The sequence below is a fragment of the Boleophthalmus pectinirostris genome, unplaced genomic scaffold, assembly GCF_026225935.1.
Source record: "Boleophthalmus pectinirostris isolate CB_2022bp ecotype Guang Dong unplaced genomic scaffold, ASM2622593v1 HiC_scaffold_4, whole genome shotgun sequence".
In the NCBI taxonomy this organism is placed as follows: Eukaryota; Metazoa; Chordata; class Actinopteri; order Gobiiformes; family Gobiidae; genus Boleophthalmus; species Boleophthalmus pectinirostris.
The window spans coordinates 10472123-10760480 of NW_026571353.1; the positions used below are offsets into that span (position 1 = coordinate 10472123).

The 288358-nt window shown below is 38.9% G+C and overlaps 2 protein-coding genes across 2 annotated transcripts; one reads left to right on the forward strand and one right to left on the reverse strand.

Annotated features, from left to right (window-relative positions):
• Positions 1 to 1593: 1593 nt before the first annotated feature.
• nr6a1a (nuclear receptor subfamily 6, group A, member 1a) lies at positions 1594 to 155073 on the reverse strand. Its single transcript, XM_055162170.1, has 11 exons — positions 154816 to 155073; positions 129077 to 129130; positions 85298 to 85333; positions 19115 to 19345; positions 17015 to 17070; positions 15566 to 15726; positions 13227 to 13469; positions 10587 to 10841; positions 5070 to 5191; positions 3735 to 3887; positions 1594 to 1731 (listed from the first exon to the last, which is right to left on the reverse strand). The coding sequence occupies exons 1-11, from the start codon at positions 154892 to 154894 to the stop codon at positions 1601 to 1603; spliced, it is 1521 nt and encodes a 506-aa protein (XP_055018145.1). The 5' UTR covers positions 154895 to 155073; the 3' UTR covers positions 1594 to 1600.
• A 1627-nt stretch (positions 155074 to 156700) lies between these two features.
• On the forward strand, positions 156701 to 203899 carry LOC110163389 (olfactomedin-like protein 2A). The gene is made up of 8 exons (XM_020928343.2): positions 156701 to 156935; positions 177190 to 177453; positions 186227 to 186334; positions 187792 to 187962; positions 189870 to 190110; positions 196115 to 196435; positions 196830 to 197015; positions 201821 to 203899. The coding sequence occupies exons 1-8, from the start codon at positions 156867 to 156869 to the stop codon at positions 202432 to 202434; spliced, it is 1974 nt and encodes a 657-aa protein (XP_020784002.2). The 5' UTR covers positions 156701 to 156866; the 3' UTR covers positions 202435 to 203899.
• The last annotated feature ends 84459 nt before the right edge of the window (positions 203900 to 288358 follow it).

The window sequence follows — 288358 nt, forward strand, 5'->3', positions numbered from 1 at the left end:
CCTACTACTACTATTACTACAAGTACCCAGCATGCGCGCCGAAGTACTCCTGAATCACTCACTTTACCCTGTTTAGACCCAGGCCACGCGGAGCCGAGGAGCACGCCGGGCGACAGCTGCAGCCACGTGTGCAAACCACTGCATTCTGTCTGCATTTACACTGGGTTATTGTGACGACGGCGGAATTAATGATCTTCAAAAATAATTAAAAAAAGCCCAATTTCATATGGCTTTGTCTTTTAAACATGTGCATATCTGTCAGAGGATAAGCGAGCGGCTGTAAACCATGAGGCCTACAGACTGACCAGCGACACGAGTTAGACGCTTTACTTGTTGATACTTTCTAAATCTCTACATTTTAAAAAGCTATAAATTTGAATGCTGTGCAATATACTGCTTTTGGGCCCTCTACACGCAGCAGTTAGTGCACTAAGATCTGTCCCCAAAGGCAGCCGCAGAGTGGACTAGCTCCTACTGGCCTATGCATATTTACTATTCATATAGACTTGTGCACGAGGAGTGTGTGCAGCTTTAGCAGCATTTCCAATAACATGTGGCCACATACTCTATGTCTGTCCAGCAGAGGCGCTCCCCTTAAGCAGATTGATTCATTTCTCGTCCTGATCCTTCGTGGACGAGAACTCTTTGAGGAGCTGTCAGCTCCAGCCCATCTGGGCATTGGAAAAGCATTTGCATAACACTTTGGTCAAATAAGACTAACAGCAAACCTAGCTATCCTCCCTTCCCTTGTAGTAAAGGGATGGCTCAGTTTTAGATTCGCTTCTTATACAAGTTAATGATAAACCTACAGTATATGCACATGTCTCCAAGGTAGAGCTTGAATGCCATAGTTAATGCACATAGGTCACATTAATCACTCATAGAAATGCACGGAAAACTGAGGCATCCATTTAGCCATAAAACCCCAATCTATGATTGTAAAAAATACCCGTATGCTCCAAGTTTCTTTTCTATTGAAGATCCCACAGATCCAGCTGTCACTTACACTCTGGAATGTTCAATGATAAATGCGCCTCTGTAGACTCTAGTATATTCTAGTATATTCTATGGGCAGTGTGGTCAACTGAACCACGCTTTTACCAAACGCTGTCGGGACAGATTTGATTTCGCAGCTCCGTTTAACATTCAGTCGTTCAGTGATTAGGGTGCAGACGCATCCACAGGTTCGGTTTCATACTGGGCAGCTCTTCATTTAAACTAAAGAAAGGTACCCAAAAATAGCAACAACTTCCTGAGGTAGTCTCAAAACACTCGTCACATGTGGCCTCCCCAAAGGGATCAGATAAACTTTCGTCTTTCACAAGTCTAGCTCTAACTATGGCAACACAGAGATGCATTGAACCAACCAGGTGGACACTTGTAAACTCCAATGCATCTACGAGCATTTCTTTTGTACAGAAGCATGTGCACAGTGTAAATCAGCATACATTCAGCTCTGTCGTGTAATAAATATATAAAGAAAAAAGTTACAAAAAACAAACTCTAGCTGCTTGTCACATTCACAAAGAGGGGAGACCAGGCCCTCCACTTGTTCGGTCTGTGGTGGGGTGGGAGGGGGGTGTAGGGGGGAAGTTGGGGGTTAGTTTCCAGGGGCAGAGGTCACGCAGGGCGACTGGCCGCTCCTATAGTTGTTCACGCTGGTTTTGCAGGAGTGCAATACTGCTTTGAACAACAGGGGGAGCTGTTCCAAGGGGACATTCACCAACTTGCCTGAAAATGAATACAAAACGCTCTGTTAGATTTCTTGATCTCCTTGGACTACAAAGTTTCTCAAAGTCTCAGAGTTGCTCCTTTTTTCAATAGAAGCATTTTGATACAGTCGGGTTGAAATTAGCATAAGGCAGAAGAAGGTTAAGGCTTGACAATGGAACTACTTCAAAGCATATTCAACCAATGTTTTTTTTTTTACTTTCCAATTTTGATAGCAAAGTCGATTTTTAAGCCCTCATGGTCAGTTTTTAAGCTGAATCTGCTGTCTACATCATTTCAAGGTTTTATTTGACCGGACAGTTGTAACACGCGATGGGGAGAGAGAGTAGAGACATTTGGAAAGTCTAGGAAATGAATCTATATCCCTAAACACATACACTTAATATGGTTAAAATACTTAAGTACTCATAAAAAATATTTTCAAAACCTTGTAGTAGTAGTAGAAGAAGTAGTAGTAGTTGTACTAGTAGTAGTAGTAGTAGTGGTTGTAATGGTAGTAGTAGTAGTGATAATAGTAGTAGTAGTAGTAGTAGTAGTAGTAGTAGTAGCAGTAGTAGTAATAGCAACAGTAGCAGTAATAGTAGTAGTAACAGCAGCAATAGCCACAGCAGTCAAAGTAATAGTACGAGTAATGGTAGTAGTAGTGGTAATGGTAATTAGGGGTGGGCGATATATCGATATTTTAAATATATCGAGATAGTTTTTAAACTCGATATGAATTCTGACATATCGTATATATCGATATAATGCTTATATTCAATTTTGATTTCGCCGCTTCGCTTGTTTACCTTCTCTCTCGTCGCCCGCGCGCCCCCGCGCCTCCCTTATTTTGTTCGCTCGTGTCTCCACGAACCTTTTCCACCATTTACAGACAAAACCATCAGCAGCACATCCTCATATTCCACCGAGTCACGTCCTTTAGCCCGAAAGAAGCTAAACGAGCTGAGCTGCATGAGAAGTGCGCTGTTTATGCAAATGAGCCATGTGCTTAAGTTTCATTTCTGTAAAATGTAAACACACGTGCGCAAAACTGCATTAAGCACATTATTATCGCAAACTGGCTGATGTGGCTCTAGAGTCGTTATGCTTTATATATTGTAAAGTTTAGTAATGTAAAGTTTATTTATGCAGAATATTTTAATGAATAATCTGCTGCAGTGTCACTTGTACAATAGTGTTTGGAAACGTTGGGTTTGATCTGCAGTGGATTGTGGGAAACCTCAGAGCTCCTTCTGCTGGTGAGGAACATGGATCTGTTAAAATAATTAACATCCTGAACTTCTTCTGCTAAAGGAGCTCATGGTTCTGGTTCTGGTCTGGATAACAGAGTTAATGCAAAGATGAGCTTGTGTTCAGTTGTTTTATTTATGAATGAAAAGAAGAAAATATGTTTTATTTATTTTATTTTACAGTTAAATTATTATTTATGTAATTAGGTTTTTTTGTAATCTTAAATGTTCTTATATGAACTGCCGACCTCTTCAATTAAAAAACACTTTGGCAGATTTGGCAGATTTGTTTTTGCAGTTTTCAGTTTTAGGGGGTTATTTTTTCTTGAACATATATCGAGATATATATCGTATATCGAGATATAGCAAAATATATCGAGATATATTTTTTGATCCATATCGCCCAGACCTAATGGTAATGGAAGTAGTCGCAGTAGTAGTGGTAAAGGTAGTAGTAATAGTGGTGGCAATGGTAGTGGTAATAATGGTGGTAATGGTAGTAGTAGTGGTGGTCGTGGTTGTAGCAGTAGCAGCAGCAGCAGTAGTAGTAGTAGCAGTAGCAATAGCCACAGCAGCTAAAGTAATAGTACTAGTACTAGTAATAGCAGTAGCAGCAGTAGCAGTAGCAATAGTAGTAGTAGCAGTATTAGTAGTAGCAGCAGTAGCAGTTATAGCAATAGTAATAGCAATAGTAATACAAATAGTAATAGTAAAATTTGCAATAATAGCAAAAGTAGCAGTAGTAGCAGTAATAGTAGTGAAGTAGTAGCTTACCGGCGATGCAGCGGATCTCGGGCAGACACATCATGATTTCGGGGAAGCGTTTTGGCTGGTGTGGGTACTTGTACTCTGTGTAGTCCTGGCACACGTACCAGTAGCGCTTGTTCAGCTGCTCGAGCTGGGACACATTGGACAATCCTCGGATATCTGCAACCACGCAAAAAATACACACATGAAGAGCGCTGAAAAATACACAGTTCTATAGAAATTCATTTGATTTAGGTCAATTCTGAGGTATAATTCTGATAAATATTACTTTTTAGTCAATGCATATTCGATCAGGACTATTATTTTCATTTTATTTTGCGCATTCATTGCCACTCGCCACTTGAAATTTTGTACAACCACTTAAGTCACTTGAGTTATTATACTTGTAATATGAACTTTTATAATATTAATAGCATATTAGGTGTTGTTTTGGCCTGTCACTGCCATAGGTACTTTGATACATGCTCTATGAAAATTCTCCAACATGAACATACTGTAAGTACTAGACTACATACAGGCCTAGTTGCCATGACACCTTTTTATGTTTAAAGTGATAGTATGTAACTTTCTGACTCTCTGAACTGCATGATTCCAACTTAAACCCATACTTTGGAACATTCTATATGGAGATAAATCACTTACATATAAATCATACTGTGGAATATTATATTATATTATAGTAACAGCATTGTCATGGAAACGAGAGGGGTGAATCCCAACTCCAGGCCAAATAAGAGTCAGGTTAGTGGAGAAGCAAGCCTGCTCACAGTAAAAAAGTTTTTCAGTACAACAAAAACAGCCATGTTGAAATTATGGCTATAATATTTTGAGCAAAAACGGTACATACTGTGGCTTTAAGTCTTTGTTTTTATATTTATTATTCTCTTTTTCTTCTTTATTTTTTATTTTATTACATTACGTTTTTTTATTTGTTTGTTTGTTATGTCGATTTGTTAAAGGTGCATTCATTGTTTAAGTTTTCTGGTCAAGGATCCGTCAAATGTTTTTCTTCATGGAGAGATTATTGCTTTGTCAGGAATGTTTCACAGTATGGCATTAAGCCGGGCCAAGTTACAGGTCAGATCTGTGGAGAGGCAACCCCGCTCACCGTCAGAATGCCTTTGTTTTTCTTGGTATTTTCGATCTATGAAACCACCTGCAATTGAATAAATGTAAAGTAGGGCTGTTTAATGTCATATTCTAGGCAGAGTTATGACAAGCTGCAACCGAAAAGTTACACAGCGCACCTTTAAATTACATAAATGAATACATATTTAAATTACAATAACATGAACAACCCACTTGAGCGGCCGTGAGAAAGTCTGCGCCCATCCTTCTTACCTTGGTTGAGGAAGTTGATGGCTTTCATGCAGGCGTACTCCTCATTACTGATCTTCAGCTGGTGGAACTTGCGGTACAGATAGATCAGGCGCTCCATTACCTCCATGCCGTCCTCGCTGAAGCTAAGGAGAGTTCACAGCAGTTAAAATACTGCACGTGGAGATGTTATGGACAAATAAATCAGTGCTTTGAAAATTAAAAACCAAGTCGGGTTAATCCTCCGCAATTTCACATGGAAATCAGCGAGATAGCGCGTCAGAAATCCCCCAAAGATGCTACGCGCCGCTGACCAAGATGAAATTTAGGGAGGGTGCGTGTCAAAAATGCTAGGGAAACTTCTCTGCGAACACACTGCTTTTGAAAGATATGTCTAATACCCCTCATCAACTTATAATTAGCTTCACAACTCTGTAATCTTTATGTCCGGCAGTATCAACAAACTTTGCCACTGTAAATCAGAACACGCACTCCTACCGTACTGTAAAAACAACAGTACCGTATATTAGTCCAAAATGTGACGGGGAGCAGATAATTTTGGAGTGATTTAGGCCGAGATAAGCCCCCGCTGTCTGGGCAAGCTGGACGGTGCAAGCCACTGCGCTGTCCTGAGGAGTCCTCCCATTCACGGACCACTTCTTTGGCTCATCTCCAACCACAATACTTTACCTGGACTCATATCAGGATCCTAACATGCAAAGTGAAATGTATCGCTTTTGTAGATAGTTGGAGTGGTGATTTAGATAGGGGTTAACTATTTTTATATTTCTGAATGAGAGATTTTGTTGGCAGAGAATCAGAGGCTATATTTAAAATGTAATATAATGTTCAATATGTTATGTTAGCTGTGAAAAAGGATTAGATAGTACAATCCCTAATGGTTCCAGAGGTGATGAAATCTCTGTGAAGGGGGTCATCAGGTGGGTACCCTCTTTTACCGGTGTTTCGATAAACCCACAACACCTTCGTAGGCAGCATATCAAAATCTTAACATGCAAACTGAAACACAGAGCCTTTGTGGATAGTTCGAGTGATGATATAGATATAAACCAAGTATTTTTATATTTGTGAATGAAGTATATTGTTGGCAGAGATCCAGAGGCTAAATTTAAAATGTAATATAAAGTTCGATATGTTAAGAAGTTATTAAATGGGCCGACGTTCTGTCAAAATGGGCTGCCCTGTCGAAAGGAGCTACCAGCAGCCTAAATCGACAGTGACGACTATAGATTCACACTACCCCGTTGAAATAAGCGACCTTACATTTTTCTGTATACAGTTGTCGTAGTTTTACAACATATTTCTTTGGATTCGAGACAGCGGGTTTGATGCTGTTTGCACACGATGATCACACTTTATACTTTAGTTATGTCAAATTTCAACTCATTTATATAAATATGCATAGGTAGCTCATTTTAACAGTTGTATTCTGCTCAAATAGGGCTCCAACTGAAGGTAGCACATACTGACAGGCCAACTGGCCAGCTTAATCCCTCACCGGTCCCGGTAGATTCCATAGTGGTCCATGGGTAGATATTAGTCTATGAGCTCTTATACTTGTTCTGATACAGCTCAAGTTTATTCTAAAGCTATTCAGGAAAGGGTCATTTCTGTCTTGTAAATACTACCCTTGTAGTATCAATACCTGTTTACTTAGTTTCAATACTAGTTTTAGTACTGATTAGTATGTGATCTCCAACACTATATAGAGTAGTAAGAGTTAAAAGTAATACTTGGTTGTGGTGGTAGTAGGATTATGTTGTGTATTTGTAGTAACAGTAGTATGGGGTGGTGGTACACAAGACAAGTTTAGAATTTTACGGTTCCATCAAATTTTATGACATATTTTAAATACTTAGGTTTAAGGTTAGTAGAAGTTATAGAAGGTATTGGTAGTAGTAATAGTAGTAGTAGGTAGTAACTGTTGTAGATGGTAATTAGGTATTATTAGTACTAGGTAGTATTAGTAGTAGTATTAATACTATATTTACTACTACAGGGATTAGTGAAGATTACAAGGATTTTAAAAAAACAGTTAAAGTAAAAATAAGACATGTTGAACATCTGTGCATTTTGTTAGATGGTTAGCAATAGCATGTTTGGTATTTAAGCCACTTGACACATGCATTTGAATGCTCCTCAAAGAATCCTGAAGGTACTACTTAATCTGGCTATCTTTCAGCATTCCAAGACTTCTTCAATTCAAAATATCTGAATACTGGCCCATTTAACAGCTTCTTATCATAGCATATTAAACTTTATATTACACTGTAAATTACACTGTGAAGTCCATGCCAAAGAAATCTTTCATTCAGTAATATAAAAACAGTCAACCTCTATCTAAATCACCACTCCAACCATCTACAAAGGCAATACATTTCACTTTGCATGTTAGGATCCTGTAATGAGTATGTGATCTCCAACACTATATAGAAATATCGTGATATTGTATCGTCAAAAGTCTCAAAATAATATGGAGAGTTGTCACATTATATCGAATTACAAGTTTCTTTGCTTAAATGCATTGTTTTATAGTAGCAACAGCTAATAAGCATATGGAACTACATATCCCATGATTCATTTCAGTGCAGACAACATGAAGAAATATGTTTATTGCTTTCATTCTTGAGATTATGACAGGAATGATTTACACCAAAGTCTTGTCAAGGTATTTTAAAAGCAAAAAGTATCCCATCTTCAATTCTCTAGCCGCTCACAAACAATAGCAATAAATATCATACCATGAAATTAACATTGTGATAATATCGTATGGTGAGATTTGGATATCGTTACATCCCTATATGAGTCTAGGTAAAGTAAAGTATTCAAAATAACTGAATACCGGTGTCCTGTCGAAATGGACTACCCGTCGATTTGAGCTACCTAGTGCAACTGCACATGCGCACAACCCCCAAGCAGTTTAAATGCCCGTCGATTTGAGCTACTAGAGTAACATTTTAAAATTGTATTTATTGTATTGTATGCTTTGACCAATTAAGTATGTAAACAACAATATGTTAGATTTACATGTTAGAGCAGTGCTTCTCAATTATTTTCTGTCATGCCCCCCCTAGGACGAATAAAACATCTCGCGCCCCCCCCCCCCCAACCCCGCGTGACTATAGATAGTATAATTTGTCTATAAAATTGTTATAAGTACACCTGTGCGTAACACTGCCACCTTATATGACGCCAACAACGCTCGCTGTTTACTGAATAGCATCACAAAGTTTGTCTCTTTATCTCCGACTCTCTCCGCCTGTCTTCTCATCCCTGTTAATATTTTTTCATGTGTATGAGGGTCTGCTACACTTCGTGTCTATACTTCATACTCAAACTCTGTGCTGTGTGCAAAGCGCGCATGCTCAGTGCAAACAAACTCCTACACCACGAGCGAATGCTCCCTGCGCAACTCTGCCAATGAGAGCGCTCTGCCCCCTAATGTAGTGGAAGTGCAATTGCACTTTATTCTAAAGGCCCGTTCAGACCAAAGCGTCAAAGCGTCCACTTTCTATGTAAAGTCTATGTGGACGCGCGACTAGAGCGTCCTGCGTTTTTGCGGCGCGTTTTCGGCGTCAGCGCGGCGCGAATCTGGCGTCAGCGCGGCGCGTCTTCAGCGTTTTGGCGTCAGCGGCCAAGACGCGCGTCAAGGCGTCAGCGTCAAGAAGTTGAAAATGCTGAACTTTTCGCGTCAGACGAGCCGCGTCAATCAATCAGGGACGAGTATCCAGTGACGCAGCGACGTTATATCAGGAAGAAAGACCCGAGAACCAGAACGAGAACCACAAACATGAACGGAGAATAAATATATACGCCACAATCACCGAGCCGATCGCGAGGACTACACCAGGACCGACCAGGACCAAACCAGGACTAGACCACTAGACCAAGACCAAGGACTAGACCGGGACAGACGACCCCAACCGACTAGACCGTGATTAGACCAGGACTAGACCGGGACTAGACCGTGATTAGACCAGGACTAGACCGGGACCAGACCGGTATTAGACCAGGACTAGACCGGGACTGATCCAGTGTCATTAGCGGAGTAGAAATATATATACGCCCCAGTCGTCGACCCGATCTCCTCCGTGATGTTTTATGTCATTAAAACACTCTCTAGTCTGGTCTGACATTGTTTCGGGAAAAGAGCGGGACCGGGCTCTTGTTTCCAGGGCAACGGACGCGCGTCAAGTATTTTTGTCCCGTTCGTCCACGGCGTCAAAGATGCGCGTCGGGGGGCGTCTAAACTCAAATGCAAATGCTCCAAATAGAGGCGTCAAGGCGTTTTTTGACGCGTTGGTGTGAACGGCCCTTAAGACAGTAAAAAAAATCAAAATAAAAAAATAAAAAAGCATGCTCCCCGAGGTCAAACGCGCCCCCCTTGACGGAGCCTCGCGCCCCCCCAGGGGGGCGCGCCCCACTAATTGAGAAGCACTGTGTTAGAGTGAATATTTTGAATTTAGTATTTGATTTTATTGTTATCATTTTCATTACATTTTATTTTGTTTCCATGTGTAGAAAACACTGTAATTTAGTTTAGAACGGCACTGTATTATATTAGGAAATTCACAATGTAGCCTATGATATTAGTGTTAAATACCTGGGTCATGTGACTATTAACGGTGTGTAGATTATTGTTCAAGTTAGTTCAACAGATGCTATAATTAGCCTATGATTAGAGTGACTAAATTTATATTAACAATTCCTGTAGCCTAAGTACAAGGCCTACACTTGTAAGAATGCCTGACGAAATGAGCTACCTTTACCCATATTCATATAAATAAGTAAATAATGGTGATTCTACAGCAGGAGCATTATTCGATTATTATTCGGTACTGGGGACCTGGTTGTCCCCAGTACCAGGCTGAGGACCAGAGGAGATGGGGTCTTCTTTGTGATCGGTCCATGACAGCGGAACACTTTGCCTTTGCACTTTAGAACTGCACAATCACTAGAGAACTTTAAATCCCTGCTCAAAACGCACCTTTTCTCCTTGGCATTTGTCCAGAGTTAGGAAGAGACACCTTGGCACCTTGCTGCTGTTATTATTATTAATGTTACTACTAAAATTCAGCTTGATTTGCTTATTGTAGGTTTTATTTCACCGTAAATGTTGTTCAGCACTTTGGTAAGCTTTGGCTGTTTTAAATGTGTAGACAAGTAAATTTGATTTGATTTGCTGATTAAATGTTGATAAATAACACTGCTGTATATTCCTTGGTATTGAAATAGAGTTTGAAATTGTAGTATCTAAAATAAGAGGTTCAAAAATGTATTACTGCTAGTGTGATACATACTAGCAGTTATTCATTTTTGAACCTGTTATTTTACCATCTTACCATCATTGTATCACATTTTGTATCTATATATTCATTTGTTGTTTTCTAAATAAAGAGTATTTTTTATTATTATTGTGGTATCGGAATCAGTATTGAGTATTGAATAGTTTGAACATCTTATTTACTTTATTTACCATAATTTTAACAAATTTTTCTCCTGTAGCCCTAAGTCTCTCACCCCTGCAGCTCCTCGTCAGACGGCGTGTACTTGGCTGTGACGTCGGCCAGGTCTCCAAAGATCTGAGCGCTGTAGATGGTCAGGCAGGAGAGCAGGATGAGCTCCTGCCAGGTGGAGCTCAGCAGACAGGTGTAGTCCTCGATGGAGAGCTCGCAGAAGAAAGGCAGCTTCTTTATCCACGAGATCTGACGGAACAGGAGCTCATCGGCCAGACGGCACAGCAGGGCAAACAGCTCCACCTGGGTCACCTTGTACCTGGGGGAAAATGTAAGATTGTGAGAAGTTATATTTGTGATTACAGTTTTTACTCTAATCAGTTCAAAAACATGTGTAATTAATAGTTATAAGAAAGATAGATTGATGGATAAATAAAGAAATAAACAAACTTACGAATGTTAAGGACATTTGTTCTGCCAACCAACATAGAACAAAGCCACGCGTCTAATCTACAGTGGCTTTGTAAACATGAACCAGAAGGGATTATTAATAAAAACTCTATATAAAATCAATCATCATCCAAATATCTGTGCTTAAAAAATTCTCCAATTCTCTCCACTTTATATACTGTACAACACAAGAAAACACCCTGCTGCTTTAGTTTATATGGGTTTGGGACTGGCAATAGATCATGACCAATTAAAGGTGCACTATGTAACTTTTATGGTGGAGGGTTTGCAATCTGCTGGTCTCCATGGAGATATTGCTTGTAATGCTCTACAGAGTGGCATTAAACGTAACCATCTACATCAGGGATCTCCAACCTGTAGCTTGGGAGCTACCAGTAGCTCTCCACCCCCTTCCAAGTAGCTCGCCAAGGGATTCCTGAATTACACGTATTGTCCTGAATAACTCAAATTTGATGACTTATAAGCCTATTATTATTGTAAATCTATCATTTTGATGCCTGACATTGTGCACTCATAAATAAATAATGTTCTATGTTTTATGTTTTATATGCTGTATGAATGAATGCTGAATGAATAATGCTGAATAAAGTGTAAAGCGTCTTTGGGGACAGAAATGTCTGTGAAAGTGCTATATAAATAAAGACTTACTTACTTACTTATATTTGATCTAACTGTACCCATCTAAGTCTTGTCATGGCTCTTTTGTACACTTTAGTTCCTGCGACAGCTAAAATGAGCAGCTCTCTGGAATTTTGTCTTTGTTAAAGGTAGCTCACCGGAGGAAAAAGAAAAGAAGTTGGAGACCCCTGATCTACATGGAGCCAAGCAGGCGATGCCACCAGGACACATTACAAACAATGACATTGAATAAATACATTTATAAGATAAATGTGTTTTAAGTCTTACTGGGGGACATTGCTGGCAAAATATCTCAGAACCTTCAGCCCAAATGTTACATAGTGTACCTTTAAAGTGGGATTATAGGGCCAACATTACGCTATTTTCTGAACTATGTTATAATGTTTTCTCATCACAAACACACCAGTTGTGTTTTGTTTCATTCACACATGTTTAACACACAAACCCTGCATATTTAGGCTGAGTTCTTCTGTCATACAGAAAACACTCTGTTCCACCTGATGATGACATGTCGTAAGACAGGAAGTATTAAAAACTAAACTCCAATACACCTTCACGAGAATCATTCGGATAATTTCAACCCTGGGATTGTCAATCTGTTCTGAACTAAATGTAAAAGGAGCTGTTCACTTGAACACCACTACATGACATCACAACAGCATAACAGAGCTTTGGAAATGTAGACAGACTAATAATTAGGGGTGTGCAAAAATATCAAAATATCACTATATCGTATTGTTTAATGTGATGATACAGTATCGATATTGGGGGCTGCAGTATCGATATATCGCCAAAAGTATTTTTGGGTATATTTTCTTAAATATACTTACAGCTACAGTTTTGTTGCTTGTTTACAGAAAGGAAACTCATTTATTTCATATATTTACAGTTTTGAGGATTAAAATATTTGTGTTTCATATTCACTCTGCACAAGACGTGGTTTAACAAAGACTTTCTGTATCACAGACATGATTTAGCCTTTATTTCTTATAGCATTGTATGGAATCAATTTGAAATATATCGTATCGAATCGAAAGCTCAATGTATCGAGATGCATATCATATTGTAGCCTATGTATCGGGTATGTATTGGATCGGCAACTTCTTAATGATACCCAGTCCTACTAATAATAAAGGGTTAATCATGATCATCATCATCAATCAAACATGTGTTAATGAAACAACTCCAGGTATATTTTTGAGGAGGGAACAGCATTATAACATGGCTTAAAGCTCACAAAAATTGTTTTGCATAATATAGAAGCTTTAATAAACCTGCCAAAGATGTTCACTTTGTCTTCTGAAACTTTAACTTCTTGGGTTCTTTTTAAAGACAGTGCAGTAAAGTGTGTTTACCTTGTTGACATGTTTCGGCTGCTAGCTGCAAGCCATCTTCAGAACTGTCACTGGTGTTGGAAACATGTCAACAGGGTAAATACACTCTACTGCATTGTCTTTAAAAAGAACCCAAGAAGTTAAATTTAATAAACCAGGTACAATGCATGTACAAAATATAGCTAAGTATTCTAGTTTATAATATATATGTATGAGTAAATAAAAAAATATCATGTATAAGAGTAAATGCCAACACTGACCCGTCCTCTATGAGCATGGGTGTGGCCAGGGGGCTGAGGTCCTCTGCTGCCACCAGCTGGAGGACCAGGGGATGTGACTGGGGGTAGACTCCGACTCCTCCTCCGCGGGGCTGAGGGGCCAGCAGACCCGACTGAGCCGCGTAGCTGAAGAGGTGAGGCAGCAGCTGGTAGTGAGTGGGCATGGACGTGTTTATGTACTGGTCCCTGAGAGCCGCAGTGTAGCCATTCATCTCCACTGAGCGACTGCGGGGAGAAGAGAAGTGAAGAAAGAAAGAAAAAGAGGTCAATAGGTTAACAGTGATTCTTATTTTATACCAAATATTACGTCCCTCTTTTTCAGTTCATGCATTTCTTTATTGCCCAACTTACTCTAACTATTATGGGTAACTCATGTTTAAGTCTAATAATATAATAAAGAAAATAAATAAATGAACAGAATGAACAAAGGTTAGCCATGTCAAGGTATTTCAGCTTCCAAATTTTATGGGCAATTGTGCATAATAGAGTAGATTTAAAAATATGGGTGATTATTGGTCAACAGTTTTATTATGTGTTGTTTTTTTTCCATTCAGACCCAATTGTTAAAGCATAATTTTAAGAATCATTACAATTCTCTTAATCCTACATTTGAAAGTAACAAAATATTCACATTTCCAACTAGATTCGGAATTCTAGTTTGTATACAAGTATTAGTATTACACGTAATACTAATTTCAAAACATTATCGTCTTATTGAAAAGCACATTTGTATCCATTGCCATCTTTTAACTCAGCTCGGCAAAAAACGTAAACAACCTTTGCATGTGAGAAATAGCAAAGACTTGTCCTCTTTCGCACCAAATATTTGGGTCCACCGAGCTGTAGACTACACAGCGCCCACACTGTACCTGCCGTTACATACCAGCGCCTCATTACGCTTGGCATGCTGTTATTGTTGTTCATTTGGGCCTAGATTTAATCAGATAAGACAACTATTTCTCTGAATAGTTATTGAGCTGCCAGCTACCTCGATAAACCTTGTGTTTATACAAATAGTCTAAAATACATGCCGTCATGCCAGCACCTAGACAGTATTTGGCCTTCGCGAGTGCAGATAGACAAAAGGCGCGTCTCCGTAGCAAGAACAGGAGATAATGTGGCCAGATTGTGATTCGTGTGCTATCGCCGCTAGTGTTGGGAGCTGCATATTCAAGCTCTTTTGAATGCCTGATGAATGCTTTAACTAAGGACTTGGCGAGAGAGAAGCCGGGTGCAGGACTGTCATGGCCGAATCATTGTGTTACTAATGAGCGGAGGTGGAAGATTTCAAAATTTTTTGATTTTTTTGTTGATGAATATGTGTTTTGTTTTGTAGAAGCATGTAATTCTACTTGTGAATAAAGGTATTTTAGGACTTGAAAGCTGAAATCATCTTACTTTCTACGTCTATTGTTTGTGCACGTTTGGCTATAAATTAAAGTTATACACTTCTGAAATGTATTAATAATTCAAAAAACACAATCCAAAATGTAAACGTTGGCGTGCATTTGACGACATACTATATTAAGCAAAGTAAAATAATACGCTGTGTGGTTTTATCCAAATCAAATCAAAGTGACTGAATGCAACTTCCAACTCAGCAAGATTCCATGGAAATAGAAAGTTAAAGCCATACTGTGGAACATTCTTCATGGTTATAGTGGTGTGCAGTAGAAGAAACAGCATTTGGTCAACCACACAAATGTTGTCCGTGTCTTCACTGTCGTTGTCACTGTCAGCATTTTTGTGTTTGACCATGTTTATTTGTTACAGGACATAGCGATATGGCACCTGTTATAGGAGCGTCTGGAGCAGCGAACAGATCAAGTGGTTGAGCGCGTTCATGCGCTGGTAGTAAAGTGCAACGTTTGTTACTTCAAACCAGGTCTTGATGGAAACATGTGCGGGATACATTTGGATTATTTTTCAATGGGGAAACAATATGCCACGATAAAGAAGGTTTAACGTGACAATACAGCTCCAGCAGTTTTGCGTCTCTCTATGGGAGTGAATGGAAGCGAGAGGAGGACACGCCCCCCATGCTTCCAGGTGTGGCCCCGCCTTTACCAGTTACGCTGATCGCCAGACAATCCGGAACACTGACAGGAGACTCAGCGCTGCGCTGCGCAGCATCCGGCGTCAATGGGTTAAGTAAAGTACAGATACCTAAAATTTTTACTTAAGCACAGTTACGTTTCTACTTTTCTTTTGTTACGTTCCACCACTGCCAGTAACCACACCTTTACAGTACTACACATTATTTGCAACAGTTTAGCTTTCGTTCCAAAAATCGAAATGCACAATCTACTCAATCTACTCACTTGGATGACAGGGTAGAGGCAGGAGACGGCTGGTTCCCCTCAGAAGCCCCGTTACTGGGCGAGCTGTGGTCACTGTCACCGTTGTTGCCCCAAGTGTGGTCGGGGGCCTCCTCCTTGAACTCCTGTCCGGACATGATGCGCTCAATCTCCTCTTCTGTGATCTGAAAACACAAACACATACACACACACAAAGTTGAGACGCCTTCTCCTGACCAGCCGAGTGTCCTAGTTCAACTGACAGGCAGGGAGTAGTGTGCTTTTCAATGGGAGCAAGGACATGGACCATACAATGAACCAGCGGCGGCAGACAAAGGGAGGGAAAATAAAGCAGGGAAACAGGTATGTGGTGGTGGCTAACATGAATGGCAAAAACGCACAAAAATACACAGCTGACATTTAAAAATCCTCACGTAAACACACAAAATGGCCGACAATAACTATTTAAAAACACATTAGCATACCAGCAAATATGTGACGGCTAAGACAAGGTCAAGTATGTTTTTTCAGCTCATTTATTGCATTTACAAGTATTCATTTCATATTCATGATACAGAGGTCTTATTTACACATACAACTCTAATATCTACAAATGTTTATAATTAGTACTACAGCAGTGGTGAGTAAGGGTGTGCAAAAATATCGAAATATTGATCTATCTTATCATTTACTGTGATGATACAGTATCGATATCATGGGCTGCTGTATCGATATATATCACCAAAAGTATTTTTTGGTGTATTTAACTAAATTATTTCGTTACAGTGCTACAGTGTTTTGTTGTTTGTTTAGTGGAAGGAAACTTTTTTAAGCGACACTTTTGACATTTTCACTGTTTTAATGATTAAATGTTTGTGTTTCATATGAACTTTGCACAAGAAGTGGTTTAACAAAGACTTCTAGTATCACAGCCATGATTTAGATTTTATTTTTTTACTGAGTCGTATCGAATAACTTTGAAATATATCGTATCGAATCGCAAGCGCATTGTATCGAGGTATGTATTGTATTGGCAATGATACCCAGCCCTAGTGGTGAGTTAATTGTGTGGGCCCTAGAGTTGTCAAAAGTATTGAAAATCTGATACTAATAGATACTAAAGCTAGTATCAAAACTACAGTAGATATTCATTAAAGTACTGATACTAACAAAGCAAAACAAACAAACAAACAAAAAAACAGAACCAGTGTAGGAGCACATGGTATAATGAACAAATGCGGTTATTTGTGTTTAAAATTTTAAAATGACATCGTCTAAAAAGTCTTCAGGTCTATTCTTTAGTATTAAAATCATTTAAAATGTTAGTACTGTGACAGCACTAGCAGGTCCTGCATGTATTTGAAAGCATCACAAGGGTGGGTTAAAATATTTTGGAGAATATGTCAGCAAAATATAACAAAAAGAACAAAATAAATGAAAAAAAAAAAAAAGAATTGCAAAATTGTCCTTTACCTGAACCGGCCCGATGCTTTTGTTCCTTCCTCCTGGCATGCCATCCTCCCTGATGGCTGGAAAAACAGAGGAAAAAGAAATATTAGACAATACAATTTAATTTCACTTGGTTAAAACACAGCTTTTGTTGCCATTACACTGATACCAGAGCTCTATCTAGAGGCTGTAAATCATATTTGCAGTCATTAATTATAGTATATTTCAAACATAATCTTCGCATTACTTTAGGGAAATAAATGTGTAAAAATATTTATTGCAAATGTCGACCAAAATGTTAACTTTCACTTTTCCACATAACTGCTAGGGGGCGGCAGAGGTCCTTGAAACCTACAGTACTTGAAGGAGCAGGGAACAAAGCAGTGTGTTCATCTTGCTGTATTTTCCATCAGCAACTAATTACCGCCTATGGCTGCAGTGTTCGGTCTGTATCCACTAGAGGGCAGTGTTTGATTTCCTCACACTCATTTGAAGGGACTAAAAGCATTTGATGGGTTAAACTACCAGTTTCAGTAAAACAGTATTTTTTTCTGGTTTTCTAATTTACAGACCTACAGCCAGCAGATGTGACATATGTGAGAGCAATTCCATAACTGTTACTACCTGACTACTAAAAAATAAATGACAAGTTTATTTTGTTAAATTCACTTCTAAAATGGAAGACATCAACACCAAGAATACCATCTAAAATGCACGGACAATTCTCATGCAATTCATATATTTCTGTCCATTTGAATCTTAAACTACTTCCTGCACTTTTTCACTTTTGAACTTTTTTGCACAAACTGACCCTGAACTGATGTAAAACTTTGATAAAGACTTGATACTCAGAACCGATTCCAATACCACAATAATAAAAACACTCTTTCTTTAGACAATAGAATGTGATTTTCAACATTACATAATAGTACTTTCTTTTATACTACCATGTGGTGTATATCTACGTAATGTCTATGTATCTATGTCTATGTATAATGTCTATCTATGTATATGTAATGTCTGAAATAGCCTATACACACTCATTGGATATAGCGCACATAGAAGCTTTTAGTGGAGTTTGGGTCTAAAGCACATGGCTCATGGAGTGAGGAGCACTTGAAGCAGCGTGTATGTGCTCTGGATGTCTCCATCCAGGTGAGGAGCTTTGTCTATGCACTGCATTCACCTGTCCATTCATGACCTGCCTCGTTCACGCTGGAGCATCGCTTGTGTGGTTTCAATGAGCTATAAAACTATTCATAATGTGTCTGCTCATTGCGCACAAGACACTGTGCACCTTTTTCTCGTCCCTCGCAGTTTTCATGTGGTGATAATTGCTTAAGGACTAAAGTTGTCCTCTTTGTGCAGGTAACACATCATCAATGGGGACATTCAAGGTACGCACAGTGCATACAGGCGCCCCCTGCAGGCGCCTCTGTGGGTGTACAGGCTTTACATGTTCCTTACTTGAGGATCCTCATAATATATTCTTGTAATTTGTAAAAACTGTGACTAAGTTGTGGGCCAAACTAAATATTTATTGAAAAATTTCAACATCATCTGTATGTTTTCTCATCTTTCGAGATATGTAATATTAAACTTTTTCTTATTAAAATAAATGTTTAATAACAGTTTTGCTTAAACATTGAATCCAGAACAAGCATCATATAAAATAATAACATTTAAAATAAATAATGTCTCTATAGCCTACATGTCTATAGCCTACATGTCTATAGCCTACATGTCTATAGCCTACATGTCTATAGCCTACATATTTGGTCTATGCTGTACCGCACAAACCACACACTGTGGTGCAGAGGCACGTAAAGTTACCACCAGGGAAATTCTTAAACTGCGACAGCCCAAGCTGGCACATGAGCTATGTCTGTTGATATATACAGGCTATTGAGTCTATGTGGTTTTATACTTGTTCTGATACAACTCATCATCATTCTAACACTATTCAGGAAAAGCTCATTTGATGTGACTTTTTTCGTGTTGACACCTGCTCAAATGATACTAGTCTCGATACTAGTTTTAATATCATCTGGTTTTCGATACTTTTGACATCTCTAGTCCAGTGAGTGACTTTATGGAGAACCCTCAGGCAGGCAGGTCTCTCACCCTTGCGGTTCATTCCCATCTGCAGGCACTTGAGCAGGCGGCAGTACTGGCAGCGATTGCGTTGTTTGCGGGACATCTCACAGTTCTTGTCCCTGCTGCAGCGGTACACGCGCTTGTTGCAGATGCTGCGTTTGAAGAAGCCCTTGCAGCCCTCACAGGAGATGATGCCATAGTGCAGGCCTGTGGCGCGGTCCCCACAGATAAGGCAAGTACGCTGGTCAACCGGATCATCTGCACACAAGCAAAAACACACCGAGTAGTTAGTTCACGTGTTCACAAATACTAAGGATGAGAGTTTTAGTTCGTTCTATACAGTTAACATAAATTTCTTGACATTCACATTTTATCTGAAGTCATTTTCAGAGCTGTCATGAAGATAGGTGGAAAACATGTCAACACGGTAAACACGCCTCCTACAGTATTGTCTTTACAAACAACCCAAGAAGTGAATGTATAGGAAGACAAAATAAACATTTTTGGATTATCCAGATTACCACTCATGGGTTTCAGATTCTTGTTATAAGTGACATTTGGAAGACTTTTTGCCATACAATCATAATCGCTATGACAACGGTCCTAACTCTTCTTCACTCTGAAACCCATGGATGGATATACTGACTTTACACTTTTTGAAAATAGTTTTACCATAAACAAACATGTTTTTTAATGTTTTGAAAATCATAATTCACTTCAATGTCTATCCTTCTGTGTTTACAAAAAATGATAATGTTGACCCAGTTTAAGTACATTGTTTCATTTTCCCATTTCAATATTTTATGTTCAGTTACCACATGTGTAGATCATCTTACAAACTAAATGATTTGCTTTGGGCCAACATAAAAATATTAAGTGAACAAATGTGACAGTAAATTTGAACAGGGTAAAACTTTTATTATTTCTTTTTTCATAAGACCTCATACATTTAACAGTTTGTAGTAAAAACAAGTGAAGCCGATTTACTAATTGTGATATTGATTCACTGCAATTAATCTTTCAATCCCCGACTGTGACTAAACAGAAAAATAGTGGGTGCGAAAACCTTGCTGAAGGCACATATTTTTAATTGAGATCATGGGGGCGGTTAAGGCTTAAGCACTAGCCTCCGCAGCTAATCCATGTGATTCTTAAGCTCCAACTCTTCATTTTGAGAAAGTGGAGGTGTAACAGTGAGCCGAGACAAGAGTATGTTTTATTCAGAGGGGCAGTCGACTGAAATGATTTCTCTTACAGTGTCTTCTTTCAAACACGCTCGATGCCTATCACTTTCGGAGCGGCCATGTTCCGCTTTATTTATATAGCACATTTTACGAACAAAGCAGTGTCCAAAGTGCTGCAGAGAACATAAAATTAAGACGACAAAAGGTTAATTGCTAAAAATATGATCATACCAGTGACAAAAACGATAAAACCAGTAAAAATCAAACGCAAAACCATTTAAAAAGACACAAAACTGCAATAAATAAGTATAAATAAATCAAATAAGTACTGGATCCTCTGCTTCGCTCTTGGCTCCGCCTTTGTCCAGCCAGCGGAGCCCTCGCAGTCATTAACCTTCACCTTATTTCCTTCAACTTTCTGCTGATCACTCCAAACTGTGAAAAGGAGCCAGCGCGGAACTGCTAATTTGGACCACATGTACGGGGGGAGCATTTAGGGGTGTGGGACCATGGGGAGAGGAAGTCAAATTGGACATGGGGGGATTTAGCATGCCATTAAAAACCCTGGAGGAGTGTTTGAAACCGCTGTTATTTTTGCCTCTTTCGTACCGGAAACCCACTTACGCTGGCTCGTTTATTTAATACATCACGTTTTATTTTATTTTTACAGTTTTTTGAATATAAAAATACAAACTAATCACACATGGAGCCCTCCTACATGTTGATGACAAATGCACTTTTAGATTTTCGCAGTTTCGCTAGAATGGACTCTAACCGCTGCTGCGAACTGCCATCTTAAAATGGTAATTAAAAACGGCAAAGTTATGCGATATATGTTCATAATTATCAATATATAAACAATAATCTGTAAACTTTCTGTAAACGCTTTTAGATAATTACTTTCTGTTGACGTATGGACAGGTTAGCTGAATGAATGAAGTGGTTTTCCAGTACAAAGAGGGCAATGAAAACCGAGATGTAAAAAGAACAAACAAAACGGTTTCACTAATAGGAATGTAACGATATCAAAATCCTTCGATACATTATTTTCACGATATGCATCTCACGGTTCGATAAAAAACTGTGAATAATAGGGATGTAATGATTAGGGGTGTGCAAAAATATTGAAATATAGATATATCGTATAGTTTAATGTGATGATACAGTATCGATATCGTGGGCTGCTGTATTGATATATCACCAAGAGTATTTTTTGGTGTATTTTACTAAATTATTTTGTTACAGGTCTACAGTTTTGTTGCTTGTTCAGAGGAAGGAAACTCGTTTATGTGACACATTTGACATTTTCACTGTTTTGATGATTAAAATGTTTGTGTTTCATATGAACTTTGCACAAGAAGTGATTTAACAAAGACTTTTAGTATCACAGACTTCATTTAAGCCTTCATTTTTTATTGAACCATATTGAATCGATTTGGAATATATAGTATTGATTCGAAAGTTCACTGTATCGAGATATGTAACATATTGGCAACTTCTTAATGATACCCAGCCCTAGTAACGATATCAAAATCCCTCGATACGATATTTTCTGGATATGCATCTCACAGTTTGATAAAAAACTGTGAATAATACCGATGTAATGATATCAAAATCCCTCGATACGATATTTTCACAATATGCATCTCACGGTTCGATAAAAAATTGTGAATATGCTACTTTTTTCTTTTAAAAATCTCAGGAAAGCCTTGAAAAGCCGTTGGTACCGTTAGAATACGAAGAATTAAGATTTAAAAGTGCTTAATAACAGTTATTTCATCATGTAATCTGCACTGACAACACCAAAGGATCATGGTCTACGTAGTTCCTTGTACTGCCGCACCATGGCCAGACAAGGTTTATTTCTTTCAAAGAGCTTTACAGAATAAGAAAGACATTCAAATCATAAAGAACGACAATAAAATCACCATAACTATTCATTTAAGCGACTTTGAATTTGATATATTGTGATGGTTTTCCGAGACTTTTGACGATACGATATCTCTAGCCTTATTCTTCCCACTTCCCCGATCATGGAGGTACACTTTCCAGTTCAGACAGCGATCTCCGAAAGCTCTGCCAAATCTCCCATAATCCCCCTCTACCTCCGGGGACACAAAACCCACCGAATCAAGACGGACTAACATTTTAAGTTGATACGCATAGTCTTTGCTGTCCTCTGCGCAGTCTGCTAAGCTCCAGCGCTCCGTAAGAAGCTCCACTCCTCTTTCTCCCTCTCTCCGTTCCTCTCTCTCCTCCCCCGCTCTCCTCTCCACAGCTCCTGCCCCCTCCTGAGGCCAGATGGGCAGGTTTTCCATGGTGATGAAGAAAAGGCCATTTTTTTGTTGTTGTTTTTTTTTTACTCCTTTCTCGCTCTCTTTGCTAAAAAGTCGAGCTGGCACCGGTGAGAGGAATGCGGTGAGGAGCTGATCGGTATCAAACCCGGAGATCAAACGTGAGCGAGGAGAGGGGGAGGAGGAGAGAGGAGAGGAGAGGAGAGGGGGAAGAGAGGGGGACTGATACAAGCTGGAGACGTGTCCACGCTGAAGGACGCTTCCTGGAACTGACCATTCGCTTCATTCACTGCAGGGCGTTTTCTCATCATTGTCCTTAAAGAAAGCTTGAGAATACACATTGGGAAGTAACATTGGGACATTTCCTAATTACTAATCTGACGGAAAACAATAAATAAAGGAAATTGAACTGAATCACAGAATAAATACCAAAAAAATTAAATAATAAATAGTAGATCTTTCATGTGTACTGACAGATTTTGAGGCTTGATATTTTTGCTTCTTATTTAGAATTTATATAAATAATTTTCCTTGTGGATCAATAAAGTTTTCTAAGTCTAACAGAAACTGAACTGAACTGGATCACAGAATCAAAAAATGCTTTAAAAAAGTCACTAAAACAAGCAGATATTGTAGTACATTATGCAACAATGGTGACATAGTATTTGGATAGAGACAGATTTCTCATTGCCCAAAATTCGACCTCAGTACTAAAACGTTTGAAACTATTTGTAACTCTGCCCAATGATGAATTGAATCGATGAAATTGGGTGTAAAATTTTGAAATAATTAGGCGTTAACCAGTATCGTCACAAGAGCTTATAGGCGATAACGGCTCGTGAAACAAATCTGAACGGCTCATTTGAACCTAAAAAGCTTTAAAACTTAAATATTTACACTTTAATTTGCCTAATTAGAATGAACAAAGACTTAATTAATAATGGACAGACAGTTGATAAGAATGATTCAGGCTTAGGAACTACTTTATTTAAGGGGTTAGGATGGAGAAGGAACAAACAATACAATTTCTTAAACTATTTGTGCATTATGGATTAAGTCTTTGTTCATCCTAATTGGGCTAATTAAAGTGTAGTCATTTTAAAGTTTTTAAGATTTTTAGGTTCAAAATGAGCCATAAAATTTGGTTCACCAGCAGTTATTACCTTCTAAGCTCTTATGGACACATTTTTATATGGCGCTTTTCCACCTTCAAAGCACTTTAAAACTGCTCACCCATTAACACACATTCATTTCATACTCCAGTGTGCGCAGACACTGGGGGCGAGGTGGGTTAAGTGTCTTGCCCAAGGACACAACAACAGCATTCATCTGTGAGAGCTGGAATCGCACCTAAAGCCCGTGGCTCGGTGGATCTGACCGCTCAACCATTTGAACCGACAAACTTTGGACTGAGCTACAGCCACCCCATGATGCCACCCTTATGATGGACTCTCATTTAATTATAAAATTCAATTCGGTTACATCAGGTGCAGTTACAAATAGTTTCAAACTTTGTAGTATTGATGTCTAATTTTGTATGTTTCATTTTGGGCAATGAGAAATCTAGTGTCCCTATGTATTCTGTCGCTATTGTTGCATAATGTGCTACAATATCCCCTGGTTTTAGTGATTTTTAAACATTTTTTATTCTGTGATTCAGTTCAATTTCCATTATTTTTATTTATTTTTTCTGTTTTTGTTCATGCTATATAAAGGCCATTAAAAGTGTAGTTCATAGAATTGTAAGAAAGAAATGTGCTGCTTTTGGATGGAAAAAAACAAACCTCGTAATCCCAGTTGATTTATTATACTGACATGGTAATACATCTCCCCCATTGTAGAAAGCGTTTGATTTGTGGACATCTTATCAAAGGGCTTTGGATTTATGAAGACATGTCACCTCAGCCATCTCCAGGCCTTTGTCACGTCTCTGCCACCGCGGCTTGAATCTTTAAACTTCCTGTTACTAAGCAACAACAGTTCCTCCTGAGCTCTTCATTCTTCTGAGAAACGAGCTTTGTGACAGAGCAGCGTATCAGTATGAAAGGATCCTACAGGTCTGAGCGAAGACTGACCGAAGCCGCCGCCGCCGCTGCTGCCGCCTGACGTAAACCGAGGAAACGTCCGGCTTCAGTAACGTGGAAAAAATGCGGACCACCGAAAGCGATTTTTTCCAACGTTGGTTTTCAGGACTGTTTTAGTGAAGGTTTATGGCAACGAATGACAACATAAGAAATCGTACAGGGTGTCAAAAATGTAGATACAAATATGGTATAGATATTAAATTATGCAACTTTATGTCTATGGTGTAACAATAACGGAAATATCGTGATCTCGAATCATCTGAGGTCTCACAATAATATCATGGATCATCACAATATATCGAATCACAAGTCTCTTCGTCTAAATTAATAGTTATGGTGCAGGAATAGCTTAAAAAAAAAACAACGGGAACTACATAGACCATGATCCTTTGCTCCGTTTCAAAGCAGACTACATGAAAAAGTAAATGTTCTAAGCACTTAAATCTTAGTTCTTTGAGTTAAGCTTTGTCAAGAATTTTAGGTAAAGTAGCGTATTCACATCTTAAGCACCACAAAATATTAGGGATGGGACAAGATCTTGTGAGACAAAATTGCAAAAAATATTAAATCAAATAAAAAAAAATTGTGAGGCCAAAATTGGAAACTGAACCGTGAAATCTATATATTAAGAATTATGTTAAAATCTCGTCTCATCTCGTTCTCGTGGGCCCAATCTCGCATCTCGTCGTATGGACATTGTCTCGTTCCATCCCTACAAAATATCGCAATAAGTATCGTACAGCGAGACGCATATCGTAATCAAAAATAGAGAGATTTGGATATCGTTACATCCCAGTTAATATTCTGTTTTGTACAATACACAGAAACTTATTTGAAAGTTATTTTAGTATTTTTAACTAAACTTGATAAGATAATTTTACATTTAAGTACATCATGCTGAGATTTAAAGGTGCACTATGGAATTTTTTTGGTTGAGGGTCTGTCACCTGTTTGTTTCTATGGATATGTCACTGCTCTGCCTGGAATGTTCCACAGTATGACATTAAACAGATGTACCTATTCAATTACAGGTGGTTATAGCTCAAAAATGCCAAGAAAAACAGGCGTTCTGACTGTGAGCGGGGTCGCCTCTCAACAGATCTGACCTGTAACTTAGTCTGGTTTGGTCTCCATGACGACAGAACGGTTTAAAACCATACAGTTTCCATGTAGAAAAGCGTTTGATGGACCCTCCAACAGAAAAGTTACACAATGCACGTTTAAATGTTTTGGATGTATTTTAGAATATTTTAAATACAGATGCAGAATTTCTGATGCAAAACTATTTAGGGATTTTAAGATGAAAATGTTTTTTTTTTTTTTGGTTTGACTTGAGTGGATGTGAGGCAGGTCTAATGGGCTGAAACAAAGTCAAAAGCAACAAAGATGTCAACAAAACTTTCTAAAATTGGCCAAGAATATTCAGACATTTTTGTAGGGAGCTGGCTCTTATTGGAATGAGTCAGATGATATGCTCTTACCAAAGGTGTTAAAAATCGCTATTCAAAAACCAACTTCACAATCTGATGACATTATAAAGCACTAACTTGAGTCTAGCCATAAAAACAAAGGAATAAACAAACTGAAAGGAACATTTTCAGAAAAGATACCACTTCGTTTTTAAATCAGGTCCCCAGCAAAGAAAAAAAATAACACCTCTTTGAAAACAAATTCAAAACAGAGTCCTTTTTGTGGCGTGAAAATTTACACAAAAGTTTCAATTAGGCTTTTTAGGTATTTTTTATGAGACAAAATTTGATTAAACTTCGAATCATGCTATTACTTATTATTCCAGTGTAACGCACGGAACCGGCCTGTGCACAGCGAGCGCAGGCCTGCCCTCTTCCCAGGAGCTTTGTGGTTTGAACGCCAATAGCCGGACAGCGCGCATGAGGCTAGAATGGAGACTAATGTACATTGTGGTGCAGTAAGGCGGCTCCAGCAGGTCGGGTTTCAGGTGAAATGAAGAATGGACATGGTAACAATAGATCACGGATGCACAGGTAATGGCGTGTGACATGTGAGAAATTTGTCATGCATTTCTAGAAAAGTGCGTGACTTTTTGCTGCTTTCACTTCTTATTTTACAAAAAACAAAAATAAACGTAAACTGAATTTTGGCAAGAAAGGAAACAATAATCAGCTGACAGACACTATACAATTTTTCCATTAAAAAATACAAAAATGTAAAATGTGTGATGTATCAATCCATGCATCATTTGTTCATTCGTTCTTCAATGTAAAACCAAAAATAAGAAAATGAAAAAAAAACACAAACTATTTTCTTCATTATTTGTCTCCAAAACCAAAATGAAAAAACAGATAATGATTTGTTTATTTCATTTACGAATAACGGCCGTTCCCTGACTTAAGCTGTGACTAAACCAGGTCTAAAGCAGCTCTAAACGGGTCCCAGTCCCAGTCCCAGTCTCAGTCTCGGTCCTGCTCTCAGTCCTAAACCAGGACTAAACCAAGACTGAACCAGGAGTGTTGGGACAGGCCTGGACGTGCGCTCGTGTAGACTGTTGGGTGATCAGGCAACCAGGACCAGACTGGAACCAGGACTGAGATCGGGACTCAGACCGGGATCGAGACCAGGACTGAGACCTGGTTTAGTCCTTGTTCAGTCCGTAAGCGGCGCAAAAGTCCGGCATCGCAGTTTAAGTCACATAAACGGGAAACGGATGTTATTCATTTTTTCCATTATTCATTTAAACACAAAATGAAAAAACAGATAACGATTTTTTATTAATTTTATTTTGGTTTTGGAGACAAATAATGAAGAAAACAGTTGTTTTTTCGTTTTCTTATTTTTGGTTTTATAATGAAAAATGAATGAACGAATGATACATGGATTTGTATCATTCAGAAGTTCCCGATACGATCCATAATCCAATACATACGCCATGATATGGTACATATCTCGATACAGAGAGCTTATAATTTGATACAATTCAATATGATATATTTCAAATCGATTCAATAAAAAAAGCTAAATCATGACTGTGATACTAAAAGTCTTAGTTAAACCACTTCTTATGCAAAGTTCATAAGAAAAATAGCCATTTTAATCATCAAAACAGTGAAAATGTCAAATGTGTCGCATAAATTAGTTTCCTTCCTCTGAACAAGCAACAAAACTGCAGCACTGTAACAGAATAATTGAGTAAAATATACAAAAAAATGCTCTTGGTGATAAATCGACACAGCAACCCATGATATCGATACTCTTACATCACATTAAATGACACGATTTATCGATATTTCAATATTTTTGCACATCCTTAATGCTAACAGAAGACAATCTGAGTCAAAAAAAAAAAAAAAAAAAAAAAAGAAAAATATCAAGAAAAAAATCGTAGTGCACTGGCTCCCCCTGGTGGTACGGAAGTGCCTTGTGACTTTGCCATATATTTAAGAACATACACATTCAATTTCAATTTCATCAGATTTAAAATTATTCAAAATACAAAATTATTCCTTTTTTTTTTTTTTTTTTTTTATTTTTTTACTGAAACTAAACATCGCTTCATATATTACAGCAACACTAACTAGCTCCTTTAATTGCTTTGCATCCTTGACTGACTTTACCAGATGGTGTAGATTCCTACGCATGACAATGGGCCCATGTTTGGTCAAATGTAAATGCTGGACCTGTTGAGAGGAGGAAGAGGAGGAGGAGGAGGTAACCTGATCTCCAGCCTGCTGTCCCCAACAATATTTCACGCAGGACTGATTAAAAGCTGGGTGTTTTGACAATACAGCAGACCATCGCCACGTAATCTTCAATATTCAAATGAGCAGGATTAAACGTGTGACTTATGCTCCGGTCTAAGCCTGCCCGAGCACTTCCTTTGGCGGGGGTCTTGTAGTAAAAAGGTAATTAAAGAAGAAGCAGGGGGTGAGAGCCAAAGCATTCTCTTTCTCTCTCTCTCTGGTTCAGATAATGAATGGAAGAAAGGCATTAACATTTAAATGGGGCTAAGGTTGAAGCTGGTACTGTACTGCGGGACAAAGGGGGGGGACACACGGTGAGCCCCGGGGAGGATTGGACTGTTTTAGCGATTAGCTCCGAGGGTTAAAGACTTCGGAAAGATCCTCCACTAAAGCCGAGGAAGAGGAAAATCTGATCAAAAAGTCAAGCGTATGACATTTGGAGATGGGAGAGAGTGGTGTGATGGTTAGGGCAAATATAAGGTCTATGATGTAACATTTTAAATCGCTAAATGTGTCCAGGTTACATTTTAGAATTGTACTTCATGTTATGATTTGAAGTTTAATTGAAATGACTATCATGGCTTGGTGTATGAATCAACTCAAACTTAAATAAAACTCAAATTACTTGGACATATGAGATGAAAAATACAATATAAAACAAGTCTTTAAAGCAGAGCAATTAGAAGAGTAATTTAAACAAAATATAAGTCAAATAAAAGCTATATTTGGACATTGAGAAAAGGTCTGAAGAGGTAACGGGAACTAAGTGTACGTAAGGATGAACTACGTTGTTCTTAGGAAAAGAACAAAACAAAATTAATCCCAAATAGTAGTTACTGAAGAATTTGATCGCAAGCAAACAACAAAGAAAGCATAGATCAAAATACTTTCAACTGTTGGCAACTGCCCCACACTGAAGCCTTTGTTTTAACCTCGCACAAGCAGAGTTCACCCCGAGTTCAGCTTAAGTTAATGGTGCATCGCCCTGTGTTCCCCAATGGGAGTATATATTTCTTTAGGGCCTTGTGTGCACGCTTTGGCTCTGAATGTAAGCCCGCTGAAGCAAACGCATTCAGCACAAACCCGGTTCAAGTCTCCGATAATAGAGAGATTTTCGAAAAGAAGTGAAGAAGAAAGCAAGCCACGAGCCCGGGTGAAATCGCGCTGAAAAATACTGGGCCTTCTCGGTTTCCCTTCGTACAAAAGCGCATCTGAGGTGAGGAACTCTTCTACTGCTGGTACGATTTAATGCCAAACCGAGATTAGCGAAAAGGCAACGCGTCAACACACACGTACTTAAGATCAAGTAAATATGTTTGCGATTGGCCCTTTTTCGAAGCAGTGTTATGAGAAATGCTTGACTTCCTTCCCTTATTGCAAGGTTTACCGCAATGGAACTGCATCAATTCCTCCACAAAAAACTAAATATCTGGTCCAACTGTACAAAACTAACCTGTAACTGTAGTTTAGATCTTGTTTAGAACTTGTACTGAAATGTGATTCTTATAATAGTTTTTCATCAAGGTACACTGTGTAACTTTTCTTAAAAGGGTCTGCAACCTTGTTTGTCTCCATGGAGATTTTAATGCTTTTGTTTAATTAGTCCACAGTATGTAATAATATCTTTAAAAACGTTAATTGTTACTGTGAGCGGGGTCGCCTGTCCACAAATCTAACCTATAATTGGGCTTGCCGGTCTCCATGGAGATTCTTTGTTTAAGGCTATACTGTTTTGTAGGCCCATCTCCATGGAGACAAGCAGGTGACAAAACACAGTGCTCATTTAAGTGTTTTTGTTAAATCTTCTTTAGACGTTTGAGAAGAATTATACGGTTAAAACAAACATCGCAAATCTGATCGCAATCATAAGAATCACAATTATACAACACAAATTAAAACTAAGTCGTAGCTGCATCGTCTGTGAGAAAAAATCTCATCAAAGCATCACCAGAATAACAAAAGCATTCATTACAAGCCAAATGATGGTGTCAGTTTGAATATAACTTTATCAAACTAATTTCACAATGTCAATTAATAACACCAACACGTATAATTACTACACCTTAATAATTAGCCATAAAAAAGCATGAAGAAGGCTTAAATCATACTTGGTAGACTTGGCAACTACGCAATTAATAAAAATAAGAAGTTAGAGTTTGTAAGACTTTATACCAAAAAGATAATATCAAAACATTTATAAAGACGGTGAAGCTGGTCCATGCTTAGACTTAGACAAAATTTATTGATCCACACGGGAAATTATTTAATGCTGAGGATGAGTTAGAAAGACTTAAATCATAATGAACGAATAGTTGAGCTAAACTTAGTGACTACATAATTAATGCCCAAATTCTAACTTCTAACTTTAGCCTAAATAAATGAAAAAGAAGGTGAAGAAGATGAAGCTGGGTCGTGCTGGAAATGAGATCGAAAGCCTTAGATCATAACGAAAAAATAGCTGAGCCAGACTTAGTAACTACGTCATTAATACCCAAACTCTAACTTCTAACCTTAGCCCTTCACTTTATACCAATATAATATAGAATAAGTTGTTTATCCATCGACAAACAGACTCTTAAGATCAAATACATATCTCCTCAACCCACCATTTGCCCTTTCTTTCTCAAAACAATGTTACGTGAAATGCCTGACTTCCTTCCAACAAGCCTTCCTCACTGGGGGCTTATTTGCCAAATTTCGCACCCCTCTCTTTCAAGTGCATGGCCACCATATAATCAGGGAGCCCCAAAAGTCACACCCCGGCCAGCACACTTGATCTCAGCAGGTCCCGGGGCAGTGCTCCGCCTCCTCCTCCTCCATCTCCACCTGTGAATGCGATTGTTAAATATTCACGGCATTTATCTGAGGATATGACTCTGCGGCAAATGAAGTAACATCCGGGCACCGATGGCGTCTGTCGGCCAAATGTCGGAGGGTTTGTCGCGGAACGGCAACTTCAAGGGTAGATGTAAAAGGAGATCGTGAAATTAAAGCAGGAGATGTGTTTTGAAGGATTTTAAGATGGCTAGATGTTTCCATACTGACATTTCCACTTGATTTTGATGTACCCATACCAATTCGATACTGCAAAGACGACAGAAAAAAAAACGCTCTTATCACACAGTACAATGTACTTTTGTAAGGACATGAATGTAAAGATGAGCAGTTTCTCTTTTAGTACCATCTGTTCTTAGTTCTAATTACAAATATTCCAAAATTATTCAGAAAACTTTGGCCAATTTAAGTATTTTTTAAAGATTTTAGTAGATCTAAAATAACAAAACAAAAATGCATTTACTTTAATACCTCATTAACCCTAAAAGGCGTTTTCTGGTCTACTTCAGTTGACTCTACTCAGTGACGTCAACAATATTAGCTACTGCTTTGGGCATTACATTACCGGGAAGCAAGCTTGACTAAATAAACAAAAGAGTTCAAAAGACACATTCCAGTAACTTTCCTGTTGCATTGTGGGAAGTGTAGGAAGTGATGAGAGGTCACACCCATGAAGCTAACCACCAACCAGGCCTGAAACTCAAATGAGTCTATGATTGCATGAGAATTTATTTCAACATTTTAGCAAACATTTGGGGAAATTATCTTCTAAATCCTCCTTAGACTATACAAGGGAATTAAACAGCATAACAAGGCTGCATCCTGTTACTCAAAATGCCCCAACAATGGAAAAAGCTGGTTGCAAATTGATTAAAAAAGGACTTAAACAATCCTTTAACCCCGTCAAGACCACACCAGAGAAGTAAAACCGCACTGGCCGCATCCAATTACCCACAATGCACAAGTTCTCGTAAATGAAAACTTGCTGAAGGCCTTTCTCGTCTTGACCTCCACCCCCTCTCTCCTTAGCTCTGTTACGCAACCCCCGACGATAGGTAGAGTTGGGCAAGTCATCCCTGAACATTCAAACGCGCACACACACACACACACACACGCGCGCGCAGTGACCCCCGCCCCACACCACACCGCCGCTGCCACCACCATGACCACAACCTCCCCCCTCCCTCCCCTGTCCATTAAAGACTGCATTGTTTGCCAGAGGTCAGCCTGGGTTTCATTCCAAACTTTTAACGCAAACCAGGAAATGCAAGTGGGGCCGTTTAAATGGCCAGTCAAAGGCAAAGATAAACAGCTATGGGCGGGACCATTTTTGCAGGAATCAAGTTGAAACAGGTTAAACATGGTATAACTTTCACTGTTGCAAAAGAAATATAAAACGTGTTTAGATGTTAAATTTGATACGAGTTCCAAGGTAAGTTTATCTTGCAAGACAGATTTTCAAATAATTATTCTACCAACTCTTGATTCAGATTTTTACGTAACTTAAAAAGGTTAACTTGCAACTGCGTTTACAAATCTACCCTCATCAATGCGTCGTAACATTAACCTACAAGAAAGCCAAATTTTGCGATGATTTTGAACATAATTTTATCCAACAAATTTCGCAATGTCAATCGATAAAACTAATTTGGACATTTCTAATCACGTCACGCTACTTCACACCATATTAAGTTAAATACGAGTAGGCGTCTTTCTTCCTCTCTGGGCTGCTGCATGCTGGGAATGAGATGTATCGTGGTCAAATCTCACTATTGTCTAAAGCCGAGCCATACAAAGCCCAGTGTATAAGGCTGCCTTTTGATTGGCCGAGAGAGTAACAAGGACAGAAGCTAAAGGGTGTCTCTACAGGTTTTGTCCAGGGCACGGCCACGGAGCGGGGGTGGGACCAATCTGTTGTACTTTTCCGTTCCTGCTCCTCCTTTCTGTCCTCTCTTTCTCTTTCCTCTTATCTATTGGCTCATACTCATCAATTGGACCTGGAAGATTAGAATGTAGAGATGCAGATTTGGGGACAGTATGCTTAAAATTGTGTCAGCGAATTCATTTTGTGATGTTTGGTGACTTTACAAATTGGTAAATGAGCAGTTTTCAAATGATTTAGATTCAAACTACTACTCACTGCTCACTAGACTTGGAAATGAGTGGCTTTTGTATTTGATTTGAAGCCACTTAACATCGTAATGTGTGTACCAACAAATATTTCAAATAACTAAGATTTTAAGATCACAGTTAACTGACAAAATGTTGTGTGGCCCCAATTGTGCGGACAGTTTTTCCCAAATATATTTATACATATACATATACGTTGACTGGTGTATTCTCATTTGGTTTTGTGAAGATTTGACCTTAGAAGAAGAAGTCAGGCCAGGACATGTTTGTTTGAAGTCAATGACCTACTTCACCTTCAAGACAGGGCTGACTGTTGTTGCGAAGCAAGATTTTTGTGTTTCAGTCAATATGAGAAGAAACCAGATTTTGGGGGGAATTTGTGATTAGAGAAACCATGACAAAAAGTTAAATCTTTGTTGCAAATTCAGTCTAATAGTTGACCTTTCCTAATTGTGATAAAAAAGTGAATTTGAAACTAAAAGCGACGCAAAATACACATAGCATTTCAAGCACTGTTTTTGGAGAGATGTGGATTGCTCACACATTTTTGCTTCCAAATTGTGTCTGATCCTACAAGAACGTTCCTGTATGCAAGTATGAACGTCAAGATTAAGTAACGACCAGAATCCAAACATGCAACTAAAAATATCCAACTTTCTTTCTTGCGCCCTGAAAGCCACGGGGAAGCCCTGTGGATAGCCTGATCCGGTATTCCTGCTCTCCACTGTGATGGTAATCCACAAGGTTACGGGCATGCGGTTGTAGATGGGGCAGGGTTCGCGGGACAATGGAGACCTGTTGACATATACAGCTAAGGATAAAGCATTAGCATGGAGTGGAACCTACAGGCACTGATAGGTTACATATTAATGCTATGTTAATGGTAGCCACATGTGATGCCACTTTGTGAAATAATGAAGGGAAAGGCCTTGGCCAGTGGAGTCTGCCACAGTTTTAGCATCTGAAAGGCTAATTGAAATGTTTATTTAATCCATATGGAAATGTGGGTCATCTACATTTGAACTTACATTTTTGTTTTTTAGCTAACATTGAAAAAAGGTGAACTATAGTATGCAACGAGACTAGGGCTGGGTATCATCAAGAAGTCACCGATATGATACGTACCTCGATACTTAGGCCACGATATGATACATATCTCGATACAGTGAGCTTATGATTTGATGTGGTTCAATAAAAAATAAAGGCCAAATCATATCTGTGATACTAAAAGTCTTTGTTAAACCACTTCTTGTGCAAAGTTAAAATGAAACCCAAACATTTTAATCATCAAAACAGTGAAAATGCCAAATGTGTCACATAAATGAGTTTCCTTCCTTTAAACAAACAACAAAACTGTAGCACTGTAACTAAATAATTCTGTAAAATATACCAACAAATATTCTTGGAGATATATTGATACAGCAGCCCACGATATCGATACTGTATTATCACATTAAACGGTACGATATGTCGATATTTTGATATTTTTGCACACACCTAAATGAGACCAGTGATGATTGCCTATATTTCAACATGAGTTTGGCTATGGATTTATTACACTAACAGAAAATTATTTATTTACAATTTTGGGGAGAAAAGAGTGGAATGAATCTGATAAAACATGTTAATTCAAAAACAGATGAAACCACTGTTGGTAAAAACGGAGGCCTACAGATTCAGTTTGTTTAAGCGAAGGATTCTAGAATGAAAATGACTGGCACCACTCAAAAAAGTAATGACAATTGCATTTACTACAGCTGCTCCAAAGAAAATAGTATGTTTTAAATTCTAGTCAAGACTGAAAAGCCAATAAACCAAATGAAATGAACAATGATTTTTGAGTTTAGAGGCGAGATCTTCGACGCTAAAACCGTTTCTTCCTCTTTCATGTTTGGTCTGTATCCATGTGGCTTACAGGCAAATGTTATAAATGTACATTATAGGCAGCTTTAATGAACGCACACAAGGAGTCATAACAGTGGGGGTTTTCACTTCAAAACACCCCAAAATGATGAGAAAAATAATGTACCAAATTGCTTGCATATTGTATTTACAAACCCTATGTCCTCCCTTGAGATATGTTCACCTTGTCCTGCGCTGGGGCAGCTTGGGGGGGTGGGGCAGTTGTAACAGCACACCCTTGTCAAATAAATATCGGACGGACTTGATGGTTTAGTTTGACAGCGCAGCGGCCAAAAGTGAGTGATATGCTCAATGAAATTAGCTGTTCACCGCTGAAGCTATTTATAGCCGCGCATTTCATAGTCATAGGAGTCCCTGACCTGCCCCCACTGCTGTATTGATTCCCACACGCCGCTCCCGTTCACTAATGTACCTTCACGGCAAAGCAAACGTGCACAACACAGATTCTACCGCAGCGTTTTGCATTGAAATTGATGGTGGATTTCATGGACGTGAATTGGGTAATTCCAATTGTAGCTGGTCGAGCTCAATGGAGGGCCTCTTGCCTCTCAGCTGCAGCACAACCAACATGGCTGCTTGAGGATTAGCTTGAGGGGGAAGGGATGCATACAGTAGAATGGTTGCTCCACACAGCCAACACCAAAGTCCTTGAAGGGAGATATCAAACCAAGGACTAGTGCTTTGTCTTAGGGTCCCCTTGCGGTTGGGGCATTAGCTGGTAATTCGGGGTGAACTATAGAGTCAATAAACCCACTGACGAACTCTAATGTATTAAAAGACAATATGAGCTGCTAAAGAGGCCAGGGTTAATAACAACTTGCCCCCTTTGGAGTGGATCTTAAGAGGAAGAAAAAAAATGGGGGGACATTTTCCAAATTCCAGCAAGGGGGTAGGGGGTGGGCAGTGGTTAGGAAGGATTAGCTTGGGGTGTAAAACTGCCAGGAGATGGTTATACTATCCAAACTCAGGAACTGGGAATAGAAAGGTTAATTTGATAAGCTGAAAAAACTGAGCGTTTCAAGGGAACGGTAAAGCTACTTCCTGGCCTTCAGCTGTCTGTCATATCCACACTGCTGATGCATTCAAACCCGCATACCACATGGATCAATACGTGAATACATGAAGGCGCGCTTACTGGGCGACGCGATTCCAGGCCACGCCATCTTCCACGTACGTCATAACGCGCACGTAAACAAAGCACTTGAAAACATTGATCGCTGGGAAAAAACAAGGTGGGATACATGGCTTGCTCATTAGCTGCGAAAATCATTAAAATTTCTCCCAAGCGCTAAGCCAACTTGATCCTAATAAATATGGCAGCAAAACATTGCCGCATCTGGAGCGGGTTACTGCATGCAAGCTTCTGTAGGGAAGATGCTAGTAGCAAAACATTGAAGGTGCATAGGGGGCTTTCAATCATAGCACGTAGAAACATGACGATCCACACTGCAGTTCAATTAAATGTTATTAAAAAAAGGTATTTGCTGTAATCTTACCTTCCCATGTGTCCATTGCATGCTTCTCCCAGCCTGCTTGGCCCCATTCATGCATGGACTGTGTTAGTGAAAAGCCAGTGGGCCTGCTCCCCACATGATGACTCGCCTTTTTTTTTTCCTTCTTTCACTGCCGCCTGCTTCTAGTCTCTCTCTTTCTCTCTCCCCCTCCACACAACCTCTTCCCTCGACCGCCTGCTCCGGACTGACCAAGGCAAGGCAGAGCACCGCTGGTCACTCGGCTGCCTTTGGTCATGTGATCAGCAGAGTTCAAGCCCCCCAGGGGTCAGTGCCTACAGCTTGAGGTCCAATGACAGCCAGGGGTTATCTGAGTGGAACTGATAGTCCTATTTTCACTGCTGGCTCAACAATGCTCAAACCCCACCCCTCACAAACACCCCCCCCCTGCAGCCAAATTAGCTCACCTCCCATTCTAAACAACAGCAGTAGTAGCAGTAGTAGTAGTAGTAGTATTAGTAGTAGTACCAGTAGTAGTAGCATCTCCACTGACTGTGCCTCTGGGCAGTGCCGGTTTGAAATGACCAAAGTGTGTGTCCAAGCAAAAACACAGGTTAAGGCTGACAAAACACATGGACATTAACTAATTGATGCACTTAAGGCCAAAAAGGGTAAGATTGGGTTTCACAAATGGCCTTCTAACACATTGGGTTAACTTAGCCATGGATGTTAACTTGCAATGTAACAGTTGGCAGGTAGAAGAGTTAAACGGTTGTGTTAAATAGTTAATAACTTGTGTGAAAAAAAAAAAAAAAAAGATAAATCACAATTTTTTGATTCAATATCATTATGTCTCCAAGATATATTTCTATGAATAAAAACATAGAAAGAGGTTGCTTTTTTTGCTTCGAAAGGATAATGATGTACCTATGAAATGAGTTATAACCCAACAAAATCAAAATTTTGTTTAAATTGTTAAGATATGTAAAGTTCCCAAGACTGAATTATGCAAGTAAGTAGATTATGAATGATGAATTACATTATGGATCAAATCGAACACCAGAAGACATCCAGAACTACTTTCAACTCAACCTATAACTTAAAGCAAAAAGCATTTATCTTGCGTGTGAGAAGCTGATATAACAACAGACGGATTTTGATTTGACCATTAAAATAAAGGTATAGCCATTCTCAAAAATACAACTGCCTCATTTATAACTACCACCCAGAGTTTCAACAGTCACACGATCTTACATTGATTTTGCTTTTCAGAAATGCTGATGGCGGGAAATTAGCAGGCCACGCAGCTTTGACCTCAAAACTAACCAAGCGCTTCCATGATTGACCATCTTAAAAACGACATGACTGGGAATTTTAAATCATTCACCTTGATTATCTCAGTTCCAAAGTTTTATGGAGTCAAATAGCCTATTGCATGACAAATTCCCAAAACAAGCAAAGCAAAGATGTAGAGTAGCAAAAAAAAAGTGGGAAATGTCCAGATTATGAAAGCAAATAAAAACGTGTACAATTGTCAGGCAAAATTAACTTAGAATTTGACTTCAGAGTTTTATTTGAGTTTTGAATTGTAATTGACATGAGGCATACGTGAAAAAAACATTACAATGACAGCTTTAATTTATGTATAAAACTCAAAAATACCAGTTTTATATTTTTATGTCCAGACTATTTAACCAATTTGAGCATGTATGATGAACTTGCAAGACGAGTGCAAGTGCAATGCAGCTTCACAGTAGAGATGCTAGTGATGACTACCGTGAAGTAGCCTACAACAGCGAACCCATGAACTCATTGTAAAGAATTATTTTACCATCCAGTACGATCGCGTCCTTCATCCCCTCGAGCTGCCTGGCTAGGGGTCCATAGTGCGAGGTATCCAGTGTTAAAAACGCGTACGTCCGCCAAGATGAAAATGCGATGATGTTCTTGAGTAACTATAGCTGCTTCTGACTTGACCCTGAAAAAGGCTTAACACTCTACTGGACTTTACCTGACCTGACTCACTCACAGACCCCCTCCAACCCCTCCGGCCACCTCAGCTCCACCCCATCCCACTAATACCACTTGTCCTATACCTTCACAACAGCAGCAGCAGTATAGCCGAGTTGCCAGGTCTGCTTCTGTATAGTGAATTTGTTACACTGGCTTACAAACATTAACGTGGGTTGAGTTTATTTTTTTATTTTTGGACTTTGGACCTGAGAGCCACATATACGCCATAAAATAGATAATTTTTAGCTTTTTTCTCACTTTTGTTTAACATTAAAGTTAACCTTTAAGGTTAAAGGTCCTATTTACACAAAATTTACTCTCGTGAACTTTAAGCAAGGTTATAAGGTTGTTATCTCCTCAAAAAACATACCTGGAGTTGCGTTTGGTTTCATTCACGCAGTATTAATAATTATTTTATTATTAGTTTGTCTACATCTCCATAACTCAAAATGCTCCGTTCCACCTTGTGATGTGATGAAGCGGTAGTTTTCAAGAAATTACCCAAACGATTATAGTGATGGTGTGTGGAGTTTAAAAACACAGTGGAGCACTTCCCGTATTACCATGACATGACAAGGTGGAACAGTGTTTTCAGTTTGAGAGAAGAACTCGGTCTTAATAAGCAGGGTTTGTGTGCTAAACATGAATGAATGTAACAAAACACAACTCCAGGTCTGTTTTTGATGAGGAAAACATTATAACATAGATCAGAAAATAGCATAATATAGACCCTTTAAGCCAAAAAATCCTTACTGAGTGCACGCTTGCATCTCCATAAACCTGACTCCTCCTGCTTATCTTCATGTAAATGTTGTTTCTTTGGTTTTAATATTCCACAACATGGCATAAAACCTCTCCACGATCCACTTTCTATTTTCATTGAATCAGGTGACGCGCCATCTCCAGAAAGTTAAGAGTACCGCTTTAAACTCTTCTGGTGGAGGGTCCATTAAATGATTTTCTCTGTGAAGATGTCATTGATCTGCCTGGAATGTTCCACAATATGATATTAAACAGCTCTACTTTTTATTCAATTACGGGTGGTTTTATAGCTCAAAAATACCTTGAAAAACTAGACCAAGATAGAAAGGTTTAACGCCATACTGTGAAACATTCCAGACAAAGTAATAACATCTCCACGTAGAAAAGAATTTGATGGACCCTCCACCAGAAAAGTTAAGCAATGCACCTTTAATACCTTAACTGATACGGCATTAGAAACGACGCACACCTCATCGTATTTTCGTAACGCCCGAGTCGCTTGTTGCTCCCTGAAAACCTGGCAACCCTGAGCGGCTCTACGGCGAGTCCCCCACCTCCCCCTCCTTCCCCCGACCCTCTTCCCCACACATCTTGTCAATGCTAATGACCCGGCCACACTAAGTCATGTATAAGTAGCTTTTCACATTGAAACGCGAGGCACACACGAGATTGTCTTGTTATAGGAAATGCAAACGAAGCCGGTGGGGCCAGACTCGCAGGGCTGGCCGGCTATAAGGGCTCCGTATAAAATGCATGGGATGGAAATGTGGTGATTGGAGATGGTTTTGGCGTAAGCTTCGCAGGCAGGCAGTATGGGAAAAGGGGTGATCAAAGAGTCTAGCCGTCTCTACCTTTGCACTAATAACATAAGAGCGTGCTGCCATATGTCACGGTGTCAAAGGCAAGGCTTATAGGTAGGGAGGAGAAGGATGAGGCAATGCCAACCAATGCGCTTTTACATACAGATTGGAGTATTAGTGTAACATCCAAGGCGTATTAAAACAAGAACATTTTCAAGCTTTTACAACCAGGTAACGTAATCTCTTATTTGATATACTGTGACAGTCCACGAGACTTTTGACGATAAGACATCACAATATTTTGGTAATTGTTACATCCCTAAAAAGTACTATTTCATTGTTTTGGTACAAAGAGTAATATAAAACGTTTAAGTACGGTGGTCAAAAGTATCAAAAATGTGATACTACTTGTTTGAGCAGTCATCTATACTGCAAAAAGTCACATAAACAGAAGAGAAATTCATGGCTTATAGGGAGTAGAAGGATACGTTTTCACATACAGGAGTATTAGTCTATCATCAAAGACGTATTAAAACAAGAACATGTTCAAGCGTTTAAAACCAGGTGACGCTGTGTAAAGCAAGAAGGTGGGACATTTAAGATTTCGAACTCCTAAATATGCAAAAAAAAAAAGAAAAACAGGGATAAGTATGGTTCTCAAAATGTGGTACGATTACGACTGAAAGACTTCAAAGTAGAGCTGCTTAGCAAAATTTTATTTTTTCAATGATATATTTGAGTCAAATCGAGAGGATAAGAGTCAATTCCTATTTAGACTGGAGGATGAATGTGTGAAACGAAGTAAAAGTCTGTCTCTCACACGTTGACGCAATACTGAAATACACAATAAAATGTAATAAAAATTGAGATTCAATTTGGAGGCGAAAAAAATCATTTTAATACCACATTGGTAATAAAAGCACTCTTTATAGATACAACAGAATATAATTTTCAAAAACAATTTTCTTTTCTAAACAATGTGGTCTTTTCACTTCACAATTCTGACACAGATATGAAAAAAAATAAAGAAAAACATGGCTCAAATTTGTCCTCTATGTAATTTTTTAAAAGTACTGATACTTATTCCAATCGCGTAGTATCCGTGTATTCTGTCTTCCTATGACCTCTTTATTATTTATTACTTATTTTTCCATTTTATTTTGACTTCTACATACACATTTATATAATTATGCCTTATTTGACACCATCTTTTTTTCCTATAGATATACAATTTTTTACTCTTTGTTATTATATTATATTGTGATGTGTGGGCTACTGTGTCGAAATAATGTCCTTTGTGGATGAATAAAGTTTGTCTAAGTCTGAGTATCCAAGTATAGTTTTACCGCACACCAACAAAACCATAAATCTTTTGTATTATAACAGAAAACCATCTTTTAAATGTCAGTCTCAGGGTTACCTTGGATACGGACATGTCTCAGAAGGACACCCTTGTCTTGTCAATACTAATAGCAAATCAAACCTGCGCGGCGATAGAAGGGGGGAGGGCAGCGGGGGCGCCATATGTCACCCTTGACCTTAGCACCTTTTATCCCGAGTGGGCGAAGATGACCGGTGCATTAGCGGGTCGGCCATGTTGGCTTTAACCTTGACGACGGACGAGCTGTGATGGGACGGAGCGGCGCGTGCGAGAAAGAGCTGCGGGGGCGCCTCTTACCTGGATATACGCAAAATGTAAAACTTATATATGAGACAGACACTAAGACACATTCCTGGAGTTGTGTTTTATTTCATTCACACATGTTGAACACACAAATCCTGCATATTTATTGAGCTTTTCTCTCAAACTAAAAACACTCTGTTCCTCCTTGTGATGTCGTGTAGTAATACAGAAAGGTACCTGGATATATGGAAATAAGGCTACGTTCAGACTGCAGGGTTTAATGCTCAATTCAGATTTATTTGTGAAATCCGATTTTTTCGCGAGGTCATTCACACTTCCAATTAAATGTGACTTGTATGTGATCTCCAGTGTGAGCTTTAAACGACCCAAAAGTGTCCCTCATGCGCATTGGAGGACACAATGACGTCACGATTTTCAAGTTTATGTCGTACCGGAGCCACAACATGTACAGCTTATTTGTTTTAAGGAGATTAAGAAGGAGAAGGACGAGGTTTTTGGCCGTGGTGTTTTGTGGGGCAGTGGCAGCAACGTCCGTAGAAAGGATCGTGTGGGTGCAGAGTCGCAGCCAAGAGCGGTGGGACTACGATGTGCTTCGCTGCTTCACTCACACGGAGTTCATACACAATTTTCGTAGGACGAGAAGAACGTTTGCCGTTTGTTGTTGATGTGTAGGTGGGATGAATGTGACCTGGCCATTCAGACTGAAGTCGCATGTCAAAAGATCGGGTATGTATGGGTTTTAGGAGAACATATTGAAGTGGCCTGGGTCACATTTGAAAAAATCTAATCTGTATCGTTGAAACTGTTATTAAAAGATCGGATACAGGGTTGCATGGGGCGAAAAAAGTCTGAACGTAGCCTAAGTTGGCCTGCTTTAAAGGTGAACTATGTAACTTTTCTGGTGTGGGGTCCGTTACCATCTTGTTTATTAGGAATGTATGAAGACATATTTTAAAGTTCTTTATTAAAGGTGCAATGCATAACTTTTTTGATGGAGGGTCCATCATCTGTTTGTCTCCATTGAATGTTCCACAGTGTGTCATTAAACTTAGGCTATGTTTATATGATGACGGTCTGAACAGAAGACGCAAAAGTGGCGTTGCGTCTTCACTTTTTATTCCACGTTTAGAAGAGCGTTTTTGGGAGGAAATCTGTGTGAATATGGTGACGCAAAATTGTGTGGAATTCACCATCGACTGGTTCTCCCAGGTCTGTCTGGTTTGCCTGCAACAAACTGGTGCATCCAGTTTGACAGAGGTAATTGCAGATCCTTCTCTAGTCACTAACAGCATCTATGCTTATTCTGTACATTTGTTGGGATGCCTCCTGTAAGTTCATTAAAGCTGCCAGATCAGATTGAAGGTCCGACACATGGAAATAATCCGACATGTTTGTTTCTGTGTACTGTGTGTATGTGACGTAAACGCGTACGTGATGTGAGCAGATCTGACCAGAGTTTTGCATCTTGGGCAGTGTAGACGGAAACACTACGGTGGAGCGTATTCAACTTTTCCACTCTGGAGGGTGATTTAAGATTTTTGCGTTTTTAAGCCCCAAAAACAGCACCGTCTAAACAAAAGGCACTTCTGATAAAATATTTTGTCGTTTTTACCTGCAATCGTTCTTGTGTAAACAGGCCGTTATTTTATATTTCTTCAATTCCAGGTGTTTTTATTGCGTAAAACTTTTAAAACTCCACACACCTTCACTAGAATCATTTGAATAATTTCAGACATGGAATTTCAAATCTCAACTAAACAAAAGGGAGATGTTAAGACAAAAACTACAGCTTCATGACATCACAAAGTAGAACAGAGTATTTTGAGTTTTGGAGATGTAGACAGACTAATAAACCAGGATTACTCAAACACGTGTGAATGAAACAAAACACAACTCCAGGTATGTTTTGATGAGCAAACAGCATTCTAGCATGCCTTAAAGCTCACAAGAGTCTATTTTGCATAATATGGGACCTTTAATATTAACAGTTCACCGCACACGATGTCTCTTGTAATTAAGTGAAATGACTTATCTTGTCTGACTCAAAGACGGGAAACTGTGATTCATTCTGAAATCATCGTCTACCCAGTCCAAAACATTTCATTTTAAATATCACTCACTAGACCCAAAACTTCTCGACGCATTTTGTTTGACCCCTTTTGGAATAAACATGTGATTTTAAATGCACCCTTAGGCGTATTACATGTATAAACAGTTTACACACAAATACTCAAGTGCTCAATGTTGAGGCTAATTTTCTGAAATGTCACCCAAATGCATTGTGGGATGTTTTCTGCATTTCCTAAAACAGTGGAGTCACAAAGGCCAGGTCTCTGGTAGGGCGCCCCTCCCCCGTGGAGCATTGTCACATCACGCTGAAACTCTCTACCTCACAAACAAAGAGAAGACACCAGAAAAACAGGACTAGTCTGGTTCTACCACAGATGGACAAGTACTAGTAAATACTCAAAGTAATTAGAACTGCAAAGAACGTACCGGTATTCACCAGGATTTCAGAATGTTGGGTGGAATTTTCAGCAGCAATTGTCATTTTAGGTCTTCATCAATTGAAGTCTACTAAAGTTTTGAAAATAATGAAATTTTAAGTTTGTAGTTAATATATATTTGTTTTTTTAAAGGTGCACTCTGTAACTTTTGGTTTGTCACCTGCTTGTTTCTATGGATATGTCACTGCTCTGCCGGGAATGTCCCACAGTATGACTTAAACAACTCTACCTTATATTTATTCAATTAGAGGTGGTTTTATATCTCAAAAATACATAAAAAACAGGAATTCTGACAGTTACTAGTGTTGCCTTTCCACAGATCTGACCTGTAGTTTGGTCGGTTAAACAATGCACCTTCAAAATATCCTTAGAGTGAACACAGTAGCTTTTGGGTGTGGCCCTTAAGCCTGAGCCACATTTTGGTGCCTGGGGCTGGAGGCCATTTTCAAGAGTACAACGTTGTATGTACTCAAATATTTTTACTCCAACTTGAGTAATATATATGTTGACTGGACCTTTGTGTTTCTTGCACTGCTCTTTCAGATGTAATTTAGTTTGTCACCGTGCAATATATCTTTTGAAAACACCAGATTTTGTGTATTTTTGGATGTTTTATCCTATAAATTACTTGAAAATCAACAATAAAATCAGATGTAAGGTGCTGAGAGTTTCTGGAATTATGCTTACTTGAACAGTGGTTTCCCCCAAATATTTTTAATTGAATACTACTTGAGCACAGGATTACTAGAACTTTTATGTTAGTGTACATAAACATTGAAGCATTTTTGACATTTTGTCCTTCAAATGACTTTAAATCTATAATAAATCAGATGTAATGTCCAGTGAGTTTTCTGGAATGACACTTACTTGAATAGTGGGTTCCCAGAATACTTTTAATTTGATACTACTTAAGCACATGATTAGTACTTCTACTTTTGAAGTTAAGATAATCTTACTTGTCTACCAGATTTTGTCCTTCAAATGATGGTGATTCAATCAGAAATAAATCAGACGTAATGTCAAGAGAGTTTCTGGAATTACACTTACTTGAAGAGTGGTTTCCCCAAATACAACACAAATACTTTCCCCAAATACATTTTATACTACTTGAGCACAGGATTAATAGTACATCTACTAAAGTGTATATATTTATTGAAGTAAAGGTAATTTTACATGTGTACAATGTTAAGCTACCAGATTTTGTGAATTTCTGACGTTTTGTCCTTCAAATTATTTTAAATCAAGAATAAATCAGAGGTAAAGTATGGAGAGTTTCTGGAATTGCACTTTCCCAGATTCTTTCCCCAAATACTTTAAATTTTATACTACTTGAGCACAGAATTACTAGCACTTCTATTTTAGTGTACATCATTTTTGAAGTAATTGTAACCTTACACAACAGTACAGTGTCAGAAAGCAAAGTCTACAATGATATATTCATTTAGGGCCCATTGACGAAAACTACTGTAATTGTGATGGATTAGGAGTCACAACAAAGCAAGTGAACAGCTGATAAACAGTTTGGGACTGCAGAGGCCAGCGTGTGCAAATGTGTAAAGCATTTGGTGCAGGCGTTTACAGTAAGTATGCAGATGTCGGGGCGGCTTTCCAAACCATTGGGCCCAGACGTGGCAGAAGGGCTCCTGTTACACAACTCTCTAACTCACAATCGATTCACTTTTATTTACAACGGGAATATATGAGGCTCTCTCAAACATATGCAGTAACTCTAAGTGAAATATAGTACAAATAAAAGTACAAACACAGATATGATGAGGAATGCTTGGGAATATACAGGGCTACATTCTTTTTTCTTATGGATCAATAAAGTTTGTCAAAGTCTGTCTGAGAATACACTTTAAAATGTCAAAATTCAGAGCTGCAATTATTATTATTATATGTAATATAATGTCCTAAGAAATAAAAAAAACATCCTGTCTTTTTATGGGGTGCAAATGTGCATTACAAACTAGTGTCGTAGTACTCAAGACCGTAGTGCCGTAGTACTCAAGACCGTAGTGCCGTAGTACTCAAGACCGCAGTGCCGTAGTACTCAAGACCGCAGTGTTGTAGTACTCAAGACCGTTTTTTCGGGTCTTGACCGAATTTGGACTCGGTCTCGTCTCGGTCACGAGGTCTTGACACTCAACGACTGATGAAATGGAGATCGATTTGCAAAAACCATTGATATCTATGTGCCAAAATAACTGTAAAATACAAATAAATGTTGAAAATTACACAGAAGGTCTTGATTTGGTCTCGCTGGGCCGTGGTCTCTGCCTTTAAAAGTCTCCACCCTCAAAGGTCTTGGTCTTGTCTCGGTCTCGGGACCCTGTGGTCTTGGACAGGTCTTGGTCTCGGTTAGTGCGGTCTTGACTACAACACTACTATAAACCGAAAAATGATTTGAAAATGAATCAGTCCAATTGCAATACTTGTTAGAAATGTCGCAATTATATAATTTTTATTTAAAGTTGCACAGCCCCTTTACGCACACATTTTAACCTATTCCATTAGTTTTTTGTTGTCATGGTACGGTTTTCAAACTTTATGTTGATAATAAAAAAAAAGTCTGATTGTCAATACTAATTTCGAAATAACTTTTTCAGTCAATAACATGTAATTTTCGACACTAAATAGCAGTTGTAGTTGTTTCTTGTGGTTACAATAGATTGTTTTTTTAGTATCAGTACTTGCTCAAATTAGTATTTTGTTTTGATCCTAGTTTCATCAGGATGGGTTAAAATCTCCTGCCGCAAGATCTTGTGAGAAAAATGATCTTGTGTGATTTGGACGCAAAGAGTTTAGGGTTGGTAAGTTACATCTCTTGAGAAGCTATGGTTCCAAAAAGTAGGTCTACTACTCCAATAAAAATAAATGTTTAAAAAAAAAAAGTTAGGCTGTAAATGAACGGGATCGCAGAATTATTTTATCACAAATTATTTCAAAATCTCGCCTTTTCTTGTTCTCATGGCCCTAATCTGTCTCGTCTTGGTTTTAATATGTTTGGGTATTGCTTTTTGACAACCCTTATTTATTTATTCTATGATTCAATATTAAAGGATTATACTGCATGGGAACACCAACAGAACATGGTCAAAAGTTCTACCTCCAGTACCTATTCACTGATTTCAGAATGATGAAAAATTACGACTGTTTCCATAGCGATGAGCAATTCCAAAATAAAACAAACTTATGGATGAAAAGTCCTCAAAATGTTGCACACGTTCTTTTGTGATTTCTGTTTCTTGACTAGTGGCCCTGGCTCTAATGAGTGACGATTATTTTAATTTTATGATGATTATTTATGTTTTGATTTGTTTGTATTGTGATCTGATGTATTTCTTATTCTATAAAGCACTTTGAATTACTTTGTGTACGAATTGCGCTTTACAAATAAACCTGTCTTTCCTTGTCTCTATGAGGGTGGAGTGGATCAATGCCACTGTTCTTCTTGTGAACTTCCAAAGGGCAAATAAAAGTGTCCTGACCGGGCCACCATTTCAACGTTATGACCACACACACACACACACATACACATACACACAACAGGGCTGCACTGCAAAAACTAAAATCTGGACAAGTTAAGATGACTTGAATTAAGAATGTTTTATCATGAATTGAGTCAGTTTTTAAGTAAAAATTAAGACTTTTTGCACTTAAACTATGAAAACTACATCTTGCTGCACTTAAGATAAGAAAAACAACAACTCTTTGCACTTAAAATAAGACACAAAATCGAATGTTGCTTGAATTAATAAAAACAAACTTCTTCCATTGGTAGATAATTTTATTTGTCAAGTTGAATCGACTCAAATCAAGTAAATGTTCTTAATTTAAGTCATTTTAACTTATCTAGCTACGGCTTTTTGCAATGTGTGGTCAATAACTATTCATCAATTGGCTCAATTTTCAGTATCTTCTGTCAGACTAGTTTTGAGTTCACTTGAAAAACTTGCATTGTCAGTACTGGCCAGTTAAACAACTTTTAAATGGGTAATTGTGACACAACAACGCAACAGTGTCTGGTGAATAAACAAAACTTGGAAAACAGGATGTTGGAGTGAGGTAAAATAAATAATGTAATGTTAATGTTGTTTGAGCATATTACCTTGGTTACTAAAACAATTTCTCACATTGTAGGAGGAGACAGAAGTTTAAATAAAATAAATTAGTATAGTTTGTACTTGTAGTTGTGGGCTGTAACTGACTGAAGTATTAGAGTAGTAGCAGTATTAGATTTGAGTATAGACTTGTCCTTTTTCTGCTATGTTTTGTGCGAAATGCTTTGTTCAAACTCGATTTCGATATTAAGGAATTCACCAAACACTCAATACTGTTTACAATATAACAATGAAAATAAAAATACTCTTTAGTAATAGAATGTAATTTTCATACACAAAATAACTGTACTTCTTTATCTTAGCATGAGGTCTTAGATTTGTTCTGATAAAGCTCAAAATCACACTAAAACTGTCCATGAATGCTCCAATTTCGTGCTGTTAACGTGTTTAAAATTTTTTTTTTTTTTAGTAACGATACTCGCTCAAATGGGTATCTAGTTTTGATATTAGTTTTGGTATCAATTAGTATCTGATTTTTGATACTTTTGAAATTTCCCTTTAGCTTTAGTTCCTGTTATAATGTTGTTACCTCCTCAGAAACATGCCTGGAGTTGTGTTTTGTTTCATTCACACGTTTGAATAATCCTTTATTATTAGTTTGTCTACATCTCATAAGCTCAAAATGTTCTGTTCCACCTTGTGATGTCATGTAGTGGTAGTTTTCAAGTTAACAGCTCCCTTTTTTGCTTTATGTTCAGTAGAGATTGGCAATTCCAGGTCTGAAATTATCCAAATGACTGTAGTAAAAGTGTATGGAGTTTAAAAACACAGTGGGGCACCACATGACATCACAAAGTGGAACAGACTGTTTTCTATTTGAGAGAAGAACTTAAATATACAGGGTTAAACATGTGTGAATGAAACAAAACACATTTCCAGGTTTGTTTGTGATGAAGAAACAACATTATAACATAGAACAGAAAAAAAGATCTTTAATGAATCGACAATATCTTGGACTGAATCCCCCTAAACTCCACCAGGCTTTTATAAACGGCAGATGATCATGACGCAGCCAGTGACTAATGACTGGGTTTGCCTTTTGACCTTGTGACCTTTGCACCCTTCTGTTTTGGGTCCACATGTTGGAAAAAAATCAAGACGTGCTCATCTTTAAAATACCAATATTCTGATAAAACTATCACCACTGCACCGTGCCATTTGGACTCTGGAAATAAGATGAAAGTTAAAGCTGCATTGAGTAACTTTTCTGCTGGAGGGTCAGTCAAATGCTTTTCTCTGTGGAGATGTTATTGCTTTGTGTCTGGAATGTTTCACAGCGTGGCATTAAACCTTTCTATCTTAATGCAAGCCAAACCAGGTCAGATTTGTGGAGAGGCGACCCCGCTCACAGTCAAGAAAGCCTGATTTTCACTACATTTTTGAGTAAGAAATCATAACGTGTAATTGAAAAAATGCAAGTTGGAGCCGATTCATGTCATACTGTGTAACATTCAAAACAGATCAATGACATATCCATAGAAACAAGCAAGTGACGGAGCCCCAACCAAAAATTTACATAATGACCTTTTTATGTGAAAAATATGGTATAGAAGATAAAAAAAATCTTCAAAACTGGACTAAAAATTTCAAAAATGGAGTAAATAATGTGAATTAAGGTAGCACAGCATTGGAATTGGTGTAGCATACTATAATACTTTAATTCCTTCTAAACAATCCAATGTAGATTAATATTTGCTAATGATCTCTTCAAATTTTACATTATAAACAAAAACATTCTAGAGCTATAGCGAGCGACTGATGAGCTGATGAACTGAACTGATGAACACAAGAGGTATTTGTAAGAGGACTGATCTACAAATGAAATGCTTTGAAACGCTCCAGGGATTCTGTGAATATAAAATGGTCCAAAATGCCAACATGAAAATTGTTTGAAAATGCAAGTCTTAATAAATGTTTCTGCCCTGAAATGTACAGATTTCCACAGATATATATGGATGTTAAATGTTCTTCTCTCCTCCCCAGTTTCTCTCTTTCTCTGTCCTGCATTATCTCTCCCTCTCTCGCCACACTCTGAGCTGCTATGAGTCAGCATCAGCAAAGGTCAAGGGTCAAACCAGGTCTTTGTCAAAGGAAAAGGGTCGGAGGAGGGTCTGCAGGCCGGGGTACAAAGAGACACTACACAGAACAACTTGATGTAAGATAACAAGACAGGACACAATCTGCTGATTCAATTATAACAGTCTGAGGTCACATTGACAGACCCGAGTATAAACGAACAACAACTGGCTTATGCAACAAAGAAAATGTCAAAAGTAAGTCACATCACCTTGTTTTATTGAGTATTTACTAGGGATGTAACAATATCCAAATCTCTCAATGTGTATATTTTTACCATATGCATCTCACAGTATGAAATTTATTGCAATATGATGTGGGGGTGAATAAAATATTAATATGCTACTTTTCTCTCATCATAATCCAAATAATTAACCTCCTAGGACCTGAACTCTTGCATGGCATGCTTTATTGATTTCTCTGTGTTATTTGGGCTGATTGGGCCCTGAAGAGTGCAAAAACTAAGAATTATATTTTTACATGATGTAGTTTCTGAGAAAAATTATGTCCACATACGATATATAAAACACTAATTTTATGTTTTAATCATGTTGATGGAACACAGTAAAGTCACAACTGAATAATGATTTGCACAAACTATTTATGATGTGCCTGAACAATCCAAAATATTTTGGACATATAGGCACGTCAGGTCCTAGGAAACTATGTAAAAGTGCTCCAGTAACAGTTATTTCAGCATGTAGATTGGACCAAAACAGAGCAAAGGATCATGGTCTATGTAGTTCTGTTTTTTAGCTGTTGCTGCACAATAACAACGAAATTAACCAAAGCAACTTGTAAGCTGATATATTGTGATGGTCCTCGATATTGAGACTTTTGACGATATGATATCATGATATTTCAATTATTGTTACATACTATCTACACTAGCCTTGTTAACTCTTGAAGTAAAACATTCACATAACATGTTCTAATTAATGTAATGAACAATGGTTTTGGACAGCTTGTAGTTGTATAGAACTGTGTTTCATAATTATTAGTAATTCATGTTTTTAAACTTTCTGTTTTTAACAGATCTAAACAGAAAGCGCAGCCATGTTGGATTCTGAAATGTGCTCCCAGTTTCAGAGTAAAAATTCTAAAATCGCAACTGGAACACACCAATATCTTCACCATTCAAAAGATAATCACTTATTTTGAATTACAATGAAACTCAAGACTATAAAGAAAATAAAAAGAGAAAATAGTGTCTAACAAAATCATAGCATGGTTTGTGAATTTGGGGCCATTCAAATTCTAAAAGGCTATAACCATTGTAATATCTTTGCACTGAGATATATACATATTTTTATTACTTTTTTCTATATCGTATTTTATTTTTACTTGTTCAAATACATTTATACAGTTATGGCTTATTTGACATCAGACTCAGATGCTATTTTTCCTACTTATTTAGAATTTATTATTACCATTTATATTTTTTCTCTTCGTTATTATAATATATCGCGATATGTGAGCTACTGTGTCCGAGTAATTTCCCTTCCTTGTGAATCAATTAAGTTTGTCCAAGTCTGTAAATTTGCAGTGTTGCAGCGGTCCACCAGAGGGCGCTGCCACACAACAGAGCACCCACACAGCGCTGCCTGACACTGGGATGAAAAAAAAAAAAAAAAAAAAAAAAAAGGAAAAACCAAGCCCTCAGATCCCTATAGCGTGCGCAGACTGGTCCAAACAGCAGCAGATCAAAGTGCAGCGGTGAAGTGACTCTATACAAGTTAATGATGGGGGTCCTCTGGGGGGGGGAGGCAAACTTTAATCCACTCATCTGCAGCCACCGCCACCAGCAGCAACTTTGATAGGGCCTGTGTTTAAAGCAAGTGGGTCCTTCAATGTCTCCAGTCTAGATCAAGGGACAGATTATGAAAAAGAATGAATTTTCAAACACAAAATAATACTACTGTGTACTGTGACGGTATTTGACATTACGCAATCGGGACAACCACTGGCAAATGTTTTAGAATTAACATGTGTATTCAAAACTACATTATACTTGAAGAGGCTATTAAAGAATTGCAAGCCTGAATACATTTTTGGTCAGACTTTTAACATTTAAGACTCATACCCCACAACCAAAATCAACAGAAATTATATAGATTGTAATGTTGTCAGGATACAACAATTTCAAACTCTATTTTGATACCAAGAAATAAACTAGAGAACAGAATATTCCACAGTGGTCCATGGACGTATACTAATCTACATAGTCTTACACTTGTTCAAATGGGTATTTAGTTTGATACAAATTTTAATATTGATTAGTCACAGATTTTTTTTCGATACTGTACTTAGTTTCAGTACTAGTTTTAATATCGATAGGTAACAGATTTTTTTTCGATAATGTAGTTTCAGTAGTGGTTTTAATATTGATTAGTAACAGTTTTTTTTTTCAATACTGTATTTAGTTTCAATACTCGTCTTTTAAGTGATTTTTTTCTATACTTAGTTCCAGTTCTAGCTTTAATATCGATTCGTAACAGATTTTTTTCTATACTGTATTTAGTTTTAGTAGTAGTTTTCATATCAATTAGTAACTGATTATTTTTCCGATAATGTATTTAGTTTCAACATATCGATTAGTACATTATTTTTTCGATACTGTACTTAGTTTCAATAGGTTTAATATCGATTAGGAACTGATTTTTTTCAATAATGTACATAGATTCAATAGTAATTTTAATATAGATTAGTAACAGATTTTTTTTCGATACTGTACTTATTTTCAGTACTAGTTTTAGTATCGATTAGTAACCAATTTTTTTATACTGTTTATAGTTTCAAAAGTAATTTTAATATTGATTAGTAAATGATTTTTTTTTTGGATACTGTACTTAGTTTCAATAGTAGTTTTAATATCAATTAGTAACAGATTTTTCGATATTGTACTTAGTTTTAATATTGGTAAGTAAACAATTTTTTCGACACTGTATTTAGATTCAATACTAGTTTTAATATCGATTAGTATCTGTTTTTATTTATTTATTTTTAACTGTATTTATCTTCAATACTAGTTTTAATATCGATTAGTATCAGATTTTTTCGATACTGTACTTAGTTTCAATACTGGTTTTAATATCGATTAGTAACCAATTTTTTGTGATACTTTTAACAAACCGAATAGATTGAAAGTAAATTAGAATGTATAGAACAAATAAATGATGTGTCATGGCAACAGAATTAAGATTTCATAATTTTTAGGCCATAATTTGAAAGTATAAATTTAATTCTGAGAAAACAATGATTTTGATTTTTGTGTTTAAAAAGTCATGGTAAACCAGTGTGCTATATATTGCACAATGCATATTTTTGGTAGAATTTGCATACTGGTCATGTCTTTACCACATTCAATTTCCCTTTTCTCCAAAATAAAGCTAAAAACACATCCTAAAAATCAGAACCATTTCGTCAAATCAGTTTACCCCAAAATAATCTGCGTGCAAATCAATACAGCGCAGAGTTATTGGCAACGACACCACTTACAGACTTAAGGCATGATGCAATTAAAATGATGAATGGCTGAAAATTAAAGCATGCACGGAATGGATTGGATGGACTGAGCTAAGCGTGGTACGGCTAATCGCGGCATATTGGGCTGAGGTTTAATCTGGTGTGAATTGTTTTAAATTAAAAGAAATATACGGACATATTTAGAAGGTAGTTTTTAGAGGAACTTGGTTAGCGTCAGAGAACACGGCATTGGCTATAGGTATGACGCACAGTAAGACTAATGTGACATATTCTAAACAAAATAACACAAAATGAAAAAAAGTTGCATCATAAATTAGGGATGTGACAGTAATCGAAATATCGTCATGATTGTATCGTCAAAAGTCTCGCAATAACATCGAGAGCTGACACAGTATATCAAATCACAAGTTCCAGCTAATAAACATACGGAACTACATATCCCATAATTCATTTCAGTGTTGACAACAGTAAAAACACTTCAATTTATTAAATTCTTGGGATTATGACAGGAATGATTCGCACCAAAGTCTTGTCATGGTATTTTAAAACCAAAAAGTATCACATGTACAATTCTATATCCTCTCCAAAATATTGCAATAAATATCGTACTGTGAGATTTGGATATGGTTACATACATCATAAATTACCTAAAATATTGCTGAATGCGTAAAAAATTCCTAGTTGAAAATGACTGCACTGTATATGCTTAAAAAAAAAAAAAGTCATGTATTATTTCAAAAGCTTTCTATGGCTCCAACTCAAATATTAGACAACATTTTTAATTGCAAACCTGGAATATTTTTGCTTAATATTGTTATTTTTGAACTAGTATCCAAGACATTTCCTTTGTAGGTCGATATACATAGATTTTATTATTATTATGCAAAATTATGATATGAACAAATGTGAATTGGTCAAGTAATCAAGCACCACAAATGAGGTCAGGCAGAAGCAATGAAAATTTAAAAAAATAATAAAATAACTGAGGTGCAAGGGGTCTAAGAGTTCGTAGCTAGTGATAAGTTCCTTGCTGTCCATGAAGTTCTCTGTTAAACGTAATGAAAAGAAAGGCGGCACACATTTTGCCAGTAAAAAAAAACAAAACAAAAAAAAAACCAGCAAAAACCCTCTATAAACCACGTAATTTGTCAGCGATCAGCTTTGTGCCAATTGTAAAGGATCTGCCGAGCCTTTTAAGTTCCCTTCCCCGTAAAGTCCTTCCTGTTTGGGGCACCGCAGTCGTCTTTGTCAAGTGTATTATCAACATTTAACCGCTCGCAGTAAAGCGAACGCGTGTGAGCTTTTACCGCGCAGCATCCCAGAGTCTGCGCCTAATGACAGGTTAGCGAGTTAGCGGGGCGTCTGTGCTTCAAAAGGCCTGTCCCGGGACTGGAGCCTGTCAAATTACAGTGGGTCCCTCCTCGAGCCCCTCTCCTCCGTCTGTCTACTGTCTGCGGCCATAAGGGAGATAGTATGTCTTTATTATAGCCGGGATAGGGAGGAGCTGCCGGTGCGGAGCTAATTCTCTAAGTGGAGTTTGTTTTAAGTGTCTAGCGCTGATGTGGATTATAAATTAACTTTTGTTTAACTGACATTTTCGTATTAATGTGTCAACGAGGATAAGGCTTTTAAAGGCATTAGCTCAATCTACTTTGTTTTACTAAAAGTTTGCTTTATGGTGATTGACAACTTTGAGAATACTAAAAAGTTAGAATATATATCTAGGGGTGTGCAAAAATACTGAAATATCGATATATCGTATCGTTTAAAATTATGACACAGTATTGATATCATGGAATGTTGCACCGATATATCGCCAAGAGTATTTTTTGGTATATTTCACAAAATAATTTTGTTACAGAGCTACAATTTAGTTTCCTGTTCTGACATTTTCACTGTTTTGATGTTTAAAATGTGTGTTTTATATGAATTTAGCACAACAAGTAGTTTAACAAAGACTTTTAGTATCAAAGCTATGATTTTGCCTTTATTTTTTATTGCACCATATCGAAAAGATTTGAAATATATCGTATGGAATCTTATCAAATCGAAAGCTCACTATATCAAGGTATGTATTGTATCATGGCCTATGTATTGAGGTATGTATCGTATCTGTAACTTCAGAATGATACCCAGCCCTATATGCAACTGTATTTCAAATATATTACAAAAAAAATGCTTTAATGAACCACAAGCACATAAATTAATTGTACAAAAATTCTAAGTTTTATTAGCCTGCAATTTGCAAAGTTGTAAAGTTCAAGTGCATTTGTACTATTTTCACCTTTTTTTTTTTTTTTTTCCAATTTGTAGCTTTATCTACAAATAAAAATGCCCATCTTTTAAAACCTAACAATTTATTCAGTTATAAACCACCATTGCTTTCACTGCAGTGTCGTGTTTGCATGAATCATTTATGTCTTTTGTCAACATTATCAAAATTTAATCTTAAAAAAAAAAAATTCTCAAAATGTACACACAATGACATTTCAGTTGCTTCAAAATTGATCTGGAGAAACATTTCGGTGTGGACTTCCCCTCTCAAAGACTTTCAGATTTTCAAAATGGCAGCCGTGCGAACACCGCAGGGAGTCCGACTGCGCTTCTCCCCCGATAACTACTGACGCGCTATCTCCATCGTCTTGACCGCGGTCCGACCCTTCACCTCCCGCTTGGACCTCCGCTCTCTCCCCCCTCTCCTACTTCCAACGCGCTCCCGAACGCCTCGCCACTTGTCGCTCCCCGGGAATGCGTCAACGACTTCGACTTCGGAGGCCATTTTCTTTTTCCGCGAACAAAGAACGGGGTCTCTACAGTATCGCAGCCTCTTTAGCCCTTCCCCTCGCTCTTCGCTTTGTCCATATCATCCGCGCAATTCTTCATATCACTCCACCCCGACCTCGCCGCCTCCCCCCCTTTCGCCGATCTTTCGCCTCCTCCTCCTCCACCCATCCGAGCGCTCCCTCCATCCCTGGCTCTGCTTCGTCGCTGTCCAGCCCTCCTCTTCTTGCTCCAAAACTGTCAGAAGGCATTAGCTTGTTTCACGCTCATGGCCCGCTGGTATAACAGCCGTGAACCTTGCCGAACAGCGCTATTCTCTTGCTCTAGTTAGCCCTCGCCGCGCAAATACCAATGTTATTCACGTCGTTTTTTTGTTTTTTTTCCTCTTTCTTGTACTTACACAACACGCCCCGCTAAAAGGGCAAAGTTGGCCGAATCTGTGCCGAAAGGTTACGAGGAGGAAAAACATGATCGTAATTAGCTTTCCGCCCCTGACTCCGCGATCAACCTAGAGATTCACGTGGATCAAAACGAATCCAGAGCTTCTTATCTTCTTATACAACCCGCGAGCCCTGAAAATTTGTTACATGTATAGTTCTCGGGATTATTTCTCATGACATTTTCGCCTCGGGGGCCAGTTGGTGGTTGGTATTAAAAGAAGCCCGCTGTGACCAATACGCGGTGAAAATGCGTGGAAGTTTTTTTTATTGTGCAAAGGAGCGGTGTACAATGATTCGGTTATGGCTCGCGTCATGCCAGCCGTTAATGTATTCCACTTGCGAGATTTCTTTAAGAGGCTTGTATATTTGACATTGCTGTACGAAACGTGAGCGTGTTTAATTGGCGGATTTGGGAATGGTAACATACATAAATAGAGTTCGTGGTGGGGAGCTGAGGGGCCAGAGCTGGTATCCCTCTGGGTCCAGCTTTACGGCACACCTGAAAGTAATCCGACGCAGTTTAGGCTCAGTATTTCAAGCTGTTAGCACTTTGTCCGATTCAATTAAAGACATGCTGATTTGGGGAAAGAGCAACGCGTTCGGACTATATGCGATAGTGGGTGCGCAAAGCTGCATTATGTAACTTTTCCGTTGGGGTCCGTCGCCTGATTTTTTTCTACGGATGTGTCATTGCTCTGCTTCGAATGTTCCACAGTATGACATTAAACACCTCTACCTTACATTTATTCAATTTCAGGTGGCTTTATTGCTCAGAAATAAGATACAAAAACAGGCGCTCTGACTGTAACTAGGGTCGCCTCTCCACAGATCTGACCTGCAACTTAAGCTGGTTTGGTCTGCATGAAGATAAACGTTTAATATCATACTGTGAAACATTTCTGACAAAGCAATAACATCTCTATGGAGTAAAGCATTTGACGGAGTCTCCACCACAAAAGTTGCACAATGCAAGTTTAAAATACAGATTTTTTTTTTCCATATACTCGTGCAATGTTTCTCTTGCTCCAGTACAGATATAGTTCAAGCTGCTGTTAAAGCTAAAATAAGAATGCCTGCATTGGATTTTTAAACAGTTTGATCATCCGAGAAAAAGGAAGTGCTTCTGCTCTTGCGAAAAGTGCTTATAAAATCATCATTGAGAAATAGTAGGAGTATATTTTAGTTCTTCACATGTTTGAGACTCTAAAACTCAGGTTGGATTTTAAATAAATAATAAAACGAAACAAAAAGAAAATCAATGTGGAAAGAATGTGATTTTTTTTTTTTTTTTAACAAGAAATAGGACTTGTGAGGTGATGCATATTACTAAAAAAATGTATCTTGAACTAATCACGTTGTATGGTTTTCAGATACACACTGAACAGTTGGTGCTTTACAGTGGGCGTTTGGTGAAAGATATGGCTATTTTGGCTTATGTTAGTGAGCCAGATGAACTGATCTAAACCATCTTCTACAGTTGCATCATCTCACATACACAGTAGATCCCTTCATGATTGCAACAATGTAAAAGACTAGAGATGTAACAATAACCGAAATATGGTGATATCGTATCGTCAAAGTTCTCACAATAATATCGTGGACCATCACAATATATCGAATTAGAACTCTCTTTGAGTTATGGTGCAGCAATAGCTAGAAAAAAGACTGAGGAACTACATAGACCATGATCCTTTGCTCCATTTCAGTGCAGACTACAAGAAGAAATAACAGTTCTAAGCACTTTTAAGTCTTAGTTCTTTGGAATAAGTCTTGTCAAGGTATTTTATTCTATTTTTTAAACTTTTTATTTATTAAGTTTTTCAAGTTTTGAGAAACAAACAAATAAATACAAAAACAAAAACCTGGGGCACTGTTTCGTTGTTATAAGGCTATAGAAGTCAAGTCTCTTTTTGTTTATATTTCAACCATTTTTTCCAGTGTTTAATGAAGAAATGTCCTTTGAGATGTAGAAAAAAAGTCAGTCGGAGTATATTTCTTCTATAATGTCGAGCCAGCTTCTTGTTATTGCTTTTTTTGATGCTAAAGTCAGAATCTTAAAAAGGTATCTCTCCACTTTTTTGATCACCTCTTTGTCAAGGTATTTTAAGCAGAAAAAGTATATCGTACCGTGAGATGTATATCATGAAAATATCGTACGGAGAGATTTGGATATTGTTACATCTGTAATTGTGAGCCTCCCAACCATATCGTGAGCTTTCCCACGATATCACAATAAATATCGTACCGTGAGGTTCATACCGTGACAATATCGTATCGTGAGACTTTGATATCGTTACACCCATATAAAAGACTGATCAACCAAATCCAACAATATTATGAGGTAAGCATATAAAGGTGGCTGACTGAAGTATTAGAGTAGTAGGAGCATTAGATTTGAGTATAGACTTGTCCTTTTTCTGTTAAGTTTAGGGCGAAATGCTTTGTCCAAATTCGATTTCGATATTAAGGAATTCACCAAACACTCGATACTGGTTACAATATAACAATGAAAATAAAAATGCTCCCTTTTTAGTAGTAGAATGTAATTTTCATACACAAAATAACTGTACTTCTTTATCTTAGCATGAGGTCTTTGATTTGTTCTTATAAAGCTCAAAATTACACTAAAAGTGTTCATGACTGCTCCAATTTCGTGCTGTTAATGTGATTTTTTTTTTTTTTTTTAGTATTGGTACTCGCCCAAATGGGTATTAATTTTAGTATCGACTACATACAACCCTGTGACTAACTGGAAAAAATTATCCTAGGACATATTTTAAAAGGTCCTATATTACACAAAATGGACTCTTGTGAGCTTTAAGTCATGTTATAATGTTGTTACCTCATCAAAAACATGCCTGGAGTTGTGTTTTGTTTCATTCACACGTTTCAGTAACCCTTTGTTATTAGTCTGTCTATATCTGCCAAACTCAAAATGCTCTGTTCCACCTTGTGATGTCATGAAGTGGTATTTTTCAAATTAACAGCTGCCTTTTACCCTTTTTTCAGTAGAGATCAGAATTTCCAAAGCTAAAATTATCCAAATGATTCTAGAGAAGGTGTATGGAGTGGAGATCTTCCTGTATAACCACATGACATCACGAGGTGGAACGGAATGTTTTCTGTATGAGAGAAGAACTCAGCCTAAACATGCAGGGTTTGTGTGTTAAACATGTGAATGAAACAAATCACAACTCCAGGTATGTTTGCGATGAGGAAGCATTATAAGACGGATCAGAAAATAGGGTAATATGAATCCTTTAAAACGTAAGGACTTAATTGGGACTAAATCTGTTTGCGTTCTCGCGTCACTGGGCTGGAGCGCCGGTCGCCCTGATCCTGAAGTGGCGATAGGGACTGCACGCGAGATGTAATTATCAGTCTGACAAGTGCGTACGAATAGATGAATACCAACACGGGGGCAGGCTCACTTCTGTCCGCTGCCTACTTGACAGGCCCAGCGTGCAGGCGAAGCTTAGCGGCTAATAATCAAAGCAGATTAGCGTGTGCTATGATAGATGCTATGCTGCGCCGCTAATCATCTGAGTGATAACCGTGCAACATCCAATCACTGTCACCGATGAGCAGCGGGTTTCAAATTACGATTCTGATACGAGTGAGTTATGTGTTGTGTGTGTTTGCCTATTTGTGTTGCTGTACATCTGTCAAGTCAATAATACAGTACGTTAAAGGGCCCACATTACTAGGGCTGGGAATCATTAAGAACTTCCTGATACGATACACACCTCAATACATAGGCCAGTATATGATACATATCTCGATACAGTGAGTTTTCAGTTCGATGTGATTTGATACGATATATTTCAAATTGATTCGATATGGCTCAATAAAAAATAAATCATAAATCATGGCTGTGATACTAAAAGTCTTTCTTAAACCACTTCTTGTGCAAAGTTCATATGAAACACACAGATTTTAATGATCAGCAGTGAAAATGTAGCCTCATTCATCAGCCTGTTTCACTTTGTGGAAACCGTCTGACCTCGCAGCATTAGGATTTGTTTGTTCGCTCGGCAGTAGGCAGGTACTTTTTTCATTTAACTAATCGCTGCTATTTGATCGTGATATCTGTAATGCGCCGGAACGCTCAGTGGTGTCCAAGTAATTGCCAACATAACAGCAAACAAAGCAGAGAGTGAAAATGTCTGTCAACGATCATTGTCGTGTCTGAGAGATGAACTTGTTAATTAAAGGTGCAATAAAAAATGAAAAGTTTGTATTTGACAAAGGAAGTCCAAAGGAGGATAGCGTTTGCAGTCTACTACTGCAGCTCAGGTTGGTTCAACTCTTCACTGATTGGCGAGTGCGCAGTCTACAACTTCCAGGCTTCTTGCAAACCGTTATCCAATGCCTGACCTAGTTAACCTAGATACTAAGTAGCGCCAGAATGGCTAGTGAAAATATCCAGTGTGTTGCATAAACAAGTTTTCTTCGAAACAAGCAACAACACTGTAGCACTGTAACAAAATAATTTGGTAACATACACCAAAAAATACTCTTGGAAATATATCGATACAGCAGCCCACAATATCGATACTGCATCATCACATTAAGTACAATATATCGAAATTTGGATATTTTTGCACACCCCTACATATCACGCTATTTTCTGACCTTTGTTATAATGGTGTTTCCTCATCACAAACATACCTGAAGTTGACTTGAAGCCGAGTTCTTCTCTCAAACTGAAAACACTCTAGTTCATCTCGTGATGTGATGTGGTATTACAGGAAGTGCTCCACTGTGTTTTTAAACTCCACACACCTTCCCGAGAATCATTAGCATCATTTCATCTCAGGAACTGCTAATCTCCAGTAAACAAAGAATAAAAGGTAGCTGTTAACATGAAAATTACTGCTTCATGACATCACAAGGTGGAACAGAGCATTTTGAGCTTTGGAGATGTGGATAGACTAATAATGCAGGTTTATTCGAAAATATGTGAAAACTCTAAAAACAAATCCAGGTATGTTTTTGATGTTATCTATCAAACACTCAGTTCCACCTTGTGATGTCATGTGGTCAAACAGGAAGTGCTCCACTGTGCTTTTAAATTCCATACATTTTCACTTGAATCATTTGGATCATTTCAGCTCTAGAATTGCCAATCTCTACTGAACTAAAGGAAAAAGGTAGCTGTTAACCTGTTTTTGAGGAGGTAACAGCATTGTATCCTGGCTTAAAGCTCAAAAGAATCCATTTTGTGTAATACAGGACCTTTAAAGTCAGTGCATATTAAAAATGTAACTATACAACTGTTCAATTTTACAGTGTTTGAGTTTGCGTCATGTTAAATTGCAATATACCTCCAAATGTTGCACCTTGGGGAAAATACCCTTGCACGTATGAAAGCCCTGATAACAAGGCGTAACATAACAACAGATGTCAAAATTGCAAACTTCCCCTTAAAGTTTAAAAGAATGTCAATGTAACTGCGTAGTATAACTGGCCATTTCCTCCAGGTACTCCCATGAACCTAAAACATGCACATTTGAACTCCAGCTAGGTATTCGTGAGCAAGATTCTAGTTCAAGATCTGAAAGAGGGTCCCTGGTCACGTATTCACAGTTTAAAGGGCCCATATTATGCTGTTTTCTGATCTATGTTATAATATTGTTTCTTCATCATAAACATACCTGAAGTTCTTCTCTCAAACGTTTTTAAACCCCATATACCTTTACTCTAAATCATGTGGATAATTTCAGCCTTGGAATCGCCAGTCTCTACTGAACAAAACGTAAAACTTTGCCGTTAATTTGAAAACTACTGCTCTATCATATCACAAGGTGCTTTGCATAATATGGGACGCCCCTGAACGTCTCTGCCCCTATTTGCTTTGTTGACCTGCATGTAGACTAGGACGAAAGTGGTCTGACTGGTTCTCTGTAGAAAAAAGAAACAAAAACGTGGATGCGTATCGGGGTTAACTGTGCATGTAAAGGTAACGGCTGATCCTGCTGACAAGGTGTTTCAGTGGTATTGAAAGTAAAAGAACGCAGAGAATGTTGGAAAATTTTAAATTGCATGATAACAATGGGGCTGCTCCTTTCAAACAAACACTTCTAAAAATCCATTCACTAAGAGGTTACTCAATGAGAGACAAGTATAGGCTGGTCACAATAACGAATGTTGAAGTGTGATATATTGCTGAAGTAAATATAGATGACAAAAGATAATATTGAAACTAATTTATGCCACTGATGTCATAAACCAAGAGAGATTTACACAACAACTTGGACTAAAAGTCACACTTTTTTTCATGGTTTGGGTGTTTCCTGTGACTTATAGATTAAAATTTTCAGACTGACAGCCTCAAAAGGGCGCTCTAGGCTTGTGTGTCATTATCTAGTACTACTATTACTCCTGTACCACTGTCACTTTGCACTCTACTGCGCATGTCTCCTGTAGAAAAAGCTGCTGTCTTGCTGCAAATAGTGAAATATTCAGCCGAAAATGGTAATCGAGCAACAGAATGAAAGTTTGGAGTGAGCGAGAAACTTGTGAGGGACTGGCGGAAAAGAAGAATACAGCTTCACGTCAACCGGGCGGGTGCACCATGCAACTTCAAGCCTGAACTTCAATAACAATCAAAACCATCCTGTCTGGATTCAGTGACACACAGGATGAGGAATTCAGTGGATTTAGTGATTTGGAGTGAGATTGTGAGTTTGGTAAACTTATGTTATGTTGTTTGTAATTATCTGAATAACTGTTCATATGTTACGATAACATATTAACGCCTACTCAGCCTGTTGTTCTCTCTTCTATTGTTTTTACTATAACTTGCCTTTCAAGATGAAATGCCGGTTCCTGGTCTCTGATTTTACAAAATACATTTCCCCAAAAAGTGCGACTTATAGTCCGGAAAATACTGTAAGTAATAAGTTTGCATCTGCATCACCTTTTTTATGGCTCAAATCTTAAAAAACAACACATACATTTCCACACAACATTTCCCAAAAACTAAAACGGCAAAAAACAAACTGCCCAATATCTCTGAATGGTAGTATCAAAAGTAGGGGTGAAATATCAATATATATCATGACACTGAATTTGGTCATATAGTATCATTATCGAGGGCTGGTATATGGATATATCGCCGAGAGTATTTTTATCTTTAAGCAATTTTTTGGTGACCACACTACACTCTTCACTGTTTTGTTGTTTTCTTTTGAGTAAAATAGATGTACTTCATATTAACTTTGCACAAGCAGTGGTTTAACAAAGAAATATTGTTGCTAAAATGTATATGGTTCTTAAAAAACACCAACATATCAGAAAGTATTTGGTCGGAAAAAAAAAAAAAAAAAAAAAATAAAAAAAAAATATATATATATATTATTGCATGTATCGCCATATCATCATAATATCGTATCGTAAGTCATGTATCTTGTATTAAATCGTGAGAGACTCTGTGATTCCCAGCTCTAATCAAAAGACGAAAACTTACGCTAACACTTTAACTCAACATGACCTGATTGTGATGCATTAATTCCCTTATGTTAATATGCCATGTTTAAGCCTATATTAAACCCCAGAGTACGCAGGAGTGGGCGTGTCCGAGCAGCCCACACGCTTCAACTGTGGGTGTGTGATCTCCAGCTTGCCTGCCCTGTGATGTAGTCCTGATAAATATTCACGATAAGTCGATATAGTAATTAGGGATGGGCATGATTAATCGATAATTGATCGTTAAGAATTTCATCGATTACGTTAATTTTAATCGACAAACCGAATGTAGGTTGCTGTGCGTCGCGTGACCAAATAGGGGTCTGTACGTGTTTTTCTGCACTCAGAAGGAGCGAGACACAAACAGTGGGTTAGTCTGCAACGTACCGAAGCACAAATGCGTATTTAACGATGATTTGTACAAGAAATTCCACGCTTTCCGTTGCGTTCGGGACAAGTGTGAGGCCATGTGCACAGTGTATAAAGTAGGAACATATGTTTCGGTGTCCAGTGGGAAAAAGTTTTTCCAGGTGAGAGTCGCGCAATGTCGATGACGAGTCCCCACCTCCCGCCCCTGTACGGTGTCCTGGTTTTGACAAACGCAAATATGGTCACACTAACCTGTATTCCACTGAGTCATGTCTTTTAATCCGACAGAAATTGACCGCATCAGCGACACAAGAGCTGTAGTTTTATCTTCGCTGAGTTTATGCAAATTAGCGATGCGGTTTTAAGTTTTGTTGCGCAAAACTGTATTAAACACATTATAATCTAAAACGGGCTGATGTGGCTCTAGAGTTGTTACGGTTTATATGTCGTAAAGTTGAATTTATTTATGCAGATTAGTAGTGCAGATAGTAATAATAATGATGATCATTTTCATATAAAAACGTTAATGATTAATCGATAATGGATTGTTAATTCTTCCGACGATCGATTAAGAAAATTTCATGCCCATCTCTAATAGTAATTATTGTGACTAGCTGGTGAAACTCAACCAAATGGACATTGCATTATAAAACTTAACCACTCAAAACCAGCAGTAAAAACAGTACAATATCTCTGCATGGTGACATGAAAAGACAAAAACCTATATACTACAACTATACTATACTATACTACCACTTTATCTCAACATGACCTCATTGTGTTGCATTAATTCCCTTATGTTAATACGCCACGTTTAAGTCTTTATTAAGCCCCAAAGAGTGGAGAAGTGGGCGTATCCGAGCAGCCTGCGCACTTCACCGGTGTGGCTGTGATCTCCAGCCCGCCTGCCCTGTGATTTAGCCTCAAAATGGGCTACGGCTGGAGACCTAATGACACGCTGCGTGGGCTAACGTGGCTATTAGCCCACTGTGAGCTGCAGGAGCCGACAGGAACAAGATTCTGTCATTACGCCCAGGGCAGACCTCTAATCAGGCGGGCAGGGACCCAGGCACGGGGCACTGGGGCCGGGGCGACAGCCAGAGGTGAGTGCTGGGGACTCCTGGACAGGTTCGGAGCAATGGAAAAGAGCCAGAACATGAAAAAGAGAAGGACAGTTGGCAACGATGGAGATGGATTAAGATGGTTTGATAATAGAGCAGTTCAGTTAGAGCCTTTGCACTCCTATGTAAGACTGTATTTGTGAAGATATGCTAGGAAATGTTCTGCAAAAGTTTATAAAATTGACCCAAACACTCAAGTCAAGAGGGCTTAGACAAATATTACAACAGCTATAGCGTGCACTTGATTGTACAGGTTGCAACTACCTTCACGGAACCAGGTAGTTAAAATTTCCATTATATTGTCAAATAATTGCAACCTTCGTGATTTGGAAATTGCAACCTTTCTCGGGCTGGAGGCTTCACACGTTTGTCTCCATACAACCCTCCACCAGAAAAGTTATAATGTACATTTAAAAGGCCCATATGACGCTATTTTCTGATCTGTTATAATGTTGTTTCCTCATCAAAAACACACCTGGAGTTGTGTTTTATTTCAGTCACACGTGTTTAAGGCATAAACCCTGCATATCTAGGCGGAGTTCTTCTCTGAAAATGAAAACACTCCACCTTATGATGTCATGTGGTAATATAGGGAGTGCCCCATTGTGTTTTTAAACTCCACACACCTTCACTAGAAACATTTGCATAATTTCATCCCTGGAATTGCAAATCTCTATTGAACAAAAGGAAAAAGGTAACAGTTAACGGAAAATTACTGCTTCATGAGATCACAAGGTGGAGACACAGACAAGCGAATAATGAAGGATTACTCAAAACATATGTGAATGAAACAAAGCACAACTCCAGGTTTTCGATGAGGTAATAACACTATAACATGACTAAAAGCTCACAAGAGTCAATTTCACGTAATGCAGGACCTTTAAACCGCTATCTACAATCAACAATCTAATTCAAAAGTATCCATGTGCTTCAACTTTTAACACAAACTGACAGCAAAGGTCGCCCATGTTAGTTATACATTACTTATCCGTAGCTGGTCCTGGTCTATGCTGCAGGTGCTCATTATGCAGTTCCTATCCGTTCTGCTCTCTGAATCATTACATAATATCTCCTCAAAGTGACGCTCGTACCAAAGGCATCTGAGCTATAAAAGAGCGCATTCCTTTACTGCTTCTCATGTTTAAAATGTAGGATTTCTCGGCCCATTCTTCGGCCTGCCAGCTTCTCTGACATCCACTGCACTTTTAATTACAGCCAGCCTCATGCTTATGGTAATTCCTATGATGTGGTATTAAAAGAGCAATTGGAAACGGCTTCAAACGGCTACCACTGCCGCCAAAAAAAAAAAAACTGAAAAAAAAAACAAATTCAAATGTGCTTACAATATAATGCACGAGCTTTGAAGTTGATATTACAACCTATAGATGTGAGCCGTACATTATATTTTCGAGTGGATACCAGCAAACTTCAAGGGGATTAGTATGAGCAATACCAACGTGAAACCAAAGTACATGGCATATCCTCGCAGTTGAAGTTATAACCAAGGAAAGCACTGCGACTTGGCGCTGTAGCCTACATCCTGTGTGTGTCATTGGCCTAATCACACTGTACATACCTGCCTGTCTGGGACACACTCAAATATGCGAGAAATGCAATTGCAGTAATAGTTTCAAATAGGTAGGTACAGGTATTTATATGTGCAAACGTGTATTTATTTAAGTATTAGTGATGGTATTGAAAAGGGATGAGGTAGGAATGACTCATTTTAATTTCCTAATTATTTCCAGTTTGCTCCCCCACTCAACCAGCTGCAGGATTTTTTTTTGGCAAATTATAATTATATATTTTTTTATTCCAGATGTCATTCCTGTCACAACCAATCTCACAACATATTAGTAGTTTTCCTCCAAAGAATCACACACACATTCCTACCTCATCCCGTTTCAACACCATCACTAATACTTAAATAAATACACACTTCCTGTGTGCAGAACCAATCAAATGCAGCTACTGTTGGTTATCGAGCCATGGTTGGATGGAATGCACTGCCAGTATTTTTGTTGTTTGAAAATAACATAAAGCTATTTAAAAAAATGTTAAAACTGTTCCTTTTTGCACAATGATTAGTTACTGTTTATGTAAGTACTGTATTTTCCGGACTACAAGTAGCACCGGACTGTAAGTCGCACTTTTTGGGGAAATGTATTTGTAAAATCAGAGACCAGGAACCGACATTTCATCTTGAAAGGCAAGTTCTAGTAATAACAACAGAACAGAGAACAACAGACTGAATAGGCGTTAATATGTTAACATAACATGTGAACATTTATTCAGATAATTATAGTATAAACAATAGAACATAAATTTACCAAACTCATGATTTCACTCCAAATCACTAAATCCATTGACTTCTTCATTCTCGGTGTCACTTCTGCGCGACCACCGGAGATAAACCATAGATCCATGATGTAAACGGAGCACTGATTCCTCTTCTGTGTAACTGTCAGCATCAGTTCCAGTTAGAATTATTTGGGCCTTTCTGAATCCCAACAGGATGGTTTCTGTTGTCACTGAAGTTCAGGCTTTGTTGATTCATCCAGTGACTTCCAACAAAGTTACATGGCACACCCCGCCTGGTGCGCCATGTAACGCCAGTCCCTCACAAGTTTCTCGCTCACTCTAAACTTCCTTTCTGCTGCTCGATTACTGTTTTCGACTGAATATTTCACTATTTGCAGCAAGACAGTGGCTTTTTCTACAGGAGACATGCGCAGTAGAGCGAAGTGACAGTGATACAGCAGTAATAGTAGTACTAGATACTGACACACGAGCCTAGAGTCTCTCGCGGCTGTCAGTGTGAAAATTTTAATATATAAGTCGCACCGGAGTATAAGTCGCAGGAAACACCCAAACCATAAAAAAGTGCGACTTACAGTCTGAAAAATACGGTATTATTGTTACTGATATCTGTTTTAATGTAGTTTATTTTCACATTTTGTTTATTACTTTTCCTATACATTGAGCTGAGCTTTCATGTCTTGTTATTGTGTGTGTGTGTGCGTGTGTGTGTCTGTGTGTGAGAAGTTTATGTAGCAGTTTAGTTTATTTGAGGAGACCCCAGGAAGAACAGCTACTGGTATTTCAGTAGCTAATGATCTTAATAAACAAACACGCGCACACACATTCATACACTAGTGTACGAAGACACTGGAGGTAAGGGCGGGTTAAGTGTCTTGCCCAAGGACACAATAATACATTTCGTCTGTGAGAGCTAGAATCGCACCACCAACCTATGGGTCAGTGGATCTGACAGCTCCACCAGTGATGTTTTATGTCGAGAGTGGGATTCAAACCACCGTCCTTCAAATCAGTGGACAAACAACCAACTGAGCTACCGCCCCCCCTAATGTGGTTAAAGGATTATGGTATACGCAAAAGCTAGATTAGAACGGGTTACTCTCTGGTTGACGGCCGCATACTTAACCACAATGCCACGGTTAACCCCAAATGACTGATTTGAATGATTAGTTTAAGCAAAAGAGGTTGCTGGTTCAATTCAGGCTACAATAGGGGTGCAAGTTCTCTTTGAGTCGACAATCCACAGTTAAAGACATGGGCAGCTCGTTCTGACCCGTAACGTCGTAATTATATACCCTTATTGTGAGTATGTATGTGTGGCTCTGTGACCTAGAGTTCAAATCCATCCTTCGATCGCTTGCTTCATTTCCATAGCTATGCACGGTCCCACCAAATATACCTAAACATAGCTTACAAACGGGCAACACCCGAACCAGCAACTACAACGCAAGACATATTTAACTCAAACTTTAACTTGCTTCTTTATTCAAACAACAAGCCAGGTTCATAAAGGTTCTTTTTAAACGGTTTGCAGTTATTCCTCACTTTCCTAACGCATTCTTCACATCGTAATTATTCACCGCGATGAGTTTACACAAGCTTTTCGCAAGTTTCAGAGGGCACGTTAACAACAACTAGCAAGCTAACAGAGCTCAAGCCTACCTTCCTGATTCCCAAAACGTAAAAATGCCTTAAACAGTAATTATAATGTGAGAGCATCTAGCAATTACAGTTTTACCCTAAGAGTTACTCCCCCTTCAGAGCGCCCTGACATTACAATAACTGTTACATCATATTGTGAAGTTGTAGTCGGGGTTCTCACTCTTTTTCACTGATAAAATTTCCAAACTTTTCCATGACTTTTTGGCATCCCACATGTGTAGAAGAGCATAATTTAAGGGCTAAATATGAAATGTTTCCACTAGAGATGGGCATTTGATTAAATTTTCTTAATCAATTGTTGGGAGAATTAACAATCGATTATAGATTAATCATTAACGTCTTTATATTAAAATTATCATCATTATTATTACTATCTGCACTACTAATCTGCATAAATAAATTCAACTTTACGACATATAAACCGTAACCACTCTAGAGCCACATCAGCCCGTTTGACATTATAATGTGTTTAATTCAGTTTTGAGCAACTCTCACAGAAACGAAACTTAAAACCGCATGGCTAATTTGCATAAACTAAGCAAAGAAAAAAAAAAAAAAAACAGCTCTTGTGCGCTGATGTGGCACGACTCAGTGGAATACAGGTTAGTGTAACCATATTTGCATTTGTCAAAACCAGGACACCATACGGGGGGAGGGAGGTGGGGCCTCGTCATCGACATTGCGCTACTCTCACCTGGAAAAGCTGTTTCATGTTTTCAGTGTCCTGGTGAGCTTTTTCCCACTGGACACCAAAACATATCTGCCTGCTTTGTACACTGTGCACATGGCCTCCCACTTGTCCTGACCGGAGCGGAAAGCGTGGAATTTCTTGTACAAATCATCGTTTAATATACATTTGCGCTTCGGCACGTTGCATACTGACTGTTTGTGTCTGCTCGCTCCTTCTGAGTGCAAAGAGCTACATGTACGGACCCCTGTTTGTCCCCAGACACGGACGTTTGGTCAACCTACACTACGCACAGCAACATTCGGTTCCATCCATCCATTTTCTTCCGCTTATCCGGGGCCGGGATCTGCTCGCTCCTTCTGAGTGCAGAGACCTACATTCGGTTTGTCAATTAAAATGAACGTAATTGATGAAATTCTTAATCATCAATTAGCAATTAATTGACTAATCATGCCCATCTCTAGTTTCCACTTACATTATGGTATGCTCTTATAGTTTTTTAACATTCAAAATACTGTCAGTGCATTTATTGTCTTCTACGCAGATGATAATTTAACAGAACTCTGTGGTTGCATGAAAGAGATACTTAAATTCCATGACTTTTCCAGGCCTGGAAAATGACATTTTCAATTTCCATGACTTTTCCAGGATTTCCATGACCGTGGAAACCCTGTATTGTTCTTGTATATTTATGGATTGTGGGCTGAGCTTTGGAAAGGATCATACTGCTAAGAGTAAGGAGGGTTCGAATAGGGCCCGGGAGAGATCGCTAAATCAGTCAAACATGCATGGTTTACATATATATAAAAACTCTTCACGCATGTTGTTGATGAGGGAACGTTATAACATGGTACAAAGCTCCAAAAAGTAGAGTTTGCATAATACCCCTTCTCTAAAAATCAAAGGAAGCAGGTTCTATTTAGTGTTCATATCTTTCCTTGCTGCTTGAACCTGAGCAGAGGGCAGGAATGTGAGCGTGTGATGTTTGCAGCCCATGTTGTGTCTATATGTTCAGTCGGGACACTCGGACAGACAAGCTGAGGCCTGCCTCTGTGTGGGACTGACTGCTCTGTGGGCCTGCATTCTGTGGAAGAGGGACTGACCTGGAACGCACACTTTAGGTTATGCAAAGTTGGGTTTGAGGGAAAGAAAAATTCCAGAAAGAAAAGGTGACAAAGATGTTGAAAATGAGCAGCTTCTCCCATAGTCAGTATTTTGAAATGATCTGAAAAAAATGTTACATTTTAGTAAATATTCTATAGCTGATTCTGGTCAATTGTGTTATGTATTTATAAAGTGCTTTTCCATCTTTAAGGCAAGGCATTTTCAAGCGCTTTACACTCATTCACACACACATTCATACAGCAGTGTACGCATACACTAGGAGTGAGGTGGGTTAAATCTCTCGCCCAAGGACAAAACAACAGCATTCATCTGTGGGAGCTGGAATCACACTGCCAACCTGTGGGTCAGTGGATCTGACCGCTCAACCAGTGGTGTTTTACATCGAGAGTGGGATTTGAACAGCCAACCTTCAGATCAGTGGGCAAACGCTCTACCAACTGAGCTACTGTATTTTCACGACTATTGAGCACACCTGAATATAAACCGCATCAACTAAATTTTAACAAAATTTTAACATTTGACATATATAGGCACCTGAAGCTAAACCGCAGGTGTCCACGTCTTCAAGAAAGATTTCAAGTTCAAGCCGTCTGCTTTTATCGCCTCTGAAAGGTTTTGTCGTCTTTTTGGATTGAGTCAGTTCGTCACTCTGCCATCACCAAAATCACACCATCCACTCACTGATGCCGAACTCATGTGCAGCAGCTTGAATTCCTTCTTCCACAGTCATATCAATTGTCTTTAAATGAAAAGCTGCATCATCTGCATTTCTTTGTGTGTTTTCCATGAGGAAGGTGTGTGTATGAAACTCAAAATATCTGTTCAAAACACAATCAAATGAGCATCTTCCTCGGCGCAACACCCCCGTCTCTCCCCGAGCTCTACTGCGAATGTCTCCTACAGAAAGAGCCGCTGACCTGTCTGGATCATTTCAGATTTCAGGCTCTCTCGGGGTGGGGCTAGTTCTATCAATCAGGTATGAGTGGATGTCCGGCCACTGAAGTTTGAAACGTTTGTTCTCGTCATTTACACATACGGGTAACACGTATCCACCTCACTAATGTTCATTTAGCATCATAACTTATTTTATCACACGGCGATAAACTATTTGAGTGCGCTGACAATATCGCGAGCTAGTGTAGCAACTTCATGTTTACCCTAGATCCATGTGTTAACCGCACAGATAGAGACAATTTCTGCACTCAGGCTGCGCGTATCCGCTTCATTGCCAAACCACAGACCGTATATAAGAATTGACAATGTGCCAAACAAAGAATTCGTCCACATATTAGCCGCAGGGTTCAAAGTGTGAGAAAAAAGTAGCGGCTTATAGTCCGGAATTTACGGTACTGTCGCCCTAATTAGTGAGAATTTATGTATTTATTGACAAAATAAAAAGCTGCATTTTATTGATATTTTAAAGGCGTACTATGTAACTTTCCTGGTTGATGGGTCTGCTATTTGGACATTGTTTCTTTGTCTGAAAAGTCCACGGTATGGCAGTAAACTCGTCTATCTCCATGGAGACAACCAGTTAACAGCCTAGGTGCAGGTCAGATCTACGGAGAGGTGAACGCAGGTTGTTCGGGGTATATCTGAGCAATAAAAACACCTGTAATTAAATGAATGCAAAGATGAACAAGTTTAATGCCATACTGTGGAACATTACACATGGAGACAAGCAGGTGACGGCCCCTCCACCACCAACTAATTTGAAAAGTGTGTTACCAAAACCCAGATTACTAAACTAGGTCTACCACTTGTTCATACTGTTCTTTTTGACTGCACTGTTTATAATAACCAAAAAGGCTTCAACACAATCCTCATTTGCTGTATTTGCACATATATAATTCACTTTCTCATATACAGTATTCACTCTGGGGCTACTCTGACAGCCTTTTAGCTGATTGGCCAATACATTTATCATACTTTCCTTCGCTAACGTGCAGCTGGTACAATTGTTCAGCAGGAACCGTTGCCTTCTTGAAAATTGAGTTTTATATGCAAGTCAACATTTGTGTCATGAAAAATGTCCCAAATGCCAAAGATTTACACCCGCTTTTGTGAGTTTTTTGTATGAAGATCAAACAGGACAATCAGAAGGCAGTGTTGTGCACCTAAGACACATACATGCTTACATCTAGGTTAAAATTACTTCTTTAAACCCGCACTGTGTAACTTTACTGTTTGGTCTGGGGTCCGTCACCTGCTTGTTTCTATGGATATGTCAATGCTCTGCCTGGAATGTTCCACAGTATGACATTAAACAGCTCTACCTTAAATTTATTCAATTACTGGTGATTTTATAGCTCAAAAACATCTAGAGAAACAGCATTCTGACAGTAAGTGGGTCGTCTCTCCACAGATCTGACTGTAATTTCGTCTGGTTTGGTCTCCATGAAGATAGAATAGATAGAAGAAGATGTATACCATACTGTGAAACATTCTAGACAAAGCAAACCTTTAAATGGCTGTAACGGCACAAATGACAACTTTAAATTCAAAGTGGAGAGCATGTATGATTACGGTTATGCAGATTTTTGTATATAGAATTAATTATTTAAATTATTAGTAGTTAAGAATTATGAAATCCCATCTCAAAAGGTCACAAAACAGTGTTCATTTGTCCCAAGGTTGTGTTGGAAGGGCATCTGGCTCAAGTGATGCCAAATTAAGCATGCAAATAACTGCACACTAAAGAGCAGATGGGTAGTGACCTGGAAAAGTCAACTGCAATGTGTGTTTTTTAAATTGTGATGATTATGTACTTTCTGCTTCGTTATATTATGAGATGCATTATAAATATGAATGTAAACCACGCTTACTTAAATGCTAATTAACTTCAACAGCTCATTTTTTATTAACTGGATATGACATAGATCTTTCTACAATATAAAAACTAATTGTTGCGAGTTGAATATTTCCAACTCTACAAGCATTTGAAGAAGAGCCCATTCTCTTGTTGCACCATTTGTCATTTAAATAGCCCTAAAACAAATCCCAGCGTGTTAGCAGAGCACAAACGGATGTGGGATGTGGCAGTGGCACATATTTAACAATGCTTATTAGGCATCTCCAGAGCAGCATGTTAACATTGCCGCTTGACTTATCACATTAATGTGAAAGCTGGCGGACCCCGGCCCACCTCAGGACGAGCTGGGCAAACCTCTCCTGACATGCCCACGCCGAGCGCCCAGAGCGGGGCAGGGGCACTGACATCACCCACAACACCACGAAATAGGCCACAGCTGTTTGCTTCTGTAGGCTACAAATTAGACTCAATATGTCACACACAATCAAATCAAAGAGACAACTGCAGAAGAAGAAGCAATGTCGCTTTGGAATGTTGCTTTGCGTTGTTTCCCGTTAATAGCTGTAAAAATAAAAACTCGTTAAAACTGCTCAAATATACTCAAGAAAGTTGAATTTGCAAAACTGTTTTTGTGTCAAATTAAACAAGAGTCTGCTATTTTTGGGAGGGAGGACAGTGATGAACTGAAGAAAGAAAATAGTACTAATAGAGTACTAGGAAAAGCAAATGTTGCTTAGCAGAAAGTATTCATCCCTACACAGATTCAGGGGAGCATAAACACTTTGAGAAACACACTTTATTAGTATAGCGACATTTATTTCTGTGAAAAACATAAGCTTCAAGAAGGAAATCAGGGCAATCATGCATATATTATATAAGCAGCTTTTGAGGTCAAAATGTTCGCTGCGTACAGTTGGCATCTAATTACTAAGTTTTTTATTGTCAGAGAATTAAGAAGTGTGTGTTAGCATGCTAGTTGCTGTTAGCTTTACAGTGATGCCGGTCTAGCCTTAGAAAGTTGGGAAAAGTGCTTCTAAAGTCACCCTGGTGAATAATTAGGATGCTGGGAATGCATAAGTACAGTAAGTGAGAAATCATTTTGGACCACTGCAACCCATATACAATTAACTGATTCAGTTTCTCATGTTTTTAAGAAGACATTAAACATCAGGAACAGCACCTTTAACAGAGATTTCTTTTAATTCTTAGTGACAGGCCAGAAACAAACCGATTCTTAATTTAGTAGATTCTCTGGAACATCACATCAGAAACTGCCACTGGAATAAGACGTGCAAAAGGATGATGCTTGATGGATCACAGTTCTGGGCTGGTATGATACTGTAATATTGGCTTAGAATTTTATTGCTAGAGATTCAGGAAGTGTGTGATAGCATGCTAGTTGTTGGTAACTTTTTTGAGAAGGTAAAAATCAGGTAGAGCGCCATTGACAGTGACTTCTTTTAATACTTAGACTAGGCCTGTAACGATAACAGATTTTGCTGGGCGATTAATTGACCAAGAATTTATTGCGATAAACGATAATATTGATATTTTGAGACCAATTTCAACTAATATAATGATCATGGAATAAAAATACAAACACATCCTTTCAAAGATCAATAAGCTGTACTTTCTAAATAACATTTAACACAGGAACTGTAAGACAACTAAAAACAATAGGCCTAAATAAAACAGACTTGTTAACAAAGGACTAGCCTGTAGTCTGGCTTACAACAAGGATTTGTTCACATAAATGCACTTGAATAAACTATTGTTGAACCAAATACAACCAAAATTTTACAAAATTGCCCTTACAAGTGATTTTAGTCATTGACTTACATTAGAATATAGTGGCCACTCTCTCTGTGGCTGCTGCTGTGAGCCTCGTCATTTTGGTCATTTAAATGTTCGTATTAACCCGCAACACATGATGCTATTTTGCTATAAGGGCGCCTCTGTCCTGTCTGGTATCGTGTCGGTGTCTTGTGGGATTTCAGAAGATTTCGGGCTTTCCAGGGGCTAGGCTAGTTGTGTCGATCGGGCAGTCGGCTGCTGGAGTGGAGTTTGAGCCATTTCTTGACGTCGTTTGCGCACTCGCTGCATTTGACGCATGTGGCTGTTGAGACGTGTCCTGCTCAACAGTGTTGATTCGTTGTAGTGACTTGTTTTGACACACGGTGATGAACTGTTCTGTCACTCTGACAGCGGTGCTAGCTTGTGTTGAGGCATCATGTTAGCCGCACAGACAGCGGCACTTTCTGCACTCAGGCTACGTGCGCATCCACTGTGTTGATAAACACAGTGCACGTTGGTTTAAGCGTCATTACGCTTGTTAAACAAGACGAGTCAGAGAGCGACAGAAGCCTACTAACATTCAGTCTCTTTGAGAGCGAGAGAGAGCCAGGAAAACAAACAAACATGCAAATAGAAAAAGTTATCGAGCTCATTAAAAGTTATTGTACGATTAATTGATTTATTGTACTGTAATTATCATTACAGGCCTAACTTAGACAAACTGATTCTTGATTTAGAAGACTCTGCGGAACATTAAATCAGAAACTGCCATTGGAAAATGACTTGCAAAAGGATGCAGCTGGATAGATCACTTTTCTGGGCTGGTATGATACTGTAATAATCGCTTAGGTTAGTTGCGAGACCGCTTTGATGCCTTGGCAGAGGTCTCCGCTCTGTACGCGCTCCATCTCTATAATCTCTTCCCTTTGCTTTTCTTGCTTACTTTCCTTGTTTGGCGACGCACTCTCTCATGCTAATTTGCGCAGAGGATGGTGTATTGAGGCGAATGGATGAATTATGGAGGGATTTAAATAATAAATAGGACTTTCGCAAACAGACGCCTGAGCCTTGAGAGGAGGGGAGGGAGGGGTAACCGGGGGAGGTGGGACACTTTGTGGAAGCCATCGACTACTCGCAAAGAACTGGGCCATATATGAATTATACCTTACCGCGTCCATTATCGCTTATCATAAAATCAAATGAATTATTCTGCATTGGGGAGTGCATATATGGTTCTCCTATACAGTTCAAAAGAGAAAACAGACTGATTTTAATGCAGCGATTGAAGCGGTAATGTAATGGAAACACCTGGGACGAATCAGGTGACTGAGGACACGAAAACATCATATAGAAAACACTTCCCGGAGCTTTAAATGATGCACACAGTGTATTTATGTCAGGGGCAAAGAAGCAAAGAATTGTTCTATATTTTATCGTCCCCCATTCATTTTGTTGGGATTTCCGGATGCGATCTGAAATATGAAATGGCTGTAAGTCTTATTTCCACTAAGCCACTGGAGGAACAAGTCATGCATCAATCACGTTTTAATCTATAGGGTATAAGGTTAAATACTCCAATAATCCGGCATAAAGCGTCTTTGCGTTCTGTTTGGAAATCACTATGGAAAATATTATTATTGCATGTATAGCTCGTAGTTCTTGGGAATTTCTAAAGCAATCTTAACCTGTAATTGTCACCACTGATGTCAGAACTTTTACTAACAAAATCGCAATTAGGTCGTGCAGTTGATCAAATAATTGTTAAGATCTAATTGTTTATTACTAGGGATGGAACAAGAGCTCACGAAAAAATGTGGAAAATGATCTCGTGTTTACATTTGGATTGGTTAAAAAAAAAAAAAAAAGGGTTAGGGACTGGCGAGTTGCATTTCTTGAAACTCTCTAGTTCCAAAAACAGGTGCTGCAAAGACAAGAAGAATATGTAATTTAAAAAAATTAGGCAAAAACTGTGAAGTGGAATGCATATTTTATTTATAAGAAATTATGTCAAAATCTCGTTCTCGTGGACCAAATCCCGTGTCTCATCACACCCCCATTAACGACCAAGTGTCATTGATCAGCTTGTGTCTTTATAAATCGAGAAGAGAAATGTGGTTTGGAGCAGAGTTCAGAATTTGGAAGAAGAAATTGTATTTTTGTGTTTCATGGTGATGATTTTAAGTCTATTGTTTTAGTTTAGGAAATAAATATTGAAAGCTGTTTTTCTGGGTTTTTAGTAAGAAATGTAAAACTCAGTCCAATCATGACTGAGAAATCGTAGCCTGATTCATCGGCTGGTTTCACTTCGTGGAAACCGTCTGACCACGCAGCATTAGGATTTGTTCATTTGTTTGTTAATTTAACCAATCGCTGCTATTTGGTCGTGACGTATGTAATGCGCCGCTAAAGGGGATAACTGGTATATTAAGTTTTTCCCAAATCCCAGAGGAAGAAGGGCAATAACACCTTTCCCCTTGATAAAATTCACCAAACAATCTCTTCGTTCCGGCTTTAACCCATTGACGCCGGATGCTGCGCAGCACAGTGCTGAGTCCCCTGTCAGTGTTCCGGATTGTCTGGCGATCAGCGTAACTGGTAAAGGCGGGGCCACATCTGGAAGCATGGGGGGCGTGTCCTCCTCTCGCTTCCATTCACTCCCATAGAGAGACGCAAAACTGCTGGAGCTGTATTGTCGCGTTAAACCTTCTTTATCGTGGCATATTACTTCCCCATTGAAAAATAATCCAAATGTATCCCGCACATTTTCCCATCAAGACCTGGTTTGAAGTAACAAACGTTGCGCTTTACTACCAGCGCATGAACGCGCTCAACCACTTGATCTGTTCTCTGCTCCAGACGCTCCTATAACAGGTGCCATATCGCTATGTCCTGTAACAAATAAACATGGTCAAACACAAAAATGCTGACAGTGACAATGACAGTGAAGACACGGACAACATTTGTGTTTGACCATGTTTATTTGTTACAGGACATAGCGATATGGCACCTGTTATAGGAGCGTCTGGAGCAGCGAACAGATCAAGTGTTTGAGCGTGTTCATGCGCTGGTAGTGAAGAGCAATGTTTGTTACTTCAAACCAGGTCTTGATGGGAACATGCTCGGGACGCATTTGGATTATTTTTCAATGGAGATATAATATGCCATGATAAAGAAGGTTTAACGCGACAATACAGCTCTGGCAGTTTTGCGTCTCTCTATGGGAGTGAATGGAAGCGAGACGAGGACACACCCCCCATGCTTCCAGGTATGGCCCCGCCTTTACCAGTTACGCTGATCGCCAGACAATCCGGAACACCGACAGGGGACTCAGCGCTGCGCTGCGCAGCATCCGGCGTCAATGGGTTAAATTCTCGATCTCGGGAATTGTTGACAACACAGAATGTCTGGCTCTTCACTGATTGGCTGATGCCCGAACTCGCACTTCCGGGGTTTTTTGCGAACCATCTAGAGTATTCTGATTCTTGACCAAGTCACTGGAGAGAAATGAAATTGAACGGAGGCACTAGGTGGCGCCAGCCTAGCTAGTCATATGGCCCAGCCCTACCTAGAACTTATGTCACAATATTAAAGAGAACATTTGAGATAATAATTCACAATATAATGGATTAAGACTAAGCCCTAAGCACGGTTTTCATTTGGTTAGCGCCAACTTGGTTTTATAGTATAATATAGTATATTATAGTTAAAGGTGCACTGCGTAACTTTTCTTAGGGAGGGTACACCACATGCTAGCCTCCATACAGATGTGCTTAATTGTTCAGGCAAGAAGTTTCACAGTGAGGCATTAAACTTATCTATCTCCTTGGAAACAAGCAAGCCAAGATACAGATCAGTTCGGTGGAGAGGCGGTCCACTCACACAAGAATCCATGTTCTGAAAGGTATTTCCCAACAGTAAAAATTACCTAAAAAAAGGGTGAATCGACTTTTAATGCCATACTGTGAAACATGCAAGCAAAGCAATAACAAAAAATGTGGCATATCCTCCGCCAGAAAAGTTACACAATGCACCTTTAAAAGTTGTGTGTAAACTTCTATCCCACAAATTCTTGGAAGTTCGAATTCATTAGAAGAGTTTCCAGCATCTGCAGTGTGTTAAAGTTGTTAAGGGGAGCAGCAGAGCAGATGCGAATGACATTGTGATATTCCAATTTTATATTTCACCTCCCAAAAGACATTGCTATATTAATATGATCTGACATGGCCCATCAAGCAACTTGTGGCACATCATCTTTTGTCTTTCTCTACTGACTGAATTAAGTCTCATTAACATTACTTAAAGACGCATTGTGTAACTTTTTGGCTGGAGGTCTGTCACCTGCTTGTTTCTATGGATATTGGCCATTGCGCTGCCTGGAATGTTCTATAGTATGACATTAAACAGCTCTACCTTGCATATATTCAATTACAGGTGTTTTTTTTATCACTTTGAAATAGCTGGAATAGCAGGCATTCTGACTGTAAGCGGGGTCGCATCTCCGCAGACCTGACCTATAACTTAGCCTGGTTTAGTCTACAGTACATGATGATAGAAAGGTTTGAAACCATACTGTGAAACATTCCAGACAAAGCACCGTTAAGTATGCTTGAGGATGCAACAAAAATCTCCCGAGTCACTTTCTGTTTCCCCTGTATCCATTCTAGGCTTACGTGGCGTTTTATATGGCAATGATCTGGTAATTCATATTGTTGGGCGCGTGTATTAAATTTCATTATCCAATCCTGATTATTTTTGCAAAAGCCCTCATGCTTAGATGGTGGAGGGTGGTACTACTTCATGTGAATCAAAAATAGCATGATTGTGGTTAGATCAGATGGGTATGTCGTAAGAATGTGGTTCAGATAAAAGGGTGAGGCGGGCAGCAGTGAAAGGGGAGTGCACCCCCAAAAAAGACCCTCTATTTAGTGAGACTGCTCTAAAAATACCCCGACCTCAAGAAGAAGTGGTGGGAACTGGATTCTTCAAAAACCAATCGCAGAGACAGTACATGGGGAGTGCATGGGCCAATCAGAGTGTGGAACAAAATCCCAAGGAGGATACAGGGTCACACTAGCAGCTATGACTTAGACTGAGTAAGAAGATGCAGCAGAACATTTAACATTTAACATTTAGGGTAAATTCAATACATACATTTGCAAAAAAACACAAGCGTTAAGAAGAAAAAAATGTAAAGACTTAGGAACTATGAAGTGAGTGAATTTGTATTTTCATGAAAAATGTTTGAAAAAGGGATGTGACTGTATATAATAGCAGTATACACAAAAGAACAGAGGGGTTAAAGAAAAATTACATAAATATGCCAAAATTGGGCCTATCCTGAAAAGGTTTAGAATGGTCTTCATAGAAATCTTCGATCAGAGATGTCAAACTCAGGCCCAGGGGCCAAATATTGCCCGCAATATAATTATATCTGGCCCGAGAGATCATATCAAATATGTATTAGAGCTGGCCCGCTGACTACAGATAGACTATAGAGACATTATTTATTTTAAATTTTGTTATTATTTTATATTATGCTTGTTCTGCTTTCAAGGTTTAAGCAAAACTATTATTAAACATTTATTTTAAAAAGAAAAGTTTTAACATTACATATTTCAAAAGAAGAGAAAACATGCAGATGCTGTTGAAATGTTTCAATAAATATTTAGTTTGGCCCACGACTTAGACCCGGTGTTTAATTTTGGCCCTCTGTGAATTTGAGTTTGACACCCCTGTCTTGGATCAAAGTGAGACCACAATTCAATAAACATCAGTTGAAAATTACATATTTAAAAAAAAAAAAAAAACTTTTACTGAAGTCGGTTCAAGTATTGGTACCTCTTCTTATTATCCAATATCAAAATTTAGCTTGACATTGTGTGTTTTGTAAAACGTTATGTAGTACTACTATTGACAAACACACCATCTAAAAAAAAAATCATGAGAAAGCTCAATATATGAACTATAATTAACTTTTTCATGATATTTTTTATTTTGTTCAGTTTTTTAGACTGTCTGTATATGGACTATTAAATTGCTTAATAGTAATTCTTCAACTTGTACATATAAAAATAAACACATATGTCAGTAAATATACAATTGTGAACAAAACTCTGCAGATATCATAATATTCAATAAAAGTGTGTTTCAAAAAAGGCCTTTTTGCAAGCATTTCAAAATACTGTCTTTTAAAACAGCTAGAGAGGGCAGATTGGAGCTGGAAGAGTGTCTGTTGACGTGCTAAGACTGCGCACAGTTTGACCTCCATCTAAGGCTGCAACCGAAGCCCAAAGCCCAAGAGACCTCACCTCCTCTGGGACCTCTCCTCTCTCAGCTCCCCTGACACTCCCAGAGAGGCGGGGGGACACGGCAGAGGGGTACGGGGGGGGATGACGTGTGTGTGTTTGGGCATAGCGTTACAGCCACGGGCCCACAGTCTGGAGCTCCAACGCCCACAAGCCACAGCACTCCAGGCAAAGGGCAGAGAGTTGAGGAGGAGGAGGACATGCCGAGTCTGGATCAAAGTCCAGCAGCACCTCGAGCCTGTTCCCAGAACGGACTTGTTTTCCTCAGTTGTTCACAACTTTCTTCTGTGGTAGTATAGAACGTCCATAGAAAGTAGTGAATGTATTTTTGGATGTAAGACAGATGTGCCAAAGTGGTAATGGCTAGTTATCAAAAATGTAAGTGGAATATTCTAAACTTAGTCACAAAATTATACAAACCAATGGCAGAGTTTTGGATTTTTTTCTATGTAATAAGTCTGTTATGGTAGCAAGTGAAGCAACAAAGTGACTTAAGACTACAATTACATGGGAAAATTGGAAATTAGTCTGCCATATGTGAACCATTTGAGTTAAAGAGCCTGTATCACCTGACTTATTTCTTCTGGGTCAGAAAAAAGTCTTTTATCCCATACAGCGTATTGTAAAAGCAATAATTTGTGAGAAAAAAAACTAGCCTAACAAACGCTAATAGAATTTCACTGGATGAGACCCATAAGGAAGCAATTATGAACAATGTTAGATGAGAATGTAGTTGGTGTCTATAAAGCCTATTGCAGACAGCTGTTTCTCTGCCGTGGTTCAACATCAGAATGAAAATGATAAAGTGGGCAGGGCTAAGAGTTAATTCAGTCACATGTTCTGTACACATAAGGATGTAACAATAACCAAAATATTATAATATCGAATTGTCAAAAGTCTCAATATTGTGGGCCATCACAATATATCAAATCACAAGTTTCTTTCCTTAAATCACTGTTATGGTGTTGCTGCAAAACTGACAGAACTAAACAGACCATGGTTCTTTGCTCTGTTTCAGTGTATACTACCATAATTTCCAGACTATAAGCCGCTACTTTTTTCTCACGCTTTGAACACTGCAGCTAATAAAACGATGCAGCTAATATATGGACGGATTCTTTGTTTGGCACATTGTCCATTCTTATATATGGTCGGATACGCACAGCCTGAGTGCAGAAAACACCGCTGTCTGTGCGGCTAACACATGGATCTACGGTTAACATGAAGTTGCTACAGTGGCTTGCGATATTGTCAGCTCACTCAAAAAGTTTATTGCCGTGTGATAAAATAAGTTATGATGCTAAATTAACATTAGTGAGGGGGATACGTCTTACCTGTATGTGTAAATGATGAGAAGAAACGTCTCAAACTTCAGTAACCGCACTTCCACTCATACCTGATTGATAGAACCAGCCCTGCCCCCGAGAGTGCCTGAAATCTGCTGAAATCCTACAAGACACTGACATGATACAGACAGGACAGTGGCTCTTTCTGCAGGAGACATGCGCAGTAGATCTCGTGGAGAGACGGGGGTGATGACCCGAGGAAGATGCTTATTTTGCGCTTCAATCATACACCCTCCTCATGGAAAACACACGAAGAAATGCAGATGATGCAGCTTTTAAGTTAACGGCAATTGATGTGGCTGTGGAAGAAGGAAACAGAGCTGCTGCACATGAGCTCAGCATCAATGAATCGATGGTGAGACTTTGGCGACTGCAGAGTGACGAACTGACAAAGTAAAAAGACGACAAAAGCTTTCAGAGGCGATAAAAGCAGACGGCCTGAACTTGAAAATGTTCTTGAAGACGTCGACACCTGCGGCTTATATTCAGGTGTGGCCTATATGTGTACAATTTAAAATTTTGTTAAAATTAGTTGATGCCGCTTATATTCAGGTATTCATACTCTATAGTCCGGAAAATATGGTACATGAAGAACTGTTTGTAAGCACTTTAAAATCTTAGTTCTTCAGTTTATGACAAAACCAAAGTCTTATGAAGCCATTTTAAAAGAAAAAAGTAGCATGTTCAAAATTTTGTTAGCCTCCACAAAACATTGCAATAAATATCGTTACTGTGAGATGCATATCGTGAAAATATCGTGTTGAGATATTTGGAAATCGTTACATCCCTATGTGCTCATGGTTCAGAATCTGATACAGGCCCTTTTAAATGTCTTTTATGTGTTGATGTGGGTTTTGCTCTTCTTACTTCTGTCCATAGAAGTAGTTTAAAGAATTGGCGATTCTAAAATACACATGATGCATTTGTAAGTAGTTCAGTTGTACCCACCTTTGGCCCAGAGTTCCTGCACGAGGTTTCGGTCACCTGCAAAACCAGAAAAGACACCTGGTCAAATACGGCATAATTATATAAAGGTAGATGTACAAGTACAAATAAAATAACGGAACAGTGCAAAGATGATGACTGCGATGGAGATTTCATTTAGAATACTGCGTGGGTTGAACATCACATCAGTTTTGTGAGGTTGTAGTGTACTGTTTTGTATCATGCTTTTGTATATTTATGGAGAATTGCCGTGTGGGAGCATGGAGGACAAAGGCTTGCGGGCTGAGCGCTGGACAGAATCGTACTACAAACTTTAGAGTATGACAGTGAATACAAATTCTCAAATTTTACATTAAATTTGGTGGAATAATATTTGTTGTAAATATAAATGATAGTTTTACACAAATCAAGAAGCAATTTGTGAAGAAAAGTAGAGAAACGACAACATCAAACTAGGGAGAATTCTGTCCAAAAGTTCAGCTCATTTTACACATAAGATTTTTTTTTCTTATACTTGAAACATGAATTCAACAAAATAAAGGTGTTTTGTTATATTGTATTTGTCAGATGATAAGTTCTGCGTACAGGAGAAGAGTTTTGCTAGCTAACACTTATGGAATTCCTTAGTGTGATGTCATGATTTCCTAGCCTGATTCATCAGCCGGTTTCACTTCGTACAAACCATCTGACCTTGCAGTGTTAGAATTTGTTCCCTTGACGCTAAGCGGGTACTTTTTATCACTTAACCAATCTCTGCTATTTGTTCGTGATGTATGTAATGCGCCACTAACGGGGATAACTGGTATATTAAGCTTTTCCAAAATCTCGTAAGAAGAAGGGCAATAACATCTTTCCCCTTGATAAAATTCACCACACATTCTCTTTGTTCCAGCTTTAAATCCTCGATCTCTGGAATCATTGACAACACTGAATGTATGACTCTTCGTTGATTGGCTGGTGCTCGAACTTGCACTTCCGGGGTTCTTGCAAAGCGTCTAGCGTATTCCAATTCCTGACCTAGTTGCTGGAGAGAAATGAAATTGAGCAGTCACCTGGTGGCACCAGCCTGGCTAACGATTTCCAACCGGAAAGTAAAAAATTAACCCCAATATATTAAAACAAGTGCAAATCACGATTTTAACTGTGTTTTAGTGAAATAAGCAGTCTAACCTATCATAGGCACTTTAAGTAGGGTCTGAATAGAGCTTGGGAGAGATCGCTAGATTACTTAAACATGCATGGATGACCTCTTCCAGAGAAAGCTCCAAAAGTCCTATTTCTATACTAGGGCTGAACGAGTTTAAGAAAAAATTTGATGATTTGACGCTGCACTGTTTGCGCACATTTGTTTACGTTTTACAGAAACAAAACTTAAAACCACATGGCTCATTTGCATAAACTATACACACTGAAAAAACAGCTCGCTCCTTGTGCCCTGTTGCGGTCAGCTTCTGTCGTACTAAAGGACACGACTCAGTGAATATGAGTGTTCTTTCTGTGACAAAGGATGTGCTGATGATGGTGAGTCTGTTCTGTGCGTATATCGCGTTGGAGATGGTTCATGTTAAACTTTACATGAATGCCAGGTTTAAATCCTCGCCTCCTAGCGTTGAGGTGGTGAATTACTTCGTGGCGCATACAGTTCGACGCAGACCCATAAATCAAAAACAACGGTGACAAGGTGACGGCTACAGTGTGCATTGAGTCGACACAGAACTATACTTCGCCTTTAAAATTGGGCTTTTAGGAGCGCTGCAAAAAAACGCGGCTTTGATGCTCCCAAAAACGTGTTGTCTAAGATCGCGATTTTCGGTCCAAAATGATAATATTAGTATAGAATAGAGCTGAACCATCTAAGATTTTTGCCTTTACCACATAGTTAGAAAAAAAATACTTTGCCTTCTATCAGCTCTTTTCTTGACCACAGTATATAAATAAACCACGTATTTTTAGCTTGATACACTGAAAACTGCCTGTCACCATAAGCATTTCCAAATGACATAAGACAAATTGCTTTATTGTTACGGGAAAGCTGAGACCTGTTTACGCCAATTCCACAAACATACTATACCACTGTAGATTAACTGAGAATTATTTGCTCTGTGGAGGGAGTCAATACATAAATAGGAAGAAAAATGAGCCCTATTCAACCTGTAATTCCCATACTCGTCACCTCCGTAATCCAGCCATTTGTTACGAAACTCTACCGCACCTAATATTCGAACCTGTGGCTTCCCCCGTAACACAGCTGTGAATGACACCACTGAAATTACGGAGTGGGGGGGGGAGTATTTATAATATTTTTTGCCAGAGTTTGCAAGTGTTTCATCCTTATTGCTCAAATGAAGGCTTTTAATATGGTGGCATTCAGTCTTATCGCGCTCTCTCCCTACACTTGATGGAATTTGCCTCTGCACAATGCTTCGGAAAATACACTTCAAAGGCTAAAAAGACGCATCTAATCTGCCCCACTCTGCGCACTGCAAATTTGGTGTGATAATAAGATCCAGCCTTCCCAAGCGTTCTTAGGGATCTGAACCGGGGATGAGAATTTCATCTTTTCTCAGTGTGGCGTTGGGGGTAGAGGGGGCAGGGCAAAATGGAGAGGAGGAAATGTCGGAAAGAGCAGCGCAGTGTATATGGCATATCTGTGGAGCCCGTCCTTATGTAAAAGCCCTATTTTACACTTTTATTCTACACGCACGCAGGGTGGGGAGGGGGACCGGGAGGGGGGGGTGGCCACTGACAGCAGCACAGTGACCTAGTTTCCTTGTGCCCCAGAAAGATCAAGCATGACTCCCTCAAAAGTGCTATGGGCAGAAAACCTGGTTCAGCGCGTTCAGTTAGCCAGGCCAGTGCACATTAGTAAGAGCTAACCCGACCATTGTGAAGTACGCAAGTCATTTGGCTAATCTGTGGTGCGTTCGGTGGATTTAACAGTACGCCAAAGCGGAAATAGGACGTATATCGGTGCTCACAATCCTATATGTTAGAATTCCCTGATGATTTGGTGTTGATTTTTTTCCCCTATCCCAGTGTGCCATTTTCATTCACAGACACATCTGATGCACAAAGACACATCTGAGTGCATTAGATGTTGAACGGCTGAAATGGAAACAGAAAAGCATTATAGCTAAAGAAGCAACTGCATGTTTGCAAAATCATCCTGGAAAATACATCATATTATACTCTAGATAAATACAGTGTGCATATGTTATTTTATGAACTTTACAACATCTTTTTCTTTTCAAGGGCCTTACAGATTTTAAATATCGTGCTGGATGGTGCTGTAGCGGCTTAAGGCGATGCACTTATGAGGCTGTTGCCACCATAACTGTTTTCTGAATCTCCCTACAGCTGTCTCCCCAAATCATGCTATAGTTGTCCTTGGGCAAGATTTTCTATTCTGGTTTCCATAAAAAATATTTAATCCAATCTCATTTTTAAGATGGAAAATGTCACCCGTCAAAATCAGTCTGAACCAAAGTACAATCGATGAAATCAAAGTTAAGAACAAAACCCACATACTTCAGCTGTATAGAAGTTTTATTTTCAAAGGCCTCAGTATAACGTTCAATGCACACCAAAAGGCTTTTACCAATCATATGCCTCAAATAACAAATATAACATGCACCCCCTGCCCAGTTTTACCACTCATGTGCCCCATTAAAGCTCAGCTGTGGATTGTGAATACTTAAGTGAATATTACTCGTAGCTCTGCAGTAGTTTAAGCAGAGTTTACAGCCATGCTTCAGAGTTTCATAGTAATGTTGAAGCAATCAGACAAACGTCATTGTGAAACTTTCAGGAATGTCAGTATAGGTTGACGTTTGCACACTGAACGTGACACAATGCATGTTTATACAACAGATGCCCTTCCTGTCACATGAACAATCATAAAATGGACAGATAATATTGCAACAGCAAATGTCCTTGATCCATCTACACCCTGTGTCAGTGGGAGTGGATTTCTCTTTCACTGTGGTTCTCCTTGAGGTTTCTCTTTTTCCAACAGTTGTTCTGTGTAAAAAAGAAGGGGGTGCCCTGGGGTTTTCCATTTGCTTGCTTGTTGCTGTGAATGTCAGTCTTCTTGTCATTCATTGACCAATGATTAATTATTAAATCAACTTGGGTTATTCAAACATAAACTGAAGTACAATACTGTATATATTTACTGTACACCAGGGCTTCCATTCTCCAGAGTCCTCAGAGGAAGGATATAGATCATATACAGGCTGAAAGTGCCGCAGGTGAAGCCTAGTTTTCAGAGAGGGCAGGTTGAGGACATCATAGGCACAGCCACCTGGACATACTGCAACACACCCCTCCCCACCTCAAACTCTTCCCTCACCACCTCAAACTCACCCCCCCATCCCGAAGTGTCCCAGCTCCCTGCGCCCTACATACCCCGCCACACCCCCCGCAGGTTATCGGCCCGCACCGGGAAGGTTAGGGATGGAGATGCTATCACGGGCCGCGCATTAGCACAACAAAGAGGTGTTTGAGAGAGAAGCCCGCCAGGATAATTAGCTGATCCAAACCCAGATGCCTTGTTCGATATGAATCATGCAAATGTGAAGACGACATGGTGCTGGCTGTTACAGGGGAGGAGACTCGATTATATACATGGACATACGAACAAACAAAACACCATCAAATTATGCTTTCATCTACAAACTTATAACAAGCGTGATGGAACTTTGCCTTTCAAGAAACTGAAGGGGAGTAACTTTGAAAGAGAGACTACTTGGACATCCTTTTACTTTTGCAGTTGCAGGTGCACTATGTAACTTTCTGGCTGGAGAGCCTTCACTTGTTTGGTTTTATGGATAAGTCATTGCTCTGCCTGGAATGTTCCACAGTATGACATTAAACAGCTCTACCTTACATTTATTAAATCACAGGTGGTTTTATTACTCAAAAAATATAGAGGGCAGTTTTGTAGTTTCAATAGAAGCCAAAGGGAAACCTCTGAAACAAACTAAAACTACAGGCTGATGCAGTTGGGGATTTGAAGGACGTTATTTTAAGACTATTTTAGGAGAACTAAAAAAGATACATTTTTGGGGGGGAAATCTGACTTCTACCAGAATGACTTTTGGATTTCACTCAAGCCTCTATCAATTACTAAACAATATACTATCAATAATAGTTATTTTCTTCTATATTAGACATAGACAGTAGCTCTACTACTCTATACTAAGAAATCAGCTGGAAAGTCCTTCTAGCTGGAAGGTCCCCAAGCTGGAAAGTCCCCCTGAATTGTACCCTTTATGAAACTATGTTAGTTCATCTTTATACCTATAAATAAAAAATAAAAAACATATTTTTTTTCATATATATATATATATATATATATATATATATATATATATATATATATATATATATATAATATATATATATATATATATATATATATATATATATATAGTATTAATTACACACACAAGTCACAGTTTATCTCAACACATTTGTTCATGTTGAGCATAAGCAAGTATTCTGATTTGGGAAGTATGAGGACCCTGCTTTTATCCCCTGTTGTATGACATGACACTTAACATGAGTTGATTATGTTCATGGCAGCAGGTAAGGAAATAATTCATATTTCTTCCAAAATCAACCGTTACAAGCGCTATAGGACATGAGGAACAAGAAAAAACAATATTTCAAATACGATTTCCTAGTAAACATCTGCGAGCAAATGAGGATTATATTGATATTACGCACTGAAAAAATGTGTGCCACTATGGAAAAATCGGTAAAATGACATAAACAAGGCCGGACATTTGGTCTCGCTACATTCACATTTCATTTTATTATGATACAGAATGCTGATTTTCTAACTCAATACATCACAGTGAGTGACACGGCCGACTAAAGGCCGGTAAGAACGTCCTCCCTCTCCTGGGCACAGCAGTTACTCGTGTGCTGCCCAAGACAAGAGGGTCCCAGGAGGGAGCAGGGGGACATTTCCATCGAGAGATTGGGACGATCAAGCTGGGACTTTCAAGCCAGGGGGACGCTCAAGCCGATATTCGTATACTATAATAACAAAGAGCAAAAATGTCAGTGGTAATAATAAATAAAAAATAAGTAGCAAAAATAGCAAGAGACTGGTGTTAAATAAGGCATAATTATACTGTATTTTAAAGCTCTTTGTCTGTATCCAAAGTCCAACTGATCCAGGAGGTACTCAAACACTGGCATTGCTGATGTTCAAATGTATTTTCCACAGCCTTCATTGCTTGAATTTGCCAAGGACAGCAGTGTATATAGAGATTGACTGCTCTGGTTTATTTTCATGGCCGATGCTGATAATGATTGTTTAGAGTACAGAACAACTGATGGCCAATAAACTCTGCGGATATTTTTGGGAACGATTTTCGTTTATGTTGCACAAATTATTAGACTTAAAAGGTGCATTGTGTAACTTTTCTGGTGGAGGGATATGTCACTGCTCTGTCTCAAATGTTCCACAGTATGACATTAAACAGCTCCACCTTACATTCATTCAATTACAGGTGGTTTTATAGCTAAAAATACCTACAAAAACAGGCTTTCTGACAGTGAGTGGGGTTGAATCTCCACAGATCTGCCCTCTAATTTGGTCTGATTTGGTCTACATGATAGAAAGGTTTAATGCCATACTGTGAAGCATTCCAGATAAAGCAATAATGTCTCCATGGAGAAAAGAATTTGACGAATCCTCCACCAAAAAAGTTCCAGAAATGCACCTTTAAACTCAGACAAGTTTAAATTCCGTAGGTTAAAGTAACTACCCCAAGCCTTTTTTTTTTTTTTAAGCCACAAACCTATAAGAGGAGCTGTGTAGTCACATTTTGTACAGCTATGTTTTTGTATTAAAGTATTGTGTGTATTTTTTTAGGCAGCAGATTAACCAAAATAAAATATCGGCCTATGCTGGAGATGCATGTATGGCAGGTCTTTATGATTCAGATTATTATTATTATTTTTTTTATTGGATAATAGCCGTTGTAAATAAATATGGTAGTTTTAAACGATCAAGAAGCAATTTTTGAAGAAAAGTTGCAAAAGATGTTGAAAATAGAGAGCTCTATTTTAAGGATATCACACAAGAAACACATTTTTTCGTATGCTTAAATAATTCTTTAAACAAGAATAACGAGTGTGCGTATATTTTTATTGTTAAATAATAATCTCTGTGTACATTAGAGAAGGTTTGGCCCTGTGTACTACGTGGTTGCTAGGTAACAGTTATGGAATTCCCTGTGTGATGTCAGGATTGCCAAAGAGGAAGTAAAATTTTAAACCTAAAATACGACAAAACTGGACTTTTTTTTTTTTTTTTTTTAGTAAAATCTTAAATATAATGATATTAACTGTGTTTTCATCACGTGAGTAGTTCAACCTGTCAGGAACCAGGCCTAGAGTCCAGATGTACAGTATCTCTAATCGTATAAAGCATCAAATGTCAGTGTACATAGTGAAAGAAAACCCAGTGTTGAGCGTGTGCATCTGGTCTTTGCATAGTGCCTGGAAGTGGAGGTAAGTCAAGACCAATAGCTCTCATGCTCACTTATGCTCTGAAATAAGTCTCAGTTAGCAGATGACAAAGTACCTATTTAGCCTCTTTAGGAATGCAGACGTTATGAATCACTTTGAGCAGAGTGTAATACACAGGCCGTAATCCGTCTTTAGAAGTTTAAAAGTCACCAGTTCATTTGATATGGAGAATGTTCTCGAAGGTACGGTGAAATAACCAAAACAAAAACATGCCCAACATTCAATAACAAAACTCGTAAATCCAGCTTTAGTTGGATTTGGTAAAGTGCAGACTGTCTCTAATATGATCATATATTCTCACTGTATAATCCTGGCCTGACTGAAAACAACTTGTGTGATTTATGGGGCCTAAATCAAATAGATTATACTCTTATAGGGACTTATTTATACACCAAGTCACTCTTACGTAAGACACAAACTAGTTAACTACAGCCTTTACAGAAAGAACGTGCTGCTCGTTTTGAGTCCAAACCTGCCATTTAGAAACATTAGTATTTTCCAGCACAAGCTTTTATTGAAACATTTTGTATTTCGCTGTTGTTGTATCTCTTTATTCATAATGTTCATCAAAGCAAACTAGTAGCTACAAATACTGTCCATTAGGGCTGCTACAAGAACACATTTTGAAATGTGATAAACTGCTGAAGAAAATACAGATGATAAGTGATAATACTGAGACTAATTTATGCCATGGACACTATAAGCCAAGAGCAGATTTAAAACGCAAAAACTGTTTCAAATGTATTTGTGAATCCCTCAGTCGTCCAAACAGGATCCATAGCAAAGGAGTAATTCAAATCCATAGCAAAGGGAGGAGCCAACATTGGAACTACTCTGGTGTGTTAGTTTTTAGAGTAGTTTCACTGTAGTTAGCTCCTCCCTTCAGGCAGATATACGGCAGTGTACACCAGCGTTGGACCAGAACTGAACAAGCAGATTAGGTGAGCTGTGAAACGTACTAAAAAAATAAAAAATCTTTGTCTAGTTGACAGGATTGAATTTCTGCTTTGCTATAATTTTAAATGTACAATATTGTTAAAAAAAATCATGAACTGCAGCACCTTTAGGTATTTAATTTGTATCTAATCAGTCATAGAAGTTATTAATTCAACCTTTTAAATGATAAATAGTCACATTTTTATATAGTGCTTTTCCACCTTCAAGGCACTCAAAGCGCTTCACAACAAGAAACCAATCATACACCAGTGTACGCAGACACTGGGGGCAAGTTGGGTTAATTGTCTTGCCCAAGGACACAACGACAGCATTCATCTATGGGAGCTAGAACCAATCTGACCGTTTAACCAACCCACCGTTTTTTTTATTTTTATTTTTAATGTCGAGTAAAGGATTCAAACCGCCAACCTTCTGACCAGTGGACAAACACTCTTACCAGCTGAGCTACTGTCGCTCAAATCTTATCTTGTAGCCAAAAAGTAACCCGAAAATTTCCCAGTATTGGAAGGAAAAGTTAAACACGATAAATATTGACCTCCAGCTTTCACATATTGAACGATAAATTGATATAGAAGGATTATCACAGTACGTCACTTTGTGCTCTACTGCACATGTCTCCTGCAGAAAGAGCCACTGTCCCATGTTGTATCAGGTCAGTTTCTTGTAGGATTTCTGCAGATTTCAGGCTCTCCCGGTGGGCTCGGCTTGTTGTGTCGATCAGGTATAAATGCATGTCCAGCTACTGAAGTTTGAGACATTTCTTCTCGTCATTTACGCACTCACCTGCATTTAACACATACAGGTCATTAAGACGTATCCCACTCACTAATGTTCATTTAGCACCATAGCTCATTTTATCACACGGTTATAAACTGTTTTAGTGCGTTGTCAACATCGCTGGTCAACGTTGCAACTTCATGTTAACTGTACAAACAAATAATCCGTCTATAGTAATTACTGTGACAAGCCTACTGTCCGTAGCTTTGTAAAGTGGTTGAAATCTCGCTCACAGACGGTGCACTGATCAGGAAATACAAATCCAGCATGACACTTTGACCTGTTTTAGATTAAATAAAAAGACATATTTGCTCTTTTCTGCTTTTGTTTCCATGCATCTAATCTGTTTTCACGGAATGGACTATTTGGCAACAGCATCGCTTCTTGCATCAGCTTAACCCACAGTGCGTCGTTCAAACAGTATTAGAGAATGAAGCCTTACGCTTTTGGTTCTCTTTTCTAAATGCTTAATATTTGCTTGCGCTGTAGAAATGATCGATGAAGACTACAGTGCAGGTACAAGCACATAGTAAATGGTGAATGCAGAAATATTGGAGTCTGTTGAAAAGGCGTGCAGATGCGTGGGGCTTGTAATCCAGGTCAGAGTGATCTAATCAGGTGTGAATGAAGGCACTTGGCACAGCTCCAGGCTCCAGCTCCGCCGTCAGCTCTCAGGGCCACAGCACACACAAACGCATATGTTAAAAGTGATAAACACGAACGGACACTTCCACATCAGAGAGGATAGATGCACCGGAGGTTGGTTAAGTAACATGGCAAATCACTAAAGGCAGCAGTAGATATATGAAATAAAGTATAAAACCACAATAAAACATGTAAGTATGTATCTAAGTAAGTAGTGTATGATGAATGGTACATGATGGATATTTTTGAATTTACACAAAAACTATGTCCGTTTTAAACCTAGAGAAACAGCCAAACTGGGCAATTTTTACATTTTTGATCTGATACAAAAATAAGTCCAAATCTATCTCTAATCGTATAGAACGGCAAACCTAAGAAAATATAGCGTTTACATACTGCTTGGAAGTGGAGGTAAGTGAAGACCAAAAGCTCTCATGCTCACTTATGCTCTGAAATAAGGCTCAGTTAACAAACAGATAAATGAAATAAAGTGTAAAACTAAAAAAAAAAAAAAACACATGCACTAAGTAATAGGAATGGGATGATAAATAATACTATTGTTTATCATGATTAAAAGGGTAGACAATAATTGTTCATGGGATATTTCATATAATCGCCAACAAAAATAATTACCATTTTATCACCAGAATGTACAGAAAGACACTACTTATCCTTGAAGTTTTCTTCTATATCAGGGGGTCAAACTCAAATTCAAAGAGGGCCAAAACTAAAAACTGGGACTAAGTTGTGGGTCAAACTATTTATTATTTATTGAAAAATTTCAACAACATCTGCATGTTTACTCTTCCTTCGAGATATGTAATGTTAAACCTTTTCTTAATAAAATAAATGTTTAATAATAGTTTTGCCTAAATATTGAATGCAGAACAAGCATCGTATAAAATAATAACATTTTCAATAAATAATGTCTGTATAGTCTATCTGTAGCCAGCGGGCAGCTCTAATACATATTTGATAATTATATCATGGGCCAAATTTGGCCCCTGGGCCTGAGTTTGACATGTCTGTTCTAAATCGTTGTTTTCACTCATAACAAAGTACAATTCTATAACAGTCATTTAAATGTGGAACTCATAATATTAAAAGTATAATTAATCATATGCATTTTCATAACATTTTTAAACTGTCAGCATCTTTAATAATTATCAGGATATAATCGTTAATCACACATTTCAATACTGTCCCATGCCTACTAAGTAATAACTATGATGAATGCTGAAATGTGATATTCTTTTTCTGCAAAGTACCCACATGAAAGTGAATCTTACAATAAAACAGTCATTTTAGTTTAATCTTCTTGTGCACTGTTAATATTTGTAAATCTCTTCTAATCATTTGATATAATGTAGTATTATGTTAGTAAAGCAAGTGGTAGGCTATTCATATACTAATCAATGTCGCTCTCATAGCACACCGCACTTGTGTTGTTGGGCAATACACTTCTTTAACTCCTGCTACCTTCAGTATTTGCATATATGATTAATGAAGTGTTTGCAGATGTAAAGGATTTTGATATTAGAAAGACGCTTTATGAATGTAACATTTACCCTGCAAACTATCCATTAAAGAAAAGGGCTGTTTCAAACTATAAAATCTCCTTTCACAGTTTTACTATAAAGCCTTTTAAATCCTGAATTCCCCTCTTCTTCATTGCGTTGCCCTTCCCACCGCCAATCCTTCAAAGTCCTATAAAAAAGGCACAAAACTCAGCAATAATTTTTCTCTCTCTTTTCCTGCACGGTGTCACCATAACTCCACCCAGACATCGCAAGCCATTCAACAGAGGGGCTCCCATAGTTTCAATGGTCTGAGCTCTGGTCCAATCACGGCGCAGCCCCCCTGTAAAGTTCCCGGGCTCCCGTCCAATGGCGCGCCTCCTCTCACCGTCATGTGACTCCTGTGTGCCTCCTGTCCGTCAACTGCCTCATATATAGTGCATGCGGGGAAATGTGGAGCAGCTCAATAACTTCCAACGTCCAGACTTTTGTGTTGGAGGGAGGTGTGGGAATGTGTTTATCAGCCGGAGCGCAGAAGGATAGAGAGAGAGAGAGGGAGAGGGACGAAGAAGAAGGGAGGGAGGGGGTGAAGAGAGGAGAGGAGAGGAGAAGAAGAGCTCAGGCAAGGCAAAGCGAGGCAAGGCGAGGGAGGGAGTGAAGGGAGAGAGGAGAGAGAGGAGGAGGGGGGGTGCTGGAGATTTGTAAGGCACTTGTATTTGCAAACTACTGGCTGAGTTCCCACTAGAGGCAGAGACTGTGTCAGAAGTGTGTCGTGTCTGGGGGAGAGAGACAGACAGACAGACAGACAGACGAGAGAGGAGCAGCCAGTTCAACTCAAAAACGACAGCAACTTTTGACTCGCGCCGTGCTCCGCTTCGGCTTCTCCTTTCTGATCTGCGCTTGGAAGCTTTGGAAAGAAACACGGGTGATTTCTCGCTGCCAGCATTCAAAGTTGTGGTAAGTATTAAAGCACTGATATATTGCTTCCTTTGGTAGTTTCGGTTAACACTTGCGAAAACTGTTACCAAAAATTGTGGAAGTTATCTCAATGATCTCCTGTTCTGTATTCTGACTTGCTTGTCTATTAAAAGAGTCTACGCAATGTGTGGGAGAGTTTTGAAAAAAAGCGCAGGACGATTGAGACGATTGTGCGATCCGGACAAAGTGTGCCAAGTGTGAAAAGAGTGTGCGTGCCTGGGTGCGAAGTTTTTTTTTTTCTCTCGCTCCTCTTGCTGTGTGGGAATGCTGACTGCGGTAGCCGGTAGCGATGTTTGACTGGGAGGAACTAAGCCAGACAGTAGACAAAAGCGAGGAGGCTAGTCCAGACAGCGCAGGTCAGCTATTAGGGGTTTGGAGCGCCGGGGACAGGTCAGCCAGCTGCTGCTCCGGGACGCCAGGCCGGGGAGGGGGGGCGCAGAGAGGGCCAAGAGGGGATACCCCGCCTTTTGGCATTATAGAGGTTATGGAGTTGCGTTCTTGGGGTTAAGGGTGACCACGCTCCGCTTGGCTCCCCCACCTTTTTCAAACGCCTTCACCTTGCGGGTTGAACTGGCTAAAAATATCCCCCATAAGAAAGTCTGTGAAAATGCTGCAAAGGAATGGTAATTGGTAGGTAGTGTTAAATATAGACGAAAGAGGAAGGCGTAAAAAGTAACTGTAATTTTCACAGAGGTTAGTTGTTTTCTATTCCTCTTTCTTGCATGGAGATTGCGTGGGGAAAGGAAGGGGGAAGGAGGGAGGGGGGGGGTCACTGTGTTTGGGGTGCATTTAGTTTGACAGGAAATACTGGCTATCCCATCTATTTGTGTGTCTATGCGTGTGCACATCCTGGTTCTGTCTTTTGTCCCAAAGCTCTTAATCCACTGCAAAAAGCTGCGTGCGTGCGTGAGGGACTAGCAACAAACCGAGAAAAACATCGGGCCGGGATCACAGATGTACGCTACTGCTGTTTGGTATAGGCAACCCCCACCCTCCCCTCAATCCCATATTTGTCTCACACTTCAAAAACAAAACAGGAAAAAAAAAACATGTTTGCGGGCTATAGAAAGGCTTAACGCTAACTCCAAGTATGACAAACAACCGCCCTGACAAATAGAGTTGATTGGGGAGCGTTGGCTGGCTTTGCTTGGCAGTGACGATGGAAGTGATCTTTTGAAGATTGGGGAACTGAGAAGTGGCTTTTGAAATTGGGATAAAAATAACTCCCGCGCAAACAGGAGCAAGTCACAGCTTAAAATATGGAGAACATGGACTCGGAATCCAAAAGTGTGTGCGTGTTTGTGCAATCTAAGAATCGTACAGACTGGAAGCTGCCCTGTGAAATGCCTGGACGAGTTGAGTCTTGTTAAGACGATAGACATCTCGGCCCTCATAGCCGGCTGGGGCTTTTTAAGTCATACACTCCATAACCCCGGAGCAAGATCAACGGAGTCTTTGAGTTCACTGGCCGCTGAAAATGCAGGCCTCTCAAATATGCAGTCCACAATAAGAGTAAAGGGAAAGCAGCTCCAAGTCCTCGTTTGACACAGTAATTTGACAAAGTGTGAAGAGGTTTCTCAATAGGGTTAGGCCTAAAATTACAGAAAAGAATTTTAAAGTCTTGACTGATCATAGGACACCTCATGGTACGAACATCTACTTAACTAGGATGATTCATGGAAGTCAAATATATAATTTCAAAGTTGTAAAGCATTTTGATAGGAACTTGTTGATGAGGCAGCAGTCAGCTGTTTTGACTGGCCTGCGCAGTGAAGTCAGCGTTGTATAAGTGGCTTCATTGACCCCCCCTCTTTTCCCTTCCCCTCCTCTTCCCCCGGTTCAGTATGGCCTCAGCTCTCCCTTGGACTTTGCCTTTTTCGCTGATCTATAAGCCAGTAGTCCGTGCCCTTATTTTGCACCGTCCCATGCGGGCTGCTGTGTGTGTACCTGGATTTGAATAGAAACCAGACAGGCGCACTCCCCCTCCGCCTCCCCCCTCCTGTCACCACTCCCGCGTGGGACAATGAGGATTTGTTAGCGCTCAGCCCGCGAGCCCTGGCTGACACAAAGCGCGCACTGCCCCTCTACCCTCCGCCAGCAGACCCCGGCGCTTGGGAGTGCGGTCGAGGTGCAGGCGGGCCCGGCAACCAGCAGGGGGGCCCCCCGAGTTGGGTTATGGGACGGGTGAGAGACGGAGAGAGACAGAGTCGGGGTGGTGTTGGGTGGTTGGGGGCAGTTTGCAAGGGTGGGGATTAACCAGACAAGAGCTGCGGGATGGGGGAGGGGAGCCTGCTTGAAACCAACAGGAAATTACTCCCTTTGATGAGGCAGAGGCAGATTCGCACAGGCTAAACTCCTCCGGGCCGTAAAAGAAGAAAAAAAAAACCTGTTTGAGCACAAATTGTCAAAACACTTCAAGGCTTCCCCATGTGTCACTTCCCTCTGGCTACGATGCAGTTGTAAAGTCCGTACAGAGGTGCTAAGCAAACACTAGCAAAACTTTACTTTCCGCTGGTGCATCTCCCCTCCTCCTCCTCCTCGCGCTCAGACGCCCGGCCCCTCACCATGTCATGGGAATCCTATTAAGAGGAGCGTCCATCCGACCCATTTTCACCCGCTCAAAAAAGGGAAAAAAATCATAGCTCCCACCATTTCTCCATATTGCGGCGAAGCCACAGACACAGCATTTATATTTAGCCGTCTGCATGAATATTTCAAAGCCCAAAAGGGTGTGGAAAAAACATTGTAAATATATACTGGCTGTTACATCAAAGGGAGACGCCAGAGACAGGGAGATAGAACAAGGTGTTAAATATGGATTTTGCACACTTGGACTAAATTATATTTGTATAGTAGCAGATTGTTTTTTTCTTTTAATTTTTGGTGATGCTGATCTACAGCCAAATAAGTCAAACTTTTCTGGCATGATTTCTGACAACAAAATTTATAATATTCAAGCTCCATTAAACGTAAAAATTGCTGCACCTGCAAGTTTAGACTTCCACAACCCTGTTCTAAAATGCATTTGTGTAGCTGTTAATATTTGGGTGTTCTCTCAAACGTTCCTAGTTCTGTTTTTGTTCCATTTTTCACAAACACAACATTTGTCAGAAAAAATCGTAATGTTTTCTTTCAGCTCTAGTTCACTTGCCTTTTTTACTAACAACTCAGTGATGACTCAATTCACAATCTCGCTGATGTTTGGAAGCAAACTGCGATGCCTGCGAGTGAGTTTGTTGCTGTCATGGCGTGGTGTGGTGCTGTGTGCAGTGAAACGCTAATGTAATGTGTGCTCAGTGAATAACAGGGTCGATTAGGGAGCCTCGTCTGGCCCGGTCCACGGTAGATTATAACAAGGCCGAGCGCATAGAGGCCGCGGGCTGGACGTCTGGCGCTCTGACCCACATTGCTATGATGTGCACGTCACTTCCTATTACGGACCAAAGCACTGGACACTGCCGTCAGCTGAGAAGGAGAGATAGAGAAAAAAAATAGAGGGAGAGAGGGAGCATCTTCATCTGCATACCCTCCCCGCTGGCCAGGCCCCGATTCGGTACAACCTCACGCGGCCGTGCGCCAAGCTCGGTCCGTCCATCGCTTAAATAGCCAGAGGAAGAGTTGCGTGAGTCAAGAGCTCGGGGTGCGTGTGGGCTATAGCTCTATGTTGTTGACCTTCATGTTAATATGCAGGCTTTGGCATGTCAAGTCCAATAAGTAAAGCTTGTGATGTCCGCTTTTATTTTTAGGCGAAAGTGGCGAGGGGCTAAATTAAAATCCAACTTTCAAGGCTGGCCAAAATAAACATCTCAAACTAACATGTACTTTTCATAATGTCGCCACAAAGGTTTCCGTAGGATTTTAATACCAACTTTTGTAAGAAAGTAAATCCATGAAAGTTAAGTGGCCATGATGTTGACCGGCTTGATTCCTGCCTTCAAAGTCGCCCTTTCTTCTCAGTTGACCTCAAACTTTTAAACCGTTTGACAGAACATTTACAAAACATAATCTGGAGTTTGATCTCTCAGTGTAGCGTTTCAACTGGGACTTTTGAGTGGAATAAGAATTGCCCATTGGCCTTTGGTGCCATGCTTTTTTTGTACACACAGCCCTTGATGGTGGCTGTGCAGCTGGTTGACAGAGACAAGTCTGTTTGCAGCCTGCCCGAATGATAATTGGCAGCTACGGAGTGAAAAGCGGGCTCAGCAACAGATAAGGGCCGCGTGGAAAGCTCTATAATCAGCGCGGATTAGCAAATGATAAATCACGGGTTCACACAAGTATGCTGTCACTGCGGAAGAGCCGTTGAGAGGTAGAAGGCAGATATGGGGAGACTCGTATAAAGAACATGAGAGAGGGAAGAGCTGCAAAGATGTGGATGTTTTTGCTGTAATTCAAAAGAAAAAAAAACACAATAATACCTTCTAGCAGGTCAGCAGGAGAGAGGCAGGCTGAGAGGGGGGAATGAAAAGACGGGAGAAATTAAAAGCTCTGCCAACACTCCAGATAATACAATCTTCTGCCTGTCAGATTACCTTCTTTAATCCAAGAAGGTTTAACGCCTCTTAGAAAACTGAAAAGAGACATGAATTCAGCAGAGATTTTCTTCAGCCGGAGTGGAGGAAGGTGCCGGGGAGGAGAGTTAAGTCTCTGAGCAACTCTTCCAAAGCACTGGCCTCGACAAACTCTCGCTGCGCAGTCGTCAAAGTGCATTGCAGAGGATTTGAGAGAAACCGCCGCAATGTTACGCTTCAACCTCGCCGAGTTCTGACGCAGTTGCAGTGTTCTTTACAGTACAAAACCGCGATTTGGGCGAAGAAAGGCAAAACAAACCTGAAATCTAAGCAATTCAACGTACAGTAGAATGGGGGGAAAAAAAAAAAAAAACGACAAGCTTAACTTAATCTTAACCGAAGCTGATCAGGTCAGCGAAGCACAAAGCATGGCACGGCGCATTAAGGACACAGTGTACCCTCCGACATGCTCCCCTACTGCAGCGGGTCGCCAGCCTTTGTGATGTTTGTCACCCAAAAAATACGGGCTAATGTAGCTTTATGCAAACAGAACAGCGCGGTACATGGAAAACAGCGGGGGCTTGTGGGTGTGCGTGCTGCATGGCGCTAACTCAGCTAGCATTAAAGCTAAGCATGCAAAGAACACATGTCGCCCTATATTTGTAAGAATCAAACAATAAAATAACCAAAAACGATTTTCTTAGGTGACATTCACTATGTTTTTTTGGCTTTTTTTTTACCCACAATGTAAATGCTGAGAAATCATAGGCTACAGACTTGAAAGAAAACTAAATATTTTCAATACATAATGAAGTTAAAACTCGACAAATCTTATATCCTCACAAAACTGCAAACCTAGTCTCTATTATGTGTAGGTAGTCAAAAATATATATATAAAAAAAATCTTAACACAGCTGTATGGTCATATCGGCCACTTCCACTCTTGGATAGATTGCAGCATAATTCTGTAAGGCCTGCAATGCGAAAAAGGCACGATGAGTATCCAGGTCATTGCCATGCCTTCTCTCCCACTGGCTCCCGCTGATAACAAATACATGAAATCAGTACTAGCGCTTGAGACTTTTTTTTCCCCTCCTTTTGCCATTTCAAAATCTGTCAGGCCTCCACGCTTTGTTAGTGTCGTGTGGTTGGCGAGCGCTGGTCTTTGGTTTTTTAAGATCATAATCAGAATAATGGTCTTTCACCTCCTGCTGAGTCGAAGCGAAGATCGTTTAAGAACCAGGGAGTTTCTCGATATCGCTGCGCGGCGTTGACCCGGTATTAAAGCATCTCTATCAACCCTTCTCTTTCGGGGGTTATATTTGTTTGTGTTTGGCGAGATAATAGCGTTTCTATTTAGTGGCTTAATTAAGATTCGTATTTTGAGAATTATGAAATCTCGTCAAAGCTTGCGGATTTTGAGGGTTGCTACTTTCGACAATGGCGGCGTTCAAAAGAGGCCCGCTAGCCTGACCTGGGGATAAAGTCTGTTGAAGATAACGAGTGGCAGCAGGCTGGGGAAGAAATGTCACGCTTAAATCCAGAAGACAAGCACAAAGAGGTTTCTCATCTCGCTTTGTTAGGAGATCCTCCCGAAACTCAAAGGTAGCAAGAGAGAGAGAGAGAGAGAGAGAAGAGAGTAGAGGAGACTACGCCATACGGGATACATATTCATCAGCTTTCCCCGATTCGAAAATGAGCCCACAAAGCTTTGGGTAAAAGAGCAGGGGAGCGCGACATACAGTGCGAGGAGAGATATGAAGTCGGAGAACCAGCCCGACGTGGTGTAATCAAATGCTTCGACTCCCAGTTCAAAGGGCTGCGGATGGGAAAGAATAGACATCGCGAAAGGCAAAGACAGTGCAGGCATGTCAATCAATGCTGGAATAACAGGGGTAAGGGTTCACACAATAAAACTGGGAGGCAAGAGGCATTCACCGAGAAAGCTAAGGTAGATAGATGTGTCATAGGAAATAGTAAGTTGGCATCAGAAAGGATCAGGGGTGTGTTGCTGGCAGAGATGGTATTTGGGGAAACAAAGAAAAGGTCTATTAATATCTTGAAAAAATGTGGAGAAAAAAAAGTGGAAAGGCTGCTCTGAAAATAGTTCAAAACTCGGGTGGATTGCTCGGTTTTGATTGGTTGGATCTGATGCAGTAAAATTCTGCTTAGTGGCATACAGCTATAAAGCTATGTTTAACTGTTTTTACAATAAACAAAAAAATGACCATCATGACAAACTGCGAACTGGCCGATGAGAGTTTTTCACGTGCTAAGCAACAATTACAAAGCAGTGGAGTCAACTCAAGAACTCAAGATTACACAGAGTTCTTAAAAATAGATGATGACGTAAGAAGAAGATATCCAGAATCCACAACCATAAAATTTGAATTCGCCTTGTTTGTCAAAAATAACACAATTGCACCATTTTTACGCAACGAAACCCCAAAAGAAACCCAAGTGCTAAACCAAACATGTCCAATTGCTAATGCACTGGAAAACACAGTCTGTCATCAATGCGAAGTCAGGACACTGGTGGTTTAGGGCGGGCTCCAGGGGGTACAGACAACCTGGCAGCGGACAACAGTAGCTGGCCCGACCCGAAGTGAAGGTTGCAATGGGAGCCGCTGGAGTCTTGGCAGGGCCCGGGTGGCACGTGGAGGAGGGTGTTTCCGAAAAGACACTGGCACGGGGCCTAAGGGAGTCTCCACTCTCAGGCTGACTGTTCGGTTCTGCCCGCATGACTGCTGAGTGGCTCCCAAAAGTTCTACTCAACCCTGACATACAAAATAATTACTACATGTAGTGTCTTGTTAGACTTAGATAAACTTTATAGCAAAAATAGCAACATACTGGTGTCAAATAAGATGTAAAACAAGTCTAAGTAAAATAAAATGAAGAAATAAAGTATAAGATATGGGATTATCTGTTACAGGCGTGGATTCTAGACTCCGAGATCGAACTTTTGAGGAGGGAACATTTCTGAAACTTGTTCTATAGCCTTGAAATAAGTGTGGTTAAAAGTGCTGCCTGTCTCGCCTGAGGTTTATAAGTCCGTTGGTTGAATTATATCCTATTCTAATCATTTCATTCCATAAATAGACCAGTATTCTTGCTTCTCAATTATATCTCTGCCATTTAAGTACTTCCACATATCATTATAAACTCCATTATATCATGGGCCAGCCACTTTACCAAGTTTGACAACAAGCAGAGCGGTTTGACAGCTGAATATGACAGCGTGCGACCCCGCTGCATGGCTAAATCTCATTAGAAACTCAATTGGGGACGATATTAAAACGTCCAAAGTGACTAAAAGCTTATTTTGTGAGTGACATAGCAATTAAGGCATATTTGTTGAATTTGATAGCGTTTGCCCACAGAGGCTCGCTAGCAGCTTGGCCGATTTTACCGATCTAATCTCTTCCATTAGGAGGCGAGCATTGGAGCCAGAGGATTGTATAATAATAATAATAATAACTGAAGAGGCGTGATGGAACAGGAATACAGTGTGTGTGTAGAACAGCGTCAGAGGATGAGTATTTTGAAAAGGCATTTGGGTAATGCTGGGAGTGTCAGGTTAACCAGAACAGTGAGCAAACACGAAGCTATAAAAGACAGGAAACAAGCGGTTTATGAATGAATGAAGATCATTTAAGGTTTAATACTGATGCGAATGCGTACTGACAAAGTTTTCATTTGGATTGTTTTTAAAGATACTCACGATCCACAAAAGCTGATAACTTTTTATTTTGTCAGACCCAAGCCTGAAAAAATATTAGTTTGTTTTTTGATAATGTCTACAAGATAGTTATCTTTTTGAAATCCATACACTTTTTTATTTTATTTGTTTAATTCATGTAAGATGAATATAAAATAATTTGTTTCATACATCAGTGTGAATGAAAAGAACTGAAAGAAGTATAGAAAAGTACTTATACTATATACCTCTGCCCCCTTTCATCCATCAACTTAATATTTGGAAAACTAAAAAATACAATCAAGGCTTAACTTTGTACAATTCTTCCTAGGTTATAAGCAATAAACACTAAGCTCTAAAAGTGAAGTTTTATTGCTAGCCGTGCAACAAGTATGATTAAAAGAAGGGAAAAAAAAGATTATGCAAAAGAACAAGGTCATAAACAAACACTCAGTCCCTATTTACTTAGCGCCAGTGTTACCTAACCATCACGCTGCCACTCAGTCATATCTAACTATGTCAAACTTCTCTGGAAAGTAGCTCTTCGCAGTTTGTGCTTATTCGGCTGTCCTGGAATGGGACCGTCCCGTGTTTCCGTGCAGCATGGCGTCCTGGCTCGGTCCCAGGCAGCGAAGGCAACGCGACTGCAGAGTACACTGTGTGCTACTCATTGTCCGGGCCTGAGGAATGTGCTGACGGAGCAGAGTTCACGTTGGTTCACTCGCACTGTTGCACTCCTCACTTCAGTCAAACGGCCTCGCATGCTCCAACCACATATTTATACATGCTAAATATACACAGGTGGCTTTCATTCATTTGTTTAAGTTTGAGTTTAATATGCGGACGAGTGGTGAGTGTTACATGTAAATCTGCAGCAATGAGACTAGAAACATTATTATTAGAATACATGGAATTAAAACGCAATCCAATGCTGTCCGTAAAAAGTATGTCAGTAGAAACTATGTCAGCAGTTCCACTAATACTGGAAGTTTAACCACACATGTTGTGTAAGGAGTGTTCATTATCGAAATGTTTATTATACTGCGAAAAACAACATTAACAAACAAACATGATTCAGTCTCTCAGGTTACAAAATATTTAGAGGAAAAAAATGTATTTTATTCAAACCAAATTCAGCAATAAAAAGTTGAAAAAGACAAAATCCTTTAAGTTAATCCTCCAATGTTTACCAAAGTTGAAATACAAAAGCTGATGGCTGAAAATTGTTTGTAAAGTAATAATTCGTCAAAAGGAAAGACGTAAAAACTGTAAAAATCTTAATACGTTGGTGAAAAAAGTACATTATCGAATACAAATAAGAACATTGCAGTTTGTTAATGTATATTCGCAAAATATGTACGTTCTCACGAGAAAGAATGCATATTCGTTATCGAAAACACATGACGCTAACCATCACCTAATTGACGTTGTTAAATGTTGCAAAAATGGCTTGCTGTGCGTGGAACTCCTTTTGCAAGATGTGCAAAGTTTCCTATAGGACCACCCAGATGAGTATTGTTACAATCAGGAGACTGGGGCGGAAGTATGCAGCATGTGGGGAGTATAATTCTCATAAAGTTTTCTATGTGCAAGGATGGCGGAAGTCAGATGAAAAAAAAAAATGGGTGGAAAGTCGAGGGGAGGGGTTGATTTTGAAAACGAGAAGGAAAAAAGTCCTTGTGTGTGTCTTAAGGCAGCCAGCCAAATGGTGCTAGAGCCAAAAAGGGAAGCCATTGAAGTCTGAGCCAGAGGGAAAGAAAAAAAAAAAACTATTACTACTTCCCACCTTGTGTGCAAAGCAAAGATGAAAGACGTCAAACAGCAAAATGAATGGAGAAGGTGGGATCATGTCATAGCAAACAAAGGGATAGATTGTAAACTGAAGCCTAACAAAGCTTCGGTGATATGAAAAGATCATAATGTGTGCTGGGGCTTTTTGGATCTTGTTCAGTTACTGCTGGTAAATATGTGAAGCTAATCTATAAATAACAGTTGCATTGTCATAATCTAAAAATAAGAGATGCAAGAATTCAAAGACCTGTCAGTAATTCTCAAATGGAGCAAACTCAATTGAACATGGACTGTGAAGAGATACTTTCAGTCTTAGAATTTATGGATTACAAATTACAATTTAGACTGCAACATCTAAGTATGGCTCCACTTTTAGCTAAACCAGGTCTTCGTCAAAAAAGTACAAATTCTAATTTAAAAAAACTTGTATCAGTTATTTGAAATCAACCCCACATGAAATACTAGCACAGAACAAATTGTCAGATATTCACTTTTTACAAGTTCAACCACCAAAATACACCAACAACTGACTGTTTTTGTGGAACAATTTGTTACAAAAATCTTCCAACCACGCACTGAAAATGACTCCCCGACTTGCAAAAGTGCTGGTAATAAAAGCATTCGTCCTTGGTCAGTGAACTGCATCAAAGCTTCAGAAAGCCAATTGTGTCTCTCTTATTCCCAAAGTGATCATTCATTATGGAGCAGAGTGCCTCCTTTTCTCAGAAGCAGCAGCAACAAAAAAAAAAAAACCTCTCAAATCCTTCATCCTACTGCGATGGATCTAACAGAAAACCCAAAAAATCTTACACCGGCAATTTCTGTACAAGCGATTGCGTCATATTTTGCTAAAAGGTTTTGGAACGCCTTTGGGTGCACGCGAAAAAACAAAATACAGTGTGCCTAATGTGTGATTTCAATGTAGCTCCCCAAAAAGAGAACACCAGCTGATAGACACACAGACATACAGACAGACAGAGGGGGGAGTGACATTAATAAAACATGACTGCATGATTTTCCAACCTCAAAGACGGAGAACACAGGAAAGCACGCTCCCCAAGCAAGAGCAGAGGTTCATAGCAGGGTAAAGAGAGCAGCCGACTCCCTAACTAGCTGGAGATACCGCAGTGCGTGGTGTCAAAGCTTAAGGGGGCACGGGGTTGCGCTGTGATCAACCCCGTTCATTTCCACGACCTCTGAGACGTATCGTTTTTATTCATGGCAGTTCTTGACGTTTGTTCTTTCTCTCTCCTCTTCTGTCTGCAGGGCTGGACGAAACAGGAAGGAGGAGGTGGGAAAGGAGTCCTGGTGAAGACGGATTTGGAGGGAGAATTACTACGACAAAAGGATGTTTAAGGAAAGCAAAACCGCTGCGAGAGGACAGAATGGAAGTTTTAGACTTATGTACATCTTCGGCGATTTCAAGTATTGGCAATGGCCAAATTTGCAAATGATTTTGGGGTAGAATTTTCTACAAGCCAGCCATCCAGTTTTGTAGTCTTAGGTAAATTTAAGTTAGACAAAATGGTACAATGTTAAATTCTTCAAGTCACAATTTATTGGAGTAAAGGACTTTTTTAAAAGGTTGACATATCAGCAAATGTCGGCCATATATAGATGTTGCTGCGATATTGGTTCTTCTAGCTATTGTAAACGAAAGAAAACAAAAAACGAAATGCGTAATAACTGCCCACATTTCAGTCTTTATGCAGTTTTTTCAGAGTTTGAGCTTTCAGTTCTTAGATTAACGACCGACTGTGTGATACAAGTCAGTAAAAAGTCATAGAAACGCCTTAAAATATGTTGCAAAATGGCCAAATATATCTACGCAATATTCATCGGGGATGGGGCAAGATCTCGTACCACAAGATCTCGCAAGACAAAAGTGCCGCAAAATTGTGCACACATGAGGAAAATGATCTTGTGAGATTTTTACCCCATGATTTACCTTTGGCTTGGACTAAAAAAAGAGTTAAGAGCTGGTGAGTTATACAATTTGAGAAGCTGAAGCTGTAGTTTGAAAAAGCAAGACTACAATGACCGCTAAAGTATTACATAAAAAAAATTAAAATAGTGAAGCCAAAATAGTGAAATGGATTGCACTGCCTATCTCGCGGTATGTCTCGTTTCGTCTCGTCCGACCCCTAATATTCAGCGTAGAATACAACAAGCAACTGGTTTTATAACTTGACATGAAGGATAATTTTACATACGTCACACCAAACAGTTTACGCTGACCTCCATTCCATATTTTCCAAAATGAGGACCCTGCCTTGCCCAAGAGGAGGATGACTTAAGCCCTATACTGTTGGATGGATGAAGCTAAAGCTGCCTTAGCGTTGCACAGTTAGCATTTTTATACCATCTGCTGACAGCTCAAGTGGACTTATAAAACTGAGCTGACATCATAGCCGGATATAAACTGTTTCAATTTAAAATACAGACTTTTTATATAGGGTTTGGATGGAGACCAGCTAGTAAGGGGACAGATGGGTTTTCCAATTTTTTTCCCGTAGAAAGTGAAGTGACCTGGATGGTGATGGGGAACACTCCAAATCAGAGTAAAGTTTCTCGCAAAAGTCACAACTTGAGGTAGGGTACATTTGTTTGAAAGGGACATGCAAGTAACAAGATTTGATTTAAATCATCAGCGTAGCAAAAACTGCAAATTGGGAGTTTTCTTCATCATCTTGCACTGACCTCAACCGACGTCTTCTTTGAACATGCCCATAAGAACCTTCTGTCTTTTTCAACCCTCAGCATCCATCATCACGTATTCCTAGCCCTCCTCTGTGCTCAATGTGACCTCTTTTACAAAACATCTAACATGAGCTGTCCTTCAGATGTTCTCATTCCATATTCTATTTGTCCTCCTCGCTAACAAAGAGAACTTCAACTGCTCCAAGCTCTGCCTTTTGCTTTTCGTTGTATTTGTTGTGGTCGTGTAATAATCTGCAAGTCTACTCAAAGACAGTGCAATTCAATCTGTACTCCAAACTTCCACTAATCTCCCCACTTTTGCAAAATTTTCACATGATACGTATATTGTTCCAGCTTTCAAATATGGAAATTGATGTAGGAACAATCGTGACAGGCCTAGTGTTAAGTGCTTTTTATCTGGCCACGTATGTGTACTTTAAATTTTCAGAGAGTTTGAAATCGTAACGCTGGTAATGGTAAACATGGTATGGAACTCTTTTAGACACTGTGCTGGAAAGTGAATGAAAGGTGCATTGTGTAACTTTTCTGGTGGAGGGTCCGTCAAACGCTTTTTCTCCATGGAGATGTTATTGCTTTGCCTGGAATGTTTCACAGAATGGCATTAAACCTATTTATCTTCATGGAGACCAAACCAGACCAAGTTACAGTTCAGATCTGTGAAGAGGCGAACCTGCTCACAGTCTTAATGTATGTTTTTCTAAGTATTTTTGAGCTATAAAACCACCTGTAATTTAATACATGCTAAGTAGAGCTGTTTAATGCCATACTGTGAAACATTCTAGGCACAGTAACGACATATCCTTAGAAACAAGCAGGAGACGGACCCCCAACCAAAAAGTTGTTTGGTCCAAGATAATGGTCTATAATTGTGAATAACATTGTGTTTTTCTTCTCACGATATTCATGCTGAACTAAAAGTAAATATTGTGACTAGTACAGTATAGTATAGGACAGTTTTAGTATAAGTATAAGTATAAGTATTAGTATAGTATAGCATAGTAATATTTCCTTTGACACACTTGCAAAGCTGCTGACCTACTCTTCAACCATAAATGCCAGTATTGGTAAAGTATTGGTAAAGTATAGGTATAGTATAGGTATAGTATAGGTATAGTATTGGTAAAGTATAGTATAGTATAGTATAGTATAGTATAGTAATATTTCTTTTGACACACTTTCAAAGCTGCTGACCTACTCTTCATCTATAAATACCAGTATAGGGTGTTTTCGGGGAACATTCAACGCTGTCGGTGAGTTTGAGCTCAGACCTAAACCATCGACCGTTGACTGTACCCTGAGAAACACCACAAGCATCCGCCCGCACGAGTGACCGCGCCATTGGACTCTGGCATAGCGACATTTGCTGGGTTTCAGATTACATCGCAGCATTCTATAGGCCAATATTATTAAATACAGATGGGGGAAGCTAAAATTAATATTGTTAAACTCCTGATCTTTGTTGTAATAAAGTGAGTTCTTGGGTCTAGGCGTGGTCTTGCTGGGTTTCAGATGGCATCACAGCTTTCTATAAGGTTTAGTCAATAATGGAAAATAACAGGTTCAACATTTGTGAATTTATCTTTCCGATATTTCATGGCAAAGTACAATGTCAATAGGGAAATCTGTTTTTTTCATTCATACATGTTTGAGTGACCCTTCATTATTAGTCTGTCTGCGTCTCAAAGCTTTATTTTTAACTTCTCTCATTAAATTGATTGCATATATACATACAAATTATTCTAAGCATACATACACAAATCTGTTTCTTGTCCCCCATCTGGGAGTACGACGGCATCACATTCTCGGATCGGAAAACCACCAATCTGGTTTCTGGAGCGTGATCCTGGGTCCGATCTGCACCTGTGTCCCTCTGTCCTGGCTCAGCTGTCCCACCCGAGAGCCCTTCCCTTGGCGACTCTCATATCTAAGGCTGCAATAAACATTCATTGCTGTCGGTGGGTTTGGTTCTGAATAACTCACTGATCAATGAATGCAGACTGCGGTTCAAACTCCCCAGTGATCTTTGAGGCACGAGGAGAGAAATGCTGGGACAAGAAGTGGACTGCTGTTAACTGAGGTAAAAACTATGGAAGTAGTCTGAGCATTTTTAATACTTTTAAAAGGTGCATGGTTGACATTTTGCTGATGGATGGTCATCAAATTCCTTTTCTCCATGGAGATGTTCTTGTTTTGTCTGGAATGTTTCACACTATCGTATTAAACCTTTCTATCTTCATGGAGACCAAAAGAGGCCAAATTACAGGTCAGATCTATAGAGAAGTGACCCCACTCACAGTCATAATGAATGTTGTATAGTGCACCTTTAAGACAGCCAAAGGTTGACACACAACACAGTATGGACTAGATCTTGCATTTCTGCAGATACTAGAGATGTACTGGTATCGAATATTGGCATCTTAATATCGGTTCAGTCCATATCTTAGTTCTTTTTATCTTACTATTTGATAAGACTAGTTGTAGTTCTTTTCCCAGAAAGTTTCATGTTTGAACTTTTATTTACACAAAGTTGTTCTGTAGTTACTTGAGGGAATCAGTTGATATCGGGTATAGGCAGATACTTAAAGCTGTAGTACCAGAATTGATATCGGAACTGAAAAAGCTCCCTATCTGATACCCAATCCCACCCACTACCAGTGCAGTGAGTAAGCTTAGCATTTCTTTTCTTAAAACACAAATGCTGTCTTTTGTAAACTAATAAAAAAAATTTATATTACTTATCTATCCTTAAAGGGGCACTATGTAACTTTTCTGCTTGTTTTTATGGAGATGTCATTGCTCTGCCTGGAATGTTCCACAGTATGACATTAAACAGCTTTACCTTTTATTTATTCAATTGCAAGTGGTTTTATTGCTCAAAAATACCTACAAAAACAGGCTTTCTGACTGTGAGTGGGGTTGCCTCTCCACAGATCTGACCTGTAACATGGTCTGCTTTAGTCTCCATGAAGACAGAAATGTTTAATGCCATACTGTGAAACATTCCAGACAAAGCAGTTACATCTACATAGAGAAAGCATTTGATGAACCCTCCACCAGAAAGGTTACATAATGCACCTCTAAGTAAGTACAGAGCTGAGTTGTGTAGATAAAAGTTCAAACATTATGAAACTTCTGGTGCAACAACCACCAGTACATCAAATTATAGGCCCAGAGAAGACACTGGCTGAATCTATCTTTAGGAACAGATTCCCAAACCAGCACATTTTTCAGGATGGCAGCCAATACCCAATATCAGTATCAGTACTTTCCAAGAAACAAGTCGATAGATGGCAGGTCAATAGTTGTCGGCCTGTTATCATAATTACTATATTGATTTATCGTTCAATATATTACAAATGAAACAACCATTTTTTGGGGTTGTTTTAGCATGGGCACTTTTTTCTTTGCAGTAGTGATATATTTGTGGTTATTGTTTCTGCAATATGATAAGATTTGAGCTGTAGAAGGTTTAATTATGAACTAAAACCACACAAACTAATTATTTAAGAGTTACATTCTGCTACTTATTTATACAGATTAACAATATTTACAACAATAATACAACACATTTACAATACTTTTTTGGGGATAGTTCTGCTTTATGGTTTGGTTTCAGTGTTATTGTTTATTGTCGGCAGTGCTGGGAGTAACATCTTATAAAAGTAACAAATTACTGTAATGCGTTGCTTTTTGCTATAACGCAGTAATGTAAGGCATTACAGGGGGGAAAAAAACTAATATTTTACTTGGTACAAATGTAACACGCGTCACAATGCATTTTTAACCTGGATTGAAGTGGTGGTTTTTTCTTCATACAGATTCGCTAAAATCACCGCAATATCAACAAGGGTGAAACATCGGAGGTGAGCCCGTGTAGACCGTCAGGTAACCGCGCTCCACAGGGCTAACCGCAGCTGATGCCCGATCGCGCTTTGCGGACATCCTGCTCTACCGGCTCAAGGTTCTCTCAGGGATGGTCCTAGATTCCAAGTCTTGTCCAAGATTAGTCCTGGTTTGGTCCTGGTTTAGTCCTGGTTTAGTTCTGGTTCAGTTCTGGTTTAGTCCTGGTTTAGTCCTGGTTTAGTCCTGGTTTAGTCTGGTTTAGTCCTGGTTTAGTCCTGGTTCAGTCCTGATTCAGTCCTGATTCAGTCCATATACGGCGCAAAAGTTCAGCATCTTTGCACAGTTATTTTGGTGAGAGTAATTTAAAAGTTATGCAATAGTCGTGTAATGCCTTACATTTTAAATGCAGTAATACTGTAATGTAACAAATAACCGGTACTTTGAAATAACAGTAACAAGTAATAAATAACACACTAGAGTTTTGAAGTAACTTGCTCAACAGTGATCGTCTGCATGTGTCTGAAAAGCATATTGTGTTGAAAATTTATTGTGACAGGTCTTGGAAGTCATACTATACCAACTTAATGTATTACTAGAAATGTATTTATTAGGGATGAGATGGGACACAATTCACACATGAAACTGGGTCCACAAGAATGAGATAAAACTAAAATAAAAGATTTTAACATTACACAATTCAATTTTTAGCCTCACAGTTAAAAAATAAATCTGATTTAATATTAGTACTGCTGTTTGGAACTATAAAAAGTTGTAATTCACCAACACGCGACTATTTTGTCCAATCCAAATGTAAAGATAATTTTTCTCATGTGTGCACGATCTTCTTGCGAATTTGTCTCGCAAGATCTTGTGCAATGAGATCCCTACTATTTAGACATCTTTAACTTTATCTACTCAGACACTTTCCAACTGAAAACTACCACATTAAAATTTGGCGTCACATTTCACATCCTTTCTGCTGACAGTCCGCAACATGCGCAGGTGAGAGTTCAGCCCTGGGCCCCTTGCTGTGACGCAGATGTTCAACTTTTCTCATATCCTGCATTATTCCATTACTCTTCCATATGACCTACAAAACCATATTCACATCATGTTTGTTCAAGCTTTTCCACTCGACTTGACTCTAAAATCATCGGCTGCAACAAATGTGTCAAACAAGCTGGAAAATCCGCCCGGCTCCGTTCCATAGCGCTACTGTTGTGTGCACATCCACATTCGCACTGGTCTACTATTCCCAAACTTTCCGAGAGCCGACCGCAGCCCCACAAACTCCTGTTATTCCAAGAATTCCAGGGCCAGAGGGAAACTATCGAGGGATGTGGGCGTTGGACTTATAGAGTTTTATGTTGTAATTATAGGACAGTCCCCGTTTACCCAAATAGACGGCAAGTTATAGCTTATAGCAGTGAAACGTGAGGAGGTGGATTACTCAAGATTTTTGCACAAGAAAAAGGTTAAATTAGACAGCAAAAAAGTATTGTTGCTAATACTGCTGGTTAGTAAGGATGTAACGATATCCAAGTCTCACGGTACGATATTTATTGCGATATCATGGGAAAGGTCACGATATGGTGGGGAGGCTCACGATTATCCAAATCTCTCGGTACAATATTTTCACGATATACATCTCATAGTATGATATTTATTGCGATATTTTGTGGAGGCTTACAAACAAAACTGTTAATATGCTACGTTTTTCACTTAAAATGCCTTGATAAGACTTAACCCAAACAACTAAGACTTTAAAGTGCTTAAGAACTGTTATTTCTTCATGTAGTCTGCACTGAAATGGAGCAAAGGATCATGGTCTATGTAGTTCCCTCTGTCTTTTTTTAACTATTGCTGCACCATAACTCTTAATTTAAGCAAAGAGACTTGTAATTCGATATATTGTGATGGTCCACGATATTATTGTGAGAACTCTGACGATACGATATGACGATATTTCGGTTATTGCTACATTCCTACTGGTTGAGGATGCATTGATACTGCTATTAAACATCCTGCAAATCTTCATGGTTAAAACTATAAAGTGGCTGATGTAGGCCCCTGAACATCTCATAATGTTTCAATTTTAATTCATACAAAACTCTTCAGTAGTCTTGAGCAGGATAAATGATACAATTAGATTGTAAAAATGCCATTTCCAGCCTGCACTGGTATTGGATAATATCAGCTGTCTCCAGATACTAAAGTATTATTAACTGTACCGGAACTGCTGCTGGCAGTACTGCTACTATGAAAACCACTAGTAATAGACCAACCATTACTACAGCAATTGCTACTACAACCAATACTACTTCCATTATTAGGAGTATGCTTGTATTTGTATGCCAGTTTTAAGGCTACTACTTTCATCACTTCCACTAATTGCAACTAGGAGTCCCACAACTCCTCCCACTTTTACTCCGACTCCTCCGACTCCTCCTACTCTATCAGTTATTCATTTGTATTATCTGCTTCAACATCTTGACATAAAGGAATATTTTCTCATTCACTTTAAATGCATCTGACATGACAAAACACAGTGATTAATCTATTACCACAATTGCAATGACTGCCACAGGTTCTTCTACAAGTCACACCACTTCTACTAATGCTTTAATGTACAAAAATGTTTAAGTTATTCTTAAAAAAGTGCTCTGGTAAAATGATCTACTTACTTTGGAGTTTAATGAGTCTGACTCGACAAAACACAAGCGAACAATCTGTGCCCGCCATTCTTGGAAAGCTAATCAACCTCAAAACCCCTTTTAACAGACTGTAATTGGAGGAGATATGGACATATGGCAATGATCTGCCTGTAATTGCCCGGTTAAGGTTATGTTAACATGCTGGGAAGTTTCAAACACGCAGTGAAGTTTTCCAGCCAGGACTTAGGACTGAAAAAAGCTTGTGTTTTGTACTTTTATTTAGAGTTAAAAGGGGCTGTCTGCTGGGTCAGTCGACGCCGCTCAGGCCTCTCCCAGAGCAGAGTAGAGCAGGCTAAATCAACATGGGGGCGCGAGTGTATTTACTCAAGAAACAGGCACAAGTGAAATATTTAAGGTTCTCTCCGTTTGGACATTAATCTCACTTTGCTGGTGTATTTTTATGTTTTACAAGACGTACATTACTGTTAACTGAATGTAACGAATGAGAGCACTAGAGGATGATATAGGGCAGGCCGATGGGGATTTTGTAAGGATGATTTGATATGGATTTTCCCAGCAGATGTCTTGCTGTTATGGTCAATATTTCAGATCATGATTTCAAATAGGGCTACAACATTAATCGAAATGACTTGGAAATTATATTGAAATCTCAGTAAAAACGCATTTTTATTGGACCTGCAAAGCCTGCGATTTTTGAAGTACAATCAGTGTCTTCACAAAACCCAAAAGTATCCTGTCTTATTCTGCAAAAAACTGCTAACCCTGTAGTTCGGATGTGTACAAAATGAATATGAAATGTGATTTTTGACATTAGATTGACAGTTCATATTTCAGTGTTTTTGCCAGTGCCTCAAAAATATACATGTTTAAATAGGATTACAAAGTGTATTTTTCATGAGGAGTAAATATTATAAAAACCCATAGCTGTAGTTTAGATTTCTTTAAACGTGTTCTGAACTGTATGAGATTTTTGGAGTTTATCAGTTTTATTTCTGTCTTCTCTCAAATGTTAATGCTCCCGGAGTTGTTTACAGTGTGCACTCTGAACAGAATTCTACTTTTTTTAACATACCATATTTTCTGGGCTATTAGGCTCTGGATTATAAGGCGCACTGTCATTAAATAGTCTATTTTCGAACTTTTTTCACAAATAAACTGCACACAACAGTTCGATGGGTCAGTGGGACTTTGTTTGGTGCGTTCACGGTGACTCTCGACTTTGTTCAGTTGTGGCGTGTAGGGAGGGTGCTGTCTGGGAACGCTGGATTGTCGGCGTGTTCGCAGTGACTCAGTTGTTCAGTTGTGGCTAGAAGTGGCACATTGCATTCGCTTTTTCGGTTCGTTCCTCCGTTCCTTTCCTCGTCCGCGTGGAGTGATGAGTGTGGCTGCGTGGTCGCTGTCTGCACTGTGCTTGTTTGCGGCTTTGTAGTTTACTGAAGTCGTGCTGGGACACCCGAGTGGATTCGTGTATAGGGTGCTCTGGATTGCGGGGCGTGCAGTCGTTTTTTTTTATGGGGTTGGAGGCTTAAGAGCACGCCTAATAGCCCAGAAAATACGGGATATAGCAATCGCAATACAGGTTTGTCAGAATATTCAAGGTGTACTATGTAACTTTTTGGTTGGTGGTCCAGTTATCTGCTTGTTTCTATGGATATGTCATTGCTTTGCATGGAATGTCCTGCGATATGACATTAAACTAACTACGTTTATTAAACTGCATTTGGTTATTTTTGTCTAAAGCTCAAAATACCTAGAAAAACAGTAAATCGGAGTGTGAGCGGGGTCGCCTCTCCAGAGATCTGGCCTGTAACTTGGTCTGGATTGGTCTCCATGAAGATAGAAAGGTTTAATACCATACTGTGAAACATTCCAGGCAAAGCAATAACATCTCCTCGAAGAAAAGCATCTGACCAACCCTCCACCAGAAAAGTTACGCAATGCACCTTTAAATCTTTCTCCAAAACTGTGAAGCCCCAAGTATGAATTTGTATTTTCCAACCGTAACCGAACCAGATGCTGTGATTTTTTCAAACGTAGAAGTGATGAGAGGAAACAAACCGAGTGACCCCAGAACACTTTTTTAAAATGTTTGTGTAAGGATCATCCAGGACGAGTATACAACACAACTTTTTGAGCGCAAACAAGCTGCAGTTATTTACATAGTGAAGACCATTATGTGAGCCAACCAGGCTCAGCTTGAATTATATGAGGTTATTTTTAGTTGACAAAACCCACTCAACAAGAAGTAATATAGTAAATGTTGTAGAAAAAGTATAAACACTCCTAGATGCCTCTTTTGTTGCAAGTTTCAACAATTGAAGAATGTATAACCAAGGAAATTTGCACTTTATATTAATCATGTCATGCGTTTGTATTCAAGATGGTGGAATGAGATCTTACTTATTTGTTTAGTCCAAACCTGAGCAGTTTTTAGAAGTTATAAAACTACACACACACACACTTGCCCTCCCATACAAGAAGAACAGAAGCCATTCTTACTGTCACTTCACTTCTTCAAACCTTAACGTATGCACTCCCTATCCATCAAGTCCAAATGTCTAATGTCTTTTAAGGTTTGAACTGTCTCTAAAATCACAATAAAATAATTACATAAAAGAAGCAATAAAAACTAGGGGTGTAACGATATCCATGTCTCGTCACGGTATGAACCTCACGGTGCGATATTTTTTGCGATATCTTGGGAAAGCTCATGATATGGTGGTGAGGCTCACAATTAGGGATGTAAAATATCCAAATCTCTCGGTACGATATTTTCACGATATACATTACAACTCACAGTACGATATTTAGAGCGATATTTTGTGGAGGCTAAAAAAACTGTTAATATGCTACTTTTTGCTCTTAAAATGCCTTGACAAGACTTGATCCCAAGAACTAAGACTTAAAAGTGCTTAGAACTGTTTTTTCTTCTTTTAGTTTACACGGAAATGGAGCAAAGGATCATGGTCTATGTCTTTTTTTTTTAGCTATTACTGCACCATAACTCTTAATTTAAGCAAAGAGACTTGTATTTCGATATATTGTGATGGTCCATGATATTATTGTGAGAACTTTGACGATACAATATCATGATCAGGGGTGTGCAAAAATATTGAAATATCAATATATCGTATTGTTTAATTTGATGGTACAGTATTGGTATCATGGGCTTCTGTATCGATATATCGCCAAGGGAATTTTTTAGTATATTTTACTAAATAATTTTGTTACAGCACTACAGTTTTGTTGCTTGTTTTGAGGACAGAAACTTGTTTATGCGCCACATTTGATATTTTCACTGTTTTGATGATTAAAATGTTTGTGTTTCATATTCACTTTGCACAAGAAGTGGTTTAACAAAGACTTTTAGTATCATAGCCATGGTTTAGCCTTTATTTTTTATTGAGTTGTATCGAATTGATTTGAAATATATCGTATCAAACCGAAAGTGCACTGTATTGTGGTATGTATCGTATCGTGGCCTGTGTATCGAGGGATGTATCATATCGGCAACTTCTTAATGATACCCAGCCCTAATCATGATATTTCGGTTATTGTTACATCCCTAAAAATAATACTTGATAGTAGGGATGTAACGATATCCAAAGCCACGGTACGATATTATCACGATATGCATCTCACGGTACGATATTCTGAAGAGGTTAATATAATTGTAGATGGGATATTTTTTGCTTTTAAAATACCCTGACAAGATTTTGGTGTGAATTATTTCCATCATAATCCCAAGAATTTAAGTAAAAAACATATTTCTTCATGTTGTCTGCACTGAAATGAATCATGGGATATGTAGTTCTTTATGTTCATAAGCTGTTGCTACTATAAAACCATACATTTAAGCTAAGGATCTTATAATTCGATATATTGTGACATTCCACGATATTATTGTGAGACTTTTGACGATACGATATCACGATATTTCAGCTATTGTTACATTCCTAATGAAAACAAGCAGTTAAAAAGCATCAAATGTATGTAAAGGTATGCTACAAGAATATTTTTGTTAATGATGTTACATTTTGAATGATAATGTAGACATGAGCTGACATTGTTTTTCATTTCAGACTATCGGTGTAACAGTTCTGACCAATCGCAGCGATCTAACTAAACAAAAAATACTCACACGTTTTGTAATAGTCTCCAATAAAGTTGCTTTCACTGAACTGACCTCTGCTTGAATGATTATCTGTATACATTGCGCTTGTATTAGGACTTCATGATTTTAGAAAACAGATTAAATAAAAACTTGACAGAATCTGAACTGCTAAACAAATACAAGAAACCTAAACATTTCTACATTAGTGTTCGTAGTGTATTTTTTGTGCCGAGTAAACATTATTATAGAAAATCCTAGCTGTAGTTTAGATCTCTTCAAACATGTTCTAAAATGTATGAGATTTTTGTAGTTTATCAGTTCTATTTCTGTCGTCTCCCAAATGTTAATGCTCCAGGAGTTATTAACAGTGTGTACTTTGAACAGAATTGAACTTTTTAAACATATATGGCAATCGCAATACAGGTTTGTCAGCATATTCAAGGTGCCCTGTGTAACTTTTTAATTGGTGGCTCGTCACCTGCTTGTTTCTATGGATATGTCATTGCTTTGCCTGGAATGTTCCACAATATGTCATTAAACAGATCTAACTTTGTGTTAGTGTTACGACCCAGCTCGTTTGGGGTGAGGGAAGTAACAAAAATAAAACCAAGATGTAAAATGGAATAAATTAAGTAATGTTTAATTAACAGGAATGTAAAGGTAAATTAACAAAACACTAAAAATATACAGAAAACAACCTAAACTAAGAAACAGAACAACAGAATAAACAAGAGGTTTGTGCCACAAAAGGGGTCACGCAGGCTTACAAAAAAACGAGTGGTAAAACTTAGGGACACACACTAAACTAAAACACAAGTTCCCCAAATTAAACCACATAAACCCACAAACAGAATCGAGTGACCAAATCAAAAAAGGCACAAAACTAAACTAAACTACACACACAAACACAAAACAAAATGGCATACTGGCCACCAAGGCCAGCAGCGCTGAACAGGTGCTGGCAATCTCCTTAAATAGGGGGAGGTGGCTGCAGGTGAAGTGGGCGTCGACTTGCCCCACCAATCACAGACCAGGGCTCGTGCAGCAGGAATCAAGAGAACTCTGCAGAAATATTAGACCTAAGGCCTGGGGCCGTAACAGTTAGTAGTGAACATTTTATTACCTAAATAACTGTAGTACTTGTGACTTGACAGTGGCAGATTCTCAGACTTTGATTTCAATTCAGCTGTGATATATTGTACGGATAAAAATAACAAAATCATCAATGCTGCAATTTCTTTTCGAGTACCATCATTTCCTGCACAAATAACAAAAGGATGCAGTCTCATTATGCATGAAATAAAATTTTAAAGCTGTAGTTTAGATCTTGTTAGTTCATATTTCAGTGTTTTGTCAATTTTTTTGGATGTGTAAAACGTGAACTCCTAACATTAAAACACAAATCTCAAACTGAATCGCCATCGCAATGCGCATCCAAAAAATTACGATTCAGTATTTTTCTCAAATCCTTCAGCCCTCTTATCTTAGCTTACATAGAGCTCATCTACACGGCCAGCTGCCTGTTTACGCCTGTGGAGGTAGGCCTTTGTCACCACTCAGAGGAGTTATGGGCCCTGACACTGGGAACACCATGACCCACTTCTCCGCGACCTGATAAGACTTTGCCCGCTGACCCCGAGTCTGGCAACGCCAACCACGCACTCTGCATCGCTGTGGAGGGGGCGGGGGGCTGGGGCAGGAATAACTGCTACTGTGTGGATCAAATCTAGGCTAATCATGAATTATTAAGAGATGATAGGAAAGCAAAGAGGTCGGGAGAGGTAGTGGGACCGAGTTACCCCGGGATCTGAAATATTAAGATCATGTGAAAGAGTGCGTTCTTTCTTTAGCTGTTGTCGGTTATATGCTTGCAGGCCGTTTTATTAGGAACACCACTTTCTTGGCTCAAAGTTGACTGCTGGTGCATTATGGGACAGCACAAACAGAATTTATTTGAGATGCACTATGTAACTTTTCTGGTTAGAGTACAGCACCTGGTTGTGTCCATAGAGATACACTAGGACTGTACCACAGTATTGCATTAAAGCTGTTTTTTTATTTAACTATAAGTGTTTGTTTGTTTTTGTTTTGACAAAAAAACTGTACCTACCATACAAACCTGAACTACTGTATTTTTCGGACTATAAGTCGCTCCAGAGTATAAGTCGCACCAGCCAAAAAATGCGTAATGAAGAAGAAAAAAAACATAAGTCACACCGGACTATAACCACTTTTTGTGGGAAATTTATTTTATAAAATCAGAGACCAGGAACCGATATTTCATCTTGAAAGGCAAGTTATAGTAATAACAATAGAGTAAAGAACAACAGACTGAACAGGCGTTAATATGTTAACGTAACATTGTTAACAGTTCTTCAGATAATTACAGCATAAACAACAGAACATAAGTTTACCAAAACGATCTCACTCCAAATCACTAAATCTATTGAATTCGTCATCCTCAGTGTCACTTCTGAGCAACTCCGCGCAACTTTAGTTGTCATGGGAGTCCATGCTTTGTCATCCAGTGACTTCCAGGAAAGTTGCACAATGCACCTGACCTGGCTGTGTTCTCCATTCCCGCTTTCTGTCAGTCCCTCACAAGTTTCTCGCACATTCTAAAGTTTCCTTCTACTGCACGATTACCATTTTCTGCTGCATATTTCACTACTTGCAGCAGGACAGTGGCTTTTTCTGCCGAAGACATGAACAGAAAAATGACACACATGCCTAGAGCGCCCTTTCACAGCTGTCAGTCTGAAAATTTTAATATATAAGTCGCACTGGAGTATAAGTCGTAGGAAACACCCAAACCATGAAAAAAGTGCGACTTACAGTCCAAAAAATACATCTTTTATTGTAATCGGCTCACCTCTCCACAAGTCAGATCATAAAATTGGCTCAGTTCTTGTCTCCATGGAAATAGATAAGTTTAATATAATGCTTTGAAAAAAGTACACATTTGAACAAATATTGGATTTCTGATTGTAAAAATAAAAGACTCAATTGCAACTAAAATTAGCAGACTAATTTCAGTAGTAATCCATATCGAAAAGACATCACTTAAATGGGACAAAGCTGGTTCTTTCCTTAATAGATTTAGACCCTGAGCTGTATCAGAACTAGTAACACTTTTTCCTAATATCGAAATTGACTTTGAAATTTTAGCCAGTGTCTTGCCAAAGGACACAACACCACTTCTCACCTTGCACAAGTGGACAGACCATAAAATTAAAGAGTTACTTCTGCCTAGCTGGACCAAGATCCGGTTTAGAACAGTTTCATATAACAACTGGAAATTGTCTCTTTCTATTCCTTGTACTGACTCTGTGAAAATGGAGTTATCAACAATATTCTGTGCTTTTTTATTACATTTAAAGTAAGGTGGTGCAATTAATTGAATTTTGATCGCAACTTTGATCTGTGTGTCAAACGATCTCCAAACTCTTACATTACATATCGAGTTGAAATGATGTATAAAGCTTAATAAAGTTTATTTTGGGATTATTAGTACTTACATTTATATATTTCTATTCCTTATCTCATATTCAAAGTATATTTTATTTATTTTATGTTTTATACATCACAAAACTGCTCTTGGGTACATATTTGTAGCTTATATTTATTTTCAGTGAGGAAGTTTGCGTAAATTACCAATAACAAAGAGCGATTTTTAGAGAGAAATGCTGAATAAATGCATCGTGTAACAGAAAAATAATCATTATATCAAATAATTGTGATTTCAATATTGACCAAAATAACCATTATAATGATTTTCTCCATAATCGAGCAGCCCTAATTTAAAGCAGCACTGTGTAACTTCTAAGGTGCAGGATCCGATACTTGCTTGTCTCCATGGGGATGTTATTTCTTTGCCTGGAATGTTCCACAGTAGGGCATGGAAACATATCTCCCTTGGGTTTGTTCAATTATATGTGTTTTGAAGCTCAAATGACGTTAATCTATCTCCATTTTGATCATTAAGCAATAATATCAACATGGAGACAAGCAGGTGATAAATCTTCCACTAGAAAAGTCACACAGTGCACCTTTAAGTAACCTGAATCCTTTGTGTTGTCTATTCTAGTCCATTGCTTGCCTCAAACCCCAGCAGGACAAGTCTTCAAAGTGTCTCTAAATATACAGCGTTTGATGGTGTTACAACAGGTGTGCCTAATAAAGTGGCCAGTTCGTTTCAATTTCCATTCGTGCGCCTGGGAGACGTCGCAAAACCCGCTTTTTTGAAACGCCGAAACCTCTGGACAGGAACAAAGAAAGAGATGTGATCCCGCGTCACACTGCGCAGAAAGTGAAACTGTAGCGGTGCTCTGGAGTGACTTGTGGACACAGGCTGGACTTGGCCCTGTTATGTGAGGACAAAGGAAAGGCATGCGCTCGGAGCCAAGTAGTTCCATATGGGAGAGGGAGTTCAGAGGGTCCAGGTGGCACGTGGGAGAGGGCCATAGGACAGGGAGAGGGGCCCGGTGAGAAGACGCTGCCCCCTCATGGAAGAACGGGGTAGTGTAGCGAAAGAGTGGTGAAGAAAGAGTGCGAGAGTGTGAATGGGTTAGGGTTCTTTGTAGGCCAGTGTAGTTTGTGAAATTTAAACTGAGATTTTTTTTTTTCTTAAAATAGAATGATCAATTAAAATGTTTACTTTATTTTGTCTTATTAAAGGTCCTGGTGAGCTTTTAGCTGTGTTAGAATAGTTTTACTTCCTCAAAACATACCCAGACTTGTGTATGGTTTGCACATGTTGGAATATTTTTTTTATTATTAGTCTGTCTACATTTCCAAAACTCATAACATTCAGTTCCACCTTGTGATGTCATGAAACAGTAGTTTTCAAGTTTACAGCTGACTTTTACCTTTTGTTCAGTAGAGATTGGAAATTCCAGGTCTGAAATTGTCCAAATGATTCTAGCAAAGGTGCATGGAGTTTCAAAACATAGAGACTGTATTACCACATGACATTACAAGGTGGAACAGAGCATTTTTTGTTTGAGAGAAGAACTCCGCCTTGATATGCATATGTTTATGTGTTAAACATGTGTGAATGAAACAAAAACACAACTCCAGGCGTGTTTGTCATGAAGAAACATTATAACATAGATTAGAAATTTGCGTAGTATGGGCTCTTTAAAAGCAAATACAAAAATGTGGATTTCCTGAACATGCACGATTACAAAGACGTTTAATCATTGCCATTTAACAAAAACTTTGTTTCTGCAAAATCTGAACTAATTGCTACGAGTCAACTATAATAAATGATCAGATAATCAGATGATACAGACTCTAAAACAAAAGACCTTTATTATAACAAAGAGAGTGGGCATTATTAAATAAAAACATCAAAATGCTATTACTAATGCTAGTTGATTCCTCACTGAAAAGACCCAAGCTGATCATTGACGATTATGGGGGACAGAATCTCGATCTTCGTAAATATAACACTGTATTTGATTATTTACATCAATGAACCCTACTCCGAGAGGGAAAAGCTATGAATGAGTTTAATGAAAGGCCCACAATCAGCTCAAATTAAGCTTAAGCACTCAAAGTAATTACTAACCAGATAAATATGCATACTTGTCTCAGCTGTACCAGAAAATGAAAATGTTTTAAACTGCCTTGAGCCAAGATCTGGCGAGATTATAAATGGCTAACAGCAGTGCAAGAAAATAACCAAACACAGAAATAAACTTGGCGTTTTGAAGCGTATGGAAATCTATGAAGTCTAAAAATTGACTTTGAAATTTTAGCCTCCACTAATGCACACGGGGCGCTGGAGGCAAGGCGGTTTGTGCAAAGTGTCTTGCCAAAGGACACAAAGTCACTGGGGCACCTTGGATAAGTGAGCAGAGGCTATAATTAAGAGTTACTTCGGCCTAGCTGGACCAAAATCTGGTTTACGGTGGCTTCGTATACCAAGCGGAAATTGTCTCTTGCTATTCTTGCGCCGACTATGGAAATCTATGAAGTCTAAAAATGCTGCAGCTCCACGGTCACCCAAAATCGAGCCAAGTCCAAAACAAGACAAAGGCAATGTTGTGTAATGTGAAGAATGCCAATCAAGGCTTCGAGAAGAAAAGTACAGTTGTGTAACAGTTTGGCCAGTCGGGGTCAAAAGTGGAGAAGAGCGAGCCCCTTGTTTGGGATGGGCATCTGTGAATGATTAACCACGAAACAGAGGTAGTCAATGGGACCTGGATAAATCTATGAAGCATTGGTCAGCTGACAGCCGCACTAAAAAACAAGGAGGAGGGAGGGGTTGGCTTTGGGTCAACAGGGAAGAGCCACAAAGCAAAACACAATGTGAAATGTTATAAATATGGAGTTTGCGCTTCATTATTTCTATGTATTATTACTGAAAACTATAGACGCTACTGACAAAACATTTCGTTAACAATAAAAAATAAAATGCAAATACTGTCCAATTGGTTTGAGAGGTGCGCGTCTGATTAAGTGAGCGCTTTTATAGACTTGCTGAACTTTACTAGCACTGTCGAAAAGGATACATCTGCGCTGGGATACACTCCACAACTTTTATAACCCTCTGAACCGCAGATCAATGCCCAATAAAGCTCTCCAACTGCTCCTGCCGTGGTGGCCCAATCTGAGTTTAGCCTAAAAAAAAACATCTACGGCAAGCCTGTGGGGTCAAGGACAAAAATAATTGGGGGATTATTTTAAATTTCAGAGTTTAGCTGCAAGGGCTAGTGTCGAAAACAGCTGTTGCTAACTCAGCTATTTGGCCTCCTGACCCAGGTTTTTTGGTCACTGAATGGGGGTCTCTCAATTCCCACCCCTGTCAAGCGGTTTACAAGCCTGGGGAGAGCAGCTTCGGCAACCCTTGACCCCTGCGTCACCCCTGCCCTGGGACGTGCACCGACCGGGGCATCCTGCGTGGAGGAAAGCGGAGGAGAATGGGGTCGGACAGAGAAATGGGCCCAAGGCTGCCATAGCTGGGCCACCTCGTCAAGTTTACAACCCAATCGGCAACAATGGCGGCTATTGAATGAGCGCGCGGGTTTATAATAGTTCCTCTTCCTTTGGTTTTTGCGCTCAATGGGATGGGCCCGTACACAATCAGGTCACGGCGCAGTCACGGTGGGGTCAGCGCTCTGTGAACTGCGCGTGACCCCTGACCTCTCGTGGTGCCACCTGGACATTAGGACCCAGGGCAGTGCTGGCTGAACTTCGCCTGAACCTGGACCTTAACATTGGACCACTAACTCACCCCGTGGCCTTTTGCTGCCCGTTGTTTCCTCTGCATTTTTGGCATTTCAGCCTCAAGGAATTTTTAAATTTAGATGGTCTTTTTTTTTTTTTTTTTTTTTTTGCTTTTGTATGTAAAATGATGCAGTATTTCCACACAAAAAAAACATTACGGTGGGGCATGAATATTGTATTATGATGGCATTGTTTACAGTTTAAAAAAAAAATTAAATTTATTCTCTTGACAAGCTTTTGGTGCAATCTCATGTTTGATAACTTAATGCTGGCTACATTCAACCAGAGCAAAAGACTGTGGCTTTGGTAGTTTGCTACAGCATCGTCCAAACTGCATAATGCAATCCAAACCATTATTATTATTATTATTATTATTATTATTATTATTTGCCCGAAAGGAGTGACCATTACATATTTTTTTTAAATTATAATGATTCTATTCTATGAAAAATTCTATTGCTATTTCATGATATTAAATATTTTTGTGCATTGCCACAATTTTGTTGGTAATTATAAATATGGGTCCAAATGAATTTAATAACATAACATATATGAGGTCATTTACAGAGAAAAGTAGAAACTTTGTGATTTCACTGGTTGTGGAGACCAGTCACCAGGTTATGACAGGCTCAGAGCGCCCTCTTGTGGGTATATAGGAAAAGTGAAGGCCAACCACTAACTGGAACTAGAACAACACTACCACTAGATGGAGACATCTGGTTGATTTGGTGTCAAAGTGCGCTGCATTCAGCATGAGAGTGTGAGTACTCACCCACGCTGTCGTTCGGGTCTGCATCCAAGACCAGAATAGAATCTGAAAAGAAACCTGAAAAAAGAGCAAAAGTTTTGATGAAACAAAACCGAGTGCAAATGATAAAAAAGCATTAAGTTAGATTAAATAATGTTAATTTATTATGCATAATATGTTTTTAAATTGCAATATTGATCTAAAATGACTTAATAAAAAAGCAAGTCTGCTGATTTCCTTATCACTGATTAAGAAAATAAAACTGCAAAACAAAACGAGGGCTCATCATCATATGGTGTCTTTAAAGCAAGAGATTAAAGATTCCTCAAACATGCATAAATCACTCCAAATACAACTTCAGTGAGTGAGTGAGTAAATGGTGAGGGGAAACAACTATAATATGGTTAAAAGTAGTGATGGAAGGTCACAAAGAAAACTTATTAGAAGAAGAACTGTACTTAAGTAAAAAATAAAATAAAATAAAATAAAAAAATAAAAGTTTTTTGTACTAGATTTTAAAGTGAATACTTTCTTTTATTTCAGTATGGTTTAGATATTTGTATTTTTTACTCCACAACATTTTTTTATGGAAAAGTAAAAGTATTTTTTATGAGGCTGAGGGTTTATTTTTAACACATGTATTGTACAAATAAAAAAGCTAGAAAAAATAACTGATTAAATTGTTTTGTTCTGGACAAAATTCAGTACAAATCTTGACATATGAAGCTTTATAAGACCTCAAAATATCCGCAAAATACTTTTACCTTTTACTCTTCAAGTCACTTTTAAATGGGTACTTTAATACTTTTACTTAAGCAGATTTTTTCATGTGATACTTTTACTTAAAGGTGCATTGTCTAACTTTTCTGGTGGGTGGTCACTCAAATGCTTTTCTCCATGGACATGTTATTGCTTTGTCTGGAATGTTTCACAGTATGGCATTAACCCTTTGTATCTTCATGGAGACTAAACCCAGCGCTCAGTCAGAATGCTGGTTTCTCTTGGTATTTTTGAGCTATAAAACCACCTGTAATCAAATAAATCTATGCTGGATCTATTTAATGTCATACTGTGAAACATTCCAGGGAGAGCAATGACATATCCATAGAAAAAAGCAGGTGACGGACCCCCAGTGAAAAAGTTACATAGTATAGTACACCTTTAAGTAACAAAACATAACAGGTCCGCTTTAAAACACAGTAACTTCATAATAACAAGGCCACTAATAATGATCTATGACGAAACACATTTGGTGCACCCCTGTGACTTATCCTGGTCCACTGTAGTCTTGTATCCCCCACTGACTCCCTGATAATAACCTCTTTCCTGACTGTAACCCCACTTTTGACACTATATCCTTGAACAGACGCTTTCTCCTGTGCCTTCTCTCTGATCTCCATTTTATTCCCATTTCGCCCGTCTGCACCGCCACGCACCATCTGGACCTTTACTTCTCGCTTACAAACGGCGCGCTCTCCTTCGGGGTATCTCTGTCGGTGTACCACCCTGCTCTCCACAGCTGTAGACCCCCGTGACCCCCACACACGCCAGCTGCCCTCCCCACCTCCTCCTCCTCCTCTTCCTCCTGTAGGCCCAGAGCGGCATATGTTACGGGGCCGCTGTTGCGACGCGTGCCGGGACCGTCGCCTTGGCCCGAAAACAGCAGAAGAAGAAGAAGAAACCCCCCCCCCCGCCTCAATCAAAGCAGAGCGCGGATATATTACAGCTTTTAAGTGAGATGGAATGGCAGTGGGCGGTGGGCGGGTGTTTGGGTGGTCGATCGATTCAGGATTTTTGCCACTAAAATGGTCATTACGGCGACAATGCAAGACTTGTTTTCGAGATGTTTTTAAGTGGTGATTAATTTTGAGCTTTTACATTCGGGGGGGGAAGGGGGGGTCAAAACTACAAATCATCTGACTCTACAACCCCGCAGTGATCATCAAGTTGATTTGGCATAGATGTATGTACCAGATGCCCTTCCCTCAGCTTGGGGCAGCTTGAAATCGACTTTTCAGAGCTCATGTGATAGCTCTTTCCCCTTCTAGCTCACCCTCTCGAAGTTGGATTTAGAGAGATTCGTGCATGTTTGAGCAATCTTTAATCACTTATTTTCGAGATGCCATGTTGCGTATCAACTTCTATTTTCACCACTGTTTTATACTTACATCTTCCTTCAATTTTATTCTCTTAACTGGTGATACACAGAGGATTCAGCAGCGTTACATGATATTATAAGATGTGTCTTTGTTGTAGTGGCGTTCACGGTGACGTCAGCTCCCTTTAGGCACCACATTTTTCTATCGCGGAAATCAGTGGACTTGTTTCTTTTATTAAACCATTTTAAATTAATATTGTGAGTTAAAATGTGCAAAGGGTAACATAATGATCCACGGGTGTCGTAAATTATAACTATATAGCAGGCTTAAGCACAACATGTGTTCTTTTACGCCAGTCAATCTGCCTGAAGTGCACTTTTAAAAATAGATAATAGGGGTGTAACAATATTCAAGTCTCACGATACGATACTGTCACGAAATGAACCTCACAGTATATTTATTGTGATATTTTGTGGAGGTTAACAAAACTGTGAATTTGCTACTTTTTTATCTTAAAATGCCTTGACAAGACTTAATCCAAAGAACTAAGATTTAACACTGATTCTACACTGAAATGGAGCAAAGGATCATGGTCTATGTAGTTCCCTCTGTTTAAATTAAGATTTATGGAGCAGAAATAGACAAAGAGACTTTTCAAATTCGATATATTGTGATGGTCCACGATATTATTGTGAGAACTCTGACGATACGATATCACAATATTTCGGTTATTGTTACAACCCTAATATATAATACTAACAAGAACTACAAGATTGAATGGTAGAAACAGGATAATGTGGCTAAGTGCACCTTCACCTCACAGGAAGAAGGACCCAGGTTTGATTCCAAACTAGGGCAGTGACTATTAGTATGTTTGTAGGCTGACCCAAAACTTGCACAGTAGGATAAACCTGACCAAGATCCAGACCAAGATCCTGGCTCAAGGTCCGAAGATGACAGTGAAGTTTACCAAATAGTAATCTCTGGCAAAACTGAGCAGAAAGAGGTTTAAGTAAAGAATTTTGTTGTAATTCTTGGAAACCTTTACGCGTTCACTTCCCACAGTAAAATTCCGCTATAGTGTCTCTATATCCCCTTTCCATTATTCTTTGTGACAATGATGCACCGAATCATCCACTTTTCATTCACAGCTATTTATTTCTATCAGGTTATTCAAATTCAAAGACGCCGTATTTGTGATTATAATGCAATACTGGTAGCTCTGCAGAAAAACAGATGTCCCTGCGAGCCATATTACAAATACATAGCATGTAGCAGTTTATTTTCTAGAGGTTTGTGGGACATTTATTTAATATTTGGCTTTTAAAAGACACTAAAGCAGCTTGATTTTTTTTTTATTTTTTTAGACGCATGATTCATTACTACGTCTATTATTGCATCTTCAACATTTTGATATGTGGTATACTATGGCTAAGGCTTTGCAAACTTGGCAAAGTGGAAAGTTAAAAGTTAAATCTTGTCATAGATAAGCAGATATTTGTTACAGGTTACCAAAACAGCAATTATGGACAGTTATGATATATTGTGTCAGCTCAAAAAGTTCTTGTCAGTTCTTATCAGGTCTAGCGTTGCCAAAAGTGAGAAAAAAAATTTAATTCAGTTCGATTCAATTCAAAAAGTTCATTGTCAATTCTTCATACAAAACCGAAATCGAATCAAAATTGTTTGTCACTCCCAAGGATATAAATAATAAACGTTAATATTATACTACAATAAAATGATTATACTAATATCAAAACTAGATACTCATTTAAGTAAGTATCAATACTGAAAAAATTTAAATAAAAAATTACATAACTGAATAAAATTTTACCTTTCTTGAACAGTTTCATCTTGGAGTTTTATCAGAACTAGTGCAAAATGATATGGTATAACAAACAAATTATTTTGTGTTGATAATTATAATATTGCCCAAAAAAATCATTTTAAAATAATCATTTGGGTATCAAAATCAGTATCAAGTATCGAGTCTATTCTTTAGTATCAAAATTGAGTGAATTTTTTCTTATCAGGTCCATCCTTAAATGAAATTAAAATGAAGCAATGAACAAGAAAACGTACAAAAAATTAAATACGTTCTATATAGAAAAATCTGAAGCAAAATTACTCAAAAATAAATGATCAGAAGCAGCCGCATCCCTAAAAGAGATCGACTATTACTTCATACGCTACATCTATAAAGTACAGCCTTACGTAATCACTCCACATTCAAACTGTCCATCAACCTTTTGTCTGATCTCCTGCTTACAACACTGCCTTTTCTATGGCCCTGCGTAGGAGGACCAGCACCGCCACCACACAGGCCGAGCTCAACCTTGTCCATTATAACCCTTTAATAACCTTAATTCCCTTTAAATCCAGCCTTCCTGCGCAGTATTGGCCTTTCTCTTTCCATTTACATGTGCGATGCTTGAAACACTGGGCAGCTGTAGCTCTTAAGTGCTATCTGGATTAGCCCTTGTGTGAGTAGGTTCTCCAAGGCTGTGGCGCTCGCTGGCTTGATAATGGACGCGCGGTGAGCGGAGAAGAAAGGCCAGCTCCGGTGTGGTCTCTCCATTGCTAATCCGGCGGACAGCTTATTGACCATTATGGCCTCGGGGTTTCTCTGTAGAGCCAATACAAGCGGAGCCCTGTGTCGGGGAGGGCCATTGTGTGTTGACAAAGGACGGTTGCATCTTTAACCTCTGACCTCGGCAAACCTCCGCAACCTCCGGCGCAATCAACTCCCCGTCGGAATAACACGGCGCGGCTCCGTGGCTGGGCCTCGCTTCGATAGATGGACTGCGGCGGGGGAGGGCGGTTCCAGGAATTGGCCGTGTTTCGTTTAACGCGAGAGGTGAGTTCTGGTTATCGTCAATGGGCTCAAAGAGTAAGGAGACTGGAGGGAAAACAGAAAGACTTGCGCTTGTACAGATACTGGAGCAAAAAAATACACAAGTAAAAGTAAAAGCATCACATGAAAAAATATACTTAGACTTGATTCACACATCACAATAAATTATAATAACAAAGAGGAATATAAATGGAAATAATAAATTCTAAATAAGAAGCAAATAAGAGCAAGAAACTGGTGCCAAATAAGGTGTAATTATATAAAGGTATAAGTACAGGCAAAAATAAAATAGAATATAAGTAATAAAAATATCTCAGCTATAAGATGTGGTAAAGAAAACAGTGCTAAGATGATATGATGATGAAATGACAAAGGGTATGTGTTACATAAGGGTGAGTAGTTGTTGGGAGTATTATGTCAATGTAGTCCTGTATATTTCACCGTTTGAGTGGAGCTGTAGGAGCCTGTTGGAGAATGAGGGTTCGTGTATCATTCGTTCTTTTGGATTTCAATTAAGAACAACTAAGGACATTTTGGGAATGGAAATGTTATTTCAGTTTTACTACAGATCTAATAAAGCTTCAAATGTAGTGATTTATTTATTTTTTTATTGTTCAGTTCAAAGGAAAAAACTGAATTAATCGTTGTTTAATAAAAAATACTTGTACTTTTCAGTCAGTTCAAAAATGTAGTGGAGTAGAAAGTACAGATACCTGCTCTTCAATGAAGTACAGATACCTCTTCTAAAGTACAGTACATTACTACTTTTATTTTGTTTCTTCCCACCACTGGTTTTTAGGCAATATCATTTCAAATTCCCCATTTTTATTTGCATTTAAAGTTTTTGTTCTTGGGTCTTGCTTTGGCCATTGTATAGAATCATGTACTTTTTCAACCCATAAATTTTGCATACTCCCCTCAATAAACCCATGCAAATATACAGCATCTAAACCAAGGGTCATCAAACTAAGGCCCACGAGCCAACTCTGGCCCTCCACGCCCCTTTGACCGGTCCCCCAGCCCCTCTGCCCCCCACCACATGAACTGGCCCTATGAGGCAATCCTCAAAAGTTGTCATGGCCGATTTTTTAAAATACTTTTGGCAAATAATAAAATGTCTGCATCTTGTATTTTGTTGATTTTCAATAAAAAATATATATTTATATATAAAGTATTTATATTTATATTTAAATAATTATATGACATTTTTACATTTGCCATCAAATTTTCATCACCTGACAAGCTTGAGATCAAACAGTGACAGTCAACGCATGTGCAGAGTTTTGTTGTGCAGTCAAGGACAGCAAAATTGCAAGTGTCAAAGTATGAAAAGTTGTCAGAGAGTGCCGAGTTTTCAAAGAACAGTGGACTAGAGATGTAACAATAACCGAAATATCGTGATATTGTATCATCAAATTTCTCACAATAATATCATGGACCATCACAATATATCGAATTACAAGTCTCTTTGCTTAAATGAAGAGTTATGGAGCAGCAATAGCTAAAAAAGACATAGGGAACTACATAGACCATGATGCTTTGCTCCTTTTCAGTGCAGACTACAAGAAGAAATAACAGTTATAAGCACTTTTAAGTCTTTGTTCTGTGGATTAAGTCTTGTCAAGGCATTTTAAGAGGAAAAAGTAGCATATTAACAGTTTGTTAGCCTCCACAAAATATCGCAATAAATATCTTAAAGATATGTGAGAGATGTATAAGTGAGATGTATAAGATGTATAAGTGAGATGTATATAGTGAAAATATCGTACAGAGAGATTTGGATATTGTTACATCCATAATCGTGAGCCTTCCCACCATATCTTGAGCTTTTCAGTGCAGTTTGTCCGATATGTAAAAAAGTGTGGCGGTTTTCAATGAACATAATCTGCATCGTCAGGGTCGTACAATTCTGTTATGGGGCCTACCTGACCCCGGCCCCCCATCACAGTCAGGAGCGATAATGTGGCCCCAAGAGAAAAAACGTTTGGTGACCCCTGATCTAAACAGACATAGGATACTACTTAGTGAATATACATTACAAACCCTGCCTAGTACATGAGCCCACACCATACCAGCTTTATTTATTAACAGCTGGTCAAAGTGCTGTACACAAACATAGAACAGATAAGGACAATCACGGGCAAAGTCGCAATACAACTACTAAAATCACAAAAAACGATAAGATACTCAAGTCAGCTCCAAGACTACAGTGGGGACATTCCTGATTGCACGTTGCCATATGTTTGGAGGTGCAGCCCTAGGACCAGTCGGCCTCTCCTCAGAAGTGATTTACATGCAGCTCAGATTAAATGTACACAAGCCCTGAACCGGACTCCATTAGGCCCCTGTGTACACCCCTATCCCGGTCCATCACTGTCCCCACCCCACTGTCCCAGATGGCCGAGTTCTGCATGGCCGGCGAAGGGCAACCGGAGCTGGATATATGATAGACCTGTGCCGCTAAGTTTCAGCGCAGCCTTTTTGCCTTGTTTTGGCCTTGTTTACGTATGGTATAAAAAGTCTGGCCATGCGTTAGGGGTGGGACGAGGCCCGGGCCGCGTATCAGTTCTCATTCCTCGCTTCCTTCTCCTCGATTCTGCAGGAAATGGGTGGGAGAGAGGATATAAACTCCTCAACCAATAAAGTTTGATTATTTTATCTGATGTCTGCCTCGCTCATGTTTACTGCTTCCCTTGGTGGTTTTCTTTGAGACACCACTAAGTATGACACATTTGAATGATGACTGGAAAAGGGAGGATCAAGGACAGGAATCGAGGTGAAGGAAGCGAGGAAAGAGACATGAGACGTGGCCACAGCTTCCTTAAAATGAGAGGGACAATAATCTCACGAGATCGTATGTGGGCATGATCTTGTGGCAATATTGTCTCGCGAGATCTTGTGGTACGAGAGCTTGTCGTTTTTATTGATGAATGTATACAGTCTTACAAAACAAATATGAATTCATTATTTACTACTGGTTTGACCTAACTGTAAAATGTTTTATATAAATTGGCGTCAACTGAACCATAAGGTGTGTTATTTTGTAAGAGATATACAAGTCATAAATTACAGGTGAACACGTATCCCTGTAAGCAGAGGATCTGGAGATGTATGCGCAGTTTTGACTACGGGTTAGTGTGTAAACTTATTTATAATCATTTTGTAAAGGTTCTTTTTAAAAAAAAAAAAATAAAAATAAAAAAATGACACATAGGACTGTATTACTAACTGTCTGGTTGTAAAATAAAGCTAAAAAAGCATGTCATTTGTTGCCTGGTTGTGTTTAAATCTCCTGGTGTTTCTGCTTGTTCTTAAATAAAGGATATCAAATCTACAATGCAAAAAATACATGTATAAAAATCATATTTTGCAGATTACAAACTGCAAGTAGCAAAATATGCAGCCGAAAATGGTAATCACACAGCAGAAAGAAAGAGAGGGAGAAACTTGTGACAACTTGTGCCATGCAACTTTCCTGAAAGTCACTGGATGGATCAACAAAGCCTGGACTTCAGTGACAAAAGAAACCATCCTGTTGGGATTCAGAAAGGTCGGAATAATTCTAACTGGAATTGATGTTGAGTCTGACGACGGTTACACGGAAGCGGTGCTCCATTTACCTCCAGAGGTTGTGGAGTTGCTCAGAAGTGACACCGAGGATGAAGAATTCAATGGATTTAGTGATTTGGAGTGAGATGGACAGTTTGGTAATATGTTATGTTAACAGTCTGTTGTTCTCTGTTTTATTGTTATTACTATAACTTGCCTTTCAAGATGAAATGTCAGTTCCTGGTCTCTGATTATGATGATTATTGTGTTTAAATAGTGTTTAAATAAAGTATATCAAATCTACAATGCAAAAAAAAAAAACATGTATAAATATCTGGCAAATGTTATCAGATTATGCAGATTTTGTCATCATAATTTCAAGCAGCAAACACCAGGACTACAACAATTAGAATAATCGACATATATATGTAACACAACACATGTCAAAAATCTTTTATAAACAAAGAAAACAAAGCACCATTATTAGATCTAAATGTTGTATGTCATCTTAATATGTAATAATCTATCTAGAAGTACAAGACAGATTGACCTGTTTTGAGTTGACATTGACAATAATAAATACTCAGAGTTGTAGCCTTAACAAGCACATTCTTTGAACTTTCTATTTCTATCATCGCCTTCATCGATTTCATAAAAGCCTAATTGCAGGGTGTCCTTTTATATAGGCTTTCTATAGTGGAAGTGTGCCTCCAGAAGCAGCGCGGATGCACAGATGGGAAGTGTTGTGTGACTCTTCACCTGAACAATACAGATGTGGGCTGTGATCAATCGGTGCATCCATCACTGAGCCTCTCCACTGTAAGACGGATGACAGGAAGCACAACACACACACGCCGCATTGTTTGTGCTCAGCCGTCGGGGCAGGCTAAATCCTGGGCTTGCTGAGAGGTCAGTGCCGAGGGGGCCTTTTTTTTTTTTTAACCCTTTGGGCAACAGCGCGACCCACCCCCGCCACATGCACACGGTCCAGGCAGGGACGAAGGGACGAAGAGGCAGGCAAGAGAGAGGCTGACAGGGGCAGGAAGGGGCAGGCAGGGGCAGGCAGGGGCAGAGTGAGGAGCAGATGGACGCTCCACTGCTGAGGCATCACTTCTCTTTTAACTTGGTGTAACGTTGTTGGCAGAGTAATTATACCGGCATTTAGGCTAGAGTGACTCCATACGATCAGGGCTAAAGTCTGGTACAGAGATTCAGAGGCTCTGGTCTGGAGTTGTGGTCTTGTGATTTAGTTTAACAGAGGCAATGGTATTTCTAGAGTTGATAAACTTTATCAGTAGTTTAGTTCTTGTTCAATTCTGGTTTGGCCTTAGTTTAGCCCTGGTTTAGCCCTGGTTAAGTCCTGGTTTTACCCTAGTTTGGCCCTGTTTTAGTCCTGGGGAGCAGATGTAGAGGACATTGCTGATGCATCACTTTTCTTTCTTCTATATTCTTTGTTTAACCAAGAAAGTCGGATTCATATTCAGGCATGGGCAGAACATGCAAATTCCATAGAGAAAGCCCCATGCTGCCATAGAAACAATTTACTATTCGTAATTACATTTGTGTGTATTCATAATTTTTTGTACTTGTTTGTTAGAGATTACATGATGAATTATTGTTTTAGACCCAAAATAATTTAGTATAGTACAACAGGTATATTGAGACCTGATTTTGTGTGAATTGGTTTGTTAAGTTTTATCTATTGTGTGCTGATCTGGTAAACTTGCTTAAAATTTAATAACTCTTACAATAATGGCAGGCAATTGCAATTGTTTTCTAAATATAAAGGCTGCTACCTTGGTCAGGCCTCTCTTGAAAAAGAGATTCTGTATCTCAATAGAACCTCCTGGTTAAATAAAGGTACACAATAAAAATATACAATCATAGTATTGTCTGTCCTTTTTTCTTGAAGTTTGTGTCCTCAGAACAAACCCCTCTCTTGATCAGCAGTGTGGGCTGTTAGCTGCTCAGCAGGATCGGACTCAAGTGTCGGCTCAGCGGCTCTCGCTCTGACCCCTGCACCTTGACCCTTGACCTTGTGTGTAAGACAGGACGGTCCCGGAGCGGAGGGGACGCCCGGCTCCAGCGCCCGCTCAAGTTCACAGGGCATGGGGCTCGTGTCAAGGCGCACGCCAGGAAAACAACTACTTTTATTTTAACTGCATTAGGAGAGGACAGACTGACAGAACTGCATTATTCTGCTCTGTTGGAGGAAAATCAAGGGAAGGAAAAAACGCAGAATATTGGTCAATTTTAGTTGTTGAAACAAGTGAAACAAGGGTTAGTATTGTTAAAGAGCAACAGTTGTTATATAGCTCAGGATCATGGAAAGTCTTTTGTTTTCCTCCATTGCATGTTTTACTTTAAATAAAATACGATAAATAAAATTAAAATGACAACAGGTTTTTGTACATTTCATATTTATGGCCATGTAATTATTCTTTGAAAAACATTTGGTGACTTAATTTTTCCAATTCATGACTAAAACAATCAAATATTTATACTGTGCACATGTGGACAGTGCAGATGGAAGAACTTGGCCACAAATCAACCTTATTTCTCTTGACTTTTTTAATATTTTCAGTTAAAGTGAATGAATGTATGCCTCTATGCTCCTCACTAATCCCACTGTATAGGGCCTTGGCGGGGGTCAGGCTGTGGTCAGGGGGTGGGCTCCTCTCATCACTGTCACACGCTCAAAGACTCACTTCCCTTTCATCATTCCAGGGGTCTTAGGTTTTACTGCCTCCTGATCTGCGCTGCACACTACACACTGCACACTCCACGCAGGGCCAACTCCGCCACAGCCCATCTGACAACCATAAGTCAGGATTTACACAGTGAACCTGAATCAAGTAGTGGGCCAGGGCCTGTTAGTAGTGGTAGCGCACAAAGATTAGCGGCGTTCTGTTTCGGGCGCACGTTTTCAGTCGGAAATGTAGCGTATGGCATTCATTATTTCGTGCCATTAATTACGTTTCATGCAGAGAGCCCCCCTTCACTTCTCCCCGAGTCTCTCTTCCCTCACAACTCGAGACAGATTGAAACAGTACGATGCAATCAGATGTGTTTATTGGCGCGTATAAACAAATCTGACCACTGTGAAACAAATGAGCTCGACTTCTCTCACCTCAGATTTCACATTTTGTTGCTTCGCTCATTGATTCTGCAGAAATCCGCAATGTTTTTCAGTCCGGCTGTGATGTTTTTTCCCCTTTCTTTTTTCCTCAAAAGCAAACCGGTGACCAAGCTCATATCTTCGTTAAATATTGGAGGAGTATGTATTCTGAATATCAAGCAACCACCACTAGATGTCACCAAAGAGGAAGATGCTGTAATGAAGGCAAGTATTTATATTTCATTTATTATTTTAAGACTAGTATGATTAAATTTGAGCGTTTATTTGATCATTTTATTATTGTTGTTATGATTATTATGTATTTGTGCAGCACTTTGAAAACAGTTTGTGAAATGTGCTATAGAAATAAAGTGGACTGGATTGGATTAATTGATAAGTAGGGATGGAGGATATTCCAAATAAAGGTAGACAGAGTGACAAATGTTTATGTTCAGTTACTTGAAATTAGGACTGGGCAATATGGCCAAAACCTGAAACCTTGAATCACGAATCACAATTTTAATCAAAGTCAGAGCAGGACTACTCATCTGTTAAACAGCGGGAGATGTTTACATTTTCATTTTTACCATATGATATTATTGTAGAAATTGTAAACCACCTTAAATTACATTTGTATAGAGATCTAATTGTAATTACACAATAACCTCGTTTTACAAATAAGAAAGTCACTTGTTTCATAATAATCCTTGTTTTTACAATTTTGCAGTTTTTCAGGAAATCTCGATTATTAAAAACACAAACTAAACATATTTGATTACCTGCCCCGCCCTACTTGGAATTATGTTTATATTGTAATTAAGGCATTTGTTTTAGATCATTCATTCTTCTCTCATACTAAGACAGAATCCAAGATCATGTCAGAACTGTTATATTAGCACTTGTATGTGGTATGTTTAGCTTCCTTATTAGCTGTAACCCGCTCTGTTTACATTAGCTTTGATTGTGTTTGTGTGCTAAGCTAATGAGAAGAGGAACAATGACGAGAGTTTGTCACATCACTGTTAAAGGCCCGTGTGAGCAGACTGTGAAATGACTGCAGCGGATTAATGAGTCCTGCCTGGAAACCACGTCAATGACCAGTGTAGCCACAATTTTGGACTATATCTCATTGAAATGTTTCCTGACAATCCTTGAAATTTGCTAAATATTTTTTTGTTGCAAGATTTTGCATTTATTTCCTAATCTGTTATAATTTTGTTAATAATTAAAAACATACGTGGAGTTGTGTTTAGTTTCATTCACACAATTTTAATATATAAATGGCATATTTCTCCTTATGATTTCATGTGGTAATACAGGAAGTGTCAAATGGCAGGAGATCTTTACATTTTCATTTGTACCATGTGCTATTATTGGAGAAATTGTAAACCACCTTAAATTACATTTGTATAGAGATCTAATTGTAATTACACAATAGCCTCACTTTACAAGGAAGAAAGTCACGAGTAAACTTGTTCCATAATAATCTTTATTTTTGCAATTTTGCTGTTTTTCAAAGAGTATTGTGCTTTTAAATTCCATATACTTTTACTAGAATCATTTGGATAATTTCATCCTTGGAACTGCCAGTCTCTACTGAACTAAAGGTAAACTGTAGTTTCAAATGAAACAGAAAACACACACCATATCAATGTTCTTGTAGAGGTGCAAATACAAGGAACAGTAAAATTAAAGTGAAAAAATGCAAAGCACACTCAGATGGCTGATGTCCAAAAGCTTTTTTTTTTTATTTTTTATTTAAATAAGCCTTCGTCAGATCTTTTTTTTTTTTTTTTGCTTCCTTATACTACGGTCCAAAGCAAGAAAAATGATCCGCTGAAGGCTTTCTTGCTGAAACGTTATTTAAAAATAAAAAAAACTTTTGAACATCAGCCATCTGAGTGCACTATGCATTTTTTTCACTTTTAAAAGGTAGCTGTTAACATGAAAACTATGGCTTCATGACATCACAAGGTCATGAAGCCATAGTCACAAAAGGATTAGTCAAACATGTGTGAATGAAACAAAAGCGTTCTAACATGACTTAAAGCTCACAAGAGTCCATTCTGAGTTATACAGGACATTTAAAGTTCACATTTTAAACATATCCCCTACCAGTTTAGCTTTAGTTTTTTTGGGGGGGCCTAATAAGATACAACACACAATAATCTAATGTTCTTTATTAATACAGTCTTTGCCAATTGTGACCATTCAAACTTTAAAATCTGTTATTAATCTTGTTTGTTTGTTGTTGTTTTGTAACTGATTGATTGATGAGAGCCTATAAAAACCTTTTGCAACCCACATTTGGCCCTGAACCATTATTTGGGAAACTTGAAAACACCGCTTCACCATTTCTCCGGTATAAATCCCTCAATAAGTGTCACCTCTCTGTTATGGCTGCCCTGCCTCTCTGTAAAATGGAAATGCTCTTTTGCTCCTTCAGCTGCTGCTTTTATAACCCAGAGAACAACTGCGTCCTTCGGCATCACCAAGTTCAGCCTTTTACAGCCACCCGCCAAGCCCTCCTCTTCACTCCTCGTACCTATTCCTCCTCTTACCTCCTCTTCCTCCTCTAAATGGTCACAAATGGTCACGTTTTTATATAGCGCTTTTCCACCTTCGAGCCGCTCAAAGCCCTTCATAACAAGGAACCACTCGCCTGTTCACGCACACATTCGTACTCCAGTGTACGCAGGCGCTGGGGGCGAGGTGAGTTAAGTGTCTTGCCCAAGGACACAACGGCAGCATTCATTTGAGGGAGCTGGGAATCGCACCTCCAACCGCTCAACCGATGATTCTTTTGATTTCGAGAATCACACCGCCAGCCTTCGGATCGGCTCTACCGACTGAGCTGCTGCCGCCCCACCTCCAACTCCTCACTCTACCTCCTCTTCTTCCTCCTGTACCTCCTCTTCCTCGTCCTCTTCCCCCAAATTCAAACTCGAAGCGGGAGAGTAAAAAGTGCGATATTTAACAGTGAGGTGACAAAAACATGGGTCAACTGTCCCTGAGCTTACCGTAAATTACAGTTAAAAGATAATAAAGTGGAATGTAAATGGAAACTAGCATTTTATTTAATAAAAATATAACGCTAACTGACCCGTTTTTTCTTTGTCGATTTTTAGTGCATAGAATGGAAAAATATGCCAACTGACAAAGAAGTGGTATTTTTCATTAACTTTCAAGGAAACAGATTCATACAAAAGCATATCATTTAACATCTACAAAGGGAAGGTCCAATTCAGAGATCTCACATTTATGTAGTTCTTGGTATCAATATTTGCTAAATTTGTATTACATTTAGTTTCAGTGGTTTAAAAGATGACTATGATTTTATTTTATATACATCTTATTGCATTCAAAACATTTTCGATTAAGAATATTTTTCTGTCAGCACAGACCAATTAGTTGCCGATACGATACATACCTCGATACATAGGCCATTATAAGATACATATGTCGATACAGTGCACTTTCGGTTCGATACGATATATTTCAAATCGATTCAATATTGTTAAAGCCAAAATCATGGCTGTGATACTAAAAATCTTTGTTAAACCACTTCTTGTGCAAAGTGAATATGAAACAAACATTTTAATCATCAAAACTGTGAAAAAGTGAAAAGAGTTTCCTTCTTCTAAACAAGCAACAAAAGTGTATCGCTGTAACAAAATAATTTAGTAAAATATACAAAAAAATACTCTATGCGATATATCAATAAAGCAGACCACGATATCGATACTGTATCATCACATTAAACCAGGCATGTCCAAACTATGGTCCGTGGGTCAAATGTGACCCTGAGACAAATTTTTCTTGATCCTCAGGCTTCCAGGTGAACTGGCTCAAATTGCATCAATTAAAAATTTACTTTTTACTGCAAGTTTTTTGAAAATCTACCTTGATGAAGCTAATATTTAATATTTAGTGTGTGGTTTTAAGGATCTTAGCATGAATAACGACTGATGGCTCATTCTAACGTGATAAACATGCACATATTTTAATTATTCACTGCATTGAGCACTAGTCTACGGCCCTCAATCAGCTTTATCTGTGTTTAAATATGTGGCCCTTGACGAAAACAGGTTGGACACCCCTGCATTAAACAATACGATATATATCAATATTTTGATATTTTTGCACACTCCTACCACTCACCAATGGTAATCACTAAATTTTTCTTCGCACAGTTCTATCCTATTCATTACAAGGGTAAGACCATGAGCACTGACCTCAATTATATCACAACAAAACATGATTCAAGTCTGATCTTGATACCAAAACGTCAAAGAAAGACAGATCAGGACTTTCAATACAAGCCAGACTAAAACCAGCATTATATTGTAGCTCTCTTTCTCCACCCTTTCCGCTGCCAGGTTGCCCAGGCCCATCTGACGGAGGGCTGTAGCTCATGGATCAAGTGGAGGTTGTAAATTCCTTCCTGGGTCACGCAGGGGTCGGCTGTGACTGGGCCATTAATGCTTCAAGAGCAACATCTGACTGACCCTGGTCACTGTTCCCACCGGCGAGCTGACACCTCCCCCTCTGTCCATCACAACAACACCACAACAACAACTACACAACTGCCAGGGAGGAACGCAGCAGCAGGGAGCCAGGCACAGAGGACCGCAATCAGAACAGAGGGAGGCTAAGAGATATGGACAGTAAAGACTAGGGATGATACAAGATCTGCGACAAAACTGCCACAAGATCGTGCACGCATCAGAAAAATGATCTTGTGAGATTTACATTTGGATTGGACAAAAAAGGATTACGGGTTGCTGCGTTAGATCTCTTCTCAGTTCCAAAAAGAAGTGGAAACTGAATCGTGAAATGTATATATTAGAAATTATGTGAAAATCAGATCTTCTCTCGTTCTCATGGACCTGTGAAAATCAGATACTAAACAATATTCATGAAACTAGATAATCATTTAAAGTATAGTGGTCCGTGTACCATTTGTTCTTTTGAATTTCAATTAAGAATGAAAAACAATAAAGTGGGAAAACAGTTTGTTATTTCATTATTCTGTTTTAGTGTCAGACAAAAAAAAAAAAAAAAAAAAAAAAAAACACATTTCAACCTCCATTTCCCATATTTAATTCAAAGTTTAATTCAAATAATGCAAATAAAAAATGGTAAAAGTAAACACATTGCTATAAAAGAAGAAGCCATGTTTGTTCACAAAACTGCAACGATTTTTCAGATAAGTCCTTCTAGCAGCAGAACTTCCGGGGCAAATAAACCACAGAGAATAAAATATCTAAATTGAAATAGGCATGATGACTGTTTTTTTTTTTTATTGATGTTTATTTCAAATAACACCAACTTAAATCTTGGAAATTGAGGTCAAAATCATTTTTTTCTTTTTTGTTGTTGTTTTTTTTGACACTAAGGTGCAATAATGAAATAAGAAACCATTTTCCCATTTTATTGTTTTTCGTTCTTAATTGAAATTCAAAAGAACGAATGGTACACAGGTCTATAGAACACCCCTATGGACCACTATGCAACTTACCTGTTTGACTGAGGGATTACACGGATATAAAACCAGCTGGTACTATGAAGAAAGACTTTTAAAAGATTTAAATGTTGAAAATAACATATTGTCAAAACAAAGAGTGTTTTTAATTATCATTGCTGTATCAAAATCGGTATCGAGAATTAAATATCAAATCAAATACTGAAGTTTTAAGTATCTGACAACATTTGTATGAACGCCAGACACAACTCCATAGCAGTGAATTCATGGTATTGTTGTCAACAATACTAAGAAAAAGCATTGTTGACAGAATCAATATTGCTTTTGATATCACTGATAAGGGTGATGATTAACAGCCCAACCTGAACCATATCAAAACGGTAAGAGAATAAATATCTAATGTTGACACAGCCCGGGTGAATGTTAGAACAGTAATTGCACAAGATAAAGTGCAATATTCAGTTCATATTCTGATCATTCATTTATCAGACAACTATAAAAGTTGTGATCATCACTTTAAAGGTGCACGGTTTAACTTTTCTGGTGGAGGGTCCGTCGCCTCCTTGTCTCCATGGCGATGTCGTTGCTCAGCCTGGAATGTTCCACAGTATGACATTACCCAGCTCTACCTTACATTTATTCTATTACAGCGGTTTTATTGCTCAAAAATACCTAGAAAAACAAGCACTCTGACTGTGAGGTCCACAGATCTGACCTGTAACTTGGTCTGGTTTGGTCACCAGGAGGATTTAAAGGTTTAATACCATACTGTGAAACATTCCAGACAAAGCAATAACATCACAAGTATTTGGTAGACCCTCCACCAGAAAAGTTACACAATTACGTAAATATTCACGGTTTCGACAAATACATTTAAAAGAAACTAAAAGCTCCATTCTCAAAAAAACAACTGAATGTATTTGTTTTTCTGACCGTGAGCTGGTTTTGTCCATGTTACAGATGTGCGTTTTAATGAGAGGTGAATCCAATCAGTGGTGGGCGCTTGAGTATTGGCATTGTACTAGATCAATGTGCAGTTCATTTGAACATTTAAAGAAAATACGGTTATGAGAGCTGTTAGTGCTCCTGGAAATGTAATGCTCACCACAGCCAATCACTTTCTATTGAGTGTCTATTGAGTGTATACTTTGATTGGCAAATTGCAGTGACTGTAAATATAAAGTGTAGTGTTGGTTTGATAAGATAAGAAGAATTGCAATTCACTTTATTACTACTAAGTATGATTGCATTTGAACATTACAAACAGGGATATAATAATGACAGAAATATTGTGATATCGTATCGTCAAAAGTCTCGGAATAATATCGAGATTTGACACGATATATCGAACAACAGCTAAAAAAACTGACTGCATAGACCATGATCTGAAAGCAGCATTTCTTTAATTCTGTTATAGCACTTCTAAGCATCTTTTGTGACAATACCATAACATTTGCATATCGTTACATTCCTAGATGCAAATGCAGCAAATGTATGTTCAAATATCTTGGCATCAACAAATAACTACATTTAATAGAATGTTAATGGAACTATCAATTAAGACTAGCACAAGTGGTCAAAAGACAGAAATATTGAAATTCTGAGGTATTTTTGTAGTAATATTTAAAGACCTGTTATATGAGATGCAAACGGATAAAACTGCAAGTCAAATAAGGCCTTACAATCTGAAAAAGGAAGATTCTATTATTATTTACAACCATGTTTAGAACTGAAAGCACAATGTTAAAACGTGCTATACCTGATTTTTAAAAATGTGAAAAACAGAATTAGTTTATTTTAACAATTTGCACTGGTCCATCCTTACCTTATTAAGTTTCACGATACGATATCATCACGGTATGAACCTCATGGTACGATATTTATTGCGATATCGGGGGAAAGCTCACGATATGGTGGTGAGGCTCACGATTAGGGATGTAACAATATCCAAATCTCTCTGTACAATATTTTCACGATATACATCTCACGGAACGATATTTATTGCGATATTTTGTGGAGGTTAACAAAACTGTTAATATGCTACTTTTTCCTCTTTAAATGCCTTGACAAGACTTAACCCAAAGAACTAAGACTTAAAAGTTATTTCTGTTATTACTGTTATTTCTTCTTGTAGTCTACACTGAAATGGAGCAAAGGATCATGGTCTATGTAGTTCCCCTCTGTCTTTTTTTTTTTAGCTATTGAAGCACCATAACTCTTAATTTAAGCAAAGAGACTTGTAATTCGATATATTGTGATGGTCCACGATATTACTGTGAGAACTTTGACGATACGATATCACGATATTTCGGTTATTGGGGCATCCCTATACCTTATGCATTCTAATTATGTCAAATTAATTGTGTCAAATAAAGCATCATTATATAAATGTATATGTACAAAATGAAATATAGAAATATAGTAATACAAATATATCTCAGCTATATAAACGGAGAAAACAGTGCATAACTATCAGCACAGAGCAGTTTTGCCGTCACAGAAAAGCAAACAACAACAAGCATGCTAACTGTGCACTTCCTGATTACTTATAATTAGATGTAGATAATACACAGTGGACTTTGATCTCAAGAGCTGCTTATACATCTGGACTGGGGATAGACACATTTTGTTCAAATCATTTTTTTTTCAAAAACCTAAAAAAAAAAAAAAAAAAAAGTGGTACAGACACTAGAATGTAAATTTGTTAAACGGTAAGAAAAATTACAAAAAGTATATTGTTTGATTTACCAGTCTAACTGTTCAAATGGTCTAAGATTTGGTCTAAATGAAGCAAATTATGACTAAAATCTGACAATTTAAAATGATGTCTATAAATAACTCTTAGCATCTGCCCACAATGAAACACAAGACTAAATTAAACCTGGTGCCCTCCCTGGTCTCTGCATCTCTTTCTCACTGTCAACACTCAAACGTTGCCTGGATACGCCCCATCACGGCGAAGGACACTCAGCCGCACATTCCTCCTGGTCAAAAAACATGGCCGTTCGGAGATAGCACATGATTGATCGGATTGATTGGTTCCAAAAGGAGTATTTTAACTGATGCGATGTCAACCCTCATCTGAATGACGCTGGATAAAGATTTAATTTGTAACGACAAGTTAAGTTAGTGGGTCTATGTTTGTCACTTCCCATAATGCATCATGCTGTGTCAAAATTATTATGAGGACGGGATTATAATAGAATAAAAGGGAGCTGGCGTGTTTTCAAGTATCAGACAATAAAAATGTGATTTACGTGGTTGTGGGCAATTAAATGCATTTGAATCAAGATGGAGGATGAGTCATTTCTAATCATCATTGATCTGTTTGGGTCGAGGTTGATCAGAGGTCCTAAAGCCAATCCTCTGTCAGGAAAACTGTGATTTAAAGCAGAGTTCAGACTTTGGAAGAATGTGTTAAATGGCACTGATTTTGTTTATGTCCAGGAAATCAATACTGAAAGAAAGCTATTTTTTTTATTTTTCATTAAAAGTTAAGATCAATCGATATGGAGGATATGTTTTGATTAATTAGCCCTAAATTTAGGCTATATAAAACTTTTAAATGATTGGATAGGAAAATTACAATTCATTGAAATTATAACTCGATGGTTAAGTCAAACAAATATTATGTTAGTCTTACAACATCCACAGATTTATAGATTATAAACTTAAACACCTTAAAATGTGATTTAAAGGATATATTTCAGGCCTTTTAAATTATAATCGCTAGGGGTTTAACGATATCAGTGTCTCACGATACGATATCGTCACGGAATGAACCTCACAGTACGATATTTATTGCGATATTGTGGGAAAACTCAAGATATAGTGGGGAGGCTCACAATTAGGAATGTAACAATATCCAAATCTCTCAGTACAATATTTTCACGATATACATCTCAATGTACGATATTTATTGCGATATTTTGTGGAGGCTAACAAAACTTAACTGTTTTTCCTTTTAAAATGCCTTGACAAGACTTAATCCCAAGAACTAAGACTTTAAAAGTGCTTAGAACTGTTATTTCTTCTTGTAGTCTGCACTGAAATGGAGCAAAGGATCCTGGTCTATGTAGTTCACTTTGTCTTTTTTTTTTAGCTATTGCTGCACCATAACTCTTAATTTAAGCAAAGAGACTTGTAATTTGATATATTGTGATGGTCCATGATATCATTGTGAGAATTTTGATGATATTACAATATTTCGGTTATTGTTACATCTCTAATAATTGCTAAACGCATCCAGTTATACGCACTCAAATCTCTGCAAAAAATAAACAGTCTTGAGAGAAAATTGTGGGAAAATGTAAGATTTTGTTATTACAGTGCATTCTTAGTCATCATTACATTTCTTGTAACGATGTACTAATTTAAATTGTTCAAAATCATAACATTTCTGTCCATTTCCTCCTTGTTAGTTAGAACTGTAAAAGAGGCTCCATCCATCAACATCAGGAGCTGTTGAAGCCATCTGCTGTGGCCCGTGCTGGGAGATAGATCACCGGGTTTGAAATGCTAATCACTGTGGAAGAAGAATTGTCTGAAATGGACTCATTTTAGTTCGGCGTGTGCTCTCCCCATTGTGCGCACACGTTACAATCATAATGTGTTTAATCATGGTGCGAGGACCTCAAGAGGAACAGTGTGTCAGAGCGGTGAAGGGGACTCAACTCCAGCTATTTATATAACACCAGAGATGGATAAGATTTAGCTCTACAAAAGTATATCTTGTTATTTTAAAAAGGTAATAAAACAGAAAACACGCACCGGTAATGGTCTTATATCATGTCATGTTGTGATTTTTGAGCTTAATTTCTATGTTTCTAATTTTGTCTAACCAAGGAGAGAAACATGAGCAAAGACAGGTACTAATAATGTTTTGAAACTAGTAGGGATGTAACAATAACCGAAATATTGTGATATTGTATAGTCAGAAATCTCACAATAATATCGTGGACCATCACAATATATCGAATTACAAGACGCTTTGTGTAAATTAAGAGATATGGTGTAAAAAAAGATCCTTTGCTCCATTTCAGTGTAGAACACACAAGAAATAACAGTTCTAAGCACTTTTAAGTCTTAGTTCTTTGGATTAAGTCTTGTCAAGGTATTTTAAGAGGTAAAACAGTTAACAGTTTTGTTTGGCCTCCACAAAATATCGCATTAAATGTCGTACCGTGAGAAGTATATCGTGAAAACATCACACAGAGAGATTTGGATATTATTACATCCATAATCGTGAGCCTCCCCATCATATCGTGAGCTTTCCCACGATATCGCAATAAATATCGCACCGTGAGGTTCATGAGGGATGTAACAATATCCAAATTTCTCGATACAGTATTTTCACGATATGCATCTCGCGGTACGATATTTATTGCGATATCGTAAGCTAAAAAAATTGGCTAATATATTACTTTTCTCTCGTCATAATCCAAATAATTAAGATTTAAAAGTGCTTAATAACAATTGTTTCAACATGTAGACTGGACTGAAATGGAGCAAAGGATCATGGTCTATGTAGTCCCTTCTGTTTTTTTAGCTATTGCTGCACCATAACAATGAATTTAAGGAAATAAACTTGTGATTAAATATATTGTGATGGCCCACAATATTATTGTGAGACTTTTGACGATACAATATCATGATATTTCAGTTATTGTTACATCCCTATTTGAAACCATTTTGTGCGTGCGCATGTAATACAACGTGACTTAAGCTATATTCATTATATATATTTATTTTGGATTACCCCTTGAGATACATCACCTGTTTCAAAGGGGTCCTCTTAAAACAAAAATGACAATTAGTAGTTTTTGACTTCTTTATGTTTATTATTTTAAAAAATGTAAGTATGTGTGGCAAAAGATTTCTATTACATTTCAAATTGGCTCATCTCAATTTTCTAGGGCTGTAGTTGACCAAAGAAATTTAATCGATTAAAAGGGGCATGGTCGGGCGCTGAAGAAAGCTCTCAAGATGATCAGAATCTTACACCAAAACGATATGAACAGAAAAGTACTAGTAAACAACATCTTCAAGAGTAAAACGGCAGATGTGTCACTGTCAACACTCCTTCTACTTTCTACAGCTTTTACTTTCTGTTGTTGTACATATACAGTTTTATAATCCTAATACAATAATCTGAATAACAATTTTGAATTTAGGTTACAATTTAGGGGTTCGTTTGGCGCCACTGCCTCACCCATAAATAAGCGTGTTAACTTTGAAACCCTCTGACCCCCTTCGCTCTCTTGTGTTGGTGTCGAAATAAAAGATCGACAACACGTGGCCTCACTCCATTCTATTCTAATGCATAAAGCTTTATATGAGTGGACACATGTTCTCTCCAGCCCCCTCCCATTACGCTGTAGCGGAGGTGGTCCCTGGTTAAACCCCACATGATAAATGACATTACCCCCGCGTGCCCCTGCTCAAGCTTATATACTGTACCTCTCCGCACCATCAGTCACAGTCCCAGCAGGAGGGGGCCAGGCGTCACCAGCGCAGCCCCGCCCACAGCCGTCCCCGTGGGCAACTGGAGCACCCAAACCCCCTCTGCTTACCTACACGGGCTGACAAAGGGCTTTCTTTATGAGCCCAATGAGCACATCAATTATACAAGATTATCAATTTTAAGAATTACCACGTCGAAGATTAGCAGCCTATCAAATCCAACTTCATGACTTGTAAACGTGCGTCTTGAAAATTTGCTTGATTTGTAAAAAAACATGTGAATAAAGTACAATGAATTTATGTTAATTTCATCTGATTATTTTAAATTAGGAAATGCAGGTAAAATATGTTGTACTGATAATGTCATGAAAATTGTAGTTTTGAGAACAAATTCTGTAATTGTAGGCCGATTTTATTCTAGTATTTCATTTGTGACTCATCTACCCCATCTACCTCATCTGTACCCCAAGGCCAAAAGCCAAACTAATATTTCAACCCAAAACTGGTCCCTCTAGATTTTCTCCAAATGAGTTAAATTGTATCAAAACATCCACCCACAGGGACGCTCCAGGAAAAAGGGGCATGGCCGAATTCCTGGTCAATTCTCAAATCAATGAAAATTGAGTTTGTTTTTAAATGTGGTTATGTGAAAACACTAGCAACTGCAAACTGCCTTTGTCTGGAGCGAGCCATTTAAACTGTTAAACTGTGTAACTATTAGACTAAGACAATTTAACACACGGTAAAGGTGAAGCAAAGAGATCACTGCCCACACCAGAATATACCTACTCATTTTTTTTGTCATGTTCTATTATAAAGCACATTTAGCAATTAAAATTTCAGTTATTTGTAGACTCAAAGCAAAAATGTGTTTTGAAATGTTCAGTGTAAATTAAAAAGTTGCATCTTCTCTAATTTTTAATGTAATCTAAATGTATAAATGTGTGTTAAACTATATATTATTTCATAGGCTAGAAGAATGTAACAATAGAGCAATGTGATTAAAAAAAAGTACGCATAACTGGTCGGTAAATTACAAGTTATCAGCACTGTCGGACTCATCAAAGTGATGTGATACAATTTTCTCATCTTCTTTGAAATAACGTGGCAAACCCAAGTATCCGCAAGTTGTGATCTAAAAGAGTCAATAAATCTGCTGTCACCGCGCACAGACCTGGGAGTGGCGCCTCTGAGCTCTCTGATGACAATGTAAAAGTAGAATCTGTATGAACGATGTGCAAATTGAGCCGTGAGATTACGTATCAGGAGCGCACCAGGTGAAGGTCGCACCTGGATAAAAGGGCAATTAGAGGCATTGTGGCGCTGCTTTTCCTTCATCTGCATCTTTTATATTCACACAAGCGCCAGCAACACCGGATTTCAGGGGCTTTAAAGCTCCTGATGGCCCCGGGGCGGTCTCCAAGTTCAAAAGTTCACCTTTTACGACCTCCTCGAGCCTGACTGACCACCACCAAATAAAAACATTCCGACCCGAGCTCCCAACAGCTCAATATCACACGCGAAACAAACAGCAATGCATCAGTGAGAAGAACAACAAAGCCCACTGCAATGACTGACAACATTTGGATCACTGAATTATAATCCATAGACACTTTATATATAGAAATGGAATGGGATTTGACCTGCAAATATTCTGGTTATTTTACGCACACCATTTTGCTTGATTTAGTCAATTCTTGAGGAAAGTTTGGAATGTACAATGTAAATTACACAATACATATTAGAGAGCCACTATAACAAGCTGGAAAAAGTAATAGAAGATCGGCGCGCTCCAGTGCACCGCGGGTAGCAGCTCACACAGGAGGGTCATGTGTGAACATGTAGTGGGCCTACTACTTCCAGGTGTCAGGACTTGACAGTGAAACCGCGCGCTGCGTGTCTTTCTGCAAAGCAGAGTTCAGATCGTGTTCACTTTGCACTGTAGATCCGTAGGCTTCCGTAGTGAAGTGCCATGAATTACTTTGGCGGTTAAATTACGCAAAAGCGCCATGCGCAAAGCATCCAGCTCAGCTTTAGCTAATTTGTTCCGATGTTTGCTACACTACTGTAAGTGCCCAGTGAACAGCCTAGTTCCACAACAGGTGTTGTCAAGGTTAAAATATGACATTAAACCCAACCAAAAAGCAAAAAATACAAGATAAAGGAATGAAAGTAGTGGATAAATGTGGTGCTCACCGTTGACGGACTTGGCGTTGCTCCTGTCCGTGTAGTCGAAGCTGTTGGTCCGCTTTTCCACCTCCATCCTCCCGAACATGCCGAGCCCCGTGTGGGTCAGCAGCTGAAAGTCGCCTTTCGCCGCCAAAAGCCCAAACTTGACCCTGAACAAGAGGACCGGACCGGTGCTGATGCTGTTGACGGTGCTGAGTGTCGCGGGACGGGGGTAAAGTTGAATGTAGCCGCTCGTAGCACTCCTCGTCCTGGATGGCTCACTGCTCCGTGCGTCCCATGCTGTAGCTCTGAACGCCACAGACAGGATCCACACCCCCAGCGCGGTGCGTTCAGGGCCCCAGGGAGGGAGGGACACGGAGCTTTCACACACAATGGCTGAAGTCTTTTAATGGGGAAATCTCCAGAAAACGTTGTACCTTATATTCTGAAGTAGGGTCCAATAAAAAACTGACGTTTATTTCACTTTTGGATCAGCATTATAAGACGTAGTATTAAAGAGGTTGAAAGTTTGACCATTCTCCTCTCACAATTCCAGAAAAAAAAAAAAACACGACACACCTCGTAGGACGTGAAGGCACCACTGCAGGAAGTTTCTTCGGAGGCACTATGGTAAATGTAGTTCTGCGATAAACTCTCCTATTGAACTCCAAAATATCACTTTTTTATTGCATATCTCAAATACCACATGCAGTTTTGCCTTTTGCTATTTGAAGCGCAGTGTCAGACTTTATCAATCGATAATTTTACTTCATATCATGAAATGACATTAAAAAAAATTGTTGTGCAACCCATGTGATTCACATGCGTAAAAGAGTACCGACTGATTTAGAAGTTTTCACAATGAGTGAAACCTGAAAGAAAAGAATTGACTGTAATTAGTTTCAGTACTTTCATAACATCCTCAAGTGGGCATGCTACACTGTGTTCTATAGCTCCATCTTGTGGTAAATGAAAGACAAGGTGAGAACAAAGGTGTGACATGATACTGGTATATTATATATTAGCCAATATAGACAAGTCAATATTTAACTAACAACACTATCTGTCATTCGTTTTGCTGTAGACAGAATGTTGGTAGCGCATGCGTTAAAACAGTAATGCACAATAATGTAATGTCAGTATTTCGTGTTTAATGTTAACCAAAAACTTACAGTATGTCGTTCACGATTTTCAAGGTTTTTGTTATAATTTTTAAAATTACCGACCTGGTTCTAAACCATCACGTAAGAGTTGTAAAGCACAATTTATCCATTAGATGGCGCTTATCGACCTGCTAATCTTCCCCCTGCCTCACTAGTTGAGTCGTGAAATCAAAGTCTCGTTGAGTCCCTTATGGGCTCAAAACTATTAAAAAGACTTAACATAAAAAATAATAACAACCCAAAGAGAGTCTTAGAGTTTAGTCCGACGGTAAAGATAAATGTATTTAACCTCTGATGAAGTTTTACGTAGGCTACATCATATCAGTAGATTTTTATTTATCCTGCCCTTCTGGTCAGTAAATTATGAATTATTCTTGGTAACCTATGCACCAGACTGTCACGTGCTGCCCTATTACAATACGTATTTTACTGACGTGGGTTAAAATGACCATTCTGATGTAAGCATGTATTTATCTGGAGTGGGGATAAGGACTACATGCTGTTCAGCTTGTGTACAATAAGTGACTAAAATACTCTAAAAATCCTTGAGCCGTGCATCAGTCATTAGCAGCATAGTTCAGTTCAGCTGCTGATTTTATATGTGCCACATATAGCAGCAGCAGGTAGGACGGTATAATCTCTGCCCGTGGCCTCTCCATTGTCACAGCCCCCGGTTCAGCTCGGCCTCTGACAAAGTGCGTGTTTGTGGAGTAAACCCCTCCCTTGACGCATGGCGGATGAGAGAGCGCGCGTGGGGCAGCAATAGCAGACAGCTCCCATCCCAACACTCCATCTCCTCTGCACACGGGCCAAACATGGAGCTAAAGTAAACTTGCACGGGGCCACTATAACACGTTCGTTTCTGGCGTTTTATCGGATTGTTTGAACTTTTACGCACGCAACAAGATCGACAACATGTGGAGATACACCAACTTGATCGCCTGTCTTCTGGTTTTGTGTAAGGATGCAAGTGCGCAGAGCAAGGTAAGACCATTTCAACTCATCAATACGTACATTGGACCAAAACACGTAGATAAAAACACGTTTGATTTTAAAATTATTCCAGCGTTGCCATTTAATTAGTCATGTTGCGTGTCCGGATATTGTAGTGCCACTGAACTATAACATCCCGTGACACGAGCGCTTATCCAAAGATCCCACACCTTACACTTACTGTCTCAAGTGCGCAGATGTCCCTTGCTATGTGTCATATTTTATACTTAACATTAATCCCTCCAGTGCGCTCTTTTGTATATTTGACGCAGGTTAACAATAGACTCAGCGGATTTGTTAATGATAGGTGTGTAGTAGCGGGACTGGGTCACACGCACAGTTTGGATTTGCGCGGAGCCCGGTGGGGTTACTGTAATATGGAGCTGTCTCATGTTTGGACAGCTGTTGGGCTTCGGTTACCTCTCACTCTCCCCTCTGACTCACTGCAACAAACCAGCCACACAAACAGAACAAACATCATCACAACTGCACCATCCCAATAAATGTCCGCGCACTGATGTGGTACAGTCAACAGCTGCATTTAAAGAGATGGTTGTGGACAAAATGTGAAAACTTGAAAGTGCCTGAGGAAATGTACTCTTTTATTTTAAACATTCTGATGGTTTGGTCTTGATATTGATCTTATTTTGGGGTGAAATCCAGCTCAAAGTTAAGGGCATATGATCTATGATGCTCTACAGTCCAATTTTATCATCTATTATTGTCAAAATTTGTTGTTAAAGGTGCACTATGTAACTTTTCTGGTGGAGTTTAGCTACCTGTACATCTCCATGGAAATGTTATTGCTTTGTCTGTAATGTCCACTTACTCATCTTACGGAGACAAACAGGTGACAAGTCAGATCTTTGGAAAAGCAACCCCGCTCACAGTCAGTGTTGGGGAGTAACAGATTACATATACTGGAGTTACGTAATCAGAGTACAAATTATGAGTAATTGTATTCAGTTACAGTTACTGTTTCCATGAGTGGTAATTGGATTACTTCGTTGAAATAAATTGATTTCAGGGAGGTATTTTCCTGTTTTCACATTTTGGGCTAAACCAGGACTAAAACCAGGACTAAACCACAACTAAACCAGGTCTAAACCAGGTCTGAACCAAGTCTAAAAGCAGGACTAAACCAGGACTAAACCAGGTCTAAACCAAGTCTAAAAGTAGGACTAAACCAGGTCTAAAAGCAGGTCTAAAGCAGGTCTAAACCAGGACTAAACAGGACTGAACCAGGTCTAAACCAGGACTAGACCAGGTCTAAACCAGGACTAGACCAGGTCTAAACCACAACTAAACCAGGTCTAAACCAGGACACGTAACAGTAGGGTGAACATAATTTCAAGCAGCAGTGATCTCATATAAAAAAATTTCTCTATCAATAATATTTTTAATATGATTAAGTAAAGACTGGGCTTTTTCTTTTCTTTTATCAGATAAAACAAAACCTCTTATGTTCAGATCCTCGTCTTTGCTTCTCTACAGTAAACAAATGTCTGTTCATGGAGACTTGGGCTCAACAGCCAATTTGAAGAGAACAAACAAGAATTTTCAGGATGTGGTTGCTACTTTCATGTCGTTTTAAAAAGCATGACAGTATGAAGTAATCCAAAGTATTCAGATTACGTTACTCACTTTAAGTAATTTAATGGATTACGTTACAAACTACATTGTGGGAGATGTAATCTGTAATCTGTAAGGGAATACATTTTAAAAGTAACCTTCCCAACACTGCTCACGGTGAAAAAAAAAAATACACTGGGCCATTCCAGGCTAATCAGTAACATCTCAGTCACTTGAAAAGTTACAGAGTGTACCTTCAACCTTAGAGCTGGTTTACTCTTTTGTTCATTTGGTCTCCTTTAAGGGCATACTTGGCATTTCCTCACTGATAGTATTCCTGTGGACCCCGTAGTAAATGTCCAGTGCATTTGGAAAACAGTCGGTCACACACTGCTGCAGATGAAATGGAGCAGAAAAGTGGCAGACGTGCTTTCAATTGCATCAAAGGAAAAGTCCACAAACTAAAGTCCTCGTGCCTTATTGTAGCTTTAAGTAGCATTAAAAGTCCCTGTAGTTAAATGTACAAAATGGAATGCACATTAAGTGTAAGTCCAGTGCTTGATAACGAGGTCAGGAGATGTAGCATATAATTCATTCGTGTAGGACCAAAAGCTTTTCCCTTATTTGGAGGAGGAACATGAAAAGTAGAAGATCCCTGCTATGAGTGTCACTGCAGTACATCAGATGCTTTTTGTTTACATCACAAGATCATTCTAACAAAATACAGGCATCTTCACAAGTTATGATTACTGGGCTTTGTCGTGTGTCATTATGTTTGCTCTCCAAACACCAGCATGTTAAGTATATGTTTTAATGTATAGAGCTGTGTACTTAATCAGGGGCGTGTCCAGCTTTTTGAAGGCCCTATGTGCAATGCTATAGGGGGCCCTTGTTTTTCAAACTACTAGTGTAAATCAAAAGTGCCATGGATGGTTAATTAAATTCCCTGTCACATTTATTAACTATATGAAGTTTTTAGGGGTTTTGTGCCAAAACTGAACTCTATTTCATATAATTAAGACAAGAATACCAAAGATCTCTGCCAAGACGCTGATTTGATTCTGCAGTGGTACAAATACAGTGCCCAGACCTAGACTCAAGCTCCCATATTAAGAGGCAAATGCTCTCTCAATATACTTTTAATAATGAGACAAGAGGTCTTCAACAGGCGGTCTTCATTTTTGAAGGATTGGGTTCTGGCGGTATGCTCCTTCATCATCATTCCCTCGTCTCTCGCTCCCTGTCAAACTGCAAACACATCAGCCTGGATTTTATCGTTCCTTCTTGGCTACATGTGAACAGTTACAGCTTTACTTTTACGCACAGCGGAACTTAAGCTCCGCACCTACTACCGCGCATCGGGAAAGGGTGACGCAACTTCATTCTCCGGCCCGCATCAACCAGGCTCTGCACTCCGCAGCCAGCCTCCTCTCTACCCGCGGAGCTACTGGGAGAGGAGTGGGAGCGACCAAGAGAGGAGTAGGAGTGAACAGGAGAAGAAGGAGGGAGTTGTGTCTTTCCTGTCGCTCCTTATATCAGAATGACCAGAAAAGTTCGGTGTCCCATATCAAACCCTTGTCCGTGTGCACTGTGGCTCACCTCTTGATTAATCAGCTCATTAAAATAAGTCACACTTTGAGCCCATTTTCCGTGATGGAAATGGATAAGCCTGGATTTCAGGATAAGCTTGGACTTGTTAAGCAACTTCAATGGAATACCCCCCTAGTATTGAAAACAATACAATAATAAAGTAGCTGTTTATACACGACAGTTGGCCCAATTTAATATAAAACACACTTGTATGCCATATATATAGTAGAGGGTCCTGGTTCCCTGCTCCAGCTTGCATCATCAGTTTGGGTGTCCCTGGCCTGAAAAACATTGAAGACCCCTGGTTTATACTGTAAGGACAAAGTGACTGTACTTGTTTTTTTTGCTTTATGTAGTTGAGCAAAATTTTTTTGTCCCAGTACAAATATTATGTGAAAACAGCTCTTACAGTCAAAATTAGACCTCTGCATGCTGCTAATTATAAAGTGCTTTGTCGTCTGAGAACCAGGAAGTGCAATGTTAGCATGCTAGTTGCAATTAGGTCTACCGCAACTGCAAAACGTTTCTCTGGTTTTGTGAAGTTGTCGAATATGCTTATGCTTATAAACTCATCACCTTGAATAATTAGGATGTTTTGGAAAATGAGGAATAACAATGGACCACTGCAAACTGTTCACAGTTAACTGTTTTTTTTAGTTTTGTTTTGTTTTTTAAGCTCATTTGGATCCATATCATAATTTCTCATCTTTTTGGATAATGACTCAACGTTATAATAAATAATTTACATTACCTTAACATCATCCTGACTGCTCGCACGGGGGGCCTTGCCAACCCCACCTCCTGCTTCACTGGGGACACTTCACTGGCATTAATGAGGCACGGAGGGGGCACTGAGAGCACCCCGGGGTGGCGTGGGAATGGGCGCATGCACCTGCCCCATGTTTTGGATGTAAACACCATGAACAATTGGCACAGGGTCACGCCAGGGCTACCGAGCAAAAGATAACAAACGATGCGATGCCTGGTGTACGCCTCATTCCTGGGCAAGAACAGACCTCGGAGAGATATTTCATCAAGCTCTGTTATGCCAACACCCTGTGAGTTAATTGCCGATGATATGATTTGATGAAGTGTTAATGTTATCTGTCAGTGTAAAGTATGGAAGTCTGTAGTGAAACGGAATTGATAAGAAAAACATGCAGCCCAGTGACAGCTTACTGAATCATCATCCGACTATTTTCATGTATTTTACTTTTTCTGTGGTTTTGTCTGTGGATATTTGAAGTTCAATCTATTTAAACGCTTCATATTACACTGTTTTCTGATTTACGTTATAATGTTGTTTCCTCATCCAAAAGGTACTGTACCTGGAGTTGTGTTTTGTTTCCTTCATGCATGTTAAACACACAAAAATATGACAGAAATTTGTTAAAACCTACCAGCAGATGTCTTGGTTGGGGTTCAAGTATTGCATAAAAAGGCATTACACTGTTAAAATAAACAAAAATGCAACATCGTGCATTGCAACTTTCGGTTCTTCCACTCAAATAATCACCACTTTCTCTTTCTCTGGCCCAAAACAGCAGTCGTACAGTAGAGATCACATGTTTGACAAGTACAAGATAGATTGCTGACTTAAAAATGAGATGTCCTGCTATGCACAACAAGTTTCAGTAACATGAAACCAGATAAACCCAGAATTAGGTCATGACCTTCCAGTCTCTACAGGAAGACTAAGTATGTGTTTAGCTATACTCATAGCTCTGTGATACATGGTGAATGTCAGAGCTATCAGATCGAGGCCAACAGAAACATGCTTATCTCGAAATTCTCAGGTCATAACAATGATAAATTACTCCAGTTGGATGGACATGCAAAATTTAAATTGAAATCATAAGTGGATATGGTGAACACTTGGGGATCTAACTAACAAAGCTTTCGCACCAAGGATCAATAAAGAATCAGCTTCAGTATGGACCGATCTGAGTAAACAACAAGGATTTGATAAAAGCGCAGGAAAACGGACGAAACACTAAACCAGAGCCAAGACCACCTGATAGTTGGTGTGCGATGCTGACAAGAATGAGTCTCTTTTATTATCCCCTTGACGATATTCAGGGTGATTTGTCAGAAATGTTCTTACGTGCCTGTAAACGTCGTGGTTGAGATTCAAGTGTTGCAATACGTAAAATAACCATAAACATGTATCACTCTATGCTGTTATTGGAAATATTTAATTGGACATATTGGATTTATCTTTGTGGTGTTTTAAAGGTGCATTGTGTAACTTTCCTGGTGGAGGGTCCATCAAGTAGTTTTCTTCATGGAGATGTTATTGCATTAAACCTCTCTATCTACCAAAACCAAACCAACCAAACCAAACCAGATCAAGTTACAGGTCAGCTCTGTGGAGACGCGACCCCGCTCACAGTCAGAATGCCTTGTTTTTCTAGGTATTTTTGAGCTATAAAATCTGTAATTGAATAAGTGTAAGGTAGAGCTGTTTAATGTCATACTGTGGAACATTCCAGGCATATATCCGTAAAAACAAGCAGGTGACGGACCCCCAACCAAAAAGTTACACAGTGCACCTTTAATAAGCGTCCAAATAAGGCAAATAAGTTCAAAAGACTTCAGAGAACCTTCACAGTAACTCCATATTTACCATGAGTCAGGCCAGAACCACAGTTTGCAATTTTTCTTTAAGAGTGTTTACTCACAGTTAAGTCAACGTGAAAGAGCTTTTGCACTGAGAGGGATGCGAGTGGGCCAGTGTGAATACGATAGAAATACTCCAGAGCACATTCAATTCTGGAGAGAGTTGCTCCGAGACTGCGCTAAACAGGAGGTTTTGAGCGGGCTACCTCAGGGCGACCTACTTTCCACATCCACGGTGAAAGTAAAAGTGAATAGCATTGGATTAAAAAGTGTTTATATTTGTATGATTTGGACAATGAGAGGATGAGTAGAATGAAGGGGACGATGAGATGAGGAGAGTGAAGGGGATGATGAGAAGATGAGAGTGAAGGAGATGATGAGAAGATGAGGAGAGTGAAGGGGACAGTGAGAGGATGAGGAGAGTGAAGGGGACAGTGAGAGGATGAGGAGAGTGAAGGAGAGGATGAAGGAGAGTGAAGGAGATGATGAGAAGATGAGGAGAGTGAAGGAGATGATGAGAGGATGAGGAGAGTGAAGGAGATGATGAGAGGATGAGGAGAGTGAAGGAGATGATGAGAGGATGAGAGTGAAGGAGATGATGAGATGAGGAGAGTGAAGGAGACGATGAAAGTATGAGGAGAGTGAAGGGGATGATGAGAAGATGAGGAGAGTGAAGGAGACGATGAAAGTATGAGGAGAGTGAAGGGGATGATGAGAGGATGAGGAGAGTGAAGGGCCGATGAGATGAGGAGAGTGAAAGGGACGATGAGAAGATGAGGAGAGTAAAGGGGACGATGAGAAGATGAGGAGAGAGAGGGGGACGATGAGAGGATGAGGAGAGTGAAGGAGACGATGAGAAGATGAGGAGAGAGAGGGGGACGATGAGAGGATGAGGAGAGTGAAGGAGACGATGAAAGTATGAGGAGAGTGAAGGGGATGATGAGAGGATGAGGAGAGTGAAGGGGATGATGAAAGTATGAGGAGAGTGAAGGGGATGATGAGAGGATGAGGAGAGTGAAGGGGATGATGAAAGTATGAGGAGAGTGAAGGGGACAATGAGATGAGGAGAGTGAAGGAGATGATGAGAGTGAAGGAGACGATGAGAGGATGAGGAGAGTGAAGGGATGATGAAAGTATGAGGAGAGTGAAGGGGATGATGAGAGGATGAGGAGAGTGAAGGGGATGATGAGAGGATGAGGAAAGTGAAAGAGACGACGATCAGATGAGGAGAGTGAAGGGGACGATGAAAGTATGAGGAGGTTGAAAGGGACCATGAGAAAATGAGGAGACTGAAGGGGACGATGAGAGGAGGTACGGGTGTAACGATATTCAAGTTCATACGATATCGTCACGGTATGAACCTCACGGTGCGATATTTATTGCGATATCATGGGAAAGCTCATGATATGTTGGGGAGGCTCACGATTAGGGATGTAACAATACCAAATCTCTCGTTATGATATTTTCACGATATACATCTCACAGTATGATATTTATTGCGATATTTTGTGGAGGCTAACAAAACCGTGAATATGCTACTTTTTCCCCACAAAATGCCTTGACAAGACTTAAGCCAAAGAACTAAGACTTAAAAGTGCTTAGAACTGTCATTTCTACACTGAAATGGAGCAAAGGATCATGGTCTATGTAGTTCCCTCGGTCGTTTTTTAGCTATTGCTGCACCATAACTTTTAATTTATGCAAAGAGACTTGTAATTCAATATATTGTGAAGGTCCACGATATTATTGTGAGAACTTTGACAATACGATATCACGATAGGAGATGATAAGAGAATGAGGAGTATGAAAGTGACGACGAGAGGATGAGGAGAGCGAAGGGGACGATGAGATGAGACGATTGTCTGTAGTACCAGGGAAGTGCCACACTGCTCTATTTGCTTGGAGCCTGCTCAACGTTCTTGTCTCTCGAGCAAGTCACGCGATTGAGGTAAAACCAAAAAAAGAACAATGAATTTGTTGCAGCTTGTAACAACTCCTGGTAGTCAAGGAGCCACAAATCAAAAACAATAACAAGAATTTAGTAATTATATTTTTGTTATACCCCATATCATCTGGAGAAAAGGCTTTGGCAGTGTCTCTCATTCCAGTAATGTTTGAGTACACTGCTCTGAGTAATATTGACAGTTACTGTTTGCGATTGAATTATCAACATGTGCTAATCATTTCTGCGCAAATTACAATGTTTGTTGTTAACGTTAGATAAACACCAGAACCGCGCTGTTTGTTGTATTTACTTGTTAAACTCTAATCAGTTTATCCTGGTTTATTTGTGTGTGTTGAGGAACATTGTTTCAATTTGGGATGACCTGGATTTGTCAGAATCTCCACACTTTGGTATTTGTGCATCACTGGCCCACTATTCTTTTTAAAATTATTGTAACAGTGACGTATCTTGGGTGATTCTTGCATTGTCCTGTCGGATTAAATGCTCAGAAAACGTTTCATTTGCACTTGTACAGCCATGGTTCTGCACTTCTGATGAACCTTTTATCCCATCCCTCCCCTCTCTCAATCCACCTATAGTTATTTTTTTAATGACCGTCTTTCTAAATCTCTTCTGATCTGTCCCGATACTCACTCAAACGTCTGAGGAATGTAGAAGTGTACCCTGAGAATCTGCGAGTGCCTGAAGAGCTTTGTGTAGTGCCCATTAACATCCCTGTGCTATTGCTCCTACAGCTTTTGTCTCTCCAGATACATTCACCGCTTACTTTCTCTGCGTAGATTTAATCCTGACAACGCACTGACGCACTGTTTATCATAAGCTTTGTTAATTAGAAGAGACAAGATAAGAGTTGTGGTTGAGGAGGATTTTAGGTATTTTTCTCTGGCAAGAATCGCTGAACTTTCTGAAGTGGGTTGGAACTGTACCGACAATTTGATAGTGTCTTGTGCAATATGACCTTTGACGAGCGTTGCGTTGTTGTTCTGGCAGCCCTGTTATTGAAACCCAACTAGATTATACCAAAACTCTGCATATTTGGTGTTCTACACTCTTCGTCAGTGTAACGAAGAGTCTCATTGTTTTTCACGCGCTCATTTCCAACACAAAATAATACTTTGTGGTCAAATACTGCTTTTCAAAAAGATCAAGACGATTCCTATTATCAATACCTCCTCCAAATAAGTACTTTTGATTGCGTTTTTTGCAGGAATTACTTTCTAAACTCCTATTCGCACGGGATAAGTACAACCTGAGGGTGTCTGGTCATTTGCAAATTACCGCCCCACCTCTGCGTTACTTGCAAAGTCCGTAGATTACTTTAATTTACTGACTTTGACACAGAGATTGAAAGAGAAAATGAACGCAGAAAGAAAAGAAAGTAATAGAAAAGGCGCGCAATTACAGCAACGAATACTGACATGCAGATTCACATGGGACTAGTGTTGTCGCCGGATGTCTGGGTTTTGCGAAATATAGTAGGTAATTTGCGGCGGAATTTTTATTTGGAGCATTCGCACGGGATTAAGATCTCAAGCATCCTCCGCAATTATTACAAATCACCAAAGGTCTACAGGTAATACTAATCCCATGCAAATAGGGCTTAATTTTCTAATACGCGAGATTTGTTGAAAATGCTGTCACCCCGACCACCATGAGAAAAAACATCCCATGGTTTTGTTTTGTCAGCTTAGTTCAAAAGTGGCCCCAAAATACCTGCCCTCTGCCCTCCGCACCATCTCTTTTCCACGGTAATTAGCAGCGGGCACGGCTCAGAACGTGGAGGATTTCCTTATTTATGTGAGCACGCCTGTAAACGCGTCCGTGCCCACTGACTCGGACCCTAACAGCCTTTTCCAGTCGATCTCGTCTGCTGCCATCGCCCAACACAATCTCTCTTTAGCTTGATGGCTGTCAGGCTGTGTTAACGGTTAGCCAGCTCCACTTGATCTAATGGACTTCTATGCGGGACACCGGACCCCTTTCCTTCCATTGTGCAGACGTGAGTTCATTTCCTCTTTGACCCAAAACTTGACTGCACTTGAGAGGTCCGCGCCGAAGATTTATTTGGGAGCTGAAATCATGCGTGAAATCTTCAGTACTTTTAATTATTTGCGGGCTTAATTGCGCTAGTGGTTCCCATGCCGTGGGGCTCTCTGGCATGGGATCTTGGGCATTGTGGTGTATGTGATTAGACAAGAAGCAGGAGGTGGTACCGCTCCAAGATGGTTCAAACTCTTTCTCATGCAAGGTGGAGCTTAAATTGCCAACTACTCAGTCACTAGATTTATATTCAACAAAAATTCGGCAAAATTCATGCAGAAGTTTGACTGAGGGGGTCACTTGGAGAGGTATTCAACTGCACAGGACATGTTGATTACTTAACATGTTTTAAAAATTGAATAGCAAATTGTTGTTGTTTATCTAAATTTTCAAAAGCATATAAATGACCTATAAATGCCTCCCAATCCCAGATGTTCAGCATTTTGTACAGGAACGGTTTGACTGCAAGCTGGGCATGTTACACAGTGACTGTAAAATGAACCGTTAACCACAGTTGGCCTGGAGCTTGACTGATGGATTGGGGCTGACCACATTCACATCGGCAAGGATGGTAATGTGTCTCGCCTAAGGACACAACAGCAGTACACATTAGTCAGAGATGGGATTGAGGTTGTAACTGTATGTTTACTTCTTGGGTTCTTTTTAAAGACAACACCAGCTTGTTGAAGTGGCTAAGCAAGGTCAGGCCTGAGTAGTACTTGAATGGGAGACCACGGGGAAAATCAGATGCCACAGTGGGAAAAACTTGTTGTTTCCTTAGGCAAGACACTTCACCTACATTGTCTAGTAAGAAAGTGGATTGTTGGTGGTGGTCGGAGGGGCTGATGGCACGGATTGATGGCCTCACTTCCATCAGTCTGCCCCAGGGTAACTGTGGCTACAATAGTAGTGTGGAGTGAATGAACAATGAACTGTAAAGTGTTTTGGGTGTCTTGAACGTTGTTATATAAATGCATTGATTAATGAATTAATTAATACAGTAGGATATGTATCTACCTTGTTGCCATGTTTCAGTTTTGGTGGTGATGTGTTGAATATCAGCTGTTGTTACTTCCTGTAGGCGTGGTCAGGTGTTGTTACTTCCTGTAGGCGTGGTCAGGTGTTGTTACTTCCTGTAGGCGTGGTCAGGTGTTGTTACTTCCTGTTGGCGTGGTCAGCTGTTGTTTCTTCATGTGGGCTCGGTCAGCCTGATAGACCTGGCAGGTTGCTCAGACTGACCCCGCTCCCTGTCAGGGATCCTAGGTGTGTGAAAGGAGGAACGTTCCATCATCACGGTTGATGCTCACTTCCTGATTTCAATGGCTAGAATCAAGTTTTGAATTTGCTGGAATTAATTCATGAAAATTGACATGATAAACATTTTGTGTCCGTAATCCTATTTGGTTCTAATTTGAGCTCAGTTTTGATGTAGCCTTGGGTTGGTCCTGTTCTGGTATAGTTTGGGTTTAGTCCAGGTTTAGTCCCAATTTAGCCCCACCATTTTGATGTTTTTGTAATAGTAGTAGTAGTAATAGTAGTAGCTTATACGGTCATTTTACAGCACTACAAAACAAAACATAGACTACAACCCCGTAAATGGTGTGTGTACAAGTGTGAAGAAATCAAACTCTGAATACCATTTCAAAAAGCTCCATTTGGAATCTATTGGTGTTTTTACTGACACAAGATCATGAGTCTAAATAAAGAGATGGCAAAAGGAGAAATTCAATTTGTCAACTGGACAAAAGTTTATTTGATCGAATAAGTTTCGCAGCTCATCCACATTTTCAACTTATTCAACCAAACAAACCTTTGTCCAGTTAACAAATTGAATTTCTCCTTTTGCCATGGATTCTGCTTGAACGACTGAGGGACTGTACACACATGTACAAAGAGATGTAAGACCCAACCTCTAAACTCTGACTTTACACCAGGTCAGGAAGTCAGGTCAGAATAAGTTTGGGAAACATAGTCTCAGTTGTTGTTACCAAAAGACCAAACAGGAGCCAATCTGATAGGAATTCATTTGACTTGTGTGATGTAAAGCTGCTTAAGTCAAGGCCTTACAATGGCATCTCAGTGCGACCGGACCCCTAAAGAAGCCTGATCTGCTAATCCACTGTGTTTTCATGTGGCGGGAACATTTGTCAACCGGCCCCTGTACATTCGACATGGATTGTCCCAGGACCCTAGCCCTGTTCGGGACCCCCCCCCTTTTTCTGGTGCTCCAAGCCTCTGAGGAGATGTCTGCATTCCTCCACTAATGAGCCAGCCCCCTTCGCCCCCTCCGACTTACCTTCGCTAATCCTGCTGTCAAATGGGATACTGTTCACCGTCCATCCGTGCCATTTGCGATCAAAATCTGGATGTTCGTCTCCATACACCTGCTATGGAAGGAAGAGCCGTCTGGAAATGCAGTACGGAACTCGGGAAGACTTGAACGTTGAACTTGAACCTGGAGAGATGTCAGTGATGCAATGAAAGGAGAGTATTATGGAATTGTTGGAGAATGTATCTATCCTGAGAGAATATAGAATGGTGGTGGTGAAGACGAAGAGCAGATGAGGAGGCTGTTGCTATATATTGCTGAATATATGAAAGCTGGAACAATATATTTTGGCGTCAATATTTATCATGTGTACTTTTTCTTTGCACTACTGAGAAATTTTGGGGTATTTTTTTGGCTTTTTGTTAAGCTGTTAAAGGTTGAATTAGTAACTGCTATGATTCATTACAGATGCAAACTAAGTACGTAAGTGTTCCATTCTGCTGTTTATTAATTGCAGCTCATATTTTGAACATTATTGTAGATTTGGAATAGTTTTTATGGTTTGAATCTGCTTCTGGATTTTTGTATCAGTGGCATAAATATGTTTCAGTATTATCGTTTATGGTCTATAGTTACTTCAGCAATATAGCACACTTCAAAATTTGTGATCGTGACAGGCCTAGATTTACAAAACTGGCTTGAGAGGTGAAAGCTGTGTCAAATGTCACACTTTGGACATTATCGGCAAAAAGTTGTAAGCCAAAAATAGTATTAAAACATAAGCCAATCAAATGGTTTATATGAATTAACTGTTATCAGAATGGTGTTTTAATGAACCCTACCACAAGTAAACCATCTTCAAAGCTCCATTAATTTAAAGGTGCATTGTGTGACTTTTCTGGTGGAGGGTCCATTAAATGATTTTACCCATTGAGATGCTATTGCTTAGTCTGGAATACGGTCTGAACAGAAGTTGCGTCACGTCTTCACTTTTTATTCCCCGTTTAGACAAGCGTTTTCAGGAGGAAATCTGCATGCATATGGTGAAACAAAAGTGTGTGGAATCGGAGGTCTCGTCCATTGTTGTCTGGCTCGCCTGCGACGAACTGATGCATCCAGAAATTGAGAGAGGTGATTGCAGATCCTTCTCTGTTCACTAATAGTATCTCTGTACATTTGTTGGGAGCCTCCTGTAAGTTTATTAGAGCTTCCAGAGCAACTTGAAGGTCCGACGCATGGAAATAAAATGAAACATGTTTGTTTCTGTGTACTGTATGTACGTGACGTAAACGTGTATGCGACGTGAGCAGATCAGACCAGAGTTTTGCATCTTGGGCAGTGTAGACAGAAGCACTGCGACAGAAACTTTTCAACTCTGAAGGGTGGCTTCAGATTTTTGCGTTTTTAAGCACCCAAAATGCCGTCACCGTCTAAATGAAAGGCACTTCCAATAAAAAATCTTGTTGCTATCTTTACCACAGGTCAGATCTGTGGAGAGGCGACCCACTCACACTCAGAACGCCTGTTTTTCTAGATAGTTTAGATCAATGAACCACCTGTAATTGAATACATGTAACATAGAGCTGTTTAATGCCATATTGCTGAACATTCTAAGCAGAGCAATGGCATTTCCATGGAAACAAGACCCCCAACCAAAAAGTTACACAATGCGCCGTAATGACAAAATGATATATTGTGCATTGTTGTATGGATGTGTGTGGGATTGACCTGCCAACTTTTGGGTTAATGAGCAAACAATTTTGAAGTACACAGAGTTATCATGGAGTCTGTATCCTCTCAGCTGGTTGTTATAACCTTCTTTATCACTGTTATTTCCTGTCAAACATCTGTATGCTTCAAAAGGCAAACAGTCAAATGAAAAACACTATAGTTTAATGTATTTGCACCTGGATCTTTTATCAACACCTCACATCTCTATACCACTAAGCATTGCATAACTTTCTCATGCATGCCCTTACATAGGAAATTCTTGAAATTCGTTGTTTATTTTATAATTAATCCCAGGCTCATTAAGGGCTTTGATTTTGCTTAGTCTGCAAACTGAGAATCGACAACTGGCAACAACACAAGCGTCTGGCACCAGTGTGATTTCTTTTTTTCTCAAAACATGCAACAGCTGGCAACATTAAAACTCTAATAGACACTGTTCTTCCAGACCACATCCCATAACACTCCTCCGAGCTCAATTCTCAGTTTAAACTTGATCTAACCACAGCTGCCAGACAGTTGTCACTCCGATGATGTATCAGCATAATCATGAAAGGACTATTGTATTTTGGATTACCAGAACTTGGGTGGCAAATCTGACTAATTATTATCAACTCATCCATCACGAGAGCAGCAGAAAACGTCTTTAGAATTAGCCTGAGTGGGGGCCCTGATAAGATAAGGTCAGACTAAGCCCATAAATCACTCAGTGTTCAATAGAAATGTGATCCTTAACCCGATGGAGCTTGTCCTCTTTGTTTAGGTCTGTTCCGGGGCGGCCGTCTTTGGGAACTTTTTGACTTGACGTGACCCTTGGAGACTTCTCCACATGATTGTCTCAAGAGATTTTAACACTTTAGTTTAGAATAGTTCTTGTTCTGATTCAGGCCGCTTTATGGCCAGGGAAAGTGGGTCTGGAGCAGAGGCTGATACTTGATAAAATGTATATTGGACTAAGATTTGTCTGATATGTTACTGATTATAATGATGCCAACTTTTTCTAATAAAAACATATATGGAAAAAAAAAAAAGTACATTGAACTCCACTCTGTATAATACATTTTACTTTGTAACAGTACTCTTACTTGACTAAAAGAAAAATTTTACTCTTTCCAGTGACGTGGTGTTGACAGTGTTTAATGACATTTGTGTTTCTTGCTCTTTTCCTATTTTATGATCTATCGTAAAACACATGATTACCATATTTTTTGGACTATAAGTCGCTCCGGAGTATTAGTCGCACCAGCCAAAAAATGCGTAATGAAGAAGAAAAAACATTTAAGTCGCACCAGACTATAAATCACACTTTTTGGGGGAAATTTATTTTATAAAATCAGAGACCAGAAACTGACATTTCCTCTTGAAAGGTAAGTTAGAGTAACAACAGACTGTTAATGTCACATATGAACAGTTGTTCAGATAATTATAGCATAAACAACAGAACAGAACAAGTTTTAAACTCTCCATCTCACTCCAGATCACTAAATCTATTGAATTCTTCATCCTTGGTGTCACTTCCATAGAACTATAATAAATTATTATAGATCCATGGCCATTCCACGAGGTAAACAGGGCGCCGCTTCCTTTTCTGTGTAACTGTCATCAGACTCGGCATCAGTTCCAGTTAGAATTATTCTAGCCTTTCTGAATCTCAACAGAATGGTTTCGGTTGTCACTGAAGTCCAGGCTTTGTCGATTCATCCAGTGACTTCCAGAAATGTTGCATGACGCATCCTCCTGGTTACCATGAAGCTGTGTTCTCCATCCCCACTTTCCCGCCAGTCCCTCACAAGTTTCTCGCTCTCTCCAAACTTTCCTTCTGCTGCTCGATTACCGTTTTCGGGTGAATATTTCACAACTTACAGCAGGACAACAGCTTTTTCTGCAGGAGACATGCTCAGACGCACAAGCCTAGAGCCTCTCACGGCTGTCAGTCTGTAAATTTTAATATATAAGTCGCACCGGAGTATAAATCGCAGGAAACACCCAAACCATGAAAAAAAAATGCGACTTATACTCCAAAAAATACCGTATATGTATTATCGAATCTTTTTTTCGTTCCAGTGACATTAAATTAAAAATCCTTGCTCTCACAAGTAATAGTTATACTTTTTTTCTATGACATGAGTAATTTCTTGGACCATTACTTTGTGTTTGTACAATTTTGGCATTTTATTTACCACTCCCATCCTAAATGTCATATGGCGATTCTACTTATTTGAGCTTTTAATCATGTTATAAAGTTTTTAGCTTGATACAAATGACTCCCTTCTGCGCTGACATTTGGCCATAACAGCTTCCATATTTGTAAGTTATAAAGTAGTCACAAAGTCAAGTCCAGCCCAGTTTTCATTGTTATCAATTGTAGCAACTCTAGTCTTGGCGTATTCTTTCTGTCACAGTTCTTTTGTTCTTCTTGGGGATGGGGCTGTACTGTATCAGTGAAAAATGCCCTTGGTGTACAATCGTTTCCTTTGAAAATGCTAACACGTGTGAGGAGTTGAGACTGTCGCCAATGGCATGACATCAAATGAAAACAAAAGCGTGTTCACTGAAAAATTTAAAATAAATTTGCTTTATTTATTATGATTGAAAGGATTAAGGAGAAGCATATTACAACTTGGAAGTGAACTGTTAAAAAGAATTGAGGACGTGTACACGCGATGTGTCAATTCAAGATTTGGACAGTCTCAAACATCTGAGCTGTTATTGGTGTTTGTCTTAGAATAATGTACTTGTTCTCTTTTTAAAGGGCCCATATTACACTATTTTCTGATTTATGTTATAATGTTGTTTCCTCATCACAAACAAATCTGGAGATGTGTTTTTGGTTCATTCACTCATGTTTAACACACAGATCCTACATTAATCTGAGTTCTTCTTTCAAACAGAAAACACTTTGTTCCACCTAATAATACAGGAAGTGCTTCACTGTGTTTTTAAACTCCATACACCTTCACCAGAATCATTTGGATGATTTCAGCTCTGGAATTGCCAATCTTTACTGAACAAAAGGTAAATGGTAGCTGTTAACTTGAAAATTACGGCTTCATGACATCACAAGGTGGAACAGAGCATTATGAGTTTTGGAGATGGAGACGGACTAATAATAACAGATTACTTAAACATGTGTAAATGTAACAAAACACAACTCCAGGTCTGTTTTTGAGGAGGTAACAACATTCTAAAGTGGCTTAAAAATCTGTGTATCATTTGTTCATTCGTTTTTCAAAATAAAACCAAAAATAAGAAAACGAAAAAGCAACTATTTTCTTCATTATTTGTCTCTAAACGATTTGTTTTTTTCAGTTTTTGATTTTGTGTTTAAATGAATAATTCAAAAAACAAACAGATAACTCCTGTTTCCGTGACTTAAACTGCGATGCTGGACTTTTGTGCCATATACGGATTGAACCAGGACTGATCCAAGGACTAAAATAGGTTCCGGTCTCAGTCCTGGTCTCAAGCATGGTCTCAGTCTCCTTGTGGTCCTGATCTCAGTCCTGATCAACCGAGAGTCTACGCAGGCGCACCTCTGGGCCTGTCCTGACACTCAGTCCTGGTTCAGTCCTGGTTTAATCCTGGTTTAGACCTGGTTTAGACCTGGTTTAGACCTGTTAGTCCTTTTTTAGTCCTGTTTTAGTCCTGGGATCAGTCCTGGTTCAGTTCTTGTTCAGTCCGTACGCAGCGCAAAAGTCCAGCATCGCAGTTTAAGTCTGATACACGGATTCTTAAAGCTCACAAGAGTCAATTTTATGTAATATAGGACCTTTATTTAGCTTTGTTTACATTAACCTTTAAACTTTATGTCCCTGATGTAAATATAAAAACAGAATACGCGATGGAAATATAGCCAGATACAGCGAGAAGTGAAGTAGTAGTCTAAGTTTGTAAGCCTTTTGCCTTGACTATGCTACGCAGTGCTTTTAGGAATCCTCATAAATTCTCATTTATCTCCGGTTGTCCCTTTTTGAAGTACATATATTTTCAATGCATCTTACATAAGCAGTTCAAAAACCTAATTCACATGGGAGTATAATTTATGCTTTTCATAATCCTCACCTGATGTTTTCAATAAATCCAAGCCATATCTTTTGCAGAGTACAAACTAAGTCATTTTCAAGGTCCTATGTTACACAAAATGGATTCTTGTGAGCTTTAAGCCGTGTTATAAAACATACCCGGAGTTGTGTTTTGTTTCATTCACACAAGTTTGAGTAATCCTTTATTATTATCTCCAAAACTCAAAATGATCTCTTCCACCTTGTAGTTTTCAATTTATCAGCTCCTTACTTCCTTTTAGTTCAGGAGAAGTTGGCAATTCCAGGGGTGAAAGTATTTAAATGATTCTAGTGAAGGTGTATGGAGTTTAAAAACACAGTGGAGCACATGGAGAGAAAAGAGCTAAGCCTAAATATGCAGGATTTGTATGTTAAATGTGTAAACGAAACAAAACACAACTCCAGATAAGTTTGTGATGAAGAAACAACATTATATCGTAGATCAGAAACTGGAGTAACAGAGGCTTTTTTTTTTTAAACAATGTCAACAGATATACCTCTTTACCATTCCATCAGCAGGCGGTAAATCGAGAGAGGTTTTTGAGTGAAAGTTGTGGGTCAGTTGATGCCAGGCTCTTCATCCTGTTTGTGGACTGTGCCAAGGCCCTCGTGTGCAACAATAGAGTCCCACGTCTGATGGTAACGCTCTACTTTAATGGGATTTGAGTCAAGACAGGATGCATGTGGTTGCCTCTCCAGATCACTTTCCTTCCTTTGCTTTGTTTTTGTATAAATAAAAAAAAAAGATTTGTTATTCAGGGAGGTCCAACAGGGAGTGAATGGAAGAAGTGAGTCCAGGTACAGTTTATGGGAACAAACAATACAAGCTCGAATGTGGTGGGTGTGTTTTTGAAGTTAAGATGACAAAATAGGTTGACGTAGGATTGGCTGATGTACAATAGGAATTTCATTAACTTTTTTGAGACATTTGAGGTGAATACTTTCTTAAATATGCATCATTATTGTCTTCAAATGTGAAAAACAGAACTAGTTTAGTGATTTTAAAGAGCTTGCAGAGGTCCAAGTCCAAGTTGTTCATCACTTACCTTATGCATTTCTCTCTTCCAAATGATTCACCGTGATGAGTTTATGAATATTTCACAACTCTGCAGGAGGCCAGACTGGAGTTTTGCCATCGCGGTAATGCTAAGAATAACTAGCATGCTAAAAGTGCACTTCCTGATTCTTAGAAATGCAGACAGCACGCAGTGATCTCATTATATTACTCATTACTAAGAGTTGTTGCAATATATCTTTACTTCGGTAAAACACATTTTGCTCAACTAAACAGAAAGAAATCGAGTGTAGCCACTTTAATAGCCTGATTCATCAGCTGGTTTCACTTCACGGAAACCGTCTGACCTCGCAGCATTAGAATTCGTTTGCTCGATGGTAAGTGGGTACTTTTATGATTTAACCAATCGCTGCTATTTGGTCGTGACATATGTAATGCGCCGCTAACGGGGCTAAGTGGTAAAACTTTCCCAAATCCTGTAGGAAGAAGGGCAATGACGTATTTCCCCTTGATAAAATTCACCAAACATTCTTTTTGTTCCGGCTTTAAATCCTCAATCTCAGGAATTGTTGCCGACACAGAATGTATGGCTCTTCGCTGATTGGCTGGTGCCTGAATTTGCACTTCCGAGGTTTTTGCGAACCGTCTAGTGTATTCTGATTCCTGACCTAGTCGCTGGAAAGAAATGAAATTGAGCAGAGGCACTAGGTGGTGCCAGCCTGGCTTCCACTTTTATGCCTCAGTGTCACAATTCATATTAACACCAACAAACATTTTTACAAGAGTTTTTTTTGTTACCATTTTCTATAAATCAATCAACTTTATTTACAGAGCAATATAACAATATAAGAGAGATATTAACCATGACTATTCTGCACTACAGAGGCAAAAGACCATAACTCGCCAGAGTGTGAAACTGAGAAAAATGACTTCAAAGTTTCTGTTTTGTCCAGACATAAGTATAATAGGTCGGGCTTCCAAAATGTGACAACTAGTTGCTATAATGAAGAAATATTTGTATGCGAAAAAATATTGAGGCAAAAGGCAGTAAGTGACACTGTGTTTGTACGACTCCTTGTTTTTGGCATATGATACAAAGGCAGAGTACAGTCACTGCCAAATAATGGTCAAAGGTAAATTTTGAGCTCAATATTTTTCACGATATTTATTCACATGATAAAGGAGGGCTCAAATACCCCAAAATGACATTAACTCATTTTTGACCAAACATGGGATAGATTTATATTTCCATAACAGTAAAATAAATTTGGCATTTGAAAATATTACTACAGATTGCAAGCCTCTGTTGACTTTTTCAAATAGCACTTGTCAGTTTTTGCAAATGTACTTTTCCAATACTAACCTCCCATTTCTCCATATGACAGGTGTTTGGTGAGACGGAGCCAGTGCGGATGACTTCGGAGGGCTCGGACTGCAGGTGTAAGTGCATCATGAGGCCTCTGTCCAGGGACGCGTGTGTGCGTTTGAAGAGCGGGGCGGTGCGCGTGGAGGACTTCTACACGGTGGAGACGGTCAGCTCCGGCTCGGACTGCAAATGCTCCTGTACGGCCCCCCCCTCCTCCCTCAACCCCTGCGAGAACGAGTGGAAGATGGACAGACTCAAGAAGCAGGCGCCAGAGCTACTCAAGGTCAGATAGTATAGATTCTTTATATGGAAGATCTTTTGTTTTCATCAGATTTTGAAAGCGAGGAGTGGGGGTGCTCCTGCGTTATTGTTGGGGGGTTGTTTTTTTTGCAAACTGGGTGCACTGAGGCATCTATTTCGGGTTAATAAGACCAATCGAGACCAAGTTCTGTCCGAGAGCACTGGGTCCCGAGACTTAGACAAAACCAAGACCGCCGATGTTCAAGCCTGAGACAAGACCAAGACTTTTAAAGGTCGAGCCCGAGACAAAACCAAGACCACGGCCCATCGAGACCAAATTGAAAATTTATTATTTTGGCACATACTGTATCTGTCCCCATTCTATCTGATTCATGTTCATTTAGGCATAAAATAAGCCAAACAAACTCTACTGCAGTTAAACACTCTTCTCTACTTTTTTGGACCCTCACCCACAGTTTGAGAACCCATTTTTTAAGATAGTTTCCACTGGCACTTTACAGAAAACTGCTTCGAAGTGAAAAAGTGGGCAGGATTTTTAAAACGTTTTTTTCAAATTCCTCACTGGAGTTACATTCTCTTACTGGTTTTACAGTGGTATTTAGGAGCCTCTGCACATTTACCAAACCGCACGCACATCACAAACTTCAGCCCACATGTCGCAGTAGGTCTGCACTGTGCCGTAGGCCTGCTGTGCCGACACTGTAGCATAAATTATGATAAGTTTTTGCTTCGCGGTTTCCCTTCAAATCAGCGCAACCGGCCGATGTGTGCTATACACGGGGAGAGAGAGCGTGAAAAAGTGAGGAGTGGCACGCTGACATAAGACAAAAAAAAAAAAAAAAAGACAGGTACAAGGTTTTAAAAAGTTTAACCTGCCCTGTGATACACGCTGATACGCAACAGGATGGTTTGAAGCACCGGTCCGAGTTTATTGCCAACAGCAGCGGCCGTAATGAAATATGTTCGCCCCCATCCCCAAAACTTTTCTCATCTAATCTACACGATTCATGTACTTCACCTGTTTTGGCTTCAAAACACAGAATTTCACCAAAAGATGAGAGATTTTTATGCCTGTTAAAGGTGCACTATAACTTTTTGGTTGGAGGTCCGTCACCTGCTTGTTGCTATGGATATGTCATTGCTCCGCCTGGAATGTTCCACAGTATGACATTAAACAACTCTACTTTACATTTACTCAATTACAAGTGGGTTTATAGCTAAAAATACCTAGAAAAACAGGCATTTTGACTGTGAGTGGAGTCGCCTCTCCAGAGATCTGACCTGTAACTTGGTTCTGGTTTGGTTTTCATAAAGATAGAAAGGTTTAATACCATACTGTGAAACATTCCAGACAAAATAATAACATCTCCATGGAGACAAGCATTTGACGGTTGAATTCGAGGGCTTGAAAATATATGTGCTGAATATTTACATTTATTTTATTATTTATTTTTATTTTAATTTGAAACATACTGAAAAAGTATACTTAAAATTTCAACAAAAATTCAGAATAAAAAAATTATTCAAAATCAGCGGTATTTAAAATTCAAAATCTGATGGAATAAGTTATCTTCCATCTCCTAAGTTGTGTAGTTGGTTAATCAGTTGGTGATGTTTGAGTCGACCGATATTACTTCACAAATTGTTTTTATTTAGATTATGAGGATTTATATGGGACAACAGCAGAAAGGAGAAGAAAAGACGTGAGATGGTTAAAGATTTGGGAGTTTAATCTTAATCCTTTTGACACGTAAATACACTTCTGAGTACTTTTCTGTATAAATGGTTGTTTTTACATTTCTTTTTCAGTTTTTTGGACGACTGAGCGATTTCACAAACACTCTGTAAAGGGAAATCTCCGTACAGCCCCCCACCCACACATACATAATAACTAAACTCTATTATTATATCCTATCAGCCAACTCAAACATAAAACAATGCCTTGCCTAACAACTGTGCAGGTCATACAAACACATCTTGCAAAATTTAATTGCTACCATTTTATAGACACAGGCACATTTTCCTAATCCAATCTGTGAATAGGCTGCATGTGTCCAGGGAGGCTGATGACACATTAGGGTGGAGGGCATGTTTTCTCTGTAAACTATAACACAACATGAGAGAGTACAAACGAAATACAGTGTTTTATCAGAATTTGAGCAAGTCATTTTATTGGTACTTAAATCTGTACCTGATTTAAAACTTGGAAAAACAGAACAAATGCATTTTCACGGTCTGAAGTGATCCGAAGTTAATCCTCACTTACCTCATATGTTCCGAGCATCTAAATTTTTCACCGCGATGACTTTATTGGGGTTTTTCACAATTCTCAGAGACCAAGAGTGGCAGTAAAAAAATAACAACAACTAGCATGCTAAAGTGCACTTCCTGATTATTGGTTTCTTTCTAATTAGATGCAGACAACACGCGGTAGACTTATTTTGACGTCAAAGCTCACAACAACTAGGATGCTAACACACACTTCCTGAATTTTGGTTACTTTCTAATTAGATGCAGAGTGTGGATCGGGCCGATTTTTTCAGTTCAAGACCGGCTCTTGTCCGACAGAGCAGTGATCAAATCCGAACCGAGCCCGATAGGCATTAAGATATTTGTGTTCGAGTGCGACCGAGCCCGACACAATTATAATCTCACTATTTTCATCGGCCTAATGACACACGTAGGATATTGTTTGTGTGGAGAGTTCGATTTTATCAAGCAACTGAAAAAAGCACACACAGATGAGCGCACACACGGAACAACAAGTGCACAAGAGGCCGGGCCCAGTCATGGTAGCTAAACAATTTAAATGAAATTAACATGAGAATACCAGAACAGCAGAACAAAATCCAAAACATTCAGAGTTAGCTATACCTACATAATAGCCTAAGCTGTTTTTAATTTTACATTTCAAATGTCTTATTGCTCTGATGTGTCCAAATCCGACCCGAGCCCAAACATATTTGTCTGAGTCTGACCGAGCCTGTCGGATTTCGATGGATCCCATCGGCCTTCTGTCGAGTTTCCATTCTCTAGCAGACAACATGCAGCAGACTTATTTTGTCATTAAAGATAACAACAACTAGCATGCAGACACACACTTCCTGTCAATGGTTACTTTCTAATTAAATGCAGACAACACGCAGCAGACTTATTTTGACATTAAGATAACAACAAGTAGCATGTTAAGGCGCACTTCCTGTCATTGGTTACTTTCTAGTTAAATGCAGACAACACACAGCAGACTTTTTTTGACATAAAGCTAACAACAACTAGTATGTTAAAGCGCACTTCCTGTCTGTGATTGGTTACTTTCTAATTCAATGCAAACAGCAGGCAGCAGACTTATTTTGACATTGGAGATAACAACAACTAGCATGTTAAAGCGCACTTCCTGTCATTGGTTACTTTCTAATTAAATGCAGACAACACGCAGCAGACTTATTTTGACATTAAATATAACAACAACTAGCATGCTGACACGCAGTCCCTGTCATTGGTTACTTTCTAATGAAATACAGACAACACGCAGCAGCACTTATTTTGACATTGGAGATAACAACAACTAGCATGTTAAAGCACACTTCCTGATTATAGATTGGTTCCTAATTAGACGCAGACGGCACGCAGCAGACTCATTTTCATCTCAAGAGCCGCTTATTCAACACAGCTGTACTAGGGCAAGACAAATTTTGCTCAAATACAAGGGAAAAACAGGAGCATTAAAGGTGCACCGTGTAACTTTTTGGTTGGGACTTCGTCACTTGTTTGTTTCTATGGATATGTCACTCTCTGCCTGGAATGTTCCACAGTATGACATTGAACAGTTCTACCTTTATTTCCTTCATTTATTCAATTACAGGTGGTTTTATAGCTCTAAAATTCCTAGATACACAGATCTGACGTGTAACTTGGTCTGGTTTGGTCTCCGTGATGATAGAAAGGTTTAATGCCATACTGCGAAACATTCCAGACAAAGCAATAACACCTCCAACGGACCCTTCACCAGAAAACTTACACAATGCAAAGAACTAAATATAACTAAGAGATTTTAGAAAGATTTTTGGACTTAATGTAACTTCTGTGCTTTAAAAAACACCATATACCACCTCTGTTCGGTGTATTTCAAAAGCCAGTGAGTTACTTTACTGCTCTGTCCATTAAAGTCTGGCTCCAGTAGCTTCAAAGTCCAATTATTTCTTTATAACGGCGATATCACAATTCATTGGTCCATTACTTTTACTGCTAAGCGCTTCTGCAACTGTACCTGAGGCCTATATACTGAACAGGTCAGACAGCAGGGCCATATGGTCTTGTAGCCATTATAGCATTTATTAAAGATATAGATAAGATAAAATAATGCATTAACGATGGCGGGCTTTTTATTTTTATGAGCCATTTGTGTAATCTTGGTTTAATCCTAGTTTTGATCTCATTTAGTTTAGGTTAAGTTCAAATCTGTAAATCATTGTCCAATCCAGTTTTAGTACTGGTGGGAGGTCTTCTACTTCTCAGTGGTGATTTTATTACTTTTTCTGGAATGTTCCACAGTAGGGCATTTAACGTATCTACAGTAGCTTGCATTTATTTATCACAGAGGTTTTTAAAATACCTTGAAATTCATGCATTTGTGAGCGGGGTCACCTCTCCACTAGCCTGATTCTTCAGCCGGTTTGACTTCGTTTCACTTCGTACAAACCGTTTGACCTCGCAGCCTTAGATTTCATTCGCTTGACGGTAGGCGGGTACTTTCTATCATTTAACCAAACGCTGCTATTTGGTCGTGACTTATGTAATGCGCCGCTAAAGGGGATAACTGGTATATTAAGCTTTTCCCAAATCCCATAGGAAGAAGGGCAATAATGTCTTTCCCCTTGATGAAATTAACCAAACATTCTCTTTGGTCCGGCTTTAAATCTTCGATCTCGGGATTCGTTGACAACACTGAATATATCACTCTTCGCTGATTGGCTGGTGCCCGAACTTGCACTTCTGGGGTTTTTGCGAACCGTCTAGTGTATTTTGATTCCTGACCTAGTCGCTGGAGAGAAATGAAATTGAGCGGAGGCTCTAGGTGGCTCCAGCCTGGCTACCTCTCCACAGCTGTGACCTGTAACTTGGCATGAATGCGCCGATTACTTTTCTCTATGGAAACAGATTTAGGTTATAGGTTTAATGCCATACTATGGAACATTCAAGGTCAAGCAGTCACAACCCCATGGAGACAAACAGGTGGCAGACTTTCCACTAGAAACGATACGTAGTGCACCTTTAAGTTGTAGATCAGTTATGGTGTATCCACTCTTATCCAGTCTAAAAGTTGAGTTTTGAGTCCAAGTTTTAATTTTGGTCTAGACCAGATTTAGTCCTATTCCGACTACCATAATTCAGTACATATGGTCTCAATATTTTGAACATAGCCTTGTGGTATACATTATGATGAGAGTTTAGAGTCTCACATGCAAATCATGTAATGAAAGGTTTATGAGAGCGCTGATAAAAATATATTGTTTTGTATTGAGATAGTCTTTAGCCATTTAGGTCATTCATAGGTCAGTAATGATTTTAAGATGTTGTCATATATCATACAGCTGTCTTCATTTCAACTCTGGCTTTACATGGAAGACATAAAACATTCACTATTGTATTCCTGAATAGATTAAGTAAGTTGAATGTTGGATCTTGGTTTTATTATGCTCCTTTCCTGCATTAGGGTTGTCAGAAGTATAGAAAAACAGATACTAATCAATAATAAAATTTGAACTGAAACTAGATACTTATTTGAACAAGTATTGATATGAAAACCAAATAATCCATCCATTTTCTTCCGCTTATCTGGGGCTGAGTCGTGGGGGCAGAAGTCTAAGCAGGGACTCCTAAACTTCCTTCACCCCGGACACTTCCTCCAGCTCCTCTCACGGGACCCCAAGGCGTTCCCAGGCCAGCAGAGAGACATAGTCCCTCCAGCATGTCCTGGGTCTTCCCCGGGGCCTCCTTCCGGTGGGACCTGCCCGGAACACCTCCCGAGGAAGGCGCCCAGGAAGCATCGGGAACAGATGCCCCAGCCACTTTAGCTGACTCCTCTCGACGTGGAGGAGAGCTCCTTCCGTGTGACGGAGCTCCTCACCCTATCTCTAAGGGTGCGTCTAGCCACCCTGCGGAGGAAACTCATTGTGGCCGTGTGTCTCCGCAATCTCGTCCTTTCGCACATTACTCAAAGCTCATGATCAGAGCTGAGGGGAGGAACATAGATTCATCAGTAAATCGAGAGCTTTACCTTTTGATTTGTCAACACTGCACCGATCCGCCTGTCAATCTCACGCACCATGCTCCCCTCACTCATGAACAAGACCCCGTGATACTTGAACCATGGCCTCGGACTGATCAGCTCCTCCAAAACCTCAAAAACCAAATAATATTACAAGATATTACAAGAATATTACTAAAACTGAACCTTTCCTGAATAGCTAGATTGATCTTGAGCTGTATCAGAACAAGTTTAAGACCGCTTTAACTAGTATACGCCCAAGGACCACTGTGGAAGACTTGGAGAACTAAGGGATTACACAGATATAACTCCGCACGGTAATATAAAAAGTATTACAATTTAATGTTGAAAATAAAACAAAATAACATTCTGTTGTCTAAAGAAAGAGTGGTATCAGAATCGGTACTGAATATTGAATATAAAGTTTGAAATTTAGTATCGTGCCAAAACTAACCTGCGTACCATCTCCTCTCCTCCCATGCAAACTCTCGGCAGTAAAAGCTCCATGTGGGACTCAAGCTGCTTCCAGATGTGCTGCTATAGGCCCAGCTAACAGCACATGTATATTTACAGGGCAAACCCAGGGCAACTTGTACATTAGTTGGACTCGGAGTGACCCCATTCCCAAGAGTCTGGGTCAATACAGTGGAAGTAAATGAAAGCAAATGTTTAGACAGGGTTTGGCCATCTGTTTACTTCTGGGATTGATTTTTGGCTAAGCTTGGTTTATTTAGTTCTGGTTTAGTTTATCACTGTCTGGATTTTGGTAACTTCTGAAATTAGTTTGGTGTTACATCTAATCCTGTCTTTTTCTGGTTATACTTCTCTACTTAAGTTCTGGTTTATATTATATGAGGCAATAATGGTTAGGTCTGGTTTAGTTCTGATTTTGATTTCCTCAAATTGTTATTATAGAGATTTTGTCATACAATTCCTGGTATTTGTTAACCACTATTTTGTATTGTCTTCTATTAGACTGTATTAGATTAAGTGGTTCTGACATCTTACTTACTGTCAGAATTACTGTTATAATTACTTATACTTTGAGGCCAGTTTTGTCATGATTGACTTGGTTTGGTCCTGTTCTAATCTCTGTTTAGTGTTGGTTTAGTCTAGATTTAGTTCTGGTTTAGTCCCAGTTTTGGTGAGGTAAATGTGCAGGTATGAGCGCACCCTTAGTCCTGCTGTAGACTTGGTTTGGTCCTATTCTAGTCACTGTTTTGTCCCAGTCTAGTCCAGATTTAGTCCTGGTTTAGTCCCAATTTTAATGTTGGTAAATGTGCAAGTATGAGCGCACCCTTAATCCTGCTGTAGACTTGGTTTGGTCCTGCTCTAGTCCAGGTTTTGTCCTTGTTTAGTCCCAGTTTTGATGTGGTGAATGTGAAAATGTGAGCACACCCTTAGTCCTGATGTAGACTTGGTTTGGTCCTGTTCTAGTCTAGATTTAGTCTTGGTTTCGTCCCAGTTTTGATGTGGTGAATTTAAAAGTGTGAGCGCAGTCTTAGTCCTGATGTAGACTTGGTTTGGTCCTGCTCTAGTCCCTGTTTTGTCCTGGTCAAGTTCAGATTTAGTCCTAGTTTAGACCCAGTTTTGATGTTGTGGATGTGAATGTGTGAGCACACCCTTCATCCTAATGTAGACTTGGTTTGGTCCTGTTCTAGTCCCTGTTTAGAGTTTATTTAGTCCAGATTTAGTCCTGGTTTAGTCCCAGTTTTGGTGTGATGAATGTGAAAGTGTGAGCACACCCTTAGTCCTGACGTAGACTTGGTTTGGTCCTGTTCTAGTCTTTGTTTAGAGTTGGTCTAGTCCAGGTTTTGTCCTGGTTTAGTCCCAGTTTTGATGTTGTTAATGTGAAAGTGTGCACCCTTAGTCCTGATGTTGACTTGGTTTGGTTCTGTTCTAGTCCAGGTTTAGTTTCTGGTTTAGTTCTAGTTTAGTCCCAATTTTGATGTGGTGAATGTGCAACTATAAATTCACTCTTACTCCTCTTAACCCTCTGTTGTCTTATTTTAGACAAAATGTATTGATCCACAATGGAAATTATTTGGACACAGTAGCTCACACATCACAATATAATATAAAAACAAAGAGCAAAAATATAAATGGTGATAATACATTCAAAATAAGTAGCAAAAATAACAAGAGACTGGTGTCAAATAAGACATAGTTATATAAATGTATAAGCCATAATTATATCAGTTTTGCCCTTGTTTATTGCAGTCCATTCTGTGTTTTTCTACTCCTGTTTTGATCTTGGTTTCATCTTATTTAGTCTTGATGCTTAGTTTGATCCTGTTCTAGTCCGGGTTCAGTCCAGATCCAGGCCCCTACATTAACACAATAGATGATAGACTCCTCTCTAGCTGCTCTCTTGAGTGGAAGTCAATAGAACCAAATGTTTGGGAAGTGCACTTAGCCTAATGCGGTTCCTGCTTGGGCAAACAGAGGTGCGTTAAGATGTCAGAGTGTTTGGGATGTAGTGATTGATGTTTTTCCTCTTTCTCCCTGTTTTCTTTCTAATGAGCAGCTGCAGACCATGGTGGACCTACTGGAAGGAACTCTCTACAGCATGGATATGCTAAAGGTCCACTCGTACATCAACAAAGTGATGTCCCAGATGAACACGCTGGAGGAGGTAAGGCCTGGCTGTGGAATAACAAAAGCCATTGATTATGTATATGTATTGATTATCTAAATGTATAGCGAGAAGTGGGTCTTTAAAGATTAGTATAATTCTCTAATTTTGACTTAAATTGGTGGGATTCTAGCTATTGAAAATATAAATCTATAAGCAATTTGCGAGGAAAAATATATTGAAAATTTAAGGAAGTAGAGTAAACACACTGCTGATATCGCACTAGGGAGAATTCTGTCCAAAAGTTTGGCACAATTTACACTAAGAAACATATTTTTTTTGATACTTGAAACATGATTTCAACAAAATAAAGGTGTTTTGTTATAGTTGTATTTATCAGATAATAATTTCTATGTACATTTGAGGAAAAAATGGCCAAACAAGTGTGAATGTTTTTGCAAAAATCTTAAAAACAATGATATTAACTGTGTTTAAGTATAATTAGTAGTCTGACCTGTCATAAGCACTTTTAAGTCTGTGTACACACTTGGCTGCGTTCTGTCTGATCCCGGTTACTCCTACTTTAGTCTTCATTTTGATGTGGCTGGTGGGTATTTATCACATTGTGGCGACTAAAATGAGGTCCCGCTGACGTAAATCTTTTATCATTAGATCAACAAAATAATTTGAAGTTCCTATATGAGTTAAATAAGATAATGATTGGCGGTTTAGGGTTATGGTCAGGATCAGTTGCCAAGAAACATGGAAGCCCAACATGTGTGTATGTGTACAAGTAATAATGCAGGCTTAAGGGGTATTTTGTACACAAGGAAAAAAGTATTACTTTATTAACAAGTAATGCCGAAGTTAAGACTACAGTTGTTTTATGTTTTTGTCTTTCTTATTCTGTAAAGCACTTTGAATTTGTGTATGACTATTGTGTACTACTACTACTACTACTACTACTACTACTACTACTACTACTACTACTGCTACTACTTGCTACTACTACTACTACTACTACTGCTACTACTACTACTGCTACTATTACTACTGCTACTACTACTACTACTATTACTACTACTATACTACTACTATACTACTACTACTACTACTACTACTACTACTATTACTACTACTACTACTACTACTACTATTACTACTACTACTACTACTACTATTACTACTGACTACTACTACTACTACTACTACTACTACTACTACTTACTACTATTACTACTACTACTATACTACTACTACTACTACTACTACTACTACTATTACTATTACTATTTCTACTACTACTATTATTACTATTACTCTTTCTACTACTACTACTACTACTACTACATCTAATATAATCACTGGTATTATGACTTCATAAGTATAGCAGTCACACCAAACTTTTAACAGCTTTTCTCGGTTCCAAAATATGTTTACCTTAAAACTTTGTTGATTATATTTTAGAAAATCCGTGTCTTACCAAAATGATGATATGACTGACTTTTCTCTTTTAGACAATCAAGACCAATCTGACGAGGGAGAATGAGTTTGTGCGTGACAGCATGCAGAGTCTCACCAACCAGTTCAAAAGATACGAGAACTACTCCAACATCATGATGAGCATCAAGAAGGAGCTGTCGGGCCTCAGTCTCCAGCTGCTGCAGAAGGACGAGAACAAAGCACAGGTAAATAATAAATACATCTATATCAGTTATAATACACATGGAAAACGTATAGAGACATGTTCAGACTACTCACCTTATTCTGGAAGTTGACGTGAGCTCCGCCATCATCATTCGAGTTGTATTATTTTGCTCCTGCTCTTGACAACAGATAAGATCAATATGGACTACAAACCCATTTCAAACCCCCCCAAGAGAATCAGAGAAGTTTTGACTTGTTGCTGCACATGAAAAATTTACATTTTACACAAATGAATCTACTTTATGTCATGTTTTAGCTAAATTCTCCATTGAAATGAATGAGATCCTCGTTTAACCAGAAGTGCGACCACAAGAAAGTGCAGTTTAGAAGCGTTCATGGTCGGGGCAGAATAATGTGAATCCTTAATTGTTATTTTAATGTGACCTTTATATTGGCCTGTTTAAAGTCAACCTTCCCTTAGCCAACTTTGGGACCTCAACTTACTAGACAGATAGATGGTCTTTCTTCAAGTGTGCCTAAAATAGCTGAATAAAAAAATGTTTACACTGATTATTTAAAAGCCAACCAAACATGGAAATCCTACCAGCAAATGTTGGAGATATATTTAGACATTTAAAGGGCCCATCTCATGCAAAATCAACTTTTCAGAGCTTTCTACCTTCTAAGAGTGATGTGCGGGCCTTGTGTATGTCGTCGAAGTGGTTTTTAGATTGATTCTGTGTTTTTTTTAAAAACAAATTGCAGCGTATTTCTTCCAACCTCCCATGTGACAATGAATTAAAGCTGCTACAATGATGAAGCAGCCAGCTACACCTATATCGCGTTTGACGTAGCAGAAAGCGCTCCGCACCTGCCGCCGTCACCTGCTCCACCGCCTCCACCCCGCATCGGCTGACACTTCCCACATGAACAACTAAACAAAAGCGACAGCATAAGCTAATTCTTATACACTGCAGTGCACATGATATAATAAGTTAATCTACTAGTGTTTATTAACTCTTTCCCCCTTGGACGCCTACTTGGAACAACCCATACATATATTAGTATGTGTGGGTTGTAGTGGCCCCCACCTATCACAGCATCTGATTACATGTGAAAAACCGAGCCAGTTGTAATGGTCGTCAAATCACGTCTTTAGTGATAAAGCGGAGGTGTCAAAAGACGTCATTAAGGAAACAAGGGGGGGTCGTCAGATGTCGTCTTCATGGGGGAAAGAGTTAATACTTTACCAATCAGTAATGTTCAGCTGATGTGGACGCGGTGCTTGAGCTTCGTGCACCTCAAAGTCCTCGTCTGATTCTGGGTCCAGCACATGTGGCTGAATGCGCTGTATTGCCATGATGAATAAAAGTTTATTCCTACGGCTATCAGGGCGCACGCCTGTCTCCCCCTCCCTCCCTGAGATGGGCGGAGGGAAGGGCGGCTCACTCAAAGCCTACGTCACGTTTGGAGGGCGGAGCCTGTGCTTTCTCAGGCCGGGGGGGGGGGGGGGGGGATGAGCAATAGCCGGACTTTCATAGTTCCTGGTCTGTGACTGACTCCAAGAAATCAGTAAGATTTCATAATTATTGTGTAATGGATGTTCCAAAACCCAAACTGTGCTTGTAAATGTGCAGAAGATACAATGTGAAAAGAGTTATTTTGCATGAGATGGGCCCTTTAACTTTTAAAATGTGATTTAGAGGAAGTTTTATTTCCATGGTTAGTGAACAAAATTTGCAAACTTTCTTTGGTGAAGTAGTGCTACATAAAACAATGAAATAATGTAGTAAAATATAAAATAAAACCAAATTAAAAGCTGTGGTATTAAATTTAAAAATATTCAAAAAGATTACAATATGGACAGAATAGTGCAAATTTCTCCTACACAAACCTGACATGAATCTAAATAAGGCAAGTTTCTTTTTTGTTTTGGTTTGTTTTCCAGGAGACTAATGATGAGAAATCCAAGGATGGTCTGAAGCTAAACAAAAAGACTCCAGTAGCAAAGCCGAATGCAAAAGCTCCTAAAGAAAAAGTCCTCAAGCCCAAGAAGGAGGTGATCAAACCTGCCAAACCACAGAAACCTGACCCCACAGCCAAAACCAAGGTCGGACACCAGCCAGGAGTGGTCCGGGGCATCACCTACTACAAGGCCACTAAGACTGACGAGGATGAGCGCAGAGAAGGTGAGAGCGCCACCTACTGGTTTAGTGTAGTTTGTATTGTGTGATTTCCTTTTTTGTAGAGTGAATGAAGGTAAGGTTTGGCAATAAAGCGAACGATATATGATATGTGATGTTGTGGTGCTAAGATGTTGGTGTGTAACTTGATGGCATATTTGTTGGTATGATTTATGGTCATGTCTCCGCCTGGTTAGTTTTGGTCTAAAACTAATTTGGTTGTGGTTTCATCCTACTTTAAAGGGCGTGACAAGATGTTTTTAGCTAAATTCTTGCCTCTGTCTTTCCTGTATTATTATATTTTATTATATTTCCTATATATATTTTAAGTTAAAAGCTCCTTTAACCTATTTAGAACCATTATATTTTAGTTCTGGTTTATGTTCCTGGCAGATTGGTCTTTGTCCACTAAATGGTCCTAGTTCAGACCTAGTCCAATTCTGATTTATTCAAGTCTCGCCTTGTCTGTCGTCTGATATATAGTAATTATCAAAAAAAAAAATCAAAACATATCATTCTACAAAAGCAGTGATGCCCAGACTTTCTTATGTGTTGCACATTATTGGCACCAAATTTGAAAAAGTTTGTAGTTTAGTACAGTGTGTCAATTATCTTTTCAAATCTGTCAACACAGAGGAAATTGTTTTTCCATTGGTAAACTGGAACTCTTTTATTGACAAAATACATTTGTTTGGTGTACGTCTCAGCAGTGTCTTGCCTCTTACATACCTTTACTTCAATCAAAAGGTTCCTCTAATGCTTTTGGGTGTGTAGCTCTTATGAATAGCTGTCTTAATCTTTTGAACACAGTGCTGTCAGGTTACATGTTCTGCCCCACACGTGAACCAGCTTAGAGGATTTTTGCACCTCTACAAACTTCGAAAACATCTGGCTGCATTTCCATAATCCTCAGGCAAGTGCAAGGAGACTCCTTTTATCAGAGCCGTCAGTCCGACTCCTAACCTGCAGGTCACCCACAAAGCCTGGCTTGAGTTAAATGTACTGCGAGGTGGCTATTGTAAAATATCCCTGCATGTAGACCACAGCATTTGTTCTGGTCTACATGAAAATTGCAAATGACGTTTGTCTAGTCACAGATTAATATAATTCTTGACACCCAATCAAACCTCTGTAATTGCACCTAAAACCAGTCTGCCCACCCAAATTCAGTAGGCTACAACCAGGCCTGATATGGACCATCATTTTTTGAAAAAGAGGAAATATTTTGGTATTTTTTCTTAAAAACCTACAGATACAGATATGTTTAATGTCATACCATGGAACATTCTAAGCAAAGCAGTAATATCTCCATGGAGATATTGTAGCATCTTTAAAGTGTAAATGTCAGGACATAATTTTATGCAAAGGTGTTCATGCAAGTTTGAAAGACAAAACATTAAATAAAGCACTCATTTTGGCATTTTAAAAGAAAAGACTCATATTCACATCTGAAGGAGTGGTGCAAGAAACATAAATGTTTAAATCATTTCATATCCATCAAAACCTTTACTAAAGCAAGAGGACTGTTACTTCAATAAAAAAAATATGATTCAGTATGTTGCTAAAAAAATACTCTGAAAGGTACAACTTCTTCCAAATGTTGCTCAAGTAAATATAATTGAATACATGTAACTGAGTACTACCCACCTCTGCTCCAGACCCCATGAAACACCTGCCTTAAATGTATTTTGTACTGAAAATGTGTCGTTAACAAATGTTAGGGTTTTTTCCAGTGTTGTATGAACATCTCACAACAAAAAGTTTGAAGTTATCACTAGAAGAATAGAAGGTAGTCTCAAGGAGGTGGCAGACACTACATCAGCAAAGTAACATAGTGCACCTTTAAGCAGTGTGGTTGAGGGTTCCATTTTTGAACCAGCCATCTGGCCATAAATTGGACATATGTTTAGCGCATATATTTGATGGACAGTGCATGTGTGAGAATTAGTGTTACACCGGACTGAAGCTGTACATCTGGGAACACAGCAGTGGATGTGCAATCCTACTCCTCAGTCTTTTTTAATACCATAATGTAGACACGCAACCACACAAAGGCAAACCAAAAACGTAATAGATTTAGTAATTGTTTTCAGAGATCGAACCAGGTCAAACGCCTGTCCGCCATTACTGGAAGTGTGAGCAGAGATTTTACTTAGAGACAAGCGAAGTTTATTTGTTTAGCACAGTTCATACAGAAAATAATTCGACGTGTTTCACAGAATAAGTCCTACATTAAAAAAGAATACATTGATTAATTCATACTTTTATAATGATTATTTATTTATTTAATTATCTATATTTTTGTTCTCCTTTGGGTCAGTTCTTGTTTAGAACTAGATCATTGCACTTGTGTAGTCTAACTTTAGACCTGGTTCGGTTCCACTTTAGACCTGTAGTCCTGTTTTAGACCTGTTAAATTTGTGAGATAGACTTTATTGGAGACCTAGGATAAACTTAAAAAAAAAAACAAAAGATGAATGAATATTGAACACAGCCGTGTCAGTTTATATAATAACTCCTTTGAACTTTACGTACGAAAATACAATAAAAATGTGCTCCCCATATGTATGCATTCTCGAGAGCCGCCATTGTTTTTTGACTTTTGACACATTTATGGCCAGACTGTGTGCTGTGTGCGAGTCACTCTCATCCCCAAGTCCCATTCACACTCTATAAAACTTGAATAGCTCTCTTAAGCCCTCCTGTTAATTTCATCCTCGGCAGTTGTTTCTCATCAGGTCCACATGTAGACACTGGGACGTGGTAGTATAGATGCGCAGATGAAGCATGTGTTTGGCAGGAGGAGACGTGGCAGCCCCTCACAGACTGACAGCAGCGTTGTCTGTTTCATGTGTAATCCTAGTTCACTGTCATTTCTATTTCCGTGGAAAGCAGAGCAGAAACATGACTTGTTACGTAAATTCAATGAAGTGGTGTAATAATCGTGAGCCTGTTCAAAGAAGTTCTGATTGTTTCGTGTATGGATGTGTTTTACAGAGAAATGCAGTTACCGAAACTTTTTTGAATTAAGGGCTGGGGTAAGAATGAAGCTTGGACAGTGGATCGAGCCCGTCGACAGAAATTTGAGGACCCGGGGCAAGAAGACTCACATGTGCCCCCCTCTAATATTAATTACTAGGGAGAGATTCCAGTTCCCCCCCCCGGAATAATAGACCTCTTTGCCCCCCCTCGACTCCTCTGAGTATAGACATGTATTTGCATAAAGTGTTAAAAGTAGGGATGCACCGATATGATGCTGTCGATATTGAACATTTTCATGGATCGGTTCTACGATATTGGTTCAGTCAGTATTCCCACTTAGGACTATAAATTGGTGTAATAAAACAATATACTGGACAATGTAAGCCTAAAACACCTCATATTTTTTTGTTGTTTGTCAAAGTTTTGTCAAAGTTTTGTATTTACATTAAAGGTGCACTATGTAACTTTTTGTTTGGTTGCCTGGAATGTTCTACAGTATGACATTAAGCAGCTATACCCTGCATTTATTCAATTACAGGTGGAAAAATACAGAGAAAAAATGGGATTCTGACTGTGAGCATGGTTGAGTCTCCACAGATCTGACCTGTAACTTGGTCTGATTTCGTCTCCATGAAGATTGAAGGGTAATACCATACTGTGAAACATTCCATACAAAGCAATGGCATTTCCATGGAGAAAAGCACCACAAAAGTTACACAATGCACCTATAAATGACAAATAACAGTGACAAAAAACATTGATGTTTTTTTTTTTTTTAACCAAAAGCTGTTTGTGTTTGAAGAAAATAAATTATGTTTTTGGCCTCTGCTCTGGTATGGGTTGATATCGGGGATCAGCAGATACTAAAAGCAAAAGTATCAATATTGGTATCGAAACAGAAAAAGCTGGATAGAAGCATCCATAGTTGAAATAACAACTTAGTTATTTTGATTTAAGGGTCTTTATCAACAATTTTAGGAATTATCAGGTGGAATGGAGCTTGGACAGTGGAGACGTGTAGTTACTTAAAGAGTTAAACATAGGGATGCACTGATACGATGATGGTATGAGATATCAGCGCCAATATTGAACATTTTGGTGGATCAGATCAGATATTGGTTTTCGTGTTGGCCTATAAATTGGTAAAATAAGACAGATTTACCAGCTGCTCTTTACTAAACACTTTTGGATATTTTTTTTATCTTATGCTACTTGTGTTTAAAGGAAATTAATTATATTTCCAGTCTCTGCCCTAGTATCAGTTGATATTGGTATCAGTAGATTAAAGTCAAGTGTTGAGAAAAAACAGGATAGCTGCAACCCTAGTTAAAAGTCTGTGATCTAAACATGCACTGTGTAACGTTTCTGGTTATGGATCCACCACTTGTTGTAGAAATGTTACTGCTTTGCCAAGAATGTTCCACGGGATGCATTTTTAATATATATCAATTAGAGGTGTTTGGAAGAAATGCATTCTCACTGTGAGCAGGGTCGCCTCTCCACAGATCTGATAGATAAGTCCAATGCAACACCGTGGAGCATTCCAAGCAAAGCCATAACATCTCCATGGAAACAACCAGAGACTCTCCAACAGAAAAGCCACATTTTTATGCCACAGTTTTATGTTTAAGATATTCAAGTGCCTGTGGGCGAGTTCGCTATGATGCAAACGTGTACCTGAGATTGTGAAATTTCAGTAGAGAGTAAAGCTTTTAAAACATGGCAACCCAATCTCTCTCTTCTCTTCTAAAGCCTTGACACTGCGTATGACTCTTAGCACGAGCCAAGCTTCATTCAAGTCAGATGAAGACAGAGGAAGCGGCTATTTTCCTTGCACTGCATTGCTAATGTGTGGTCTTTGATGTGAGCTTCTACAGCAAAGTTAAAATATGTCTCCTGCTGTCACCGGGGATCATGGAGAGGACTGAACAAAATGAATGCACTGAAATACGAGACAGACGGTATCTAAGATCAACACAGGGCATCAGCTGGAGCTCTGTCTGACCTGATCATGGACACTCATCAATGTGTTTGAACGTTCTACTTGTTTAATCTGTTTTGTATCCAGGACTTTTGATAAGAATCACAGCGGGAAGCCCTAAAAACTCAGCTTCAAATAACTGCATCTCATTTTTGTCTGTTTCTTTATTTGTGTTTTGTCTGTTTGAACTGTGTGCAGAGTCTTTGAGTGCCAAGAAAAACGCTATACAAGTGTTATGCATTATTATATTTTTGTTTTTCTGACGATACTAATTAGATGTGTGTTCAAATCGATTCACTTTTAAAAACGATTTGTTGACAGTTGGCATTTTAAATTTCTTTTCTAGTGGAACCTACCAGGATGAGTGAGGGATTACACAGAGACCCAATCACATACGCATTTATTATACCCACTGTACCCACCCAGACTTTCTGAATCCCGCGGTTTGAATCCCGCTCTCTAGAAAACCATCATTGGTTGAAGCCTGACATACAGATTGGCTGGTGTGATTCTACGTCCCACAGATGAATGCTGTCGTTGTGTCCTCGGGCAAGACATTTAACCCACCTCACCCCCAGTGTCTGTGTACATTACTGTATGAATGTGTGCGTGAGTGATTCCTTGATATAAAGTGCTTTGAGTGCCCTGAAGGTGGAAAAGTGCGTATAAAAATGTGACATTTACATTCTTTTTGTTTTGTTTTATATAATGTTATTGCACTTTTTGCACAAATGAAAAATGAAAAAGAAACAAATTCTGTAAATATGTTTTTAACTTACATGGTGTTGCTTTAAATATATACATTTCTATTATTTCATATGTTCCCAGAAGTGTTTCCTAATTGGATTATTTTATGAGAATAAAATATCTTCTTTGGATATTGGTCATACAAGTTAAATATGTAACCATGGTTGTGTGATTTTTGGTGGTCAAAAAGGCCATTTGCACATATAGGTGGTCATATCTACAGTTTATCCCAGTCAAGTGGTTGAAAAAGCAACTTAACAATATGTTTTTTTAAAGATGTCCCTGCTCTTGTTTCTTTAGAGAACTCTGGCAAATCCTACACAGTGCACCACCATGTGAAGGAGACCCAGTCCGAGGACGGAGGATCTGAGATGGTCCTAGAGACTCTGGAGGCCACCGAGGAACCTGAAGCTCCTCCCACCACTGAAGCACCTACCACCACGGTCTCCACAACAACCAGCACCACCACTACTACAGAAACAACCACTACTATGGCAACCACCACAGTTCCCACAACAACAACCAGCCAGACATCCTCATCCCCTGAGAAACCAGCGCCCACCATCGTCCTGCTGCTGGACAACTCCAACAACAACAGCCGGCCCAGTCTGCACAGAGCAGGTACACAACACTTACAGTATGTGAGACCTCTGCACTTCATGTGGTGGCCACATCAGCTTGTCAAAACCTGATTTCATCAGATCTCAGAAGCTAAACATGGCCGGACCTGGTTAGTACTTGGATGTGAGACCGCTGAGAAAGTCAGGTGCCACAGGGGGGCACTAGTCACAAAATCTGCTGTTGTGTCCTTAGGCAAGGCAGTTCACCCACATTGCCTAGTATAAAAATGCATCCAGTATGCATTAGGGTGAATGCATATTGGAGTTTTCAAATGTTGATATATAAATGTTACCTGATGTTTGTTAAATCCCTCAGTAGTCCAGGTAGGATCCATAACAAAGGTTGCTGTATACCTGATGCGTCATAAAAAATAAAACATTTGATGTGATTGTAGGTAAAATCATGAACTGTGAGGGCACGCTGGCCTCCATAGAACAGCCTGAGAAGCACCACAGCTATGGCCGAAACGAGGGCGCATGGATGAAGGACCCGCTGGCCAAAGATTCCAAAATCTACGTCACCAACTATTATTATGGCAACAATCTGGTGGAGTTCAGAAACCTGGACAACTTTAAACAAGGTGGGTTATTCTGCTGCTGAAATGTGCAAACACTATTTGCTGTTTTTAGTCAATTGGTTTGCTTACTCACCAAACTGTGACTCTCAGCTCTGCAGTACATGATAATATTGACCAAGGTCCAGTCATAGCAACTTGGAACAACACATTTAGTGCATTGAGTGGATGAAAGACTGCGCTGTTGAGTACTTTTACAATTGAGTATCATGATGTTTCAGATGACATCACAATATTTTATAGAGCAATAATATTTATTACAGATGCAATAGGGTCTAGTAGTCACTAATTAAGTAAAATTTTCAGTTTCAGCATTTCTTAGTTACTCATCAGTGTGAGTTGGGAAAACTGGCTCTTTTCAGGACCATGACATCATCACATTCTACAACCTGAGAACTGCCAATTACTCAACTAGAAATAAATTAGTTTGAGTACTTCGACTTCGGTGGTCAGATTGGTCCAGGATATTTTTCCACTATAAAAGATTAGGTAACTACTTGCTGGGCATTAGACAAAGAAGGTAACTGCTTGGAGCCCCCTAAGTACCAGGGCCCCCAGAAACTGTTAGTACTGCAATTTCACCCTATATGGCCACAGAAAAGAGGCATGTACCAGTAGACAAGGTTCATTTCTGATACAGTAACTTAATCTAACGTATATTGGGCTAGAATAAATAAGTTAGACATGTCCTTGTTTCGTCAGTGCTATATTTGTTTTGTGCGGTGAAATCAGGTTTGAGGACCCACTGCGATGTTCAGTAGGCCATACCAAAAGACCTTGCAGCATCCCTGACTGTAGCCTGGATTAGTCATGCTATTGTCTAAACATATGCTTTGAAAAGAAATACCAATAAGCAAGCAATTTTTCTCACATTTACTTCAAAAACGTGTCAGAATTACCGTAAAAGCTTGAAACTTTCCTAGTGATACACCAAAAACGCGCATTTACAGTATTAACTACAGACAATAGACTTCTTCGACATTTTATTGCTTCAACTGTATAACCAAAATAACCTTCAAAGCTTATGCTATTACAAGGGAAGTACTTAAATTAACGGTTCAATGTACGTACGCAGACATCGTTCTAAAGTGGACCCAGTATCACTTAATAATAATTGGACTAAACTGTTTGACTTGGCGCTGGCTGATTCTCCCGTGGCATGACTGATGCTAATTGGTGGTGAGTGATTGGAGCTCTTGGGGGCTGTGGTGGAGAGAGGGAGAAGCGAGCCGTGGAGAGAGGAAAAACTAACTCCAGACCAATATTTCCCAAACACAAATCAACAGAGACATTTCATTTCTCTGCGGAACGAGAGTACCGTGATCCTTATGCTCGAACAGGCTTTAGGTCGTATTTATTCAATTCTGCTTTAAGTATTACCGGACGGTTATCAATAAAATGGTAGCTATAAACGGACACAAGAGGGAATGGCTGTCCGTTCTTGTACCTGTAATCTTTCACATTGTAGCATGAAATATATCTTTGGTTTTTCACTTTCTTTTTCCTTGGAATCCTGCACGTTAAATAAAAAATGTAAAAATCACCAACTTTGCTTGCTTACGTTGCTTGCCCCTACGTAGTTGTTATGATAGGATGATCATAAATGTTCATGTTTTTACAGTATTGATACTTCGCAGCTGATATCATCAACATTCCCTGGGGGTGTGATGCTAACTGTAGGCTCTGTTCTGTCTGAGGCTTTGTTAGACTTAAATCCAAGCTTTATTTTAACACAATCTGACCAAACAGAACTGACGTAGCTGGAACAACAACGGATGAGATGATCTGTGCGCTTAAACAAGTCTGTCGCACATAAAATTACAGTCACCAGCTACCGTTGGCCAGCTGTTTTTCAGTTAGTCACTCTCATCTTGCTTGAACACTCGTACTGATCAGTTAAAATCAGTTGTTTAAATCCATCTCATATAAATAAAGTATCAATATTCGTTTTCCATTATACAGGGAGTCATGTTACTATGTGTAAGTTTGTATGATTTTTAGCCCTTGTTTTATTATTTGTACATTTTTAGTTCTTTTTGTCCATACTTTTTATTGTGTTATGTTGAGTTAACACAAGTTGGGCACACTCATACATCCAAATGTTTAGAATTGCTTATTTTACAGGCTCAAAGAATGTCCTCTTAAATGGGACATTCTTAGAGTAAAAAAGACAGTTTAGATACATAATAGTTCTGGATACATGGATAGTTTTTGTAGATATTAGAAACGCTTGGACTCAGAGCAAATGATAATGTTTTTACAACACCAGGCTGTGTCCACTCTGGCTTCACGCAGCACTAACATGGTTTATTTAGCCTGCTACTGAAAAAACAGATTGTATATGTTTTGTGCCATTTTCTGGTCACTAATATTATTCTCTCAGGAAGTTAGATTTCGATACCGATAAGAGTTTAAAGCTTTGGGGTTGCACTAAAACAACTATCTGCGTGTACCCCTCCTCCACCTCATCGCTCTACGTCCCACAATGCACCACCAAACCCCCAAAATCCGGCCTTGTGGCTTAATCCCTGTCTGTTGTGCCTGGTTCAAAGCAAAGGCCAGAGCACATGTCAGAGAATAGAGATACCAAGTCAACTGCACGCAGCCGGGAGCTAGCCACACGGCACAGCTCCTCACATTCAAGTGCAATGAAACAGCCCATTGTCCCAAAGGATCAAGATCAACAAGACATGTGCAACAGACCCAGCAGACCTCATCTTAAATCTTGTGTAATTATGCATGCTGTTTTTTTTTTTTTTTTAATAGTTAGGGTTTTAGCATTGTTATTTTTAACCCTAAAAAATGTGTTTTACTCTAATGTACAGTCGTCGATTACAAAATCCTAAGGGAGAAATTCATCACCATTTAAAACTCAAAATCTGATGAAAGAAATTAGCTTCCATAGATAACAGTAGTTCCCTTAATTGTGACCGCTGGCAGATACCACTAAAAATGTCACATTCACAGGACAAATAAACCTTTCTTGCTTTAGGTCCCATCCACACTAGTATGTACTCGAGTCATTTCGTTGCGGCTGCAGTGTTCGTCCACACTAATCTGATGGAAAACGGCTCCAGAGACGGGACGATGTGCTGTCAGCTCCCACAAATTCATCTTAGTACAGATCTTATCTGGCACTTTGTGGACACCTGAAAATGCTGATACACTGATGTAGATCTATGCACCGCGAAGTAATTCATTGTCAAAATGCTAAGAGGCTAGAATAAATGTTCATTCATAAATACGATCTACGTGTATGACCTACAGACATATAATCTCTGAAAAATTTAAAATGAATCATCTCCAACACGATAGAAGCACAGAACAGACTCACCATCAGCAGAACACCCTTCTGTCACAGAAAGAACACTCATACTCCACTGTGTCCGTGTTTTTGAGTCCGACAGAACCTGAACCGCATCAGTGCACAATAGTGAGCATTTTTTTGAGCACGGTTTTATGCAAATTAGCCATGCGGTTTTAAGTTTTGTTTCTGTAAAACGTAAACAAATATGCGCAAGGCTGTGTGGATAGGGAAGGCTTGCGGACACAGAAATGATGTGTCTGGACGCAAATCATTTCCGATATGGTGACACAGTGATAAGGTGATTCATTTCAGTGTAAACATAGCCTTGGAATGATCTTGAGCTGTATCAGAACAAGTATAAGAGCACCACATAGACTAGTATACACCCATGGACCACTATCTGGACGACTGAAGGATTACATGGATATAAAGACACATGGTCATATAAAAGAAATGAATAAGATTTAATGTTGAAAATGACATTTTATTCCCTACATAAATAGTGTTTTTAATTATCATTGTGGTATCAAAATTGGTATTGGGTCTATTCCTTAGTATAGTAATTGAGTTTGAAACTGTAGTATTGTGACATCACCATAGAATCCTGAGAGGGAGACTAAATGCCAGATTGCTCAAATATGCATGAATGAAACAAAACACATTTCCAGGCCTAACATGGCTCAAAAAATGTATTTATCAAAGCGGAAAGAATTAAACTGATTAATATCACAACAAGTGACCACAACTCCAAAATATTGGAATTTACAAGAACATTGCTAGTTTTGCTCCAGTTGGGTCATTGCCTTCATGTTTAAATGGTCCAGCTCAAAACCCCAACAGACTTTTACTTGAGTCTAATGCACTGTGATTCAACTTGTGCCAAACACTACAAAGGTCTAAGGTGGACTACATCCAGGGGGAAAAAAATAACATGACTGAACTTGACTGCATCACATTCTTATCAGTGTTCATTTGTTTTTCTTAAAATGAGATTGAAAATAGTAATGAGTGATATGATAAGAAAATACAAATACTGGCCTGTCTGACCCAGGTTTAATCTACTAATCTATCTTTCTGGAGTGGATTAAGAGCATGAGTCATCTCTGGAAGATGAAAAGGGAATAAGAAACCACTATGAATTAATTCATCAAAATTAGTCATTGTGTATTGCTTTAACATTGTATAAATTCATAATAAGAATAAAGTATTCATTGGGTTGCATTGGCTTCTCACTCTTTGATGATATTGTCTATGATGAACCTCATCATAGGCCCATAGTTCTTGGTACATTGACACATTAACCACATTTCGATACTAAATAACAGACTTGATACCAATTTTCATATTAAAATGATTTTATAAGCCCTTTTTTAGATATATATATTGTATTTTTCAGGAAAAGTAAAATTCGAACCAGTTATTTTCTTTTCAGTGTTTATACTTTCTTCCAAGCTTGATCCTTTCCTATCTGATCAATAACAGTGTTCTATTGTGTGTGTCCCAGGTCGCTGGAGTAACCTCTTCAAATTGCCCTACAACTGGATAGGAACTGGCCATGTTGTCTACAATGGAGCTTTCTATTACAACCGCGCCTTTACCAAAAACATAATCAAGTACGACTTGAGAATGCGCTATGTGGCTGCCTGGACCCTGCTTCATGATGTAGTTTACGAGGACACCACCCCTTGGAAGTGGAGGGGTCATTCGGACATTGACTTTGCTGTTGATGAAAGCGGTTTGTGGGTCATTTACCCCTCTGTGGACTACGACTACAGCCAGCAGGAGATGATTGTAATCAGCAAATTGGACCCAGGGGACTTGTCTCTAAAGAAGGAGACAACATGGAGGACGGGCCTGAAAAGGAACTCCTATGGAAACTGCTTTATCATCTGTGGCGTTTTGTATGCTGTGGATGTGTACAATCAAAAGGATGGAGAGTTGAACTATGCCTATGACACTCACACTAATACGGACGCTATCCCAAGACTGCCTTTCACAAACGAATATGCTTACACCACTCAAATCGACTACAACCCGAAAGAGAAGGTGCTATATGCCTGGGACAATGGACATCAGGTGACGTATAAGGTGAACTTCCTTGAACAAGAGGGAGTATAGTGGACAACCTTGTCTGGTGGCAGCCATGTTGGACTGAACATCTTGGACAATGGATGAACCTCCTCCAGCCTTCAATTGCATGCTATTTGAACTCGTGACCTCAAAGCCAACATGCATATCTCAAACATGCAGTGTATTTCGGATCATAATGGGTTATTGTGGGAATAAGCTCATAGGTTGAGGTAAGGGTTAAGAGGAAGAGTTATATGTATAAGAGTGGGTATGTTTGATTCAGTTTCAAAATTCTGTAAGATTTTTTGTATTTATTTACTTTTTTAGTTTGGTGAACCCACTGCAGCTCCTAAAGAGTAGTTGGGAAAATAAAAGTTTGTGAAAGTGCTTAGTTTGTTTATTGTTATGTTACTAATATCTAAACCATGCACAATAGTGTAATATTCCAGTGAGAAACATCTGTTCTGTTGAAAGAGGACTTTAATGCTTATTTACCCACTAAAACAAATATGTATGAAATTCAACAATGGAATAGCAAGAAACTAAATTGCATTTTCGCCACATCTTACATCCTAAACGATTGATCCAGCTCTTCCTCCTGAAGTCTTACCTTTACCTATTTTTCTAAGACAAATCTGTCTTTGTAATGAAATTAACTGAAAGTTTGTTTATCAATCCATCCTTTCACCAAGCACTTTTTGTTTAGCTTTTTGTTGTACCGGCCTCAAAATAGTTTTTGTGTTAACAATGTGTTACTTAAAATATGACTTCCCAGAATAATACACATGCTTGTGCTGTATTTTGTCAATTTTACATTTTTCTGTAACCCTGAATTTACACCTGGAGCTGCAGCAACACGTAATGTAGACAAAGGTCAATTTACAGCGGAGGCAAAAGAGCTGCTCCTGCAACACTAGCCTCTGTATATTCTCATGTTTAAACACCAAACTGCTTTATATTGCTTAAGTATTCATTGTTCATCAGATGAATCACTTTTAAAACTATACAAAGTTATTGAGAGGGATGATGCTTTACAGAGCAGTAACAAGCTGTGGCTGTGGTGCTTACATTAAGTAGTTACTTACCATCGAAGTTTAGTTGTCTGCACCACACTCCTGCTATTTGTCATAAAATGTTTTATATTTCTGGATGGTACGGTGTTTATGCAACTGTAGTAGTTTTAGGGAATTTCCTGTCTTGCCCCTGCTAAAAAACCTCAAGATGCTCAGTTGATGCTGAAAAATTAGAACGTCAGCCTGTAGCATAATTACGCCTGTTGGACGTGTGTATAACACTGCTGGTAAAGATTTTCCGACTGGTTCAAATGAAAATCGAGTCCTGTGTGTATGCTGTGCTGCTGTGCTTACGCGCTGTTGCTGCTTTGGTGTAAATTGGGGTAAATTTTAAGTTTTGTAAGAAAGCCATGTGTGTTGTTAAAATACCACTATTTGTCCTAGTTTGTAAGATTCTGTACATTTTTTGTCAACTGTATTTCAAAATGTTTGCAAATAATAAAGACATCTGTTATATTAAATAAAATTCTGATGAAAAGTCTATTTTGAGTCTTGTTTTATGTTTCTCAGACCTATTTGTATAATGTCATTATTTAGTACTTCTGAGTTCCATTCACACAAACCCTGCATATTTATCTTGAGAGACCAGAGCGCGGTCTGAACATGTTCAAAGGAGGGAGAGTGAATTTATAGGTAGAATGCTTAAAGCTGTCAGATAGGAAGCCTCAAGGTAGACCAAAGAGAAGGTCCAGAATTTGAACCAGATCTTTGTTGAAAGTACAGCCCACTAAAAACATCACACTAGCTGTAGGACTTTGGTAGTTTGGCTTAATTGACCAAAAATGGTATTTGTTGATTAGTCATTTTATTTAGATTATGAGGATTTATATGGGATTTATATTTATATTAGTTTTTTAAATATTTGAATTTAAAAAAAAAAATGCAGTTTGGCTCAAATACTTTAGCCATGCCTCCTTTTTAGTTAACTTATCAATCATCAGGGCATGTCTTTATTTCACCAAATATTTCTTTAGTCGACTACACCTTTAGATCTCCACCCTGGACCTTTGTGGAGTGTATTTATTTATGAATTAGGATCTCTATTAGATGTACCCGAGAGTTAGTTTACAGTTTTAAGTTCATAAAGACAATGATATAAATAGTATATATAGTATTACTTCATTGCTGTGAGGCAAGAAAGATGAGCACTATGAATCAGTTTTCGATGTGTAAGCATGTTCAACAATTTACACAGCTCATTTTACTCTGTTTTGTGTGCTGAACATATGACTCATAGATTTTGACAGGGCTCTCATGAGTTTGAGGTTAAAGGTGGCCATGTTTTGTCTCGTTCCCAAAGTACTGAGAGAGGAGCAGTGCGGGGTCGTGGTACTGGGGCACGGCTGTCTGATTTCTTGGCTCTGGTTAAAATACTGGTTCTCTGAGGGGGGATGACTGATATAAACCGTCTGCTGAAAGGTGGGTGTGCCTGGGCTATGCATGTGGACCTCATATAAGGGAAATATCATCTATTTTTTAGGCAATCTGGGTGTTTATCTCAATAACTAGAGCATGGATGGCAAGAAGGATTTTTATAATGGAAAATTAGGGATGGAAGACAAATACAGATGGTTAGGTAGATAGATACTTTATTGATCCCAAAGGAAATTCAAAGTTCGGTGGCAACAACATAGAAACAAACATAGCAACATAGCAAAGATATTTAAAGTTAGCAGTCTATCCTCTGACATCTTTCATGAAGCTTCCTCCCATGGCGCTGAAGAAGACACTGAAGATAAATGTCTTTGAGAAAGCACAGCCTGCTCTGTCCCTTTGCGTAGAGCAGGTCTGTATTCGCATACCAGTCCAGACTGTGGTCGAGCTGTAGGCCCAAATACTTAAATACTCTCTACAACCTTCACAGTGTCCCTCAGTGGTCACAGGTTGCAGCTGTGGCCTGCTTCTCCACATGCACATATTATATTCTGCTACTATTACTAAAAGTACAATACAACATTTCTATATTTGTCTTGTGCTTGTGTTACATCACTAGCCTGATTCATCAGCAGGTTTCATGTAGTTGAAACCTCGCAGCGTTAGAATTTGTTCACTCGACGGTAGGCGGGTAATTTTTTGATTTAACCAATCGCTGTGATTTGGTCGTGACGTATGTAATGATCCAAATCCTGTAAGAAGAAGAGCAATAACGTCTTTCCTCTTGAGAAAATTCACAAAACATTCTCTTTGTTCCGGCTTTAAATCATTGGTCTCTGCAATCGTTGACAACGCAGAATGTCTGGCTTCATCTACATCCATCTCGACCGTTTTGTTTACTGTTGTGTTGTACCACAAAAGGGACCCAGACAGGAGCTTGAGTTTGACTTCCAGGGTTCTTGCAAACCGTCTAGTGTATTCCGATTTCTGAGATAGTCACTGGAGAGAAATGAAATTGACCAGACGCAGTAGGTGGCACCAGCCTGGCTATTACGTCACAGCCAGTGGGACAAAAACAGAAGCTTTGAATGTTTGGCAAGTTGGTGTGATAAGAAATTATGCTTTCAGTGACTGTCACAATTGAAACAGAACTGGGTGTAAACCTGGTCCCTGTGATTGAAGTGTGGTGGGTTGAATCTCCCAGATGGCAATAACCAGCATGCTTCTTTGCCCCCCCGTACGGTCGGTTGTTTAGCAGACTTAAGTGTTCTCTGTGCAGGTACATGTAGTGACTGACATTAGCCTGAATTTGAAGGAAATGCTTATTAGCAACGTCCAAACAGACATGATGAGAACAAGCAATCAGGAACTGTGCCATTGAGATGTAATCAAACCATTTTTTATACAGGCCTTAATAGTGCTAATGTTTTGAGCACACTCTTTACACAAGTGTTATTCTTTCCTGTATCCTCTTTATGTTTATTTGTAGAACAATCTTTCAAACACTGTCATTTGGGAGTCAGCCACACACTGCACGATGTAAGTGATTTAACCATTATCCAAAGGTATGTGCCCCCTTTAACGAAGTTGTGTAGGCAATTTCTATGATTAAAATTTAACTCTTTGCATGTGTTTTTGTTAAGTTAACGCTGCTGAGTTAGAAATCGTAAAAGGAGGAAGTAGGTAAACTGTAACCCAAGGGAACTCACTTATTCTTCGTTCTCACAAACTATGGCACAGCACTAGCAGTGCTGGGAAGGTTACTTTTAAAACGTATTCCCCTACAGATTACATACCCCAAAATGTAGTTTGTAACGTAATCCATTAAGTTACTTAAAGTGAGTAACGTAATCTGAATATTTTGAACTACTTGATATTGTCATGCTTTTTAAAACTACATGAATGTAGCAATCACATCCTGAAAATTTTTGTTAGTTCTCTTCAAATTGGCTGTTGAGCCCAAGTCTCCATGAACAGGCATTTGTTTGCTTTAGAGAAGCAAAGACTACGATATCTGAACATAAGATGTTTTGTCTGCTTAAAGACAATAAAAAGCCCAGTCTTTCCTTAACCAGATTAAAAATATTATTGATAGAGAAATGCTCTCTATACGAGATCACTGCTGCCTTAAATTATGTTCACCCTACTGTTAGGTGTCATATTGTTTAGACCTGGTTTAGTCCTGGTTTAGTGCTGCTTTTAGACCTGGTTTAGACCTGGTTTTAGTTTAGTGCTGCTTTTAGACCTGGTTTAGACCTGGTTTTAGTTCTGGTTTTAGTTCTAGTTTAGTCCTGGTTTAGTCCTGGTTTTAGTCCTGGTTTAGCCCAAAATGTGAAAACAGGAAAATACCGCCATGTAATCCATTTATTTTAACAAAGTAACTGTAATCCAATTACCACTCATTGAAACAGTAACTGTAACTGAATACAGTTACTCATAATTTGTACTCTGATTACGTAATGCTGGTATATGTAATCTGTTACTCCCCAACACTGAGCACTAGTACTCATATGTATGGATTTTTTGACCAAAGATCACCGCAGATTGAAGCAAGACAAAGACAATTCTCTCATCCTAAAGCATAATGTAGAGACATATCAGGCCTTGTGAGGGATAACATCTTTTACAGTTAGATGCTAATAGTGTAGAGCAGTCTGATTCTGACACAAAGATTCATGGATTTCAGCTTCCTGTTTATGAGTGCCATTTTGAGCACCAAAAAAAAAAATAAAAAAATCAAAAATGTAGTTGTCCTAATTAGGCATGCACCAATACAAGACTGATCGGATATTAGTGTCAATATTGAAAATGTTGATGGACTGAGTATCGGTCCCAAGATGTCAGATCAGTCGATATCCCATTTTGGTCTGTAAATTGGTGTAATAAGACCAATCACTGGCCAGTGTTCTTCCCAAACATCTAGTAATATTGAACGTGTCTATTTTCAGAGCTATTCTGTAGTTACTTTAACTTACAAGCCACATTTGGATCCTATTTTACCACACGACGTTTGCATTTAAAGGAAATAAATTATTTTTTGAGTCTCTGAATCACTCTGAAACCCATGGCTATTCTTGATGCTCCTTCATCATTACTAACCCAAAATCATACATCATGACAGCATAGTTGGAGCACAAAAACATGTTTATATTTCTACACGTTTATCTCAATTTAGTAGATCATTTATGGTCAATTTGAGTCCTCTTGCATGAGTGGCTGTTCATAATCAAAAGCCCTGGTGGGTCGAACAGTTAATGACATGCTTGGCCATGGACTCTGTCACGAAATGTTGACATGTTTTTGTAATGGGACAATGAGGGCCAAGCGCAGCTCCACTGATCAAGGCTGACACTTCACATGACCCCAGGCTCCCGCACGCTTGTCCCAGTGTCCCTCTGCTCTCACCGCTCGCCTCACCAGCTCCTCTCACCATTCCCCTCACCGTTCTTCTCACCACTCCCCTCACTAGCTCCTCTCACTGCTCCTCTTGCCATTCTTCTCACCATTCATCTCACCGTCCTTCTCACTGTTCTTCTCACTGTTCTTCTCACTGTTCTTCTCACCGTTCTTCTCACTGTTCTTCTCACCGCTCCTCTCAGCACTCCCCTCACTGCTCCTCTTACCATTCTTCTCACAGTTCTTCTCACCGTTTTCACTCAGTTTCTTTCACTGCTCCTCTCACCAGTTTCTTTCACTGCTCCTCTCACCGTTCTTCTCACCGATCTTCTCACCTTTCTTCTCGCTGCTTTTCACGCCGTTCTTCTCACCATTCTTCTCACCATTCTCCTCACCATTCTTCTCACCATCTTCTCACCGTTCTTCTCACCGCTCCCCTCACCAGTTTCTTTCACTGCTCCTCTCACCGTTCTTCTCACCGATCTTCTCACCTTTCTTCTCGCTGCTTTTCACGCCGTTCTTCTCACCATTCTCCTCACCATTATTCTCCCCATCCTTCTCACCGTTCTTCTCACTGCTTTTCTCGCCGTTCTTCTCACTGTTCTTTATACTGCTCCTCTCACCGCTCTTCTCACCGCTCTTCTCACCATTTTTCTCACCGTTCTTCTCACTGTTCTTCTCACCGTTCTTTCCACTGTTCTTTTTACCACTCTTCTCACGGCTCCTGTCACAGTTCCCCTCACCAGCTTCTCTCACTGCTCCTCTTACCGTTCTTCTCACCGTTCTTCTTCCCGTTCTTCTCACTGTTCTTCTCATCGGTCTTCTCACTGCTCCTCTCAATGCTCCCCTCAAGATCTCCTCTCACCAGCTCCTCTCACTGCTCACCTCACCATTCTTCTCACCAGCTCCCCTCACCAGCTCCTCTCACCGCTCCCCTCACCACTCCTCTCAGTGCTCTTCTCACCAGCACAAAGAGCCTCCTGTGGAGAGACCAGGCCTGGACTTGAACCTCACTTCAGTGCACTTGCAACATGACATCTGACATCTGCGGCACGTTGGATCAGTGTGGTACAAGGTATGTGGAAGCAACTTTTCCAATACAGCGTAACCATGACAGCAGATTTTATTTGACATTGTGTAACGAAAACAAATAAAGAGATAATTTAGACAAAACAATAAAAAACACACATCATAGACATAAAAGCACATGAAAAAAATTAAATGCAGCGGGCTATTTTGAACAGATGTACAATAAAATTTATAGATATAAAAGCGGGAAGGGAGTTATATTTCTGAGGTCAGGTCTAGTCTGTAAGATCAGTGGTTCTCAAATTGCAGCACATGTACTTCTAGTGATATGCAGGCTCCAAGTTATGACAGAATTTTCTTAACATTCTGTCCACCTTTAGGCAAGTCCTTGGTCTGCAGTGATGTATTCCTAGTTTAGACCTACACTATCAGTCAAAGGTTTGGACACACCCACACGTTCAATGTTTTCTTCTTTTTTTTTAAATACTTTTTACATTTTATATACATATGGAAGACATCAAATATATGAAACACATATATGTGAAGCAAAGGGGGAAAAAATCCTCAAAGTATCCACCCTTTCCTTTGCTGACAGCGCTGGAAACCCTTGGCCTCCTGAAATGGTTTTCACTTCACACATGTGCCATGTCAGGGTCAAAAAATGCCAAAGTACTGATAATACAAAGGGTGGCTAGGTAAATGTTAAAGGGACAGTTCGGAATTTTGGAGATAGGGCTTCATTTCCTAGTGAGCCAGAGTGTTGGAGACGTGTGGAGACACTTTTTTAAATATTCCATTCAGTCCTTGTATTTGCAGAGGTCGCTGGTGCTAGGCTAGCGCATGTCAATGGCCATAGTTAGCCTGCCACTAAAAACAGTCTTACCCACTCCATAAAACCCCACGAGGCAAAACAATTATCATGCCAGGCTGTCGATGTGAATGCCTGTGTTGATAGAATAATTTTAGAAGTAAAACCAACCTTGATTTGAAGGATTTATGTCTGAGCAGCAACAGCGAGTTGTACTTCCTGGTAGAAAGCTTGGCAGCGGCGGACTGATATATGAGAAAATAGTCCCTCAACATGCAGCGATTCATGCAATGCAAGGTTAGTTTTATTTCACACATTATTCTATCAACACAGACATTCACATCGACAGTCTGGTGTAATAATAGATTTTGCTTCGGGTGTTTTGTGGAGTGGGTAAGACGTTTTTAGTGGCAGGCTAACTATGGCCATTGACATGCACTAGCCTAGCACCAACGGTTTCTGTGAACACAAGGTCTGGTTGGAATTTTTTTTTAAAAGTGGCTCCACATGTCTCCAACACTCTGGCTCACTAGGAAATGAGGCCCTATGTCCAAAATTCTGAAATGTCCCTTTAAGTTATTGATTATTTGATTAGTTTGTACTTTAATTTTTTGCTACATTCCATATATGTTCATTCATAGTTTTGTGTATTTAAGACCTGGAATAGCTCTGTTTAGACCCATAGTAATTAATAAGCTAAATATTTTCATAGGTGAAAAGTTTTTTTTTTATAAAGTGGAATGCAAATTTGAGCTTTTCTTGTTGTGTCTTTGGGTTGTTTTTCTCCTCTCATCACTACATTCTGAAGTGAGACATTATTGAAAAACCCATGAGTCCAGTTGACCCCTGCGTGACCCCTCAGCTTGACTCCCATTTTCTCCTCATTGCATCCATTCAAAGCTTGTTTCTGCCTGAACACCCTTCTGTGACCAGCATCTAAGAAATAGCGCTGACTTGTTATTTAACCAGAGCCAAGCACTTCATTGTAAAGAGTTGAATTTCTCTCAGGCATTGTGGATTGGTGCTCCCATTCTTACGACTCTGTTGTAAAATCAAACTGTGTCAAGGGGAGGTGCAGAAGGGGCCATTCAGTACAACAACTTTCAGGAAAAGCTTTCTAAAACCTTGCAACATTTAAACTCTTAAACCTACAAATGCATTTTAAAGGTCCTAAATTACACAAAATGTTTTTTTTTGTGAGCTTTAAGGTATGTTATAATGTTGTTACCTCCTAAAAAACTTATCTGGAGTTGTTTAGTTTCATTCACACATGTTTGAGTAAACCTGGTGTCTTAGCCTGTCTACATCTCCAAAGCTCAGAATGCTCTGTTCCACCTTGTGATGTCATGTAATGGTAGTTTTAAGCTACATTTTACGTTTAGTTTAGAAGAGATTGGAAATTCCAGGGTTGAAATTATCCAAATGATTCTAGTGAAGGTGAATGGAGTTTAAAAACATAGTGGAGCTCCAAGTATGTTTTTGATGAGGAAACATTATAACAGAAAATAGTGTACCGTAAATTCCGGACTATAAGCCGCTACTTTTTTCTCACACTTTGAACCCTGCGGTTAATAATACGATGCAGCAAATATATCGACGGATTCTTTGTTTGGCACATTGTCCCATTTATATATACGATCTACGGGTTGGCGACACTGCAGACTGCAAAAAGCGCCGCTGTCTGTGACGTTTACACATCGATCTAGGGCTAACATGAAGTTGCTACAGTAGCTCACAGTATTGTCAGCTCACTCAAATAGTTAATTGTCGTGTGATAAAATAAGTTATGATGCTAAAGAAAGAACAAAAGTGTGGCTGTTTGCTGCAGGTGTTCCAATCAGTAGGAGCAGGTACAGGGTGGTCTTGGAAAAAGGATCAAAACTCAAATATAACGGATTCCAGGCACTCCAAACAATTAGAAAAAGTTAAAAAAAAAAATTAAAATTGCACGAGGAAAAATATAGTTAAAAGGCCTATAGTTAAGCCCTGATGAAGACCAGTTAAGGTCGAAACATGTTGGCTTTGGCCATTCAAATAAAGGCCTTTTAACTATATTTTTCCTTGTGCGATTTTTTTTTACTTTATATTTTTTACTTTTTCTACTTGTTTGGAGTGCCTGGAATCCGTTGTGTTTAAGTTATGCTGCTAAATGAACATTAGTGAGGGGGATACGTCTTACCCGTATGCGTAAATGATGAGAAATAACGTCTCTCTTCAGTAGCCGGACATCCACTCATACACTCGATTGATAGAACTAGCCCAGCCTCCGAGAGAGCCTGAAATCTGCTGAAATCCTACAAGACACTGACATGATACAGATGAACAGCGGCTCTTTCTGCGCAGTAGAGCTCAGGGAGAGACGGGAGTGATGCGACGAGGAAAATGCTCATTTGATTGTATTTTGAACAGTTATTTTGCTCTTCATGCACACACCCTCATACGAAGAAACATGAAACACACTAACGTACGTAGATGACGTAGATGATGCAGCTTTTAAGTTAGCGGCAAGTGATGTGGCTGTGGAAGAAGGAAACAGAGCTGCTGCACGTGAGCTCGGCATCAATGAGTCGATGATGAGACTTTGACGACAGCAGTGTGACGAACTGACTGACGAACTGACGACAAAAGCTTTCAGAGGCGATAAAAGCAGATGGCCCAAACTTGAAAACGTTGTTGAAGACGTGGACACCTGCGGCTTATATTCAGGTGTGCTCAATAGTCCGGAATTTACGGTAATGTGGGCTCTTATAGTGTGTATATTTTGACTATCTTCATCTCCAGAACTGTTAGTAGGTCGACAGTAGCTTAGCTGTTAGAGTGCATGTCCTCTGGTAGAGCGGTCAGATCCCCAGGCCCACAGGCTGATGGTTCAATCCCAGCTCATACAGATAAATACTGTTGTTGTGTCCCTCAGCCCACTAATATCTGTCTGTACAATGATGTAATAATGTGTGTGTGAACAGGCGAATCGGTCCTGGACGTGAACCTTGAAGGCAGAATTGCACCATTTTGTCCACAAAATTCTGTACCAGATTTTTACTGTAAAACAACCTGAAAAACAGAACTAGTTCATTTTTCTCAACTTTCAGAGGCCAGAGTGGAGTTTTGCCATCAGAGTATTGCTAAACAACAACTAGCATGCTAACCGCACACTTCCTCATTCTTGGATAATATAACACTTTGTAAGTAGCAGATTTATTTTGCCTTCAATAGCTGCTGGAAAGAAATTGGGTACAGGTGATTTCAATTTCATGCACTTTACTGGACCTGTTCTTCACATTTTACTGGTCAAATTGCCCCAATGGTTTGTCAGACTAAACTACTACTACTACTACTACTACTACTACTACTAGAAGAAGAAGGAGAAAACATTTTATTTATTAGGCACCTTTCTGGACACTCAAGGCCGCCTTACAACAATAAATACAAAACATAAACAAAGTAAAATATTAAAAAACACACAGTTAAAGCACACAGTTACCTTGAAGCTACAACTTTTCTACAACTGCTTCACTCCTAAATGTGTAATTAAAAAATGCAGTTATTTTATTTGCATACCTGCACCATTTTCAGTAGCATTAAATGAAGAAAGGGATTATTTTCTGATCTATCTTTGAATCCTCATTAAAATCATATCCGGAGTTGTGTTTTGTTTCACACGTTTGATGAAAAAATACTGCATGTTTAGGTCAAATTCTTCTCTCAAAGTGAAAACATGTAATATAGGAAGTGTTCCACTGTGGTTTTAAATTCCACACACCTTCCCTAGAATCATTTGGATCATTTTTCAGCCTTGGAATTGCCAACCTCTACTGAATAAAAGGTAAAAGGTAGCAGTTAACTTGAAAACCACCATTCTGAGCTTTGGAAATGTAGACAGACTAATAATAAAGGGTTATTCAAACGTGTGAATGAAACAAATCACAGCTCCAGGTATGATTTTAAGGAGGTAACATTCTCACATGGCTTAAAGCTCATAAGAGTCATTATTTAAGAGTGATGCTATAGGACATTTAAATGATGTATTTATAATGTCCCAGATGTCATAGGTTTGAAACAGGACTCTGACCCCCCTGTCAGGCCTCTCCCAAACTGAGCTCATTTCTCCATTGTCTGAACAGCCCACACGGCCCCACACTCCCAATAAATTACAAGGACCCCGGTGGATTCTCTCATTATTCACACAAAGAAGAGTCTGACGTCCATAATCATAGACTTAACAAAGCTTTGTGAGGTTGTCCAAGTGAATGATGTGTTTCCCCGTTACATGTCAAGTATAATTTTTTCGTTTTAAACCAGGAGAGCCCCGAGGAGAAAGTTAATGGCTTTTCAGAGAAGTGATGGACGAATAGGGGACCCTATTGTATAAGGTGAGGAGAGGGGGAACAGTGAATGAACCTGGGGCACTGTGAGCAGTAAAAAGAATTAGGATCATGTACAAGAAAGAACCGACTGTACCAATTTGACCTGATGCATTATATCTAGCGAAACACATGGGTGAGTGGTTCTTTGAAGTAAAGCGCTTTGAGTGACTTAAAGGTGGAAAAGCAATATGTAAGAATGTGAACATTTACCAATACTTTCACGTCCTGTCATGAAATTGGTAATTGGTCATACAAAACGTATCAGACAGTCAACGTTTGCATCTGCTGACACACTGTGGAGTGAAGTAGTTGTTTGGTATAACTAGTATTTTTAATTTGAGGTACATATATATTAATCCAGGATTATTAAAATCTAGTTGGAAGAAAAGAACAGACATATGTCCTATCCACAAATGTACAAAGCTCTTATAGGGAGTGACGGCTGTGTACAGGGTCAATTCTTGCTCAAATGTCACAAAAAATCTGCCTGCATTTGCCTGTTGTCAAGCTGCATGGTGAAGTTTGAGCACTGACATGATGAGAACAAGTCTGCTGGATGAACTTGAGCGGCTCCCAATGACATATGTGTTAAAGGAAACAGGGATCATGATGACTCTGCTGTTGGACCCAATACAACTCAAATGTGACTTTAATTAAACGCATTAGGCTGACTTCCTGTCGCACACGCAGGCTCAGGGTGAGACCTTCACACCAAAGCCTCAAGAAAACAGAACATGTTTTACAAAGCTGTGGGAGACAGCCGTGAAATGGAAAAGAGTTAGACTTATTGATGGATTTCTACTGTAGATTTTTTGTGGGTTTTCTAAGATTTGAACCTGCATTTTATACTCTAACTCTGGTCAATTTGATAATTCAGTTATAGGCTTATAATTCTATTACTCCTGATTTGTGTCACACTTAAAATCAATACACACGTGATACAGATACCATTGGGTTTAGAAACTGATTTAGCGGTGGCTCTCCTGATTTTGTCATTTATTACAGATGACCAAGGGGACAAATTCAACATACAAATCCTCTGAGGTCCTATGAGCTTTTAGCCATGTTAGAGGGCTGAAATTATTCTAAGGATTCTAGTGAAGGTGTATGGAGGTTAAAAACACAGTGAAACACTTCTTGTATTACCACATGACATCACAAGGTAGAACAGAGAGTTTTCTGTTTGAGAGAAGAATCTAAATATGCTGGATTAGTGCGTTAAATGCAACTTTATGTTTATGATGAGAAAACATTATAACATACACTACCTGTCAAAAGTTTTAGAACACCACACATTTTCTAGTTTTTTCCTGTTTACATACAAACATATTCTAAACTTTTGATTCATGAAAGTGTCCACCTTTGGCAGATATAACGGCTGAACACACTCGTGGCTCATTCTTTTTACAATAGAAATCAAATATTGTTTAGAAAGTTCTTCTCAAGTCTGCTGTAGAAATTCCCATAAATGTGTGGCACTTGTAGGTTGCTTGGCTTTCACTCTTCTGTCCAGTTCATCCCAAACCGCTCGATGGGGTTTAAGTCTGGAGACTGTGCTGGACACTTCATGTTTTCAAGCTTTACCATCTTGTTCTTTTTCTCTTGAGGTAGTTTTGGCAGAGCTTGTTTTGTTATCTTTTATCTTCTTTGTAACTTCTGGCTGTTCAGTTCTTACCTTTGTACCATTTCAAGCTCTTCATTGGACTTACACGACTTGAAATGCAATAAATAACTGGAAAAATTAGCGTGTTTTAAAACTTTGGACAGGTAGTGTAGATCAGAAAATAGTGTAATATTGGCCCTTGTCAAATGTCAGTTCCATAAAGTATGAGCACAGTGTCTTTCACTCCTTTGTGTGTGGTACAGATGGGCATATATGAAAGAATGGAGTTAGTTGGTGAGGCTTCATCATGTTGAAGTGACCCCCTCTTGGCATACAGTATTTGAAATTACTGCAATAACTTTACTTTCAGAGGCTAGAGCATGCTACCCGTGCACTTGCTGATTCTCAGACAACAAAGCGATTTAAAGATGCAGAAAGCCATAAACTCCAGTACTTTTACTTCAAGTTTTGTGGAGCAGCTATGCACAAGTCACTTCACTTGTAGTCAGTCTCATGTCTGTGGTGACGCTTTGAACCCTGTGGTCCTGTCCTCTGCATTAATCTCATTAGAAGGTCTTTTCTCTCTGAACTGGTGCAAAAGGCTTGGCCCACACTCAGAAACGTCTGGAGTTATTTGGAAAAAGAGGGATTTTCCTGACAGCGCTTGGGCAGTGACAGCCAAGCTAACCAAAGAATCCATTGTGACCAGTACAATGGAGCCCTATGGAAACTGATGGAGGAGGAGTGGACCTGTCAGAACCTCACATCAACATTTAGCAGCAAAACACCCCCCGGTCCAGTTATGTGTTTGAAGAGAGGAAAGACAAGTCATTTATTGTTGATTTAGATGAGAAATATGCAGCATTTGTCAAGACTCATAAAATTGCATAATGAGAATTAAAAGTTAAAAAAATGACACTGCAGAACAAAGTCAGCGCTCCGGGCTGTGTTTTAAACTGTCAAACATTTTGATACGTAAAGAAATGTTTGTTATTTATAATGGTGCTGTTTAAATTAACCTGAAGAAAACTGTTATTGTGTAAAGTTGTGTAAATATAAAACTAGAGAAGACAACTGGAGAATTGTCTCAACTGTTTTAAAGGTGCACTATGTAACATTTCTGGTGCAGGGTCCACCACTTGTTTGTTTCCATGGAAATATTATTGCTGGAAATATTGACTGAATGTTCCTAAGTATGACATTAAGTATCTGGAGTGGTGGTAAGAATGCTTTATAATACAGTATATTCCATCATATGGACCAATCAGAGTGTTCTGAATACTTACACTTCTGTCTCTCAAATTCATTATGAATGAATAAAAATGTTGACATGTGATAAACATGTGTCTATCAAGTTACAGGACAGATCTGTGGAATAGATGTAAATCAAGGTATTTTTGACAATAACAATTAAAGCAAAATAGATATTTTAAAGTCATATTATGGAATGTTTCAGGTAAAAAAAAAAAATAAAAAAATCAGTTATACAGGTGATCCCCAGTTGAAAAGTTACATAATGCACTTTTAAATGAGTTTAAAGGTGCATGCCAAAAAAAACCAGAACAAACATGGCGATGCCAGCAGACATTCTTCAGCCTGTTTTAGTGTCAATACGAACGAAATTTAGTTTGTGAAAAACAAGCAGACTGCAAGAGCTTTGTGCATTTGTGGCCAGGGAAGAAGTCTGTGCTTTTCTCTGTATGTAACAAAAGTTAGATTTTTCTGCTTGTTCCACTGTTGTGACACTTCTACCAATCAGACTCAAATAGTCATCATGATGCTCTGTGTTTTCCAAACACTTTCAGCGAGAGCCATCCCAGACTCATCATGTGGAGAACTCAACTCCCAGTGCTACAAATGTCAGTCTGGCATGAGCCAGGTTAACTCATGTGTGGCTCATTCTGCTTTCTGATTGGATTATCGTTTTAAGAGTCAAAACATCACAATTATAATATAAATAAATGGAACATCATGTTCCATATTTTTGTAATTAATAATAAATCATCATTAGAATTGTTATCAGTGAAAGCTTTATTTCATTTCATATCTCTCAGATAAGTGAAGTTTATGACATTTTAAATGGTATTACATTTTAAATCAATATCTTACATACAGTTCCTTTAAAGTAAGAGCTCGTGACTTTGAGCCATCAGTCAATCATGTCCACAACACAGATATTTTAGGGAAGTTTATGTAGTTTGACCTTGTGGCCTGTTCTAAAACACACATCATTTCCTCATGTCCACATCACAGTGACAAGCTGAACTCTTCCCTCTGCTGGTATTTTATCTCCTAATAAAGCTGTCAGATGGGTTGATTAGATAACTGCTTGGCACACACATAAAGCGCTGAATGAATGAAGCCCCTGAGGAACCTACTGCACCTTTCCAAAACAGATAAAGCATCGTATTGGCCCAGAGCAGACCCAGCTGTTTAACTGTGACGAAGAGTAAATCTGTCCACAAACAGGAACAATAGACCTATAGAGCATCTGGGAGGAAGATGAGATGAGCTACGGCTGCATTTCCCTGCTTGATAAGTCTATACAAACATGTTATTTGAGAAAACAGAGAAGTGCTCGGCACCTCATCTGCACTTTCTGTAGAGGTGCAGTGTTACCCAACCAATACAGAGTCCACTGATGGCACACAAGCACTGGAATCCTCCCAATGGTTTTTACATTTTAAAAGTTTTATGTTACACAAAATGTAATCTTGTGAGCTGTAAGCCATGGTATAAAGTTGTTACCTATTCAAAATGGACCCGAAGTTGTGTTTTGTTTCATTCACACATCTTTATTATTAGTCTGTCTACATCTCTAATGCTCAAAATGCTCTGTTCCACCTTGTGATGTCATGAAGTGGCAGTTTTTAAGTTAACAGCTCCATTTTACCTTTTGTATAGAGACTGGCTATTCCAGAGCTGAAATCACACAAATGATTCTAGTGAATTTGTATGAAGTTTAAAAACACATCGGAGCACTTCCTGTATTACCCATGACATCACAAAATGGAGCAAAGTGACTTCTGTTTGAGAGAAGTCAGCCTAACCTGTGCAGGATTTGTGTGTTAAACATGTGTGAATGAAACAAAACACAACTCCAGGTCTGTTTGTGATGAGGAAAAAACATTATAACAGATCAGAAAATAGTGTAATATGAGAACAACAAAGAGCAGTGAAGTTGTCTGTACCACTGATGGATAGCTGCAGATCACGATAGCGAGCATTTCTCATTTGTACCAAACCCTACTTGTATCACCATTTAAGGAAATAAAATTGTAAATCAAAGTAGGTGCAGAGCAGTGGGTGTGTACCAAAACGTGGGTTGATCGGAAGCAATGACGTCTTGAAAACAGGAGTGTAAAGATGACTCAAACATGCATAAATTACTGTATTTTTCTAATTATGAGTCGCAGTTTTTTCATGGTTTGGGTGGTCCTGTGACTTATACACCAATGCGACTGATATATTAGGGTGCTCTAGGCTTGTGTGTCAGTATCTATTAATCCTGTACCACTGTCAGTTCGCACTCTACTGCGCATGTCTCCTGCAGAAAAAGCCACTGTCCTGCTGCAAATGGTGAAATATTCAGCCGAAAACAGTAATCGAGCAACAGAAAGAAAGTTTGAAATGAACGAGAAACTTGTGAGGGACTGGCAGAAAGCGGGGATGGAGAACACAGCTTCACGGCAACCGGGCGGGTGCACCATGTAACCTTCCTGGAAGTCACTGGATGAATCGACGAAGCCTGAACTTCAATGACAATCGAAACCATCCTGTCGGGATTCAGAAAGGCCGGAATAATTCTAACTGGAACTGATGCTGAGTCTGAAGAGGAATCAGCGCTCCATTTACATCATGGATCTATGGTTTACCTCCAGAGGTCGTGCAGAAGTGACACCGAGGATGAAGAATTGAGTGGATTTAGTGATTTGGAGTGAGTTTGGTAAACTTATGCTCTGTTGTTTATACTATAATTATATGAATAACTGTTCATATGTTACGTTAATATATTAACGCCTATTCAGCGTGTTGTTCTCTGTTCTGTTATTACTATAACTGTTACTACTATAACTTCGGTCGGTTCCTGGTCTCTGATTTTATAAAATACATTTCCCCAAAAAGTGCAACTTATAGTCCACTTATAGACTTTTTTTCTTCTTCATTGCGCATTTTTTGGCTGATGCGCCTTATACTCTGGAGCGACTTATAGTCCGGAAAATATAGTACATTAAATACAACCTTGAGAGTTTAAATGTAAAGGGGAAACAACTATAACAAGATTAAAATCTCAGAAAAGTCCATTTTGCACAATAGGTCTGCTTTAACAAAAATAAAGGACAATTTAAGTTTCATTCAGTTCAAGTTTTACATGTTTTTGGTGCAATATTTATAAAATATGATACTGTTCTAAGTCTGACCTCGATTAATGATTAAGACATTTCCCAAAAGCCTAATTTATCTTCAAACCCAGAAAAGTGGAAAGTTTTCATGAGTTCTACAATTCATAATATTAATTACATAAGTGACATCATGTATTTTTCTGTCCCTGACCTGTTCACCTATTTCTTTTATATAGGGGTGTTACTTGACTTGAAATGTGGTTTGTCCGTAACATTTAATATCCCCCAGCGTCATGTTATTACTCCTTTGTTTTCATTGGGACCATCTTCCCCCCACTGCACAGGTTTAAGGTTGCACCCCTCCCATACCAGCGCACTAAAACTCTCCTGTGTTGTCTTTATAGGAGTCTGCAGCCGTAAGTTACATTGGGATTTACACATGAGTGGTCCTATATTCTATAGTTTCTTCCGCTCATCAAAATAAGAAACTCCAGGGGATCTAACAGGTTAATCTTTAGAGTACATTCTACTCTTACACTTGATGCTGTAGTGGCCAAAAGAGATTTTATACTTGTATGTTTTTTTAAATTAAAATCCCTCTCAGGTCTCTCTAGGGAAGTTATAAACGTATGCATTAAATTTATACAGAACCATAACGACTCTCAAAGCCTCATTCACTGTATTTTTCATTTACTCCACACTTGGTGGTGTTTAGCTACTACTACTGTACCTGGGGAAGATTCTCTGTTAAAAATGAGGCTGCCATCGGCCCTCCAACCACCAAAAATTACTCACACGCTGCATTTGTACTAAGCAATGGTAAACTGTCTTGCTTAAAGACAAAACAACAGGTAATGCCCTTTGCATACCATGCTGTATTTTGCACACCTCTGCAAACTGTCTGACTTATCTATTCAAAAGATATAGGTTTAAAATTCATAATCACTATGGCAACAATCCTAATTTTTCATCATTCTGAAACCAGTGGAGAGGAAAATTAAAATGTGTATTTGTTCTATTCCTACACGGTGCCCCATGTTACTTTTCTAATGCAGGGTCTATGAAGTGAAACTGGCTGATGAATCAGGCTAGGAATAATACACCGTAAGGCATTAAATTGATCAGTGTCCATGCTGACAAGCAGGTCACACAAGTCAAGTTATAGATTAGATCTGTGGAGTATCAATGCATGTTTTTCAAGAACACCTGTGACCTGTAGCAAGAAAGTGACTTGGTAAATACTTGTTATTAATACTGCAGTTTTAATTTTTGACAATTAGAAGGTGACAATTTGACAATTAGGGGTGTGCAAAAATATTGAAATATCGATTTATCGTATCATTTAATGTGATGATACAGTGTTGATATCATGGGCTGCTGTATCTATATATCGGCAAGAGTATTTTTTGGTATATTTTACTGAATTATTTTGCTACAGTGCTACAGTTTTGTTGCTTGTTTAGAGGAAGGAAACTGGTTCATGCAACACATTTCACACATTCACTGTTTTGATGATTCAAATGTACGCGTTTCATATTAACTTTGCATAAGAAGTGGTTTAACAAACACTTTTAGTATCACAGCCATGATTTACTCATTATTATTTATTCAACTGTATCGAATCAATTTAAACTGTATAATATCAAATCACACGTGCACTGTATCGAGGTATGTATCATTTTGTGGCCTGTGTATCGAGATATGTATCGTATTGCCAGCTTCTTAATGATATCCAGCCCTAATTAGAAGTATAATTCCTTGCCTTTGCAGATATATTGCAAATATATATTTACAGCCATTATGTCATACTGTACAAAGTTTGAACACTGATATGAGGCCACTGCTTTCTCCAAAAAGCAGAACAACAGAACAAATGCAGAGTTAAATTCCTTTTCATAAAGCCCATATACATTTCATAGTGTTGGGACCTGAACCTGACTGTGGATGCTGTGTTTAGGGAACGCAGGGGGTGTGGGATTTCTGGGCGTTTGCCAACAACAACGTTCAGAGACGCACCTCCTGTCTGTGGGCCTCCAATGCAAATCCTCCATCAAGCACAACGTAGACATGTATCCCACAGCTGAACCGACCCAGGCTTTTGGTCACTGTCTCAACATATTACATTACATTATTCAAGTTACTTTTATTTGAAACAATTATGACTGTTGTAGTTTCTACCACATACTTTTTAAAACTTTACCTTGGATGCATTCCTGTTTTATTAATGTATTTATTTGTACATCATTTTTGAATTTTTCTGATGATACACAATCCATGTACCATTCATTCATTCATTTTTCAATATAAAACAAGAATAAGATAAGAAAAAACAAACAAACTATATTCTTCATTATTTGTCTCCAAAACAAAATGAAAAAACTGATAATGATTCGGTTTTTCAGTTTTTGATTTTGTGTTTAAATGTTGTGTTTCCCGTTTCCGTGACTTAAACTGAGATGCTGGACTGAACTAAACCAGGACTAAAATGGGTCCGGGACCAGACTTGAACCAGATGGGACTGAGACCGTCACTTAGACCGGGACCAGGACTAGGACTGAGTCTGGGACCAGACCGGGATCAGGACCAGGACTGAACTCAGGACTGAGACTGGGACTGAGACTGAGACCAGACCAGAACTGAGACCAGGACTGAGACAGGGAACAGGACCCGGACTGAGACCGGGACTGAGACTGGGACTGAGACCGTGACCAGACCAGGACTGAGTCTAGTACCAGATCGGGACCAGGACCAGGACTGAGGCCGGGACTGAGACTGGGACTGAGACTGGGACTAGACCAGAACTGAGACCAGAACTGAGACCAGGACTGAGACCGGGACCAGACCAGGACTGAAAACAGTTTAGTCCTCGTTCAATTCTGGTTTAGTCCTGGTTCAGTCCAAAAGTCCGGCATCTAAATTTAAGTCACGTGAGCGGGAAACGTCCATTATCCGTTTTTTTTTTTTTTCCCCCCCATTATTCATTTAAACACAAAATCGAAAACTGAAAAAACAAATCGTTATCCGTTTTTTTTCATTTTGGTTTTGGAGACAAATAATGAAGAAAACAGCATTTTTTTCGTTTTCTTATTTTTGGTTTTATTTTGAAAAACTAATGAATGAATGGATTCTACACAACAATGTTATACTTTAAACTGTCTTTTCTATATTGTACTGTTGTGTATGATTCATCCTAATTGAGAAATATTTTTAGGTTCTGACAATACACCCCTTCTCTGCTCTGACCCGTCCACTGCAGCTGCTGAATGGGTGGGTGGGCTGTTGGTGGTGGAGGGGAGGGGGCTGTAAATGACTGTCCAGGGACTCGGAAATGGGATGGGTTTGTTCCTGATCCCAACTGGCCCCAGCTGTGCAACAAGTGTTCTGTGAGACAGAGGAGGGGTATTCCAGCATAATTGAAACTACAGCTCCGTGCAGGAAAGGCGGACTTCATTAAAACTTAATCAGGTTTAGGAGGAGTTTCAGCTCTATTGTTTTCTTTGTTTTGTTTGGGTCTGAGGATGGAGTTATAAATGGGTGACAGACTCTACTTTAGACCTCCTTTTCTGTTCAGAGATATTGTCTTTCCTGACGAATGTATCTTCTTTGACTCCCCTCTCAAACCATCTCTTCTCATTTGCCAGTGTTTGTATTTCACTATTTTGAAAAGAGTGGTTAATGACTTAGAGATGAGACAGAGATGCACAGTAAATGGTAAAATGGACACACACTGGAAAAAACAATATCTAGGTAAGTTAAGAACATTTTACTTTAATTGAGTATATTCAATTTGACTAAAATCATCTACCAGTGCAAGTGTGGTTTTCTTAATTCAAGCAACATTCAATTTAGTTTCTTATTTTAAGTGCAAAAACATGTTGTTTTTCTTATTTTAACTGTAGCAAGATGTATTTTCATTTTTTTAAGTACAAAATGTCTTATTCGACTGTCAGATAATTTTACTTATCAAGTGAAATTTACTCAAATCATGACGTATGTAAAATCCCTCAGTTGTCCAGGTGGAATCCATGGCAAAAGAAGAAATAAAATTTGTCAACTGAACAAAAGTTTATTTGGTTGAATACGTTTCTCAGCTCATCCAAGCTGCTTCTTCAATTCCTGCGAAAACATATTTTTGGATGAGCTGCGAAACATATTCAGCCAAATAAACTTTTGTCCAGTTGACAATTTGAATTTCTTCTTTTGCCATCAAATCATGATAAAACTTTCTTAATTCAAGTCATGTTAACTTGACTAGATTTTCTTTTTTGCAGTGCATTTATACGGCACTTTTCTGCCTTTTACTTCCTTCCTTCAAAGAATGTAGAAAAGCAGCATCCCAGCATGACAATGTTTTATGGTAAGAGTGGGATTCGAACCAACCTTCAGATCAGAAGACTAACTCATAGCTAAACTTAATACCAAACAGCCCTCATGACGATACATTCTTTATTTGGTGGTTTTGAAATTCTAAAATGTGTTGATGTCAAACTTTCAAACAGGGGGCAATAGACGGATTCCTCTATTGATAACACTGTATTTTGCCATGAAATGTTTAATAGATTAATTGAGAAATGTTGGATTTGATCATTTACATTAGTGACTAGATCAACTTTCTATTTTGAAACTGCATTTTATCTACATGACATCACCTCCCATCTGTATTAAATATTATGGACCTTTAGACTCTTGTGATGTCCCTGAAACCAAGCAGTAGAGAATGTTGTTTTGTTTCTCCAGCTCATTGCAGTAGTCACTACAGTGAATGGAGCAGATCACAGATCTCATGGTGTTGTTTGTGGTTTAGAGTTCTGTCCTGGCTCACAGTTCTATGGAATATTGGACTTTCAAAATGGCTGCCTCGTTAAGAGATCACCACAGAACTCTGACCAAGTTTCCTTGATTTCTGATCACCACATTCCATGTTACTCATCACATTGTAAACCATCTTAAACCATATAAATCTCACTTGTCCTGCTTCACTGCCTGTTTCCAAAAGCTCAAACCTAGCTAATAAACAGTGAGCTTGGAAGTATTTTACCTGCAGCATATCTACATGTGTTTCAGATCAACAAAATTACAAAATGAGATCACTGATACTTCACATCAGCTCATATTATTATTTATTAATTCATGTATTTAATCAGTTACATTTACACTTAAGGCATATTTATCCAATAACAAAAGGCAGTGATAATTGTGGAACATTATATTCCTAGGTCTCCTTGGAGCTTCTTGGCAGCTTATCTGTACGCTAACTGACCAAGTACAGCTATAAACTCCATTTGGTTCCAATGGGGACCCAAGGCAGTATTTATCTGTTAAATGCAATTTGTTTGTAAATGTTGACATTCCCATGGACACAGCTTTGCAGACCACAAGCAATCTGCAGGGTATTTGAACTGGACTAGTTTTCCTATCATTTCTATTACTGATTAAGAAACAAGTCAAATCAAATGGAAAGTCTTGCATAATCCCATCTGACAAAAATGATTCTCATAACCAAAAACTTGATCTCCATAAAGATAGAAAGGTTTAATGTCATACTGTGAAACATTCTAGATAAAGCAGTAACATCTCCACAGAGAAAAACACAAAATGCACCTTTTAAAGGTCCTACAGTACATTACACAAAAGTACCCAGAGTTGTGTTTTGTTTCATTCACACGAGTAACTTTATATTCTTAGTCTATCTGCGTCTCCAAAGCTCTAAATGCTCTGATCCACATTGTGATGTCATGACTTTAGGTCAGTAGAGATTGGCAACATCACAGCTGAAATGATCCAAATGATTCTCGTGAATGTGTGTGGAGTTTAAAAACACAGTGGAGCACTTCCTGTTTTACCACATGACATCACAAGTTGGAACAGTGTTTTCTATTTGAGAGAAGAGCCTAAATATGCAGGGTTTGTGTGTTAAACAAGTGTGAATGAAACAAAACACAACTTCGGGCATGTTTGTGATGAGAAAACAACTTTGTAATGTAGATTAGAAAATTGCATAATATGGGCCTTTTAATCAAAATTAGTGACGTAATAAAAGATAATATCTCTAGATGTTTTCCAAAGGTTGTGTGAGGACAGACAAAAAAACGCCAATATCACATAGTTTTGATCAAATATGGCATCATGTCAACAATTCTTTCATCAAAATTGTACAAGCACTTTATGACCTCTGGGAGGTACTGGACTTCCTTCTGATTAAAATATTATTTGAGATTTTCAGACTAGTGCCAGGCCAAATGATCGTCCACTCTCTTTCTTGCTTCAGGCCATTGGGTCATATCAGTAAAGCCCCTTACACATTCCCAGAGTCAATAATGCGCCCTAATGCTGGTTTAAAGTATTTTATTACATTCTTTCCTTTTGATTCCCCAAAGCCAAGGCCCTGCTCCAGATCAGGACTCACATCGGTCCTTAGTCTCTAGTTCATGAAATCTCACATATTTCACGTTTGTCTCAATCAAAAGTGAGTTTGCAGGAGTGCCAGAGAGCAGAGACCCTAACGCATATTACACTGTTTAAAAGTCTATGTTATAATGTAGTTTCCTCATCACAAACAGGCCTGGAGTTGTGTTTTGTTTCATTCATATATGTTTAACACACAAACCCTGCATATTTATAAGAATTTTTGGTAACACGTTATAACAACTACACCTTATTTAGCCTTAATAAAGCATGAGCAAAGGCTTAATTAAGAATGAACAAAGACTTAATTAATAATGATTCACGCTTAGTAACTACTTAATTACTACCTTAATTTGCATTTGCACTTAATTTGCCTGTACTGTAAATAGTTACTCATAATTATTTCATACTTAATTACTCATGGACTAACCATTTGAGCATTTATTAATCATTAGTAAGCTATGAGAGAATGATTTACTTATAATGCAATGCAATGATAATTCAGGCAGCTGTTATCTGTTAGTTAAGTCTTTTTGAGAGCTTTTCTAAAGTGAAGAAGAATTACGCTTTATTAAGCATTTACTAAGCATGAATCATTATTAATTAAGTCTTTGTTCATGCTTTATTAAGGCTAAGTAAGGTGTAGTTATTATAAAGTGTTACCGAGTTTTTCTCTCCGTTCCACCTTGTGATGTCATGTGGTAATACAGCAAGTGCTCCACTGTGTTTTTAAACCTCATACACCTTCGCTAGAATCATTTGGATGATTTCAGATTTGGAATTGCCAATCCCTAATGAGCTAAAAGTAAAAGGTAGCTGTTTACTTGAAACTTACTCAAACATGTGTGAATGAAATAAAAACATAATAATTCTGAGTATGATTTTGAACAACATTGTAACAAAGCTCACAATAATCCATCTAGGAATGCTAAATAAAACATTGTGGAGATGATTTTTGCCTTTTTGAGTTTATAATACAAGTGAAAATGCAACTACTCAACTTCAGTGCCATTTATTCCACTCAACAAGTGCCTCCCAAAACCCCCTCTTTCTCCATTTGACCTGGGGCTTTGCAGACTGTGTGACAGAAGCCTCAGTGGGGTTTAATAATGAAGAATGCATGTATTGTTTAGAACGGGCCCATCATCCTTCTCTGTCACCATCACTGCCCCACTCACAGCTGCTGTCTGAAGCGGCCGGCTCTGTGCCCAAAAGGAAGGCTCTGTAACGGACAGGTCACAGCTACAGACAGGGAGTAATGGATGTGATGAGTAATGCTTCGAATAACACTGTGAGAAGAGGCCGCTCCATGGAAAATGTTTGTAAACAGCAACATTTGGGTTTTAGTCATGAAGAGTGAGTCAAGATATACAGTTGTAAATTAAGATTAATTACTATGACAAATTGATTTTGTGTGAACATTAACTATAATTTTAACTATGATTTTCCCACTGAAGAATGAGGATTGTGCCATTGTATCGTAGTAAATGTGTCCAATCCTTCAGTTGCCCAGGTAGAATCCATGGCAAAAGTAGAAATTCAATATGTATGGTGAGTGTTCAGTACAGTGAGTGTGTTGTATGTATAGTGAGTGTGTTGGTTTTATGTACTTTTGTGTGATTGTTGCTGTACTTTTCCTTGTCCTGTAGACGATTTGACATCAACCTGCCAGGGTACCGAAGATGGAAATTAGCCACGCGGGCTATAATGTTTACAGATTTACATTTTAAATGTTCATTAGTATGTGCTGTCCCTTTACAAATAAATAAAAATAAATAAAAAATAAATTGGTTGAATACATTTCACAGCTCATCCAAGCTGCTTGTTCAGTTCTGGTCAGACGCTGGTGGACACTGCCTTATATCTGCCTGAAGGGAGGAGCTAACTACACTGAAACTACTCTGAAACTAACACACCTACTTGTTTACAGTTTCTGTTTGTTAGCCAGGCCTATTGAACTGCACTGAGTGTGAGGTCATATTAACATAATCATTCAGGGCCATAATGGTGCTTTCACATCTCCGGGCCTGACCTGGCTACCCCTATAGTTTTTTGTTTTTTGTTTTGATTTAGGTTTGAGAATGGAGTTGTAAATAGGAGACAGATGATGTTTGAGTCCTCCCTTTCTGTTTAAGGAAGGATTCTCTTTCTTAACAACAACAACAAAAATGGTATTAAATGTAATTTATGAAGATCATTTTTATACATAGCAAACAACAGTGGTCCTAACATGGAGCCTTGTGGCACCCCATGGCATTGCTGAGAAGAATTGATATACAATTGAAAAAAAACATTTGCTCATAATTATGTATAAAAATGTATAATTGATCCAAGTTTATTTCTATTCAATCAATGCCAAAAACTTAGACATGAAGCACTCCTCTATGTTTTAGTTCATGCACCAGAATAGTGTCACAATACAAACATTTCAAACTCGATGTTGATATTAAGGAATTCCATACTTAATAGCAATTCCAATATTCCAATGACTCCAGTGCAACTTTAAACATGCACTACGTGACTTTTTGGTTGGGGGTCTGCCTGGAATGTTTCACAGTATGGCATTAAACAGATCTACCTTACATTTATTTAATTACAGGTGGTTTTATAGCTCAAAAATAACGAAAAACCATGTTCTAACTGTGAGTGGGGTCGCCTCTCCACAAATCTGACTGTAACTTGGTCTAGCTTGGTCTCCATGAAGACAGAAAGGTTTAATACCATACCGTGAAACATTCCAGACAAAGCAATAGCACCTCCATGAAGAAAAGAATTTGACACACCCTCCATGAGAAACGTTACACAGTGTATCTTTAAAGCCAACTGTTGTTCAAATCAATTTTTGGGTGAATGAAGGAGAACATTGCGTGTAATCCTCCTGACTGAGTTCACACTAACACCTCCCCAGAGACACGGTCCATCTCAGCACCGGCTCTGCTCCATCCTAATACCTCATGCTTTATCCAAAACCACTCTCTCCCACACATGTCAAACTACCCCAGATTTTAAGACGGACGCAGCGCAACTTTGCACTGAAATATGAACTACGGCGAATTAGGCATCGTAATGGGAAACGTTTCATGTACTAAGAAGTAGTTTTGCCACGAATAATATATCAAATGCAGTTTTCATATGTGCTCAAGATGTGGCTAATTCAATTATTAAGGAATGCAGCTGACAAAGTGTAAAAGACACAGGCTGTGCAGTGAAAGACTTAATCCTATTTTAGATGTTGTTGTATTAACTTTACTGACACATAAGCCAGTTAATGCGCTCATAGTGCAGCTGTCATTGCATTTGCCGATGATTCTGCTTATTTTCATCTATATGTGGAGGACAGCAGGGGGCACACTTTATTTCTTTTTTTAGGACTTACCTGACACCACCTTCCTGTGCCAGCGGAGGTCAGGCTTAAATAACCCACGTGGCAATGGCTCAACCCCGATTTCTGCTGGGTGGTGTCAGGTAAGGTTTTAAACGATCTCCTTCCTTTTAATTATTTTAGCATTTTCTTAAACTGGTTTTAATGGGTTTTTATTGTTCTTTAAAGCTAAAATTATACTGGAGGCAGACCTTTTCCCCCCGTGTACTGAAACTTAAGGTAGGACAGGTAGCTTTGAAATCAGGGTTTTAATCGTTTGTTTTAACACTAATCTGTCATTTTATTCTTGGATTTTGGTCTGCTACTGTTTTGTACTGATTTGTTTTACTAATTTTGTTTCTGTTTGGTATTGTTTGTTAAACGTTGGTATATTTTAGCTCTATTGCCCCTTTGAAATAAACATGTGTTTTATCTTTGCCGTCCCTGGGCTTTTAGCTTTTAGTTTTAGTTCTAGTTCCCGGATCGTACTTGGGAGGGGTTTTTTTTTAGTTTGCACTTTGGGATTTGAGTTATTTAGATATGATTGCATGGTAGCACTTTCTGTTTTGTTCTGGGTGGGGCAGCCCCCTCTCAAGTTGTCCTTGTTTGGTTTATTTGTAACATTTATTTTCTGTTTTTCAGATTTGATCCCACCACCCAGGGGCTGCAAAGTTTTGTTCTTATTTTAGTACATTTTATGAATTTTGGCCCTTTTATCATTTTAACCCTCCACCTGGCTCATTTTTTTAGAATTAATTATTTTACATTTCTACTTGCCCCCCTTTTAGTCTTTTGATAAATTTTAATTATACATTTGGGCCCAGTCAAGCAGAAGTAAACAGCAAGGCCAAAAATTCAAGTTAATGCATCTGATATAAAAATGTATTGAACAGATACATATGTACTCTAGTTTATGAAACTGATTACCTTTTTTCTGTGCCATTTTTGGTTCTAAAGTTACATACGTTTTAAACAGACCATGTATGAAACATGGAACAAAAATTATTTCCAAATTTCAAAGACCTGAAAATCATGTAAATAAATGGATGTATTTCATCATATCTTGTGTTATTCCATCTTTGAACTGTTGATGAAGGTACATGATTAAAAAAAAAAAAAAGTATTTACAATGATAAAAAAATTGCTTGGAAGGACTGACATATTTTATAGAAATAGTTTCCTTTCATTTTGAAGTAATATTAAAATATTTGGAAGAAAAAAGCTGACAAATTATGCAAAATCATGCACCTTCTTGTTTGCACAATTTTCCCTCCGTTACTTTTTCCTCTGTTACCATGATCTTTCTTAATAAAAAATCTCATTACTCAAAAAGTAAGAGGTTTTTCAACCTAATCTTGTACCATATGGTAGAAAACTATATGAAGCAAATATTCAAACCAGTTTGTTAAGGATATGTAAGTGAGAACCGCTAGTTATCACTGTTTGTATTTATTGCTGCACATTTCATTCCCTCCGTTACCAACATGAGTTTTTAAATTTTTTGTCAACAACTTGAAAGAATATCACAGGTTTAACTTTACCCTGTTGGAGTGTAACTCTTTCCTACATTCTGATACTTTACTTATTTCAATAGTCCCTCTAGTTTCTGAATAAGAGCTATTTGAATGTAAAAAATCTGCGCCTGTTTCCCTCCGTTACCACTTGACCGGATCCATTTAAGTCACATCTTTGTCCTTTCTATTTTACCTGTGGCCTTGGTCATTTTGTGTTTTATTTATTTAGTTATTGAAATTAAAAAGGGTACCTAAGGAAAAGTGCAATCCAGCAAGTCTTGAGAATAAAAACAAAAAAGATTGTGTTAATTTGTGGGTTCAATATCAAAATGAACTCTTATTGGCCAGGTTAGAATATTGTTACATCCTCAAAAAGTTGTTTTGTTTCATTCACACATGTTTGAGAAACACTTTATTACTTCTCTGAAGTTTAAAATGCCCTGTTCCACCTTGTGATGTCATGAAGCAGTAGTTTTCAAGTTAACAGCTACCTTTTAACGTTCAGGAGAGATTGGCAATTCCAGTCCTGAAATTATCCAAATGATTCAAGTGAAGGTGTATGGAGTTTAAAAACACAGTGGAGCACTTTCTGTATTATCACGTGACATCACCAGGAGTCTTTTTTGAGTTTTTTTGTTTGTTTGTTTGAAAGAAGAACCCAGTCTAAAAAGCAGGGTGTGTGCATTAAATTTGTGAATGAAACAAAACCCAACCCCAGACATGTTTTTGATGAGGAAACATTATAACATATAGATAAAAAGATTGTGTAATATGGGCTCTTTATGCATGTTTGGAAGGATGTGACAGAGATACATTCACAACTTGATGATGATAAATGGCATCTTGGAGACACTGCAGGGTCTGTGCGGCAGGACTGTGGATCGTTGTCATTCCGATCTTACATATTTTTCATGTTAAATCACACTTGGGTTTGATGTGTGTCCAATATGGCAGGCAGATGTACATACCAAGTACTTTCTATGCCAGATGTAGTTCCTGTCTGATGCAACATGTATAGTTTGGCTTAAGGATACTGTTTTGGGGTCAGTCAGGGAATTGCTGGAAGAGTAGTGTGTGTTATCTGTGTCCATTATATATAGCTGCGTTATAATATGGTTCATTATTTGGACAAGTTGTCAAATCATTCTGATGGAGACTTTGCTGCCATAGGTCATGTGACTTCAACTTTGACAACTGAAAGAATAAAAACTATTTTAAAGCCATAGTATGTAACATTTTTGACACAAAATAGTCTAAATTTCATTATGGATGTTTGTTATTGCATTGGAAAACATATAAAAGCGTGCTTCCTTAGCATGTGAGAGTGTGTGTGCATGTGTATGGTTGTGTTGGGTCAGGCAGATGTGGGGGTAGGTGATCAGGTGGAAGGTTATGTTGGTCTGTGTTAAATTTTTGTATAAGAAATACATCATGAGTAAAGTTTGATTTGATTTGACACTGTGAACACTTTAACACTGCTTACATCTTCCACACTATGGCACAATACATATTCATCACTGTGAAAAAGTTGCCTAGTATAGTTTTAACTTTCTATTTCCATTGAATCATGCAGTTGACCACTTTCAGAAAGTTACATACTACCACTTTAATTGGAAAACTTAACTAACGTATTATATATTATGGCCTACTTCACTTTTGCCTTCTGTTGCCTCCATTCTGAAATGAAAGCTCTGTTATAAGGCTGTGTGCAATTAATTGAATTTTGATTGTGATTTCAATTTGTGTGTCAAACAATCTCCAGACTTATATAATTGAGTTGAAATGATTTATGTGCCAGCCAAAGTGAGGGCCGGGGAGTGACGACCATAGTTGCTCCGCAAGCACTTGAGCTACAGTACTGATTACATCCATAAACTCAAGAAGGAGCGCATATCGAAGCAGAACTCATATCTCCCTCACTGTTTAATAGATATTTCTGCCACTGAACTTATTTTCTCACTAAAAGAGTTAGCTCTGCTGCACCACAAGTAAACAAACAGCGCCGTGTGATGACATCATCAGCCGTGGCTCAGTTCAGTTGTGCACATGAGTGTGGAACATAGAACCCTACACTATCGTGCTTCAGCATGGCATGAATCTGATGTCCAATCCAATCCACTTTATTTCTATAACACATTTCACAAACAAACAGTTTCCAAAGTTCTGCATAAATACATAATGAAGTCCTAGTGTGAGTCGCCCTAAAGCTTAACAAAGTTTATTTGGGGAGATATATGTATATATGTATATATATATATAATATATATATATATATATATATATATATATATATGTATATATATATATATATATATATATATATATATATATATATATATATATATATGTGTGTGTGTGTGTGTGTATGTGTGTGTATATATATATATATATATATATATATATATATATATATATATATATATAATAAGTATATTTATTTTATTTTTTAAATGCAGAGATTGTAGTACAGCTGGGTATATAGTTTATTATGGATACATTTATGTTTTTCTAGGCCTTATTTCATGTTCAAAGTATTTTTTTAAATAAAAATAAAATTTTCTGTTTTATACATCACAAAACTGCTCTAAGGTACATAGTTGTAGCCTATATTATTTTTCAATTTGAGAGTTTTGCGTAAATTATCAAGTGTTTTTTGAGAGAGAAATGTTGAATAAATGCATCATGTAACTACAAAATAATCATTTGAATAATCATGAATTCAGTACTGACCAAAATAATTGTGATAATGATTTTTTCCATAATTGAGCAGCCCTAATCTATAAGGAAATATATTTGACCATTGTCATAGTGATTAACAATTTAAAACACACAATTCTATCTTCTGGATGAATTTTGAAATCCTCAACATTGCTTATAACAGAAAGCTAAATCCCATGCACACAAGTTATGATATTTTAATTTTGACTTAATTTGATAGGGTAGTACCGGTTGTCAGCATAAATAATAGTTTTACACTAATCAAGAACCAATTTATGAAGAAAAGTTGAAAAATATGTTGAAAATTACAGAGAGTTCTATTTTAGAGAGTTCCACGTCACGCTAGGGAGAATTCTGTCTAAAAGTTTGGCAAAATTTACACACAAGAGACACATTTTTCTGATACTTCAAACATTAGTCCAACAAAATAATGGTGCTTTCCAATATTTTTATTTGTCAAAGTTTCATTTCTGTGTACAATAGAGGAGTTTTGCCCCAGCGAAGATGACTGTTAGGCCAATTTTAAACCTAAATAATGGCCAGACTGAGAAAGAAAGTGTAAAATGTTTTGTAAAATCCTAAATACAATGATCTTAACTGTGTTTTAGTATAATGTGCAGTGCAAGCTGTCCTGTTCTCTTGTAAAAGTCCTCTCAACACAATCTCTGTTTTCTGTTTAAGATTAAAACATTTGAACAAAGTACGAACAGGCTCGAATCTCTGTAACACTTAATCTGGTTCCTCCCTGCGTGTGTCTCTGTGGGGGTCATACCTCCTCTGGTGCAGTAAACTCCACTTCCTCCGTACCATTATTTCACCAGCTCTGGAGCCGGTGCCAAACACAACGGAGTGGGGAGTCCTGTTTCCTTTTCTCTACCGCTGCCTGTAGAGACACCATCACATGTTCAGTGATAAAAAGCTGAATAAAAACATTTAGACTTATCTCCAGATGTGGCAATTCTACGCTTCATTTGACTTGTAAAACGGGAAGGCAAAGAGGAAGTATGAATAATCTTGGACATTGTTTCATGGGAATTGTTGGGTTTTAAAAAGAGTGAAATGTGACTTTGGCGCCCCCCGTGATTGGGCTACAGAAGTGTTTTGTAGAATCATGTAGAATGCTGTAACTTGTAATGAGAATATCAGATCAAATCAAAACAACCATGATCAGTGGGTATATCAAAAACTGACCATGCAAACCGGGACTGTCCCAACAAAAATTTGCGAAAAGCTGCTAGTTATTTTTTTATTCTTGGGAAAAAAATAAAAACACGAGACAAAAAAGAGACATATACTAAGGCTACATTCAGACTGCGGGCCTTATGCTCAATTTGGATTTTTTTTTTTTTTTTTTTTTGCGAAACCTGATTTTTTTGTGAGGTCGTTCAAGTTTCCAATTAAATGCGACTTGTATGTGATCTCCAGTGTGAACTTTAAATGCCCCAAAAGTGTCCCGCATGAGCATTGGAGGACACGACGACGTCACACGCAGCATTGAGCACCTGGAGATTTTAAAGTTGCTGTTGTACCAGAGCCAGAACATGTACAGCTTATTTGTTTTAAGGAGGAGATTAAAAAGGAGAAGGACGAGGATTTTGGCCGTGGTGTTTTGAGGGGCAGTGGCGGCAACGTCCGTAGAAAGGAACGTGTGGATGTGGAGTCGCAGCCAAGAGTGGTGGGACTGCGATGTGCTTCACTGCTTCACTCACACGGAGTTCAGACACAAGTTTCATATGGCGAGAAGAATGTTTGTGTACATTTGTGAAGTGTAGGTGGGATGAATGCGACCTGGCCGTTCAGATTGAAGTCACATGTCAAAAGATCAGATATGTATCGGTTTTAGGAGCACATGTCCAAGTGGCCTGGGTCACATTTCAAAAAAATCGGATCTGTGTCGTTCAGACTGTCATTAAAAAAATCAGGTCACATGGGGTGAAAAAATCTGATTTGGGTCACTTCAGGCTGCAGTCGAAACGTAGCCTAACAGATTGAGAATCACTATTCCACATGAACCACAATGTCAGTAAGTAGCATTATTACCAGTGATAATGTTGTCAGTAATTAACATTATTACAAAAAACTGACTATTAAAACTTAAAGACTGTCCCAACTAAAATTTGCTCAAATAAAAAAAAAAATCTTGAAAAAAACAAACAAGCAAGCAAAAAAGAGACACACCATAACTTTATAATTACATAATTAAAGACAAACAAGGTCTATCCTGACAAAAAGCTGGTAAAAGTTGCTAAAATTCTTGAATAAAAAACAAAGAAACAAGCAAAAATTAGACATGTGCCACAGATTGTGAAGCAACAGTAGCTCAGTAGGTAGAGCATTTGACCACTGATCCGAAGGTTGGCAGTTGGAATCCCGCTTTCGACATAAACATTCGTTGGCTGAGCGGTCAAATCCACTGACCCACAGGTTGGCTAGTGTGATTCCAGCTCTCACTGATGAATGCTGTCGTTGTGTCCTTGGGCAAGACACTTAACCCACCTCGCCCCCAGTGTGTGAGTGTCAGATTCTTTAGTCCTACCAAACTGTTAAAAATGAGCAGATATGCAGTCAGTTAACAGTTTATTCGGTGAAGCACAACATTTAAAATGAGAATAAAAATGGGTATAAAATTAATAAAAGAATCCTAAAAACGATATAATAAAAAATAATATTAAAAAAATCTAGTTCGGCTAAAATCGGAATTAAAAATGGGTCCGGTGCTGCGGTCACTGTTTGAAGGTCCGTGTGGATCTGGTGCGATAGTCCCTCTGGTCTGGCCACCTACATAGTTGACTGTAAAACGAGAGTAAAACAAAGTCTTTCAGACAACGGCTAGGACCACCTTTGACCAGCCACATGCACACCAGGGTCGACTGAGTGACGTCCCTTTACTTAGCTCTTTTCAGGCGTTGTATCTGTCCTTGTCGGCGCGTCCCTCTGCCTTGTCCAGCCGGTCCAGCCTCACCCGTTCCCGCTGCCCCACCTGTCCACGTTCCCGTTCCTTCACCTGTCTTGCCCCGTCTCTTCCGGTTCCGGTGTCGTGCGTGCACTCCCCATGTCCGCTCCCCACTCATGCCCTCTGTCTGTCTTTTCAAGCCCCTGCTGCCACAGCCACAGCCAATAATATTGGGTGAGGGAATGTTCAATTAGTGCAGTCCACCCAGTCCTTCACTCCAGTATAAAAAAACACATCAAAACTAAAATCACCGCAAATAAAATACATACAGAGTAAAAAAACATGAGTACACTGGTGTATGAAATGATGAGTGATTTGAGTGCCTTAACGGTGGAAAAGTGCTGTATAAAACCATGATCATCGACCATCACTCTTCCTACCACATAAACCACAATGTCATTATCAATATTATTTATTGTTTGCGTATTTTTAATATATTCATTTTTTATATTAGTGTCTTTATATTTTTGGTAATTCATTTATCTGTTTTATTCATTCATTCTTTCTTTTCGCTTTTTTCCAGTCTGCTAAGTGCTAGTTCCTGTTTCTGAGGATGAGAGCCACTGTTTGTAGTAACTGCTGCAAAAATAATCGGCCTCCTAAATATAAACGCATCAAATAGTTCCGTTTACACAGAGTGACCTGCTTTTCTGTATTTGGTGAGAGGAAGGGTGACTCAAGTGCTTCTGGTCACAGATGTCCGGCTATTTTTCTCTTTGGCAGCGTTGCACAGGCATAAACAGTGACAGTCAAATGTCCAAAGCTGGGTGGTGTGGCCCTTAAATTATAACGTGAAAATGAAATGGTTCAGACTGGTGGAGGTGGAGAGGGTCACACCTTTAAGAGCATTAGCAGAAGAATAAAACACAAGTAAACACTCCATGGCGGTGTCTGAATGTCCACCCTAGTCCCTAACTCGGACTCTGGACTGCACAGCTTACTTTCTCTACTCTGGCGTCTGGGTGAAATAAAATCTGCTAAACTCAGATAACATGTGATTTCTGTAATAAATAATGATCATATCCAACTGGCACTCAAGTATTTATTGGCGAATAATAATGATACGAGTTTTTGTCAAGCGAGATCTCACACAAGCTTTTTATCTGCGATGTGGAAATGCGCTCTTTTAACGGCACTTGTTTTTTTCATAATCAGGGACAAACAGAGCAATAAATCATCTGCTTTATCTGCTATTGTTTTTCAGATTCTCTCAATGCATTGTGTTTTTTATTGACTAGTCTAGTGTCAGTATTGTGTGTATTTTTCTGCAAAATGTATGAAATGTTTGATTGACAAGAATAATGTCTTTCTGTATTTTTTATACAGAGGAATATCAGTCTGGTCACCACTTCCTCCACTGAGCTTTAAGTCAGATTTATAAAGTACAACAAAGGAGCTCATTGTTCATATCATTTAGAACAGAATCTCTTTTCTCTCACATCAGATGTACTGCTTCACTCATAAATTTTGCAGATGCATCATATTTTTTCTCTTTACTTTCTTTTTGATACGGACGAACCATGAAGGTACAATCAGTGATCAGACTCACATCGCAAAGTACTGCAGAAGTGTGTGCTAGATTCCAAGTAAATGAAATGTAAAAAAGGTGGTTTGATATAAACCCATAGTTATATTGAAAATGTGAACTGGAATGTTATGCCTTTGTATATGTATATTTTAAATTATAATGTGTATGATTTTTTTATTTTATTTTTTGTAAAAGATTTATGTAGGGACGAACATAGTACACGATCTTAATGTCGACTAATCAATAATTGATCATTAAGAATTTCGTCGATTATGTTCATTTCTAATGGACAAACAAATGTAGGTTTCTGTGTGTAGATACAAAGCTGCGTCTGACAGCACAAACACTGGAGTTGCAGCCTCAGTCCCACATTTTGGCTGTGGCATACCTCCGTGGAGATCACTACAGCACCCAATGAGCACGTTTACATGCATCAGTGTCCCGGTTTCGTCATAGTGCATGTAGACGCAGTATCCCGGTTACTGCAACATAAAGAGATCTGAAAACATGAACCATCTCCAATGAGACATACACACAGAACACAGAACTCACCTTCGGCATCAACATTCATTTGTCACAGAAAGAACACATATATTCCACTGAGTCGTGTCCTTCAGTCCGACAGAAGCTGAACCGCATCAGTGCACAATAGCTGTTTTTTTCTCCGCTTAGTTTATGCAAATTAGCCATGTGGTTTTAAGTTTTGTTTCTGTGAGACTTGCACAAAGCTGCATTAAACACATTATAATGTCAAACGGGCTGATGTGGCTCTAGAGTGGTTATGGTTTATATGTTGTAAAGTTGAGTTTATTTATGCAGATTAGTAATAATGATGATAATTTTAATATAAAAACATTAATGATTAATCGAAAATTGATCATTTATTCTCCTGATGATTGATTAATAAAATTTCATCGAATGCCCATCCCTAGTTGTGATACATTTAATACACATAATTAGAACTTTGTTTTCCAAGAGGATACTCTTCTTTAGCCTGACTCACTTCATGGAAACAGTCTGACCTCGCACCATTAGGATTCGTTCACTCGACGGTAGGTGAGTACTTTTTTTTAAATTTAACCAATTGCTGCTATTTGGTAGTCACATATGTAATGCGCTGCTAACAGGGCTAACTGGTATATTAAGCTTTTCCCAAATCCCATAGGAAGAAGGGCAATAACGTCTTTCCCCTTGATAAAATTCAACTCTTTGTTTCGGCTTAAAATCCTCGATCTCGGGAATCGTTGCCAACACAGAATGTCTGGCTCTTTGCTTATTGGCTGGTGCCCAAACTTGCACTTCTGGGGTTTTTGTGAACCTATCTAGTGTATTCGATTCCTGACCTAGCTGCTGGAGAGAAAATGAAATTAAGCAGAGGCACTAGGTGGCAGTGACATTTGACCCATTTGTCGGCTCTGGGGCAACCAATCAATGAGAAACCCTGGGGAACACAATAAGGTAGATCTATTCAGAATTCAGTGTACACATTATTAAAACACAAATTAAAACATGTCCTAAAATGGGAAAACAGTATAAAAAAGTGACAAAGACTGAACCCAGGATCTTATGTGTACGGGTGACACAGGAACACCCACTGAAAACCCATAGCCTTAAATGATTCGGAGTGGATGTACTGCCATACAGTGTCACATATAATATTGAGCTCTTGGAGAAGTTTGCATGTTTCATTTGTTATTATTTGATCCATGCCAAGTTTTATGAAGAAGACTTGACAAAAATTGACATCACTGATCTACACTGAAATACAATAATCTAATATAAACGAATGCACTTGTCAGAATCTTTCCCCCAAATCATCCAAATCAGGAAATCCTTTTGACACAGCTCTTCAGCCCAAGACCTTGTGTGAACTCCATCCTGAAAACTTTCTAACAAGTACCTTTTTCTTTAAACAGAAACAGTACACTAACTGGACTCAAGAGTGGAAGAAGATTGCAGTCGTTTCTTTTAAAGCTTGATCCAATACTGTCAGTGGAAATATGCCTAAAGGTGAGATTTAATGGAGACGATTTTCTAAGTACAACTGAGTCTTGTCCGCGAGGAAACTTTGGACTTTTAAATAGTCAAAATAAGAACAGGAATTGTGGATGAAGAGCCAAATTGTTTGAAATGAAGGTCGGGTCGTGGAAACCTTATCTGCTCATTTTCCAGGGCTTAAAGGATCGCCTGCTAACACAACAGTGACAGTTCCCACACAGAACAGCATGTCTGCGGACCTCAGGGAGTCACATTTGTAATCCTTAGTTGTGCTTTATGTTACGCTTCAGCACCGATTATTAGTAAATTCATTTTACTGGCAAATTGACCGCAATGTAATGTAATCTTATAGTGCTCAATTTAGTCTGAAAATAGCCATACTGAGGGAGAACTGAGGATTATGTCATAAATTTAAAGGAAATTATTTTGTTTATTTTATTACAGTTGTCTGTGTGTCTGAACTCAAAATGGGTTGGTTCTTCTATGACATTATGGTTTGGAAAAAGTGGTTAACCCACTCGCATAAACTAACACAAACTCAAAGGTTGGTCAGTTCAATCCCAGCCCTGAAAAGTATACTATTGTTGTGTCCTTTGGCAAAATAGGCATTTTTTTTTTTCAAATGTATGAGTGAGTCTTTCAAAGTAGCCATGTTTTTTGTTGACAGTTTCCAAGGGCAGCTGTAGCAATGAAGCATCTACTCACTGTAATAGAATAAATTGAAGTACAGTCACCCCTCGCTATAATGCGGTTCACCTTTCGTGGTCTCGCTGTTTCACTGATTTTTTTAGTGCAGTTTTACATGCTTTTTTTTTTTTTTTTTTTACAGTGTATGAACGCGTATTGTGTTCCTCCCCCTGCGTCCTGATTGGCTAAGAGACTGTAGACCATTGTCAATCAATCTCCTCCGTGCCGCGTCTCCTGTACAGCACAGAATGCATTCAGTTTGCTGAATTTAAATAAATGTTCGATCTCTAACAGTGTGATTCTGGAGTGCTGTATGTTTGCAAATTTTCTCCCCAACAAAACCCACAATGTCCTCCTGGTTCAGTCCTGGAATCAGTCCTGGGTTAGTCCTGGTTTAGTCTTGGTTCAGTCCATGGTGTATGCAGCGCAAAAGTTTGATATAATGTTGGGTTAACGGGCGGGTGCGCAGTTGTACTGCAGGGGTGCAGGTCTCCAAAAATGCAGGACTCTGAGCTATAGGGCTCCATTACGGAATAAATTAATCTTCTCTTCGTTACATAAAGAAGGAGAAAAATAACACGAGGACGACAGCAGCTATAAGTTTTAAGAAGGATGCAAAATGGGTTGTAACTCTCCTGTCTGAGAAAAGTGTATAAAGTGTGCGGTGATGGCTTTTACAGCCTTAAAACAGATATAATAATTGTAAAATATTACTTCTGCTACTACTCGGATTTTGTCTATCACAGTTTATTTTTAGAATGTAACTCCCGCGATAAATGAGGGACCACTGTAGTCCATAATTTGGAAGAAGGCACAGAGACATGAACCTTCAGTACATTGTAATGGTATTGTCCAGTCCAGTCTAGACCAGTCTGGCTATGCTTCCATTGTAGGGAGTATTATACTTCTGATGACAGAGGCCAAGACAGTGAGCACTGAGCTGGCAGTGCAGTTTCTACCCACCAAAACAAGCCACAACCACTGGAGTATGAAAAGAATGCTACATTAAAACTATATTATTAAAGGAGGACACAAATTAAAATGTTCCCTCATCATTCCCAAACTCAAAGGTGTATTTTTGATTGATTGATTCAGGCATGTCTGAGTGATCCTGCATCAACCAGCACTTAAGACTTGAATGCTCAGAAAATAAAAGTCATTCACCCCCTCTCTCTGCCCACAGCTCTATACTCACTTTCAGTTATTTAAAAATACTTATATCATACACGTATAGGGTCAGAAATAGCAATTTTCTAAGGATAAAAGCATCTTGAGTACAAAAAGAATGCTACATCTGCTGCTTCTAGAGCTGAAATTCCAACATGAAAAGGCGAGGTTTCTCATTTCAGCAATTTTGAACTCACTGAAGCCATTGGACCTGTTTTGGATAAATAATGACCTTGTACCTGCTCGTTTTTATGGATATGCCAGTGCTCCACCTACAATGTTCCACAGTGTGACATTAAGCTAGCCAGGCTGGTGCTACCTAGTGGCTCTGCTCAATTTCATTTCTCTCCAGTGACTAGGTCAGGAATCGGAATACACTAGATGGTTTGCAAAAACCCTGGAAGTGTGAGTCCGGGCACCAGCCAATCAGCGAAGAGCCATATAATCTGTGTTGGCAACAATTCCTGAGATCGAGGATTTAAAGCCGGAACAAAGAGAATGTTTTGTGAATTTTGTCAAGAGGAAAGACATTTTATTACCCTTCTTCCTACAGGATTTGGGAAAATCTTAATATACCAGTTAGCCCCTTTGGCTAACTGGATTACATACATCACGACCAAATAGCAGCAATTGGTTAAATTTAAAAAAAGTACCCGCCTACAGTCGAGCAAACGAATCATAATACTGCGAGGTCAGATGGTTTCCACAAAGTGAAACTGGCTGATGAATCAGGCTAAGCCATTGGACCTGTTTTGGATAAATAATGACCTTGTACCTGCGTGTTTTTATGGATATGCCAGTGCTCTGCCTACAATGTTCCACAACATGACCTTAAACAGCTCTGCCTACATTTATTAATTTACAGGTGGTTTTATCGCTCAAAAATACCTAGATAAACAGGCATTCTGACAGTGAGCGGCAACACCTCTCCACAGATTTGAACTCTAACTTGGTCTGGTTTGGTCTCCAAGATAGAAAGGTGTAATACCAAACTGTGAAACATTCCAGACAAAGCAATAACATCTCCATGGAGACAAACGTTTGGCTGACCCTCCGCTGTAAAAGTTACACAATGCACTTTTAAGCATTACAACACTTGTTAGCCCAACTGTGAGCAACAGTAAATGCCATAACTATTTAAGAGTACACTAACAATGAATTATGGGCTTCTTGTACAGACTTTTGACACAACAAAGGAACAATATTTTAGCCAAAAGAAATTTCATTTGACTATTCAATAACTATGCAATCACATCTTTCACAAGTCATAACGGGACATTACGCAGACATAAGTGCGGACAGCTCTGACCAAGTTTGAATGACCATGACAGCTGCTCAATCAGCACTAATGTAAACAGATACAGCCCTCCTCTGGTGCGCTATTTAGTAATGGAGGATATGACGGATTTATTTGAACCACTAAAATACATAAATGAACAAATCACAAGTCTCTATAATCTATGTTAAATGACTCTCAATGTCTTGGATATTATTTTCCCTCTTGTGGATTTCAACAGCTGTCTGCCTCTGCGCTCCAACTGGACATGTAATACGGCGGTGAACGGTGGAGTCATGGTTTTGGTCTTATGGGGATATGGCACTTTTCCACAGTCTGGCAAAGAAGCTTAAGTTTTTGAGTTAAGTATGTGGAGTATTTACTATGGATATTAATTGCTGTGATGGTGATGTGAGCTGCAATGCTGTACGAGTAATGTTATATTCAATTACGTGTAGGGAGGGACGGTGGGATACAGGAGATTGAAAAAAACAACAACAAAAAACATCGTATGAGTTCTTAATATATAGTAAAGTGTCCATTTAAGGTCTTTAGAGGGTCTTAACTGCCTGTATGTCTGGGTGATCCTCAGTTGTCCAGGTAAGTCTAGTTTCTTAGAATTCAATTTTCTTCATGTAATCCCAGCCTCCAGCAATGCCCACTGCTATTTGTGCATGAAGAAATGTTAGTCCACCTCTATAATTGATGAAAGAGGAGCTGAGTGCCTGCTACAATTCCCAGCACCCCAAAATGTGTGCCTGATGTGTGAAAAGGCCGTATCGCGCTATTTTCTGATCTATATTTTAATGTTGTATCTGATGTGTTCTCCAGGACTGCAGGTGTGAGGTAAGGTATAGGCTCCTTCATCTCGATTCATGCTCCTTGGACCTGTCCACCTGGCTGTGGTACTTTCACTTTTTAATTTCTCTAACTCAACTTTTACATTTCTCAGGGCTTCTGGCATATTCAATAAAACATAGGCACAAAAAAGACAGACATTTTTTTCTGGCACGTTGTTAATATCCACGTGAATACATTTTTGGGCACAGCTTTAGCATGAAGTGAATCAGAACACAGCTTTCGGCATCTAATTATAAAGTGTTTTATTCTAATTCTATAAGTTTTATTGTTCGATAATCAAGAAGTGCTTGTTAGTACTCTGAGCCTTTAGTTGTTGTTAGCATGCTAGTTGTAGTCTTGTGAGTGCAATTTATTTCAGATACATAAAGATAAGCGATGTGCTTTTGCCTTGCTCCCTTTTTTGTCAATGAATCAATTGGCAGGACATGTCTTTAGTCAAACAAAAATGCCCGGCTTCTGGAAGTTGTGAAAAACACTTAATAAACTCATTGCAGTGAATATTTTTTATTTCCTGAAGCTTCCTTTGTGTAAAAAAAAAAAAAATATTGGAGAGGATTATTACACTAGAGACAGATGCATCAAATCTGTCCATGTTCTCATCACTCCTCAGTTTAGTCCCATCTGAAGAGTTCTCACACAGAGCAGAGGAGATATTGAATGACTTTGGTAATGGTTTGTTTAGAATACTGCACAGCTGGCCCATCCCTCCGGATTCACAAACCTCTGCTTTGGGCATATCAGCTACAGTGAGGTTAGAGATTGGATATTTACATTTGACTTGGCCCTGAACAGATAAATATTGTGCTAGTAAAAATAATTAAGTATACTCTTTGGGCCTCATTTATCAAGGGTTTGATCTTGTGGTTAATGACACTGGCAAGTGGAGCCAAAAGCCAAAGCAATTATTCACAGAGACTCTAAAGAAGACACAGCGCAATTTTGCTCCTATGACAGAATCAATCTGCAAAACGGGGCATTTTCGCCAACATGAGCAAAAATTGAGACTGAGAAAGTGCAAATGAAGTTGTTTAGCGAGTGCTGACAGATTTATTACAGTTATGAGAGCAAGACCTGCGTGATAATAAATGATGCCGGAGAGACATTTGCAAACTTGTTACACAAGATAGCTGCTGCAATTTGTGCACCAATAGGGCTTTTGATAGTGAGCGCAAATTGCTGTTATGCATTTCAGCCATATTGTACAATGTACAATGCAAATTTAGTAAAAAGAATCCAAACCACAGTAAATTAGAATCACTAATAGTTCAAGTTTACCTTTTTGCTCCAATTCGCAGGTGTCAAGATTATGGACTGGGGGCCAAATTTTGCCCTCAGACCAATTTTTGTTGGCCCTTAGGCCCTCTGCTGCATTGGCTCAGCTGATTAGGCACAATGTTTTACTACAAGTTTAAGTATTTCTACCACTATTACCTCAACAGGATCACATTGCATAGTTATACAGACCTGAAATGAATGTTCCAGTATGGAAGCTCTGTCAAAGTGTGAAAAACACACCCATCTGAATGATTCACTGTATCAAGACTGATCTGTGGCCCTCTGCTTCCATGTATCAATATGATGTCCACTGTGGCAAAAGACCCCTGCTCTAGTTCCAACTTCATCAAGCATGCCATAATCCTCATACAATTCCAGTTCAGTTCATCATCGGAGCTTCAACATAGAGTGATTAAAAATGTGTTACATTTTAATGTTTTTCTTATACTAAATGTCAATCAGTGAGCACAAAGCTGTTTTATACATATACAAATGACCTTTGTTTGTTGGAATTGGATTAACACTCCAAAAACTTCAAATAGTTCTCTTATTGTGGAGAAGATTAATGGTTATAATTTGCATGACTTTGGAACAAGCTATTGGCTGCCACTGTACCCCTGCTCTCCAAACAGATGCTTGTGCATTGTGGTCATAAAAGAAAACAGATATTTAGATCGGGTTACATACAAAAACTGCACTGATAAGAACAATAATACATCTGGTAAATGCTTTAGAAATTTCATATAAAACCAGATTAGAAAAACAATTGGAGCAAGTTACTGAAGTTTTTGTCTGGTTTGAAGTAGTCTTTTAAAAAGTTTTATAGCAATCTGTGATCAACCTGATCATTTTGTTTTGCGTAATGTTTCACAATATAACGTTATATTTAATCTATCTTGCATTTATTCAGTTACAGATGTAATGTTCATCAATGCCTTGAAAATAACACACGCTTATTTGTGAGGTCCCCTCCCCACAGATCTGACCTGTAACTTGTCAGCTGTTTGTCTCCATGGAGACAGATAAATATTGCCATACTGTGGAACATTTTAGGCAAAGCAAAAGCATCTCCATGGAGACAAGTTAAGACAAAGGTCCTATATTACATAAAAATTGACTCTTGAGTTGTTGGCATGTTATAATGTTGTTACCTCATCAAAAACATACATGGAGTTGTGTTTTGTTTCCTGCATTTTCACACATGTTCGAGTAACCCTTTATTATTAGTCTGTCTACATCTCCAAAGATCACAATGCTCTGTTCCATCATGTGATGTCATCAAGTGGTTATTTTCAAGTTTACAGCCACCCTTTACCTTTTGTTTTGTATAGAGACTATATTCCAGGGCTGAAATTATCTAAACAATTCTAGTGAAGGCATATGAACAGAAGAACTCAGAGGAAAAATCCTAAAATAGATTAGAAGCTAGTATAATATATGTCCTTTAAGTTACATATTGTGCTTTTAACACAGAGACGCAGAACTTTAACCAAGACAGATCGACGGGTATACAATACTAACTTAAGCTGTTAGTTGATCTACCACATCTACCCAAACATTATTTCAAGGTTCACGTAGTACATTTTGCTACTTTAACCTCATGACAGGCCTTTCTGAGAGGTTGTTTGATCCAGCTGTCTCTCTCTCAGTGGGACACATGTTTCTGTATTTTGACACCAAACACAGCGCTGCAGTTCAGAGCTACAGTAGTGGTAATGGGAGTAGTAGTAGTAGTAGTAGTAGTTACTGTCAGGCGGCCTGGTTCAGGGTGGGCCTATTGCAACATGCACACAGCTGTTTACTGTTTCATCCTTCATTAACCGCAAACCTGGGACTTAACATTCACTATGCTCACTGAAGAGGAGAGATGGGTGATACAATGGTAAAGTCAAGGGCCAGTGTCAGACATGCTTCATTAAAGGGCCCATATTACGCTGTTTTCTGATCTATGGTATCATGTTGTTTCTTAATTAAAAACATGCCTGGAGTTTTGTTTCATTCTCATATGTTTAACACACAAATCCTGCACATTTAGCCTGTGTTCTTCTCTCAAATACTATAGAAAACACTTGCGATGCCATGTGGGAATACAGGAAGAGCTCCACGGTGTTTTTAAACTCCATACACCTTCACTAAAATCATTTGGATCATTTCAGCGCTGGAATTTCCAGTGTACACTAAACAAAACGGTAGCTGTTAACTTGAAAACTGCAGCTGCACAAGATGAAACAGAGCATTTTGAGCTTTGGAGATGTCGACAAACTGATAAAGAATTACTCAAACATGTGTGAATGAAACAAAATGCAACTCTGGGTATGTTTTGCTTAAAGCTCACAAGAGTCAGTTTTGTCTAATATGGGACCTTTAAGGTGCTGTACTTGATTTTTACTGTCTTAAAACATGAAAAACATAACTGATCAAAAATGATTTCTTTCTGTCAACTCATTCCTAGCATCCTAATTATTTTCACACCTTTGAGAGGCTATAGCAACAACTAGCATGCTAACACTACACTTCTTGGTCAGGTTCAGAGATGCTTCATTAAAGGCAGTGTACCTTATTTTTACAGTCTTAAAAGCATGAAATACAGAACAGAACAAAATTATTCCTTTGTTAATGCATTCCTAGTATCCTATTGTCTTTATTATTTTTCATTTTAAAACAGGAGTCTCCAACCTTTTTTCTCCGGTGAGCTACTTTTACAAAACGAAAATGCCAGAGAGCTACCGTATATTTCGGACTATATTTCACACTTTTTTCACTTTTATATTCCGTTGCGACTTATGTATTAAAATTTTCACAGACAGCCTTGAGAGGGCGCTCTAGGCGTGTGTGTCAGTATCTGCTGCTCCTGTTACTCCTGTACCATTGTCACTTTCCTCTACTGAGCATGTCGCCTGCAGAAAAAGCCACTGTCCAGCTGCAAGTAGTGAAATATTCAGCCGAAAACGGTAATCGAGCAGCAGAAAGAAAGTTTGGAATGAGCGAGAAACGTGTGAGGGACTGGCGAAAGGCGGGGATGGAGAACACAGCTTCACGGCAACTGGGAGGGTTCACCATGCAACTTTCCTGGAAGTCATTGGATAGATTGACAAAGCCTGGACTTCAATAACAACCGAAACCATCCTGTTGGGATTTAGAAAGGCTAGAATAATTCTAACTGGAACTGATGCTGAGTGTGACGACAGCTACGCAGAAGAGGAAGTGGCGCTGTTTACCTCCAGAGGTTGCAAAGTTGCTCAGAAGTGACACAGAGGATGAAGAATTAAATGGATTTAGTGATTTGGAGTGAGATGAAGAGTTTGATAAACTTGACATTAACAGTCTGTTGTTTTGTTCTATTGCAACTAGTTACTTTCAAGATGAAATGTCAGTTCCTTCCTGGTTTCTGATTTTATAAAAATAATTTCCCTCAAAAAGTGCGACTTACATATGTTTTTTTTCTTCTTCATTATGCATTTTTTGGCTGGTGCGATTTATTCTCTTGAGCGACTTATAGTTTAAAAAAATACCATATTAATTTTAGTGGTCACAAGAAATTTAGTAAATGTAAGCCTTAAGAGAGCCTTAGTACAATTAGATGTCTATAAAACATAAACCATTATCCATTTGATAGTCCACAAAGTTAAGCATCAAAATTATACATTTACATTGGTTAAAGGCTTTTAATCAATCAAAATTGTACTTATTTAGCAAGACGTATAATTCAGAAATCCTTTGGTGAGCTACTTAGAAGGGGGTGGACAACTACTTGAGACCCTTGCTTTAAAAGATACTTAAGCAAAATAAAGATACATACTTTTTTTTCTGTTCAGTATTTTACTACTTTTACATCTTTACCTTCCATCACTGATCATATCTGCTGCCCATGTGCATCCAGAAAGTGGGATCATGACAAATTTTAAAAGTAGAAACAAACAGGCAAATGTTTTTTCCTTAGATCTCCTTCAACACTACAGCTGTGAAAGGAAATGCCACAAAACACAAGGTTATCCAAGGTCTGTGGAATGTACAGCTTCTTATGTTCACCACACTTCCACTAATGTACCATGAAGGTTGTGTATTTGTGAAAAGTACTGCGGATAATTGAAACTTTACACATGCGCCAAATAATTCACTAATAATACAAGCAAATATACAATGATGAAAGTGCACGTTTTTATTGCCAAATGAGTATCATTAAATTCAACTTAAAAAATAAGAGTAAGAGTAAAACCACACTGACCGCATATACATGGCTTTTGTCAGAAGCGTTTTTGACACTTAAGTTTTCTCGATAAACCGATCAACACGGTGAGTTTACGACGTGTTGTGAAGGGTAGCATTTCCAAAAAAATCTTTTATGGAACAAGTCGTATAATATTGAGTCTAAATGATTGTGGAAATTAGAAGCAGATTTGTGGAAAAAAGGGAATTTCTGTATAAAACGCTGTGTAAGGTGTTTTTTAATAGCCCTATACAGTTTGCTTGCATGAGGCTTGAAGCTGTATTTCAGTTTGTAGTTAGAAATTTATAGTAGTAAAAAGTGGTAAAAAAGTCTGATTATTATTCGTTTATTTGGTGGGAACAGAGTTAATAACATTTTTGGAGCTTTCTATTCTGTTATAATGTTGTTTCCCCATTAAAACATGCCTTTAAAGGATTCATGTAACATCTCTGCATGTTTGAGTAATCTAGTAATCTCTCCTGGGCCCTCCATATGGTTAGCAGTACGATTCTATCCAACGCTCGACCCACAAGCCCGTCACCCACGCAACAACACACAACAACTTCAAAACCCTGATGTGATGCAGTAATTTCATCAGCAGAATGCATGTCGATTGAAATGTGATAGCACTCCAAAGGGGGAAAGAAAACAAAGTGAGGGGGGCTCAGACTGTCAAAAACAAAAGTGAAACTTATAAAACATGTTAGTGCATTGTTTTTGGTAAATATACTTATTTCAAACCATTAAAAGGTGACATGGTGATTTAAAGAAGTAATGTGTTAGCTGTGATATAGGACAGGGGTGGGCAATTCTTTTTTCCATGGAGCTACATGAGAAACAGAAAATACTGACAACTACAGCTTCGCGAGGTGAAATGGAGCATTTTGAGCTTTGGAGATGTCGACAAACTAATAAGGGTTACTCAGACGTGTGAATGAAACAAAACACAACTCTGGGTATGTTTTTAACATGGCTTAAAGCTCATAGGAGTCAATTTTACGTAATATGGGACCTTTAAAGGTGTCACATGAAAAATGGAAAATATTGTGGTAGTCCGGGCAAGTCAGTTTGGCATAATATTAATTGTATTTCTTCATAAAAAGCAGTAAAGTAGTTTTGACAAGCTGGTAAGACTGGTAAGAGTATATGTTATGACTAAGCCATGAAAAAGTGAGGTTGCCTTACATAAAAAGTCCTTTAAAAAATCTCTAAAATAAAAGCAATACAGCTTTAGTCCACACATGAGGTAAAATTATAAAATATGTTTACTTTGTAATTCCAAATTAGCTTAAACAGGCCAGTCAGGATCACCCAAAGGACCATATATGTCCTGGGAGCTGTGCAATGCCCCGATCTGATATAGGATATAAACATGTCATGTTGTCATGGGGGTCCGGTCAAGTGGTAACGGAGGGAAACAGGGCAGATTTTTTACATTCAAATAGCTTTTATTCAGAAACTAGAGGGACTATTGAAATAAGTAAAGTATCAGAATGTAGGAAAGAGTTACACTCCAACAGGGTCAAGTTAAACCTGTGATATTCTTTCAAGTTGTTGACAAAAAATTTAAAAACTCATGTCGGTAACAGAGGGAAAGAAATATGCAGCACTTTTTGGCAATAAATACAAACAGTGATAACTAGTGGTTCTCACTTACATATCCTTAACAAACTGGTTTGAATATTTGCTTCATATAGTTTTCTACCATATGGTACAAGATTAGGTTGAAAAACCTCTTACTTTTTGAATAATGAGATTTTTTATTAAGAAAGGTCATGGTAACGGAGGGAAAAGTAACGGAGGGAAAATTGTGCAAGCAAGTAGAAGGTGCATGATTTTGCATAATTTGTCAGCTTTTTGTTCCGAATACTTTAATATTACTTCAAAATGAAAGGAAACTATTTCTATAAAATATGTCAGTCCTTCCAAGCAAATTTTTATCATTTTAAATACATTTAAAAAAAAAAGTGCCTTCATCAACAGATCAAAGATGGAATAACACAAGATATGATGAAATACATCCATTTATTGACATGATTTTCAGGTCTTTGAAATCTGGGAAATAATTTTTGTTCCATGTTTCATACATGGTCTGTTTAAAACGTATGTAACTTTAGAACCAAAAATGGTACAGAAAAAAGGTAAACAGTTTCATAAACTAGAGTACATATGTATCTGTTCAATACATTTTATATCAGATGCATTAACTTGAATTTTTGGCCTTGCTGTATATTTCTGCTTGACCGGGCCCATGGGCTAATTTCCATCCATTGGTCTGCATTTGCTCTCACAGACACTCCATTCATACACAACAGTGCAGACTGACACTGGAAGCAAAGTGATTGCTGACATCACATGATGAAACTGAGCATTTTAAGACTAATAATGCAGGATTACTCAAACATGCGTGAATGAAACAAAATACAATTAAAAGGTATGTTTTTAAGGAGGTAACAACAATGTGGTTTAAAGCTCACAAGAGTGTGTGTGTGAGTGTTTTGTGTAATATAGGACCTTTACATATGGTGCAATTCTTCTCTTAAAACACATCTGTTGAACTCCATAATGTGTAGAGGTGCAGCAGTGTTGCCAGGTCCACTGTTTTCCATGTAAATTGTGCTAAATTTAGAAGAATCTCAAAGGACATCCTGCAATTTCAGTGACAATTTCCATATGCATACCCATCAGTGCACTGTTTGTGTGAGAGAGGAGTGGGTGAGTCTGTCTCATCGGAGGAGCTATTTTTACAAACACAGTGGAAAACACTGCTCTTCTTTTCTTTTTTTTTTGCATGAGTTTTGTTACTGAAACCTGGCAACCTCGAGGTCAAGTTACTGCACTTTACCCGGTACTTTCCAATGGCATATCATTTTCATACAGCTGAAATATCTGTATTCCCTGTATTTAATGAAATGAATTGCTGTCTATATTTGATTAGCCGTCAAATAAAACCTTTTTACATATATCGTTCCATAAGTGGGTGTAACGATGCAATGTTTTTTGGCTGAATTCATTCAAACCTCTGGAGGAGAAATGGAACACATCATCATATCCACGAGGGAAGTCCCGGTATAGAGTCCTGACCTTGGGGGACCTATGCACCCCGCACCCATGAAGAAACATGCAAGAAATTATGAGAGAGAGAGAGAGAGAAGGGGAGAGAGGGACGAGAGAGCAGACAGTGAGAGAGAACAGAAAGAAAACAAGAGAGCAGGGAGACAGAGAGAGAGCGGAGTGAGAGAGCAGAGAGAGAGTGCAAGAGAGAGAGTGAAAACTGTAATGATATCATGGTTTGGAGCGAGGAAACCCCCTTCAGATGATGTCCAGATCCAAACTCTGTTTTTGGACACGGGCCATAGTGCAGTGAAGCGGTCCCACGTTTATACAGAGCGGCTCTATGCTGGAGGAATCCTTTTTGAAGGCAATGGTAAATAGGCCCTGTGTCCAATGTTACTGATCTATTGCACAGATGAACGGACGGATGGCTCGGAAAACATGACAAATTTAGAGTCAGCTCATCTTCATTATAAAGTACAAGATAATGGAGTGATGAGGAATGCTTGAGGGAATAATGAAGGGGAATTTGGGAGGTTTCTACTCTGTAAAGCTGTAAAGTTTAATTGCCTTTTTGTAGGGGTGCGAAGTAGCTGAGATTGACAGATGGAGTGGTGCAGTGTCTGCAGTGATGCGGTCGTTGTATCGGGCTGTTGTGTGCTGTTGAGTCAAAAGGCAGAGTTATCAGTCTACTTCTTACCCTCATATGGTCATGAGGTTTGGATAATGACTGAAAGAACAAGATCGCAGATACATGCCTTAGAGATAAGGTGAGGAGCCCAGTCACACAGGAGGAGCTCAGCATAGAGCCGCTGCTCCTCCACATTGAGAGGAAGAGAACAGCTGAGGCTCAACCATTTGTTCTGGATGCCTTCTGGAGAAGTGTTCCTGGTGAGGTGTTCCAGGTACGTCCCACCAGGAGGAGGCACCAGGGAAGACAAGGACACACTGGAGGGACTATGTCTCAGCACTGGCCTGGGACTGCCTCAGAGTCCCAAGAGAGGAGCTGGAGGAAATGTCTGGAGTCTGGGGTCCCAGCTCAGACTGCTGCCTTCATGACCCGGCCCTGCATAAAGTGGAAGCAAATGGATAGATGGAAAGTAACTAATTACAAATACCCACATTACTGTAACTCAGTAGATTTTGGGGGTAATTGTACTTTTTTGAGAAGATTTGTAAACCTGTAATTGTTATTAGTTATACATTTTAAATCACAGAAGTTACTAAGGACTGTACAAGTCCTATTTGTCCAAATCCAAGGGTTTGTCTGCTCCTATATAGATAATAACAGCACTGTACTCCTGCTTTTGGCCATACTTGTATTTGAGTACATTATTATTAGTGAAGTATTATTACATTTCAGTACTCATTTCCTCACTGATTCTTGAGAAACTCCTTTTTTAACTCAGTGGTGAATGATAAAATGGATGAACGGATGGTTGACTCTGAGAAAAATCCCAAAAAATCCCAAATCAGCTCATCATCCATATGAAGTACAAGAATGAAATGACTCAGTTGCCATTATTCCCTCAAGAAATACTTGAGGGAATAATGGCAAGATATGAGAGGTCTTTAATATGTAAAGTAGTAAAGTTTAGTTGCATTTTTGCAGCCGTGGGATCTTCGGTGACATTTGGGAAGACGGAAAAATTGAGTCAGATGACATTTCACACACTGATAAAAGGACAAATAGCTGATTTATGCAGAATCTGGGTCACACAACAGTAGATCACTTGTGGTTTATTTGCGGAGTACAAAGTTGGGTTATTCAAAGTCAGAACGCATGTTGTTTAATTTTGAACACAAACATTTTGGTAATACAATAAAAGTGAAATTGAAGGGTAGACGCTGTAACTGCTGGGATCTGCTCCAATGAATCACTCCCTGGTTTTGACCTTGTGTGTGAAATCAAAATGTGCAGAAAGGAAAGCTGTGATTTTGAGGAATCCATGGTCTGTGTAAAAGTTGTTTTGCAATTACTAAAATGATTGATGACTGTTTTCTTTATAACACGGCCAAGTTCAGACTCAAAATCACATGCAAGGAGTTCTGTATATGCTCTTGCAACTCTACCCATGAGCCACTTGGCATTCAATTTTCACTTTTTTAGATATGACTTAGATATGGTTGTGGACCTTTTGCATCTAAACAACAACATAAGTGTAACAGTGGTTTGGTGTGGGTGAAAATGACTGAATGTCAAATTGACTCTTGTGAGCTTTAAGTCATGTTATAATATTGTTTCCTCATCAAAAACATATGTGGAGTTGTGTTTTGTTTCATTCACACATGTTTAACACACAAACAATGCATATTTGGGCTGAGCTCTTCTCTCAAACAGAAAACACTCAACTTGTGAATTCATCTCTGTCACATTTCCTCAAACAGGCATAAAGAGCCCATGTCATATTACTCTTTTTTCTGATCTATATGTGTTACTGCCCCAGGCTTCCAGTTTGTTGACTTGTTTTGTGTTTGTTTTCATTTCTTGTCCCTGTGGATTCCTGTTGTGATAGATAGATAGATAGATAGATAGATAGATAGATAGATAGATAGATAGATAGATAGATAGATAGATAGATAGATAGATAGATAGATAGATAGACAGATAGATAGATTTTATTTGCACATATATTAAAAACAACATTTTGAACAGAAAAACAGAAATGACTGTGCAGGAGAGAATGAGAAGACCTTATTGGTCTTATAAGATCACCTCCCCTATAAACATGATTTTATCACAACAGTCATGAACAGACAAGTTGACTTTCAGTAGTCCAAATATTACAGAGCATTACAAATCAATGTTTGTCTAAACTGTCTTTTGAAATAGTCCAGTGAGGAAATAGATTTGAGAGTATTTACTAAATTATTCCAGAGGGTCGGCCCTCTGAACTTGAGTGTTCTTTGATTTATAGAAGTTCTGCACAAGGGAAGATAAAAGTCTCTGCAGTTTCCTGTAGTTTAGTTTAGGTGTGAACATCTGAAGAGTACATGAAAAAGTTGTCAAAAGATCTGGGTAAAACATTTGACAAATGCACATATTTATACATGAACAGACAAATACAATATATGTTTACAGAGCAGATGAGTCCTGATCTGTGATTGGTGGGGCATTTCTACACGTGGCCAATCCTGCCTCACCTCCAGACTCCTCCCCCTTTTGAAGAAGATTCTCCACACCTGCTCAGGGCTGCTGCCTTTGTGGCCCATCTGCCATTTTTTGTTTGTTCTCGTTTTTGTACTAGCACATGTCTGTAGTGATGGGCAGATGAAGCTTCATGAAGCATTGAAGCCTTTCATCCAATTGGTTCACTCTGGTGCAAAGCTTCCTGAAGCTTCATTTGCTCTAGCAGGACGTCTACTGGATGCAAAAAATATCAGTTGACATGAATTTGAAGTGTGTTGCATTTTGCAGAAAGCCTGTGAATAAAACTGTCAGCAAAGTAAAGAAGTATGCAAAACATGTATATTGTAGTGATGTATACTGTGTGTGTATATATATAAATATATATAAATATAAATACTTTTATATATATATATATACTGGCAGTATGGAAAATTATTATTTGGAAATTAGGAAAAAGCTAATGATCATTTCCAGTGAGGTGAGGGTGGTTGGGGTTGGAGTATGGACAGTGATTGTGCTTTTGTAACGTTGGGTGATTATGGTTCAGGGACACATCATTGTTTTTTATTTAAAAACAACAGTTTCTCCACTGTGGCAGGTCTCAGGCGATTTCTTTTTTTTGACAATATTTCTCCTGCTTTCGAAAACACCGGCTCACAGGGCACAGATGAGGCAGGCGTACACAAGAATGCCACTGCTAACTTATATAAATGGGGATAGACATATTTCTGTCTCTCCCAGTATTGAAGGGGGTCCTCCAGCCTTCCAATATTTGGCTCCATCATGTACCGTTGGACCTCAATATTTGCGTCTGCTATTACAGTTTGTGTTTGTGTCTGCCTGACTCTGTCATCCAGGCGACACCACAGGTTGTTACCTAAGAAATAAGAATTGTTTTTTTGTGAGTTTAAACTGTCTCCAAACTTCCAAACTCTCACTGATCTCAACTCTCCATCAAACACCCACATTTTGAATGAAGACTGAGCAGTTTATATCGCTGTCAAAACTCGCGGCAAATCCCGAACCACTTCCTGAATCAGTCACGTGGTACAGCCGGGCAGCGAGGCTTCGGACGTCATCATTTTCAGCTCCTCCCCTAAATGAATCAAGCCTCGATAACATGGATCTATTAAAATAGATAAAATCGATAAGCGCTTCGCGGAAACGCCCCCTTCCTACTCGGCACACGCTTCGAAGACTCGACACGGAACGTCACATGACTACATGTCTGACTTTGTGTTGAGACACTTGTTAAGTTTAGTTCTGTTTGTGCCTTTTCTCTCTCTTCTCTCCCTTTCTCTTGTTTTCTCTCTCTCTCCTCTCTCTCTTTCTCTTGTCCTTTCTCTCTCTTTCTCCCGCACTCTGCTTCTCTCCCTCTTGTTATTTTCGCTCTCTCTTTTCTTTCTTTTTCTCTCTTCTCTCTCTTTCCTTGTTTGCTCTCTCTTTCTTGTTTCCTCTCTCCTCTCTTGTTTCTCTCTCTTCATGTTTTCTCTCTCTCTTTCTCTTGTTTTACTTTAGTTTAGTTTTGTTTGTGCCTTTTAATTTTGTCACTCAATTCTGTTTGGGGGTTTATGTGATTTTACTTTGGGACACTTGTGATAATGTGTTGCTGCTTGTAGCTGCCTCTAGTTGATGTAGTGGTCACTCACTGGTACTACAGCGGGAAAAAACCCATGGGCCAAGACAAGATTTTTTTCATAGAGCGCAATTTAATCACAAACTGCTCGTGTTTGGGTGACAGGGACCTACAACTTTCAAAAATGTTGGATTTGTTGGTGATTTTTTTTAACCTATTTTTGGATCATAAACTTTTTCTCAGCTCAAAATCCTTCAGTTGTCTTATAAAACTCTTTGTAATCGTTAGCTCCGGCTCTGCTCTGCTCTAGCTCCTCTCATCATATGCGCTATTGAGCTCGGCCCTTTGACTTGAATGGGCAGCCATTTTGAAACCCCAGGGCTTGACAATACAAGACGGTAAGTACAATTCATTTTAACCACAATTACTTCACTGAAAGACAATTTCAATCAATAAACATTTTTTAAAAGTTGCATTTGTTTCTGTCCTTACATCATCTGTTAGTAGAGTTGCAAACTGTCACTTGAAAAAACGGAATCGTCCCGTATTTGGAAACAAAAGTACGCGTCCCGTACTGAACTGAAAAGGGATGCACTTTGTCCCGTATTGGCGCTTTATAAGAAAATTTACAGTAAAGGTATCCTCAGCCTGTAGTGTTTATTACTCACTGAATTAAAAAAAAAAAAGAAAAATTATATTAGTGGTACAAAAATGTAATCAATATTTTTATTTGGGCCTTCACTGAATACCTTGAAGGCCCTGAGGGCTCCCCTCTGTCACAAAGCAGCGTGGACGACAGTGGCGCCAACAGTGCTTTACAGTGTTCTGTTGAAATGGGCTGTGCCGTCGAAATGAGCTACCTGCAGTGTAATCTCGGTATTCTGCCACAAATCTAACACGCACATTCTTACATGCTTAATTGGTCAAAACATACAATAAAACCAATACATTTTTAAAATGTGACTTGTTACTCCACTTCTGCCTAGGAAGTTCAAATCGGCGGCATTTACACTGGAACAGCACTTGTGGGGTGTGTGCAGGGGCAGTAGTGCTATGTAGCTCAAAATCGACAGTACACCGGCCCTGCCAATGAGGTGTCCCTTTTTTTTATTTTTCATGGAGTTGGCAACACTACCTCTTAGCTAACTCAAGCCTATGGACCAAATGGACCATCTACATTACAGATCCAAATGATTCTAGTGAAGCTGTATGGAGTTTCAAAACACAGTGGAGCACGAAATATGCAGGTTTGTGTGTTAAACATGTGTGAATGAAACAAAACACAACTCCAGGTCAGATCTCCTGTTACCATATTATTTGTGTTATTGACATATTGGTGCAGTTCTAATTGTCTTTAGTGTCTCAGAATAGCTCATGTTGTCATATCTGATCTCCTCTCACTTTTTCCTGTCGGTGTGCTGCCATTAAATCACCGAGAAACATAAATTGGGCTTGAACACTTGAACCAAAAAAGGAAAAATATGCTTGTCTTTATTTCCATTTTAAAGTGAGAAATGAGACTTGTTGGCAGTGAGTTATAGCTGTCCTCCCTGTGTCAGACGGGTCCATAACACTCTTCACTGTTGTGGAAACACACAAAGCTCCAGGATGCCCCCTACAATACTGCAGTACTTCAAATTTTAAAGGTCCTCTATTACGCAGAATTGACTCTTGTGAGCTTTTAGTCATTTTATAATGCTGTTACCTCATCAAAAACAAACCCGGAGTTGTGTTTTGCTTCATTCATACGTGTTTGAAAAGCTTCTTATTATTATTCTGTTTACATTTCCAAAGCTCAAAATGCTCTGTCCCACCTTGTGATGTCATGAATTGGTAGTTTTGAAGTTAACAGCTACATTTTACTGTTTCTCCGTGTAGATTTACATTACATTAAATGTACATTAAACCTGAATTTTCTTGTTTTGCCACTTAATCACCAATTTCATTTCACTCTGCACCATTTTTGTTTTTACGTCTCAGTCTAACACGGAGGTCAGAAGTTCAGTTCCCTCTCGGACTATTACGTACATACTGTTCTTGTGTGCTTGGGCAAGACGCTTCACCGTGGCCGCGTTTCTTTGGGTCTGCGCCGGGCCTGAGAGACTTGTCGAGTGTTGAGATCGTGTTGGTAGAACAATAGATCACGTAATACTTCATATACATTTCTCACACATTTCTCACACGTCTCATGCAAATCGTCCAGAAGTCACCTCCTGGTCAAACCTGCAGAGGCCCCGTCCAGTCTCCAGCTGTTGTGGGCCAGATGTGAACCAAGTGTGTGCGGCGCTCGTCCTGGGAGAACACTCTCTTCCTCTGCGTGTTCTTTCTCCCTTGTGCATTTCTTTCTCTCTCTTCTCTTTTTCTCTTGCTATCTCTTTGTCCTCTGTCCATTTCTCTCTCTCTTTCTCTTTCTATATCTTTATCCCCTGACTATTTTTGTCTCTCCTTCTCTATCCTTCTCTCTCTCTCTCTCTCTCTCTCTCTCTGTCTCTCTCTGTCTCTCTCTCTCTAGCTGTCCCCAGTAAATTTCTGTCTCTCTCTCTCTCTCTCTACTGTATCTCTCTCTTTGCCCCCTGTCCATTTCACGCTCTCTCTCTCTCTCTCTCTCTCTCTCTCTCTCTCTCTCTCTCTCTCTCTCTCTCTCTCTCTCTCTCTCTCTCTCTCTCTCTAGCTGTCCCCAGTAAATTTCTCTCTCTCTCTCTCTCTCTCTCTACTGTATCTCTCTCTTTGCCCCCTGTCCATTTCTCTCTCTCTTTCTCTTTCTATATCTTTATCCCCTGACTATTTTTGTCTCTCCTTCTCTATCCTTCTCTCTCTCTCTCTCTCTCTCTCTTTCTCTAGCTGTCCCCAGTAAATTTCTGTCTCTCTCTCTCTCTCTCTCTCTCTTTCTCTAGCTGTCCCCAGTAAATTTCTGTCTCTCTCTCTCTCTCTACTGTATCTCTCTCTTTCTCTTTCTATATCTTTATCCCCTGACTATTTTTGTCTCTCCTTCTGTATCCTTCTCTATCCTTCTCTCTCTCTCTCTCTCTCTCTCTCTCTCTCTCTCTCTCTCTCTTTCTCTAGCTGTCCCCAGTAAATTTCTGTCTCTCTCTCTCTCTCTCTCTACTGTATCTCTCTCTTTGCCCCCTGTCCATCTCTCTCTCTCTCTCTCTCTCTCTCTCTCTCTCTCTGTGTGTGTCTCTCTCTGTCTACTGTATCTCTATCTTTGTCCCCTGTCCATTTTTCTCTTTCTTTCCGCCCTTTCTCTTTCTTTCTCTTTGTCTCTCTCTATCTATCTCTCTGTCCCCAGTAAATTTCTCTCTCTCTCTGTCTGTCTGTCTCTCTCTATCTATCTTCTGTATCTCTATCTTTGTCCCCTGTCCATTTTTCTCTCTCTCTCTCTTTGTCTCTCTCTATCTATCTCTCTGTCCCCAGTAAATTTCTGTCTCTCTCTCTGTCTCTCTCTCTCTATCTATCTTTGTCCTCTGTCCATTTTTTTCTCTCTCTCTCTCTATCTCTCTTCCCCCCTTGCTCTATCTATCTATCTATCTATCTCTTTGTCGCCTGTCCATTTCTTTCTCTGTTTCTCTATCTCTTTTTTCTTTCTATCTCTTTGTCCTCTGTCCATTTAATTTCTTTCTTTCTTTTTTCTCTTCCTCTCTCCATCTATGTCTTTCTCTCTCTTTTAAATCTTTCTCTCTCTCTTTTCCCCTGCTCTGTCTTTTTCCCTCTCTCTCCCTCTCTTTCTCTCTTGCTCTCTCTCTCCCTCTCTCTTTCCCCCTTTTGCTCAGCCCCTCTCTCTGTCTTCCCCCCTCTCTTTCTCTCCCGCTCTCTGTCTTTCCCTCTTTCTCTCTCTCCACCCCCTGTCTATGTCTCTTTCCCTCCCTCTCTCTCCTCTCTCTCTCTTTTTCCTCTGTCCATTTCTTTCTCCCTCTCTCTTTCAATGTCTGTCTCTTGTGTCTCTTCCTCTCTTCCATTTCTCTCTGTTTTTCTCTCTTTTTCTGAATGAAATGTAATGGCAAAATGTTTTGATAACTGCAGGTTAGTTAAAAATCTATTTCTAGTTCTCTCTCTCTCTCTGTCTCTCTCTCTCTCTCTCTCTCTCTCTGTCTCTGTTCTTTCTCTGTCTTTCATAGTCTTATCTTAACCAGGAGGGACAGATCTTCTTTTTCTCTTTTTCGTAAATAGCACAGGGTGTGAATGAAATGTAGGCTAATTGCAAAATGTTTTGGACAGACACAATAAGAGTCTGTTTAAAATCAAAATCTGTCTCTTTCTCTTCCAACTTCCCTTTCCCTCTCTCTCTTTCTTTCTCTCTGCTTCTCTCTTTCTCTCCCTCTTGTTTTTTCTCTTCTCTTTCTTTCTTTCTTTCTTTCTCTTGTTTTCTCTCTCTTCTCTCCCGCTTTTCTTGTTTCCTCTCTCTCTCTGTCTTGTTTGCTCTCTCTTATTTTCTCTCTCTCTCTTCTTGTTTTCTCCTCTCTTCTCTTGTTTTTTTCTTTTTCTCTTGTTTTCTCTCTCTCTCTCTCTTCTCACTCCTTTCTTGTTTTTTCTCTCTCTCTTTCCTTCTCTTCTCGTTCTTTCTCTCTTTTTCCCTCTGCCTGTTTCTCTCTCTCATTTTAGGTCTCTGTCTGTCTCTCTCCCTACCTCTGGTTCTCTCTTGCTCACTCTCTTTCCCTATTCTCTCTCTCTTTCTCTTGTCCTTTCTCTCTTGTTTCTCTCTCTTGTTTTTCTCTCTCATCCTCTCATTTTACCTCTTTCTCTTTCTCTCTCCCTTCCTCTGGTTCTCTCTTACTTACTCTCTTTCCCTCTCTTCTCTTGTCCTTTCTCTCTCGCTTCTCTTTCTCTTGTTTTCTCTCTCTTCTCTCTTTCTCTTGTCTTTCTCCCTCTTTCTCCCTCTCTCTGCATCTCTCATTCTCTCCCTCTTGTTCTCTCTCTCATTCTCTCATTTTACCTCTCTCTCTTCTCTCTTTCACTCTCTTTCGCTATCTCTGGTTCTCTCTTACTCACTCTCTTTCTCTCTCTTCTCTCTCTTGTCTTTTCTCCCTCGCTTCTCTCTCTCTCTCTCTTGTTTTTCTCTCTGTTTCTCCCTCTCTTTGTGTCTCTCTTTCTCTCCCTCTTGTTCTCTCTCTCTTTCTCTCATTTTACCCCTCTCTCTTTCTCTCTCTCTCTACCTGATTCTCTCTTACTCTTACTCTCTTTCCCTCTCTTCTCTCTCTCTTTCTCTTGTTCTTTCTCTCTCGCTTCTCTCCCTCTAGTTCTCTCTCTCTTTCTCTCTCACTCTCTTTCTCTATTTTTCTATCTCTGGTTCTCTCTTTCTCTTTCCATCTCTTCTCTCTCTCTTCTCTCACTTTCTCTTATCCTTTCTCTCTCACTTCTCTCTTTCTCTCTTCCTCTTATCCTTTCTCTCTCACTTCTCTCTCTCTTGTTTTCTCGGCGGGACGGTGGTTGATTAGCTAGCACACATGCCTCACAGCAAGAAGGTTCTGGGTTCGATCCCCGGGTCGCCTGGGCCTTTCTGTGTGGAGTTTGCATGTTTCTCCCCATGTCCGGATGGTTTCCTCCGGGTGCTCCGGTTTCCCCCATCAACCCAAAACATGCTCCAGGTCTCCAGAACAGTTGATAGTCAAGGTCAGTTAAATACAATCAATTCAGTCTTTGTGTGTCCTTAGGCAAGACACTTCACCCACATTGCCTAGTATGAAAGTGGTGTGTATGTGTGTGTGTGAGAGTGTTGGTGGTTGGAGGGACCGATGGCGCTGATTGGCATGGCAGCCGCGCTTCTGTCAGTCTGCCCCAGGGCAGCTGTGGCAATAGGAGTAGCTGACCATCACCAGGTATAGAGTGAATGAATAATGCTGAATAATGATCTGTAAAGCATCTTTGTGACAAAAATGTCTGTGAAAAGCGCTGTATAAGTAAAGACTTACTTACTTACTCTCTCTCTCTGCTCTCTTTCTCATTCTCTCCCTCTTGTTCTCTATCCCATTCTTTTATTTTACCTCTCTCTTTTCTTCTCTCTTCTCTCTTGTTTCTTGTTTTCATTCTCTCTTTTTCTCTTATTTTCTCTCTCTCTTCTCCCTTTTTTCTTGTTTTCTCTCTCTTCTATTTCTTTCTCTTGTTTTCTCTCTTCTCTCTCTTTTCTTGTTTTCTCTCTCTTTCTCTTGTCCTTTCTCTCCCTCTAGTTCTCTCTCTCTTTCTCTCTCACTCTCTTTCTCTATTTTTCTATCTCTGGTTCTCTCTTTCTCTCTTTCCATCTGTTCTCTCTCTCTTCTCTCACTTTCTCTTATCCTTTCTCTCTCACTCCTTTCTCTTCTCTCTGTCTTTCACTCCATCCGTCTCTTCTTTACCTCATCTTACCGAGCGCGTACAAAGGCCTGGTCGTATTTGGTCTGGATCCCGCGTTCATAAGTCACAGAGCTGAGGCTGGAGCTGGATCTGGAGTTAGGTCATCCGTGAGAGTCCATTTGAACGAGGCCCTATGGTTTCACAGGTGGCCCAGGAATGCACACATCTATACATCTTTCTCCGCTCGTACCTTTGCTCGGGCCCCGATCCAGACGGCTACGGGATTATTGTCTGTTTTCATTTACGTTTGATGATATGCAATGTCCAAACCCATATATCTGAAGTGTCATTTTTCCTCGCAAGTCTTTGAAATCAATCTACCGACAAGATTGGCCGTACAGGAGCTGTCCCTTGTCAACACACGGTTTATACTAGTTGTAAGAAATGAGAGTTAGATTGCTTGATAAGTCCAGAATGATATCTTTATTTAGTATTTTTTATACCTCGAGCCAAATCCAGACAGCACAGTGAAATCATTCGTTTTTTTTAGTGACGTAACTGAAATTAAGATCATTGGTCACCTACACCCTTCCAGATAAATGAATGTTCTATTACCTCAGATTAACAGAGATTAGTGCTCATTGATTCTCCAGAAATACGTAATGTTTTTCAGTCCCTATTTTATTTTTTCCCCATAAAAGCTGTCATATTTGTTTTGATAGACTAAGACAAACTTTACTGATCCACATGGGAAATTATTTGGACACCCACACATCATAAGAAATATAAATGGTAATAAGAAATTCTAAATAAGTCGCAAAAATAGCAAGAGAGTGGTGTCAAATAAGGCATAATTATACAAATGCCTGTACTGTAAATATTAACAGATACAAATCATGCATGGCCCTGATTGGCTAAACATCGAGTCAGTAAGAACCACAAATGTAAATTCAAACTGAAAAATACACAAACGCATTTTTACGTGACTTTCTCCTTTTTTGGGGATGCCATTTTGAGGACCTTTCCAAAAAGCAGAACTAGTGTTTTGAATCGTTATTGGAAATGGCAAAAGTCTTAGGCTACGTCCACACGACAACACTCCTGGATTTTTTTATTTTTTTTATTTTTTTTTCGCGGGTTGCAAAAAATTTGAGACCACACACGTGTTGGACCAATAAATATTCACGTCCAGACGACAACTGAGCATTGAGTGAAAAGTGTGAGAGTGTAATACATCTGCCACACCTGTATGGGGCGCTGTCTCATCACCGTTTTTTTAAACTTTAAGGTAATTTTCTAATTTTCTTTTCTTAATCTATTTTAGATGTATCCCACAAATTTAACCGTTTCATTTTTACAAAAGTTGAACATAAGTTTTCGTTTTGAGCCATAAGTTTTGGATCAGAATTATTAGAATAACTTGGTCTCAAAATCCAACAGTTTAATTACCCCGTGTGTAATCTTTGTTATTGATCCATGTGCATAATCTGCGTGGTGCATGTTGCTAGCATTAGGGCGTGTCTTGGTTGCTGGACGACAGGAGTGGCTCTGTAGGCTACACCTGTCCCATTTTGGCAATGGTCTTGCAGAGGCTAGTTTGAATGCTGCAACATTTGCTGCATCGGAGGACCATAGCAAGGACGGGGTCATGACGTCATCGTTTCCCAAAGGATGTGGTTTGTTTGTCCATATGACAACAGAACGCCGAAGTTCTCAAATTTCTCCACTCTGGAACCCATTCTCAAGAAACACCATTTTCACCCACCCAAAACGCCAACTCCGTGTGGACGAAAGGCCAAAACAAATTTAAACTTCACTGTTTCGACCAAAAAACATTGTCGCGTGGACCGACCCTGACACTGACCTATTCACACAAACACTGATACTGTGCACATGCACACTAGACTAGAGAAAATATGTCTTGCCCAAAAACACAATGGTAGTATAAATTGTCAGTACAGGGTATCAAACCATCTAGTTTAGTTTTAGTTTAGTTTATTTTCTTTGGTCAGTTAAAATAATCATTCATCATATTACAGTGATTTAACACAAAAATGATGCATATCACTAAAGTTATTCTACAGATTGAAGGGGTTTAGGCTGAAGTTTTAACACTTATTTGGCCTAAATCTGTTAACATATAAAACAGGATACAAGACGGCAGAACTATTTACAGAAAACAACACAAAACTCATCTTTTATGAGTGCAAGAAAGAATATGTACTTAATTCTTTTGGTATACACACAAACACGATACAGACACACAATCAAATACACATCGATGTTCATACACACACACCACCACACTGACCCATGTACACGTTAGTATTCATACTTATTGGTTTATAAACACACAGACATTTAATATAATTGAGGGTTATAGTTAATCTGTAAGTTCCATGAGGTAAGATATGATTTATTGTATTTCTCTACATTTCTCTATAATTCTGGTCTTATAAAAAAATTTTATGTGTAAATTGTTTTAGAGCCATTTAATGTTTCATCTAGACAGTTCCACAGATTAAAACCTTTGATGGAGACACATCGACTTTTCAGGCTGGTCCTAAATTAGTTTTCTCTCAGATTGTACTCACTAAACATATGGCATTTTGATCATTTGTATGGAATTATAAAAGGTTCTATACTGTGCAAAATTTATTCTTATAAGCTTTAAGTTCATGTTAGAATGTTATTACCTCATTAAAACATACCCGTAGTTTTCTTTTGTTTCATCCACACATGTTTGATTAACCCTTTATTATTAGTCTGTCTACATCTCCAAAGGTCAAAATGTTCTGTTCCCCCTGGTGATGTCACAGAGTGGTCATTTTCAAGTTAACAGCTATCTTTTTACTTTTTGTTCCATAGAGACGAATGAAACAAAACACAACTCCAGGTCTGTTTGTGATGAAACATTATAACATAAGTCAGAGAATAGCGGAATATGAGCCCTTTAAATTAAAATACATTTAAATCCACATTTGGAGCAAATCTGCACAAATCAATGTCATATGCTTCAAAATTGACAAAGAAAATCTATTCTTTGTTTAAATTCAAGAGCATTCAACCAATCAGAAAAATTAAGCTCTGTAAAACTTCAATCCAAGAACAACGCTGTGATTACTGCAGTACTGATTACATAAGTCTGAGTGTACAGGTGAAGGTCCGACGGGCCAAGAGACAGAGCCAGTTCAGTTCATTTCAGCCAGACACAGAAGGGCCAAAGTTGGGCTCAATCATCACCGCTGAGTCTAACTTGTCCAGACATTTCAGAAATCATGCCTGCTTTTTTCTGGAATTTGCTATTCAGAAGTGTTTGCCAAAAGTCCTTTAATCGCTGAGGGCTAAATGTGATTGAAATACATGTCACAGGGTTACACAAACTACAACAGTTTTAGAATTAAAGGGGCGTTATGTGAGATTTTGAATTTCATAAACATGACCAAACTGTGCCCCCGGATATCAGTAAATCCAATATAGCTTTTACTGATAACAACAGTAAGACTGATTTATTCTTAATTACAAAAACATTGGACATGATGACCCAAGTGTTTGTCTTAAAATTTGATGTTTTGATTCTCAAGATGATTATCCAATCAACAGGCAGAATGAGCCTCACATGAGTCTCTCATTTGGGAAATCCAGTTGGTTTAATCCTGAAATGTCTCTCTCTGATCTGAACGGTCACTACCTAAACCAGCAACAGTAGCCAATCATGAGTCAGTGCTAGTGCAGCGTCTGCAGCTCAGTGAGGGAACTGTGGAGGCTCTGGATTTTCACATGAGGCATCATGGCCGGTCCATGTACTGACAAAGGGAAAAACTTTCCAGGCAAACATCTCCATGGAAACAAGCTGGAAGTGGACCCTCCAGTTTCCCACATCAACCCAAAACATGCACCATGGGTAACATTTTCTAACTAAACCTACAGCAACAAGAGCACAGAGACGGGTCCACAGGGACGGCACTGTGCTGCTCACTGCTCCTGAGATGCTCCAGTGATACTGAAGGATGGGACAAATGAAGAGGACAAATTTCCCCATGGGGACAATAAAGTGTACCTTAACCTTAAACTCTTGCATCTGTTAACATCTCTTGGTTGAACTCCTGTCTTTCCTTGTTCCTTGTTCATGTTGTTCATGTCCTCACTCCGTCTCCGCAGAGGGACCACCAGTCTCCAGAGGGCAGTAACACGGTTTCACACTTTTCATTAGTTTAACCAAAAGCACAAGCCGGTGACACTGGGAGCTGTTCTGGTTCAGGCTGTTTGTGTTTAGTGCATTAGAGACTTTGTATTGGAGTTTAACTCAAACCAGGTGTAAGTGATGTGTACGGGCCCATGGAGACTGGGTCATGTGACCTCTCAGCACTATGGCCGCTTACTTCCTGCTCCGTGTCATTACCCGCTGTAACCACGGCAGTCAAACGCTCCACAGCAAATGCTTTGAACGAGAGTGAGTTCTGAAGGATTGGGTTTCTGTGTGGTTTTAAAGCCATGAATCTTCTGCTTATGTTTGGAACCAAAGTGAGTCCACAGTGGAACTGAACAGCACCCCTGAGAAATTATGTTTGCAATGGTGTTGCAAAAAAAACAAAACCAAAAAAAAGATTTACAAAGAACTGTGTTCCCCACATTTTAGTAATATATTGCTTTACAAATGCGTTTGGGAAGTACCATAACTTTGGTCACTGACTCTGTGACGTATGTGGAATAGTTTTGACTAAAACATTAATCATCCATCATTCTGTCGGGAAGTTTGAATTCATGTTTCAGATGTAGTTTAACATACATGGAAAACTGTGCGACAAAATGAACAATAGAAATAAGTTAAAGCTGGAACTTGTAGAGTGAGTTTTATTGTAAAAGCAGCAGTTTGTTCTAGAATCAGACCGCTGCACACTGCACTGTCTGCATCTAATTATACAACATTTTATTGATTGCAAATTGGGAGGATCCAGTCTGATCCATCAATAAAACAGGCTTGCACAAAGTATTCTGGGATGAGTGTGTTGTTTGTGCACTGGCAGTATATTATATTACACCAAAATGTCTCTTGTGAGCTTGAGACAGTTTCATAATCCTGTTATGTCAACACAAACAGACCTGGAGTTGTGCTTTGTTTCATTCACACATGCTTGAGAAATACTTTATAATTAGTCTGTCTACATGTTCAAAGCTCAAAATACTCTGTTCCAACTTGTGATATCATGTAGTGGTAGTAATCAAGTTAACAGCTAACTTTTACTTTTAGTTCAGTGGAGATCAGCAGTTCCAGGGCCAAAATCATCCAAAAAATCATCTAGTGAAGGTGTAGTTTGAAAACACAGTGCAGCACTTCCTGTATTACCACATGACATCACAAGATGAACTGAGTGTTTTCCGTTTAAAAGAAGACCTCAGCCTAACTATACAGGGTTTATATATTAAACATGTGTGAATGAAACAAAACACAACTCTAGGTATGGTTTTGATGAGGAAAGAACATTATAACACAGATCAGAACATAGCGTAATATGGGCCCTTTAATATTCATGGAAAACATTGGATAAGACGCATCATGAAGTGTGACTGACGTCTCCTCTCACCCTCGCCATTTTCTCTGACAAGCGTTTAATGAAGTTATACAGGCTGATGTCAACTTAAAGTATCAGAACGTGGCTTAGACCTACACAGTGCCAGACTATGACAAATAGCAGAGATCTATGTAATAGTTTAGATTTTCTTCTGTAAACATATGTTCTTGCATGATTGAGTTTGGCTTGTACATGAAAGCTTAAAGCACTCATCGAATACAAATGTACATGACCGCATATATTACACGCAACCAGTGGTGGAAGAAGTACTCAATGTTGTTACTTAAACTTGCAATGTGTAACTTTCTTGATGGAGGATCTGCCAGATGCTTGTTTCCCTGGAGACGCCTTTGTTTTCCCTGGAATTTTCTACAACAAAGGGATTAAATATCTATTTCTATTTCACATCTATTTCCAAAGAACCAAGCAAGTGACACTACAAGGCCAGGTTATAGGTCATATCTATGGAGAGGCGACTATGCTAACAATGAGAATGCATGTTTTGAAGGTATTTTTGGACAATAAAAATACCTATATTACGTGTAACCAGTGGCGGAAGAAGTGCATTGCGTAACTTTCCTGATGCCAAATGCTTGTTTCCACGGAAAGGTCTTTGTTTTGCCTGGAATTTTCAACAGCAAGGCATTAAACATATCTATTTCCAAAGAAGGAAGCAAGTGACACTACAAGGCCAAGTTATAGATTAGATCTATGGAGAGGTGACTTCTCTGGCAATGAGAATGCATGTTTTTAAGGTATTTTTGAGCAATAAAAATATCTGTAATTCACCTAACATATTCACGTAGATACATTTTATGGCAGACTGCAGAACATTCTGGACCAAGCAGTAAGATCTCCATGGATTACCATATTTTTTGGACTATAAGTCATACTTTTTTTCATGGTTTGGGTGTTTCCTGCGACTTATACTCCAGTCTGACTTATACATTAAAATTTTCAGAAAACGGTAATTGAGCAGCAGAAAGAAAGTTTGGAGTGAGTGAGAAACTTGTGAGGGACTGGTGGAAAGCTGGGATGGAGAACACAGCTTCACCGCAACCGGGAGGGTGCACCATGTAACTTTCCTGGAAGTCACTGGATGGATCGTCAAAGCCTGGACTTCAGTGACAACCGAAGTTGCGCAGAGTTGCTTAGAAGTGACACCGAGGATGAAAAATGTAATGAATTCAATGGATTTAGTGATTTGGAGTGAGATGGAGAGTTTGGAAAACTTGTTCTGTTCTGTTGTTTAATATTATAATTATCTGAAGAACTGTTCATATGTGACGTTAACAGTCTGTTGTTCTCTGTTCTGCTGTTATTAGTAGAACTTGCCTTTCAAGATGAAATGTCAGTTCCTGGTCTCTGATTTTATAAAATAAATTTCCCCCAAAAAGTGCAACTTATAGTCCGGTGCGACTTACAATCCGAAAGACGGACCCTTTACCAGAAAAGTTGCATAGTGCACCTTTGAATAAAAGTACAGATATTGGAGCAAAAAATACTCAGGTTAAAGTATTGCATGAAAAAATCTACTTAAGTAAAAGTAATAATTATTGCCAATTTAAACATGTACTTCAAGATTAAAAATCGTATTTTGAGGTTTGAGATTTTGAGGCCTAATAAAGCCTCAAATATAGTCTTAAATATAATGGTTTCAATAAAGAATTGTGCTTTGTTTCTTTTTTTCTACCTGTTCTTATTTGTATATTTTTGTTTGCTCAAACTACAAATGTGTTATAAAAAATGACAAACCCTCAGACTTTTCAGCAGGTCTCAAACAATAATAAAAAGTACTTTTACTTTTCAGTCTTGTTAAAAAATGTACTGGAGTAGAAAGTACAGATACCTGCTTTCAAATGTAGTGAAGTAAAATTAAAAGTATCCAACCAAATGTGCTTAAGTAAAGTACAGATACCTAAAATTTATACTTAGGTGCATTGGTGGAGAATACTTTTTTCCATGGAGATGTTATTGCTTCATCTGGAATGTTTCACAGTATGGCATTAAACCTTTCTATCTTCAGGGAGACCAACCTGGACCAGCTACAGTTCAGATCTGTGGAGAGGCAACCCCGCTCACAGTCAGAATGCCTGTTTTTCTAGGTATTTTTGAGCTATAAAACTTCCCATAATTGAATAAATGTAAGGTAGAGCTGTTTAATGTCATGCTGCGGAACATTCCAGGCAATACTTGACTACTTTTATTTAGTTACGTTCCATCACTGCACCTAACACACAGGGTCTAGCTACACGTTGTTGCGAGTATCTGGATAAGCCTCTCTTTGCCCATTAACTATCTGCCCTGTGTAATCCCCACACATGGTTCACATTATGCACTCTTTACAGCCTGGACCACAACTCCTTTGGCACAAGAAATACAACTGTGTCAAAGTGTTTATTCACCAGTGCCATGTTCCAGCAGCTATTTTTCCCACCAAATGACCCGAGGAGAAGGAGGAAAAGCATCATGGGTCAAGTGTAAATCTCTTACGCTCTGGGTGTGAACAATCAGAGGAGTCAGCGTGTTGTCAGGCCAGAGACATCAGACTGTGAAGTGGCTGGGTGGAGCAGGTGAATGCGAAATAAAGCTGAAAAGAGTGTATTTAATCAAATCCGTGTATCATTCGTTCATTCGTTTTTCAGTACAAAAGCAAAAATAAGAAAACGAAAAAACAATAATTTTCTTCACTATTTGTCTCCAAAACTAAAATGAAAACAAAAAGCGGATAACGATTCTTTTTCAGTTTGTGTTTAAATGAATAATGGAAAAAACTGATAAAGGCCATTTCCCGTTTACGTGAGTTAAACTACAATGCCGGACGTTTGCACCTCATACAGACTGAACCAGAACTGAATAAGGACTAAAACAAGACTAAACCAGGACTAAACTGTTTTCAGTCCTGGTCTGGTCCCAGTCTGGTCCCAGTCTGGTCCAGATCTGGTCCCGGTCTGGTCCTGGTCTGGTCCTGGTCCGGCCCCGGTCTCAGTCCTGGTCTGGTCCTGGTCTCAGTTTCTGGTCTCAATCCTGGTCCTGTTCCCAGTTTCAGTCCTGGTCTCAGTTCTGCTCTGGTCTCGGTCTCAGTCCCGGTCTGGTTCCGGTCTCAGTCCTGGTCCTGTTCCCAGTCTCAGTCCTGGTCTCAGTTCTGCTCTGGTCTCGGTCTCAGTCCCGGTCTGGTTCCGGTCTCAGTCCTGGTCCAGTTCCCAGTTTCAGTCCCAGTCTCACTCCTGGTCCTGTTCCCTGTCTCAGTCCTGGTTCTGGTCCCAGACTCAGTCCTGGTCTGGTCCGGTCCCGGTCTGGTCCTGGAACTGGTTTAGTCCTGTTTTTTCCTGGTTTAGTCTGGTCCCAGTCTGGTCCCGAATCGGTCCCGGTCTGGTCCCAGTCTCAGTCCTGGTCTGGTCCCGGTCTCTTTCCCGGTCTGGCCCCGGTCTGGTCCCGGTCTGGTCCCGGTCTAAGTCCCGGTCCGGCCCCAGTCTCAGTCCTGGTCTGGTCCTGGTCTCAGTTTCTGGTCTCAATCCTGGTCCTGTTCCCAGTTTCAGTCCTGGTCTCAGTTCTGCTCTGGTCTCGGTTTCAGTCCCGGTCTGGTTCTGGTCTCAGTCCTGGTCCAGTTCCCAGTTTCAGTCCCAGACTCAGTCCTGGTCCTGTTCCCTGTCTCAGTCCTGGTCCTGTTCCCTGTCTCAGTCCTGGTCTGGTCCGGTCCCGGTCTGGTCCCGGAACTGGTTTAGTCCTGTTTTGTCCTGGTTTTGTCCTGGTTTAGTTCTGGTTTAGTCCTGGTTTAGTTCGTATGTCGCGCAAAAGTCCAGCATCATAGTTTAAGTCACATAAACGGGAAACAGTCGTTATCCGTTTTTTCCATTATTAATTTAAACATAAAATCAAAAACTGAAAAAATGAATTGTTACCTGTTTTTTCATTTTGGTTTTAGAGACAAATAATGAACAAAACTGTTTATTTTTTTATTATTATTTTTGGTTTATTGAAAAACGAATGAACGAATGATACATCAGAATATTGTGTATTTGTGGCCATATCTGTGAATTTATTATTACCATTTATATATTTTCTCTTTGTTTTATTTATATTATATTGTGATGTGTGAATTACTGTGTCCAAATAATTTCCCTTGTGGATCAGTAAACTTTGTCTAAGTCTAAATCTATCTGTTTTATCTACCTGTTTTTTCATGTAATAGTAAAATGTGTTTGCCAGTACAGATACATTGTAAAAATCAAAATGAGACCACCACTATCTGCGTAATTCTAAAGCGTTTATTGTCCGTGAACCATGAAGTAAGGCCGGTGTGCTGTTAGGGTTATGGTTGTCATCAGTATTATTGTGACAGCCAAAAAACTCCAAACCATTTTTTATTGCCTCATTCTGTTTTCCATGTATATAAGACATGGTAAAAAGAGTAAAAAGCGCAGTGCCTTTGAAGAATTGCCTTTCTTGGAACATGTTGTACATTATTCCAGATGCCCTCCCTGATGCAAGCTCCTTCTGTCAAGGTTTTGGACCAGTACAGTTAGTCTACACTGGTCCCAAACCAGCATTCCTTGTTCATCCCCATTCCCCTTGTCTCTGTGATCCCGGGGTTAGGGAGTTTTTGGAGTTGCATAACCATTTTTTATGTGACGTTCTTTGGTTTCCTTGTGTCATTTTAACTGACCTGTGAAGTTGTTGAGCTTCTGAAATATTTCCTCTGGGACTAAAAGTAGCTGTCCTGTCCTGTTCTGTAAGATTTAAATAAGAAAATACAGACAGCTAATTCAGATGGCTGAGCATCTTCCTTAAGTTCCTGAAAATAAATAAATGAATAAATAAATGAGTAAATAAATAAAAATGAATGAAAGTATCATCACATCACTGATGATACTTTTATTTGTTTTTATTTAAGCATTTATAAAAATGAATAAAAGCATCATCAGTGATCGGACCGCTGTGATGAAGAGGGAGCTGAGTCGAAAAGCAAATTACTGGTCACTCCTGCCCTCACCTATGGTCATGAGTTTTGGGAAATGACCTAAAGGACAAGATTGCAGACACAAGCGGCTGAAATGAGTTTCTTCCGCAGGGTGGCTGGGCGCTCCCTTAAAGATAGGGTGAGGAGCTCAGTCACATGGAAGGAGCTCGGAGTAGAGCCGCTGCTCCTCCACGTCGAGGGAAGCCAGCTGAGGTGGCTCAAGCATCTGTTCCCTCTCGAGGTGCCGCAACAGAAGGAAGCCCCAGGGAAGACTCAGAACACGCTGAAGGGACTCTGTCTCTCAGCTGGCCTTGGAACACCTCAGGAGCTGGAGGAAGTGTCCAGGGTGAAGGAAGTCAAGGAGTCCTTGCTTAGACTGCTGCCCCAACAACCCGGCCCCAGATAAGTGGAAGAAAATGGATGGATGAATAAAAGTACCGCTGAGTTAAACTGGCTGCCCTGTGCCCTGGCTCTGGTGCCTTCCTCTGCAGAACTTTGGGTATTAATGGTTTCTGTCGACAAGGTTAAAGCACAAGTGAATCCTTTCTTCTGATAATTTCTGGCATTATCTTCAAGCTCTCGTACACTCATCGTTAGTTCTGAGGGTAGTTTGCCCGTAGTTATTAGAGAAATGTCTGCGTAATCCCTCCAGGTCGTCCAGGTATGATTCATAGTTCTGAATTTTCAAGAGTTTAATGATTGTCTAATCCCTTTATTTCTATTGCACATTTTATAAACAAAGACTGTTTCCAAAGTGCTGCACAGAGAAAAAAAATAATTAAAATATCTACAGTCAAATACAATAAAAAACATAATAAAACAACTGAGTGAAAAATAAATAAAACTGTGAAATAGACCCGTAAGTATAAATAAATAAAATCAATAAAACAAAACAAAAAACAAAAGACAACTGAGGGCCACAAAACTCACACAGTGTTAAAAGCCAGAGAATAAGAGTGGGTGTTAAGACAAGACTTAAAACAGTCTACTGTGGAGGCTGTTTGGACACGGAGGGGCAGATTGTCAAGCTTGTGTTTATTTTTACTTTGTTATTTAGACTTGACAGTTCAGAGCATCATTGAAATAATTGGAGTGAAAAGCAAGGAGGACATTTAGAAAATTGTTGGAGCTGCTAATCTGTCTTGACACTGAGGCCAGCACAGAACCTGGGATATGTACTTCAGCTTCAATCACTCAACCTGGCAGGATCTGGATTTGAAATTTTATAGGAATTTTATTGTTTATAATATTTATCAGATATGGTGATGGCACCAACGTGTACATTTATGACAACCATCTTCATAGGTTCAAAAAAGGAACAACATCTAGAAATCCTAAAGAGATAAATTATGTTTGACTTGAGGTTTGGAAATCCTATATCCTGTTGTCTTTTTTAGTTATGAATTCATGAATTACCTGAGTTTTGAAAGCTTGTCGGAGTGTCACTTTTGATATGCCAAAATGACTATATTTGGTGTACTTGAAATGCTGAAAATGCCAGAAATTTGTAAGAAAAAAAGACTTGGCGAGAGATGAGGATGAAGATGCCAGAACTACATAGTGTCTGACTTGAGTTGTCTGCATTATATCGCTCTTAGTAGCATAAGATTTCTTGTTTGTACAGTGCATAACAGTGTCAGTGTGTCAGCTATCATAACAAAATATCATCAAACTTACATAATGCACTTGGGATTACAGTTAAACCCCCACCCCTCCAAAACTATTCTAAACTTATCCAAGTGAAAAATTCAAATTGGCTCATTTCAGGAATGACAACAGAAATCAGGAAATATTCTCGCTTTGCCCTAAAGTTTGAAATTCATGCAAGGCTTATGTAAATTTGTCAAATATGAGATTGATTACAAAAAGCTGGTCAAACCCCAAAACTAGCAAGGAGGTCGGACATAGTTTCAGCATGTATCATTCACTGTTAAAGACCCTCAAAACAATAAAAATTAATTACCGTATTTTTCGGATTATAAGTCACACTTTTCGTCATGGTTTGAGTGTTTCCTGCGACCTATTCTCCGCTGCGACTTATATATTACAATTTTCACGCTGACAGCCACAAGAGGGCGCTCTAGGGTTGTGTGTTAGTATCTGCTACTATTACTCCTGTTCCACTGTCACTTCACTCTACTGCGCATGTCTCCTACAGAGAAGAGCCGCTGCCCTGCTGCAAGTATTGAAATATTCAGCCGAAAACAGTAATCGAGCAGCAGAAAGAAAGTTTGGAGTGAGCGAGAAACTTGTGAGGGACTGGGGGAAAGCGGGGATGAAGAACACAGCTTCATGGCAACTGGGAGGGTGCACCATGTAACTTTCCTGGAAGTCATTGGATGGATCAACAAAGCCTGGACTTCAGTGAAAACAGAAACCATCCTGTCGGGATTCAGAAAGGCTGGAATAATTCTAACTAGAACTGATGCTGAGTCTGATGACAGTTCCACAGAAGAGGAAGAGGCGTTCCGTTTTTCTCTGGAGGTCACGGAGTTGCTCAGAAGTGACACAGAGGATGAAGAATTCAGTGGATTTAGTGATTTGGAGTGAGATGGAGAGTTTGGTAAACTTGTTCTGTTATGTTGTTTATGCTGTAGTTATCTGAAAAACTGTTCATATGTGACGTTAACAGTCTGTTGTTCTCTGTTCTATTGTTATTACTAGAACTTGACTTTCATGATGAAATGTCAGTTCCTGGTCTCTGATTTTAAAATAAATTTCCCCCCAAAAGTGCGATTTATAGTCCGGTGTGACTTATATATGTTTTTTGTTTCTTCATTATGCATGTTTTGGCTGGTGTGACTTATACTCTGTAGTGACTTATAGTCCGAAAAATACGGTAATTACAAAAAAGGAGAAGAAGAATTCAAATCCTAACAAGAAGAAAGTTTTACATGCTACAGTTTAGAAGTGACAATTTGCTTGCTTGCAAGTAAAAACACACCAGAGAAGTGTAATGCTATATTATGGAACATTCAAGAAAAAACTATTAACATACACAGTGCACAAATTAAAGGTGACCATTCTCTTCGCAGGACCCCAGGTTTATCAGTAACCACCATACTGCTATTCTCTGTCAACGGTAAACCATCCCCATGCTCAACCTTTGGGACAGACACAAATTAAAGGCTGTAACTATGACGATGGACAAGCCCGGGACGTGAGCGCAGGCCCTTACCAACCACAAACAAAGCGAAAACCTCTGCTCATAGCAACAGCAGCAGTGTCACGCCGAGATTTGGGTGTGGAGCCACATTCAGAGAAAACATTACAAAATGAGACATGCTTCAACTCTGTACTATGGGACTCCTGTGGGACTCCTGCTGGGCTGAAACATGAGGACCTGAATGAAAACAGGTAGGTCATAGCTGGGATTGCACAATGTTTTATGAAGTCATCATTTTGTGCAACTATAGAAACACATTATCTGTACAGTATTGAGGTCATGTTACAATAACGCAAGATGTGCTCATGTTTGGCCTAGTTTGATGGTCCTGGTTTGACTCTGGTTTAGTCCTAATGATATTTTGTGCTTTAGTCCTGGTTTAGATAATTCCAGATACTATAGTTTGGGGTGACTGAAGCCAAACGTAATCAGGTTCCTTTCAAAGTTATACATACATTATTACCCATGTCATATTGTATCCCCTAATACCTGGAGTATTTTGCTTCATTCACACTTCTTACTTTGAACTAATATTACTTTCTGATCTATGTTATAATGCTGTTTCCTCATCACAAACAGACCTAGAGTTGTGTTTCGTTTCATTCACATATGTTTAACACACAGACTCTGCATAATTAGACTGAGTTTTTTCTCTCAAACAGAAAACAATCTGTTCCACCTTGTGATGTGTTGCAGACCGAGCGATTCCCTTATTAACTACTCACACAATTCGTTCTGGTATAAAAAAGGACAAGGACAATGTGGTATAAAAAGTTACACATCTTTATTTAATATTCTAGACATTTAAAAGCTATTTCCTTGTTTCTTTTTGGTACACAACTAACAAATCAACCCTTGTACATTACAATAAGTTAAAGTGCGAGTGCTATGTAAATGTGAATGCTGTGTTAACTGTTAAGTGTGTGTGCTAAGGTATTTGAGGTAGGCTTTAAGTTAAAGTGCATAGAGTTCCAGATGGTGAAAAGTGCTTGTGCTAAGGGGCATATCTGGGCTAAAGTGACTTGTGCTGACCGTAAGACCTAACCTTGTATTGCACTGAGACCCTGGCCAGATATTGCACTTCCCTCCAAGAGCTCAGCTACTGTTTCACAAAATTCAATTAAAAAGCAACACTAAGAATAAGGATAAACAATAAAGAGCAAGAATCAAGCAGCAGTGGCAATCTGTTACACTGGGAACAATCCATTTGCTTCAGGTAGACCATTAGTGACCATCACGCCAGGTATACGACAAAAAGGCATTTACTGAAAGTTTAGAAGGGGGAGGGGCCCTCTACATGGGACTCGGAGCACGTTATGAGCGGCTGTTCCAGACAACATCTTTAAATGTAGTCAAAAACATTGCATTAAAGGGATATTTCGGGGTTTTTGACATAACTCTGTATGTCATCCCCGTGAGCAGTGTCGTGCATCCACACTGACTTACCCCCGAAAGCGTCTGGTGAGCCGAGATACTGTCCGTTTTCGGTGCTGATGAAAGTAGTCCGGCAAGTTGGCTGGGGACATTAAAATAAAGCGGCAGCGCGCAGTGATACGAATGGAGAGAAAATAGTGCCAAGCGATTATGAAGTCTGACTTTTTGGAGGACGATGGTTTTGTGATGCAAATGTATCACTCTTTTGAACACATTGTTTTGAGAAGAAAAACACTTTATTTTAATGTCCTCAGCCAACTTGCCGGACTACTTTCATCAACACCGAAAACTGCCAGTATCTCAGCTCACCGGATGCTTTCGGAGGTAAGTCAGTGTGGATGCACAACATTGCTCACAGGGATGCCATACAGATTTATGTCAAAAGCCCGAACTATCCCTTTAAGGCAAGTTCTAAAAACCATTAAGAGAGAAACAACTCCTGGTACTTCACTAGCCAATTAAAGCCCCGACTGCCTCCCAGTGACGCCGGGGGTCACACACAGCGACGCACAGGTGAATACATTCGCCTTATGGTAGGACAAAAAAAAAAAAAAAACTAGTCCCTGCTAACCGCCCGGTTACAGATGTAATATACATGAAGCGCTCTACTGTTGTTTTTAAAATCATTCACTACAATCATTTGGATAATTTCAGCCCTGGAACTGTCAATCTCTACCGAATTAAAGATAAAAGGTAGCTTAACTTGAAAACTACTGCTTCATGATGTCACAAGGTGGAACAGAATATTTTGAGCTTTGGAGATGCAGACAATCTAATAATAAAGGGTTGCTCAAACATGTGTGAATGAAACAAAGCACAACTCCAGGTCTGTTTGTGATGAGGTAACAACATTACAATATGGCTTAAAGCTCACAAGAGTCAATTTGTGTAATAAGACCTTTAATTCAAAGTTGTCTCCTATGGTTTGCATTTTGCCCACATTGTTGCGTCATAGGTCAAAATCTCTCATTTAAAAAAGAACAAAACAAAAAACTCTCATGCACTGTTTTTAAGGGCATAAACATCATCACAGATAATTGTGTTCACAGCAAATGTGTGGCTCTAATAGCAAAGCAGTCATGTTTCCTAATAATTACATTTGTTTATTTACCCATTGTTTATTCCCATTGCTGACAGCAGAGGGAGCTCTAATGCATAAATGCCTCTTTGGAACTGGAGCTGTAGTTTATAATGTCTGTGTTCCTAAAAGAATTGGTTTGAGAGGGAAGTTAAAGAAGCTATTTTTGTTAGAAAAGACAGTCCTTCCTTGAACAGAAATGGAGGCCTCAGACATCATCTGTCTCCCATCTACAACTCCAGAACAACAGGGGTAGCCAGGTCAGGGTCAGAGATGTGAAAACACTCATTATGAGCCTGAATGATTATAGATGAATAGGCCTAACCAACAAGCAGAAACTGTAAACAAGTAGGTGTTAGTTTCAGAGTAGTTTCAGTGTAGTTAGCTCCTCCCTGCAGACAGATTTAAGGAAGTGTCCACCAGCGTCTAACTAGAACTGAAGAAGAAGCTTGGATGAGCTGCGAAACATTTTCAATCTAAATAAATGTTTGCCCAGTTGACAAATTTTAATGTTGAATGTTGAATTTCTCACTTGCAATGTTTAAAAGAGAATTAAAAGTCCATTGTGCAACTTATCTAGAGGAGGGTCCACCACCTTCATGTCTTCATGGAGATGTTATTGTTTTGTCTAGAAAGTTCCATGATAGAGATGAGGCAATATTTATATGCATTTAGACAAGCATTTTCAGGAGGAAATCTGCATGCATACAGTCATGCAAAAGTGTGTGGAATTCGACTGGGTGTGCATGCCAGGTGGTGACGCTAGGTGGTGATGTATGCGACGTAAACACGTACATGACATGAGCAGATCTGACCAGAGTTTTGCGTCTTGGCCAGTGTAGACAGAAACGCTACTTTGGAGCGTATTCAATTTTTCCACTCTGGAGGGTGGTTTCAGATTTTTGTGTTTTTAAGCCCCATAAAGGCTGTCATTGTCTTAACGAAAGGCACTTCTGATCAAATATATTGTCATTTTTACTCGCAAGCATTCTCATGTAAACAGGCACTAAACCTATTTATTTTAAGGGAGACAACCTTAGGCAACATATAGGTCACATCTGTGGAGCAATTCACAGAGCAAATTCTTGTATTTTTGGCCAACAGAAACACCCTAGAGCACTAAATAGATGCGTTTAATGTTATACCATGGAACATTCCAGGAAAAGCAATAACATCTCCATGGAAACAAGCACATAACGGACCCTACACCAGAAAAGTTGCGCAATGCCCCTTTAAAGCCACAAGAATGCATATTATGTTTTCTGTAAATCTTTAGTAGGTTCTAGGCCACAGTTTTGAGTGAATACAAGTACATTTTGTAATTTATCATTATCACTATATTCATCATCGCTATAGCATGTTGCGCATTTTTCTCCCACCATACATTCTTAGTAGAACTCCTCCACACCACTCAACAATTGTGGAGCTTGTTGAAAGACGCTGTAACGAAGTGTAACCAAAGTGGCACACATGTTTTGTATTAGCAGCCTGATGATAACCTTTTGCTTGTCCAAAACTGAAGTGACGGATGGCTTCCAGAGGGGACTACAGCGGCGCGTCCTCTGTAGTGCTTTAAGAAGTGCTGGACAGTTAAAACAGACTCGTAAAAGGGGAGCAGGCTGTGTGAACCAAAGTCCCGGGACAGTATATAAACTCACAGCCATAGCTCCTGGTATTGTCCCATAGATAAATCTGTCTGGAGTGAGCTAACACTGAAGAAAGGCTGCATATGTGCTGACGGAGGCCCATGTCTGATCCCCGGCATGATTAAAGGTGCATTGTGTAACTTTTCTGGTGGGGGGTCCGTCAAACGCTTTTCTCCATGGTTATGTTATAGCTTTGTGCGGAATGTTTCACAGTATGTCATCAAACCTTTCTAGCTTCATGGAGATCAAATCAGACTAAGTTACAGGTCAGATTTCTTGTTTTTCTCTGTTTTTTTGAGCTATAAAATCACTTGTACAGTATTTTTCAGACTATAAGGTGCATTGGCTTATAAGGCGCAATATTAGTAATGTTGAATTCTCTCTTCTATTTTCATACATAAGGTGCACCGGATTATAAGGCGCATTAAGCAAAACAAAACAATTAAACTTTATTCAACTCATGCACAATAACTCTCAACATTGTTCAGCTGTAACACATAAAATACAAAACAATACACTCACTTTTTCAATTCATTCCTCTTCCACAAATAGATCAAATTCTTCATCTTCAGTGTCTGAATTTAACAGTTGGGGCGATTTTGGCATCAAGCCTGGATCCCTCTTGTCATTATCAAGTCAGTCTCGTTGCTGTTCAGTGATGATTTCGGCCTTCATGAAAACTTGGGCGACACTTGTGACTGATCCCTTAGCCCAGGCATCCATGATCCATTGGCAGATCGTGACGTAACTCGCCAGGCGTTGCCTTCCTGTCTTGGTGAATGTATATTACTCCTCAGTAAGCACAACCAGAATTAATACATAAGGCGCACCGGATTAAAAGGCGCAGTGTTGATTTTTGAGAAAATTAAAGGATATTAAAGTGTGCCTTATAGTCTGAAAAATACGGTAATTTAATATATTTAAGGAGGAGCTGTTTAATGTCATACTGTGGAATATTCCAGGCAGAGTAAAGACATATTCAGAGAAACAAGCAGGTGACAAATTCTTCACCACAAAAGTTTCACAGTGCACCTTTAAAGACATGATATTTGCTGATGGTTTAGAACACACATAAGTCTATCCTTTGGCAAAAGATTAAAATAATATTATTTATTACTGATGACTGGGGCACTGTGTAACTGTGGAGGGGCCACCACTTGGTTGTCTTCATAGAGATGTTATTGCTTTGCCTGGAATGTTCCACATGAAAAGAATCGTATGTAGCCTGAACCTTTACTGTTTTTAAAAAGGTACAACAATCACAACTGGAGCAACTGGTTCTCCAGTGCCTGAACCTGCAACACAGGACACATAGACATTTCTTCTCAGTATGTGGCAGTGGTGAAAGAAGTAAAAGTACATGAAAAAATTTAGGTACTCATTTAAAATTGACTTAAAGAATAAAAAGTGTAAGTATTCTGTGCAGATTTTGAGGTCTTTTAAAGCCTCAAATGTAGAGATTTTGTTCAACAGAAACAGCTGAATTTATATTTTTTCTGGCTGTTTGTATTTTTGTATGTTTGTGTTTCCTCAAACTATTTTGGTTCAGCAGGTCTCACACTATTATTAAAAAATACTTTTACTTTTCAGTCCTGTTAAAAATGTAACAGAGTAGAGAGTAAGAAGAATTGAAACTTTAAAATCTACTTAAGTAAAGTACAGATACCTAAAATGTATACTTAAGTGCTGAACTTTACTACTTTTACTTTGTTTCTCTCCACAACTGCTATGTGGACAGTCTCATGTGAAAAATCAGAATTAAGGAATAGAATTACTGGGTTTCAGATGACATTACAACATTCTATAGGCCAATAATATTAAATACAGATGGGGGCACATACAATGAATATGGTCAAAATGCAGGTTTTTGTTGTAATACAGTGAGGTCTAACTGATAGAAATGAGCACATTCAGCGTTTGTGATATTTCATGGCAAAGTACAATGTAATTAACAGGAAAATCTGTCTCTTGCCCCCCTCCATCTATAGCATCATCATATTCTACAATCTGAAAACTACCAATAGAATTAAAGATCAGATTCATAACTGGCTGATGGTGTGGGGGTTTAGGTAGTGAGAATCAGTGTTGGGAAAAAACTGAATACATGTACCGAGAATACATATTCAGAATACACATTTTGAGTAAGTGTATTCCAGTATTCCTTGCCTCAAGTGGAGGAGTTCAAGTATCTCGGGGTTTTGTTCATGAGTGAGGGGAGGACGGAGTGTGAGATTGACAGGCGAATTGCAGTGATGCGGTCGCTGTGTCCCGTGTGTGACCATTGTGGTGAAGCGGGAGCTGAGCCGAAAGGCGAAGCCCTCGATTCACCATTAATCTTCGCTCCTACTCTCACCTATGGTCATGAGCTCTGGGTAATGACTGAAAGGACGAGATCGCCGATACATGCGGTCGAAATGAGTTTCCTTCGCAGGGTGGCTGGGCGCTCCCTTAGAGATAGGGTGAGGAGCTTACTCACCCGGGAGGAGCTCAGAATAGAGCCGTTGCTCCTTCACGTCGAGAGAAGCCAGCTCAGGTGGCTCGGGCATCTGTTCCCGATGCCTCCTGGGTGCTTCCCTCAGGAGGTGTTCTGGGCATGTCCCACCAGAAGGAGGCCTCAAGGAAGACCCAGGACACGCTGGAGGGACTATGTCTCTGGGCTGGCCTGGGAAAGCCTTGGAGTCTCCCCAGAGGAGCTGGAGAAAATCTGGGAGTCCTTGCTTAGACTGCTACCCCACGACCCAGCCCCAGATAAACGGAAGAAAATGGACGGATGGTATTCCAGTAGAGTTACTTTCTCATTTGGTGGTATTCAGAAAATTTCCTAAAATCAAAGGAATACATGCGGGCACACAATTTAGGCTTCAAACTGCATAGAATCAATGAGAAAAACAGAAAACAGTGCTCTTATGGTGCGTGCTTGTGTCGTTTTTCCTTTTCTAGTTAATCAGAGAAAATGCAGAACTAACGCTTAAAAAAATACAAAGCTGTTTTTAATCTTGTATCGTGTTTTGCACTATAATTTAAATGTAACTCTGCATTACACAGTGCACCTTCATCCTTTATTGCTGGATGCCTTTCAAGGGCTAGACCTGAAATTGATTTACATATCTTATTAGTAACCTGTTAATACTCACTATCAGTGGTAGAACATAATGAAGTAAATGCAGTAAAGTACTGTACTTAAGTATAATTTGTAGGTATCTGTACTTTACTTAAGTACACTTAGTTGGATACTTTTTACTTTTTTTTTTTCACTGCATTTGAGAGCAGGTAGTATCTCCACTAAATTTTTGAACAGGACAGAAAATTAAAAGTATTTTTATTATTGTCTGAGATCTACTGAAAAGTCTGAGGGTTTATTGTAACACATTCATAGTTAGAGCAAACAAAAATATACAAATGAAAATTTGTATTTCTGTTGGAACAAAATTCACCCCAATTTTGTATCAAAATCAGAAGCTTCATTAGACCGCAAAATACTTTTAATTTTTACTCTTGAAGCACATTTTTAAATTGGTACTTTAATACATTAGATTCGTAGATTTTCTCATGTGATACTTGTACTTTTACTGAAGCATTTGGTACCACTTTATAATAAGGTGCCATAATAAACAGCAAACTAATCATTACCTAACCCTTTGTTAATATTTATGAACTAAAATATCTATATGGTACAATATGGTTAATACATTTTTCATCATTAACTAAACATTAGTTGTTAATTGTAACTATATTATTAACTAATATTGTATTTATATTTGTTAATAGTTAACTAAATGTCTTTTTGGCACTAATTAAAAGTTATTTTTATATCATTTCAATGTTTAATCTCTCGGTATGATACTATCACGATATGCATCTCACTGTACGATATTTATTGCGATATTTTGGAAAGGCTAATATAAATGTAGATAGGACACTTTTTTTGCTTTTAAAATACAATGACAAGATTTTAGTGTGAATTATTTCCATCATAATCCCAAGAATTCAAGTAAAAAACATATTTCTTCATGTTGTCTGCACTGAAATGAATCATGGGATATATAGTTTCCGATGTTTATAAGCTGTTGCTACTATAAAACCATGCATTTAAGCAAAGGGACTTGTAATTCAATATATTGTGACAGCCCACAATATTATTGTGAGACTTTTGACGATATGATATCACGATATTTGGGTTATTGTTACATCCCTAATGGTTAATAATGCTAACAACTAATGTTTAGTTAATAATGAAAATTATTAACCTGTGCCAAACTGATAGTTTAGTAACAGTTAACAATTATTCATCATCATCATCATCATCATCATCATCTTTATTCTGGACTCATGGTCCATTTTAAAAAACAGACAAGGACAGTGACAATACTGAAACAATAAACATTCATGTTTTTAAAAGACAACCATACCAGTGTCTCCACATACTGGACTGATCTCTTATTGCACTGAATCTCAGATTTTTGAGTGACATTATTATTTCATTGTCAGATTTGTTCAGTCTGCAGATAAAACTGTACATTAAAATTCTCCGTGCAGCTTGCGAAGTGTTCACTCGTGCAATAACAAACATTTCAGTCTCACTCGTCCACCGTGGCCTCCTCAAAAGCACCCGTAAAGCGTCATTGTAAGCCACCTGCAGTCTTTGCAAACTGGCTTTTTTATAATGAGTCCAGAGGTGAGCTGTGTACAACAATGTACAATATGATTTAAACAATAACAACTTTACATCATTTGTACAAGAACCAAACTTACGCATAAGAGTATTTGCCTGAGCATAGAGGATCCTACATCGTCTATACATATCATCATCATCATCTGTCATGTCCGCAGTGATGATATGCCCAAGATATTTAATTTTTGTTGTAACAGACAACACAACATTTGACAGGCAAAAGTCAGGAAATCTCATGTGCTTATCTTCTTTGGTCCTACAGATCATGACCATACTCTTGGTTGCATTATACTTTATATCATGCTCCACACCGTAAGCTGAACAGATGTTGAGTAGCTGCTGGAGACCAACCAAATCATCTGCATACATGAAATGATTCACAACAAGATTTCCAGCCGCACAACCAGTTTTAGATGTTCTACGCTTTGTTGACAATTCATCTAAATAAAAATTAAATATTAACATAACACATAACGTATATTAACAAAAGCTTAGGTAATTACTAGTTTGCTATTTATTATGGCACCTTATTATAAAGTGTTACCAAGCATTTCTTTGCTACAATATCTGTACTTTTACTTAAGTAACAAAATTGATTCTTCTACCACTGCTTACTGCAAACCCCTTCCATATGATTTACTGTAGAGTAGTAGTAGTATTATTATCATTATTTACTCGGGTTACATTTTGCCAATAACACAGAAATGCAAAATCAGTTCTAATTATATTGTAAACTTTATGGTATTTCTAATGAGCTCCTTTTATTGTTACTTCAGCACACAGCCAAATCTCTTTTCTGTCACTGTATTTTTCCCAGCCATTTTCAAGAAGTCACCCTCATAGCTCATTTGACTTTTTTTCTTTGCAAAAATACATTTCTGGTGAAGCCCTCCTAATCGCCGTGACCACAGAGGCAAAACAACAGGCAGTTTGAGGTTAGCCTGTTTTTATTTGACACTTTTGTGCTTATTGGCGTCGAAATCTGCAGGAATTTACAGAGTCGTTAAATGTGGGAACAACATAATGACTAAATTAACAATAGTGATGACTCATTGGATGTTTGATTGACATTGTGAACTCTGGTGTAAATAGTGGCTTCGATTCATAACACAAGGTTAGAAGTAATTTTCAATGTGAGGTGTGTAAGCAGCATTACTAAATCTTTGGAGTGATTGTTTTTGTTTGTTTTGCTTTGAGTGAATGAGAGTCTGCTTTGTGTTTCCCTCATGAGAATCCAGATAGAAGAACTGTGTAACAAAATATTTAGATTGCAATTTGGCAGTGAGGTAAAGGATTTTAACAAGAGTGCTCTGTTTTGGGTCATCAAATCTATGCATGTTGTAATTGTAACTGAATATATGTACCAAGAATATAATTTTGAGTATTCAGGTACAGTCAGGCCCAGATATTTGGGGGCCCGGGGCAAGAAGCCTCCCATGTGCTCCTCTCTAATATATTCTAATAGGAGGAGGGTAACAG

Coding starts and splice junctions, on each gene's coding strand:
- nr6a1a (XM_055162170.1), bottom strand. CDS start 154,894: ATGTTCGGGAGGATGGAGGTGGAAAAGCGGACCAACAGCTTCGACTAC. Junction 13,470..15,565: donor GCCTCTACCCTGTCATCCAA/GTGAGTAGATTG, acceptor TTCTCCCCGCAG/TCGCTCAGTGGAGATGAATG. Junction 1,732..3,734: donor CGAGATCCGCTGCATCGCCG/GTAAGCTACTAC, acceptor ATTCATTTTCAG/GCAAGTTGGTGAATGTCCCC.
- LOC110163389 (XM_020928343.2), top strand. CDS start 156,867: ATGTGGAGATACACCAACTTGATCGCCTGTCTTCTGGTTTTGTGTAAG. Junction 186,335..187,791: donor AGATGAACACGCTGGAGGAG/GTAAGGCCTGGC, acceptor TTTCTCTTTTAG/ACAATCAAGACCAATCTGAC. Junction 190,111..196,114: donor CGAGGATGAGCGCAGAGAAG/GTGAGAGCGCCA, acceptor TTGTTTCTTTAG/AGAACTCTGGCAAATCCTAC.